At 37.1% G+C, this 288,358-nt stretch overlaps 10 protein-coding genes and 2 long non-coding RNA genes across 18 annotated transcripts; 7 read left to right on the top strand and 5 right to left on the bottom strand.

Moving 5' to 3' along the window:
• Nucleotides 1-22,608: 22,608 nt before the first annotated feature.
• Nucleotides 22,609-33,509, bottom strand: fgfr4 (fibroblast growth factor receptor 4). Its single transcript, XM_051093452.1, has 20 exons — nt 32,823-33,509; nt 31,700-31,881; nt 29,856-30,037; nt 29,630-29,768; nt 29,138-29,401; nt 28,955-29,044; nt 28,702-28,868; nt 28,498-28,621; nt 27,616-27,806; nt 27,378-27,516; nt 27,094-27,287; nt 26,844-26,989; nt 26,636-26,757; nt 26,442-26,552; nt 26,163-26,353; nt 25,382-25,504; nt 25,008-25,078; nt 24,673-24,810; nt 24,485-24,590; nt 22,609-24,403 (listed from the first exon to the last, which is right to left on the bottom strand). The coding sequence occupies exons 2-20, from the start codon at nt 31,788-31,790 to the stop codon at nt 24,227-24,229; spliced, it is 2,766 nt and encodes a 921-aa protein (XP_050949409.1). The 5' UTR covers nt 31,791-31,881; nt 32,823-33,509; the 3' UTR covers nt 22,609-24,226.
• Nucleotides 33,510-77,290: 43,781 nt separating this feature from the next.
• LOC127152489 (uncharacterized) lies at nt 77,291-78,541 on the bottom strand. The gene is made up of 3 exons (XR_007825083.1): nt 78,119-78,541; nt 77,653-77,717; nt 77,291-77,561 (listed from the first exon to the last, which is right to left on the bottom strand). It is a non-coding gene; the product is annotated as an uncharacterized LOC127152489 (long non-coding RNA).
• Nucleotides 78,542-102,037: 23,496 nt separating this feature from the next.
• On the top strand, nt 102,038-127,052 carry nsd1b (nuclear receptor binding SET domain protein 1b). Of its 3 annotated transcripts, XM_051093165.1 has the most exons (25): nt 102,038-102,161; nt 102,286-102,416; nt 103,260-103,329; nt 104,754-105,364; nt 105,865-106,006; nt 106,164-106,336; nt 106,427-108,263; nt 108,361-108,473; nt 108,572-108,854; nt 109,056-109,156; nt 109,479-109,524; nt 110,855-111,036; nt 111,418-111,546; nt 115,625-115,748; nt 115,855-116,055; nt 117,817-117,996; nt 118,193-118,349; nt 118,452-118,657; nt 118,819-118,931; nt 119,018-119,287; nt 121,511-121,627; nt 121,714-121,855; nt 121,955-122,061; nt 122,523-122,724; nt 123,557-127,052. In XM_051093165.1, the coding sequence occupies exons 4-25, from the start codon at nt 105,014-105,016 to the stop codon at nt 124,069-124,071; spliced, it is 5,691 nt and encodes a 1,896-aa protein (XP_050949122.1). In that variant the 5' UTR covers nt 102,038-102,161; nt 102,286-102,416; nt 103,260-103,329; nt 104,754-105,013; the 3' UTR covers nt 124,072-127,052. The 3 variants fall into 3 exon arrangements, with proteins under 3 accessions (XP_050949122.1, XP_050949121.1, XP_050949120.1); XM_051093164.1 differs by lacking the exon at nt 103,260-103,329; XM_051093163.1 differs by lacking the exon at nt 103,260-103,329 and having other exon boundaries at nt 104,676-105,364.
• Nucleotides 127,053-129,446: 2,394 nt separating this feature from the next.
• On the bottom strand, nt 129,447-135,173 carry rab24 (RAB24, member RAS oncogene family). Of its 2 annotated transcripts, none has more exons than XM_051093178.1 (9): nt 134,707-135,173; nt 134,021-134,164; nt 133,680-133,748; nt 133,523-133,601; nt 132,441-132,526; nt 132,263-132,362; nt 132,116-132,166; nt 131,944-132,003; nt 129,447-130,547 (listed from the first exon to the last, which is right to left on the bottom strand). In XM_051093178.1, the coding sequence occupies exons 2-9, from the start codon at nt 134,135-134,137 to the stop codon at nt 130,483-130,485; spliced, it is 627 nt and encodes a 208-aa protein (XP_050949135.1). In that variant the 5' UTR covers nt 134,138-134,164; nt 134,707-135,173; the 3' UTR covers nt 129,447-130,482. The 2 variants fall into 2 exon arrangements, with proteins under 2 accessions (XP_050949135.1, XP_050949136.1); XM_051093179.1 differs by having other exon boundaries at nt 132,441-132,508.
• Nucleotides 135,174-135,858: 685 nt separating this feature from the next.
• Nucleotides 135,859-140,861, top strand: taf9 (TAF9 RNA polymerase II, TATA box binding protein (TBP)-associated factor). The gene is made up of 7 exons (XM_051093177.1): nt 135,859-135,997; nt 136,421-136,502; nt 136,632-136,768; nt 136,857-136,991; nt 139,953-140,034; nt 140,249-140,359; nt 140,526-140,861. Exons 1-7 carry the CDS (start codon nt 135,962-135,964, stop codon nt 140,687-140,689), a joined length of 747 nt encoding a protein of 248 aa, XP_050949134.1. The 5' UTR covers nt 135,859-135,961; the 3' UTR covers nt 140,690-140,861.
• Nucleotides 140,862-141,904: 1,043 nt separating this feature from the next.
• On the top strand, nt 141,905-176,231 carry siah2l (seven in absentia homolog 2 (Drosophila)-like). Its single transcript, XM_051093175.1, has 2 exons — nt 141,905-142,509; nt 173,617-176,231. Exons 1-2 carry the CDS (start codon nt 142,060-142,062, stop codon nt 174,166-174,168), a joined length of 1,002 nt encoding a protein of 333 aa, XP_050949132.1. The 5' UTR covers nt 141,905-142,059; the 3' UTR covers nt 174,169-176,231.
• Nucleotides 176,232-184,026: 7,795 nt separating this feature from the next.
• rbmx2 (RNA binding motif protein X-linked 2) lies at nt 184,027-188,333 on the bottom strand. The gene is made up of 6 exons (XM_051093169.1): nt 188,255-188,333; nt 187,576-187,691; nt 186,918-186,969; nt 186,662-186,791; nt 185,055-185,241; nt 184,027-184,920 (listed from the first exon to the last, which is right to left on the bottom strand). The coding sequence occupies exons 1-6, from the start codon at nt 188,257-188,259 to the stop codon at nt 184,364-184,366; spliced, it is 1,047 nt and encodes a 348-aa protein (XP_050949126.1). The 5' UTR covers nt 188,260-188,333; the 3' UTR covers nt 184,027-184,363.
• Nucleotides 188,334-194,725: 6,392 nt separating this feature from the next.
• Nucleotides 194,726-196,597, bottom strand: LOC127152478 (glucose-dependent insulinotropic receptor). Its single transcript, XM_051093168.1, has one exon. It carries the CDS (start codon nt 195,970-195,972, stop codon nt 194,779-194,781), a length of 1,194 nt encoding a protein of 397 aa, XP_050949125.1. The 5' UTR covers nt 195,973-196,597; the 3' UTR covers nt 194,726-194,778.
• Nucleotides 196,598-197,070: 473 nt separating this feature from the next.
• LOC127152487 (uncharacterized) lies at nt 197,071-199,208 on the top strand. Its single transcript, XR_007825082.1, has 3 exons — nt 197,071-197,396; nt 198,494-198,695; nt 198,803-199,208. It is a non-coding gene; the product is annotated as an uncharacterized LOC127152487 (long non-coding RNA).
• Nucleotides 199,209-199,502: 294 nt separating this feature from the next.
• On the top strand, nt 199,503-219,003 carry slc25a14 (solute carrier family 25 member 14). Of its 3 annotated transcripts, none has more exons than XM_051093173.1 (9): nt 199,503-199,662; nt 200,224-200,322; nt 201,097-201,235; nt 204,496-204,590; nt 208,455-208,540; nt 212,812-212,907; nt 213,065-213,189; nt 213,305-213,518; nt 216,582-219,003. In XM_051093173.1, exons 2-9 carry the CDS (start codon nt 200,259-200,261, stop codon nt 216,621-216,623), a joined length of 861 nt encoding a protein of 286 aa, XP_050949130.1. In that variant the 5' UTR covers nt 199,503-199,662; nt 200,224-200,258; the 3' UTR covers nt 216,624-219,003. The 3 variants fall into 3 exon arrangements, with proteins under 3 accessions (XP_050949130.1, XP_050949131.1, XP_050949128.1); XM_051093174.1 differs by having other exon boundaries at nt 199,510-199,662; nt 200,227-200,322; XM_051093171.1 differs by lacking the exon at nt 199,503-199,662 and having other exon boundaries at nt 200,086-200,322.
• A 2,105-nt stretch (nt 219,004-221,108) lies between these two features.
• On the top strand, nt 221,109-244,094 carry pof1b (POF1B actin binding protein). Of its 2 annotated transcripts, XM_051093166.1 has the most exons (13): nt 221,109-221,602; nt 223,123-223,191; nt 230,071-230,285; nt 230,864-230,897; nt 232,833-232,913; nt 233,409-233,501; nt 236,895-237,008; nt 237,157-237,309; nt 237,873-237,992; nt 238,708-238,839; nt 239,558-239,628; nt 239,729-239,849; nt 242,203-244,094. In XM_051093166.1, the coding sequence occupies exons 1-12, from the start codon at nt 221,240-221,242 to the stop codon at nt 239,844-239,846; spliced, it is 1,563 nt and encodes a 520-aa protein (XP_050949123.1). In that variant the 5' UTR covers nt 221,109-221,239; the 3' UTR covers nt 239,847-239,849; nt 242,203-244,094. The 2 variants fall into 2 exon arrangements, with proteins under 2 accessions (XP_050949123.1, XP_050949124.1); XM_051093167.1 differs by lacking the exons at nt 221,109-221,602; nt 223,123-223,191 and adding an exon at nt 225,594-227,082.
• Nucleotides 244,095-263,885: 19,791 nt separating this feature from the next.
• LOC127152484 (protein sprouty homolog 2) lies at nt 263,886-272,082 on the top strand. Its single transcript, XM_051093176.1, has 2 exons — nt 263,886-264,464; nt 268,819-272,082. The coding sequence occupies exon 2, from the start codon at nt 268,887-268,889 to the stop codon at nt 269,736-269,738; it is 852 nt and encodes a 283-aa protein (XP_050949133.1). The 5' UTR covers nt 263,886-264,464; nt 268,819-268,886; the 3' UTR covers nt 269,739-272,082.
• The last annotated feature ends 16,276 nt before the right edge of the window (nt 272,083-288,358 follow it).

Below are 288,358 nucleotides of genomic sequence, written 5' to 3'. Positions count from 1 at the left end.
CCAGTTGCACAGTTGGGAAACTTTGCAACACTGTGTTACAATGTGCCCCGCTATTATTAAACTATGCTATTCTGTGACATTAGCGAAGTAATTTTTCACCATTTACTTTTATGAGTTTTATTGAGAAACCACAAGAAACAGGTGAATAAAGACTGATAATCAATGTTTAATGTTCAGAAAGTATTATTTCAAGAAATGTAAAGCATTTTGACTCATTTATGATTCATTTATGAGTGTACCTCTCTGTTTTTCTGAATGTCTGAATGTGTTTCTTCATTTTTGCACATTGTTTTGAACTATACTGTATAGCTGTGTGTTGCGATCAGGGCCACCCCAAGCATGGATGCACTGTGATTATTGTCAAACTCCAAAATTAGATTATTTTCAATTAAACAACAACAACGACAACAACAACAAAAAAACTATTATATTATTTGAAAAAGCTAATAGTTTTATTTTATTAACAAAATATTTTAGTTTTTTTTTTTTTTTTTTTTAATTATTATTATTATTATTTTTTATTATTATTATTTTTTTAATTAGATCAGATAACATTTTAAGCTGTCCTTTGGTCATGTTACAACATGTCCCTCACATGTTAAAATGTACCCCACCTACGGGGCATGTTGTCACACTTCACTTCCATTCTTTTGAGGTAAATAACAAAAAATGTATACACTGTAGTTATGAAAGAAAGTGACATATTTGTACTAGACAAGTGTGAAATTAATGTGGATTAAAAAATTATACTCCATGTGGAATTACGCAAACTGAGAAACTCAAACAGTGTTAGGTTGTGCCCTGCGCTCCCCTACCCTAACATACAAAAGTTAAAAAAGTAAATCTTTGTATTCTCTAAATGGTTCATACAGTATCTGTATTCATACAGTACAGTAAGTGTACATACTAGTATTTAAAGAGGTCATGACATGAGAAACTAAATTTTCCAAATTTGATCTAAGTAGATCTAAGTCCAAATAAGTACATCTTTTGTTGATCCTGGATCAACATTAATGTTTAAAAATATAGACTTAACCCAGCCCCTACCCCTAAACCAAACCCTACCCATAATTTATTCCTAAAATCAGATGGAAATGATATCTGATTGACAAGGGTGTAGAAGCACCTAACCCTGATTGTAAGCCTAAAACTGTCATTTCCTGAAAAGTTATCCTTCAGTTCTGATTTACTGTTTGGAATGTTGTTCCATGATCATCAGGGATGTTGATCCAGCAACATGTTGTAATTGGTGAAATCGTTCACCGGCCCAGTCCACTGGCGTTCAGCAGCTTAACTCTGAAGCTAAATGCGAGTGTTGTGTTGTGTTGTGTCAAAAGTAAATTGAAATTGCAATCACTGGCGCTATCTTGTCTACACTGGATACAGTATACAGATGTGCATTTGCCTCCATGCACTTAAGTATGTCGTCAATAGGACAAACAGAGGTAAAGAACCTTCGTTCTGACTTTGTTTCGTCTTTGTACAGATATCAGAAGGATCCCAGCGTAAGGAACAAGTGGATAGTTTAGGACTGTTCGGAATTCAACGCATGTTGTTTTGTAAACAAGGCACAGTGTCATGGAGAGCTCACAAAGAAACATTTGTTGAAAGATGAAGCAGAACTAAATCTGACTGCAGCTGCATCACAAACTCTAAGTAAATAAATTCACAATACTTTGCCTGGAAATGACCTATGCAATGACGGTTGCCAATCATAACAGTGGCCGATTACTGACAAGCCAGAAAGGACCTGCCCCTTAAAACAGGTCATTTTAGACAGAGGGTCAGAATGAGAGTTGAAAATATTTTTTTTTCTTCTTTTTTAACATTATAAGAAAACCTCAAGGAGCATATTAAAATTATAATAAAACAAAAAAAATCCATGGCATGACCTCTTTAAAGTGTACATATTAGTACCTTTTTAAATAGTAACACCCCAGTGACATTTTTGAACCTTTTTTATGAAAGTGTACAAACGTAATATTAAATACTAATGGACACAAATTTTAATGAATAAAAGAATGAACAAATATTATTGTTGTTGCTGTTGTGACTATGTAACTTTTATGACATAGAATGCTTCTTGTCTTCACAGCATAATTATTTACACTAAGGCAAAAAAAAAAAAAAAAGATACAGTTGGTGAAAAAATTGGTGAACAGTTGCATGTAAGACAAGAGGCGACCATGCTTTTTTGTTGTGGCTCCAAGGCTCTGGAACTTGCTTCCTTTAACACTAAGAACTATGGATTCTGTAGAATCTTTAAAGGGGTCATCGGATGCTAAATTCACTTTTTCATGTTGTTTGAACATTAATGTGTGTTGGCAGTGTATGTACAAATCTACCCTATAATGATAAAAATCAGTGCAGTGGTTTTTAATTAATCTGTAAAAATAATATCCCCTTTTTAAAATCAAACCGTGTGTTTCTGGATGTAATAATGAACATAGTGGTCGTCATTTACTCCCGACAACTGAGCCGCTGAAGATGCAGTAGATTACATTTGTTTGTGAATGGAATGTACCCGATCTACATATATCCGTCTATGTTCGTGCAAATCATTCGTGATCCAGCTTCACTTACAGCAGAAGTGTGTATAAGCGTTTTTTTTTATGAATCTTTGCGATCGCCTTTCCTTATAACATGGTAGTTAGGATAAACGCAGCTAAATGCAGCTAAATGCGGCTAAAGTAAACAAGATCGTCACTCCACAGAGAGAAGAGAAAGGTGGGGTGAGCATTTGCATTTAACAACCCCTTAGAATGAGATAATTTAAAAAAAAACTCTTAAAGACATGTTTTTGGACAAGCTTTTAACTAACAATATGGTTTGGCTGTTATTGAATTTTGTGGTGTTTGTACAGCTGGTACTTAATTTGTTTTGGTTTCATTTCTTACTTTAAAGCACTTTGTGACTCCTCCTTGTCTGTGAAAGGTGCTATATAAATCAATTTTACTTGCTTATTTACAGGACCTATGATTACTGTATACACACTGAAAAAAAGAAAAAAAAAAGTATAAACAGTTATCACTCAGAAATTGCTGGTAATTTTTACAATTAATTATAAAGAAATGACAAGTAACATATTGCAATAAACATTAGGGATATCACAATTCTCAATATAATATCGAACCGTTCAATACGCGCTTTTGAATTGCGGCCTTTCGGTTTTGCATTAAATAACTTCCTTGTTTTATTTCTCTTGAAATTTGCTGTATGTGTGCCCGCGATTCCACGTGCTGAAATGAGAAAACGCCTCCCCGTTTACATTTGAAAAAGCAACACTTGCAGAGCATCTTCCATTCTAATGACATGCAGTGATAAGCCTTTCTAAACCTGTTGTCCAACGAAAGAGTTATTAAAAACAAAAGTTATAAAAAACATTATAACTTGTTTTTAGTTCACAACATCAGTCAAGTGTTTGAAATAACTTCCTTATGTGATCTGATGTGGATTCTTATCACAGAATGAGGTAAACAATAAATTCTATACTCATATTCTATGTATGTCCATTAGCAATGGAATAATAATACACAAAAAAATACACAAGATGGCTTGAAGAACAAAGATAAACCATATATTATTGCAGACTTTATAGAGAGTTTATTGTCCTTACATTTCATTATTCAAAACGTTTAACGTTATATCTTGTTTTTATTCAGTTACAGCAATAGCAATGCCTTTATCCATATTAGAGAAGCTGGAACGTAATGTCATCAGTGCTACTTCTTTGACGCATATGTGGATTTTCTGCACGAGGGCGCCCTCTGGCATCCAGTATGAATGAAACCCATTCTATTTTGCATAAAAATCGAAAAAAAATTTCATGCTTTTTCCAGTGTACAGAGGTTTACAGGAGTATTTTGTTAATTTGTTGCAAAAAAAACACACTGAAGTGACAAGATATCAGAACCGAACCTTGAACTTTGCGACCCAAGTGGGGTCAGCAACCAGCTCCACCCACGTCCCACCTCTTTGCCCATTTTTGATTATCTGGGAGTGACGTGCAGTGACGCAGTTTCAAGATGGCGACGGACGATTTCTGCCCTCTAAGAGCTTCAAAAATGCTGTCACCGACAGGTGACATCACGGACACTACGTCCATATTTTTTACAGGCTATGATTGAACTGTGGACTAACTTTATTGTTGCATCCCTAATAAACATGAATATTTTCTTGTAAAACATACTCTGATAATTCACTTTTTCATTATGGAAAGTCACTGTGCTCTTGGTTTTAATAGAAGAATATTTGCTCTGATTTTTTTTATTTCACACTTGGTATGAACAGACTTGAGGGGTCTTTGCCCTGCTGTTGGGCCGCCAAGCCAAAGGGCACACCTTACTGTCCATTCACGCACAAAGACCACATTGAGTCTGCAGTGCTGGTCTGTGAGTCTTGACCTGTAGCCCTGAGATAAACCTTCAAAACAACAGCTGTGGCGGAGGAGGGGTGAGACCTGGGCCTGTGGCCATGGTCACGCATGGAGGCCTGCTGTTCTTCAATTGAGATGGCCAGATCCCTCCACTTACAACAAGTGGGCTTTTTTGGAATTAGTTCTATGAGTGGTCTTGGGTCAGGATATGAAGGCTTTTCTGTGGTATCTATCCATCTATCTACCTATCTATCTATCTATCTATGTATCATCATTGATTGGTTTATTTAAGCTAATCTCTGCAATAAATAAATAAATATGTTAGGATAGTAAAATCATCTATTTATGGCTAAAAGTTGAAATCATTTGCTTGATTTTAGTGGTCAGTGTCTCTACGGTCACACTCAATCAAACGCACAGCCGCAGTCAAAGCTTAAAGATGTTTTCAGCTGTCATTGCTGGCTACATAAGTGGTTCTTTGTTCCCTGCGTGCTGTGAAAGGGCCGATTTGAGCCACTGCTGGCCTCCCCGCAGCTCCCCTCCACCCCACAGTTCTATGACGTGAGGTTACGGCTATGCCCTACCTGAATCGAAGGCCTTTGTCAAGCCAGGAGACCCCACCAACACTGACCTGCAATTGGATCTTGAAGTTCCTCTGGCTTCTATTCCACTGTGCTGTTTTCTCTGTCAACAGAGCACTTGAGAGAGTGAAGGGGCAAAGTACTTCTGGTCTTATGGTGATATGGGAGTGCAAGGACAATTTAATCCTCCACGGCCTCTTGCCCTGAGACCTTTATTACTGGTGTGCTCCTTTGAGAGGCTAAATGAATGTTCAGACGCACAGCTGCGCGAGAGCTCAGACGAAGTTCGGTTCGTGACATAAATCTGCCCTTGTGTGTTTTATCTCAAAAGCAGCGATCCAAACACAATTCTAAATATTTGTGTTTGTTTTCTACGGTACAAATTTGACGCACGTCATGTTGTTTTCTCATTGACTTTGGCCAGAGCTTTTTTATAGCTCCCTTGGTGTTGCAAAATATCAGCATCTCTTTAATTAAAGTTACAAATCATGCATACGAGCTTGTCCTCTTCCCAGAACATTTCACAACGCAGTTTCCCTGTGAAAGCAATCTTTAAACAAGGATTTTCTTGTAGGCTTTAAACACGATTAAATTACTAAACTCTGTTACGTTATTAGCTCTTAGAACTTGGCGCGTTCTGACTGTATGTCTTTGAAAAGATGAGATGTTTTTTGAGCAAATTAAATGCCTTTGATATCTCAGATTTATTTGACATTTATTGTGGTTGATTGTCTGATGTATAATACATTAAGTCCAATACAAAACAGCTCTGAATCCAATGGGACATTGTGCTTTTAACAAAGGAGAGACTTTATTGAAAATTTATGGCTCTTGGGAAAAGCTCAGCACAAGTGAACCAGTGAATCAAGAGGGACACTTTTAGTGCCAACATAAAAACAAACTCCTAACGCCAGTGCTGAGAATGGAGCAAAAGGTTGATTTATTCCTGACAGAAATATCGCTGTAAGGGTACGTAAGCTCTTAGAAACATTAGGACCTTTAACATTTTGAAGGATAATTTACCTACTCACAGCATTTTGTGGTACTCAAAAGTGTACTTACAGAATAATTGTGTAGAATATTTCACTCTTTATTGATTAGTGTGATGGCTGGAAGTAATAATTTGTTTATTTAATTGCATTTAATCAAAATTTTTTTTTTTTTTTTGTTTTAAACAAACAAACTAAAAAACAAACTAAAAAAATATGTTGACCTAAAAATAAAGTTTATCTGTAAAAGTTAAAATAATTTGCTTGATATTTTTAATTGATTTATCTTTACATTTTACATTTTGTTTTGAATTGTATCTACAAATCTAACTACAATAAATACATACAAAATGTTAGAGCCTAAAAACTAACGATTTATGACAAAAAAGTTTGTTGTTGTTGTAGTTGTTGTTATCATTATTATCATTATTATTAATGCACTTTAAATACCTTCTCAGACAAATGGTAAACAGGCAACCGTATGAACTATTCATATGCCAGTGCATGCTGGGAAGGGGGCAAATGGGGACAAATCTACAAAAAAATCTACAAAAAAACATTTACATTGTATGCTTTCTCATTTAAGGAATTACAAACAGAGGTGACGCAAGGAAGGAGGGATACAGCACCGAGAGCCCCAGGGACAGGCTGCTTCTAATGGCTTTTGACGCTCACTTCTTCCGTAATTTGCCGATTAATGGGTGACAGATGCGCATAATGCTTCTGTGCATGAAGCCAGCCAGGAAAGGATGGAGCGGGAGTGCTCATGGGATGAGATAATGCCTATGAGAGGAAAAAGAGTTAGGGCCCTCTTTCACCCTCTCTAGCCCTTTTTCTCCCAATGCTGCTACCCCAGTGTGATTTCCAACAGATGTTCAGCAAACCCCTCAGCATAGAGAGAGTCACTCACCTCCTGTGAAATCTCTGACTCTGGGTTAAGACCAGGGAAAGACGTGGTGTCAATTTAAAATCACCTGTTAATCTAAGGACAGGGTTTTCAAACTCAGGGGGTCTGTAAAGGATATGCACAACATAGGATTTTCTTATATAAATAATGCAAATATCCTACATATGTAAATATAGATTATATAAATATAGATTCTATTTCTATCATTCTATCATTAATTACTCACCCTCATGTCATTCCAAACCCGAAAGACCTCTGTTCATCTTTGGAACACAAATTAAAATATTTTTGATGAAACCAAGACCTTTCTGACCCTTATAGACAACAACACAACTGACATGCTCAAGGCTCAGAGAGGAAGCACTGTAAAATAAATGTGGCTTCAACTTAAAATAATTTGTTACCTGGCTGCCTTAAAATTTTAAGTTTAGTCAACACAAATATCTAAGTTGTCACTCAGTATAACTTAACATTTCAAGTCGACTAAACTTATTGCAGTTGACTAAACTTAAAATTTTAAGGCAGGTAACAAATTATTTTAAGTTGACTCAACAATTTTTTTATAGTGAAGGACATTGTTAAAATAGTTATCATGCGACTAAATGTCTCATGCGACATTAGTAATTCAATAGTAATTCTATGAAGCTACAAGAATTCTTTTGTGCGAAAGAAAACAAAAATAACAACATTATTCAACAATTTCTTCTCTTCCGTGTCAGTCTCCGCCATGCATTCAGCAGAGTACCACGACTTGACGTCACGTGGACTATTTTAATGTCCTTACTACTTTTTTTGGGCCTTAAACGTGGTAGTTACGTTGCTGTCTATGCAATGGTCAGAAAGCTCTTGGATTTCATCAAAAATATCTCTGTTTGTGTGATGAGCAATGGTCTTATGGGTTTGGAACAACATGAGGGTGAGTAATTATCTCTTTAAGCATAATTCAACAGACTGCTCAAAAAATTAAAGGAACACCTAATTATCACAGTATGACACCAAGTCAGTTAAACTTCAGTGATATCAGTCTGTTCAGTTTGGAAGCATAAGTGATTATGAATCAATTTCTCCTGCTTTGGTGCAAATGAAAGTGAAAACAGGTGCACTGGAGAGGCAACAGCAAGGCAAGCCCCCAAAACACAATGGTTTTACAAGCAGCGACCACGGACAATTGCTTTCTCCTTGTCCTTCTTGCCTGATTTGTCTTTAGTTTTGTGTTTTGTTAGGGTCCTTGTCACTCTATGTATCATGAGGCAGTACCTGCAAACCAATCAGGTTGCACAAGCAGCCCAGCTCCTCCAGGATGGCACATTCATACAGTTTCAAAAGCATGGAAGAGATACTGGGAAATGGGCCATTACATGAGGAGAGCTGGACAGGACCACAAAAGGGCAACAGCCCAGCAGCAGGACTGCCAGAGCCCTCCAAAATGACCTTCACCAGACTACTGGTGTGCGTGTTTTTGACCAAACTGTCAAAAACAAACTCCGTGAGGGTGGCATGAGGGCCTAACGTCCTGAAGTGGGACCTCTTCTCACAGCCCAGCACTGTGTAGCTTGACTGGCTTTTGCCAGAGAACACGGAATTGACTGTTCGCAAACAGCTTGATTGACAGGCGATCAATCTGACCAATTGTAAAGCCGAATCCGCCATTCTGTCTGACAAACAAATCAGACAGGAAAGTAGATTAACTTCAGTGGACTTAAACTTGAAACATTGTGTGTATTGACATCTTTCCGCGGTTAAAAATAAAGTACGTTATGATGTTCATTCATGTTTTTTTTCATGCTTTAAGTAAAGAAGAAAAGATGATCGGTTCACGTGTCATTGAGGCAATAATAAGGCAATACAGTGAACTGTCACGATACATTAAAGGGGTCCTACAGCGATTTGCTACAGGAGGCCTTTATTGACCTTTATATGAGTAAATAATATGCTACAGTAGCGTTGGGTCCTATTTGTCAGCCTGCGAGATATTATCGTGCTAATTTATTTTATTATTTACATACTTAGTTTCATTGCCCAAAACCAGCATAAGGCTAAAAGCAGCCTAATGTTTTTTTTTTAATATGACTTAATTTGTATTTAACATGATAACAATTGCATAAAAACATTGTAAGTTACTAATTATAATGCTTACGTTTCCTTAGTTATTCAAAAAGCAGCTACAGAAAATGAGGAAAGAACATCATCACTGATTAGCCTAGCCTAATCTAGTGTTTATGCATTTTAAAAAAACACTCACATTATAAGTGAAGCTATCTACACTGTATGATGAATAAATCTCTTACCACACACTGCACGTGTCTAGGGCGAGGCTCAGGCATGGCCACCGGAGATGATCGCGGTCACTCTAGTGACGTCTAGTCCAGTGGTTCTCAACTCCAGTGCTCCAGTCCTTGATTTTGTCTCCCTTATGTAACACACCTGATTCAGATCATCAGCTAGGAGAAGGAGATCCATGTTAGGAGAAAGATCCATGAACTGAACTGAGTGTGTCAGATTCAGAAACACACAAAATGTGCAGAGCAGTGCACCCTGAGGACTGGAGTTGAGAACCACTGGTCTAGTCAATGCTTGTGTTTACATTTAAGCCGCACATCCACATGTGTTTCGACCCCCTATACTGCACACACCTACGGCATGGCGCTGATGCGGCCACTCTAGTCAATGTTTGTGTTTATACTCGCCGTCCCGTGGCTCGTTGAAGCATCCCCATTCAAATTTCCGTAGGCAGAATTTATTTTAACGATATTCTAATGTGCCGCGTTATGACATCATAACATCATACCATCATAACATCCATAACAGTTCTTGAAAAGGGATTTTTTTAAAAATGAAATATCTCCCTTTGGAGTGGATTTTGAGATTTGTAGCTTTGTAGATCTTTTTTATGCCCAAACATACACACCACCAGTGTTGGGAAGGTTACTTTGGAAATGTAATAGGTTACAGATTACAAATTACTTGATTTAAAATGTAATAAGTAGTGTAACTTTTGAATTACTTTATTAAACTAATGTTACTTTTGATTACTTTTTGATTACTTTTCTAACTTCCTAATATTTTCAACTGTTAATAATTTTGAAACAGAGGCAGAGTTAACCTTACAGTAGCACTTAACACTGATTACTGTCAGACTTTATCCTTTATCACTTGAATTAAGATTCTAATAAGTAAGGGATAACATACATCTTTATTTTGCGATAACAACTGGCTGGATGTATTACATTACATGTATCACAAAAAAAAAAAAAGGCAGCAGCTGCGTTTGTATGAAACAATAGAGCGAGTCGATACCACAATGACAGAATTAAGAAATTGTGCACATAATATTGAATTGAGCTTTAATATTTTAGTAGCTAACTAAACGCAAAGCTTCCGCCAAGAAAAACTATCAAGCATATAGCACCGACTTAAGTTGCCCCGAATGAGTCTGTGTTATTAGCTCTTACCAGTTGTTATCGAGGAATAACCTACCTTGGAATGTCATGACTGACCAATCAGAATCAAGCATTCCACAGAGCCATGTAATAATTTAATTTAAAGCACAGTCACCACAAATTCAGACTTAACACCTCTTATTTACTTTGAGATCATTGTGAGGTTAAATACAGATTTGAAATCATAACAAGAAATAATTTAATAGCTATGATACTGGGTTTGAAATCAAATGTTTGCATAGTTATGACAGGAAACACTAGCATCTAACAATGCCTTGGAAAAAACAATTAATGTTAAAAAATAAAGTTTATGCATAAATCCAAATAGGAAATAAAACACTTATCGAATAAGCATGTGTCCTACTTTGTGTCCTAAATTCCTGAAACATTGGTGTCTCATTTTAGAGCAGTCAATGCAATTTATGAAAGAAAAGTCAATTAAATATGCATGTGGGTGTTGGTATGTGAAAAAATTCAGATGTAATCCCCTTTGTAATCTCTGGCATTTTTCAAAAGTAACTGTAATTTAATTACACATTTTTTCTCAGTAACTGTAACTAATTGCAATTACATACATACATATACATACACATATACAGTCATGGCCAAAAGTATCAGCACCCTTGCAATTCTGTCAGAAAATGCAACACTTCTCTCAGAAAATTGTTCCAATTGCAAATGTTTTGGTATTCACATGCTTATTGTTTTTGTTTGCACTGCAACAGCACAAAAAAAAACAGAGAAGAAAAGTCAAACTTGATAAAATTTTACACCCAATTCAAAAATAGACCGGACAAAATTATTGGCACTTTGTTAAAATTGTAAGAAATACTTGCTTTTCAAGCATGTGATACTCCTGTAATTTGTATTTAGACACACCTGTGGCAAGTAACAGGTGTGGGCAATATAGTAATCACAGTTGCAACCAGTTAAAATGGAGAAAAGTTGACTCAACCTTTGTGTTGTGTGTCACACTAAGCATGGAGAAAAGAAAAAAGTGTGAAGAGTTGTCTGTGGATTTGAGAGAAAAAATTTTGGAAAAACATGGACAATCTCAAGGCTACAAGCCTATCTCCAGAGATCTTAATGTTCCTGTGTCCACTGTGCGCAATATCATCAAGAGGTTTACAGCCCATGGCACTGTAGCTAACCTCCCTGGACATGGACGGAAGAGAAAAATTACAACGAAGGATTGTTTGAATGGTAGATCTGCAGACACAGGGTGCAACAGTGTCAGCTCGCACTATCCGTCGCCATCTGAATGAAAAGGGATGCTATGGTAGGAGACCCAGGAGAACACCACTGCTGATACAAAGGCATAAAAAAAAAGCAAGACTGAAGTTTGCCAAAACTTATGTGACAAAACCACAATCCTTCTGGGAGAACGTACTGAGGACAGATAAGACAAAAGTAGAGCTTTTTGGTAAAGGGCATAATGGCACTGTTTACAGAAAAAGAAATGAGGCCTTCAAAGAAAAGAACATGGTGGAGGTTCAAAGATGTTTTGGGGTTGCTTTGCTGCTTCTGACACTGGATGCCTTGACTGTGTGAACAGTATCATGAAATCTGATGATTACCAAAGAATTTTGGGGTGCAATGTAGTGGCCAGTGTCAGGAAGCTGCGTCTCCACCAGTTGTCATGGGTCTTCCAGCAGGACAATGACCTGAAACACACTTCAAAAAGCACTCAGAAATGGTTACAAACAAAGCTCTGGAGAGTACTGAAATGGCCAGCAATGAGTCCAAATCTGAATCCCATAGAACACCTGTGGAGAGATCTCAAAGCAGCAGTTGGGAAAAGGCATCCTTCAAATCTGAATGACCTGGAGCAGTTTGCAAAAGAAGAGTGCTCCAAAATTCCAGTAGAGAGGTGTAAGAAACTCATTCATGGTTACAGGAAGCAACTGATTTCAGTTATTTTTTTCAAAGGGGATGCTACCAAATATTAAGTTAAAGGTGCCAATACTTTTGACCAGTGCATTTTTTTGGGTACATTACACACACACACCTACACACACAGAACTGGGTAGATCATTTATCAATTGTAATCCGTTACTGATTCCAAATTACGTGACAAAAAATAGCGTTAATAATTAATCCATTACATTACACATTTTAAGTAATATATTCAGACTACTTTTTGATTACGTTTAGATTACTTTTGACCTAACTCGTTAATCACATTGATTTAAATAGGATAATATTGTACCATTTTGACTTAAAAATACAAAGAGTAAGGAAATCTATTGTACTTATTGTTATTAACAACATTAAGTGCTTTAAAAATTACATCAAGATTTCCCAAACTGGTGTTGTGAAGGAACAGCAGGGGGTTTATTATGAAAATTTAAATCAAAATAAATACTTTTAAAATTGATCAAAGTTAAAATATTTGTGGGAATATCCACATATGAGCAGTAGGCTATTTAAAAAAAAAAAAAAAAAAATTACAGGTACTAATTTTTTGGAGTCTAATTATATAATCAAGATAACATGTAATCATTTACTACCCAGCTCTGTATATATATATGCTCCAAAACAAATAAAAGAATCATAATATATTTGTTTACAAGGAGCTCTTAATTGGCATTTTTTTATGACAGTTCATTTTGAGTGAGAACAATTTAGAATACTAACATGTTTTTAAGCACTCTAATTTTATAACAATGTGTGAGTGTGTGCGTGTATGTGCGTGCTGAATGCCGAGTAGATTTCCTGCAGCGAGTTGCAGGGCTCCGGATCTGAGGGCAGCGCGCCCCCACTAATCCCCCCTTCCTGTTTTGTGTAAATGCAGCGCCGCAGAGGAAGAGCGGGATTTATTTGATAATTAGGCAGATAATACCTTACAGCCAATTATCTGAGATGGGTGGGTTACGAGCGTGTTTGTGAGTGTGCAGGGCTTGTGCAAGGGGTGGCGACATCCGTATCTCTGCACATTTGCTAATGGACAGTCATTGATCCAGATTTGTGAAAACTTGGAGTCCTGTCGGCTGGGTCTAGAAGTTAAGCATCTAATTGAATGCTGTCAAGTAAACAGGCAAGCGTTGGAATCTGGAAGAGTTTGTGGCTTTGCAGTTCTGCCTAAGCAATTTCACCCTGCGCTCGCCCCTCTACACACATAAATATGGCCGTGGATCAAAGCCTGGGCCACAAAATAGCATCAGTGTGGAGATGCTTCTATAATGTGGTTTGAAGAACCAGAGGGTATTTTTAAGACCAAATGACTGCGAGAAATGTTTAGCAGTGAATGACTTTTTGAGCCCTGTAATCTGATCAATTTTCTTTCGAAGAAGAAATGGAAAAGAAAGGAATGCGCTCTAAAGGAAAAGACAGATTTACTCTGCTAAATTAGTCTGTGAAGGAAGTTCTTTGTTTATTTTCAGCTGTAAATGGGATATCCTGTCAGCACGGCATTTGCCTTGGCCTTCACACTTCTGTTTATTGGTATCTGTAGGCAAAGGATCCCCTGCAAGCACTCCATACTCTGAAGAACATCTATGTCAATCCAGATATTTCCAGAGATATAAGGAGGAAACATTCATCGAGACAATGAGCCGATTGCTTTATTGAAAAAGGCATTATCTGGTCTTTGGGACAGACTTAAACAAGATTTTTCACACTTTTTGAAATACAGTGCCAAATATGATTAACTCTTTGTAAGGGACCCACAAAAGTGAGTACACCCCTCACATTTCAGCAATCATTTTAGTAATCATTTTTAGGGACAATGCTATAGAAATTAAACTTGGATATATTTTAGAGTAGTCAATGTGTCCTATTCAATGTGTCCAATGTCCTATTCATCATGTTCATGTTTTTGTCTGTTTGACAGGACCATACAAAGTTGTGTATCTTGTATTAGAGCAGTTAAAATTTGGTGCTTTGAGTACAATTCTCTCATACTGAACACTAGATGTTCAGCAAGGCAAGAATTGTTGCTCTCCACAAAGATGGCGTAGGCTATAAGAGGTTAAGTAACAACCTGAAACTGAGTTACAGTACTGTGGCCAGGGTCATACAGAGGTTTTCCAAGATGGGTTCTATTCGGAATAGGCCTCGCAAAGTTGAGTACTTGTTCTGTGTGTCAGGTGCAGAACCTGGCATCAAAAAACAGATGCATGAGTGCTGCCAGCATTGCTTTAGAGGTTGCAGAAGTAAAAGGTCAGCTTGTCAGTGCTCAGACCATACACTGCACACTGCAACAAGTCAGTTTGTTTTGGCGTCATCCGAGAAGGAAGCCTCTTCCAAAGCTGGCTTACAAGAAAGCCTGCAAACAGTTCGCTGAAGACAACCTGTCCAGGAGCATGAACTGGAACCATGTCCTATGGTCTGATGAGACTAAGATAAACTTGTTTGGCTCAGATGGTGTCCAGCATGTATGGTGATGCCCTGGTGAGGAGTACCAAGAAAATTGTCTCTCCTACAGTCAAGCATGGTGGTGGTAGCATCATGGTCTGGGGCTGCATGAGTGCTACTGGTACTGGGGAGCTTCATTGAGGGAAACATGGATTCCATTATGTACTGCACATTTCTGAAGCAGAACATGATGCCTTTCCTTCAGAAACTGGGCCGAACAGCAGTTTTCCAACACAATAATGACCCCAAACACACCACCAAGATGGCAAATGCCTTGCTGAGGAAGGTGCAGGTGAAGGTGATCTGACCTGAACCCTATTGAGCACCTATGGGGCATCCTCAAGCGGAAGGTGGAGAACCATGTGTCTAACATCCAGCAGCTCCATGATCTCATTATAGAGGATTTGAAGAGGATCCCAGCAACAACCTGTGCAGCTCTGGTAAATTCCATGCCCAGAATGATTAAGGCAGTGCTAGATAACAACGGATTGACACAAAATATTGACACTTTTTGACACAGTTTTCACTTAGGGTATACTTACTTTTGTTGCCAGTTGTTTTGACAATAATGGCTGTATGTTGAGTTATTTTTAGGGGACAGTAAATATACACTGCTATACAAGCTGCACTCTAAAATATATCCAAGTTTCATTTCTATAGTATTGTCCCTTGAGAAGATATACTAAAATGATTACTGAAATGTGAGGGGTGTACTCACTTTTGTGCGATACTGTATATGTGTGTGTGTGTGTGTGTGTGTGTGTGTATACATATTTATAAAATAAAATATTTGTGTAAGATATGTTTACACTGTATATTAAAATGATCAAAGATGATTTATTATTATTATTATTATTATTATTTTTTTTTTTTTTAAGTATAATAAAAAATATAAAATATAAAAAAGTATTAGAATATATATTGTTATTTGCTCATAAACATCTTTGGGGAAAAAAGTAAAAAAAAAAAAACTTTTTAGTTATCTTTTTCTCTTCACTGTTTTACATGCAAAAACCTGTATAAAAAATATTTTTCAGTTTAGTTCAGTTCAAATTTGTGTAAAGAAAGAAAGAAAGAACAAACGAAAATTTTAAAGGCGCTTTACAGAGAAACACTTTACACTTAAATTGAGAACATTTAAAAACATTTTTAAGGGGCCTGGGACCCCCATCTGAAAGCAGATTACTCTAGTAATGAAGATTCAAGATTCTAAAGATTGTCTTTCCTCATTCAAGAGCTGTAACTGCATGAGAAGAAAATACCTCCTTAGGGATGCTACCAAGATGGCCGCCAAGTGACTGACTTGCTTACAAAGGACTTTTACATTTCGCACATAAAGAGTTGAAATGCTGTCAACGCTGTTACCACTTCATTAAAGCACAGACATTTCCTTCATTTTGGTCCCAGCTGAAACTTTGACAGTTTGTTATGCCTCGACATTCAATGTCTGGAAACTCTGTTACACTCTGATCCACTTCATTGGAGGCTGCCATTTTGCAGAGTTTTGGGCTGGGTCCCAGTCTGTGCTCTCGGCATGCGTGTTGCTCCTTAGCTGAAGTGTTCGCGTGGAAGATCATATCGTGTTGGTTTAGCCATTCGATACTGACAAACATTTATTCACCCCTTCACCCTTTCTCGTCGGCCTCTGCCGTGCCGCTCCAGGTCATTAAAAACTTGTCACAGTTTGGGCTGGTTTAAACAACTGGTGTCTATAAGGCGCCGTCACACGTCTTGTTGTGGGAATGCTGATAAAGTGGGTTGGTTTGGAGATTATGGCAGACTGTGAAGGGAAGTGAGGCGGTGAAGGGGCCCAGATTCCCCGTTCCGATTGCAGGGGCCCATCCCACTCCTCCCATGCTTGAAATCCAAGCCAAATCAATTACACTCCCCCGGCACCTCCAAAATTACAGAGCAATAAATAACCCCCCAGAAAAATATGAAGGAGTTATGAGGGTCTGTGGACGGTGGTGAGGCCCATGGCTCCTTCATGGTTCCCTCTTCTCCCCCTCCTTCCGTCCTCCTTGTACTCTTCTTCTTTTAGTGACTGTAGATTTGGTCCCCTTGATTCCTCCTGCATCTCTAGTTTCAAGGCTTTCTGTTGTCAATGACCTACAGTCCAGCTTTAGGATATGTGATCCACTGTGTAGCAGGCGCCCTGCTTCTCCTGTAGCCTACAAGGATTGTGGGACATTTATCTTTTTTCCTGAATTGGCCCTTGAGCTCTAGGGAGCCCTTAGTGGAGGATAATATCTCACTTTTTTGACATTCATATTTTTATCTTTGCAAAGCTGCCTAAAAATACTATATATATATATATATATATATATATATATATATATAATAATTTAAATCTTATATATTTTAAATCTTATTCATTATACAAAATAATATTATTATATGTGATCCTGGACCGCAAAACCAGTCATAAGGGTCAATTTTTTAAAACTGAATTAATATGCTTTCCATTGATGTATGGTTTGTTAGGATAGGACAATTTTGGTCTGAGGGTGCAAAAAAATCTAAATATTGAGAAAATCAACTTTAAAGTTATTCAAATGAAGTTCTTAGCAGTGCATATTACTAATCAAAAAATAAGTTTTGATATATTTACATTAGGTAATTTACAAAATATCTTAATGGAACATGATCTTTACTTATTATCCTAATGATTTTTGACATAAAAGAACAATTAATAATTTTGACCCCTACAATGTATTTTTGGCTGTTGCTACAAAAATACCCATGCTACTTAAGACTGGTTTTGTGGTTCACACATTTAATAATATTTAATAATGTAGTATGTTATTTAATAATAAAATAAAAAGTGTATTTTTCTTGTTAAAAATTATTAGAAAAAAGAATTTCATTCATTCATTCATTCATTCATTCATTCACTGGCGAATAGTTTAGGTAAGTCCTTCATGCTTATGTTTTACAAATTCGTAAGTTGTAGTTATAATAGTTATGTTTTCTCATGAGATTGTGTTGGCTATAACAACCAGTCTCTATGCTTTTTGTGTTTCCTCAGAACACATCAAATAGCAGTTAGCTAACTTTATAGAATGAACACTTTTTATCTAGTTGCACAGCATGCTTGGAACTGAATCTCAGAAAAGCTTAGCTACAAAAACATTGTTTTTAATAGTTATTTCCAGTGATGGGAATAACAGCATTATATATAGACACTGTTATTTTTCTCAGCAACAAGTAAAAAGTGAAAAAGTGAAAGTCACAACGTATTGTTAAGTATGGTGACCCATACTCGAAATTGGTCCTCTGCATTTAACCCGTCACGAGTGCACACACACAGCAGTGAGAAGTGAACACACACACACACACACACTGTGAACACACACCCGGGGCAGTGGGCAGGTATTGCTGCAGTGCCCGGGGGTTCAGTGCCTTGCTCAAGGGCACTTCAGTCATGGTATTGAAGGTGGAAAGAGCACTGTTTATTCACAGTTCAAGTAATCAAACAAATTATTGTTTCCCCCCGTTACAACGCCGTTACCGTTACTGACAGTAAAATGTGCCGTTACTATAATTTATTACAATATTTTTATGATTTTATTTTTCTAGTTCATCTGAATGGATGCACAGCATACCTGTATTTGACAAACGTTAATTATAGTGTGAAAGCACACGTCTAGCTGACGTTCTGTCTCACACACATGCAAAGAAAGATACAGAGCGAGAGAGTATACCATGCCGAATTGACGCGCTACATGTAAGCAATAATCTTTGCTGTTTTTTCCTGTTAAAATAATGCAGTTTCTTTGGAATTCTTCACCTTTTGCTTTTTGTACCAGCATTAGCTGGCACTCACATATTATTGTACATGTTTTGATTTTAGCAAATCAGTTCCAGCGAACGCAGACAACATGATTAATATTCATGAACCCAGCAACTCATTAATCCTTGGTGTGTTTTATATTGTTATTTGTAGTAGAATTCGTAGTAGTTTTGTTATCTTATTAGTATTGTTTTTTAGTTTGTTTTTTTTTTAGAAACACCAAATTACAAACAATAAGCACCACCACCAGTCCTAAGTTCAGTCAACATGACAAATTTGCATTCATGCTTATTCTATTTAGATAATTAATCTAGTCTAGTGAGTAAACAAAAAAATATTTAATAATTTAATAAAATATTTAACTTATTTAATATTGGATGCATCCAAATTATTTGACATATTTGAACATTTTTTAAAAAGTAAGACAGTGGTTATTTTCCCTGGTAATTAATTACTTTTATAATGATGTAACTCAGTTACTATTTGTGAGAAGTAAGTAACTATAACTAATTATTTTTTAAAAGTAACATGCCCAGCACTGGTTATGTCTACTTGCAAACTAGTTAGGGTTGGAAACAAAAAATGAATTAGGTTAACATGTTGTGAAGACTAGAATAACTTGAGAGATTACTTAATTACTCAAAGGCAATTTACATAAATTTGAGCCTAGTCAACACATTAACGTTTACAGTGTACTGAAGTTCTCGTGGAAAAATTAGATGAGTCTGACGTCAAGTTCAACTAGGTGGAATGTCAAACTCCACTATATAGTCCAACAGCAATATATCTTCGCAATAAAATCTGATGTTTGCCAGGCCAGTTCTGACAGTTCATTTCAATGAAGAAGTCCAAACCTGTGTGGAAGCGTAAGAGCCAAAATAAAATGGCGCCATTTACTGGGGGATGTTTACCCTTCACACTTCCTGGCCTCACACACTCTAGGCATTATCCACAGAGGCTCTGTGTATAGACAAGTGTTCAAATACTTCCCTTGATCAGCAGATAGAGAGAAAGAGAAAACACGCTCACACACAGATAAGCCATTGTGCTCTCGTCCGGAGCGCTGGGCTGAAGGCTAAACGATTGAACATTAACTATGAACTGCTGAACGGTTAGTATGACTCAACTACAGTGAGTCTTTACATTATGTTTACACCTGTGACAAAATATAAAAGATGAAATATTCTGTAATCTGTAAGAATCTGTAAAAATTGGAGTGCTCATTAGTGTTTTTTCTTCACAAAGTATGTGAGAGAATGTGTCCAGATAAAGAGAGTTTTTGTAAGTGTGTGACCTTAATTGGAACAGGATACAGGAAGGCAAACAGCTGATGTAATATTCTAAGTAATTGCTACATAATTACTCTGGCTGACCTTACTGCACTACACACTGTTTCTGCAGATAAAAATGACATTGACATAGTGCCTACTGTAAGAAGAACATGAACATAAAGATGTTGCCACTGGCATATGTTCTGTTATTACTTTGCTCTTTGGCAATGTCACTCCTCAAGAGGTTTTGATAAGATTGACAAATTACGCCATGTTGAACGTAACAAATGTTTTTTTTTTTTTTTTACAATGTACTTTTCATGGCTACATGTGCACAAAAAGAAATATTAATTAGTTAGAAATGCATATTACCATATTTCAACTTTTAATGTAATAATACACTACAAGTAAAAAAAAAAAAAAACTTCTTTAAAGCATGACAAAAGATTATTAATTCAATTATTTTAAATGAGGTGCATTTATTTTTCACAAATAATATACCATTACCATGTTATTTACAGCAGCATTCTTAGGTAAAGCATAGTGCTAACAATACTAAGGTCATGGGTTCAAATGCTTGAATGCATCAACTGTATACCCTCAATTTAAAAAAAAGAAAACAAACAAACAAACAAAAAAAAACATTGAACTTTGAAGATGTTTGGTTTTACTGTTTGTCTGGCTATAGTTAAATATAAATATCGTTTAAAAGTAACCGGTTAGCAGTGTTGGGGACAGTTACTTTTAAAAGTAATGCATTGGGTTACTTAGTAATGCATCGCATTACTTTTGCATTATTTTTTTTGTCACCTGGACTGGCCTTGCCTTTTTTTTTCTTTAAAATAACAGAAAACCTAAAAGATACACTACCAATCGAAAGTTTTTGAACAGTAAAATTTTTGATGTTTTTTTTAAAGAAGTCTATTCTGCTCACCAAGCCTGCATTTATTTGATCCAAAGTACAGCAAAATCAATATTGGTAATATTTTTACTATTAAAAATAACTGTTTTCTATTTGAATATATTAAAAATGCAGTTTATTCCTGTATTTTCAATGCATTCTTACTTCAGTCACTTGATCCTTCAGAAATCATTCTAATATTCAGATTTGCTGCTCAAAAATAATTGTATTATTATTATTATTATTATTATTATTATTATGCTAAAAACATAGATTAATTTGTTTGCAGGTTTCTTTGATGAATGGAAAGTTCAGAAGAACAGCATTTATCTGAAATAGAAATCTTTATAACATTATAACTGTCTTTATTATCACTTTATCATCAACTTTTCTATAATTTCTTTCAGGGACAAAAAATACTGACTCCAATGTTTTGAACATTATAGTTGTAAATGTTACAAAAGCTTTTTATTTCAGATAAATGCTGATCTTTGGATCTTTCTATTCATCAAAGAACCTTGAATAAAGGTACTCAACTGTTTTAAATATTGATAATAATAATAATAAATGTTTCTTGAACAGCAAATCAGCATATTAGAATGATTTCTGAAGGATCATGTGTCAGTGAAGACTGGAGTAATGATGCTGAAATTTAGCTTTGATTACAGAAATAAATTACATTTTTAAATATATTCAAATAGAAAGCAGTTATCTTAAATAGTAAAAATATTTCACAATATTACTGCTATTGCTGTATGTTGGATCAAATAAACGCAAGCTTGGTGAGCAGAAGAGACTTCTTCAAAAATATCTTAGAGTTCAAAAACTTTTGACTGGTACGCCAAAAGTGAAATTAATAAGTCTCTGGCTGAAGGAATTGCCCTGCACCTCACTCCCAATTTATCTCAATACTGGGACAGGAGAGTGTCAACTTGCAAAGTAACTACTTACTTGAAAAAGTAACTTGTTGTAAATTTAAAAGTAATGCATTATTTTACAAGTTACTTAAAAAAGTAATCTGAAACATAACTCAGGTTACTTGTAATGCATTAACCCCAACACTGCTTGCTAGAAAAAAAAACACATACAAAGGGAAGATGTTGAGCATTCTTAATCAGTAATATCAGAAAAGTGATAGAAAAATCATAAAAGGTTGAACAAATGTTTTGAGGATGGTTGGCAGCTTGAAACATATGCTTACTTGGATGATTTAAAACAAAGACAAATCACACGACTTCCAAACAGTAGTAACTCAAAGAAGAGATGTTCTGGCTGAATTGTGACAGCACACTTAATCACCAAAGACAAAATGGCTGAAAAACACTGAAAACCCACTAAGACAACTGAACGTCAATATTAAATATGATTCAATGACAATTTTTTCAATTACGTTTCTAAAGGATTGCTAACTAAAAAACAAAGACAACTGTGATTTGGCAGGGACATTTCCAAGGACAGCTCCAGCCAACAAAATTGGGGACTGTCCCCAGAAATCACAGACATCTGGTCGCCCTATATTATGAAAAAATCAAGTAGAAAGCCAGAGCTTGATGCAGCGCATGGCATTTGGTAGGCTGGTTTGGGCCTTTGCCCTTTGGCTAAAGATGCAGGACTAACCAAGATGAGAGACGCCCAGTCCATGGTGGACAAACTCTTATCTAACCAAGACCAGCTGGCTGAGATTATCTCCATGGAGAGACAGACACATTTGGACTGTAGTGATAGTTGTCCCGCTTGTCTCATAATGGTTTGTTACACATGAGAGATAAGTCAGTGATGCATTAGACATGCGTCTAGACATTCAGAGGGTGACACTGAAGTGTGATCAGTAAGTCAATCTGCTTGACTAAAGCAGACAAAATACAATTTATAATTTCACAAAAGAGTGTGTTGATCTGATGATTGAGCCATTGAACAAATAATGACCTTGTTAAATAAAAATAAACATTTGATCTGAAACCATTTGTCCATGTTCACAGAAACAATATGGGCCAGTATTTTAAATTATACTTTATTTAATATAAAACAAACAATAAACAAATAAATTAAATATTTCTAAAATAACTCTCTTGAGGGGAAATTTATAATAACATTGTTTGATTGTTACAATGAGGAATACACAAATGGAATGTCATGTGGTCTATAATTCTTGGTTTTTCGTACATAAAGAATGTTCTCTTACAATTCCGGAGGTGTCATGCACTGCTTAAGAGTTTGTTTCTTGTTTAGAGGTCATACATCACTGTAGCTGCCTGAAAAGAAGACTGAGCTCTGGTGATAAATCGAATTGAACAGTTTTGCTCACATCGGGGAAATCAACTCCGAACAAGTATGCGTACCAGTTGTCCCAGAATGTACCCAAAGGGATCTGTAGGAGCGTCCCTGGCTGAGAATGCAAAGTACAGAGTAAATTAACTTGAAAAAAGCCATTGGCTTCTTATCAGCTTGTGGGATGAGGCTTTGCATTCCCTGAAGGACATTGCTGAGTTTGTTTAGAAAGGCCAGCATTAGCATTTGTATATTAAAAGATAGTGCAGGATAAAGATGGGCAGCTGGAGCCATTAGCATAATAAGGGGCTTTCTCATTTGCACACAGGCCTTAGACAGCCCCCCAATCACCCTAGCCAGCAGTCACACACATTACAGCTGCATGAGACCATTGTCCACTTAGGCCTATGCCTGGACCCCGCAAACAAACTGGGGTGGTTAAAAGGTTACAGCCAAACAATGGAGGATTCACCATTTGAAATCAATCAATATCAAGGCATTTCACATTCAGTCGAGTCCTTTTCTTCTGTACAGTACTGACAATGGAAGCGTTGCTGGTCCCCGCAATGTCTCAGTTTGAATGGGATGAATGGTCAGGGAGAAGACCACGATAAACCATGCTTACCAAACGGTGAGGCATGAAATGAACAGAACAACAGGAAGTTGAGTGCTCAGAGGTTCAGCCTTGACAGTGTACAATGGTACGAGCAGCGAACAATAGCTATTGTACATGTGTTGATGAAATGAAAAATCATTCAGGGATAGCTTCGGAACAGATTTACATAATTTCTTCACCTAAGTAACACCTTCACTTTATAGCATTTAGAATAATTTATAAAATGTAATTGTCTTCTGTAAATGATATGTACATAAAATATTTTAAGATATTCACAGGAAATCAAAAATCAGGCACTTTGCTGCCACTACAGCAATTTTTAACATGCAAGATCCTGAGATTTAAGACAGTTCTTTAAATAAGAAAATGTAGAATAATTTTATATAGAGAGATATTTATATTTATCAATGCTATCTGCTTTTTATATCAAAATAAATGTTCTCTTTTTTTTAAAAAAAACAAAATCTGGTTTGAAAATGCTCCTGTATGCTGCTCCCATTCAATAAGCAGCACCCATTGGATAAAAACTTTAAACAAAAAAAAAGCTCATGACCAGACTCATCCTGTTTCTCTGGGAAAACTACCAATCACCACGTTTCATAGTGCCAAGCATTGTTATAATGTTCTTAGGCAGAGCAACAAAGGCGAAAATCCTTGTACTGATTTTCATACAAGTGTTTCCATAGCAACATCTGATGTCCACAAGCTCGCGTCCTCGGCCAAAAAGGACTATCGCATTGTCGTCTTCAGGTCCATCCGAGAGCGCACGTCGTGGTAGCCGATGAGGCATGGGTCAGTTGACATAGCATCATGGGTAAACACTGAATCATTGTCTGATGAGCAAGAGCTGGAAGTGTCCTCACAAGATGGGGAATACTGTTCAAACGGGGTGGATAGGTCCAGGTACTGAAATTGTAAAAAGAAAAACAAATGGTTTAGATGCTTGGGTATAAAACAATATCTTGTGCAACTCAAAGTGGTGTTTACCTCATCTGAAATGGACACCAGCACTCTGTCAAGCTCTTCCACAAGCTGTTTGAATGTCGGTCTTTGTGTTGGTACTGCATGCCAGCACTCTCTCATCTTCATGTAGCTATAAAAGCAGTTCGAGTATAAGTACATAACCTTGAAGACTGATATTAAACATAATTTTGGGAGAGCAGATTGATGCTTACAGTTCATGGGTGCAGTTGGAAGGTTTGTCCATTCGATGACCTTCCTTCAGCAGCTTAAAAAGTTCTTCTACTGGTATCCCAGGGTATGGTGATCCTCCCAATGTGAAAATCTCCCACATCAAAACTCCGAAAGACCAACTGAGGAAGCAAGAGACCAAAAATGTCAATTTAATCTTCTTGTTGAGAACATTTTTAGTCATTAGGACATATATTTTAGTCATCAGGATTAAACTGTACTGGTGCATTGTGGTTAATCTAAACGGGCCGACATTCCAGTCGGGGGATCCCTGCTCAGCTGATTCTTTGGCATAGCTATAATGATTAGCCAGACTTACACGTCGCTCTGGTGTGTGTAGACTCTGTCAAACAAGGCTTCTGGTGCCATCCATTTCACTGGCAGACGTCCCTGAAATTGGAAACAACAGGTCTGTGAGTGGGACAGTTAGTTGCCACACAGGCCGAGCCAAAGCATTTCTTTTTGATCAGCAAAAATATGACTGCCCGCTCCTTCGCTAATCCCCACCCCCCTTTCCCTAATTATCTTCTATTAGGTTGCCTGCCAATCAGCATGGACACATTACACATCTGTCTTTAAAAGCATTAAAGCTTTATAATGGCACAAATAGGGTCATACAGTCTTGCTTACATATGGGATGTCTTTAAAAAACATCTAGCTAAAGTTCTAAGAAAGAATAGAATTGTTACTTACATTAGTGGTTTTTTTGTAGTAATCAATCTGATGGACTCCTCTTGCCAAACCAAAATCTGCGATTTTCATCACATTGTCCTCTGTCACAAGAACATTCCTCGCTGCTAAGTCTCTGTGAATGCACTGTTGAGAAAAAAGAGATTTCGATTTAGTTGAAATGACCCAAACAATCTTTTGGCATAGCTTTTCTGCTTCTGGTAAGTAGATAAACATGTTCACAGTGAGGCTAGGGTTTTGTTTCCGCAAACCAGATGAAACCTCAACAGAAATGACAAACTACTTTCTATATGAGGACTGCTGTCTAAATCAACATATAGCGGGCAACATTTGCAAAAGTTTAAACAACTTTAAATAGACTTGGACTTCACAGAAAAACAACACAGAGTTGGTTTCTGATGTAAATGCATGTCATTAAGTTTATTTTGGTTTTCATTTTAAATAGTAGTGGTATTTGAGGATTGAAAAAGAGGACGAAAATGGCCCCTGGTTTGTGGCCCTTAATGGAGGGGTTTCAGGCGACTGCATTCTTAGCAGGCCACAAAAAGCTAGTAATATGATCCAGTGCACAGGCGGGTCCGAGCGCCTGCTTGCTAACAGATTTATGGCAGTGCTAAAAAGGACAAAGCCCACAGAGACAGGATGGACACAGCGGTAAACATGACACACCACCACTCCACTAAGGAATGCTTGGCATCACGTGTCAGACTAAGGGATGTGTTGATAAGATGTGGGGGGGCTGTTTTCAAACCAAAGCTAATTGAGCCCCGTGAGGGCAACTTACTCTTTTGGAGGCCAGGTACTCCATGCCTCTTGCGACTTGGTAGGCACAGGAAACTAGGTCTTTAAAGGTGAGCTGTTCTTCAGGAACCTTGGTCACATCAAAGGTGTAGTCCATGCCAGGAGGTCGACGTGCTCTGAGATATTCCCGTAGGCTACCCTTGGATGCATATTCAACCAGCACATACAGAGGACCTGAACCACAAAAATAAATCAATGAAATGAAGTCAAATGTCCAAACATAGTTTGTACAACCATGAGATGACCACAGTGTTTAACTTACCATCCTGTGTGCAAACACCAAGAAGATTTATGATGTTCTTGTGCTTGTCCATCACCTTCATTAGCTCCATCTCAGAGATGAGGTCTGCCAGGTCTTTGTCGGTTGCATCGTCTGAAAAATGACCAAAAAATCTTTTAGTCTGCAATTCAAAAAAGCTCAACACTTTAATACAATGCCTGCAAGTACAAACGTACCTTTGAGCATTTTAACGGCTACAGTTGTCACATGATCTTGATTCTCTTTGTTTATCCCATAAGCCTCTGCTCTCACCACTTGACCAAAGCAGCCCTCTCCAAGTGGTTTACCTAAAGTCAAACTGGCACAAAAGAATTCAAATAAGTATTTAGTTCACCATCATATAAAAGGAAACCTTTTACAGCTATGGTTGCTGGTACTGCTTACTTCTCTCTTGGAAACTCCCAGTCAGGGTCGTAAGGCAGCTCAAACTCCATAACTCCAGCCAGCATTGGGGAACAACTGGAGGAAAGACGAGCCACCCTCATCAGTGACGCACTTGATTTTCCAGAGGAATTAGACTCCACTGAATACTGTGATAGGGTCCAAAACATACAGGATTAGAATCCAGAATGCTCTGTTGAATACCATGTTCTTAGGAAATTATCATGAGGTTTGTTCAGAAGTGTCATCTTACCTGTCTGCGTAGAGGAAATTTGGAGAGTTTCTGCACTGGGAGAGTATCAAAAGGCTCCCGACTGGGATGAACCTGCATACGGCAGAGGACTACTATAACAATGGCCATCACCAGTGCCAGGAAACCAGAGGCATAGATAATGATGTCAGTGTACTTGGCCTCCATAAGGTCCATCTCCTTGGCCACATCCTCCTCTGTGGAATTGACAAAGTTTCATTTCTTGTACCTCTGAGTCTCAAGCAATTTTTATGATTTGTGTCATTGATGTGTCTATACAAACCTACCTGATAAGACCGTAAGCCAGGCAGACTGATGAGAGAAACCAATAGAGTTTCCCGCCAAGCAGGTATACTCTCCTGCATCCTCCATTGTGATATTGGTAAGATACAAGACTTCAACTTCAGACATGTTCAAGCTTCCTGTCTGAGAAGTTGGAAGAAACAATCCACATTGTAATGCTTGTTCACTCCACACTGATCTGTTTTACCTCTAGAAAAGTAGAATGGAAGACTTGCTAAATACCTTCACAATCTTCACGTAAGGAATGCCATCAGGCCCATAACGGCTGCCGTTCATCTCGATGTGCTTTAGCCACTGGATGTGAGGCTGTGCATCACTGTAGACTTTACACAGGAACTGGGCATCTCCACCCACCACAGCTGTAGTGTTCTTGGGTAAACCAGCTTGAAGGATGGGTCTGTGTGGGGAGCGTTCTGAAAGAAGAAATGGGAAGGCTCAGTACTTTTCTACACTATATCTGAAAGATACTTAACAGTTCTATCAAATGTTCTCAACAAAAAAAAATTGCCATGAAAGTTCAAGAGCATTTGAAGAAAGATAAGGCACAGGGATAGTCTAGCGGCACATCCAAAGCCGATCACTAATTAGTTCCATTAAGGGATTTTTAGAGCTAGGCCCATGTATTGGGTTGCTTTGAAGTCGATGGGCTCTTTATTCCCTGTTCTTTCCCCTTGTCTGCTAGGACACAGCAGTTGACCCCACGCTGGACTCTTAACAAACAGGTCTATCACAGGTCAGGTAGAAAATTGGTCTGGACGCCTAAACCCACAGCGCTTCCAGGCACGTACCATACAGACCAATGCCAGCCCCCACCTCACATTCTCCTGCTGTGATGATATTTATTGCCCTCTTCCAGTGCGGATCTTAAATATCTGTATAGACATGTACAGCCTCGAGTGAACCCTGGTGCCTGTGGTGTAGCAGTGTGCCCTGTGGCTCTCTCTGAGGTGCATTTGGTGCCTGTCTCGCTATGTGACGCCACTGAGCTGCTGGTACGGGATCTCGCTGATTTGATGCTTATTGCCTCTGACATTTGTTAAGCATGCGATGGCTTCTCGTGGAGCCAGGCGGCTGACTAGAACAGGCAAGCAGAAGCCCTCTTACCCAACACGTCCAAGAGGTAGGTGTGAGCGATGGACCCATATTTGTTCTCCACCACACAACTGTAGTTCCCACGGTCTGAGGGAACCACGCTTTCCATGACCAGGCTCCAGTGCTGATGTCGTAGCTACGAACACAAAAGGTAACATGTTAGCATGTAGTGATACTTCGTATTTAACTAAGTCTTCAAAAATAACAATCTCCCACCTTGATGCCTCCGATCCGGTGCTCTCCTCTGAATTCTCTGCCATTCTTTAGCCAGCGAATGGTGGGAAGAGGGCTCCCTGTGGCAGGGCAGCGAAATTTGACAGTGTTTCCAGCTGGAACTGCGTAGAGCTTCTTCTCCATCCTTTGAGTGTGCGTCCAATATGGTGCTAAAATGTACAAACCAATGCTACAGTTCAAGCAAACACTCTAATGCTGAAATGCAACTGAATTTGTAGTTACAAAGATCACTAACCTCTGGAGATGTAGACCTGGTCATTTTCGGTCTCAGGACCAGCATCATCAAGACCATTGTCCTCATCGTCATCTCCTGATCCTACAGCATCTGCAAAGAAGCAGTAAGCATTCAGGTTATTACCTGAGCATTTAAAATGAAGACTACAAATCTGCTTAAAGGTCACCATGTTGCAGATCCTACCTGTCACTGTGATAGTAAAATTGCGTAGAGCTTCTTTGGTGCCACGTAGCATACACACATACATTCCTGAATCTTCATAGGTGACATCAGCAATCTCCATCACTGCTGCTCTAATCTGGATACGTGCATTGTGTTGCATCCGTACACCGCTCTTGAACCACTGGACAGTTCCTGGACGGTTTGTATCACAACGGAGTTTTAGTACATCTCCAAGCTCTAGGAGTAGATGCTCTGATGTTTCCTCAGTCGGCTCCTCAGAAATTTCTAGGAAAAAACATGAAAAATAAAGTTACTAGTGGCAATATTATCACACTGAGCTGATGTTTACTGCTTAGATGTAATATTTCAACTCTAGTGGTCAGCTTTGTCCTTCTAAGTACTCATAAACTGGTTTTTATGGCAATAAAACGCCATTGGCTAACCTGTCAGAGAATGAAGAAAGATCTTGCCTGATGATTAGAAGGTTAGATAGTATCAAATGGTATGGCTTACCTGATAAGACTTCCACCCAGGCAAAGTGAGAAGCCTGACCAACCGAGTTATCTGCCTTGCATACATACTCCCCAGCATCTTCCACAGTGACATTCACTAAAGGAAGAATGTTGACTTTGGAGAGGTTCTCAAGAAGAGGCTGTGGGGGAAACAAATGTAACATTACTCCCTCTTTCCTGAAGACAGAAAATATGCATAATAGAGGATCTTTAAATCACTTTCTCACCGTAAGCGCTGTAAGAAGTGGTGATCCATCAGGCCCTAGGCGATTGCTGTCCTTCTTGAACCACTGGAGACGTGTTGAGGCCGGCTGGTGGAGTTTACACACCAGCTTCACATGTCCTCCAACCAACACAGTAGCATTCTCAGGAAATCCAGGAATAAGAATCGGTCGAGAAACTCGGATATCTGGCGGAACGAACAAAAGGAGGTTTTGACTAACTACTACTGTAATCAGTCTGTAGTATAAACCACATTTAATAAACACATCTAATTAACATAACTTCTCACTAATTGCTAACTAGAGCCTTTCTCACAGAGATCACCACTGTTTTGGAGCAAATCAGGCAAACAAAGCTACAAACAAAAGAGAGAACAGAAACAAAGTTCTCAGCTGAGAATGACCTAACTTTGACTTCACAGCAGTGTTCCGTGTGGCCCGGAGGTGAATGTGATTTTGAGCTTTTGAGTGAAGAACGCCCCCTAACCAAGCAATGTCACCTCCAGCACTGAAGCATAACATTCTTCCACCAATACACTAATGAACTTCAATGAATAAAACTAGGGCCTGGCCGGTATCTGACCCTGAAGAGGGTGTGAATGGTCAGCAGGAAAATAAAGGACAAGCTAAACAAAACACACAAACACTTGCATGCACCAAAAATAGGCTGAATGGCTCAAATAGAGAACTTTACATTGTAATTTGTATCTTAAGGACATATTTTGTAGGGACATATATCATTATTTGTGTTTTCAAATCCACGCAATACACATATTTAGGTTTAACGGTATCATAAGAAAGTGATTTGCAATCCTGAAATGTTGTAAAATGCTAATGATCAGAAAACTACCATTCTTTTTTTTTAAATGTTGTGTACTAAAATGTTTATTACAACTTCTAGAATCCACAAAATACTCCAGTGTTATTTCTGAACTGAAAATTAGGTATTTTTATTACTTAGCTGCAGATAAATCAAATTATTACTTTGAAATGCTCATATTTGTACTGCCCCCTAAACAAGTTCATTTCTGCCTCTTCTTGTTCTGTTAGCTCTGCATTTCTCACTTATCTGGGTGGCTCTGCCAATTAAAGTCTTACAGTTGTCAAATGACTTTAATTTCTCCTGGCAGGAACTTAGTGGGGCATTGTTGGGCTGCACCACAGGGTTTTCCAACCTTTATCACCTTCCTAGCACTGTATGTAGCTCACAAGTGTTCAGAGAAAGATGCTTTTAACGAACACTTTGCCCCAGTCTTCACAAAGGTCTGCATCTGTTCCCTTCATTCTTTACAACTCAGAGCACTGCACTCAGGCTAAGCATATCAACAGCCCAACACAAAATGCCACATAAAGCTTATGGCTAATACTGTGATTTAAAACAATCCTCTGATTTGTATGCATGAGGCTTTATCACACAAAAAACTCTGGAAACCAGCTATGTGAAAGTCTTAAGAATAATCAGATACCTTCCTGGCAGGTACATAATCTAGACAACACAGTGTTTGTACAATTAAATAGGAGACCCATCTTTCCCACCCCTCCTAGCATCCCACAATCCCCTGTTACTGGCACTGGGCCAGACAGATTTACACTTCCGAGCCTCGGGGCTTTGGCAGGATCAGGTAGCACTGTTTATGGCTCAAGGAAATACTGGGATTGTTTTACTCTCTAAACGATTACATCCTCTCCAACTTCCCCTGGACTTAAATTCTTCACGATCAGCTCAGCTCTATTTATTATATATTGAATATGCATCATATATTCAAACCATTCATTACAGAGGATCAGATTATGGATGCATTATGGATTTGAGAGATTTCAAAAGAAAAAGTGTATGTTTAAATCCATACCTTTTGCCCGGACTTCCCCTGATGTTATGCTTCTCGAAAACACCAGTTCCGTTAAGCAGATGGTAATGAAAACCTTGAAGATGCTCAACATCTTGCTGAGGTAATGTTTGTAAGTGTGGGAGACAGCTGGTCAGCTTCAAATGCTGACTCCAGGCATTGGCAACCTCTGTGTAGTCACAAACCTGAGAGAAAAACAGAGCTGATTTACAATTCACAGAAGCTATTGTGAAAGGTGAACCTTTAAAATGACATAAATGCATAATGCATTGCACATCCCAACCCTGCCCACAAAACCACATTTGAAAATGAATGTCCTATTGTACAACTACATCATTGTTGGACATTGTCTACGTCCCTCCTGGACATGAATAACCCTCAGGTACGAATGCGCAGCAGTTAAGGACAGTTGTTTATGAATGGGACCTGTACAACGTGCTTTTAATGGGTCGTTTCTATATAAACACATGAATTGGATCCGGAACATCTACGACTGCAACAACTAATCGTCCAAACATACAACAGAGATATTAATTTAAAGTACTCTAGAACGTCTAAACATTTATGATATGTTAGAGACAATTTGAGATTACAATTTATTTACTTACTCCAAATGTGTTTCTAAAATACTTCTTTTGCTCAGCATGAGAGATAAATAAGACCAAACGTCAAGCTCTCCGGGTACGAGGAGACACATGTGTTCTCAAAACATACGAGAATTTCACACTGAAGTGAGAGTTTGGTTAAGCTAAATAAATCCATTTACAAGTGTGAAACCACTTGGCATAGTTAATGAAAGTCATTCTAAGCGCAACTAAACCTAAACCGAAACAGAGACAAAAATATAAACATAATTACGAACGGAAACTAGATTAATCAATAAGATTTTATATTTCACGAATAAAATTTTATGGTGGTGTTTTCATATTGAATTCGTCAAATGCGCAGAAATTAAGCGCAAGAGAAGTTCAAACTAAACAGTATTTAATTTAGAATCTAATCACTGCAAGTCCCTCAGAAATACTTAATTTACGGTTTAATTTATCTGAAGCAGCTGATTATTTAATAAACATCAATATAAATAATTTTCTTACTCAGTTTTACCATATGCAAATAAACATTTTACCTATTTTCGTGTGCCCTTTGCCCGGCCCGTATAGGTTCGACAAGGTACCAGCAGTTCTTAGTGCCCTCGGATCTTGGTGGCCCTCGAGACACTCATGTGTCCTTTTTTCCTCGCCGTTTCAGAATTATTTATCCTTGGAAATCCAATAAGCAACTTTTGGAAAAGTCTGAGTTACGCTGTTAAATCCATCAAAAATAAAACCAACAGGCCGATAGTACAAGAGAAGACTACTGATCTTCAGATTCAAAGTCCAGTGCTGCTTTCCTTTGATGAGCTTCTCCGTGACTCGCGCTTTGCTCGTGAGCGCTCCCGAGTCCAAAAACCGCTATATATATCCACAGAAATGAACAACTCGAAGTATTTAGACCGTGTCTCCTTTTCCTCTCAAAATGTAGTAAAAAAAAAACTCCTGCCTTAGACTGTGTTAAGAAAAGCATCCAATACCAAACACATTGCAGCTTCCCTCTGTCTTTTTTTTCACATGAATAATGTGATTTGCGCGTAATGACAGTGGAGTGGGGTTCAGCTCCCTCTCTCTCTCGCTTGGGTTCCTGTAGAATGATTTGCTCCACGCACCCTAGGTGAGTTTAAAACTGAAGAGCCGATGAGTCTCTCTATCTGGCAACTCACTGCTTACACTCTGGAGCAGAGCAAGCGTCTCACTGGCAGTGGGAGACAACAGCACTCTGAGGGGAAGGTTCACAACAATGGACTAAAACCAGAGGGAGAGAGGGGGAAGGGGGGTGTTAAATCCCCCACCCTCAAAAAACAAATCCCAAGAGGCAGACCCTAGGAATATATACTATTTATTTTATATTAGATAGATAGATAGATAGATAGATAGATAGATAGATCCTTGTTGGTTTCATACATCAAAAATGTGTTGAAAAAAGCGTTATACATTAAAATATATAGGCTATATATAATAGCAACATTCAAAAATAATTTTAATGAGACTTACAAAAAATCTCTGGACAGGTACTTATATATATATATATATATATATATATATATATATAAAAATTATTAAATAGTACTGACCCATGTGTGTGAAAAATAAACAATTAATAATCCCACACTAATATAGTAAATAGACTGACTAAATAACTCTAAATAACACCTAGATTTATTGCACTGTAAATAAGCAGGGAAAACAAATTAGGCAATTCCTTTGAAAAGTTCTCGAGCTCTGTATTCAACAACTGTAAATGACACCTTTCCTTAATTACATCATTGTGCTATCTTTCCCGCTAATCCTTTTAGACGTGACGTCACAATACACGAATAATTGATTTATTAGTCGGTGATGCCAGAAAGGTCTTTTCGAGATTTCGCGCGTTTAGAGAAGGAGGATACGTTTATTCAAAATAACACATTATAAAAGAAAGTAATCACTTTTGTTTCCTGTCGCCATTGCTTATGTACTTATAGCGCATGTGTATTATATTGCAGCTGGTTAATGTGAAAACTTTAAAAGAATTGCTCATGGCCAAGTTTCCTCGACTGTGCAGGTGTTATAATGAACTAAAGCAGAGGCGGAGAGAGTGAAGCTTCGAGTGCTTACGAGACGGATCTGAGGGAAACACTTTGTTTGAAATGATCTCGTTTCTCTCATTCATCAGCGGTCTGTGGCATAACAAGCCCCGCGGTCAAGTCCAGACTCTTTCTGAGAGTCTGACACCTTTCATTTTACACACGTCAAGTGCACATTCATTTTATTCGCATACGTCTAACTGATAAAGATGATCAAACGTGTTATGCTGATCAAAGGCTACACATCACTCATTAAAAAAATAAAAATAAATACATTTTTAAATAATAAAAAGACACATTTCACCTAACTCACTCTAAAATCCCATCAACTAACAAAGTATGATTATATAATAAATATTTTCAAAAACTAAACACACACATCCAGCTATATTAGATAAAACATTTTAACAGCAGAAAGAATATTTATCATGTTCTACAAATCATTCTTCCTAGTATGTAACTAGTGCCAGACACACTGCTGGCCAGGAAGATGTGTGCTGCTCAGTGCACTGTCACCTTCCAGCTCTTCATGTACAAGTGCGCTGTTGCACGCAAGCTGCCTTTCTGCAACCTGGATGAATAAATGAGAGATTCTGCTTGAAAAGCTTGTGGTCTCTTGTCTTTTCTTTAAGTCCTTCAGTATCTCACTGTCCGTCCCGCTCTTTCCCTCTGTCTGTTTATCTCTTACTTTTTCTAACGTGATCCTCTGGCCTCCCTAAAAAACTGCTGACATTCCCCTGAACAATGCCAGATTTTCCCCCACCATCGTCCTCAGCTTGTGTCTCCAAGGCCAGGAATTAAAGCACACTGGAGCAACAATCGGCCCCTCTCCCAAATCCCACTGCCTGGTCTTTGTTATAGCCTGCTGAATGTGAATGCCCCATTAAAGCCTATTATCTGAAGCTTCTCCGTTGCCCTGCAGATCCACTTCTAACCGTCCCCTCAAAAGAACTCTCTCCCCAAAGCTTTGGCTGACCAGGGTATAAAAATGGTATACAAATGATTTCACAATTATATCTAGTGTTTAGTCCTCAGAAATATGTAAACAAAAAAACAACAACTGCTTTTGCCTACACAAAGCAGATTCAACATATTATTTCAAAATTAAAAGTCCAAATGCACAAATGTGACCGTGGACCACAAAACCAGTCATAAGGGTCATTTTAAAAAAAAAAAAGCTTTCCATTGATGTATGGTTTGTTTGGATAGGAACTGTTTGAAAATCTGAGGGTGCAAAAAAATCTAAATATTGAGAAAATCGCCTTTAAATTTGTTCAAATTAAGTTCTTAGCAATGCATATTACTAATCAACAATTAAGTTTTGATATACTTGGTAGGAAATTTATAAAATATCTTTATGGAACATGACCTTTACTTAATATCCTAATGATTTTTGGTATAAAAGAACAATCAATAATTTTGACCCATACAATGTACAAATACACCCGTGCTACTTAAGACTGCTTTTGTGGTACAGGGTCACAAATATATAGCAAAAATGGAAACTACAAAGGAAGGCCATGTCCTGTTGGATAAGTAACAACCTCACAACCAAGAGTGAAGTATGCAAGGAAGAACACCAACAACCTCATTCATTTTCATATCACTCTCAACTATTTAAAGAATCCATGACTTGAAAATAAAGCATCTTTTCCACTCTTTACCAGTTTCTCTCCAGTGAAAAGACCTTTACTTTCCAGTCTTATGCATGTATGTTGACAGAATGTTATTGCAGCCAGTGTTGATGTTTATAGTATATTATTCTACCTAGTTGTTTGGCCTAATGGGATGCAGGTGGGTCCAAAGTTCGCTTATGTTACCGGTGTTGGGCAACACACACAATTACAAGCGAGTGTTTGTGCAAGAGGCTGCCTTAACATTACTGTATTACGTTCCAAAACAATGCAGAGAACCTCAGAATGTAATTACAACAGAATAGCATATCCAGAATTTTAAAAAGCATTTTTACTATTCACGGTTGGTTTAAGCTTTAATGTGACATTGTCTTGATTGTTCCTGCAATCCTAAAAGCAATAGAGCGCAGTAATGTATGACATGCCAATCATAAAACACATAAAAATATATGTTTATGACCCTTTAAGCCCTTTTTTACAGCGGAAGGGAACAACTTATGCTTCTCTAGTGCAAGTGCTTTTAAACTGGGGAAAAGTACAGAAGGCAATGAAAAAAAATGAAAAAAGTAGATAATATAACCAAACAAAATTGAATTAAATTTACTGAATTTGACGTTGCTGTGTTGTATATAGATATAGATAGATGTTATATATATTACAGACAGGTAGATAGATAGATAGATAGATAGATAGATAGATAGATAGATAGAGAAAGATATAGACAGACAGACTTATATATACATATTTTACATATAAATAAAAATACGTATTTCATTTAATCACTAAATAAAAAAATAATTTGCAAACAAACATACATTCATCGTTTGAAATATAATTAGCTTTATACTAAAAAAAAAAAAAAAGGATCCCATGTTTGGGGGGTCATTAAATAAAATACCGCTGCTCTAGCGTAATGCAAAGTCAAAGGTAACGCTCTGTTTGAGAACCACATTCCCATCATATATGTTGGCAACAAATCAACAGAAACATTCTCCTTTTCCTCCCCACCTCCTTCTTATCTGATTACATTAGTGATACGCTGGATGGCCCTTACGCCTCGGCCAGCTGGGAGGCCTGAAAGAGTCTGAAAGTATTGATACTTGCATAACTATGCTAATGAGCAGTCCCACTGATGACTGTGATAGGGGAGACAGCCGTGTGAATAATTAGCCAGGGTTGCAGCCAGTGAGCGTCCTAGTAACAGAGCATGTGAATGCAAGGTGGGGCTGGTCGCTCATTAACTGCAACACTTGTTGGTCCCAGGCTATTGTCTCATGTTTGTGTTAATTATTAGCCAAACCAGGCTAGACAATGGTGTGACAGAGAGGTCTACTTTGTAATGCAAGCTGACTTCTGCTGCCAAAACATATTCTGCGAGGGTCACACACCCAGCTGTTTTTACAGAGATGGATATCCCGGCAGCCACTGTTTTCATTGGGTTCTTCTTTTTTTCTTCTCTGGCTTTCTCTTTTTTCATTAAAGATGAGGGTACTCTAGATGAACCTTCCCTGAACTCCACACTCTTGATGAATCTAATAGAATGTGTAAATAATTTCTTAAAGCAGGAGCGTATGTGTTAATCAATGAGTGTGAGAATCCACCAGGAGTCTCTGTAGTAATTATAAATTGAATTCAACATTTTTCTTCTTTACATTAAAAAATAATAAATAAATAAAATAATCAGCTCGAAGAACAAACCTTGCCTTAAATATTATTTTGTGGCTAATTTCAGCCTTAAATATTCTGCTTATTTACTTGAAACTGTCCCATTGACCTATAATTGTTGAATTCTAAAATATATCCTAGTGAAAAATAAATATACTAAAATTATTTCATGCTAAGTATACTACAAATACATTTACATATTTATGTACTTAATAAAAATACCCTGCAATTGTACTTTCAGTATACTAAATTGGTATAATTTAAGTCTGCAACAGTATATATATCAAAATCTATTTTTTGATTAGTAATGTGCATTGTAAAGAACTTCGTTTGGACAACTTTCAAGGCTATTTTCTCAATATTTAATTTTTTTTTTTTTTTTTTTTTTTTTTTTTTTTTTTTGCACCTTTACATTCCAGATTTTCAAATAGTTGTATCTCGGCCAAACATTGTCATATCCTAACAAACCATACATCAGTGGAAAGTCTATTTATTCATCTTTCAGATCTGTTTCAAAAAATGGACACTTATGACTAATTTTGTGGTCCAGGGCCACATATATTGCTTTTGTACTTGGGTAATATTATTACATTTATATTAAGAAAAATTATATATTAAAATAATTTAATTATAAAAATTAGCTTTTTTATAATAATAAATAATATTTAGAAATGCTTTTATTCAAATAAATTATATTTTATTTATGATACACTGCTAGTGTCACGTATCCTTATTGTCATCGTGTGTTTATGTTGTGATTTCACCATGTGCTCCCTGGACTCAGCCCTCTCGTCACCCTAGTCACGCCCTCCTTGTTTCTTCCTGAGTGTTTCATTGTCTTCACCTGTGTATGTTCTGATTAGTTTGTGTATTTAAGTTCCTCCTTGTGTTGAGTTCCCTGTCGGTCTTTGTTGTTGCATATTGTTTCTACGTGTGTGGATATTTCTCTGTGTTCCTGTCTGTTCCTCTGAAAGTAATTAAAATTAGATTTGTTCCGTACGTTGTATTCTGTCTTCCATCCAGCACCAGCAGCAACCGTGACAGAAAGACCGACCATATAAACAGAAGATGAGTGGGGCTGAGGAAGCTTTGTGGAGACTGCGGCAGGACGGTCGTGAGTTGGAACGGTATGTGGAGGATTTCATCGAGCTCTCCCACCAGGTAGGCTGGCACGAAACTTCTCTTGGCGCTGTGTTTGTTTTGGGGCTGGATGTTGAGACAATACGCTGCGATCTTCCCACTTGTAGTTTCCCCTTGATCGAGCTAATCAATCTGATTCTCTATTTAAACGGATCTGATTTTGAAGTAGAAGAAGTTCAGAGTCCGATTAGGTCTCATCCTCCAGTCTCCTCCCAGACACAGCGCAACGCGCCCGCCTGCCCTAAGCCGAGAACCTCCACATACCGTGTCAACGGCTCGAACCGTCAGCCCAGTCCCAAATACCCAGTCATCCTCCAGAGCTCCACCGCTGTCCTCAGCCCGATGCGGCCGGCCTCATCCCCGCGCTCTAATCCGCCGGCCACCGCCCAGAGCCCTGTCCCTCAGGCCGCCGCCACGCCAGCGTCTGCTCGCAAGATGGCCGCCACGCCAGCGTCTGCTCGCAAGATGGCCGCCACGCCAGCGTCTGCTCGCAAGATGGCCGCCACGCCAGAGCCTGCACGCAAGAAGGCCGCCACGCCAGAGCCTGCACGCAAGAAGGCCGCCACGCCAGAGCCTGCTAGCAAGATGGCCGCCACGCCAGAGCCTGCTCGCAAGATGGCCGCCACGCCAGAGTTTGCACGTAAGATGGCAGCCGCCACGCCAGAGCCTGCTCGCAAGATGGCCGCCACGCCAGAGCCTGCTCGCAAGATGGCCGCCACGCCAGAGCCTGCTCGCAAGATGGCCGCCACGCCAGAGCCTGCTCGCAAGATGGCCGCCACGCCAGAGTTTGCACGTAAGATGGCAGCCGCCACGCCAGAGCCTGCTCGCAAGATGGCCGCCACGCCAGAGTCTGCTCGCAAGATGGCCGTCACGCCAGAGTTTGCACGTAAGATGGCAGCCGCCACGCCAGAGCATGCTCGCAAGATGGCCGCCACGCCAGAATCTGCACGTGATGGCCTCCGTTCCTGAGCCCCCGGCCAAGATGGCCTCCGTTCCTGAGCCCCAAGCCAAGATGGCCTCCGTTTCTGAGCCCCCGGCCAAGAGGGCCTCCATTCCTGAGCCCCCGGCCAAGATGGCCTCCGTTCCTGAGCCCCAAGCCAAGATGGCCCCCAAGCCTAAGTCCCCAGTCATGATTGCTGAAATGAACATTATGGACAGGGCAATCCCACTGGAGTTCACTGCTCCTATTATCTCCCCTAATTCTCCTAAGCCTCCGCTGGTTCCGTCCAGCCTTCCTGAGCCTCCGCTGGTTCCGTCCAGCCTTCCCGAGCCTCCGCTGGTTCCGTCCAGCCTTCCCGAGCCTCCGCTGGTTCCGTCCAGCCTTCCCGAGCCTCCGCTGGTTCCGCCCAGCCTTCCCGAGCCTCCGCTGGTTCCGTCCAGCCTTCCCGAGCCTCCGCTGGTTCCGTCCAGCCTTCCTGAGCCTCCGCTGGTTCCGCCCAGCCTTCCTGAGCCTCCGCTGGTTCCGTCCAGCCTTCCTGAGCCTCCGCTGGTTCCGCCCAGCCTTCCTGAGCCTCCGCTGGTTCCGCCCAGCCTTCCTAACCCTCCGCTGGTTCCACCCAGCCTTCCTGAGTCAAGTCAAGTTGTAGCTGTGTTCCCCGGGTCAAGTCAAGTTGCAGCTGCGTTTCCCGAGGCAAGTCAAGTTTCTGAGTCACGTCAAGTCGCAGCTGCAGCTACTGAGCCAAGTCAAGCCACGGCTGTGGTGGCTGAGTCAAGTCACGTCACGTCACGGCTGAGTCAAGTCACGTCACGGCTGAGTCAAGTCACGTCACGGCTGAGTCAAGTCACGTCACGGCTACATCTCCTGAGTCAAATCAAGTTCCTGGTGCTTCTCATAAGCCGGAGCTCTGCCCAGCTCGCCCTCCAGAGCCGGAGCTCTGCCCAGCTCGCCCTCCAGAGCCGGAGCTCTGTTCAGCGCGCCCTCCTGAGCCGGCTCCTCCTTCAGCGCGCCCTCCTGAGCCGGCTCCTCCTTCAGCGCGCCCTCCTGAGCCGGCTCCTCCTTCAGCGCGCCCTCCTGAGCCGGCTCCTCCTTCAGCGCGCCCTCCTGAGCCGGCTCCTCCTTCAGCGCCCCTCCTGAGCCGGCTCCTCCTTCAGCGCCCCTCCTGAGCCGGCTCCTCCTTCAGCGCGCCCTCCTGAGCCGGCTCCTCCTTCAGCCGCCCTCCTGAGCCGGCACCTCATCCAGCGCTCCCTACGGCTGGCAGTACAGTAAATTCCCCCAAGAAAATTTTGGGGGGCTACCCGCCATGGCCACCTGAACTGTCTGTCCGGCCATGGCCTCCTGAACTCCCTGATCCGCCATGGCCACCTGAACTGTTTACCCGGCCATGGCCTCCTGAACTCCCTGATCCACCATGGCCAACTGAACTGTTTACCCGGCCATGGCCTCCTGAGCCCCCAGATCCGCCATGGCCACCTGAACTGTTTACCCGGCCATGGCCTCCTGAGCCCCCAGATTCACCATGGCCTCCTGAACTCCCTAAACCACCATGGCCTCCTGAACTCCCTGATCCACCATGGCCTCCTGAACTCCCTGATCCGCCCTGGAGGTACGCCCCTAAGTACCCGGTGTCTGTCCAGCACGGACCTCCAGGGCGCCCACCCCCCCACCCCAGTGTATGTGTTACGGCGCGAGTCGCGCCTTGTGAGAGGGGGGGGTAATGTCACGTATCCTTATTGTCATCGTGTGTTTATGTTGTGATTTCACCATGTGCTCCCTGGACTCAGCCCTCTCGTCACCCTAGTCACGCCCTCCTTGTTTCTTCCTGAGTGTTTCATTGTCTTCACCTGTGTATGTTCTGATTAGTTTGTGTATTTAAGTTCCTCCTTGTGTTGAGTTCCCTGTCGGTCTTTGTCGTTGCATATTGTTTCTACGTGTGTGGATATCGCTCTGTGTTCCTGTCTGTTCCTCGTGAAAGTAATTAAAATTAGATTTGTTCCGTACGTTGTATTCTGTCTTCCATCCAGCACCAGCAGCAACCGTGACAGCTAGTTGCAAAAGTAAAAAAAAGTAATGATTTAAAATGCATTTATTTTATACTAAGTTTAGTTCAAGTCTATCAACATGATTACTGACATATCGCTTGAGACTTACTGATATAAAATTTTTAATTAAACTTTATTTGAAGCACTACTTAATATTTCTCAATATTAGGTCTAAAAAATGTTTTAATGTTACTTTTGATGAGGATTGTGTGATCTTTAAATATTGTCAGTCTTTAAATGCAAAATATTTAATGTGTACCTAAAGTATATTTGCAGTAGTTCCACTTTAGCACAATCAAATATACTTAAATATATATTTAGTTAGACTTCAGCTCTACTTCTGCACAATTAAAGTGCATTAAGTACAAAATTAGTTGTTGTTATTTAGCAAACTGTAAATAAACCAGTTTAGTATACTAAAAGTTCAGTTGTAGGGTATTTTCATTAAGTACATAATATGTAAATGTATTTGTAGTATACTTAGCATGAAATAAATGTATTTTAAATACATCTCAGTATATTTATTTTTCACTAGGGTGCACAGAAACCGCAATGGGGATTCACACAGACAGTAATTTACAGTGACAAAGTAATTCCCAAAGGCTAAACATCATTTATAAAGAAATAAAGATCATTCCATAGAATATAATACAATGTTATATTATGATTTCTATATTTTCAACTTTTCCAAAACTAAAAACACAAAAAGAAAAAAGACACATATAGATAGATACTTTGGACCTTTTTATTGGAGGCATTTATCAATAGGAGCAATGGAAAAAGATTCATCATTCATCAAGAAGAAAATTACAACAATTTATTACTATGTTCTCCGCAGAGAGAATTTTAGTCGTGATTTGTTTTAGGGTTAGAGGCTAGGTTAGTTAATCATTATTTAAAACTCCAGTTCTGTGAGAGTGAATTAGGTGAATGCATCGTTGTCTCATTAAAACAACAATCCATTGTGTAAATCTAAAAGCTCTCGTCATGAGGCAATTCACACTCTCACTCCAAACCAAAGTTCTGATATAGCCATGACAGGTACTTCCATACTGCATATCAAGTCTCATACATACGCACACGTTTTTGTGCATGTCTGGTTTATTCTGGAGAATTACTCATCCAGGATAGCCCTTTGATAAACTTTGCACATATGAAAGACTCAAGAGATTATGTTCTGTAAATACAGGCCGAGCTGCGATGAACTCGGGAGGTCCCGTGTGTATTTTGATTCATTCTGACAAGCTTTTCATCTGAGGGCCTTCCTTTTCAGGATTATGTCCAATTGCTAGATGTTATCTCCATGGAAACAAAACCATATTTGGTGGAGTATTGATTACAGCTGAAAACAGAAACAGAGCGGCCAGGCAGTAACTCTGAAGTCCGTGTTTATGTTCATAAAGGGGATCAAGACATGCGCAAGGAGAAATAACATAGTTGGAATTATATGTAACTAGATCTTCTCAGATCATCCAGATCTCGGAGAAACTGCCCTTTTCAGGCTATCTGCAGTGAGAGGCATGCTTGCCGTGTTTTTGAAGTCTCAGTGTTCTCCGCTTCCAAGGCTTTGGAGACATCCAACATTTCGTGATTGAAAATTTTTGAGCTAGACACAAAGAACACCGAAGTTAGAGCCAGAATAAAACTGACTATTTTAATTAATCAAAGCAAGCTAGTGAATATAAGCTTGATGATGTGCTTCAGTTGATTGTGACAGATTCCTAAGATTTCTTTTTCATTAAGAAGGTGTCTTATGAAGACATTAAGCCTGTTTGACAACATCACACTATCCTTTGTTGGCTCCACCACCCCCTTTGTGGACTGGCCTTGTGGGGTTCAAAGGGTCACCTTCCCCAGTTTAAATTAAGGAGTATCCAGGGTTCTTCTCCAGGGCTTCCTGCTGTGTCCTATCTTCAGAGGTAATCCAGGGGGATCGGCTCAAAGTTCTCTGCAGCTTATTAGATCAGGCCGCTGAAGAAAGCAGGAGCTGGAGGTTGCATTGTTTGGCCTGATTAAGAGCTTCTCGTCATTTCTGAGGATTCTAGGGGAGTCCTGAGCCTGCCTCTCAGCTCGCAGCTTTCCCCTTTTCTCTCATCCGACACATTGTTGCGGGATAAAGTGAAGAGTTTCTTTTAACGGCGGCTCATGTGTAAACAATAGGATGTGCTGAGATTAGACTTTACTTCTTCAGATTTACCCTTTGAATGAAGATTTCGCTACTCCAAGTAGAATGACACAAGTAGCCGCAGATGATGAAGTGACTGTCATGCTTAAATGCATTTTTACTCAGATTTAATGCTTTTTAGTTGAGCTTGAATTTGATTAATCAGTAACAGCATTCTGAGGTCAGAGACCTTTTATATAAAAACCGCTAAACCAGTTGCTAAATGTGTTGCATGGCTGTTAATGCAACACACTCTCATGGCAGTTCGTAACCACTTCACATTTTGGTGGACTGGTGGCTAATTCGTAGGAATTAGTAAGATCTCATTCATACATTTTTGTGTGATCTGCTTACGCCTCACTGAAGTTTGCTTTTCTAAAAATCATATAGTTCCATTTTTAATGCAACACAAATCCATTGTAATTCATAACGTTGACGAATTGGTCACTAATTTGTATGAATCTGTAATTTTTTTAATCCACATTCATTTCACACTTGTCTATTACAAATATGCCGCTTTGTTTCACAATCACAGTGTATACGTGTTTCGTTTGGGTCATTATATGGAAATGTCCATTTCTGTGTCCCTAGCCTTTACAGAAATATTACACTTGAAAACACTTTAGGGTTCTTTATATTTTAAAATGAAACAATATGTTATTTGAACAATTACACCTTCTTGGGCCATTAATGTGGCAATATTTGTTTTTAAATTAATTATATAGAATTCCAAGCACCATAAAACCACTCGTCCCCACAGCCATGTACAGGGGGAAAGTGCTTTATTTTGAGGTCAAAAACAGTTTTTTTTACCATTTAAAATACAATAATGTATTCATAACTATCAAATATATAATGTAAATGGCATTAAATAAAAATAAGAAAAGTGGTGGTCCCCTGGAGTTGTGTCAGTGGTGTTACTGTTTAACAAAAATAGTTTATTTTGAAATAAAAATCACACTGATGACATTACTTGACTTTCTTCTTCCTATTTTCTAAAGATCTATGAAAAAGGCCCATGTTAAGTCCACTGTCTCTTTTCAGAGATCAGAAATGTTCTCATTTATCTCATGATTTCATATGAAGCTTTTAAGTGAAGTCACTGGTGTGAACTACTTTATTGTTAGGGAATTGTGAAAAAAAAAAAAAAAAAAAAAAATTATGAAAATCATTACTGGTGTTACCTCCCTTATGGGTAACAACAGTGAAGATCAGTATATCAGGTCTTATATATGTGTCACTTTAAATCATAATGTCATATTAAATAAACAAAACATAATCTCCTTATTTCTTGCATTTTCATTATTTTTCTGTAACTCTGACTGCCAGAAATAATTTTTCTTAAAAACATTTAATATTGCCACAGAAGGTAACACTAGTGACAAAAAATGGTACATGTGGTCTTTAAATAATTGCACAAAAAGATTTTTTAAAAATCATTAAGTTGTCATCTATATGTATTCATAAAGTCAAAAGGTAATCTAATAATGTGGTCTAAGATTAAATGTTAGAAAAATAAATACATTTGAAGACATTTGGACATTTCTGTAGAATGACCCATTTACCTCGAAAGAATGGAAGTGAAATGTGACAACATGCCCCGTAGGTGGGGTACACTGTAACATCTGAGGGGCACGTTGTAACATGACCATATATGACAGTTTAAAATGTTATCTGATCTAATGAAAAAAATATACAAGACAAACTAAATATTTTGTCAATAAAATAAAATTATTAACTTTGTCAAATAAAATAATGTTTTTTTTTTAAGAAAAGAATTAAAAATAATCTAATTGTGGAGTTTGACAATGAACACATTGCAACCATGCTGATAAACTGATAAAACAACAGATTTGAAATGAAAATAATAGCAGATTTTTCTCTTTTTAAATGAATACTAAAAACTGAGATGATATTTTTACTTCAGCCAGAAATTTACTTTTACTATGGTGAAATAAATATTCAGTGATAACTTTTTTTCTCTATATAGTGTTGATATGGCAACTAGTAAATACCATAAATTCGGTTATGCTAGCATGTGTGGAAATATTTAAACCACGTGTTACAGCTAACCCTGCGGTAGTTTGTGCCCCACACTCCCCTACACAGTCTGCTGGTTACTAAATTTATGAAGTTCATATCTTCTACTATCTACCAGTATCTAGGCTGGGAGGTAGTTATGATGATTGATGTCCTCTGAGCACTTGAAACAGTTCATCTCAATAAGCCGCCCTCCAGTGTTTTGACCAGCACGCAACAGATGTGCCTGCTGTGTGTATGCATGGATCAGAACAACACAATAATCTTGCCTATAAAAGGCCTTCCAACCCTGATCCACACCTGGCCCCAGGAAGCCACGGGTGGGTGCAGAGAAGAAGACCCTCTTCACCGGGAGTCTTTAAAACACTCTGGAGATTCCATATCTCGCTCTCATGACCGTAACGCTCGGTGGCGTGTCGCTCTTGAACTCATCTCCAGAAGAGAGAGGCAAACCGCCTTCACATTCTCTTGAGACAAAGGGGGATGGTTCCTGGGGGGTGAAGGTTTTGGTATGTTTGGATTTTGAGATTTCAGTCACGGTTTGAGAGACAAAAGGACCTACACTCCAAACAGAGACAGGAGGGACCAGGTGCCACCTGGAGTGCAGCATCAGGGTTTTGCTTGACAGCGCCAGTGTGAGACTGGACCAGAAAAGACTTATATATATATATATATATATATACACACACATATATAATGCAAATAAATGTAATGAATGTAAATGTAATAATATATGTAATGTAAATGTAATAATACCTTTATTATTACATTTACATTAATAATATATTATATACATTAATTAAATTTAAATAAACAAACAAACAAATACATTAAAATAAATAAAATAAAAGCCACAAGCACTAAACAAACCTTGTTGTTGTTTCTTTTTTTTACATTTAAAATAAATATATTTTTAATATATTGTTATATTGTTTCAATTTTACCCTTACCTTGGTATGCTTTGTTTTGTGTTTAAAATTTTTTTTTTTTATTTTTTTTTTTTTTTTTTTTTTTTTTTTTTGCTGTTGTACTCTCGACTAGGTGTGCTTTACTAGAAAAAGATGCCGATTTTTTTTCCCAAAGGGAATTTAAAAAATGTATTAATGCAAATTTTATCCATCACATACCATACACCTACCATGTATGAACAAGCAAGAAAAACAAATAAACACTCTCTCAGTATGTGTGTTAGGCCTTGACTGTTGGTTCACTCTCCCTGGAGATTTCCCGCAGTTTTGGGTGTCCACATCTGTGCCTGATTAGCACAACAAAGGAAGCACAGCGCCTCTTGCATTAATGAGAGCTCCTCCAAGCCAGGGCTGAGGACCTCAGCACAATACACCCTGCAAATTACCACAGGATTCTGGAGAAGACGCATTCACATCAATGGCAGCTCCTGTTCTACAGTTTACCAAACTGAAATTACATTTGAAAACCCTCTTCGATAAACCTTAACCCTAAGAAATTCCTCTCTAAATCATAACACTACTTTCTCCCACCGTCCTCTTTTATTTCCTGGGAAAGCCACTGGGATATAGGAACGAGAAAGACCATAGGTCCACTGGTGATGTCAGCACCATTGTGTTCAGTATGGATTCAGCTGCTTTGGGAAGAGCAAACATGGATGACATTTGAGCTGCACAAACAGAGTGCTCCTTCATCTATTTGTCTTTGCATGAAATGTGAGGAGTGAAACGTTTGAAAAAAAGTCTCTTAGATGAATCTTAGATCTCAGATGATTGATTGATCACTTTATAATAGGTTATTGGTTGGTAGGTTTCCAGCCAGGGCTGTAATAGAGTGCTGCAGTGATGACATATTGGCATCATCCTGGTTCCTCTGGCAAAAAAAAAAAAGGGAAAGTGGGGTAAGTTGAGCCACTGGGGAAGTTCACCCACACCCCTGTATCTTGGCAACTGTACACTTTCGCTGTCGTGTGACCATGTCTTTTGGAATCACACATCATTTCTGCCCGACTGTGAAAAGGAGAAACACATGGGAGGAGTGGAAGGCATCCATTTACTCTAAAAACTGTTTTTGGCTTGTCAAAGTAAAATTTTTGCATAACAGATGTAATTCAGGTCTAAAAATATTTTTTGATACATATAGGTGCTTTAGCAACATATAAAACCATGCAAATAATTTACCTAAATATTAGCCTTTTTCTTTTTCAAAATGCCAGCTATGGGGCAAACTGAGCCAAATGCTGTGAGGTAAGTTGAGCCAGCACTTTAACTTACCCACTAAAGTTAAGAGAGCTAACTCGAACTAAAGTTAACTTAGACACTAAAGTTAAGTCTCTGAAGTATAAATAAGATATTTCACATAAAAGACATTTACATATAGTCCAAAAGAGAAAATAATAGCTGAATTTATACAAATTTACATTCAAAAGTTTACATACACTTTGATTCTTAATTCTGTGTTGTTACCTGAATGATCCACATCTGCTTTTTTGTTTGTTTGTTTGTTTAGTAATAGTTGTTCATGAGTCCCTTGTTTGTCCTAAAACTGCTTGCTGTTCTTCAGAAAAATCCTTCACGTCCCACAAATTCTTTGGTTTTTCAGCATTTTTGTGTATTTGAACTGTTTCCAACAATGACTATATGATTTTGAGATTCATCTTTTCACACACTGAAATTACCTTAGATAGATTCATTGTACTTCTGCTACATTTTCCCTTATCTTGAGGACCACATAAGTAAAAATGACTCATCTTACCCCACTCTCCCCTATTATTATTATTGCAGAAAATACATTCTGTTGCAAACAGTGGAAGACAAATGTAAGTCAAATTCACCATAGAGGACCATATTTACCTCTGCTATGCTATGTCTAGCATTATTCTAGATTACAGGTTCAGTTCTCACAGAGTGCATGTACCTTCAGCATAAGTATGCAGTGAGCGTATATAAAGAATCTGATATATGAATGGGCTCCATATTTTTTCAGTTCCCTAACTAATGTAACACATGATCCAACTTTGGACTAACATCAACATACAACGCAGTTTTCTAACCACACTGTATTATCTTATAGCTATATACTGCCTTATGGACATTAATTTGACACACTTATCTCTGATGATAACATAATACTTCCCAATTGCAAATTTGAAAAATTTTATACATTTGCAATCATATTATGAAAAGTTCTATACAAATGAACTTGAATTCAGCTGAACCTGACACAAGGTCAGTAAAAATCAAGAGCAGGTGCCAAGTGCTGAATGGCGATTAAAAACACGGTCTAATGTCAGAACAAGGTGCTAATGTTCTTTAACAACAAAACGATGATTCACGACCTATCCACGTAAATGGTCAATTAATGCCCTTAGTTGCTAGTGTTTATTACCCTGCCTAAATGAATCGGGGCCTCCCCGGAGTCTCCTTCTCCTCCCCTGCTAGTGAAATGAGAAACAGCAAAGGGCGCCTTTGCTGATCTGCCGAATACGCACTGTGTGGTCTGAGATAGAGGGGGAGAAACGCCTGACTTTACGGGCCTCAGTAATCGCCAGGCGTTAAACTGAACAATTAGGCGCTGGCTATATTGTCGCCCGGTTTATGGCTCTACCCTGGCTGCTTTAGATCGCCCAATATGGCTCCATTCAGTCACTCCTCCCAGCCTCCTTTACCCCTCTGGTAACGGGACGTAGAGACACCCCCGAGCTAAAGGAGAGGAAATTACAGGTATATGCAGCTAAGCAGCTTAGTGTACCGTGACAAGCTAAGCATGGTTAATGAGACATATCAGTGCCCTGCGGCTGGAAGGATGGAACTTCTCATTAGGAGCCAAGCTGATGTCTTTCTGGACATTATGGAGAGCAGGTTAAAGGGGCAGGCCCCTGAGAGTGACACTGGTCTCAAATGGGATCAATCGGGGCAGATGGAAATGAGGCACATGATTATTCGTAGATAACCTGTTTAATGAAATCTAATTTCGAAGTGGTCTCGGTTATTCTAGCATGACAGGGAGTATTTTTTTTTTTGTTGAGACTAGTAAAAAAAAGGCCAGTAAAAACATGTTGGATAAATATAACGTACGCTAAAAAAATGTTGGATAAATAACATATGTTTTTATACACTCTATTTATTCGGGGATTTTATTTTTATTTTTTACGAACCAGTGGTAAGCCCCTCTGCTCAGGCCCCAGAATGACAGAAGGTGAGAGTGTATGTGATGTGTTGTTGACAGATCCGACAGGGCCACAGCTGCGGACCGACCCCAGGGTCTCCCGAAAGGTGTTTGCAGTCGGATGTAGACCCTCTCCATCATGCTGAAAAGGATGACCCCCTGGCAATACCATGGCCTCTGTGGAAAAATGTGTGTTTTGCGGAAGACAAATGTGAGCCAAACTCACCATTGAGGACCAAATTTATCTCTGCTATGTGGGTGAGACGAACAGCCTTAGTTTAGTGTATCTACTGGGTGAATGAGTAACACCATCTATTTTTTCCCCTTATGTCAAATATCTTCTCTTGGTTTCCACAGATTAAAAGTTTAAAGGTTTAGCATACATTTAAAACAAGTACTTTGAAATAACATGCTTTGAAATAATATACTTAATTTCACACAAAAATTAAAATTCATGTCGTTCCAAACCCGTAAGATCTTCATTCATCTTCAGAACACAAATTAACACATTTTTTATTAAATCAGAGAGCAGCGCAACTACCACATTCAAGGTTCAAGGTGGTATTCTTGTGAACATGCATTGAAGACAGACACGGAAGAGAAGAAATTGTTGAATAAGGGAGCTATTTTTGTTTTCTTTGCGCACAAAAAGTATTCTAGTAGCTTCATAACGTTATGGTTAAATCACTAATGTCACTGGACTATTTTAACGATGTCCTTACTACCTTTTTGGGTCTTGAACGTGTCAGTTGTGTTGCTGTCTATGCAGGGTCAGAAAGCTCTCAGATTTCATAAAAAAATTTCTTAATTTGTGTTCCGAAGATGAGCGAAGGTCTTACAGGTTTGGAACGACATGAGGGTGAGTAATTAATGGCAGAATTTTCATATTTGGGTAAACTATCCCTTTAGCTACCTTCAGTTGAAGTCAAAAGTTTACATACACCTTGCAGAATCTGCAAAATGGTAGTTATTTTACCAAAATAAGATATTTCACATAAAAGACGTTTACATATAGTCCACAAGAAAAAATAATAGCTGAATTTATAAAAATGACCCTGTTCAGAAGTTTACATATGCTTGATTCTTAATACTGTGTTGTTACCTGAATGATCCACAGCTGTGTTTTTTGTTGTTGTTGTTGTTTAGTGATTGTTGTTTATGAGTCCCTTGCCTGTCCTGAATTAAACTGCCTGCTGTTCTTCAAAAAATCCTTCAGGTCCTGGAAATTCTGTGGTTTCCCAACATTTTTGTGTATTTGAACCCTTTCCAACAATGACTATATGATTTTGAGATCCATCTTTTCACACTGAGGACAACTGAGGGACTCATATGCAACTATTACAGAAGGTTTAAATGCTCATTGATGCTCCAGAAGGACAAACAATGCATTAAGAATGCATTAACTTTTGAACACAATGAAGATGTGTATATTTTTCTAATTTTGCCTCAATTTAGTACTGCCCTTCAGAAGCTACAGAAGATGTTTGCATGTTTCCCAAAAGTCAACATAAGTGAAATTTACCCTGATCTTCAAATTAAAAAAGTTTTCACCCCTGGCTCTTAACGCACTGTGTTTCTTTCTGAAGCATCAGTTAGCATTTGAACCTTCTGTAATAGTTGCATATGTTGCATATGTAATAGGTGCTCAGATGTCCTCAACGTGAAAAGATGGATCTCAAAATCATACAGTCATTGTTGGAAACATTTCAAATACACCAAAATGTGGGACCTGAAAGATTTTTTTCTGAACTGTTTAGGACAAACAAGGGACTTATGAATAACAAACAAACAAAAACTAAAAAAAACACAGCTGTAACAACACAGTATTAAGAATGTAAATTTTTGTGTATGTAAACTTTTGAATAGGGTCATTTTATAAATTCAACTATTATTTTCTCTTGTGGATTATATGCAAATATCTTTCATGTGAAATATCTTATTCAGGTCAGTACTAATAAAAAATAATACATTTTGTATGATCGTGCTTATTTTAGTAAAATAATTAACATTTTGCAGATTCTGCAAGGTGAATGTAAACTTTTGACCTCACCTGTGAGTAAATAATGACAGAATTTACATTTCAGTTTATTTTTTATGCGATAAATCCCTTTAAGAACATCTCACAAGGAATACTTTGGGTTGCAGTGAAGAAGAAGTAAAACCAGCTTGATGGTTTTCATGTCCCGTCGTGCCTTCCACCCCATGCCAGCCTAAAAATAGCTAGCAGTTCACTTGTGGCTTGTGATGGCCTGACTGATTGCGCTGTAGTGGTCTGTGATCCCAGCTGAGCAGAAAACCATATCGTTTCCGTGTGCCACGTGTTCTTTCCCGTGTTGTTTTACATACGGCTGTAAGTGATTCCAGGCGTTTGCGATGCACTGTGACGCAGATTACGAAATGTAAGTCAGGGTACGGTGCACGAGAAGCCTTCAATTCACCCTCTAATTATATTAATTATATCTAATTATGTCTATTAATTATCTGTGAAATTGCTTCAAATGCTCAAATGGCACCACAGGCCGATTTGTTAAGTTCAGGACGTTTTGTTTGGAAGGTCCTAGAATGGCATGTTGGTCAAATGCACCGTTGGGGAAAGCGTAGGTCGTGCAGTCTAAGTGATGGCAGCTGCTGTGTTTAACATGGCAAATCTCAGCTTCCTAACCATTGGCTGGATGATGTGTTAATGCTCCCGTGTGATGACAGCACATAAACAAAAAAGATGGCTGGGAAAAGGAAATGGGAGAACGGTTGAGTTATCAAATAGGTGTTAAATCGTTCATTTTTTACACTTACAGAAGTACTTTAGGTTCATATTAAATGATTACGTTTTTAAAAACAGATTAGAACAAATTGTGAAGCCTCAAGGATATAGTTGTTCCAAAAATATTTGGACACATAAAAGGATCATTTTCACCCTCAGGTAGTTCCAAATCTGTATGGCTTTCTTTCTTCTTTTTTCACAAAAGAGGATATTTTGAAAAATGCTTTAACTGCTTTTGTCCATCAAAGTCAATGTCGTCCAAAATAACACTTGACCCCTTGATTGTCATTTTTGGCACCAAAAACATTCAGAATTTTGTTCAACTTTTTTTCTTTTTGTTTCACAGACTAAGAAAGTCATACAAGCTTGGAATGATATAAGGTCAAACAAATGCTGGACAAGCTTTAGTAATTTTCTGAACCATTTTTTCTATGCCTTATAATCAACTGGTGTCAAGGTGATTTTTGCTGGATGTATGAAGTCAGTTCACCTCAAGCTTACACAGGTGTAGTTCATCACAACTATAAACATGATTCACTAATGTTTGACACCCAGAAAGTGTCTCAATATTTTTTGGTGCCAAAGTTTAGGACCCCAACTTGATCCAGGTGTATTATCCCTGTAATAAGCACAAGCCATTTTAGATTAAAGCAACTACTTATGTGACCTCAGCTCAGTCCTGAGCGTCAAAGAGAGAGAGAAACTGACTGAACATTACCAATCCAATGAGTGAGTCTGAGTCAGAATCCTCCGGTAGTGATTGAGGGCCAGGTGGGGGCTCTTTCAGCTCAAACGGACCTTGAAGGCAGCTGATTGAATTCCCACTTCCTCTCTGTGTTTCCCTCTCAGCGGTGTGGACAGCAGGAGTATATCCTGCACGGCACTTCATTCTGCTCCGCTACTCTTTCCACACTCAATGTGCTTTTTGTTCCCCCTTTACACACTTTTACACACATACACACACAGAGAAGAGGGACAGAGGAACTTAGGTTGCTTAAGTCTAAATGGAACAGGACAATGACAATGTTCAGCACAGAATGCAAGCTTGCATACTGCCTACTAAAATGCATGCAAAACATTGCCGTATGCAATGATTTCAAACAGAAACAGTTTTCACACGATCTCAGTAGGTAGTTAATTTGTTTAATTCAATAAGTGGTGTCCAATTATTATCTTCTGATTTAATTTTGTGTAAAATTGTCTTTTGGTAGTCCAACCAAATAACTGGTCAGGAAAATTTAAAATTGTGGATGATATCGCTCTCTGTTCATTTATTATGTGGGTAATAGAAGGTTAAATCAGATACATTGCATTGCAGGATACAGTATTTCATTATTATATTGTACGTCACTTCAAAAACATTTTAATTCTAAAAATATTAAAAATGTTTCTATCGAAATGACCCATATGAAAGCTCAAAAAGGCTGTATTATTTTTTCATGGTCTCAATGTTTTAGTGTTATGTTAACTTAATGTCCTTGTGAGAAACTGTATATCACTCACCATTGGTTAGCCACAAACCATGCAGGCGTGTCTAATGAAAATAGTCTCATTCTTGAATGCTGGACACTAACTTGAATGTGGTCCATCACTGACAAACACAGAGCTATTTCAAAATAAAAAAGAGACATGCTTGTCCAGTAGTATATTTAATGCACTTTGTAATTTTTTATAATCTTCAGATTAATAAACTTTTAATTTAAGATATGCCAAGTTCTATCATGAAACTAGATGGTGCAGGCTGAACGATCCTTAACGGAAACTAATTATATTCACAGCATTAAACTATTTGGCACAAGCTGATTGGATTGATGTTGCATAAGCAACCAATGAGTATGCTGCTTTATATTTAAATAGCTGGTTAGCAATCACTAGAGCATTTTGCACCGTGCTTTCAGAGTTGCTCTGAAACTCTCCACCATCTCCACCTGCATAGATCTGCTATGGGTTATTATATATGCTATTTGTGCAGCAGCAGTGTCTTAAATACAGCACTGTACTGGCATATGTATTGGCACGTACATGTACTTGCTTTGCAGCAGCAGCCGCAATAATCTACAACAACAGCAATAAACAACAGCAACAGCAATTCAGCAGCAAAGCAGATCTATACCGCCAAGACCAAATACATTAACACTGTCATATCCAATACCATGCCAAAATCTTCCAAGAGTTGTCATGATAGAGGGTTGCAATTGCGTTTTTAGAGTGTTCATCTTTTTTCCCAGAATAGATAAACGTACATATGTGACGTTTATGTGACGTTGGTTTTGTACGTGTCACTGCAGTTCTGACTTGAAATGTCAGGCTTGCGATTGCATCACATTCACTGCAGTTTCCAACAGAAATGAAGACTAGTGGCGGTAAAAATCATTTATGATTACAGCTCCATATGTTTCGCTTTCCAGACGTAACAAGCTCAGCCGACTCAGAATGCGGAATCCTTGGGTACGAATCCTGTGAAAAACATGACTCATGATGAAAGAGCTGAAAGATGAGAGATCGAAAAACATGCTAAAACGGCATGCTTCCCAGACATCATTTGTATGTCTGCAAGATGTCTGTTAAAAATCACTTGATCTGGAAAGCATCCGCTGTGTTCAAATCTCACAGATGTCTGTAAGATGTCAGTTTTACACACATTCTAAATCATAAACATATCCAATACCATGCCAAAATCTTCCAAGAGTTGTCATGATAGAGGGTTGCAATTGCGTTTTTAGAGTGTTCATCTTTTTTCCCAGAATAGATAAACGTACACATGTGACGTTTATGTGACGTTGGTTTTGTACGTGTCACTGCAGTTCTGACTTGAAATGTCCATTGAGTGGCGTTATAATTCTAATGCTCTGTGACGTTTTAAAATAACGTACCATTACACCTAAACCTACCTGATAGTATGAACAAAAGTGAATGTGAAATAAAAACGCAATCGCAACCCTGATAGCACACATACATCACAGAGACATCTACTTGACCCAACAGCTTTTAGAGTGTTTGCTCATCTGCAACATGTCTATAGGACGTTTCCTATCAGATGTCAAATAGACATCTATTAGACGTTTTTTAGATGTTTATGATTTAGAATGTGTGTAAAACTGACATCTTACAGACGTCTGTGAGATTTGAACACAGCGGATGCTTTCCAGATCAAGTGATTTTTAACAGACATCTTGCAGACATACAAATGATGTCTGGGAAGCATGCCGTTTTAGCATGTTTTTCGATCTCTCATCTTTCAGCTCTTTCATCGTGAGTCATGTTTTTCACAGGATTCGTACCCAAGGATTCCGCATTCTGAGTCGGCTGAGCTTGTTACGTCTGGAAAGCGAAACATATGGAGCTGTAATCATAAATGATTTTTACCGCCACTAGTCTTCATTTCTGTTGGAAACTGCAGTGAATGTGATGCAATCGCAAGCCTGATAGCAAACATAAATCAAAGAGACGTCTATTTGACGCAGCAGTTTTTGGTGTTTGCTCATCTGCAATATGTCTATAGGACGTTTCCTATCAGATGTCAAATAGACATCTATTAGACATCTTTTGTAGTCTTCAGGTTGCCAATAATCTTCATTTCTGTTGGAAACTGCAGTGATTTGTATTTATTCATACATATTTTGTACCCACAGGTACGTTTTCGTCATGAGATCAGGTAGCTTTTTCTCCAGCAATCCTTGAATAAAGCCTGATTGCCTACTGACTAAAAAAAATCTGGAGGGCTGTAGATTCCACAACATCTACAATGCAGAACACCTCATATGGCCACAGTTATTTTTCTCTAGATCAATTCCCTCTATTTATGCTTTCCTTCAAAATCAAGCAAAACCTTGTTTACAACCCAAAGTAAGCCTGTAGTTGGCTGACCCAAAAAGTGCTCCCTGCATCCTGTTGTATAGACATGTATCTATTAACATTTCGGTCTAGACCCCTTGGTCCCTGCTACATAGACTCAGAGGCACCATAAGTATCCACTTAAATTTATTGGACTCCCTTAAAACCACAAGCTCAGTGTTGAGCTGCCGGTTGTCTGAGGCCTCTCTCTCAACACCCGTGCAGTGAAAGTCCTGTCTAATAACAAGACAGATGTGGGCTGTGGTGACGTCAGCAGTCGCGGGCCAACATTTTGGATCCGGTTGATCCCTTACAATGGACTCCTGTCACCAACCCCTCCGTTCTGGGATTCGGAGGGGAGTGTCTGGATATGAAGGCCAGGGTTGGTGCTGTTCATCCAGGCAGAGAGCGGCCCCTGGGGATTACATAGAGGCCGACGGACAGACGAGCCGACTGCAGCGCCATGCCGCCGTCCACTTTTGAGGAAATGACCCCATGCTAAGTGCTGCCTGACAAACTAGAGAGGCCGGTGATAAAGTAATTGGCGAACTTAGAGACTAATCTCACTGCTGAGCATTTACAGGCTGATCTAGAGCTCTGATAAGTAGAACCTAGACTGCTTACCTGCTTATCTTAATGTTGCGCAAGCAACTTAAAGACTCGAGATGAAGTTCCGACAAGTAGTGATTGAGAACTGTTGAATATTTTGAGCAAGCTAGGGTTTGGATGCAAAGTATTAGAATGGTTTATTCAAATATTCAGACATTATTTATCAATTTGATTCACTCTTATGTAGGTCCAACCCTATATGCTTTTCATTTTTTAAGGTCAATTTTTGATTCATTTTTTTGATTAAACAACAAAATCATATAAATCTATTAATCTTGCCCTAAACAGGTGATACACTTGTTTCTAGCCTCATTTGCATATATATGAACAGCATATGGGTTTAAAGCCTGTGAGTAAGTGCATAAAATCTTGCTTTTAATTTGTCAAAAGCTTACGACAACACTAATCATGCCAAAATCCTGACAAATTTAACATATGAAGCCAGGCGGACTGACATGGCTTGTACACAATGTGTATTGAATAAGACGTTTGTTTTAACATCATCATGACATACGGCCCGTCAGTGGTCATCCAGTAGTCATACTGCGTGAATGAGTCATTCTTTGTGGCTTTTTCATCCAGGATATTTCACAACGGAACTAGACTGTCGATTAGAGGTGTGTGAAAAAGCTCTTCCGAGAAAGCAAACCTCATTTTCGTGCTGGCTAAAAAAACAAACACAGAATCGGAAGGGAAAGCGAGAATTGTAAACATACCGTTCTTGTCTTTTTCCGGAATTTTCTTAATTGCACATGAAAATGGTAAGGGGAGATCAAACTGATCTTTACATGTGTTCAGCAGAGCTGATAGCCGAGCAGAGCCTCACATATTTAACGCTTGTATTCTTTTGACGCTTGTATTCATCTTGTTAGAAAGGGGTAATAAAAACACCCTCACATTTCTGCAGACGACATAATCAAAGCCTCATTGGCTGCTCTTTGAATGTGTCTTTATTTTTACATTTTGACAGAACAAAGCTTTGCTGGAACCAGCCAGAGTGGCCCACACATCCATTTTGTACTTTATGGGTTTGAAAGAAAATGAGTTTTAAAATACAAGAAATTTTAAAACCACATCAGAAAGATGTGGTGCCATTCAATCAACTGCTATTTTAATATTTTATTTATTTAATATTTACACTGAAGGAAGGGCCTAAACCATATACAGGGACCAGAATATCACTGAGCAACCATCCAAAATACAGAAAGTATTCACAGACAACACTTTCATAATTTTCTGGTTATTATTTTCATAGCTTCAACACATTCATTAGTTCAAATAGATAATTTTACCCCAAAATGAAAAAAAGAGTCTACATAATGTGGTTGCTGCATGACTTCCCGTTCAACCAAAAAGGGCCCTTATTTATCTCATCTAACAGACTTGGAGGAGAGAGACGGCGAGTCCAGGGAAGTGAAGCAGACCGCATTGAATCGCTCCCGTTTGACACTAATAAGCAGATACATTCTCCAATAAATGCTGGTGACATTTAAGAGCAGTGCCAGCTGTTTGTGGAATCTGTGTGGAGAATGAAGGGAGGAATTAACCGGCTACAGGAGGATCCTGACTCCCTTATACACACACATACATACACAAACCCACAAAGATCCGGCCCTGAATAGCCTCCACTGGCTCAGGTTCCATAACTTCCTGTCCTGCTCTTCCATCTAACCAAGGGTAAAATATCACGTCTTTATTTCTCAACCCTTCCTTCCAGTAAAATTTGGGAAGGGAGAGCGGGAAAGAAAAAAGGTCGCCAGGAATACATTTTGATTTCTTGTTTTAAATATCCAAAAACATCTACAAAGTTACAGATCTACAGGCCGATGAAAGGTTAAAAAGGAGAACAAGATCTTTGCCTCAGAAGAACAAAACTTCAGAATGGGATGTGGAGAGAGACAAGAGAAAAAAATGTTCATGTTCAGTGTGTGTTTGCGGTCTCTGTGTCTCCTTGATGTCGTACTTAGGGGGCTTGTGGTTACTTCGTTCTGTGGGGAGACAGTCTGTCGGTGACCCTACGCATGTAGCACTTACAGCTTTTTCAATTTAATACCAGGTCTTTCCTAATGCATGTCTATGTGAATTTTTCAGCATTTCATAGCCTCTAGTCAACAACACTCCTATTATCAACAAGTAGCATAATTTGATGTATCATTTATGTTTGTAGTGCAACCAGTTTGGGACAAGTATGGCATTACACTAAACTTTATTATTAAAGTATTACTTTATTACTCTAAGTACTTAGAGATAGAGGTTTGTTCAACTTACCATCCATAGTGAGAGTGATAATTGCGAACAAATTGTGCACAGCACAAAATACTTTGACCTTGCTCATCCCGGGTCACAAAAGTGCTTGTTTGTCTATCAAGTCCTTTGAAGCATGCTTTCGCATCTGGTTCTCAAAAATGCATCTCATGCTGACTGTCTCTCTTTGGTTTGGCACTGGGGGCATGCGGGTAAGACTCTTGGCGCTTGGAGACGTCTATTTCAAATAAGCAGTCGATGTGTCAGAACTGGCAGATGAAGACAGTTGAAAGAGGAAGGGGAGAGGATGTGGGGGAAGAACAGATCTTTATTATATCACAGATGACTGGTTATTTCATACATACACTGATCAGGCTTAATATTATGACCACTGACAGGTGAAGTGAATAACACTGATTATCTCTTCATCATGGCACCTATTAGTGCAGGAGTCAACAAACTCAGTCCTGGAGGGCCAGTGTCCTGCAGAGTTTAGCTCCAGCTTGCCTCAACACACCTACCTGGAAGTTTCAAGTATACCTAGTAAGACCTTGATTAGCTGGTTCAGGTGTGTTTGATTAGGGTTGGAGCTAAACTCTGCAGGACACCAGCCCTCCAGGACCGAGTTTGGTGACCCCTGTATTAGTGGGTGGGATATATTAGGCAGCAAGTGAAAATTTTGGCCTCAAAGTTGATGTGTTAGAAGCAGGAAAAATGGGCAAGTGTAAGGATTTGAGCAAGTCTGACAGGGGCCAAATTGTGATGGCTAGACAACTGGGTCAGAGCATCACCAAAACTGCAGCTCTTGTGGGGTGTTCCCAGTCTGCAGTGGTCAGTATTTATTAAAAGTGGTCCAAGGAAGGAACCGTGGTGCACTGGCAACAGGGTCATGGGCGGCCAAGGCTCATTCCCAGCTAACAATTTTACGTTATAAAAACGTTCCCATAACGTTCCCATTAAGTCATAAAAAAAAATATTTTTTAATGTTCTCAGAAAGTTCAAAACATCCAGTTTTTTAGACGTTGTATTAGCGCTCTTGTTTGGCTCTAAGAATGTTATTCAAAACGTTTTTAGAATGTTTCGTTCTCTTTCATTCTCTAAAAACCAAAAACTAACTTTCTGGGAACCAAAAATTAACATTCTGGGAATGTTAGAATAATGTTCTACAAACTAAAAACTAACATTCTGGAAACGTTATATTACCGCTCTAAAACCAAAAGTTCTGGGAATGTTTGAAGAATGTTAAAATAATGTTCTACAAACCAAAAGCGAACATTCTGGGAACATTGAGAAAACTTTCCTAGCTAACTAAAAACAAACTATAAAAAATGACTGTGTTCTGTGAACCAAAAATTGTTAGCTGGGATGCACTTTGCATTTCAATGTATTTTCTCATTTCTCATTGTAATTTTAATCAAAAAGTTTTTTTCTCTTTCTCATGCCAGAGGGAAAAGGCCACTGGAATGTGTCTTTGTGTCATTGGATACACACATAATGTTGCTATGCAAATTATGTCTCATTTTGTTAAGACATATTTTTAATAACGTTTTTAAAACATTCTACTAACAATGCAAAAAAAAAAAGTTTTTTTATGCTGTTAATGCTGTGTTTAGAACATTTATTAATGACATATAATCTTGAGAAAACATTCTACTAATGTTACTGCAAGAATGTTTTTCGATAACTTTGAGAGAATCTTTAGAGAACATTAGCCAAAGTTAGGAGAATGTTTTCTGTTAGCTGGGAATTGATGCACGTGGGGAGCAAAGGCTGGCCCGTGTGGTCCGATTCAACAGACGAGCTACTGGGGCTTAAATTGCTCAAGAAGTGAATGTTGGTTCTGATGGAAATGTGTCAGAATACACAGTGCATCTGAGTTTGTTGCGTATAGCTGCATGGCTGCAGACCAGTCAGGGTACCCATGCTGACCCCTGTCCATTGCCAAAAGTGCCAACAGTGGGCACGTGATCATCAGAGCTGGACCAAGGAGCAATTGAAGAAGGTGGCCTGGTCTGATGAATCACATTTTCTTTTACATCACGTGATTGTCCGGGTACATGGGGAACACATGGCACCAAGGTGCAATATAGGAAGAATGCAAGCCAGCAGAGGCAGTGTGATGCTTTGGGCAATGTTCTGCTGGGAAATCTTGGGTCCTGCCATCCATGTGGATGTTACTTTGACACATACCACCTACCTAAGCATTGTTGCAGATGGTATTCTCTGGTGGCTGTGGCCTCTTTCAGCAGGATTATACCTGCAACAAAGCAAAAATGGTCCAGGAATGCTTTGAGAAGCACAACAACGTGTGAGGTGTTGACTTGGCCTCCAAATTCCCCAGATCTCAATCCAATCGAGAATCTGTGGGATGTGCTGAACAATCAAGTCTGATCCATTGAGGTCCCACCTCACAACTTACAGGACTTAAAGAATATGCTGCTAACATCTTGGCGCCAGATACCACAAGACACCTTCAGAGGTCTAGTGGAGTCCATGCCTCAATGGGTCACGGCTATATTGGCAGCAAAAGGGGGACCAACAAAATTTCAGAAAGGTGGTCATAATGTTATGCCTGATCTGTGAATTTTTCAAATTACTTCACTGTAAGAAACAATTTGTTGGTTTAAAATAATAACTTAAAATAATTTGTTATCCAGCTGCCTAAAAATTTTAAGTTCAGTCAACTCCAAAAAGTTTAGTTCAAATTTAAGTTGTACTAAGTGACAACAGATATTTGAGTTCATTCAATTTAGCATTAAGTTGACTACTTATTTGAGTTGACTGAACTTAAAATTTTAAGTCTGCAGGGTAACAAATTATTTTAAGTTGAATCAACAAATTGTTGTTGTTTTTTTTTTTTTTTTTACAGTGTTGTCTTGTGTAGGGTCACAGGGATGCTAGAGCCATACTGCAGCGTCATGGAAACTCCATGGATGCATGACCTATGGCAATGTAGTATTGCCAATTCACCTATGCTGTATGTCTTTGGATTTTGTGGTAAGCAGAGCACATGGCAGCATGGGGAGAACCCATAGCAGCACAGGGAGAACATGCAGAAGGCCTCTTGGCTCAGCCAGGACTTGAACCAAGGATCTTTTTGCTGTTAGGAAACAGTCTACTCAAACTACTCATTGAGCCACCATGCCACCTGGTAAGATTACTTAATGAAAATAATTAACCAAGCTAGTTGTTTGTGACAACCTTTTTCAAACCTAAAATGACAAATAGAACAGCCTACCCTGTGGACTTTATGGACGTGTGACTGCCAAGTCCGCAGACAATTTGTGCGGCCAAGTACAAATCAAACATTCTGTTATGTGCATCCATGGAATTACATTACTTGAGTGAACACCACAATAGTTCAGAACAGCGACACTGAGACTGAGTCAGCATACATGTGAGTGCATGCTCAGTACATTTAGATGATTCTGATTCTATAATCTTGATTTGATATGACTGGACCGGCTTTAGGTCTACAGAAACTCTCAAATTGCAGCTCTGAGATATTACTGCAGATAGTATGCGCAGTAACTTCTGAACCCTGTATTTCACCTAATTAAAGGCGACCTTAGTCTGCGTGTAAAATGCCCCGGAGACCCTTGTTAAGGAAAAACGAGGGAAAATTCTGGGGTTGGATATCTGGATATGAGAGCCATTGACGTAGTCTGAGCAAAATTGCATGCAACTGAATAATTTCTCCATGATTCGTTTTCAAACAATTACAGACCTCAGATCCCACAGAGAATTTTAAATGTACATGTTAGATGAAATTCTGATGTCAAGAATAAGTAATCACCCCTTAAACCGCACTTTAAATGCGACTTTGGCGCGTTTTATAAACTGTGGTTTGTCTTCGATAGTTTGCAGGGCTGTGAAATGCAGTGTGAATGCGACACTTGAGGTGATTTATGCTCCACTTCTTCTTTGTCCTGGCAGCTGAGTTTCCACACAGTTAAGTGTCTCCCAGTAACCGCAAAGTAAACTGGCTTTGTTTGACTATTCTTTTGTTTTGTTTTTTAACTGCAGCGTACCCACAAACCCCTTTGTTTTGTCTTGTCTTTCTGTTTGTGTACAGGCACTATAATGAACATTCACAGCTTGGTGAATCATTTATGAAACTTTTTGCTCGAAGCTGAGAAAGCTGCCGATAAACTTGCTCGTAACCACAGGACGTTTTCAGGGCATGTCAATGAACTTCTAATGAAAAAAACCACATTGTATTTTGTATTTCTGTAATCGTTTCCGTAATCAGGATGAGGGGTAAATGTTATTTGCGGTGTTTTGATTTTCTCCGGCCTGGAGACGGGAGGACTGAGGCTGTGGATGGATCATCATTGCTTCCCAGTGGAACTCCCAGACCCGGCCAGATGCTAATGAAAACCTTCCTTCTCCGCTTAACAGCTCATAGATAAAAAAGCGGAACTCGAGAAGGATAAAGACAGTGCCAAACTCCCTAACTTACCCTCTTAGATTTACTCTTCCACCCCATGAAACAGGCATCTTGTCCATCACTTGAACATTGCCATTAAGAGAAAAGCTGCGACAATATTGCACTTTTCAAAAACTTTGTTTTGTAAACTCATCTGGTTCACACCTATTCTTAATCTCCAATGGGGGTAGCATCCACATCTGTTTGAATCACTCAGGGGTGGGCCGCAGTGTGGCAGCACAGACAGGTGATAATGAGGAAGCTGTTTGCTTTTACAGTAGGGCCAATGTTGGCCTCATGCAGCGGGGCACAAGGACAGCACAGGCCTCACAGAGGACTACCGATGGGGCAACAAGGGAGTGATTAAGTTTTTAGGGAGCCGGCGGGCAGATATGGGGGTTAGAGGCTAAAGAGAGGGGATTTATTAGGGCTGTAAATTACAGTCAGACGGCTTCCTCTTTCTCCTCCGGAGCTCCCTCCCTGCTTCCTTTCCTTTCACTCTCCCAAGCTTTTCCACAAAGTCCTCATAGTTCCTGAACCTCTCCCTAAGTTTTAGGGGGCAGTAGAGACAGAACCCTCCTGGCTCAAAGGCACCTTTGTGCACAAGAATCTAAAAGAAAGAAAGCGGAGAAAAGATGGATATGAGAAAGAAAGTCAATCATTTGCATTGGCAGATTATTGTGACCTTCCTGAATGTCATTAACACTTCTTTCAAACAATCTGGCTTTGTCAAGGGTTGACACATCTCCTAACTGACCACTAGGGTGAACTTGTGTTAGCAGAGGAGATTATATGGAATACATGCTGTGTGTTTCTTCCAGTAATAAACTTTGGAAACCCCCTCCCCCTAAATCCAGGGAACGTCATCTTTGCATTCATTAGCTGGACAATATTCCAGTAGCCTTAGTAAATAGTAAGTGTAAAATTACACAAGCTGACTTTAACTACATCCGGACATTTATTTGGCCTAGTAAATCAGAATATTCCATACTCCCTCAGCTGAATCCTGAATAAGTGCACTATTTCACCTTCAACAGAAAAGCTCTGTTACATACTGCAAATGATTCCCTTTTGACTGGTGTGAATGGTGATAATTGTGGATGAATTCAAAGGGTCTTTCTCCTGTCTCTATGTGGCTTTGGAAAGTCCGATTTATTTAATTGAATTGGTTCGTTCAGGTGTTTATATACTGTAAATGATCACTGATTCATAATTTTAAAAACACCACCAAAAATGCAGCTGTTTATGATTTTGACAATATGACTTTGATTAAAGTATTAATTAAGTCTCAGTTTATACAAGTTTAGAATGACATGAAATTAAATGATGACAGCTTCTGAAGTGGTAGTTCTCGATGCATGTAGTCCTGCTGACGCATGACCTTATTTGTGACAAGTCATTATTTATGTTTTCTTTGCATGCAAAAAGTATTCTTGTAGCTTCATAAAATTAAGGTTGGACCACTGATGTCACATCGACTATTTTAATATTGTCCTTACTACATTTTTGTACCTTGAACGTGATAGTTACGTTGCTTCGCAGGGTCAGAAAGTTCTCGGATTTCATCAAAAATATCTTAATTTTGGACAAAGGTCTTAAGGGTTTGGAACGACATGAGGGTGAGTAATTAATAACCGAATTTAAATTTTTGGGTTACCTATCACTGTAATTGTCTTAATTCAAATTGAACTTATGCTAGCTTCTGTAAAATCCTCAAACCTCCAAACATAAAACACAGAGGAAACTCTTCATGGTTATTTTAGGTACGAAACGTTTGGTAGGACTGTGATGTGGGCAGAACGGTGAAAGGGAGGGTGCTGCTCAACAAGTGTTCTGTGGCTTTTGCACATGACGAAAATGGTTGGTTGGACGAGGCAGGAACACAGGCATGCCCATAGTTATACCACATCTACTCACACCAGGCATTCAGTTAAATGACTGGATACAAGGCTCGACTGAGGCTATGTCACTCCAGTGCCAGTTTCTATGGGCAAAGGTATATTTAATGTAGACCCACTACTGAAAAGGCCCTTAATAAGGCAGGTCTGAAAGCATGTTCAAAGGCCCTGAATGCAGCTGTAGTACAGCATAAAAATTGCCATCTAAGAGACCCAGCTGTGTGGTTTGGTGTAGAGGAGTGGAGCCAGCAAACATTTCAGCTATTTTTTTTCTTGGCCCACCAAAAGACTTATAGACTCACAGCCTGAATGCCTTATTTAAAAAAACTGTAATGAATCTCAAATGCTATATTTGTGCCCATATTACACCAGTTCACTGTTAGCATGTTAAGGCAACATTCATGTTCTGTTATTGTTGGCCCTTGAAAAAAATACAGCACCCTTTCGACTCTATAAACCATGGGTGGGACTCTCAACTCTATTCACAATAAATGCGCTATTTTGGTCTCTGAGTGAGCCACAATCTGTAGCTCAGTATATTTGATGTCACAACTGGTTTCACCCACAAAAACAACTTGACGATGTGTCATGTAGTCACATAATTAGATTTTATTTTTATCCAAAATAATTGGGATTTTTCGCAATCCTTAAACACTTGTAAGTTGCATCACATCACTTTTGGCACGAAAACACAGTTTTTCAACACAAAACTATTCTAACTGTCAAACAAACAAAGACGAGATATTCTTTTAAAAAATGATATGTATTAATTCCAAAATACACAACAATCTATTTGCCTCCAAGAGTATAAATACTCCCCGTAGCCTAATAACCCTTTTTCTGTGCATAAATGTCATCATCTAATTGTTTTACAAGCTTAGCTTCATATGAAATTGGTTTCAGCAAAGTGTAAAGCCCCCTTAATATTCTCCTTTTAGTGTGACTTATATATCCACTGTTTTTATAGCAGTAAAACTCAAATCTACTGTACATTCCTCAGCAGGATATAGCAATAGCTCACTGCAGCCATTATGTCACCAGTAATTTTCAGCGGCCAGGACTGTATGATATGTGAACCTGGTAAGTGATGCTCTCCAGTAGTACAGCATGTTTTATCAAAGAGGGCATGTGTTCCTGTGATCTCTCCCCCCGGGCATTATCAATGCTGTCCCACCGCTTTGCAGCCCCCCTCTGTTGTGCCGTTTTATCAGGGCTGTTGGGGTGGATAGGAGTCTGTGTGGAACGGCTTAGCTCCAAGTGCTAGGCCTGATCTCACTGAGCTATATCAACAGAGATAGTCCTGCAGAGGAGTGGTCGAGAAGATTTTAGAGTGTTTGAGACAAAGACACCTCTCTTATGGGAAGCAAGCACTGAAATAGATTATCGGTTAGCATTTGGTGTTGTTTCCTATTTCACATTGTCAGAGATAAGACGAGACTGGCGTAACAGTGTGTAGGGCATTGTAGACAGAAAGCAATGAATATATAACCATACAAAGACAAAAAAAAAAATCAGTATATGCTATATGTTTTTTTTTTGTTTGTTTGTTTGCTGTTGTCAAGACATATTAATTGAGATGGAATTACAGTTAAAGTCAGAAGTTTACATTCACCTTGAAGAATCTGCAAAATGATAATTATTTTACCAAAATAAGAGAGATCATACAAAATGCATGTTATTTTTTTATTTAGTACTTACTTGAATATACACATAAAAGACATTTACATATAGTCCACAAGAGAAAATAATAGTTAAACTGCCTTCTTTTCTTTAGAAAAATCCTTCAGGTCCCACAAATTCTTTGGTTTTTCCAGCATTTTTGTGTATTTGAACCCTTTCCAACAATGACTGTATGATTTTGAGATCCATCTTTTTATACTACGGACAACTAATAATAATAAGTATAATAATAATAATAATAAGGACTCATATGCAACTATTACAGAAGGTTTAAATGCTCACTGATGCTTCATAAAAACGATGCATTAAGAACCAGGTGTGAAAACTTTTAAACAGAATGAAGATGTGTACATTTTTCTTATTTTGCCTAAATATCTTTTCTTTTTTTTAATGTAGTACTGCCCTTCAGAAGCTACAGAATATACTTACATGTTTCCCAGAAGATGAAATAAGTTACATTTTCCCTGATCTTTACATAAAAAAAAATCACCTCCTGGCTCTCAGTGTGATAAGATGGATCTTATAATCATATAGTCATTGTTGGAAAGGGTTCAAAAAACACAAAAATGCTGAAAAAACAGAATTTGTGGGAGCTGTAGGATTTCTCTGAAGAACAGTGGGCAGTTTAACTGTTCAGGATAAACAAGGGACTCATGAACAACTATCACTAAAAACTAAAAAAAAAAAAAAAAAAAAAAAAAAAACACATTCAGGTAACAACATAGCATTAAGAAACTTTTGAACGGGGTCATTTTTTATAAATTCAACTATTATTTTTCTCTTGTGGACTATTTGTAAATGTCTTTGATGTGAAATATCTTATTCAGGTCAGTACTAAATAAAAAATAACATGCATTTTGTATAATCCCTCTTATTTTGGTAAAATAATTAACATTTTGCAGATTCTGCAAGGTGTATGTAAACTTCTGACTTCAACTGTATATTTTACACTAATTATATTTTGTACTAAAAAAGAGTAAATAATACAGCTTTATTGTAAATAACATACTGTACAATAAAAATCATATTAATCTTAGTGGCTTTAAAATTCACTCAAATATGCACCAGATTTCAGGAGGGAAAGCTATGGTCAGCCAGTCTCAACTTCTTCTTTTTTTAGCTCGAGGTGGCAAAGACCGAAATCTGCTTACATACTTTGAGGTCTGATGTAATCTATATTCTCATTTTAATGGGCGACACAGGCAGTGGGAGAATTAGGGGTCAGCATGAAGCTGGCCAGATGGGTGGGAAAGCGAAGCCTTATCGCTGTGGCCTCCCCAACAAGATAAGCTGCAGTATGTCCACTCACCTTCTTCCCTGTGGCAGAACCTCAGGGGGGCAGATAAGGGGGTCTTTGATGCATGAAAGGGGGAGAAGACATAGTAGAGCAGAAATACAGAGAAAGGATAAGAAAAAGGAGACCTCTAATCTTTTAATTAAGTTTGCTGAATTGTCTGTCGGTGTCAGAGTAAATGCCATTGTAAATTTCTCACTATATACTGGACTATATGATTAGCACAATTAAGTTAACTTGTAGTAAATTGTATGATATGATATGGAAATTACATTAAATTATGAATAAACAACTGACAAAAAAGTCCATAAAGCTTCTGCTCAGTACTGTATAAAAATATATATTATTTTATAAATCCATATGTGTTGCTATCCAATATAAACAATTAAGTATGACAACTAACAAGTACCCACAGTGCTAAGAACTCAACCCAAATTCCAGCACAGGAATGAAAGATTAGGGTCACAGACTGTGCGTAGGCAAGGAGGTGTGGGGAGTAAATTTTTTACAGCAGCGCCACACCAGAGTGTCGGAGGCAACCGGCAGCCTGTCTGTCTCCATATCTCTGGCTTAATTAGAAACACAACTGCGATATGGGCCGCTGCCGAACAAAGACACAGTCAAAGCCCTGTTGATGATGCAAAGTACACCACAACTGCCCTGCTACAGTGCATAAAGTGCTATCTCAAGGCCTGGAAGACAACCTTCACACTGTCCTAAAATCAGCTATCTATGACCTGGCCCTACAAGGTACCCAGCAGAGATAGGCCTCTGTTTTTTATCTGCCAATGTCATTTCTATGGCAAAGGAGAATCGGATTAAGGCTTTTTGGATAGTGTTATCCATAGCAGTGGGATAGGATGTTAGATAAACAGGAGACGAGGAGGATAAAACAACACTGGGGAGGCGGTGTGATTTAATGAGAGTCTTACAAAAGAAGCCCTTATATCCTTCACTGGGTTTTGGCGGGATCAATCAGCCAGACCCCTAAAGATAAAAGCCCTATGTTCCCATGACCTGAACTGTATCTGAAAAGCAGGTCTCAGTTTACTGATTGTGGCTAGAAAGAATTACATGACTCCTCATAGACAATGACAAAATAATGCAATATTGTGATAAAATATACCTGTCGAAGAAGATGCTATTGCTCAGAAGTTGCTCTTTAATTGCTCATGTGACTTGATGGGATTCTCAATTATTCTTCTTTAAAATATAAACTTCCTCAGAAGTTTCTGGGAGAAATAAAATAGACATAAATGAGACAATAGCTGACATATAGACTTGAGGTCAAAAGTTTGCATCCCCCTTTCAGAATCTGCAAAATGTTAACTATTTTACCAAAATATAAGGGATCGTACAAAATGCATGGTGTTGTTTCTTTAGTACTGATCTGAATAAGTTATTTCACATAAAAGAAGTCTACATCCCTGGTGAAAAAAACAGCATATGCTGGTAGGTATGTTTTGATGCTGGTTTAAGCTGGTCCTTTGCTGGTTTATGCTGGTCCTTTGCTGGTTTATGCTGGTCCTTGACCAGCAACATGACCAGCATAAACCAGCAAAAGACCAGCATAAACCAGCTTAAACCAGCATCAAAACATACTTACCAGCATATGCTGGTTTTTTCACCAGGGATATAGTCCACAAGAAAAAAATAATAGTTGAATTTACAAAAATTACCCCGTTCAAAAAGTTTACATCCCCTTGATTCTTAATACTGTGTTGTTATACCCAAATGAACCACAGCTGTGTTTTTTTTGTTTAGTGATAGTTGTTTATGAGTCCCTTGTTTGTGCTAAACAGTTAAACTGCCTGATGTTCTTCAGAAAAATCCTTCAGGTCCCACCAATTCTTTGGTTTTTCAGCATTTTTGTGTATTTGAATCCTTTCCGATGACTGTATGATTTTGAGATCCATCTTTTCACACTGAGGACAACTAAGGGACTCATATGCAACTATTACAGAAGGTTCAAACGCTCACTGATGCTCCACAAGGAAAAACGATGCATTAAGAGCCGGGGGGTGAAAAGTTTTGAACAGAATAGAGATGTGTATATTTTTCTTATTTATTCATTTAGTACTGCCCTTCAGAGGCTACAGAAGATAGTTACATGTTTCCCAGAAGAAAAAATAAGTTACATTTACCCTGATCTTCAAATTGTTTAAAAGTTTTCACCCCCCGGCTCTGTGGATCATTCGGGTAACTACACAGTAATAACAATCAAGAGGATGTAAACTTTTGAACAGGGTCATTTTTTCATAGTAAGACTATGAAATGCTCCTATAAGAATGAGAAATGTATGAGTACATATTGAGATTTTTGTTTGTTTTGGTTTTGTTTCTTAGTGGAACAGTAAGCAAAAGTCATCAACTCTCAATTTAATCTTATTGATATTTTGGAGACACATTTAAGCTATCGAGATTTCATTTGTGATTTCCCTGTCCTGTTGAAGATGATATCTGCATGTAAAGACGACACATTAAAATAGCAACGTTTAAAACTGTCTTGTATCAGTCTTATAAAATTTGACAGCTAAAGTTCAACTGAGGCATGATTTTCAACCGTATTAATGACTAAAATACAGAACTGACAACTGAATTCTGCTGCTGTGTGAACGTGACTAGTAGCTCCATTGATTGGTGGAAGGTTGTTGATTGGAAGATGCAATAGACAAACACTTTGCTGTTAAGTAAATCATCCCAGGAATGTAGTCAATCAACATTAAAGATCTTCCTGTTGTTAGACATGGATTATGGGGAAATGTGTTTATTGTTTTAGTAGCATTGCTCTTGTACAGTTAGGGAAGTGTTGTAAACATTTAATGATGTCCATAGTGCAAAGGAAGCATTTAAGCTAAATCTTTTAACAATTAAAAGGTGTAAACAGAAGCATTAAAAACACCATGTTATCATCAGTGACACTTGACTCAAGTTTATGGTTACAAAATACACCATTCTAATACTGACCCACTCTGGTCCTTTCATGATCTAGGGGTCACAGACAAAACTAATTCATAAGCGTTTACTGTAAACTTATAATAATACATAATAGAACATAATAAACACTTCCAAAAAACCATCTGCTTAAGCAGTGACTCTGTTGTCTTTCATCATTGTTCAACATGAGATTCCCAGCCTGTGAGGACTGGCAGAAGATGAGCTTTACGTCAGTCACAGAGATAAGTTGAAGAGCCAGGACATGTGTTAAGTACTAAGCATTTGTTGTATTTCCTGTTTGGCTACATCCTGACTCGGACCAGATGATCCTACGCTGTTCCACTTTAATGTCTGATCTCCTGTCCCCACTGGTCTGCGTATTACAATCCTCTCTCTCAACCCTTGACCAACCTTTTGCCCCTGTTGCCCCTCCTCAAACCCTGTCAACCCTCACCCAACCAAACAGGAAAAATAAACTTGACCCTCCAGATAGCTAGCAGTTCCTGTGGAGAACTGACCCCCCAAATACACCGTCTCGCCCCCCTAAAGCCTGAGTCCACGTCTCTTGGTTGCTGCATTCTTCAGCCCCCTGATCGGCACTGAATGTTTACGCAGGTGGAGGGGTCAGATCTCCGTTGGGCTTCAGGGAGTGGATGCCCGGTCAATCTCTCACTTTCTCATTCATCTATCTTTCTGTCTATCTATCTCCCTCCTGGGCTGATGATGCCTGAGAGATGCTCTCCTGTGACCTCGCTCTTATCTAGTGAAAGGGTCATATCAGAGAGGCCATTTGTTCGCAGATATCAAAGCTCCGGCATGCCTCCGTCCTCATCTGTGCTGATCATTTAAATTAAGAGCGTTTTAAGCTAATGTTCTCAAGGCTTTTATAATTTACATTTACAAGTTAGTAGTCTAGTAGTCTTGTTTAGTAGTTTAGTATTTAATAGTCTAATCCAACAATGTAAAACATGTCTGGAAGAAAAAAAGGTGTAAAAATTAGTTAAACATACAGCTGAAGAAGTCAAAAGTTTACATACACCTTGCAGAATCTGCAAAAATGTTAATTATTTGACCAAAATGAGAGGGATCATACAAAATGCATGGTATTTTTTTATTTAGTACTGACCTGAATATAAATAAATACAAATAGTCCTGTCATCAGATATGTTTATATGACTGCTGTACATGGTTTTTATTTTACATTTGTTACAAAAAAATTGTATTTGTTATTTATATGTTATTTATTGTAATGTATTGTAACGTCTGCGCTTTATTTAATTTGATTATTTTTTAAATAAAACAATAAAATAATAGAAATGTGATAATACTATTACATTTTGAAATAAAACTGAGTATTAAATAAAAATACAATTATTTTTATAGTACACTTAAAAAATACAATGCTAATATTTACATTTTCATTTTTTTTCTTTTTGACTTTTGACTTTTTTTATTACACCATGTTATTCTACATTTTACAGTGAATTTCACTTTGTTAATTTTGTTTACAGTGAATACAATCAAGCTGATTAACCAAAAAAAGACAGAAAAGAAAAGAAAAGAAAAGAAAAGAAAAGAAAAGAAAAGAAAAGAAAAGAAAAGAATTTAAATAAGACATTAACTGTTTGACTTTAGTAAACCCAGCTAATTATAGATGTTATCATAATATTTTTAGGTTCATTGACAAAACAAATACCAGCCTCATTTCACTTTTTTTATACTCAATCCTGGCACATTCCTCAAGCATTATAGCAGTGGGAGGAGACTGATTTCAGCTCAAATCTGTTTCTATTTTAATCAGTGCACTGGGTTAAAGGAAGGTTGAAAGTTCATGTGCAAAAAGGAAATTGAGGTGGGAACATATATGAAAAGATGCTTGAACCAGAAGAAGATATGGAGAGCGAGAAGAAGATGGAGGCAAGGAGAGAGAGCGTGACCTGAGAGAGGTGAGAGGTTGGGGGCGATGGTGCACTTACGAAGCTCATCAATCCAGCGAATGTGAGTTCATGTGTGCATCACTGCCTGGCATGCTGAGAAACCGAGGTCTTCCCACACTCCCCCAAGAAAACCAACGCTGGACGGGACAAGTCAGCGCAATCAAAGTCTATAGACTGTGACTGAAGACAAATACTACGGCACTCCCATTCCAGATTATTAACTCATCAATCTGAGCTCTCAGCACGAGGCCTGATGCATTCACAGCTGGTTAAAGAAGAAATATCACCAGTCAGTTTGTAATATGCATATTCTGTTTCAACCTCGCACACACAGCAACGGCCCCCAAAAATTCACCCACACCCCCACTGAAAGCTCTTAATATAAGAAAACATGGTTGATGTGGAATTTCTAAGAACTGTCCCATAAAACCTCTTTGAAGTTGATGCTATCAGGACTGAGAAAGATCTTCTGTGATATCATCACAAAAAATCTGCATTTAAGCGCCAGACTATCCCAGATCCATTGATACATGTGTTGTTCCAACCGCTTCCAAGCAGTTGAAATATTTAGCGTGAGTGTGGAGTTCAAGATACAACCACAGTTTTACAATTAGGGAGGACGAGGTATGATAATGATGAATGTTCTCCATAATAACTAACGTAATAACACCCAAACATAAATAAGGGCACTCCTTGATATGAATTACACGAAAATACGTCCACTGAGATCCCACAGACAACATAATGACACTGAACGTGTGTTTTGTATTGGAAGCACGAGGTATGTGTGTGTGTGTGTGTTTAGTGCAACTTTTTCCCGAGCCCGCAGTTCCGGCAGAAGGAACGAGAAAGAAAAACAGCCCTGTGTCTTGTTGCCGGACTGGAGCAGTGCACAGAACACATGGTCCCAATTTCACGGCTGTGGATGGAGAAGTGCGGGCGGATGCGGGGGCAGGAACAAGCATGCAATCTGCAGGCATTAATACCTCGGTAATAGTCACATTCGCTTAAAACCAGGAAACATTTTTTTCTCCCTTCAACACGCATACATTCACTCTCTCTCTCTCCGAGAGTGGCTGGGGTGCAGCAGATTGCGCTAAACAAATAGAATGCTGAGAGACGGGCCCATGTCCTGTTTCCTGTGCGTACCTCCAGTCTTAATGAGTGCCGTTACAGTAAACCGGACATGTGCTTAGGACTCGCACGCGTCTGGCCCGGCAGGCCAGAACAGGAAACGGCGGAGGGGCTCGTCAGCCTCCCTGTTTTCCCAACTGCAAAGGCTGTTCTGGCGAAGATGACGAACAACTTGAATTTCCAAACTGTGGTCTCCAAGACCAGTGTGTAATTACCGGACAGGAAGCTTCTTTTACCCATTTTTTTTTTCTTGTATGTGTGTTCTGGTGTAACCGCAGTGCCCAGCCTTGCCTGTGCTGTGTGCGTAAAACTGGATTTAAAGGAGGTCAAATGACAGGATATGATAAGGGCTTTAGTGCCTGTGAGGGTTTTAATAAAATCTAAGCCAGATCTTTGAACTGTGTCTCAATTAGCATCTATCAATGATTCTCAAATGGCCCCTGGGTCCCTCTATGGCTTCCGTGCAGTATTATAAAAAGCATGTGGGTACATCATGACTTCTGGGTAGAAAACACTTCAGCTGTACGAGAATAAACAATATAGGACGTTCAGCGATCATGGATGAAAGCATTTTCCACACAGAGACAACCTACAGAACATATGAAGACTTTATTTGCAAAAACCGTTAAAAGACATGAAAAAAAAATGAACCGAGTGGCGTGCATTATTCTCCACATATTGCACGATCTGAACACCTAAACATATTTTGTTAAAAAAGCCAGTATTGTCCACTTTCAAGCCATCGCAATTTTTACGTTTTACTGCAGAAGCTGACAAGTCCATTTTAGCAAATAACGCGCTGTATTAAAGGAGAAGTCCACTTCCAGAACAGTAATTTACAGATAATGTACTCACCCCCTTGTCATCCAAGATGTTCATGTCTTTCTTTCTTCAGCTGTAAAGAAATGTTTTTTGAGTTAAACATGTTAGGATTTTTCTCCATATAATGGACTGTTATGGTGCCCTGATTTTGAACTTCCAAAATGCAGTTTAAATGCGGCTTCAAATGATCCCAAATATGGTTGATCCCAGCCAGAGGAAGAAGGGTCTTATCTAGCGAAACGTTTATTTTCATTTAAAAAAATTCAATTTAAATACTTTTTAATCTCAAACGCTGGTCTTGTCTTGCTCTCCCTGAACTCTGTGTATTCTGACTCCAGACACTTAGGGTATGTCGAAAAAGATCTTATTTTCTCCCTCAACTTCAAAAATCATTTCAAAATCATCCTACATTGCTGCAGAAGTTCTGATCCAGTCTTTGCAAAGTAAACATGCAAAGACCAAACACCCTCAACAAAAAAGTTAAAACAGCAATATAAGATGATTTTGAAGTTGAGGAAGAACATGAGATGGGAGTTTTTCAACATACCCTGTCATGAACCGGAAAAAAACTGTTTAGGCAGAGTAAGACAGTATAGTATAAAAATTTTATTATTTTTATGAAAATAACCAATCGTTTCACTAGATAAGATCCTTCTTCCTCGCCTGGGATCGTTTACAACTGCATTTGGGATCGTTTGAAGCTGCATTTAAACTGCATATTGGAAGTTCAAAATCGGGGCACCATATCAGTCCATTATATGGAGAAAAATCCTGAAATGTTTCCCTCAAAAAACATAATTTCTTTATGGCTGAAGAAAGAAAGACATGAACATCTTGGATGACAAGGGGTGAGTACATTATCTGTCAATTTTTGTTCTGGAGGAGGACTTCTTTAAAGTCAGGCTGCTAGTCACTTTGAAAAGACGTGCTAGAGGCATTTTGTCAAATCTGACTAAAAATTATCGAGCATGGATAATTTCGACATTGACTTGATGAACCCGTGATATCTTCTTCAGGGCGTTAAAGGAAAATAAAAGCTGAAACTTTTTACGGAACCTTTCAAAAGGAGCACGTTACAATGGTGAGGGAAAACTGTATGTAATCACAACAATACAGTCTATGATAACAACAACAACGATAAGATTACAAAGATAAAACGAGTGTTTTTTTAAACTCTGAAACATGAAATGAGTTATCAGCTTTTGCCAAAAAAATGACTGTTGGAGTTATCTGCTTTTGTTATAAAACAAACTTTTAATATATTAAAAAACATACTTTCAATGAACTTTAATTTTGTAAGCTACCTGTATTTTTACTGCAACACTGTTGCCAGTAAGTTACTGTAATTAGAATTTACAGTAGCAAACCGTATTTAATTTACAGTTGCAAACTGTAGCTGTTTTACAGCCAAATACTATTAAAAAGATTCAACAGTATTCAACAGTATACTACTGTAATTCATTCATTTTAATATAGATTTCAGTAGATTTATAAATTTATATATAATTCATTTAAATTTATTTTATTTTTACTCTACATAGGTACTACTGACATTCAATTAAAACAGACACAATAATCACAAAATATCAAATACTTTATTTACAACAATGCATGTATAACACTTAAAAATACAGTCTTAAACTGCTCAATGAAGTTGAAAAAACTGCATCTTCACCATTTCCCCTGCCTTAGGACGTTTTGCAGTGCATTATGTTGTATCCTCACAAAAATCTATAAGCAACGGAAACATAATGGAGAAAAAGACATGCAGCCAAAGAATACACAGCCATCTGCAAAACCCAGGTGCTGCTCCAAAACGTGGCCACCACCTTTGCTCACCATCCATTTTGTTAGTGATAAGAAATGTCTTCTCTGAAAAACAAGTAGAAGAAATGGCACACTTTTAAAAGGCAAACCCCACACAGAATACACAAACTTCTCAAAACCATAATTGTTCTCTTACCATGAACTATGAGTCTCAGTGTGGTTGGCATGCTCATGTCTTTCTTGATGCTTCATTGCAGTTGCCTTTAAAACACAAACACAACAAAATGCAGTAAATCTTAAATTCCATTAATAATTATAACAAACTAATTCTAAAACTAGAAAGGCAGCTAACAGTTAGCCATATAACTTGTCTAACCTAGCTAACATAGGATTTTTTTTCCTCAATAGGCTACTGGCCAACATTATACTAACACCTGAACAAAATTTCACATTAGTTAACCTAATGTTAATGTAAGATAAGTGTTGCTCGTTGAAAATTATTTTAATTCAGTAACTTAATTTAATAAGCTGACAAAAAACGACAGTGCAGTTTACTATAGTAAAGTTTGTAACTGCCATGTTGACGAGTAAATATTAAAGGTAGGTTAAACTGGTCTGCAAAAATCTGACAAACACTCAGACAAACGTATATATATTTTTACCTTACTTGCTGGTCTTAATCTCTCGTAAACTGCATCGACACACAGCGCGTATGTTCTCCGGAACTCTTCCGCTCTCGCGGGTTCGTCCCAGGGCAAACGCCGCGACGCTGCCCGCTGATTCAGCGCCTTCCTCGGACACGAGTGGCGCGGCGCAGCGCGACTCGACAAAAAAAAAACAATATAGAACTCATGAAATATACAATGTACAGTGGATGCTTACAGTACAGAAATGCCCCGGTATATTTCTGACTTACAGATGTACTGTCTGACATGAAGGACAAACGGATTTTCCAGTCATTACAAGCGATGCAACACATCCAGTGTAGTCCGTCCCAAGCTGTTGCGGCGTTGTAGACACGGTGTAGGGCAAATCTTGTCAATCCAAATATAATAAATGAGGAAAATAAAACGACCTCAATAGAACGCCGCCAATGAGGCCGATACAGCAAATACAGTAGTATACAGCAATTTTAAAAAAATACAGTAAGTCTCTGTATTTGGGGTCTGACGTCAAAGAAAATTCACATAATGCAATGGTTATTACAGTTATTTACTGCAAAGGAAATTTGCAGTATTATACTGGGTGATATAGAGTTAATAACTGTAGAAATTACAGAAATGTCAGTGTACGTAATAATATTACTTTTTTCAAGTAACTAGTAAAGTAACGCATTACTTTTGAATTTCTAAGAAAATATCTGAGTTACTTTTTTAAATAAATAATGCCAGTTACTTTTTTCCCCATTTATTGATTGACAAGTCTCCTATTGGGAAATTTGGAAATAAACATGATGCATTAATTCATCTTACTCACAAAAAAACTGATTCAGTATTCCTCAAAATTAATAAAAACTGTGAAATGCAAACTCAGAATACGACGCAACCCTGCAATAGTTAATTGTTAAATAAAACAAATATCCTTTATGTATTTAATCCAATTTTATTAATCAGTGTCTTTGCTGCTGACTTTCGATGATGCAATTCAACCATACTAATAAGCAAAAATTACTTTAGATAAACTAACATTTGTGCTTCATTTTTTTTTATAGCTGCATAAATTCTTTCACCCTGAGGCAAATTGGTGTAAAAGGACTTTTACGTTAGAATTGTTTTATATTAAAAACAAAGAAGCAAGCCCTGTCCAGATTTAAAGTAACGCCAAAGTAACATAGCGCATTACTTTCCATAAAAAGTAACTAAGTGACGTAAAATAGTTACTTTTTCAGAGAGTAATGCAAAATCGTAATGCATTACTTTTAAAAGGAACTTTCCCCAGCACTGAACATGAATGCCAAAAACATGTATGTTTGATAACATGTATGCTTAGAACATGTACGCAAACATTTTCATATTATAGGAATTATTCACTCAAATTCTGTAGTTATTTACTCATTATTTTCTCTTTTTTTTACATTAATTTTGCATGTCTGGAATTAATATGTGGTCTTACTTCTTGAATGCAGCACATAATTGTAGTAATCTATCTGGAAAGAAGCTACACTCTTAAAAATAAAGGTTCCTAAAGGGTGTTTTTGCAGTGATGCCATAGAAGAACCATTTTTGGTTCCCCAAAGAACCTTTCAGTAAACATTTCTTAAAAGAACCAGTTTGAAGAACAATTTAAAAATCTAAAGAACCTTTTTCGACTATAAAGAAACTTTTTTTGCATTTGAAAGGTTCCATAGAAGTTCAGGGTTCTTCATAAAACCATCAATGCCAATAAAGAACCTTTATTTTGAAGAGTGTAAAGTGAAGTGAAATGTTATACACACTATGGATGGGGTACGTCATAACCAGTGTCGAAATAAAAAAAAATAAATGTAATTGTAATTGCTTTTGAAAGAGTTAATGATTACAAAAGGGGTTACATCTGAATTTTTTTCACACACACACACACAGACATACATATTTAATTGACTTATTTCATATATTGTATTGACTGCTCTAAAATGAGACACCAATGTTTCAGGAGTTAAGGACACAGAATAGTACGCATGCTTATTCAATTTTATTTCCTATTTCAGTTTTTGCATATACTTTATTTTTTAAGATTAATTGTTTTCTTCAAGGCATTGTTACATGCCAGTGTTTCCTGTCATAACTATGCAAACATTTGATTTCAAAGCCAGTATCATAGGTATTAAACTATTTCTTGTTATGATTTTTAATCTGTATTTAACCTCAAAATGATCTCAAAGTAAACAACAGGTGTTAAGTCTGAATTTGTGGTGGCTGTGCTTAAAATGAAATTATAACATGGCTCTGTGGACTCTGTAACTTGTAATCTGTAACCTATTACATTTCCAAAGTAACCTTCCCAATACTGGTCATAAAATAACCATATGACAGCTTTTGATTAAAAATAAATACATAAACTAAAATATTTTGTCAGCAAAGACAAGCTATTCCCCCTTGGTTTCTCATGCTGCAAAAAAGAGAATTATAATAATTTATTGCCAGTGTTGGGAAGGTTACTTTGGAAGTGTAATAGGTTACAGATTACAAATTACTCTAATTAAAATTTAATAAGTAGTGTAACTTTTCAATTACTTTATTAAAGTAATGTAACGTATTACTTTTTATTACTTTTTGATTACTTTTCTAAATTTCTAATATTCTCAACTGTTAATCATTTTGAAACAATAATTAATAAATAATTAAGTACTGCTACTTACAGAACTAGTTTGTTAGTTATCTTATAATTCACTACAGTGTCCAAAACAAAATGGCAGCAGCTCCGTTTGTATGAAACAATAGAGCAGGTCCACGATACCAGGATAACAGAATTAAGAAATTGTACACATAATATTGCATTTTTAATATTGAGATTTAATATTTTATTAGTTAACCAAACGCAAAGCTTCCACCAGGAAAAACTATTAAGCGTACAGCGCCGACTTAAGTTTCCCAGATGAGTCTGTGTTATTAGCGTTTACTAGTTGTTATCAGGGAAGAACATACCTTGGAATGTCATGACTGACCAATCAGAATCAAGCAATCCACAGAGCCATGTAATAATTTAATTTAAAGCACAGACACCACAAATTCAGACTTAACAGAAATTAATTTACTTTGAGATCATTCTGAGGTTAAATACAGATTTGAAACCATAACAAGAAATAGTTTAATAGCTGTGATATTAGTTTTGAAATCAAATGTTTGCATAGTTATAACAGGAAACACTGGCATCTAACAATGCCATGGAACCCCAAATAGGAAATAAAACAGTTATCGAATAAGCATGTGTCCTATTCTGTGTCCTAAACTCCTGAAACATCTCATTTTAGAGCAGTCAATGCAATTTATGAAATAAGTCAATTAAATCTGTGGGTGTGTGTGTGTGTGTGTGTGTGTGTGTGAAAAAATTCAGATGTAACCCCCTATGTAAACATTAACATTTTTCAAAAGTAACTGTAATTTAATTACACATTTTTTCTCAGTAACTGTAACTAATTACAATTACATTTATTTTGTAATTAAATTTTGTAATTCCATTACATGTAACTAGTTACTCCCCAATACTTTTTATTGCATGAAATGCACTGTTTCAGTAAAACTTGTGTCATAGACATTATATTGGATTTGAGAGTGAATAAAGAGTTACATTTTAGTTTGTTCCTCACACAAAGCTGTCATATGAAATCAGAAGACTTGGAACTTTAGCACGTCATATGAACTACAGTTATTTTTCAATTCCTGTAAGGAGATTGATAGCCCGTGGTTGCTATAAACAGTCACTAAATGGAGAAAAGCAGTGTGAATATTCTTCAAAACATCTGCTTCTGTGTTTCACAAAAGAAAGAAAGTCCAACATGTTTGAATCTACATCAACCTAAGTAAATGTGACCCTGGACAAAACCAGTCATAAGGGTCATTGTTTTGATATTGAGATTTATACATTTGAAAGTTGAGTAAATAAGCTTTCCATTGGTGTACGCTTTGTTAGGATAGGACAATATTTGGCCAAGATACAACTATTTGAAAATCTGAGGGTGCAAAAAAATGAAAATATTGAGAAAATCGCCTTTAAAGTTGCCCAAATCAAGTTCTTAGCAATGCATATTGCTAATCAAAAATTAAGTTTTGATATATTTATGGTAGGAAATTTACAAAATATCTTCATGGAACATGATCTTTACTTAATAGCTTTAGATATTTGGCATAAAAGAAAAATTTATAATTTTGACCCATTCAATGTATTGTTGGCTATTGCTACAAATATACCCATGCTACTTACAATGCCTTATAAAGTGTATTACGCTGAAATTTGAGTTCAGCAAGCCCTCACTGCCCATTTTAGCATGTGCATTCTGGATTTCTGTCTGGATTTTTTATTGTTACATAAAGCCAACAGTTAGCCAGAGCTTTAAAGCAAGGCGCTGCTAGTTTAGCGTAGCATAAGAGAGCAGCCTCAGGTTTCAAAGAGGTTAGATAAGCTTGTCCGATGAAGTGCACGAGAGGTTTTGTTTGATCCTCAAACATCGCCACAAATATCAAAGCTACTGCCCACCCCTGCAATTTGGAGCCAGAAGGCAAGACCACATGCAGTTTCATCTATAGCCATAAGATCCTGTTATTATTCTCAGGTCAAGGCTTTGTGCATCTCTGTGTCATGGAAGTTATTAATTACAGGGGCCAAGGTCAAGATACAAATGTGAATAAGTCCATAGTGTGCCCGTATAAAGGTTATATTGTTATATATAATAAACAACATGTGGCCTGTGGAATTTAGGGGAAGTGCACATAACCTATTCGCATCACAAAATGTTTTCTCATAAACGCTAATGGCATTAACATGAACTGAAAAAGCATAGTTCATCTGCTTATTTTGTTTTCCTCAGGTGCAGAGAGCTCAGATCACATGATTTGGACCCCTGTTTGGCAGGGTGATGGGTGAGGGCCAGCTTTCACATACGGAGCCCAGTGAGGAGACCCAGCATGGGGGTAATTAAAACAAACTGCCAATGCTTTCTTAGCTTGGGCCAAACAAACGGCGTCGACTGTTGCTCCCGGGCACGTTGTCGGCGGCGGGCGCTACAACGAGAGGTGACATTTGGGCCAGTGATTGTGAGGACATGGCAGACTGTCAGATCCACATGAGACAGCACGCAGTATGTTTGCTTAAATGCTCAGACAGAAGCTGTGTCTTCACCTTAAGATGTGTTTGCTCAGGCCTTTAGTTCAACATTAATCTTTTTTCTCACACTCCACAAGAAATCCCTGGCTTTTCCTTCCTTGTTGAAGGGGGAAGGTTGATACCTTTCAGTCTTCCTGAACCTGTTCACCACCTAGGCTCAGCTGGCTGGGTGGCAAAGCAACAACATGGCTGGCATGTTGCCAATTGGCTGGGCCAGCTTTGTCTGGAATACAATACATGATTTTTAAAATCTGAATAGATTTTAAAACACCTTGTAAATAGAGATAATAGAGAGACTGGGGATCATACACTATTTGACAAGCTTCTGAGGCAGCATAACGGTCTAATGATCTACAACAAAATAAAGACAACTCTGGTCATAACATGGTAATATTCAATTGCCACAACACTAATGTCAAAAGTAAAAGTCTAAAGTTGTTCAAAAACATACATTTACCACCAACTATAACTTTCAGATGGCATTTTTTTTGCATAGTTGTTATAGAATCGAGTTAGTACTGTATTCTGTACTGTCTTCAAAAAAAGATCATATGAATGCATCACAGTAGGCGGAATGTGGCAATCAAAGGATGCAGACATACCTTAGTATGAAAAAAAAATAATCAGTGTCCATTTTTTGGATGAAAATCCACAGATTGGTTCTGACTTTGGCAACTAGTGTTGATTATTCCAGACTGCAAATCATGACAAAACCTTGGCAAAAATCATGTAGTGTCAAAAATCTAAAAGATTCATAGCTTTTCAAACTTTTTCAGTAAGAAGACAATAGCTTGGCTGTTTTTAAATCAGTGTAGCTTTGCACCTAACTCATATTGCTCATAAGCTAACAAGTGATTCAAAATGAATTCAAAGATAAGTCCCAATGTCCACTACACTTTTAGAATGTCCATTCTCTTTACATTTATTTTAGTGAACTGAATGTACATTCAAATCAAAATGTTTTGGTTAAACAAAGATTTAATGTGAATTTATTCAGTTAAATTTCAGTAATTTGATTTGTGTCCCATTTACAGTATTTTACACCACTTTTTAAAATATGTTTTCAGTGAAATTATAGTGTTATATGTATTTAAAGTTGAAGTCAAAAGTTTACATACACCTTGCAGAATCTGCAAAATGTTAATTATTTTACCAAAATAAGAGGGATCATACACAGTGCATGTTATTTTTCATTTAGTACTGACCTGAATAACATATTTCACAAAAAAAACAATTACAAGAGAAAATAATAGTTGAATTTATAAAAATAAAAGATTCATATATAATGTACTCACCCCCTTGTCATCCAAGATGTTCATGTCTTTCTTTCTTCAGTCGTAAAGAAATTATGTTTTTTGAGGAAAACATTTTAGGATTTTTCTCCATATAATGGACTGATATGGTGCCCTGATTTTGATCATCCAAAATGCAGTTTAGATGCAGCTTCAAATGATCCCAAATGCAGTTGTAAACGAGTCCAGTCGAGGAAGAAGGGTCTTATCTAGCGAAACTATCAGTTATTTAAATTAAAAAGTATTTCAATTGTATTTTTTTAATCTCAAACGCTCGTCTTGTCTTACTCTCCCTGAACTCTATGTATTCTGGCTCTAGACAGTTAGGGTATGTCAAGAAACTCCAATCATATATCCATCATATTTTCTCCCTCAACTTCAAAAATCATTTCAAAATCATCCTACATCACTGCAGAAGTACCAACCTAGTCTTTGCAAAGTGAACATGCAAAGAAGATCAAACACCCTTAACAAAAAAGGTAAAACAGCGATATAGGACTATTTTGAAGTTGAGGAAGAACATGAGATGGGAGTTTTTCGACATACCCTAACTGTCATGAACCGGAACAAAAACAGTTTAGGCAGAGTAAGACAAGACGAGTGTTTGACATAAAAAAGTATATTATTAATATTATAAAAATTTTATTATTTTTATGAAAATAACCAATCGTTTCGCTAGATAAGACCCTTCTTCCGCGGCTGGGATCGTTTACAACCGCATTTGGGATCGTTTGAAGCTGCATTTAAACTGAAAAAAAAAATTGATAGAAGAACTATTACTATTTTTAATCATTTTTTAACAATGTCAAAGATTTCAGGTTCTTCTATCCTTGTGGGGACATTTGGTCCCCACAATGTAGCAAAAACAAGTACACACACACACACACACACACACAGCTGTGGATCATTCAGGTAACAACACAATATTAAGAATCAAGTGTATGTAAACTTTTGAACAGGGTCATTTTTATAAATTCAACTGTTATTTTCTCTTGTGGACTATATGTAAATATCTTTTATGTGAAATATCTTATTCAGGTCAGTACTAAATAAAAAATAACATGCATTTTGTATGATCCCTCTTATTTTGGCAACATAATTAACATTTTACAGATTCTGCAAGGCGTGTGTAAACCTTTGACTTTAACTGTATTTATTGTAAATTTAAAGTGGCTTATTTTTCTGCAATTATACATTTATATTTAAATGTTGTAATTTATAAATGTAATGCTGTCACCATAACTGAGATCCCTGACGTAACGTTTTGTTCCAGTAACGTTTATTTTAAACAAATACCATGTTTAAAAAATATTGCACCTTGTAGAGTAGAAAAACAAACACAGCTTCATCGTCTTCGCAGACCCTCCTCAGCCTGAAGCGAAACAAGAACAGATAGCAGGAGGCTAACGGTCTCAATCCATCCACACTGTCCCTCATTGTTCAGGCTCTGAGAGGCCATTAGGCTCCATAGAGGGCCGTCAGAGAGGCTCTTTCTCTGTGGATGGAGGGGTGCATTGGCGGAGGACAGCTCTGAGAAGGGCAGCAGTGTCCTGGGCAGCAGGCCTCGGCTTTGATGGGGCCAAGCCAGGCTTTGGCTGCATTCCTCGCATGTCTCCCTGGTTTCCCTCTACCACATTACTACCTCCAGTCTAAACAAACAAGCTGCTCTCGAAAGCCCAAACCCTACTCTAAAATATAGGCCTTCCATTTTTAAAAACAGGAACACATATTCTTTGTTTTCATGCCCACAACCAAAGTTGTTCCACATGTCCCTGTTTCTAAGCTCTTGTCACTTGCCACATTTTGTATGGAGATGTTCTCCTCAGATGATGCTGGTGCAGAGAAAGACTTGCTGTATAAAGTCGGTGTGACCACAAAAGTCAAGGCCACACAATTACAATGTTTACTAGAGTTTTTCTTCACATTTCCTCCCACTTGGGTTATTATGCCAAGATGGTGTGGCGATTTTCATTTAAAACTGAAATGGTTTTATAGGCCATCTGGAAAAAATGAATGTATTCACAACTTTGAAAAACAAACTAATTTCTTATTCTGTGAGTGTTAAAACAGAAACATGTTCTTTCACCATCGTCCAAACAAAGACAACCGCAATGACTTAAAACAAAAGAGTTAACACGAGAAGCAAGATGTCTTACAATAAATGTTCAAAAGAGTCGTCAGAATTTATGAAAAAGAGACTCTAAGGCAAATGTATAATTGCTAATGCCACTTTTGTATTTCGTAAACGACAGTATTAGGCATATTTCTTAATATAGCCTGAGGCAGTTTTGCACAAAGGGCAATGAGTGTGGTTAAATACCCTCTGATTGCTTACTGCAGACCCTGAAAGGGAAGACGAGAAGGGGGGGAAGCCAATGAACCATCCCTGTTTTTAGTGTAGACAATGACCTGAAACAAACCTTATGAGTGACATGATGAATAGTGTCATCATGACCAATAGTGTCAGTCTCCAAGGCAAAGGTTGTGAGAATGGCGAGATTGACATTGCCCTTTTGCGCAGGCCTAGAACATGGTCTTCCCACCATAGTCTAAACCTTGACCATCAGAAGGGAAGATCCAAAACTGTTTTCAGATCAGAAGCAAAGGGAAATCTGCAATCTGAGTAAATTACTTGCATTAAAGTAATTAAATAATATCGAAAAAAATAAAATGAAAAAGTTAAACTAATGTGGTCTTTACCATTACATTACAGTTAACTGACGTAGACGTGACTTCAAATATATAAAAACTAAGCATTAATACAAAGTTCTGTCATGAAACTCAAAGGCTGAGTTTAATATAATCACATCATTATTCACATGGCATAGCTGATTAATTTCTTTCACATCAGCAGCCAATGAGCTTGCTGCTCAAGATTCAAATACTTGGCTAGTGCTTGCTGTAGCAGATGCAGCGCACTTCAAAAACCCTCCACATTCCCCAGCTCCACCTGTATAGATCCACTACAGGGTTATTTCATAAATGTGACCATGGACCTCAAAACCAGTCGATAAGGGTCAGTTTTGTCGAAATTGAGATTTATACATCTACCGAAAGCTGAATAAATAAGCTTGTTAGGATAGGACAATATTTGACCAAACAATGTATTATTGGCTATTACTACAAATATACCTGTGCTACTTATAGGAGAAGTCCACTTCCAGAACAACAATTTACAGATAATGTACTCACCCCTTTGTCATTCAAGATGTTAATGTCTTTCTTTCTTTAGCCGTGAAGAAATTATGTTTTTTGAGGGAAACATTTCAGGATTTTTCTCCGTATAATGGACTGATATGGTGCCCCGATTTTGAACTTCCAAAATGCAGTTTAAATTTCAGGAAAAATCCTGAAATGTTTTCCTCAAAAAACAATTTCTTTATGGCTGAAGAAAGAAAGACATGAACATCTTGGATGACAAGGGGGTGAGTACATTATCTGTCTGTTAATTTTTGTTCTGGAAGTGGACTTCTCCTTTAAGACCAGTTTTGTTATCCAAGGTCACATATGTTATGTGCGCAACAGCAGTATTTCTTACATACTCACAGCAGCATGTCTGTGGATGTATTGGCAGTATATGGTATGGAAGTGAAATGTGACAACATATCCCGTAGGTGAGGTACATTGTAATATCTGAGGGGCACATTGTAACATGACCATATGACAGCTTAAAATGTTATCTGATCTAATGAAAAAAAAAAATCTAATATATATATTAAATATATATAATATATATATATATATATATATATATATATATATATATATATATATATATTATAATTATAATATATATTATAATATATATTAACTTTTTCAAATAAAATAATGGCATTTTTTAAGAATTAAAATTAATCTAATTTTGGAGTCTGACAGTGAACACATTGCAACCATGATTGGGATGGCCCTGATTAAAACAATGTGTGCAAATAAAGAAACACATTCAGACATTCAGAAAAACACTCCAGTCCCTCCACACACAGCTCTCATAGTACACGAGACACATAAACAGGCCAAAATGCTTTACATTTCTTGAAAAAAATATTTTTGAACATTAAACATCAATTGTCAGTCTTTATTCACCTGTGGTTTCTCATTAAAACTCATAAAATTAAATGGTGTAAATAACATCGCTAATGTCATAGAATAGCATAGTTTAATAATAGCGGGGCAATTACAACGTTCCCCATCTGTGCAACTGGGATTTAAAACTGGTTAGTGTCTTCTGCTAGTTAGCAAAACATTAAAAAAAAATAATTTGATTCAAGATTTTAAAAAATAGCAGATTTGTCTCATTTTAAATGAATACTAAAAACTGAGATTAAAAATTTACTTCAGACAGAAATTTACTTCTACTATGGCAATATCTTCAAAAGATTTTTTAATTTTGACTCGCTTTTTTCTCTATATAGTGTTGATATGGCAACTAGTAAATATTGGAAATTTGGTTATGCTAGCACGTGTGGAAATATTTCAACTATGTGTGTTACAACTAACCTTGCGTTAGTTTATGCCTTGCTCTCCCCTATTCTGCCAAAACCAAACACATTAACATTGCCATGTATATCAGCATGCTACATTTTCAGAGTTGTCATGACAGAACTGACATTGTAACAAAATATGTTCCACTGTATAAATAACTAAATGAATGAATGAATGAATGAATGTCAATATACACTAGATTCATCAACAGGTCATCGAATGCTAAGTTCACTTTTACATGTTGTTTGAACATTAATGTGTGTTGGCAGTGTATGTACAAATCTACCCTATAATGATAAAAATCCATGCAGTGTTTTTTAATTAATCTGTAAAACTAATGTTCCCTTTTTCAAGTCGAGCTATTCTCAGATGTCTGTTGTTGTGGTGTCACACTGACAGAGGCCGCTCCCACAATAGTTGATTGACATGAGCGTCTTACCTGAGATCAGTTGTAACAGTCCAACTTCCATGTTTTGATGCTGGAGCAGGGATGTAAGTTAGACAAGAATTGAGTGATTGAGGTGTTGTGTTGCTGGATGTAATAATGAACATAGTGCTTGTCATTTACTCCCGACATCTGAGCTGCTAAGAATGCAGTGGATTACGATTGTTTGTGAAGGGAATGTGCCTCCTGATCTACATATATCCGTCTATGTTTGCGCGAATCATTCGTGATCCAGCTTCACTTACAGCAGAAGTGAGTATAAGGGTTTTTTTTATGAATCTTTGCAATTGCCTATCCTAATAATGTGCTAGTTAGCAAGTTTAGCAGCTAAACACGGCTAAATGCGGCTAAAGTAAACAGGCTCGTCACTCCACAGAGAGAAGAGAGGGGCGGGGCGAGCAGAGCTCATTTGCATTTAAAGCAGCCTTGACCAGAATGGGATGATTTTTGCAGAGCTGATTTTGGCAAGGTAAAAAGGATGTTGTTTTACACTACCATTGAGAATTTTTAACCAAAGTATATTATAGACTTTTCATTAAGACCCTAAAGAATCATATCAACTTGTGGAAAATGGGCATCCGATAACCCTTTTAACAATCACCACTGTCTCCAGAGGTGAATTAAAAAACTATTATAAATATATTATAGTATATTTGTAAGCATACTTCTGCTTGTGCATTTATGAATTTAAGGAACTATTAAAAGCCATTAAACTGATTTCCCTGAAAACATGAAGCACTGCGGTGCTGAAACATGTTGTGTTTGTTTAAGTGTCCTGAGTATCCCAACCAACGGTGTGACTTTGGGGCAGGACTATTTGTTTGTCTGACCAAATGGCATACAGGGAGAGTGTTCAAGAGACCTGTTTGGAAGTAGTTAGGTCTACATTCTTTTGTTGTTTCATTTGGTGATGCAGACATTCCACTTTATTATAAAATAAATTAAGCAACTGTTAGTGATACGTAATAATTTATGTTTATCTGACATGAAACATATTTGTCATAATGATGGGGGATGTTTTTTATTTTCATCTTCCTTTTTCATTCAGTATGAGTTATTACATCTGTCATTTTATCTCTGTCTCCTCAAGCCGCACAAAGTGCACATTTGCATGTAAAAGGCTCCGTTTTAAGTTAAACAAATAAAGGCATTTACATAAACCTATGGTAATAAAATCTTGCTTTGTTTCTGCAGGTCTTCCGAGGCCTCTTTTCCTTTTGTTTCTGTCCAACATTCTTACCGCCTCCTGTCAGTCAGCTTCCGCTCCTATAGCCTTAAGGAACATCTATATTGTCTTTCCGTCTCAATCACGCACACACAGTCTCTTTGTCTCTCTGTCCATCAGGTTCAATTCTGAAGCAAGTGGTACTGACATCTCTGTCTCTCTCAGAAACACACACACACGCACACTGGTCCTGTCACACTCTAGTGATTTCAAGGAACTGGCTGCAATAAAACTGTCTTAGAGATCACATATTAATCACTTATGCTATTTGGGCTTTATGACTACATCAGTGTAATAGAATATCAACAAGCAGAAACTAATTACATTAATTAAGAATGCATTTAATAGGCGTTTCCTAAATGTTATCTAACTTTCTATCCTTGTCCTTGAAAATAACATTTTTATCAGTGTTTTGGAGAACAATAAGTACAACAATAATATGATAAAATGTGAGAGAGATACAGTGAAGTTCCAAGGTAAAAAGGTAGGACTGAAAATCAAAACTGATTGGATGCTCTTGAAGTGCATCTTCATCTTCAAGAAGTTATGCTGGATAATATGACTATGAGGTTTTACACAAATATTGTGGAGTTCATGCAGTTTAAGGGCTACTGTAATAAAAGCAAAGGATGACCTACCAAACGAAATGAAATATAGAAGTATAAACCACCCTGAAACATGTTTAAATGGTGGGAAGAGGCTCTCAACAGCATCAGATCGTGACCCACCCCTGTCCACCCACACCAGCGAGGAGCCCTAAACCCTCTACTGTCTCATCAACAGCTATATGACAGGCCTCATCCCACAGAACCACGATTCAGATTGACATCTCAATGAGGGGGCCGGTGCCAGTCTTTTACAAGCGCCATTTCACGGCTGTGCTCTTTGTCCTCTCCCCCCCCCGTCCACCCCACCGGGTAGAGACCAGCCCTTTCTTTTTTTCGGAGCAGAGAGAGCTGCGACGGGCAGATACGGGGAGGGCCTCTCGTCATGCCCCACTGCCCCTCAATCGGTGTCTGAGTCATTGCCCACAAAAACTGGCTTGCTCCATATACCTCGCTTTTGCATATGAATGAGCAGGCCATTGTTCAGCCTTAAATGCACATTAAACCTGTCTGGAAACAACCGAGAGGAGGCGCACACTTTTTCCCCCACCTTAATAAACTAATTAATTGGACATATGAGATTTAGGAGAGGAAGAACATCTTGGCGTTGTTTATTCCAGTCCTTCCTTAACCATCGGCAAGTGTCCCACATAAAGGAGAGGATGTTTATAGTTCTGCCAAGAGTAGCACAGTGTCTTTGTACGGAGGCCAAACTGAGACCTCTGGCTTTTGTCTACGAAAGAGGGGTTGAACAGACTCATCCCGCAGGGCAGACCGTTGCCGAGACACCTTCGTCGTGTCCTGCCCCGCAGGTCTGCCCTTTGCTCTGGCCTGGAGAGCAGACATTGGAGAAGGGCCGAGCTCAGGCGAACCAGGTCAGCTGAGATCTGAGAGAGAGCAAAGTGCACGTCCAAATAAGAGTGATTAGAGATATCAATAGGCATTTCCATTGACTCACACCATTGACTTGCTCTGGTCAGCTTTCTTGTCAGCTTGTTCGGCCGTGTTGAGTATTGTCGGTTCACTTCGTCGACACAGAATCTCAGAAAATATATTATGATTAATGCAAATGTGTAAAGTTAAATCCACTGGGTAGTTCTCCCAGAAATGTGACCCTGGACCACAAAACCAGTCATAAGGGTCAAATCCCTCAAAAGCTTTCTATTGATGTATGGTTTGTTATGATAGGATAATATTTGGCCGATATGCAACTGTTTGAAAATCTGGTATCTGAGGGTGCCAAAAAATCTAAATATTGAGAAAATTGCCCTTAAAGTTGTCCAAATGAAGTTTTTAGCAATGCATATTACCAATCAAAGATTAAGCTTTGATTAGCTACAAAATAGCACTTCTTACCTATAAGGCACTTAACGGTTTAGCTCCTGCGTACCTAACTAGTATTCTACCACGCTACAATCCATCACGCTCCCTAAGGTCGCAAAACTCTGGACTGTTGGTAGTACCTAGGATAGCAAAGTCCACTAAAGGAGGTAGAGCTTTTTCACATTTGGCACCCAAACTCTGGAACAGCCTTCCTGATAACATTCGGGGTTCAGAAACACCGTCTCTTTTTAAATCTAGATTAAAGACACATCTTTTTAGCCAAGCATTCAAATAATGCATCTCATAAACTTTTCCTGCAGCTATATCTGATCAAATGTTCATTATTAATCTTTTAGCTCTGGTTTAACAAACCTTCCTTTTCTTAGTTTGAACAGCAGCTACGCTAATTATGTTCCTATTTGTTCTCTGTTTTTGCCATGGGATTGACATCCCATGGTAACCAGGAATTCACAAGCTCCAGTGTGGATCCAGAACACTTAAGAAGAGATGATGCCAACCCCACAGAGGACTTCAGATGATGCCAACCCTGAAAACATACAGCACTACCGAATTCTGCTACTAATTTATAGTGTTCTTTGTCTGTTTGATTACGTCATTAATTGATCTTTACCACACATCTCTGCCATATGTACATCAAGCTACTACTACATATATTGTAAAAATGTCAATTTGGTGAAAAGCTGCTTTGCAACGATATGTATCGTGAAAAGCGCTATACAAATAAATTTGAATTGAATTGAATTGAATTGAGTTAGGGGGCAGTCATGGCCTAATGGTTAGAGAGTTGGGTTTGTAATCCAAAGGTTGCTGGTTCGATTTCTGCACCAGCAGGAATTGAAGGTGGGGATTGTGAATAACCAGTGCTCTTTCCACCTTCAATACCATGACTGAAGTGCCCTTGAGCAAGGCACTGAACCCCCAATTGCTCCCCGGGCACTGGAGCAATGGCTGCCCACTGCTCTGGGTGTGTGTTCACAGTGTGTGTGTGTGTGTGTGCTTGTGATGGGTTTGTGTGTGTGTGTGTGTGTGTGTGCTTGTGATGGGTTAAATGCAGAGGACCAATTTCGACTATGGGTCACCATAGTTGACAGTACGTTGTCACTTTCACTTTTTCACTTTCATATATTTATACTAGGAAATGTATAAAATATCTAGGAACATGATCTTTACTTTATACCCTAATGAAATAAAAGAAAAATCTGTAATTTTGACCCATACAATTTATTTTTGGCTATTGCTACAAATACACCCATGCTACTTAAGACTGGATTTGTGGTCCAGGGTCACAAATGTTGTCATTTACTCTCAACTCATATGGCTTTCTTTTTTCTCAGGACCAAAAAAGCAGTTATTTTAAAGAATGTTTCAACTGTTTTGTCCATACAGTGAAAGTCAGTGGGGTCCAAACTTTCAAGATCCAATCAAATTTGAATATTGCTCAACATCACATGGGTCTGTGTACGCTTGTTTCAAACCTAACTTCAAATCCATTATTTCTTGTACTTTATGACATTTGAGGTTGCATTTTTTATATCAATACAAAGTGAATATATCAGATCAGCTCATGCTACCTTTATGTACTTTTTGGAGCTTGAAAGTTTTAGGTTACATTAAGTAATAATATGGACAAAAAACATTTTTCAAAATAGCTTCTTTTGTGTTCTGCAGAAGAAAGAAATTTATGTGAGTTCAGAAGGACATGAGAGTGAGAAAATGATGATAGACTTTTCACTATCCCTTTAAATTAGGGGTTTTGAATTATAAGCCTGTCCTTGACGTGCATAAAAACTCAAAGATGGATAGTTAAACATGGAAAAAGAACGGTTCAGATACCCTTCATCTGCATACAAAGCTAAAAGAGGACTAAGTCTGAGAACATCTAATCTCTGGTTTTCCTGGACCTTTTCTCAGAGCTAGCGGTTTTGCTAAACTACAGGGACTAAGACATGAATGTCGAAATACCAGTCCAAACTAGACATAAAGAATAAAGATGGTTTTTAAAAGTGGCTTTGCCTCTCAAAATCCAACAAATAGTCATTAGGCCTGCATTTTTCACCACCTACAGTGCTAAACTCTACTAAAATCTGCAAAATACGCTCTATTTGAATCTGCAAAGCGGCGAGTCTCCAGCCAATTTTTGTGGCATCCCCCATGTTGGGCTTTGTGTCCTGGCTCTAACTGCTTGGCTCCATCCCACATGCAGAGGTTCTTCAGGGCCAGCGTCCCAGAGGGGGACTCCATCCCCAGCCTCGAACAGCCGTCAGCGCCCCAGTGGGGTTTGTTTGTACTCGGTCCGAGCAGGAGCTCCGCAGTTGTCCTCACACAATGTCCAGCCCCGCCGATTCGGGGCTCAGGCCAAGATACCCTCAGCGCTGTATGGTAAGTAAGTAAGGAGCCCCGGGGCCTCTTAGTGGAGCTCCTGGCGGCCCAGCTGCACATGAGGTTCCTCATCTTTCGTGCTTATTCTTTTAATTAGACACTCTGAGAATTAGCTCTCAGAGGGACACCTCCACCTTCTCAAAAAGCCCCTGTACCCCCCCATCCACCCATGCTATGAGAGGTGGCGGTCCGCATGTGAGCCCCAAGCTCATATACATAATCTCACCACATACCTCCACCCCCCACCCATCCTCATCTCAATAGCGCTCCCCTCCTTCACCCCACAGATACTCAAAAGAAGCCCACACCTCCCATTTCCAGGAGCCTGTGGGCGCAGTGAGAAAATGAAGACCTCTGCGCCCCTCCAAATCCCCAGGAATTTCTCATTAAGAGCAGGTCCTGGGCTCCTGAGGACCCCCGGGTTCCCCCCGCACCTCCCGTTCCCTGAAGAAGTCGACCCTCTCGCCCGACTAGAATGGACTACTCCAGTTCACTTTGTGTTGGGCGGCTGTTTCCCTGTGCGTGTTATTCATCTTGCTCCCATTCTCCGGGCACAAGAGGCTTTCCCCGCCAATGGTGCTTTGAAGGTCCTCAAGACTTCCTCTTCTTTTCACCACATTTTTTATGTGTGTGCATGTGCGCAAGTCAGTGTCCATAATGAAAGACCCGGGCTCTGGATAGCGCAGAATAGGGGTAATTGAAATGACATTTTTTTTTAATGGTCTCCCATGACAGGAAGCGGGAGTTGGTTCATCAAGACGGTTGTGTGGTTTTGTGCCTTGTTTGGCATTCAGCTACAGGCCTGTTTTATTGATGGATGAGTGCTTGAGTGATGAGAACAGAAGTGTACTCTAGTGTAAGCGGGACGCAGTCAAGAACAGTTATGTTTTTATTTCTCTGTGGCTTACAATCTTATCAACTCTATGCTAAGTGCTGAATCAGTATGTTAAACAGTATGAATAATATGGTCAAGTGTGAACTAACCAAAATCGAGATTTCGCTATACCTAACCTTAAAAAACATTTCTGATCAATCCTATTTTTGCAGCTGTTGCATCCTCCCAGATTCTGGTTATTTTGAATGTAAATTTATAGGGGACATCTGCATTTGAATGGTTTTAAAGTAAAAAAAAATATGGTGAAAGTTGTTGCTGTAGCACTTATAGTGACAGAGAGTACAGAAGTGGTATTTCTTCCTTTCCAAATCTTTAAATAAATCATACATTATTAAAGAAAATATGACTCAAATAACCAGTAAGTGGCCATTCTCAAATAACCAGTAAAAACAGCTACATTTCTGCTACTAACTTAAAGGGGAAGTTCACTTCCAAAACAAAAATGTACTCACCCCCTTGTCATCCAAGATGTTCATGTCTTTCTTTCTTCAGTCGTAAAGAAATTATGTTTTTTGAAGAAAAAAAGTTAGGTATGTTCTCCATATAGTGGACCTCTATGGTGTCCGCGAGTTTGAACTTCCAAAATGCAGTTTTAATGCAGCTTCAAAGAGCTCTAGACGAGCATTTGAGTTTAAAAAGTATATAAATTGTAAATACTTTTAGAAAATAACCAATCGTTTCACTAGATAAAACCCTTCTTCTTCAGCTTTGCCTCAAAAAACACAATTTCTTATCGACTGAAGAAAGAAAGGCATGAACATCTTGAATGACAAGGGGGTAAGTAAATTATCTGTAAATTTTTGTTCTGGAAGTGAACTTCTCCTTTAATGTAATTTCATTTACATACTGATTCAGGTCATTGAATGTTGATCATAATTAAGAATTTACTTCAACATAGTGAATGCATGTAAGTAACGTCACACTAATCTTATCAGTTGCATCTGCTTCCTAACGAGGCTTTTCGTTTCTTTTAGGGAAAATTATAGATAAAATGCTTTGCAAAGTTCCAATTCATTCCAACTGTATTTTCCATTCATTTTTTTCTTCAAACCAATTAAGCACAAACCCCACCCCACAGCTGATTCTAAATATTTCATTGGTCGTGCCAATGCTGACTGGCTACACAACACTAAAATAAATCCCTAAGGGTTAGTTCACCCAAAAATAAAAATATAAAGAAATATAATGTAATATAAAAAGAAATAAGGATATTCTATTCTACTAATATTCTACTAATGCTTTGCTAAAGTTAAAGCGTTAGTTCACCAAAAAATGAAAATTCTGTCATTAATTATTCACCTTCATGTCATTCCAAACCCATAAGACCTTCATTCATCTTTGGAAATTACTTTGATATCTTAATTTATCTTGAACACGCATTGAAGACTAACACATAGGAGAAGAAATTGTTGAATAAAGTTGTTATTTTTGTTTTCTTTGCAGCAAGAAGTATTCTCGTAGCTTCATATCATTATTGTTGAAGCACTGATGTCACTTGGACTATTTCAACGATGTCTTTACTACTTTTCTGGGCCTTGGTAGTTGCGTTGCTGTCTATGCAGGGTCAGAAAGCTCTCGGATTTCATCAAAAATATCTTAATTTGTGTTCCGAAGATGAACAAAGGTCTTACGGGTTTGGAACGACATGAGGGTGAGTAATTAATGACAGAACTAATCATTTATCATTAGCATAGCATTGGTAGAAAATCCTCATAGATAGCATTACTGCTTATCTGGATCTGATCCTTCCATTATATTTCTGCACTTTGAACTGAATCCTTAAAGTCTGGACTTTTCTTGACAGGTAATCTTGTAACGGAGTTGATCATGAAGGTTGTGGAGTGAGGTTAATGCTGTTTTAGGGGGAAAATCACATTAATTTTTTCTAGCCCAAGTTTTTTTTTTTCTAGTCTAAATCATATAAAACAACATAACTATATATATTTCTGAAATTTCTTCTGCACAGAAATTTTACATTTGCTCCTATGGGATGTTTTGAAGAGCTAGTCTAAGTTAGCAACCAAGGGAGGTGGTTGGAGTTTAGCAGAGAGCCAAGTAAAGTGGGAACTCCATGTAAGAAAATTCAACAATTCAAATTCTATAAATAAAAATCGATATATGCTGACAATTTGAATGCTTAGTATTCACTTCAGAATGATCACAGTGTGGCCCATAGGTACATCATCTATGAAAGAGCGATTGACTCCATCTAGTGGAGAGAATGAGTCTCTGCCTTCATGTGACTCCACACATGGCAACAGTTTGAAACTTACTCTGAATCATAACCAAACACAAGACAGGACGTAACCCTACTCAAGATGAGCTTATAACGTCATTCGTCACAGTCAGTTGGCTCAAGTGTAGCATGCAAAATATAATTTCCTCATCCACATGAAGGCAAATTACAGGTCTAAACTTGAAATGTATTGTCAACTATGTCGTTTTTGGTTTAAAACCAGGATTAAGCTCTGCCGTTTACGTTCCTCTGCCCAGAAGTGAACAGTTTGCTGTGCATTTAGTTTCTTTGTGCTGTAAATCAACAGTCTTTGTTTATACAGGATGTGAAATAAAACTTTGGAGTGAGTCATTTATTTTCGTTTCTCAGCCACTCATGCCAATTTGTGCTATCATTCAAGAAAGGATGTGGAAAAGGAGGGAAGCAGTGAGACAGACAGAAAGCAGGAGAGAGCTGTCACAAATGAAGACAGCTGTCAGCTGGGATGGCGAGGGTCAGAGGTTAAGGAGGAAAACAACGGGGGTGGAGAGTGGAATCTCAAACAACAGGAAAAGACTTCTACACACACACTCAGACATGCAGGCCTCCGGAACTCTCTTTGAGAGATGGTGACAACCAGACACCTTCACCAGATCAGCTGCTCTGTGCTAGCGCAACGTGCTGGGTAGCCTCTACTCATCAGCGTGAGCAGACTCCATGGCCCTGTCCTAAATGTCTCTCAATTTTTTTTGGTAACAATGCCACATAGACTGTTGGGAAGTAGTCAACTGCGCCAAAAAGGACGCAGTGATGTGGGAAATCATAAAATGTAAAATTTGAAATCAATACAGTGCCGTAGACCTCACTGACATTTACGAACAAATGCAAATCTATATCAAGTGCACCATTTGGGACAGGGACCAGGGCAGTGGGCTTCTGAAATTCTTTCGTTGGATTGTGCTGCCCCCTGTCAGTAACATTCGTTACTACATTAAATCATTTGTAAAGATTCTGAGTGGGCCTTCAACTAAAGTATAACACTTCCGCATAACAAATTATCCCTTTGTTTAATTATTCTATTTTCTTAAAATTAACCTAATGATATACTGATTTCTTATCAATATCAGTTCATAGATTGACTTTTTTAGTGTATTTATCAGAGGGAAATTATTTAACTTCATTTTGTCAAAGTGAAATATCCAGGTTCAGTTTAATTTTGTTAATACACTAATGGAGCCTAAAAAAAAAAAAACGAAAGACTTGTAATGTAATCACCAAAGGACAAATGCTCTACTCAACGATTGTTGAAGGGTAATAGGTCAAAACAAAACTGACTCACCACTAGGGGGCGTAAGGAAGAGCAGTATGCATTTTAGACTTGAGGAACACTAAAAGGGTGGTAGTAATTTACCAGAAAATTGTAAAGGGTGTAAACAATAAGACAACTATAAGCGAAAATTATCAGCAAAATAGAAAAATAATATTGCTGACTTATGAATATCATAAGTACTTATCCATTAGCTAATAAGCAAAATATTTTAGTATTTTTAGTATATATAAATTTGTGCCTACATTTATTACAGATTTAGAATGTTTTTTTTTTTCAGTTCATTTATTTATTTTTTATTACTTATTAAGCAAACAAATAAATAAGTAATAATAGTGTGCAATAATTTAGAAGGCCTTGGGGTTAAAAGGCCCTATGAATGTAACTTTCTCTTACATGACAACAAAAAACAATACTTAAGTAAACATAACATGTAGTGTTGGTATGGAAGTGTATTGACTGTTCCAGTCATAATAGCGATTAATTTGTGAAGTACTCAAAAAATGCAAGTGTGAGAAGTATATGTGATGCTGGACCACATAACCAGTCATAAGAGTTAATTTATTTACTTATTTATTTATTTATTTATTTAAATTGAGATTTATACATCATCTGAAAGCTTAATAAGTAGCTTTCCATTGATGTATGGTTTGTTAGGATAGGACAATATTTGGTTGAGATACAACTATTTGAAAATCTGGAATCTGAGGGTGCAAAAAAATCCAAATATTGAGAAAATCATCAAGTTGTCCAAATGAAGTTCTTAGCAATGCATATTACTAATCAAAAATTAAGTTTTGATATATTTACAGTAGGAAATTTACAAAATATTTTCATAGAACATGATCTTTACTTAATATCCTAATGATTTTTTGCATAATATTATTATGGCCCCTACAATGTATTGTAATGCCAATTGTCAGCCTATTGTATTTTTATATCAGAAATAATAGATTTTACAAAATAGATATTAAGAAATCCCAAAAATGACTTAAAATGAAAGCGGATACCATATCTTTTATTGAAACTGTGTCCCAAAATTCTTCAACATTTATTTTTACACAAATTGTGCTACTTCATCAATATATAATTCATTATTTTTAGACCAAATTTATGATTAGGAATTCATACAATTTGAATGATTTTCAATACTGGTCAAATGTCAACACAACCAAAAATAAAAATTATAAAGGCCAGATTACTAATATCGTTTAGTAATCATTCATTTCAGTTATTGTGCAACATTTCAGATGCTTGTGTGCTGCTGAAATAGGCTAAATGTACAGGATGTCATATCTGACTGAGAAATATGCTCGCTTCAAGACTGACAGAGGAAGAATATTAAGATCATATATGTTATAAGTGAGATTGGGAAACTTTACTGCAGCCCGGGTGTATTTTCTGTCAGGTGCGGCGCTGTTCAGGCGAAGCGGAAAGCAGCAGCAGGCCCACAGACAGCGCTGAAACACTTTCTCTCTCAGCTCCACACTAATTTTGACATCTTTCGCAAATCTCCTTTTGAGGTGCTAGCGAGAAACATCATAAACGACGTCGTCACTCGACATGATAACGGTTCCCAAACCTCAAACACGCCCTCCCTTATAATAAACCTCACGGGACTGTTAAGTAAGGGTTTTGAGTTATGCAGGATTTGGAACAGACGTGTTGCCACGCACCACAGATACGTTTATCGCTGTCACGTCTTGAAACGGTATCTAAATCTGTTTGCTCGTCGCATTAAAGCCCTCCAGTGTCACATTCACGCGCTCACACGATATTAAACTCGGCCACAAGCGTCGAGATGGTGTCGGACTCCTCCATTTTCCCTCTCCTCAGAAAAAAATGACACAAACGGCAGAGCAAGAAAACAAATGCGCTGTTTAGATGTTTACACGTCCAAATAATGTAAGGATCAACGCAGGTTCGATGTAATTTTCATATGTTAGAGATGTGATTGAATGAAACGGAGAAGTGCTTTGTGCTGCGTTGCCTGCGATATTTCTGTGTGCCTTGTTTGTTACACAAAATCCTCTTAGAATATATAAATATATATTCAACTATGACAGTGTTTATTGCGCAGCAATGCTTAACGTACGTGTATGCCTTAACGCGCACTGTCATTTTATCAACTCTAATGCGAAAAAGCGTCTTTGAAAGACGAGTCACAACTTCTTGAATGTATAAAGCCCTACTTCAAATCGAAATTTAACACTTTGTGGCCTGTGCCAGCTCACGGCAGACTCCATCTTGAATGATCAGGAGCGCTGAACTTGAATAAAATCGCGTTTTTCCTACGGTTCCGAATGTTTTCGGCTTTGTGATAAATGCATGGGCTTATTTCAGAATAGGATTATATGTGATTTAAGGAAAATATCACTTATGGGCAGAACTGTTACCTCGTCACAAGAGCACAGTTTCTTGCAAGTGAGTGGAAAAATATTATTAATAGGACGCCAAATGCTAGATTAAACGTACATTTGAGCGTTTTATGAAATGTATAATTGTATTTTGGGATAAAGTGAAGCACAGGAGTTGAGGAGAGCTCCTCTCACAGGGGGTTGGGTTGCCGTGCCGATTGGCTGCTGTTCATAGACACATACAGTCACGGGCTTGAAACAGAACCAGGGGCAGGTCGACAGCAAGGAAACCATAATCATTGAAAATGAAAAGTACAACGTCCGTATCGTAACTCAAAAGGTACGTTGTGACTCAGACATCGCGCACTGGAAAGGTTCCTCTCTGTGTGAGTGTTATAATGCATGTGTTTGATGTGTTTTTATTTTGAAGGGTTAGAGTGATGATAGTATGAATGTGTTCTCAGGTTCTCTGGCCTACTACTGCAGCTGCGGCTGGGATTTTCTTGATCCACTTTCACAATTTGGGAAAAAAGGTCATTTCAGGCGCACAAACGAAGAGTTTTTAATATCAGTGGCATTGACCAACATGTAAATGGTAAGATTCCATCGGTGTTTGCTTGGGCATCACATTTTGTGTTTTTTTAAAATAACGAAATATTAAGTAGAAGACCGATGTAACTCTGTGAACTCGTTCTGTGTTTGTTCGGGAGAGAGATATTATTCATATAATATCATATAAATATTAATGAGATTAGCACGCGTGACAATGAGCCCAGCGCTGCCAGTTTTACATGTATGTCATTACTGTATCATCATCATCATCATGTTGTACTTCTTCATGTGAAATGTGTCAGTCAGAGTTCAATCTTCGCTCTGTCATATATGTGCTCCCGCTTTCATGGCTGCGTTCCTGTGTTATGGAGTATGTTCGAAATGGCATACCATACTGCCCCTACTAGGAATAGTAAGCAGTACGTTATTAATCCGCTCCGAACGTGCAGTCGCGCTAGAAACTTTGTGAACGCATAAGAAATGTATTTAGTTCAACATATAATTTACCTGCATTGTAAACAAATTTCCTTATAAATCCTGTAACTAGATAAATAGAATCCAATTAAATAAATGATAAACAACATTTGTATTCACTTCCACAAGTTCCACTCATTTATTTAAAAAAAATCAAAATGATTCAGGAGTAAACTTTTTTTATTAACATATAGAATTATCATATCATAATAATTCAATAATAATTACAAATAGGGGTATGTGAAATAATGTAATCTCTATCTCCATCAATGTCTGGTCAAAACATATTTCTGAGAACCTCTGTAAAAGCTGATGGTCACCAGGCTGGAAATGGTTACAAAATGTATTTCTAGAAGAGTGGGGTTTCAAAAAAACTATGTATAATACAAACTGACTCTCTTACTTTACCTAGAAATGGTCATCTGCAAAAATGTCTCCAAAAGCAGGATATAATTTTCAAGGAGGTCACACAGAACCTCAAGGTAACATTTAAAGATCTTCAGGACATTGTCTAAGATTTGTCTTGGAGTCCACCATCAGGTAGACTATAAGGATACACTGTGACAACACTGCGACCTGTCCAAAATTGTACAAAGGTCATGTAGTTGAGCCAGAAGAGTAATGGAAGAATATTTTGTGGACAGTGTCCAAAATAGGGCTTTTTGGTTTTAATGAATAGTTGGAAAAAACTAAACCCTGACTCAATAATGGGAAACTCAACTCAACAGCTTTGCCCTTCTTGCCATCATTGTTGGAACTATGAATTCTGCCTTGTACCAGATTTCTTGTTCCTGCAGCAAGGCCATCACCCCAAATACAAAAGTATGTCTGAAAGGTTAGAGGAACACTCAAATTTTTTTTTGAAAATAGGCTCATTGTCCAACTCCCCTAGAGTTAAACAGTTGAGTTTTACCGTTTTCGAATCCATTCAGCCGATCTCCAGGTCTGGCGGTAGCACTTTTAGCATAGCTTAGCATAGATCATTGAATCTGATTAGACCGATAGCATCTCGCTCAAAAATGACCATATAAAATGACAATATTTTTCCTATTTAAAACTTGACTCTTCTGTAGTTACATCGTGTACTAAGACTGACAAAAAAAAGTTGTGATTTTCTAGGCAGATAAGGCTAGGAACTATACTCTCACATAATAATCAAGGAACTTTGCTGCCGTACCATGGGTGCAGCAGGTGCAATGATATTACGCAGCGCCTGAAAGTGACCAGCAAGTTTGTGTAGATGCAGAAGACTACAGAAGAGTCAAGTTTTAAATAGGAAAAATATCAAAATTCTTTGGTCATTTTTGAGCGAGATGCTAATGGTCTAATCAGATTCAATGATCTATGCTAATCTAATGCAGAAATCGGCTGAATGGATTTGAAAACGGTAAAACTCAACTGTTTAACTCTAGGTGAGTTGGAACATTTTCCGGTCTATTTTCAAAAAAAGTGGAGTGTTCCTTTAAAGCAGAAGAAATTTAATGTTTTGGAATAACCAAGACTGGTTCTTAGCCCAACATTTCCAGCTCATTATTAAATGAGTGGAAATATGTTGCAAATAGCAATGCATAACATTTACTGTTACTGCTATTCCTTAATTTTTTTTTAAAGAATTCACAAGTAAGCATGCACAAATTTGTATTCTGATCTAATTTCAAGCATTTAAGCATCTAAATGCATTTTTAAGAAGTTTTCAGTCAAGTAAGTGAAAACTTTGACTAGTGGGTGTGTATTGTTATCAGCATTCATTTCAGAATTGTGCACTAATTGTTTTTTACACACACAGATGAAGTGAATGTTTATGTGTATATACAAATTTGTTTTTCAGATAAGAAACAGTGCCGTTATGATTCGCCCACATGTGCATACTCTCAGTAATGCAGCACATTGCCGTACCTGTCCACAGGTGCCTGATCCACTAGAAAGTACATGGAAAGCCCCACCAACCAGAAGACAGACACTTGGCTTTAACCCTGGCCCTTTCTGTCTCATCTGTCTATGGGTTAAAGTCTAAGTCCCTAAAGAAGCCTTAACGATCCAACCTTTGGGAATCAGGACCTGCCTCTGCCTGACAGGGACCCACAAGGCTTATGGGACAGTGTGCACACAAGGAACTCAGATGGGGGCGTGGTAGCCAGACTGGGTTGTTGATAGATCCGTCTCAAAATGGATGCAGCTTTGACTGACAGCTGCACATCCCCACCCAGCCCTGATTTTAGTCTGGACTCATCCAGTCCTTTTGCAAATGGACTGCACTTTGAGTCAATTCTGTTTGAAGATGAAGACGAGGATGAAGTTATGGATCCAGAGACGGTGTCTCAGCTGGAAAGAGCCTCGTGTGGCTCAACAAAAGAACATACAACAAATACAAATTTGAAGACAAAACTGGATGTCAAATCTAGAAGCAAAATTTCAAATGCTCGCTCATCTCTGGGGCAAGAAGCTGTATTTGAAGACAAGTCTACAAGTGATTGTGGGCTTTCTTCTCTTGTGAGCAGGCCTGCTGGGATTATAATGGCAAGTTCTGGTTCTGTCCCACCATCCCCAACATCAAACCACTACCAGTATTTTTAGATATTTCTTCATACTAGAATCAACTGTCTGGTTCTTGAAATGAGGAACATGTAAAATCTTGAAACTGATACAGTTTTCATAATATTAGCTTAGAGAGCAGTACATATTTTTTAATTTTGAAAGTGTTCTAATGCTTGGCAAAAGTATATATTTAACAAAAAAAAATGCCAATAAGCAATAATTGTGTGGTTTTCTTTTTGTATTTTCAGTCTGACCATACCTATGTATTATGCATGGTCTTTGACCAGAGAGAAAAAAAAATATATATATATATATATATATATATATATATATATATATCTACTAATATAACAATTTATAAAATGTATATGCTAAAACACTGAATGAATTATATTAAATATTTTTGAAAAATGTTTTAGTAGGTGATACTGAAACAATTTAGCTGTAAATTAAACTCAATTATATATGATGTCTACCAGCAGACAAAAAAAGTGAAAACAAAGGCTCTACCACCAGTGAAATATTTGGAGGGTGAAGTAATATGGGCTAAATTCAACCGTAGACCATGGTGGCCATGTCAGGTGACTGTTCACCCAGTTGAGGGCGTTTACCACAGAATTAAAGGTAAGTATGCAAACACAGAAGACATAATACCACAGAATACCCATTTCTAACTTCATGAACCACATTCACAACTTGTTCAATGTCTTCTTTTCCACATAATCCACCCTAAGAAATCAAATTGTCCTTCCTTAAATTTCTTTGCGTGATTGTGTTTCAGAGCCACCGGATAGGAGCAATCGTCAGTATTTCCTCAAGACATTTGGGGAACCTGAAGAACAGGCGTGGGTCCCTGAGCGATCTACTCATATATTTGTGGGTGGATATCAGTTTAACAATCTCCCTTTTGTGAAAGGAAGTGGACGCCAACAAGACGAAAACGCCAGACACTCTGTAATTTCTGAAACATCCTTTCAGTTAAATGGATATTGTGACACCTTTTTAAAACCCTTGTGAAATTGTTACTCTTGGGTTACTTTGCAGATACCCAAGCGTTTTCTGAACTCTTGGAGAGCTAGTGTGGTTGAAGCAGAAGCACTTCTCCTGGAGAAGCCAAGGGTCACCACTCTCTGCTCGGAGTTCACCAAAACAATCTCTGAAGGAACTACAAATAACACAGAAAACAAAGTTTCTGTGCCAGTGGAATTACCCAACATTACTCCTCTGACCAATGGAACAGTTACACAAAAAGACCACCTGAATACCTTACCACATAATCAGGGGTCTAAAACCAAAAAGAAACAGAGAAAGTCTTCAGCACATTTGAAAAAACCAGAGGAATTTCTTTGCGAGAAGGATACGATTATGGAAGCGTTGGACAGTCCCTACTCTGACATTGATTCTGTACCACAGATCCGAAGATGTCCCAAAAACACTGAGCAAATTTCGAAGCACTGCGCTGTTAATAATCAGTCAAACTCAACCTCAAGTCAACTTCCCATTACAAATGACAAAGAAGTAAAGAAGAACGTGGAGAACCAGGGTGGCCTTTGGTTCAGCAAAACAGGGAAAGGTCAAGTCAACGGGGGACTTAGTCGTGCTGGAATTAAATCTGTGAACTGTTCTTTTGGGAAGGTATCTTGTAAAATTAAGATGCCAGATTCCGCAAGCATGAAACCCAAAGACAATCACATCACTGGAATTGAACATCTATCTACCGAAGCCAGGAAAGCTCTCGATAGGAGAGTGAAGTGCCTTCCAGCAAGTAGTCGCCTGATGACAAGAGCACTGAAGGCGATGGAAGAGGCAGAGTGGATGAAAAAACAACTTATAAACCAAGAGTCTGCATCAAATGTCGAGAACTGTGAATCTTCTTCTAATGTTACAATGCCTGAAACAACAGATGTGGACAACCATGTCCCATCACAGAAGATGCCAACTACAGCCAGCTGTGATTTGAAAGAACGCTCAAAGAGTAACATACGCACTCAGCAATCATCAGATCTTCTGAGTTGTAAAGACGATGCAAATTTAGTCAAATCTGAAGATGAAGCTTCTTTGATATCTCAAGAACCTGTTACCTTTCGTTCATCCAAATGCAAACAAGAGAGTCACGCTTCTGATTCATCTTCTAGTTCTACTCCATCTTTGTGCTTAAAGATGGAAGATGTGGAAAACATGAAAGAAATAACCTTCAAATCACTAACAAATGAACAAAGTGGCCAGCCTTTGTCATTTCATCCTGATGCAAACTATAAGTTTAGCACATTCCTAATGATGCTCAAGGATATGCACGATAGCCGGGAAAAAGATGGAACCGCATTGGTAATAGAACCGTTACCCATAAATGAACTTATTAAAGAGGAGCCATCACTGATTCTGGACGTAAAGGATGAGATGAACACAGTGGATACGCAAAAATGTCAACTGGGCAAAATCACACCAAAACAGAAAATGAAGTCTGGGACAAATATGATCCCGGAAATTCAGCTAACCTCTACCATTTCAAAAAATGCTCAAAGACCAAGCAAAAAACATTGTTCGAAAAAGAAAACCACTGAGATTACAGCAAACATCCCCTTGAAAGATACATTTGACAAACTGGTATCTAATCACCACCTGCCCTCAGAAGAACCAGGCTCCAAGTTCTCAGCAAATGTGCCCAAAAAGCGTTGGCAAAGGTTTGACCAAGTCAGTAACAAAACGTTACATGTAGTCAAAGGTACTAGCATTCAACAAACCGAACAATTATCCTCAGAAAATTGTGATGTTTTGGTGGGTGATACAAATAAGTCTTGTCCTTTTGCGCCTGGGAAGGAAACTACCATCAATGCATCTGAAGTTACTCAAGACAGCTGTCAAAAAAATGACATCCCAACAGGTAAGGTAGTCAATGTAATCCATGCTAGCATCATTTAAGGATAATGTGTAGTCTTGTCGTTTCTAAGTGGGCTCAAAAATGTTTGTGCTTTTCACAGAATGCAAACGTATTAGAAAACCTAGCAAAAGACTCATAGAATGGACAGAGGAATACGATCAATTGTTTTCCACTAAGAAGAAAGCAAAAAAGAAACCTGAGTCCTTTACTAAGGTAGCTCAGTTTATGCTAGCTAATCAAGTTGGATGTGGTTTTCTTGTATGCTGTAACTCCCTTTAACATTCTGGCAACTGTTTAAAACTTATGAATAGGTTGAAAACAACAACTGTAGTGGCCCAGTGGAGAAAACATCTGGTGAAAGTATACAGAAACCTCAGGTGACAGAACAAGGTGTGTCAAGACCCCTGCCAGAATTACAGACTCCTCCTCCAGAAGACCTGTCTCGGAGCACTCCTTCAATAAATCCCACGCCATGTCAAGAGAGACAGGTGTTGTCTGTAGACACACTAACTCCACCTCCAGAAACAATCCCATCCCCATGTACTGAAATTTGTCATAAGGAGGAGCTTCAAAGACAAAATGCTTTAGCCATTGGTGAGTAGCTCTTTCTGAAAGTTTATGTAGTTATGAAGAAAGTCAGAAATGTTACGACAGTTAGGAAAGTAGTTTGCTATTTCGCAAACATTTCTGTTTTGCATTGGCCACATGTAGACCTATTGCAAGCCAGAACCATTACTTCTTATTTATTTTTAGGATTATCAGATAAAAATAAATCATTTTTCATCATTTAAATAGGTGATGGTGTATGTCTAAGCACAAAGAGACAACGGAAACCCACCAAAAAGATTCTAGAAAGCGCCATTGAAGCTGAACCAATTCTTGTCCCTAAGAGAAAGGTACTTGTTTAAATTATAACTATTTTAGAAAGTTTACTTTGATAGATAACTAGATAAAGAACATTTGTTATCAAAATACATATTTCTTGCAATTGCAGTCTAGTTTCTTTAGTTGGTCACATTTTTCTGTTTGGAGACCAATTCTCATTAATAACTAACTATTAACTACTACTTTATAAGTACTAATAAACAGCCAATATGCCAGTAATATGCATGCTAATAAGCAACTGGTTAATAGTGAGAACTGGTCCCTGAACTAAAGTGTTACTGTTTAGTCTAATGAATGAAAAATTGGGCTAATATTTATTATTATCATTCACAGGTGAAGTCACAGAAGATTTGCTCATCCGGACAATCTGCAAATTCAGGTTTGACCATTAAAAGCTTTTAAAATGTATGTGTTATTTTAAAATAAATCATAAAGTTAACATGATTATTGTAAAGGATTAGTTCACTTCCAGAACAAAAATGTACAGATAATTTACTCACCCCCTTGTCATCCAAGATGTTCATGTCTTTGTTTCTTCAGTCGTTATGAAATTATGTTGTTTGAGGAGAACATTTCACGATTTCTCTCCATGTAATAGACTTCTATAGTGCCTCCAAATATGAATTTCCAAAATGCAGTTTAAATGCAGCTTCAAAGGTCTCTAAACAATCCCAGCTGAAGAAGAAGTGTCTTACCTAGCGAAATGATCGGTAATTTATTTATTTTTTTAAAATACAGTTTACATACTTTTTAACCTCAAACGCTCGTTTTGTATAGCTCAGTCTGAACTCTTGTTTTTTTCTGGTCATGACAGTTAGGGTACGTCTAAAAACTCCCATCTCATTTTCATTTAAAATCGTCCTACATCGCTGCAGAAGAACCAACCCAAGTGAACATGCAAAGAAGATCAAACACCCTTTACAAAAAAAGGTAAAACAGCTATGTAGGAAGATTTTGAAGTTGGAGAAGAAAATGAGATGGGAGTTTTCCGACATACCCTAACTGTCTTGAACCGGAATACACAGAGTTCACGCAGAGCTAGACAAGACGAGCATTTGAGGATAAAAAGTATATAAATTGTAATTTTTTTTTTTACAAAATAACCAGTCATTTTGCTAGATAAGACTCTTCTTCAAACTCGTGGCCACCATAGAAGTCCACTATATGGAGGGAAATCCAGAAATGTTTTCCTCAAAGAACATTTCTTTACGACTGAAGAAAGAAAGACATGAACATCTTGGATGACAAGGGGGTGAGTACATTATCTGTAAATTTTTGTTCTGGAAGTGAACTACTCCTTTAAGACATGGCTGGCAACCAGAGACAATTCCAGGACCCTGTTTCTTGAAAGTTGTTCATAGAGACCATTGCCACCAAATGATATGTAAACTGATACTGATTTGGGTTAAAATCCATTAGAGGAGGCTTTCATAATGCCAGCAATCAGTGAATTATCATCAGTTATGTCAAATCATGAGTTTTTCTTCCTTTGATGATAGAAATGTGAAGAAGACTCAACCTCAAATAATCTTTTGGAAACAAGATGTCTCAAATCTAAAGCAGGGATTTTTTTGGGGGTACTAGAAGAGCTGAGATAGGCTGCCACTAAACATTTTTTGTAAACAGTAATTTAATCTTTTCAGCATTTTTATTTGGTGCCTTGATTGTCTTTTGAATAAATCTATGTTTCAATTGTGTTGTAAATGAAGGGATGGGACAGCAGTCATCAAAAATTAAGAACAAGCTGTCTTTTGAGTCAGTTGACACACCAACTGCCCCAATCCAAAAAGACACAGAGATGGAGACAGAAGTTGCCCCTGCAATGCCTCATGCAGTTAACCCAGAAACAGCTGAGGATGGCTCAGAGGATCTCAAATGCTCAGGTCCAGAGGTCAGTAAAATTAAGTCTTATACTTCTGTTATTTTTTAGTGGCCACTTCATTAGGTACACCTATACAGCTGCTTCATAATGCAAATTTCTAATCAGCCAATCATACGGCAGCAGAAGCACACAGGCATGGTCAACAGGTGGATGTCATAACAACATCATCTTTGGCCTTTGTAGGTATTGGTGGCGTGCATTATAAAGTGGCCACTATGACTACCTTACCTTCTTACATAGTCTGTTTACATTAATTAATCTGATTTCTAAAAACACAGTGACATGCAGTATTCAGTACCACAATACAAATAATTAAATGAAAATCATTTAAATCAACCTTCCTAAATGCTCACTTATTTAACTAACCTGAATATGTGGCATTTACTTTAGATAGTTGAATCTAGTGATGGATTGTGTTCTGAAAGAGAAGCAAATTCACAACCTGATGAAGGAGTCTCAGATAAAAGGTTCTCAGGGGAGAAGGGTGGCAGCACTTTACTCAAGGAGAATGTGTGTCAGGTAGGTGTGTTAAAACTCCTTCACACCACTAAAGGTAACTGTAATGATAACTATATTAGTTTTCACACAAACAGATAACTGTTATGTCATCTGCCACTTTAAGCACTTAAGCTTGTTAAAATCGTGTGAATTCTGTATGACTCAATGTTTTATTTGTTAATTTTTCTTAATTTGTTTATTGTTATAACTGTGGTGTGGACTTTGCGATTATCGATATTAATATTTATCATTTAACTTTTATTGTCTACCTTTTATTGACACAGCAACACATACAATCAAACTACAGTTAGCATAGAATTAAAACTAATATCGCAAGTTCATAGTTTTTGTAGTAGTGAATCTCCCTTACCAAACTGGTGTTTATTTTGTCTAACAATTATTGTTACTAGTAAAGGAAGATTAAACAGAAATGGCTAAATTATCACAATAATTACATTACATTTTGGTCTTTATTGTGACAGTGTATAGGAGACAGGAAATGAAGTGGGCGAGAGAGAGGGGGTGTGATCGGGAAAGGTCCTCGAAGCGGGATTCGAACTTTTGCATCAATTATCAATTTATGTCGGCTATCGGCACCAACATCACAATAAATATTGACAATAACCTGTATTTTTATTTTGTGTGGGGCGGTTTTCAGAGACTTAAAGCTGTGACGAAACAAAAAGTAGCAAGAGATCTTTGTTTTATGATGTACATCCATGTGAAATTGATTATCGAGGAAAGAAAAAAAAATGTAAGTTCGGGACTAAATAAAATAAAATAAAATTCTTGATAAAATTGTAAGAAAGGGCAGGGTTTATGTGGACTAAATGATTGGAGAACTCTGCCATTCATCACCAGAGAGAGGTCTGTCGTTTTACCACAAAATCAAGACATTTTGATTAAGAATTATTAGGTCAGTTTAAAACAAAACAAAACAAAAAACATAAAAATAAAAATTAAACATGAATGGATGAATGCATGGATAGATTGTTCACAGTAAGATCTAGAACATGCATTTAAAAAATAGGGTATATTTTCATTTAATGCCGACTTTAACCATAGAAAACTGAAAGAGTCAAATCATTTTCAATTGGAAAAACTTTTAACAATATATAAAGAGAGAGCTCACCCAAAAATTACAATTCTGTCATTAATTACTCACCCTCATGTTGTTCTAAACCCGTAAGACCTTTGTTCATCTTCAGAACACAAATTAAAGGGGTGCTATTATGATTTTTCACTTTTTGAATTTTAGTCAGTGTGTGGTGTGTATCTTTGGGCATAAAAAAGTTACAAAGTTACAAATCTCAAAGTCCACTCCAAAGGGAGATATTTCGTTTTTAAAAAATATCTGTAAAAGAACTACAACGAACGCCTCCTTTGGACTACAACGTTTGTTTTCCGCATGCAATGATGTCACAACGCGGTCCATTAGAATATCATTAAATGAAATCCCGCCTATGGAAATTCGAATTGTTGGGGGCTGGGTAGGGACAAGGTAGGGAATTAGCTATCTTTAGCGATGCAGCGTGGAGAGCCGCTTCAATGGTATAAACACAAGAATTGACCAGAGTGGCCTCTTCAGAGCTGTAACACGCTACAGACGTGTGCAGTACAGGGAGTCGAAACACATGCCAGACCCGCAAGCTACTCTGGTTGCCGTGTCGGAGCTGTAACGCGCTGCAGAGTTGTGCAGTGTGTGGTAAGAGATTTATTCATCATACAGTGTAGATAGCTTCATTTATAACACAAATGTTTTTTAAAATGCATAAACCTGCACTAGAATAGGCTAGGCTAATCAGTGATGTTCTTTGATAATGTTTGGCTGCTTTATGCCTTATGCTGGAGCTGGTTTCGGGCAATGAAAATAAGTATGTAAATAATTAAATGAATTAGCACGATAATATCATGTATCAGTGATCTCGCAGGCTGACGACAGAACCCAAAACTACTGTAGCGTATTACTTACTCACCCTCCATGCATCCGAGGTGTATATGACTTCCTTCTTTCAGACGAATGCAATCAGAGTTATATTAAAATTTATCCTGGCACTCCCAAGCTTTAGAATGACATAGATGGATGTTTCTCTTCATCAATCCAAAACAAATCCAATAATGTGCATCCATCCATAATAGAAAGTACCTCACACGGCTCTAGGGGAGTCAATAAAGGCCTCCTGTAGCGAATCGATGCGTTTTTGTAAGAAAAATATCCATATTTAAAACATAAGAATCACTTTAATCTAGCATGCACTAACAGTTGTACACGGAACTTGCTTCTTTGACAAGGGGCGTGGCAGTACTGAAATACCGTCTAAGCTATTCGCCAATCATAACGCAGTGGGAGAGCTAACCAATCACAAACACATTTAATTTTTCAGAAGGCGGCCTTCATTAAATCGGAACTAATCAAGCCATTTGTGCCAGGCTGGGAGAAATGTATTGTATTAATGTAAATTATGTTAAAAATAAAGCGTTTTTAGAACCACCAAGGAAAAAAACTTGTTCTAGTACAACCCTCCAAAAAATTAAGAGCATAATAGAACCCCTTTAAGACATTTTAGATGAAAACCGAGAGCTTTTTCACCCTTCATAGACATCAACATTCTATAAACATTCTATTCAAAACCCAGAAAGGTAGTAAGGACATTGTTAAAATAGTCCATGTAACATCAGTGGTTCAACTGTTAAGAAGCTACAAAATATTTTTAGTGCACAAAGAAAACAACACATGTATGGTAGTCTCCTAAACATGTGGCGAGGACTGACACAGAAGAGAAGAAATAGAATAAAGTTGAATAAAGTCATTATTTTAGTTTTATTTGCCCACTAAAAGTATTCCCGGAGCATCATAACATTGAAGGAGAAGTTCACTTCCAGAATAAAAAATTACAGGTAATTTACTCACTTGACATCCAAGATGTTCAAGTCTTTCTTTCTTCAGTCAATAAGAAATTATGTTTCTTATGGAAAACATTTCAGGAAGGTTCTCCATATATTGGACTTCAATGGTGCCCTCAAATTTGAACTTCCAAAATGCAGCTTCAAATGGCTCTAAACGATCCCAGCCGAGGAAGAAGGATCTTATCTAGCGAAACGATCTGTCATTTTCAAAACAAATTGACAATATATATACTTTTTAACCTCAAATGCTTGTCTTGACTCATCTCTGCGATGGGTAGTCTCTGTTATCCGGTTCAATACAGTTGAAAACTCAACATTTCATTTTTCAACGTCAAAATCGTCCTACATCACTGTTTTTTTTTGTAAAAGGCGTTTGATCATCTTTGCATGTTTACTTTGTAAACACTGGGTTGTGCAGCAATGTAGGACGCTAGTCAGAAATGGGTGTTTTTTGACATAACCTAACTGTATTGACCGCATTGAACCGGAAAAAAAACAAGACAACAACTCAGACAAGACGAGCGTTTGAGGTTAAAAAGTATGTTTCGAAAAAATGACAGATCGTTTTGCTAGATAACACCCTTCTTCCTTGGCTGGGATCATTCGGAGCCATTTGAAGCTGTATTTAAACTGCATTTTGGAAGTTCAAACTTGGGGGCACCATTTAAGTCCATTATACAGAGATAATTCCTGATTTTTTTTTTATCTCAAGAAACATAATTTCTTATCGACTGAAGAAAGAAAGACATGAACATCTTGAATGACAAAGGGGTGAGTAAATTATCTCTATTTTTTTGTTCTGGAAGTGAACTTTTCTTTTAAGGTTGAACTGCTGATGTCACACAGACTATTTTAACAATGTCCTTACTACATTTCTGGGCCTTGAACATGTCAGTTGCGTTGCTGTCTATGCAGGTTCAGAAAGCTCTTGGATTTCATCCATAATATCTTAATTTGTGTTCCGAAGATGAACAAAGTTCTTGCGGGTTTGGAATGTCATGAAGGTGAGTAATCAATGATAGAATTTACATTTTTGGGTGAACTATGGCATTAAAACTAAAAGTGGAGTGATCGATATTAGGATGTTTTAGCAAATTGATTTTTCCAATCATTTAAAATATTAAGTTTACTAAATCCAGTTGATGGTATACATTAGGACACACCTTAATGACCACCTCTGCTGTTTCTGAAGGCATGTGAGAAGCAAGGAGATCTTCTTCTGTGTGAAGGGCAATGCTGTGGGTTGTTCCATCTACAGTGCACTGGCCTGAATGAGCCTCCTGCAGGGAAATTTTTATGTCAGGAGTGCACGTCTGGTAAGAGCCAGCTTCATAATTCACACATCAACAATTTAAAAAAAGTCTTGATGTAATTTTACAGTTTTACTGCCCTTTGATAGCTGGTTTGTGAATATTTTACTAGGTATACACTCGTGCTTTTCTTGTAAGAGCATGGGTGAGGACGTCAGGCGCTGTATGCTTCCAGGATGTGGGAAGTTCTATCATGGGGAGTGTGCTGCCAGCCATGCACCCACAGTACCTCTGAACCGGGCTTTTCGATGCCCTCTCCACGCCTGCTTGTCGTGTTTCATCGCAAACCCTACTAATCCATCTGTATCTAAAGGTTTGTTGTGCTTAGAGTAGTTACATTCTATATCAGGTGATGCTACATATGAGGGCTGGTTTACATTCATCATGCACTAAATGACTGAGAATCACAAACACTGGACTTTCAAGTTGTTTCAACACAACATGTCAAACAACTCATACAGAAACTCCCCTCATTGCTAGGAGATACTAACAGCTTCCGTCAGCGCAAATCCTCTTTTGGTGTTATAAAACTACTCTTAGGATTTTCTGAAGACGCGCAGTGAAAAATGAATGATGAAAAGGTACGGACGGTCATTTTTGCGGCTGATCTTATCGCATATGCATTTGTAAGAGTTTACCTTTCAGGTGCAAAATTTATGGGAGGAAATTTATGTCATGCAACATGATTTACTAAGATTTGCAGTAGTCACTAACATCGACTAACTAACCTCTTATGGAAGCCTATGGTAATTGTGACTTTTTATCTTGCAATTCTGACTTTATTTCTCGCAATTCTGTAAAATGAAGTCAGAATTGAGTGATATAAACTCACATTTGCAAGTTATAAAGTCAGAATTGCAAAATACAAACTCACAATTGTGAGATAAAAACTCACAAATCTGGCTTTTTTGTCAGAATTGCGTGATATAAGCTGCAAATCTGAGAAATAAAGACTTTTTAAAATCAGATTTGTGAGTTTTTATCTTGCAGTTCTGACTTTATAACTGTATAACTTTATGAATTCATAGAAAAGGTCAGAATTGCAAGAAAAAGGAAAGAAGTTTTTATCCTCCAATTATTACTTTATTTTTTGCAATTGTGAGATTATATCAAACAATTCTGAGAAAAAAAGTCACAATTGTGAATTTATATCTCACAAATCTGACTTTATATCACACAATTGCGAGTTAAGTCAGAATTGAGAGATATAAACTCAAAAATTCTCTTTTTCCCCCTAAAAACTGGACTTTACAACTCGCAATTGCGAGTTTATATCTTACAAGTCTGAGAAAAAAAGTCATAATTGCAAGAAATTGCAAGACACAAACTTAATTTAAAAAAAAATTGTGAGTTTATATCACACCATTCTGAGGAAAAAAGTCAAAATTGTGAGTTTATGTCTCACAATTCTGACTTCGTAACACAATTGTGAGTTGTTAAATCAGAACTGTGAGATTTAAACGCCGAAATTCTGGGGGTGTTTTCCCCTTAAAATTGGACTTTACAACTTGCAGTTGAGAGTTTATATCTTACAATTCTGAGAAAAAAAGTCATAATTGCAAGAAAAATTCAGAACTGCGAGATATAAATTATGAGAAAAAGTCAGAATTGTTTTTATCTCACAATTTTGAGTTTGTATCACACAATTCTGAGAAAAAAATCAAAATTGTGAGTTTATATCTTGCTATTCTGACTTTATAAGTTTATGAGTTTATATCACGCAATTCTGAGAGAAAAAAGTCAGAATTGTAAGATAAAAGTCGCAGTAACCTTTTTTAATTTTTTTTATTCAGTGGCAGAAACAGGCTTCCATACCCTCCGGACTGCAAATCACCACAATAAATAAATAAATTAATGAATTAATCAAACACAATAGAACACTAACAACTAAAATCATTTGAAATTTAATTAAAATTAATTAAAAAAAAATTTTTTTAATTAATTAGGCATCAAAACATAATCTGAAACCAAAAACCAATATGGTACCAACTTATCACACTAACAAGCATCTAAATCACTCATATTTCAAATTTGCATGCTTTTATTATTAAATTTACTGTATTTTGTGTTTCAGGCCAGCTAACCCGCTGTATCAGATGCCCTGTGGCATATCATGCCAATGATTTCTGCATACCTGCTGGGAGTGTCACACTCACCGACAGCAACATTGTGTGTCCCAATCACTTCACACCAAGAAAAGGCTGCCGCAACCACGAGCATGTCAACGTCAGCTGGTGCTTCGTCTGCTCAGAAGGTTAATTCAGCTGCCTTGGACACCAATTTCCATTACAATTTGCACTTCTGATTTTATGTGCACTAAATAATTTATTTTAAATGACATTTAAAATCTTTGATGTCTCCCTTTCATGTTAACTTTAATATGACCTCATCAGAAACATTTCCTCATCCAAAACAGTTCCTCTCTACATCTGTATCACTTCTCTCTACAGGAGGTAGTCTGCTGTGTTGCGAGTCATGTCCTGCGGCGTTTCACCGAGAGTGTCTGAATATCGACATGCCCGAAGGCAGCTGGTACTGCAACGACTGTCGTGCTGGAAAGAAACCGCACTACAAGGAGGTAGTGTGGGTGAAAGTTGGCCGCTACAGGTCAGCAACCACAAAACCCACTCTTAACTTCCTAACATTTAATGTCATCAATTCCTGGCTTTTACAGTCATTGTACACAACAGCTTCTGCTCTATTTGATAGATGGTGGCCGGCAGAGGTTAGCAATCCCAAAGACATTCCTGATAATATCCTACGCATGAGACACGATGTCGGAGAGTTCCCAGTTCTTTTCTTCGGCTCTAATGATTACCTGTGGACTTACCAAGCCCGAGTTTTCCCTTACATGGAGGGTGATGCCAACAGTAAAGAGAAAATGGGAAAGGGGGTTGATTCTACCTATAAGAAAGGTATATTTTGCACTATTGCTTTTCTAAGCGATCAGATTAACATTTTTAGTGAACAAAAATTGTGTTAAAATCGATCAGTCAGTAGAGTCCAAAACACTGACTTTCATTTTTATAGACCAAAAAAAATTTTTCACAATTTTTGAATGTTAAATCTGGTTCAGCATTGGAAGAAGCTGCAGTAAGGTTTAAAGAACTGCAGGCTGAGAAAGAACTGCGGCAGCTGCAGGAGGACAGACGAAATGACAAGAAACCTCCACCATACAAACATATTAAGGTACTTGATCCTACAAGACACACTATAAGATTGATTGCTAGCTTTATATAAAGCTGTTACAAGTCTTAACTTGGTCAATCCCTTAGGTGAACAAACCAATTGGCAAAGTGCTGATCATCTCAGCAGACCTTTCGGAGATTCCACGCTGCAATTGCAAAGCATCGGATGAGAACCCCTGCGGTATGGATTCGGAGTGCATCAACCGCATGCTGCTGTATGAGTGTCACCCACAGGTGTGTCCCGCAGGTGAGCGCTGCCAGAACCAGTGCTTTACCAAACGACAGTACTGCCAAGTGGAGATCTTCAGAACGCTCTCTCGAGGCTGGGGGCTGCGCTGTGTGCACGACATCAAAAAGGTAACATTTAATGACATATTAAAGGGTTACTCCACCCCAAAATGTTGTCATTAATCACTTACCCCCATGTCATTCCAAACCCGTAAAAGCTTAGTTTGTCTTTCGAACACAATTTAGGATATTTTGGATGAAAACCGGGAGGTTTGTGACTGTCCATTGACTGCCAGGTAAATACCACTATCAAGACCTAGAAAAGTATGAAAAACATTGTCAAAATAGACCATCTGCCATCAGTGGTTCAATCTGAATTTTATGAAGTGACAAGAAAAAAAAAATGAAATTGTTGAATAAAATAGTTTTTTTTTTCTTTGCATAAAAAAAGTATTCTCGCGCTTTATAAAATTCAGATCGACCCACTGATGGCAGATGGACTATTTTGCCGATCTTTCATACTTTACTGGGTCTTGAAAGTGGTATTTACCTGGCAGTCAATAGGACAGTTACAAGTCTCCCGGTTTTCATCCAAAATATCTTAAATTGTGTTCCGAAAGACGAACAAAGCGTTTACAGGTTTGGAACGACATGGAGGTAAGTGATTAATGACAAAATTTTCATTTTGAGGTGGAGTAACCCTTAAAGTTTTTTTTTTCCAAAACCTGAGCTAATTTAAAATATTCTTCACGTGCAGCAACAGTTGGTGGAAGTATCCGCTTTTTAGTGCATTGGCATAATTTACATTTACTCACTCCACTAACATGGATGGACCGATGCTGAAGTCAAGGCACTTCTCCATCCTCCAGTTGTTGAATGCTGCGACTAAATGACGCTGCTGTCGGCTGGCTTACATCACTTCAGAGTTCCCACTGGTGGTGCAAATGCAACCAGGAAAACAGCCCTAGTTCTCAGGGGACTTCACTGGTGGCTAGTTCCTATAGCTGAGTTCCTGTAACTACCTAGTGTGAAAGCCCATTTCATGCACGCCACACAAAGAGAAGCCAAAGGCATACTTCCCTTGTCTGTTTTCAGCACAGTCTGCTGATGTCCGATTTTTGTGTCTGTGAAGACTTGTGCATAATCAACAGTGCATGTAATAGTGCTTTAAACAGTCAAAACAAAGGTCCATTAGCTACTGCATACATAGGACCCTATGAAATCCTTTTTTTTTTTCAAAATTCTGTTTTTTCCATTTTTATTTTTCTGCAGTCTGTTTTAATGGCTAAAAAATATATATATATATATATATATGAATCAATAAAATCATAAAACTTACACAATTTAACAGTAATTTAGTTTAACAATATGAATACGTTTGGCCCTATGAAATACATTTTTATTTTTTACCAAATTCTGTTTTATATAATTTTTTAAGATTCCATTTTAATGGTTTTATTACATTTTAATTATCAAAAGCATATCTAATTGATCAATATTATGAATATTTTTTGTTTTATCAGTGACGGAAAAATCTGAAGGCCGTCCGTCATTTTGACAGATTACACTGAGTGTGATCTATTGTAAAATTGTAGCTGTAATTCCCACCCCTGTCCAGTTGGTGGCGAGTGCGCTGCAGCGTAGCAGCAGAGCGTGGGATACAGAACAAAAACGAAACTATCGCAAATGTTTTCTATGTTTTTCTATGCGTTTGATTACGCACAGACGAGTACACAGAAGCTACAACGATCTATCACGCCACATTTTGTTGTTTTTAAACCCTGCGCTGTCATCCTGTAGGTTCATGATTAAAAATGAAAATGTGAAAAAAAGCAATTAATGTGTTATTCTAATTAAAATATGAAAATTATAAATATCTATAAGTTAAATCAAACTTTTATTTTGATTGGTTGCTGTGAAAACCTTTAAGTTTAAAACCTTTAAGTTATATTTGCATATGGTATGATAGTAGTTTTTCTAAAACAAACAAACAAACAAGAAAAAGAAAGCGGTAAAATGCTCATCAAGTGACTCTCAGACCAGTTCTAGAGATTATGTTTATGTGGGGCTGAAAACATTTTTTCTATATGCTTCAGTATGTGTGTAGTAAACGAAACTGCACATCTGCGCCATTCATTCACACAGAGACACACAGAACCTGCTCGGCAACCACTTTGTAACCACAACAGTTTCTGAGAAACTATTTTTCCATACATAGCCTATTTCTACAATTAGTCCATCCCCTCCCCCTTAAAACATATCTATAGAGAGCCGGTGTGAATTTGGATATAAATAGCTTGTTTGCTCAGTCTGCTTTCTAACAAATTCTTTGTTTTTAATCCTCAACCCAAGGGAGGATTTGTTAACGAATATGTTGGAGAGGTGATTGACGAGGAAGAATGTCGTGCCCGGATTAAACATGCTCAGGAGAACAATATTGGCAATTTCTACATGCTTACATTGGACAAGGTGAGAATTTGAATACAACACTAGTTTAATTTTTCTGTGATATCTGTTATGGGAAAATGAATGTGTTCCTTTGCGGTTTCTGGAAGGATCGAATTATTGATGCCGGGCCCAAGGGAAATGAAGCTCGTTTTATGAACCACAGTTGTCAGCCAAACTGCGAGACTCAAAAATGGACGGTCAACGGAGACACACGTGTTGGGCTTTTTGCGCTTACAGATGTCCCTGCTGGTAAGTCAAATGTCATTGTTATGTGGAAGATATTGTAGTACAGCATCGCATTTAAACTGCTAATGCAAAAACATTTAAGTGCTGATGTTTTCTTCCAAGGCACTGAGTTAACATTCAACTATAACCTTGAGTGTCTGGGCAATGGGAAGACAGTGTGCAAGTGTGGTGCATCTAACTGCAGTGGATTCCTGGGAGTGAGGCCAAAAGTAAGGAGTTGATCCCCAGAGGTTATCTTTTGTACAGTATAATATTATGCCATAATTAAAGACTGATAATTGGTTTGACCAATATGTTTTTCTTGGAAATATACATATTTTAGAATTATTATTATTGTTAATGGCATTATTATTAACATTAAAAAATACTGGGAAAACCTATTACCAATCTATAGTAAAAATAATTAGAAAAATGTAAATTAAAAATAATTATTATTATTATCAATATTAATAAAGGAAAAAATACAGAGGAAAACCAATGACCTGTCTATATGGTAAAAAAAAATATAGAAAAACAAATACCGAACGGACACTGAAACAAAAACAAAACTGATATAATTTTCTAATGTAAACAAGTTTCACAGTAACATTTTTGGTATCCAAATCAAATTCAGTATTCCTTTCTGCTTCAATAAGTGATTGTAGTTAAACATGTGAACTCTGTGTCTCAGAACAACCCCCCATCAGATGATAAAGGCCGTAAACTGAAGAAGAAGTCTCAGATGAAGCGCAAATCCCAGCAGGAAGTTATCAAGGAGCGGGAAGATGAGTGCTTTAGCTGTGGAGATGGAGGACAGGTTGTGTCCTGCAAAAGGCCAGGCTGTCCTAAGGTTTACCACGCCGATTGCCTCAATCTCACCAAGAGACCTGCAGGTCAGTCTTGAAGAATTTCACAATTCTCTATGCCAGTATCTTTAAAAAGAATGCCAAATCACCATAAATGAAGATCATACGTGATCATACGTGTTCTGAAATTATACAACAATTTTCTGTGAGTGTGAATTTATAAATGAAATTTAAATGGATAGTTGACCCAAAAATAAAAATTCTGTTATTAATTATTGTCATTCCAAACCTGTAATTTGGAACTCAAATTCTGATATTTTTGATGAAATCCAAGAGCTTTCTGACCCTGCATAGACAGCAGTGCAGCTGACACGTTTAAGGCCCAGAAAGGTAGTAAGGAAACTGATAAAATAGTCCATGTGACACGCATTCGTCGTGGTACTGACAACACGCGTCGAAGACCGACAGGGATGAGAAGAAATTAAATAAATTAAGAAGTTAAATAAAGTCGTTATTTTTGTTTTCTTTGCCCACAGAAAGTATGTCACATGGACTATTTTAACCTTGCCCTTACTACCTTTCTGGGCCTTGAACATGGTAGTTGTGTTAGTAGCTCTCAAATTTCATCAGAAATATCTTAATTTGTGTTCTGAAGATGAACAAAGGTTTGGAACAACATAAAGGTGAGTAATTAATTTAAATTTTAATTTTTGGGTGATCCATCCCTAAAAGTTAATATTCACTGCTAATTAAGACAAAATGATATCTGATTCGTTTTTGAGTCAGATCTTTTCAGTGAATCAACTGATCTGATTCACATATCCAATCTAAATGTTCACTGACTCAGTGATCCACACACAGCTGTTAACAACTCACTGGAGGGGAAGATTATCAGCGAATAACTTGTTTTGCGTTTCAGGCCGTTGGGAGTGTCCTTGGCATCAGTGTGACTTGTGTGGGCAGGAAGCAGCTTCCTTCTGTGAGATGTGCCCTAGCTCCTATTGTGTCGAACATCGAGACGGCATGCTTTTTATATCCAAACTGGATGGCCGCTTGTCATGCAGCGAGCATGACCCCTGCGGCCCTGAGCCTCTGGAGCCTGGCGAGATTCGTGAATATCCTACGGAACTCATGACACCATACCCTATAAACTTCATCAGAGCCGGCAAAACCAAATCCACAACCCTAAACACTAAGACTGTCCCGAAGGATCCCTCTCCCCCTGATGTAGCCCCTCATGCCTCCGTTAGCCCCTCCAGCAGCCCTCCACCACTTGACATCTCTTTGAACTGTGCATATTCACCAATTTCTTCATATGGAGAAGAAAAGGAAGAAGAGGGAGAAAGTTTGGTGCTATTAGAAAGGGATGGTGAGAAAAGTGTAACTCAAGATAACTCGGAACGATTGAGGATGAAGAAGAAAACCGAAGTATGAAGGTTTAATCTAATGACCTGAGGTTTACATTTCCCAATAGACCTCTTTGTAGCCATGTTTTCTCACACTACTTTCTCTGAGGGTATCTGATGTACATCAACTTCTCACTGCAACATACTTGAAGATGGTTTGCATCTCCATTAGTAATCTCTTGGACGAACAGGACACAGATTGACAAGGCTGACTCAAACACTGATTGAACAGGACCCACTTCATACAGCGTTATGCGATATCAGATTGTGGCCAATGTTACATTTTTCTTGCTACGTCTGGGACTATAAAAGATGTTGAACATCACAAAAACGCAACAGTGAAGAGAATGAAGATACAGTATTTAGGGAAAGGAATATATTTTTCCTTGGAAATTCCATTGCCTTCTTTATTAAGTCAAATAATAATGACTATAAACTCATTTACCAAAACTCATTTGTGCTGTATATTTGCTCTGTGAGCAAATGGTACAGAATTTAAGCTTAGGGTAAATTTTACTATTAAGTGGTTCCTAAAAACTGCCTGGTCAAAAAAAGGCACCATTTGGGGTTTAATATGCTAGTTATTGCTGTGATTAATATGTTTCTGGCATGTTATAAGTTTGGCAACAGTTCTGTTAACCCAAACTGGTACACTGCATAGCTTTTAATTTCTTAAACAACCATGTCGGAAGTTACAATGGGGGAAAAAAAATATTTTATCCCCTGCTGATTTTGTATGTTTGCCCACTGACAAAAAGATCAGTCTATAAATTTAATGGTAGGTTTATTTTAACAGTGAGAAACAGAATAACAACAAAAAAATCCAGAAAAACGCATTTCAAAAAAGTTATAAATTGATTTGCATTTAAATGAGTGAAATAAGTATTTGATCCCCTATCAATCAGCAACTCCCACGTGTCTTTTATAAAGGTACCGAACTGAGATTAGGAGGGAGTGCTCCTAATCTCAGCTTGTTACCTGTATAAAAGACACCTGTCCACAGAAGCAATCAATCAATCAGATTCCAAACTTTCTACCATGGCCAAGACCAAAGAGCTGTCGAAGGATGTCAGGGACAAGGTTGTAGACCTACACAAGGCTGGAATGGGCTACAAGACCATTGCCAAGCAGCTTGTTGAGAAGGTGACAACAGTTGGTGCGATTATTTGCAAATGGAAGAAACATAAAATGTTTGTTAATCCATGTCGGTCTGGGACTCCATGGAAGATCTTACCTCGTGGAGTTTCAGTGATCATGAAAACGGTGAGGAATGAGCCCAGAACTACACGGGAGGATCTTGTCAATGATCTTAAGGCAGCTGGGACCATAGTCAACAAGAAAACAATTGGTAAAACACTACGCCATGAAGGACTGAAAGCCTGCAGCTCCCGCAAGGTCTTCCCGCTGATTCAGAGGAGAACTAGGTGAAAGTGTTGTAGCCAGGTGAGACCAAAATCAAGCTCTTTGGGATCAACTCAACTCGCCATGTTTGGAGGAGGAGGAATGCTGCCTATGACCCCAAGAACACCATCACCACTGTCAAACATGGAGGTGGAAACAGTATGCTTTGGGAGTGTTTTTCTGCTAAGGGGACAGGACAACTGCACCGCGTCAAAGGGACGATGGACGGGCAATGTACTGTCAAATCTTGGGTGAGATCCTCCTTCCCTCATTGAAAATGGATCATGGATGGGTATTCCAGCGTGACAATGACCCAAAACACACGGCCAAAGCAACAAAGGAGTAGCTCAAGAGGAAGCACATTAAGGTCCTGGAGTGGCCTAACCAGTCTCCAGACCTTAATCCCATAGAAAATCTGTGGAGGGAGCTGAAGGTTCGAGTTGCCAAACGTCAGCCTCGAAACCTTAATGATTTGGAGAGGATCTGCAAATAAGAGTGGGACAGAATCCTTCCTGAGATGTGTGCAAACCTTGTGGCCAACTACAAAAAAACGTCTGACCTCTGTGATTGCCAACAAGGGTTTTGCCGCCAAGTACTAAGTCATGTTTTGCAAAGGGGTCCAATACTTATTTCACTCATTGAAATGCAAATCAATGTATAAGTTTTTTGTTGTTATTCTGTCTCTTACTGTTCAAATAAACCTACCATTCAAATTATAGACTAATCATTTCTTTGTCAGTGGGCAAATGTACAAAATCAGCAGGGGATCAAATAATTTTTCCCCCACTGTACACCAAAGACGTGTCACTTGTATAGTTTTGAGTGGGGAAAAATGCAACGCTCATTATGGCCGCTCTATTGAAGGAAGCCCCACCCTCTGAGTAAAAGAGCCAATCACTAATCGGTAAAGTCAGCGCATCACTACAGAAGTCCCGGTTGCTACAGAAACAGTCAGTGTTCTGAGACGTGCGTTTAGGACTGTGCATGCGCACTGGCTGATCTAGCCTGAAAAACAGGGTTTTTTTTTAATGCTATTGGAGCATAAGGAACAACATTTATGAAGCAGATTTCATTGGTGATTTCTACCATGAAATTTAATCATAAGCTTGGTGAACAGTTTTGGAGAATTTTATGTTTTTCCATTCAAAAAGATAGGAGCTACATGTCATCTCAAAGATGGCCACCGAGTGAAATGACTTGTTTTAAAGGGACTTTTGGATATGCCCATGTACATATTACTGGATGACGATGTCAAGATTCATTGTGCCCAAATTGTGAAAGATTGGACACCAGTCCTGTGGGGAAAAACGTAACATGCCAGAAAAATTTTAATCACTGCAATAATACTTCAATCTTAAAATCTAAAAATCTTAAAATATTTGCTTATTTAAATCTAGACAGCAACTTTTTTTTGGCCAGGCAGTTTATTAAAGCCCTTAGTATACCTCGGTTTTTACGCAAAGGCTATATGGATACAGTGCGTGTCATGTAAATTTGAAATAGTACAGTTTTTATTGGTTCTAGAAAGAAATAGTGCAGACACTGGACAAAAATGAACGTTTTTAGCATGCAAGTACTGTATCCCCTGTGTTTGTGTACACTATCAAATGAAGTTCACTGTGCATTTGTCTGTACATGTACGCTAAGCATTTGCGTCCAAACTGAAGTTTACTTTGGACTTAAGAGTGCAGTAAATTGTGATCGTAATTAATAAGATTAAAATATCAGTGTCTCGATCCTAGGCAACTGTTTAAATAACTTGAAGACTATCATTTTGAAGCACTTTTGTATAATAATCCAAATTCGCCTGCTAACATGTTAGGACAAAAGCAGAATATTTAGAAGTATGCATATAATTTATTTAAGATCATTTAGGAAATTTACCCAGAATTGTCTTTAAATTAATATTTGCCAGACTGGCACAAAATCCAGAAAAACTTGAGGCAATCTACAAAGGATGTGTTTTGATTTATCATATCCACTTAGGAACAGATACTCCCAAAATTCCTTGGTGTAAATTATTCTGTGACTTTAAAGGTGAACTGTGTGGTTTTGTAAGCACTTGTGGCATCTAACAGTTACAAAATTTTCAAACAAACAGGAAGTCCTGTCCCAACTTGAAGTGCAACTAAGTCTCTTAACTGGACTAGTCAGATAAGCAAAAGACGGTCTGCTCTGTCTTGCTGTATACATTTTTATACATTAAATCTATATGGGAGAAGGTGACAGGCTTTGCCTGATAATTAAACACTCCCAGTCAAATCTTTGACATTTAGTGAATTCATGTTAAATTTTCCATAAAGGCTGATACCTAAAATGATTTGAATGAACATACAATTTGAACTGAATCCTTGTAGTGTAAAACACTATTACTGGCAACAAACGCCCTTTGTAGTCTTCTGTGAAGCTAATGTATAGGACAAATGATTGTTGCTTGTTGCATGTCTACTCCTGAAATTTCTCTGCTGGTTTTCCTCACCCCCATTCAACTGATCAAGTGTTCTTGAACAGCATTTCAAATTTTTTCCTAAACTGTATTTATGTATATAATTGCACTTAATAGTTTTAACGCTGCTCTAAGAGTCATTCCACTTAAGTATATTTCAGACAAATTTCAGGCAAAAGGGAAAAAAATATCTGTTGCCTTGTTAGAGATTTTAATTGTGCTGTAGTGCTTTGTACAGAATAAACAACAGTACACATTTGTTGCTTCCTGGTTGCTGTTTTTACCACCTCCCTGTATAAAGTTTGATCATCTTTGTACTTTTTAATTTGTTTATTGCATTTGACAGTCATTAATTGTCCTTAATTAAATGTGAGTAGAACTGTTTAACTGTAAATCTCACAAAAAAAAACTGTCAACAAATGCTTGGGTGATATTTCACCCCAAAATAAAAACAAATTATATTTTGCACAAAGACAATGAAGTCTATTTTAGGATAATTAAAATGTTTTGAATTGCAACATTAATTGCATGACAATTAGGCACATTTCCACATGCAATTACTTTCAGCCTACATTAGGGCAGAAAAAACACCATTCTCATTACTGTAACACAAAACACTTATATGTATATGGTAAATTGTAAGTAGATATAATGGTAGCATTAATTGTATATATACTAATAATAAAAGCTTAAAGCTTAAGCATAATAATAATAACAACAATAATAATAATAATAATGAAAAACAAACGTTCTACCTAGACAAATTTCTGCATTACAGTAATGAAATTTTTTTGGGCAGAATTTGGGGCAACTGTCATTACAATAGCGGCACGATGACAAAGTCTTGCAACTAATTTTATTTTCTTTGTGCAAAAGATCCTGAAAGTGCAGAGTGTTTCTAATGTGATTCCATTTAAGGTAATTTAATTTAATAATTTCATTTTATTTCTATGCAATCTGGGCTCAAAAGCTTTTTTTTTTTTTTTGTTTTTTTGTTTTTAAACATTTTCATTTTATACAGTATATATAGATAAAAGTTCCCACAGTCACCTTACAGAGGACACAGTAGGTTTTTGTAATTTACATGATAAATTCAAAATATTTATAATCACTTCAGTGAATTCCAGTTCAGACAGAATGGTAATATTAAAAAAAAAAAAAAAAAAAAAAAAAAAAAAAACAACACTTAAATATGTGAGGGCAAGCAAGAATAGCCAGCAAAGGATAAATATGATATGTAGTATTAAAAAAAAAAAAAGGAATAATAATAAACTAAACTAAACAAAACAAAAAACAAGCATGCTGCATATGCTCAATATTTCATCATCCCATTATCTGGCAGCCTTGATTGACTTGGTCTGCTTTGCTTATACCATTTTGTTACATTTAAACAAAATTGGTAAAAATTGTATATGCAACAGCAGTTGAAGATCACATGCTTAAGTGTAATTTCACAGTAAAATGTAACAAAGTAACAAAATTTTGTCCTGTAGGGCACCCAGTGAAAATGGCACAATATCAGGATGTCTCTGGAATAACAAGTAGAACAGGCAAAGTTTCACAAGAACCATATTTTTAGCTTCAGGCCTCGTTGAGCAGTATTTAATACAGGCACAATATGAACTGAGAGCGAACCAAGGCTGTATGTACAAAGTACGCACAAACATGTTCACGACAAGTTAGTGTCCCAGTTTACAATATCTTATCCAAATTGCATTGAAGTAAAATTAAATAATAAAAAGAACATTGTAAACATTAACATCACATTCATCAAATGCTGCACACTGACTCGCTTTTGGAACACGGTAAAGACCTGTCACACAGTCAACTGCAAATAATAGACAAACACGATACAGGAAGCTATTTTATGGGCTCCATTATCAAACACTGCAAACTAACTTCTTGTTGTGGAGTTGATACTTCCAGATATCAAAGTCAACCTTTGTTATCATAATGACTTAAGTAAGTATGGTTATCAGCCATTGAGATTTTGACATCAGCTTTTCAGCTTCATTACATTTCAAGAACATTATCATTGAAAACTGCCTTTTACTATGTAATTTTCCACCCCATTAACAACTAAACCTTTATCATTATGAGAAAAAAAAAAAATGTTTGATCTGAGAAAACTTCAACTTAAATGGCTCCAGTTTAGTGTGGACATAAGAAACTAAATTGTTCATACATGAGTGCAGTGCGTGATAAATGAAGGGTGTAAACATTACAATCCTCAAAAGATCTATAAAATGGAGACACTTTAAATTATCACCTCCATGCAATGGCATCTGTCCCTAAAGCTTTTCTTTTTGGTAAAACGGATTGCCATGCACTGTTAATATCTGCTTGAGTCAACATTCTCAGGTCCAAAAAATGTTCCTGACAAATGAAAAAAAAAGTTCACTGCTTGAACACAGGAAAAAGTGGAATCTTTCATCTTCTTTTTCAAAAATCCAATCTACATACAGCACATCAGAAAAAAAAAAAAGGAAAGAGCAAAAAACTCCAGCTGATGCTTTGAGGAGTATAAAAGATGGTGAGCCTCCAGTCATCCCAAAATAGACCATATGATACAGCAGTTTTTCCTGTGATAGGTCAGTTATGGCAGCAGTTGTCAAAATAAGAGTCCTTCTTTTGCCCAAGATCCACCCCCTTCTCCTCTGTGAGGATACAACACCAAAAAATAAAAACAGTCACATTGTTTTATCAATTCTATTTCTATTATTATTTAGATTCCTCAATAAAGTTATAAATAAAATTGTTATTAAATGCATACAGGACTTCATCAATTAAATGTATGCATGCTTCGCTTACTCTTTTCTTAAACCCTCCCTGTCAAGTTTGTATTAATCTGATCAATGTCTGAAATTTTTGTACGTTTAATCGCTTGTTGTATTCCTCAGTTGTAAGTTGCTTTGGATAAAAGCATCTGCCAAATGAATAAATGCAAATGCAAATGATCATCTGACTACTTCTATCCACCTTATTTTGCAGTGCAGAACTACGCTATTATTATTGAATATGCGAGATTTCTGATACATTAGCAGTTATAGGGAAATAACCAGAAGAATAATAAAATACAGTAAACAGTATAACTATCCAAGCTACAAACCAGTGTGTTTATGATTAAAATAATATATTAAAATAACAAATACCAGTTTACAATATGAATCAGCTAACACTGTTTTTGTACAGGTAAAATAAAGTGGATGACACCAGAAGCCTTGCACATTCAAGTTACAAATGGCCACACATTAAAAGTAAATTGGATAAAATGTTTAGAATTTAATAATGGTAATGGTAGCAAAAACAGCATCCAATGTTTTTCTATTGATACTCTAGAAAATACACAAGTACATCTGTGTGAGGTACATGTACATCGGTTTTTGAAAATAAATTTGTTATAAAATAATTAGGCATCCAAGCATTTCTAATTTCCGAACTTGTACATCTTTGCACATATGTGACCCTAGACCACAAAACCAGCCTTAAGTAGCACAGGTATATTTGTAGCAATAGCCAAAAATACATTGTATGAGTCAAAATTATCAATTTTTTTTAATGCCAAAAATCACAAAGATATAAAGATCACGTTCCATGAAGATATTTTGTAAATTTCCTACTGTAAATATATCAAACCTTATTTTTTGATTAGTAATATGCTTTGCTAAGAACTTCATTTGGACAACTTTTTAAAGATTTTTTTTTTTTGGATATTCCAGATAGTTGTATCTTGACCATATATATTGTACTATCATAACAAACCATACATCAATGGAAAGCTTATTTATTCAGCTTTAAGTGGATGTACAAATCTCAATTAAAAAAAAAAAAAAAAAAAAAAAGACTGGTGACTGGTTTTGTGGTCCAGGGTGACATATATCAAAATATCATTGTTTCCTCACAAACATTGTCCTAGCAAGCAGTTTAGTTCATTGTAATGGAAAGTATTTGTGCTTTAATGCCTATGCTGAGCAACAAGTAACTGAGCCTTGTACCTGAAACACACAGAACCGGGTGTGAAATAACACTGTTTCACTTTGCAGTAATTCTCACCTTGCATGAACTCTAAAGCACAGCTACTGAAATCTTCAGCCACTTTCTGAAACACCTCATCTGTATTAAAAAAAAAAAAAAAAAAAAAACAGAAGTGAAACTTCTCGGTATCTAATTGCACGTTACACATAAGTAGTGCTCAATAGAGCAGATAAACTGAAGCATCGCTTACCAACATTTTTTCCTGTTTTGCTGGAGGTCTCGAAATGTTGTGCACCTATTTCTGCCAAAAAAAAGTCAATGTTGTTTTATTGAAATGCTTTGAAATAGAAAAAAAAAAAAAAAAAAAAAAAACAAAAGAAGCTACATTCATGCTTACCATCTGCAAAGTCTTGAACATCATGGTAGTCTACTTGCCGCACACTCCGATCGGCCTCAATGAGGTCACTCTTGGTGCCACACAAATATATCTTGCAGTGCTGAAAATAAAATAATGTGTCTGTGCTGAATTATCTTGTGAGTTGCTTGTGTTATTGTGAGATGTGGGTATATTTTACCTCTTCACAGTTCTGTAACTCCTTCACCCAGAACCTGGCCCTTTCAAAACTGCTGCTGTCTGTCAAGTCTGTGTGAATGTTAAAAACTAAAAAAAATTAGATTAGATTTACAAGCTTTTTCACTTGTGAAGGAGCTTTTTTTTTTTTTCAGATTTTTTCCATGTACACTACTGTTCAAACTTTTGGACTTAAAAGTTTTTTTGTTTGTTTGTTTGTTTTTTGTTTTTGAAAGAAATTAATACTTTTATTCAGCAAGGATGCATTAAATAGACCAAACGTGACAATAAGGACATTCATACGATATTTAAATTCCAGACCAATGGCTAGTGAAAACCCAGCTTTGCCATCACAGGAGAAAAAAAAAAAAAAAAAAAAAAAAAAAATTTAAATATATTAAAATAAAATAAATAAAAAAAAGTTATTTTAAATTGTACAAATATTCCACAATGGTAGCGTTTAAAAACATTTACAGTAAGATATTATAACAACACAATTAAATAATTGTTTACAAACTAAATAATTGACTTTTCTATTGCCACTACTAAGCAAATACATAAAAAAAGCCTTTTCATAAATTATATAAGATAACTTTTTCCCCACAAAAATATATGCTGATTTTATTATTATTATTATTATTATTATTATTATTCTCATTATTAATATTAATTAAATAGAGTAGTATAAAATAGTATTACAAATAACTAATAATTAATCTTAATCTAAAATTTGGGCCAATCTTTGCGCCAAAATGTAGAATGAAATAATAACATCATACTCATCAATCAAATCTATTAATAATAATAATAATAATTATAACAAGTTATTTGAAAGCCCTAAAAAGTACATTGAGTAAAATCTTTTTTTTGACCTCTGTAAATTTTGCATGGACCCCCAATGACCCCTGATTAACATATTTTAACCAAACACATAAACTGCCTAGCAGGACTCTTAACTACCGTAAAATGTACACAGAGTGAGCAAGCATGAGCCACTTCCTTGCTCAGTGTCACCTGACTGCTAGACTAGCTGGTGCATGCTGCACTTTGGACTTCTTTCCATCAAACTGTGAGAGAGGGATATACCATAGCAGACAATGGCAGCACGGGCTCCTCTGTAATAGATTCTGCTCATAGCTTCATAGCGTTCAGATCCAGCAGTGTCCTGGGATGAAATGAAACACATAAAGTTACTAATGAATGGTTGATCAGTGTATATAAAGGCTTTAGTATCTACACTTACCCATATTCCCAGAGTAACCACCTTGTCACCAACGTTGAGGGCTTTCGCAACAAATGCAGCCCCTATAGTCTTAATGAGACAAAATCAATCATTAAAGAAGAAAGAAAAACATACACAAAGCCTAGAAACATCATATCAGGTCATCGTCAAAAGCCACTGACATCAGCGGAAGGTGGCTTTACCTGTGGAGCTGGTTTACAGTATGTGACACATGATCAGAGATTGTTGATAGCCAGCAAGACGTACATTATACACAAAACTATCTTTAATGAGAACAAACAATCTCAGAATATGATCAATTACTTCTAAAACTAGAGGTTGCTATGCTAACACATACTTACATTTTGATATGGTCCCACAAGAAACCGGCGATGTACGTATCTCTCCACCAGACTGGTTTTACCCACACTCTCCTTACCAAGCATGACCACCTTAGCATCCACTCGCATGGCAGTCATGATTGTATGGGTTTGTAGAAAAAGACTCTTAAAAAAAAAATCATATAAGGGTTTACATAAGGCATGTTACAACTAAATCGGTATAGAAATCTGATTAATTGTATTGAACATGCACTTTTGATAGATAGACACTTTCATGACTATGTCGTTGACTGACATACTAAACCACATGTAAAGTACGGTAAAAGTAGTATGACATTTAATATTACACTTAGTAAATATATTTTAAATGTACTAAAATGAAACATTTAAAGTACTCAAGTTTAAATAAAAATGCCATTAAAGTCTATTTTTGGTTACCATAAATATACTTTAATTTAACTGCAATTAGCATGCAGTTAAGTGTTCGAAAACATTACGTAAGTATTCTTTTAAAATACATTATTTCCGTAAAAAACACAATTTTTAAAGTATACCAAAGTGTTGGGTTTCTCAAGATTTCTGTCACTACTACATCTAATAGAGCTAGCTTTGGCTAATAACGCAATCTCAGTATGTCAAACAAAATATTATCCATATGAAACACACTAGCGGTTAATAGACGCTCTCACATTTTTTTTTTCACTTACCTTGACTCTTGGTGTATTTGTTGACGGGACTTCAGATTTCCAGAGTGACTGTACTGACAGATAAATACTGTAACAGGGTGGCTAATGGTTTAGTTAGCAATCCACGCTGATGTGCCACAAAAGCTCATTATAATAAAACTGAAGACTGCTTGACTTGTAAACACATAAGCAGCGAAACGCAAGACACATCGAACTGAGGACACGTTCAAAAAAATAAAACATTAAAGTGATATCTTCAACCTTCTTCAACCTAATACGACAGAAGAGAGCGGCTTAGCTTTCAACATCAATAAATACAGCAGAGCTAGAGAACTTCCAAGCCATATTTCCTCGTTTACATGGAAAAAAAAATGGACTAACAAATGGTTATATATTCGGTCAATGAGGAACTGTAGTGTGTATGGCTAGCTGGAATAAACTAGTGTGTGTTTTTTTGTTTATATAGAGGAGGATGTGACTTCACTATGGACAAGGGGTTGTGTTTCAAATACCGATGTTTGAATCGCGAAAGAATCGTTCTTATGAACCGAAGCTTTCCAATGAACAGGTTTAACATTCGTTGACGGATCAGTGTGAATCGGTTCCAGCGATTCTGAAGTAAACAGAAATGTCATACGTAATTTAAGTTCTATCAAAGCACATAAAAAATAGCGGAATTTTATACTTTATTTATAAAAAATCCATGTTATTAAATATAAACATTAATTAGAATATTGTTAAATGTGAATGCTAATTATATTTAGACTCAATATAACTTTATTTTTATGAGATAAAACGTGGTTGTAAGAAACTAAACATGGACACGTTAAATTTCAATAAATGCCCGGTAACAAAACATAATCGAATCGATGTATCGCTTTTAATATCGGGAATCGCTTGTCATATAAGGACTACTTGGTGCCGTTTTCGCTCTTTCTCAATCGGATTTGAATTGAACTCTTCGAAAGAACCGATTCGCGGAAATGATTCAGTTGCTATCACTACAGGCACGTGCTACATTTCGGTTCAGTTTAATGTCTGAGCCGTTACTTTGATTGGCTGGTCGAATCATTTGGCGCGTCACATTTGGCTGAATATCTGATTATCTCTCTGTGATTGGCTGCTTCTCTCTGCCACTCAGGGTTTCTTCATCCAGAGTGGCCGCTCTGCTTCGGCACCGCCTAAGGTTGCCAAAATGCTATCTAGGTAGGAATCTCATTACGATTTGAAACACAGCCCTAGTGTTCAGGGGAGGAGAATCAGAGCTCCTGCGAAAATGGCGTCTCCGAAAACAGTTCCTAAAGATGCCCAGGTAAATAATGCATCAGAAACTGTTTTATCTTTGTGTTGTGCAACATTTATTGTTTTAACATCATAGCGATTAAAGCAACATGTTTAAAGAGCGACTGTGTATTTTGTTCTTCTTTGTGTACAACACATGCGTTAGCGCGCTAACTGGTCCACTGTAATGCATTTTAATTCGGCGCGTATATAACGCAGTGTGTCATAATTTATCACATTTTTACGAATATAAACGTTTTACGTGTGTTCATGATTGCTGCGTTAAAACGTAAACTTAGATATTTAAGTTACTGTTGCAAAGATGCAGCGATGCTGCTAATATACTATGCATATTTTCCTTGTACACCTTTTACTTTTCTTTGCTTTATATCTATATATTTATTTATATACACTTGTACTTTATTTCATTTTTTACTTTATTTTTACTTAAAAGGTTATGATGCAGATTCTTAAAGACATGGGGATCACGGAGTACGAGCCCAGAGTGATCAATCAAATGTTGGAGTTTACATACAGTAAGTCAAAACGATTTTTTAAAATGCTTTAACAAACTCCAGCTGTTAGTGTTCTGTGTTAGTAAATCTAATAACGTTTTTAACATCCGCTGATGATTTTTAATTTTTTTTTTAAATTATTTTAAACAGGATACGTAACAACTATTATTGAAGATGCAAAAATATATTCCACCCATGCCAAAAAGTCCACTGTGGATGCAGATGATATAAGGTTAGCAATTCAGTGTCGAGTGGATCAGTCGTTCACATCTCCTCCACCACGAGATGTAAGTTGTTGACTTTTTTTTTAATGCATAACACATACATATATGTGACTTTGAATAATTAATAGTGGTGGTTGGTTCATGGTTTCAGTTCTTGTTGGACATTGCAAGGCAGAAGAACCAAACTCCTTTGCCGCTGATCAAACCATACACAGGTCCACGTCTTCCACCAGACCGCTACTGTCTCACCGCACCAAACTACAGACTGAAGTCCTTGCAGAAAAAGGTATAGTTCTGATCTAAAATTTGAATTTGCGTACCTAGCGATGGGAACAAGGTCAAGTGATGTATTACTGCTGTTATTGTACCTGTAGTGCAGTGGTTCTCTCTCAACTTTTTTTTTTTTTTTTTTTTTTTGACTCCAAGGTCCCCATTCACAATAAAATTTGAAGGCCCTAATATTGTTTTTGTAAACATAATTTTAATCTATGATGAAAATGTTTTTATTTAAATTAATTTTTAGGAGTTGAATTCAGTGACCCTATTCTTTTTACCATTAATTCACATTAATGTACAGGCTAAAAGTGTGGTCACATTTGACAGTTTTGTGAGCAAAAAGGTCAGTGGTCTATAGTCAGTAGCATATGATTTGTGTGTGTAAAGCACAGCTCAGATGGAGTAATCTTTCAAATCAAGCAATTTTCAATTGGGCAACACAGCAAATTCGCGTGATCTTAAACGCGTTGCAAAATCTGTGGGGTATTCCTTCCTTTCATGTGAATTTCCCCTGCAAAATTCATTGAACAATGGTAGATGTGACTGCACTAAAGATAAAAGGATTAGTTCACTTCCGGAACAAAAATATACTGATAATGTACTCACCCTCTTGTCATCCAAGATGTCTTTCTTTCCTCAGTCGTAAAGAAATTATGTTTTTTGAGGAAAACATTTTCAGAATTTTCTCCATAAAGTTGACTTTGGTGCCTGCGTGTTTGAACTTCCTAAATGCAGTTTAAATGCAGCTTCAAAGGGCTCTACACAATCCCAGTCAAGGAAAAAGGGTCTTATCTAATGAAACAATTGCTTATCTTATTAAAAAAAAAATTACAAATTATATACTTTTTTACCTCAAATGCTCATCTTGTCTAGTTCTGTGATGCGCATGCATACTCTATGCACTCCGGTTCAATACAGTTAGTGTATTGAACATCTAATTTTCTCCTCCAACTTCAAAATTGTCTATATCACTTTAATGTTTTTCTGTCCAAAGATGGTATAAAAAAAAAAAAAAAACTATGTATGTGAGTGTATATAATAGCCTACATTTGAAATATTTATCTATAAATCACACTGTCAAATTCCGGTTGCCTTGTGCTATCATCATTTAATTTTAGGCGGTCGCTAAAAAGGAAAAAAAAAAGAAAGAGCATACACTCAAAGTCAGCCAATGCTTAGCTTATTTATTAAAATCAGCCTGAAAATTCTTCATATAACATATTAAAACACAAGTCAAAAACAATAGGAACTTTTTTTAAGAAAAAGCATTAAAACAGCTTTTAAAAACTTGCGTCATGTAGGCTATGTCGTTAAAAAAAAAAAAAAAACAACAATGCAACAGTGCCTATTTTACTTACTCTAGACCATGCGTTTTTGTTCAGCAAGTTATCAGCGTGGTCTGGTGAACTACGAAAAAACACACTCGGGATGAACTGAAGTCGCTAAATGAAAAGCAAGCCGATATTCCGAGAAAGCGCCTGGACATCCCGCACCACCGCCGAAGTGCGTCTTAGTTTAAAGGAGTTTCAAACCTGTCCTGCGAGCACCCCCAACAATACACATTTTCTGTGTCTCCCTCATCTATCACACTTGATTCAACTAATCAGCTCATTAGTAGAGACAGCAATACCTGAAATGGGTGTGTCAGATATGAGAGACCTACAAAATGTGCAGCGTTGGAGGTTCTCGCAGGACCGGAAACGGTGCGGACTGGATCGCAGCAGTGGCAGGTTGTAGTGAATGCTGTGATTGACATTTGCCGGCTTTGGCTAGCCTCTAAGCTAACGCCTATGACGTGCCTGTTATGCATTGTTCCAGTACAGTTATTGTAAGCCAATTTGATATTACACACAACTTTTCAGACTCTTTCTAATTCAAAATAATTCCACACCTTGCTAGTCTTTCGCATGGTCGTGAGATCTCTATAAGGGCATGCAAGGTCATGCATAGTTTTTGCCCAGATACACTTTTAAAAACAACACTCTAAAAACTGCTGGGTTAAATACAACCCAGCGCTGGGTAAAATATGGACAAACTACAAAATATGGTTGTTTTGACCCAGCGGTTGGGTTACTAAAAATTTAACCCAACTGCTGGGTCAAAACAACCCATGTCCATATTTTACCCAGTGCTAGGTTGTTTTTAACCCAGCAGTTTTTGAAATTAATGTATTATTTTTTCAAACATTTAATTTTAACTTATTTAATTGTTTTAAATGTAACATTAAAATAATTGCAATTTAAATGATAAAATCATGATTTTTTTTTTTTTCTGAGGTGTATTCGACTATTGTTTTCAGTGTCGACTAGTAGGAGCTATACCGTTTGGTCGACTAGTCGACTAGACCCGCACATCCCTAGTGTTTACAAAGTGAACATGCGAAGAAGGTCAAACACCCTTTACAAAAAAGATAAAACAGCGATGTAGGACGATTTTGAAGTTGGAGGACAAAATGAGATGGGAGTTTTTTGACATACTGTTTTGAACCAGAGTGCACAGAGTACACATGTGCATCGCAAAGCTAGACAAGATGAGCATTTGTGGTTAAAAAGTTTATAAATTGTACTTTTTAAAAAAAAAATTATTTATTTTTATTTATTAATTAATTTAGAGATACTATTATAGTTTGTATTAATATTTTGAATTAGATTTTAAAATTTCCCATTTTCATGTTAAACTAGGTGAAAAAAGGGAGATGTTGTCTTCTAAAATGAAATATTTGTTTTTAAATATTTTGTTTAATTTCAGTTAATATTTATTTTGAATATTATTTATTTATTTATTTAATTGTTTTAGTTTCAGTTGACTATGAGCCTGATTTAAAAACTCATCAAAAATTCAATTTCCTCATCTCCATATCCAGGTTTTTCCAAACTGTGAGAATGCTGGTTCTTCAAAAGAAACAAACAGATGTAAATTAAAATGTGTGACAAAATGTACAGTCTGATATGGTCTTGATTTGCATGTTTAGGTGTCTTCATCTGCGGGCAGGATCACAGTGCCACGGTTAAGTGTGGGAGCAGTGTCCAGTAGGCCGAGCACTCCAACTCTTGGTCAGTTATTCTAAATACTTAAGAATACTCAAAAATTTCAAGCATCTCTGTGCACTAAATTCGCATGCATACAATTTCCAATATACATTAAATGAGCTCCCTTATTACAAGTGGAGCATCTAGTTGTTTTACTTTTTGTTGTTGTTTTTTTCCATGGTGAGCAAGTGCAAAATATAAAACTCATTTTAAAGGATCATCATTGTATTTACTGCAGGTACACCATCAGTGCAGACAGTGGGGACAAAAGTGGGAACACCTGTGTCATTGACCGGCCAGCGCTTTACAGTTCAGATTCCCTCCTCACAAGCTGCCTCTGTCAAATCAGGTACCAGTTTTCACCCTAAAACAAGCAGTTCTCCATGTAAGAACTTTTATATTGAGAACCATGTGAAGGATTTTGTGCCAAATCAGTGAGCAGATCAAAAGTTAAGCTACTGATTGACATAAGTGAAATAAAATTGAAATATTAATGATTTACTTTGTTTTCACAGCTACTCCTACCACTCCCACAGTTCAGAATGTCCTCATCAACCCCTCTCTCATTGGCTCCAAGAACATCCTCATTACTACCAATATGGTGTCGCAGAATTCATCTAGTGACTCTACCTCTCTTAAGAGGAAACATGAAGATGAGGATGACTATGATGCTTTATGACCTGCTGTGGTTTCTTACTAGTATGGAAGTGATTCTGTAAATAAGCGATCGTTAACCATGAATTTGCCTTTCAGTAGTCTTGTTTAAATTCTTAAACAATGACAGTCAATTACCATTTGTTGCTTATTTTTGGAAGTGTAAAAAATAAAATAAACTCATAAATTTTGTGTTTGTTTTTTGTTTTTCAGACTCATGTTTTTACATAGAACAAATTGAGTTGGTTAGCTGTGATGCAAACAGATTAAATTTGTTTTTTTTTGACAGGTGAAAGGAAAGCTTTTCAAGGCCAGTTATTCAGATAATTTCATGAGTACCTTCATTATTTGCATAATGTGTGAGTAAAATGTAATTACAAATAGTTAATTTTAAAATTAATCAATGAAATGCCAGCAGAGGGAGCTGGTTAGACAGGAAAGATCCATGTGGTTTTACTCCAGGAATAAATATTAATACTATTTAATATGATGTAGTCATTTAAACTATATTATATATGTAATATAGAATATTTAAACCTTTTTATTTATTTATGTATTTATTTGCATGGATACTTCTGGTCATCTGATGTGGTGTGATCAATGATCAGGCCTGATAAAGGGATGGCTGATAAAATTAACATATACACCTATATAAAATAATATATATATATATATATATATATATATATTAACTGGTTAAGTGTACATTACAGCAAGTTTTACAAAGCTAGCTCAAATGGTAGAGTATGGCAATAGACTTATATCTTATGTATTTACATCGAACTAATTATATCAGTTGTACATATATTAGAAAACTCAACGTTCCAGAAATGTATATTTCAAACTGTAAATGCATCTAGATTAAGGATGTATGAAAAGGTTGCAAAAAATCGGCTACTAATGTGCACACATTTTTCTGTGCATCCCAAGCATGTTTACCTAAGTAAAATATATATTATGTTTATTACTGAACCAAAGAAGAGGGGGTTTATTAGAGGTATTAAAACCATGTCCATACTAAGTCACCTATTAGCCTATTTGCGGCTTATAAATGCAACAGTCTTCTGATTGCATAAAACGGTGAAATATTCTTCTTGTGTTGAAGAGCCACAGTGCAACTGTTAGCTGTTTACTTCACTACAGCCACTTACTACATATTCCAGCGACTCTTACATAAACGTCAACAGTAGCTCTGTGATTGGTTGAAGAGAGTGTCAATCAAAGCTCCGTCATCCAATAGACTCGTTACTCGCTCTCAAACTATGGCGGCCATGTTGTATCCGCGGGGGTTTGGAGACTGTTCGGAACAGAGTCTTTCAGTCGGGAGTATACGGTGGGGCTCTCGGGCTTGAACTCGTCTGGGTTTTACACCATTTGAGATCTACACTCCTCGCTATGAGCCGTCCGTCCTCTGCGGGTGGTGCGGCCGGAGGACTCGGAGCTGGTAAAGCAGGAGGAAGTAAGCATGGAGGTTCTGGAGGAACAACCGCCTCTGCTGCCGCCGCCGCCGCCGCTGCAGCTGCTGCCGCTGCGGCCGCCGCAGCAGCCGCCGCCGCGGGGGTATCCGGCTCTGTCGCGGGCTCGGGTACGGTGCCCGCGGCCGCTGTAGCCCTTCCAGCCGCCGCGCTACCGGGACAGTCAGCCGAACTGACAGCGCTGTTTGAGTGCCCGGTGTGTTTTGACTATGTGCTGCCTCCGATATTGCAGTGCCAGGCTGGGCATCTGGTGTGTAACCAGTGTCGGCAAAAGCTCAGCTGTTGTCCAACTTGTCGCGGCCCTCTCACGCCTAGCATAAGGAACCTGGCAATGGAAAAAGTTGCATCTACTTTGCCGTTTCCTTGTAAGGTAAGAACAACCCCGTAGCACGGGTAAAATTCATTCACTGCCGTCATAACCACTCCAAAGTTGCCTGCAACATTGTTTCATTCAATACTCTATGATGGCACACAGAGAGCAAGAGATGCGTTTGCAAAGTGTGGTCATATCGTGTAACTAAAGCTCAGATGCCACAGGTGAATATTGCATCAAGCCAAGATGCATCGCTTCTGCTTCATTCATATTTTTAACTCAAATCCTTTTATATTTCCACTGACACATCCAACTGACCAGTGTATTATTTAATTGTTAAATACTTAACTTTAGCACACTAATATTCAGCCATTCATAGGATCACTAAAAAATCAGAACTATTTTTTAAAGCCCCGATGATCAACTTATAAACATTGTCTCAACCAATGATGTGGTTTTGGGGGTGGGCTTATCAGTTTGTCCTACCAATGGCAGGTAGGGTGGTGGTCGGGAAGTGGTTTGGAAACCTGTTTGGACACAGTTATTTTTTTGTAGTTACAATTTGTCTGACTAGAGGTGCAAAAATGGTGCATTTCAGCTTTAAAACAGGGGCATAGTTTCACAGGCACCCCATCAAAAAGTGCCCCTGTATTTTAATACTTTTATATACATATTATATTTTTTTTTTTCTTTTTATTGCCTTTAACTGCAGTACACAGGCTGAACATGAAATATATATACAGTGACTGTAGGTCTGTCCCACATAGCCTTGTTTTCAACGGTGTTAAATTCAATATGCCGCCTAACCTGGCTAATGTCTATATTGATATAATCAAGTGCTCTTTGTTTTGCATTTTATAAAACAATGTGTTACTATTTCAGTGTGAGAAACCGCTACAAACCATTTAGTGCGTGAGTGAATTGTCCAAATTAATCAAATTAAATCACAAACGTTTTTGCAAATATTTCTGATAAGTTCGCAGTCCCTACTAGGATTTTTTCAATCTAAATGACTGATCTTGTGGTGTTAATTTTCAAAATTTTGTGTAAAATCTGCTTGTCATTTTATAATTAGTATGTCATATTTGTCATATTAATGACATTAAATGAACAACAGAAAACAAAAAAAAACAATGCAGAAAGCCTTTTTTTTTTTTTTTTTTTTTTTTTTTTGTTTATTTTTGTATTGTGTGATTTATTTTCTCATACATGCAGGGTTTAATCACACTATCATATCATAAACTTTACATAGCACTGTGTTTTTTAATAATGAATGGCGATATTTTGTTGATTTCTCATTGTGTTCTGCGATTGTGGTATCGCACAAACCTTGGGGTACTGAATTGTATCAAAAGAGGGATTCATTCACAATTACAACATTGCTATTTCTGATTCTAAACAGCTGTTGGAAAACACATGATGTGATTGCAGAAATATTGTCAGGGAAATATTTAATTATGTAATATTATAATATTTAATATATAATTTCCATTGTCACACAAGGATCAGTCATATTTAACTGAAATAACTGGAAACGAATTGGATTGCATAGTTTAAATGCAAGAAGTCTTATAGTGCTGCAAACAATTAATTGCGATTAATTGCTTTCGAAATGTTTGTTTTTGTTTACCTAATATATGTATATGTACTGTGTGTATCTATTATGTATATTTTGAAAATATTTAACTGTATAAATTTAAATAATTTATATTATATATAAATATATTGAATAAATAAACAACTTTTTTTTTCCAAATACACACATGCATGTGTGCCTATTTATATATACATAATACATTTACGCAGTACATACACATATTATTTAAACAAAAACTTTTATTTTTGATGTGATTTCACCAATTAAAACCTAACATAATTTGATTGTGATTGTTATTGATGATAAAATTGCATTAGAAAGATCTATCTAAAGTTCTGTATCTTGATGCTGCTCTTACATTAATTTTAGTTTACATTTAATTTTTTACCCACTACAACTGCAGTGTGTAGATTAATTTTTAAATACTTTTTAGGCAGTCTGAGCTTTAGGTTTTCTTTTTACTGTGACTGACCTGAAACACCTTGATTGCATCATCGCTACATTAAAGTTGTATTCTCTGTTATCACTGCCCTGTGAAAGTTGATCACTACTCTTATTCCTTGGGGTAATGTTTCCTGCTTTACAGTGGCTGTAATCAGGACATGGCAACTGGTACGTGATGTAGTGCAGTCTCTAGAGTGATACCAGCCATCAATAAAAGAAAGTAGCCCTCAATGTTTGTAGTGAAAGTAAAGCTGGATCCACTGTTGTTTCAGCAAAGGGCTTTGTCAGCTAGTTATTCGATGCTCTGTACTAACAGCATTAAAGTATACGGGACCGCAGTTGTTTTTTTTGTTTTTTTTTTTTTTTTTTTTTTTTTTTTTTGTGGAGGGATGTTGTGAAAACAATCATTCTGGGACTGTGCCATGTGTTGCACTCAACAGGTGACAGCAACTTTGCTCTTTGCTCTGTAAATACGTCATGTCATACTACTTATATAAATTTATTTTATCCACTTACGATATTACATTTTTGTGTGTGTGTGAGACACAATTTTGACACATTTGTGACAATTTATTTTAATGCAGTTTTCTTTCGATAACCCTTAGAAATAAACAAATATATCAGCTGTTTTTTTTTTTTTTTTTTTTAATTAAGAAGAGTTAGACATACTTTGCTAATGCTAGATTTTAATTGCAGCTTTGATTAAATAAATTGAGTTTTTGGACTGGGAGGACTTTGAGATCTGAAAGTTACAGTATTTTCATAGTTTTTTTTTTTTTTTTTTTTTTTTTTTTTTTTTTAAATGGTCAAGGAAGAAAAAAAACAAGATGCTTTCAGAGTTATGACTGACTTTTTTCTGTGCAACACAAAATAAGGTATTTTGAAAAATGTTGGTAATGTAAAATTTTTGGTGGCCATCAATTTCTGTTGTATGGACAAAAAAGGGGAAAAAGACATATTTCTAAAAATATCTACTTTTGTGTTTCACAGAATAAATGATGAAAGAATTTTCTAAATAATGGGATACAAATATTTCATGCTGACTTTAAATATGTATCATATATATATATATATATATATATACTTTTTTTATTTTATTTTTTTACAATTTATTGGTGCATGTTATTCTATATGGGAAAAAAAGCTACTTCTCTCTTTCTCTCTCTATATATGTATGTGTGTGTATTTATTTATTTATTTATTTATTGAAAATGTAATTGCTTACACAGCATCAAAGTTTCTTTATTTTTTTGCAACATATTCTTTTCTTTTAAATTTATAAAGCAAAAGGAACTTAAACACAGTTCTCATCATGCTTTCATCAGCATTTATGTGATCAAAGGTTACGTAACGTGGTGTATCTGAGAACGTTGTCCTTAAGATACTGTATGATTATCACAGACCTAGAGTAACATTAATGGGTGTTAGTGAATTGCTTGGCAAAAGCATTGTGCAAAAGCACAGTGTCAAGGCTTTGGTAGCCTTCTTAGTGGGCGCAAAAAGGAGGTAAGGATTGACTCGGCGTGAACGTGAGAACACAATAATTTAATTCTAAAAATGTCATGTGGTGTAACCAACCAATAAAAAAAAAAAAAATTCTTACACCTTGAATACATGTAAGTGTACACATCATAATCACTGTTTTAAGGTAATAATTATTTTTTTATTATTAATTCATTCAATTACACTGAATGAGTTGCACCACATGACATTTTACAACTGGAACGAACCTTTCTGGTCATTAAAAAGGCCACATTTCTGAGAATGTGTTTTTTTGCTGTTGTTTGTTTTGACCTTGATACAGAGTCATAAGGGAAAATGTTTTCCTCCCTTTCTTTTAAACAGCATGTTGTACCACATGACTTTTAACTTTTCTGACTCGTTCTTAAACCTGCAAGAAACCCTATTAGCCTACAACAGGTATAAAAAATATACGTGAGTTGATCCTGAGACAGGATCTGCTTTTTTTCACATTCCTAAGAATGATTTATTTGGTTTATAAGAAACGCGTGCTTCGGGAGAAGTGGAAAAGGAAATGGAAGACTTGGATATCAGCCGTAGTGTCTCCTCAGATGTCTTAGCACACCTCATGTAGGATGTCCGTTTGGAGCATGGCCCAGAGAGTCTGGCAGGAAGGGAGCAGTTCCTCAGAGCTGTCACTGAGCTGCTTTCCTCACACGCCAGGCTCTGGCAGCGGGCGGCTGTGTCCGGCTGGCATACGTAACCAGATTAGACATGGATACGCTTAGTCCCCTCAGGCTCGGGCATTTATTTTGCTGTGTGAGTCTATTTTCAGCCTGTTCTGTGGGTTTGTTAAGACACAGGCTGCTGTCACTATGAATAGAAGCTTGTGCAAAGCGAATTAGAGGTTTGTAATGATCCCCATCATACCCTGTTTAAAGAGTAGAGCACCCCAGTGTGGCCAACACTGGTGACACCTGACTACTGCACATGTATCACATTGATTGCAGCACTGAGTGTAATACTCTTCCAAGCATCTGTGTACACAAACCTCTGCTGCCTTTAAAAACCAGCGTGTTTGTGGTCTTGTGAGCTTATACTCTTGTAGATTCATTCTCACATACTTCCTAGCAGAAATCTTTATTGTTACCATGATTTACCATGGTTATTAAAAAGATATCAGGAAGGCTGACAGTAGTCATTTTGATGTTCTGGGCATCGTCTAATCGTCCAAGTGTCAGCTTGGCTGAACAAACGTGTCAGTTCCAAAATCTACTGACAGCCTGGTCAATCTATTATAAAGTATTAATTGTTTGTACATTTAAATAAAACGAAATAATGTGTTAATATGTAGTAATTATAAATAAATATTAACCAATACTTTGTGTATTATGTGTATAAACTGTTTACAAAAATTGAAATTGTGTAAATTTGAAAATATATTATTAAATGATTATTGAAAAAGTCAATATATAATAATCTGACTTAGGGCTGTCAGTTTAATGCATTAACTTAATTAATTGGTTACGAAAATAACTTGATTAAAATATTTTTTATTGGCCCCACCGCTAGACCGGTACATCATCCTACATTTCATACAGTTGACTGTTAAGAAATATAATTCAGGGCAATAAATGCAGTTATGCCCTAAAATTCAAGATATTGGTGCAAAAAATGCCCCTGTATAAGTTTGTCTCATATTTATATCATGATAAGGGATATCACACAAGTGCTGCTTATGTCACGAGTGCAAATGTGATTTTATACAACAGTTCAGTGAAAAAGTTAATGTTTTATATTTTGAACACCATATTCTGTTTTGTTTTTTTTGCCAACAAAAATATTACCTAAATCCACAGCAGAATTGTTGTGCGTCTCCGAGCAACACAGCTGTGTTTATTTTTTTATTTTTTTTTAAGAATGATTTACAGGTCCATTCATAAAGTGAGCCATTTACTGAATTCCTGAATGAATCAGTGGTTTGAACAAATTGAATAAATGAATGACTCATAAAGACATTTACCACCACCTGCTGGCAGTTTTAGTTTCTTATTTAGAGTATTGTTGTACTATTTCATTTAAATTAAAAAAAAAAAAAAGTGAAAAACTTTAAAGGGATAGTTCAACTAAAAATATAAATTATGTTATAAATTACTCGAACATGAATGACTTACTTTCTTCTGTGGAACATAAAAGACTTCAAGGTATTTTGAAGACTGTTGAAAGCTGCTTTGGTTACCAGTGACTTTCATTGCATAAAAAAACCCCAAACCTGAGATGTTTCTCAAATAATCTTCTATGTTAGGCCGTTGTAGCCTAAATGTTTGTGTAAGAAATTGTTGAAAATGTTGAATCAAATGAAATATTTCTTTCTAAAGCTACTATTTGTATTCTCTACTTAATACATTCTCATTTAACACAAAATAGCTTTTGTGGTTTTTTTTTTTTGTTTTTTTTTTTAATATATATATATATTTTTTAATATATATATATATATATTTTTTTTTTTTTTAAACCAAATGTAATTTGCAGTTAATTAGAATAAATTAATGAAATTTTCATTGGAAAAGGTCAGTCTGTTTTTTATTTTTATTTTTTTATTTATTTACAGAACATGATATTTAAAGAGATTTATTAATATACTTTTTTTTAAATTTATATAAGAAATTGAAATTTAAGTTGAAACTGAATTGAATTAATTGAATTAATTAATTGAATTAAACTTTGTGAAATGTTTATTGTTAAACAAATTGCTGTTTTAGGCTTCAGAAATTTTGTGAAATGTGTAGTATTTACTGTAATTTATTTTTATTTTTTATTTTTTATTATTATTATTATTAATAATAATAATATTATTTTATCTATCCATCTATCTCTCTCTCTCTCTCTCTCTCTCTCTCTCTCTCTATACATACATACATACATACATACATATATATATATATATATATATTTAGTTTAGCAGCTAAATGCGGCTAAAGTAAACAGGCTCATCACTCCACAGAAAGAAGAGAGGGGTGGGGCGAGCAGAGCTTATTTGCATTTAAAGGAACAACCCCTCAGAATGAGATGATTTTTGCAGAGCTCATTTTGACAAAGTTAAAAAGAGTGTTGTTTTACACAACCATTGAAAATTATTAACCAAAGTATATTATAGACTTTTTATTAAGAATCATATCAACTTGTGGAAAATGGGCATCTGATGACCCCTTTAAATATAATACCATGGTAATATCTCATGGTATTCTTAAAGGGATGGTTCACCCAAAATTAAAAGTTCTGTCATTAATTACTCACCCTTATGTCATATTAAACCTGTAAGCTGTTCGGTCATCTTCGGAGCACAACGATATTTTTGATGAAATCCGAGGGCTGTCTTACCCTCCATAGACAGCAATGCATGAACATGTTCGCTGTGCTTTCAGAAGTGTACTACAACACACTTTTTTTTTTTTTCTGTTTTCTTCCTGCAAAAAAAGCATTCTCGTAGCTTCATAAAATTGCGGTTGAACCACTGATGTCACATGAACTATTTTGTTTTTTTGATGTCCTTACTACCGTTCTAGACCTTGAATGTGGTAGTTGCGTTGCTGTCTGTGCAGGCTCAGAGAGCTATCAGATTTCATCGCAAATATCTTAATTTACTTTCTGAAGATGAACAAAGGTCTTACAGGTTTGAAATGAAATGAGGAGTTATTAATGAGACAATTTTCTTTTTTGGGTAAATTTTAAAAGTGCCATATAAATATGTTCCATGGTAGCATGCATAATGTATTGCTGTGCATTTATACTGTGTATATGTATTGTACATACATAACTTTCTTCTTATACTTTTTTCTTAAAAATATGGGCAAACAAACCCAAGCATGCTGCTATTAATGTACCACGCATGTATAAACACATATGTCACATGCATTATCATACAATTGTGCACACACATGCACAAAGCTCTCAAGGCACTCATTGTCAATTAAGTAAAGAAATGGAAGTATTAATGAGAAATCGGCAGTTTTCACACATGAGCTGTTCTGAGAGGTGGATCAAAAGACCATTTTAGCGCACAGCGTTTCCTCCCCCCCTCCTGTAATAGCTGCAGCCCCTTCATCATATCACTGGAGGAATGAATGTGAGCAGCCCGTAATTAATTTCACAGATGAGTTGCTCACAGGGCGACTCGCTCACCCCTCTGCAGCTGCATACACACCAACTGCGTGTGTGTTTGCAGGTAGTGTTGAGAAAGGACATGGTCAGCAGATTGACATGTGAACTTCAGAGGGCAAAGAATGACAGAAATGAAAGAGTGACTTTGTGTATCTCTGGAGACCGAAAGCAGAAAGGATGACCGAAGTGAAGCGTTAAGGTTAATGCAGAGCACTTTTAATGGCATGTGTACATCCACCAGAGGTAATTTAGGATGTGGTCGTCTGTATACTTCAAGGATCCATGTGGTCAATAAAGGGCAATTGTTGTCTGTCGACATTTCATACACCATAATACCTCCTACTACTTCTGCACAGGAAAAAGTTCACACCTGCAGAGACTGTAATAGTGAGCAATGGTGGGCTCAGTGATGTCAAGTAAATTTTGTTAGACATTTCACTGGAGAGACAACAAATACTGCTTTGATAATGTGCTGCCCTATTCTCTTTGCATATGGGAGACTTTCTTTGCCAATCTTTATGATGCAACTTTATATAATAGTGAGCAATGAAGATGTAAAAATATCTGAAGTAGCCAAATTGCAAAGTACTTCTGTTTTATGTTTGAGGAAAAAAAAAAAAAAAAAACATGGTTGCTGCTTGTTGTCGTAAAAGTGAACACGACTGTTGATTTCATGACAATATGACCCCCCTCACACACAAATTGTGCCATGAAATGCATTTTATGTTTGTTCTTATTTATGATCATCTATTTATTTTTGGATCCTTGCTAAGTAGATGATGTTGTTGTTTTTGTTAGCTGATATGCTCTGTCTGACTTGGAAGTATTTTAATTGAATATTGAGGCAACACTCTTAAAATTAAAGGTTCTTTATTGGCATCAATAATTCCATGAACAACCCATCCATGATACCTTTCCATTGGGTTCTTTACAGTGGATAAAGTTTCTTCAAATTCTTAAAATGTACTGTACACCCTATAAAAAAGTAATAATTTAATATGCATTTTGTAGTAAGTGTAGTTCAAGTCTGTTAACATAATTACTGACATATCGCTTGAGACTTACTGATATTAAAAAATTGTAATTAAACTTTATTCATAGTACTACTTATATTAATTTCTTAATATTGTATTATGTTTTAATGTCACTATTGATGAGGATTGCATGGTCTTTAAATAATATTGGTCTTTAAATGCAAAATATTTAAAGTGTACCTAAAGTATACTTGCAATAGTTCCACTTTAGCACAATCAAATATACTTAAGTATATCTTTAGTTAGACTTCAGCACTACTTCCGCACAAATAAAGTGCATTAAGTACAAAATTAGTTTTTCCAATTTAGTAGACTTTATATCAGTTAAGTATATATATATATATATATATATATATATATATATATATATTATATATATATATATATATATATATATATATATATATATATATATATTTATATATTAAGTACATAAAATGTAAATGTATTTGTATGTTTTGTGGCTGTTCAGAATTCAAATGTCCGGGGAGTGTCGCTAAAGGTTAATGCTCTCATGTTGGAAATATCCCCTACACCAAACTCGACCCTAAACGTACCCAGTAGTTTTAACACATTTCAAAAGTGATATAAAAAAAAGACATTTGTTGATGCAGCCGTGCTATTCAGTGTTGCCAAGTCTGCGGGTTTCCCGCGGAATTGGGCTACTTTAACACTGTTGCCGCGGGTTGTTTTTGATGTCCGCTGGTTGAATCGACCTCAATAACATCATATTTAGCCCCTGAAATGCGAATTTACTAGGGAAACCCCGACAAAAAATGTGTATTTTACATGCAAACCTACTAAATTTAGACAACTTATGTGTGTGTACAGTTGAGGTCATAAGTTTATATACACCTTGCAGAATCTGCAAAATGGTAATTATTTTACCAAAATAAGAAAGGCACACCGACAGAGGCCGCTCCCACGATAGTTGATTGACATGAGCATCTTACCTCAGATCAGCTGTAATAGTCCGACCTCCATTGTTTCGATGCCAGAGCAGGGATGTAAGTTAGACAAAAATATCTCCAATTGAGCGATTAAGGTGTTGTGTTGCTGGATGTAGTAATGAAAATAGTGATCGTCATTTACTCCCGACATCTGAGCCGCTGAAGATGCAGTGGATTAGGTTTGTTTGTGAAAGGGAATGCACCTTCCGATCTACATAAATGTGTCTATGTTCGCACAAATCATTCGTGATTCAGCTTCACCTACAGCAGAAGTGAGTATAAGGGGTTTATTATGGATCTCTGCAATCACCTTTTCTAATAACGTGCTAGTTAGAAAGTTTAGCTGCTAAAGTAAACGGGCTCGTCACTCCACAGAGAGAAGAGAGGGGCGGGGCGAGCAGAGCTCATTTGCCTTTAAAAAAAAAACAATCCATCAGAATGGGATGATTTTTGCAGAGCTCATTTTGACAAGGTAAAAAGGGTTTTGTTCTACACTACCATTGAGAATTTTTAACTAAAGTATATTATTAACTTTTTATTAAGACCCTAAAGAATCATATCAACTTGTGGAAAATGGCCATTCCGAGTTCCCTCTAAGAACGGGGGGTGAAAACTTTTGAACAAAAAGATGTGAACATTTTTCTTATTTTGCCTAAATATCATATTGTTTTCATTTAGTACTGCCCTTCAGAAGCTACAGAAGATACTTGCGTGTTTCCTAGAAGACAAAATAAGTTAAATTTACCTTGATCTTTGAATTAAAAAAGAAATGACTTTCACTTTATAAAAAAAAAAAAAAAAAAAAAAAAAAAAAGCTGTGGATAATTCAGGTAACCGCACAGTATTAAGAATCAAGCGTATTTAAATTTTTAAACAGGGTCATTTTTATGAATTCAACTGTTATTTTCTCTTGTTGACTAGATGTAAACATTCTTTATGTGAAATATCTTATTCAGATCAGTACTAAATAAAAAATAACATGCGTTTTGTATGCTCCCTCTTATTTTAGAAAAATAATTAACATTTTGCAGATTCTGCAAGGTTTTTGTAAACTTTTGTAAACCTCATTTGTATGTGATACGTGATGTATATGTGATGACAACATTCAAAAGTATCAGTTCTCAAATCGCGCAGGATGTTAAATTTGTCATAACGTAATATTCAGCAAGTAATTGTGTGAAAGTTAGGCTTGTTGTAGTTGTTTTTTTTTTTTTTTTTTTTTTTTTTTTTTTGTTGTTTTTTTTTTTTTTTTTTTTTTTAGAAAATTAGGCAAAGCTGTTGTAGTTCTACTGCCTCTAGTGTTAATTTAAATTGGAAATTGCAGCGATTTGTACATATAGGCAAGTTTTTTCAGTTTTTGCAGAAATGTATACAGAGGCACGCATTTCCAATGAGCCTATGTTGGGATTTTTTTTTTTTATAGATTGTGGATAGATTTTTTTTTTTTTTTTTTTTTTTTTTTTTGGGAAATGTTTGCCACACTATAACTGAATATATGCATAAAAAAAGACTTTTCAAGACAAAAAACAGCACAGTCAGCAATATTTTATGGAAAGGGCAGAAAGTGCAAAGTTAGCTCTTTTAGCTTTATTTAAAGAATGCATGGTAATGAGCAAACTAATACTAATTTTCACTGCTGCTTTTTGCTGATTCAGCGGATAGTTTCTCCACACTGTCACTTGTCATTTCAGAAGCAGTTTAGTGCATACACGCCTCTTAGCACCGCTGAAGTGCATACGACCTCTTGATTATTACGTCCATTAGTCATAATAATGACTAATCACAACTGTCATTGCAATATATACAATTATAGATTATTCAGTAGTCTTTGGTTGCAGTCACATTAAGCCTTTAAGCATTGAGCGTTTAAGTTTGTTTTCTTTAGCCACAAGATCAGTATGTCATGTCCTTTACTGGTTTTTCTGTTTTAATTTAGCTCTCTATATTTTATCATACATCTATTATAAAATGAGGTGTTAATGTTTTTCGTATTTATTTATTTTTTCTCCATTCCACATTAAGATAAAGCTTTATTGTGTAATGTGCAATTCTACAAGACAAAATACGCAACAATGTTGGTGAATCATAAGAAAATAATTGCTTTTATTGTTTCTTTCTGTCTCAAGTCAGCTATGCTAGTGTGGAGGCCTTTATGTACAGTAGTTAACGCATGTTCTTGTAGCTTAGTTTTTGTTTTTTAAATTGTGCTCGCAGTTTCAGGCATGTACCTCCTCCACTTCATTAGGATGCCCAAAGTAATAGCACATTCCCGTAGGCACAGTAGTTACATTTAATATGTGGAATAGATTTTCATCACGCGCTGAGCAATATCGTTCTTGGCTCTGTCTTCAAATTGGATTATCTCTTGCACTGGAATGCAGTGCACCCAAGTGGCTTTTCCCTCCTGCTCTCTTACTGTACAATGTAAGGATGCCTATGGAACACAGTATTGACCTTTGGTGCCATGTCAGCAGCATTTTGTATTTGCCTCGTGGGCACACTGATGCGTCACTCTTAGCTTATCCTGTACGTTAATGATGGGCGCAGCGATCCTTGACTACATTCTGCTCGCCCTTCCTGCCTGGCCTGTTTAATGATGCGACATCTGCCTCGTGTACGATTCTGCCCGAGGGCCGCAACCTTCCAGTGGCTCTCCACTGATCATGGCTCACTGGTCACAAGGAAAATAGCCCATCGTGGAATCTGGACAGTGTAATGGGGTACAACGATCCACAGGAAAAGCAATTAATCATTCAAAAGTTAATAGGTTAATTGAACTCTTTGTGACACATCTTCGAAGAAGCCAACTCTAGCATATATATATATATATATATATTTTTTTTTTTTTTTTTTTTAAATAATACTTAAGAAAATTATGTAACTTAAAAGAACATGCTTAAAGGGATAGTTCACTCAAAAATGAAAATTACCTCATGATTTACTCCCCCTCAAGCCATCCTAGGTGGATATGACTTTCTTCTTTCAAACAAATACAATATCTAAGTTATATTGAAAAATGTCCCGGCTCTTTCAAACTTTATAATGGCACGTTCACAATAGAGTGGTATTCCAGTGGATGACATAAGACGTAGCGAGCGCCAGTGAGAATATGTTAGTTTCTTGAGGAACAAAGTTTTGTTTACAGCAAAGGAAAACAGTGTCCTTTTTGTTTATATTGAAATCCTCTGACATTTTAATTTATAAATCCTTGTTTGTACTACTAATGTGTTGACCAGTGTTTCGTTTTGCTCTCGCCTCTGCACTTCCGCGTTCGTCACTTCTCATCCTTTGTCATCCACTGGAACGACACTCTTTCATGAACGCATGTACGGCAGTTAGCAGAAGCTAGAAATTACAGTTTATCACGTTTCAAATATGGATATTTTTATTACACAAACGCATCGATTCACTTCAGAAGGCCTAATTTCTGGAGCCATGTGGAGTACTTTTAATGATGGATTGATGCACTTCAAAATCTCTAACATCATTCACACCTATTATAAAGCTTGGAAGAACCAGGATATTTAATATAACTTTGATTATACTTGTCTGAAAGAAGAAAAATGTATATATCTACGATGGCTTAAGGGTGAGAGAATCATGGGGTAATTTTTTATTTTTAGGTGAACTGTCTCTTTAAGCGTAAAATTAATGCAGTGTTTTCAGACACTTAATATCATTTTATTTACAATGAAATAAAAATGTTTGTGTGTGTATTCAATGCAGTTAATTGCATTTAAATGTATATTAAATGCAATTAGTTCAATAGTTTTTTTTTTTTTTTTTTTTTTTTTTTTAGGCCATTAAAGTAGGACTTTTTTAATATCTAATTATGTAAAAATATATATTTTATATCTAATTACATAATTACTTCTTTTGCCTTTGAAATATTGACAAAGTGTACTGCCATATGTACACAAGCATGTTTAACAAAAACAAAGTTGAATGTAGATTTTGTTTTATTAAATTGTTCATGTATTTAAATATTTGTAATTACACAGTTGTAAAGATGCTATTTAGTACGTTTAAAATGTTGACTTTTTAAAATTGACACTTTTTTTTTTTTTTTTTTTTTTTTTTTTTTTTTTGTATTTGTGTGTTAAGAAACTTAGTCATAAAAAGTCTAAGTACACTTAAGTGGCCTTTGATTTAGTTTTAAAATTATATTATCTGCTTGTATGATTTTAAGTACACTACACTACAAGCAATACAATCAATGAAGCACACTTCATTTTCATGAAGGAGAGTTCTCCAAAAGATAAATTCTGTCATTATTTACTCTACCTCACATGTTCCAAACGTTCTTTCCAAACCCATCTTATCTAGCAAAACGATCGGTTACTTAAAAGAAAATTACAATTTATATTCTTTTTAACCTCAGATGCTTGTCTTGTCTAGCTCTGCATGTACTCTGTATTCTGGTTCAAGAACGTTAGGGTAGGTCAAAAAACTCCCATCTCATTTTCTTCTCCAACTTCAATCGTCCTACATCGCTCTTTTACCTTTTTTGGTAAAGAGCATTTGATCTTCTTTGCACTTCCACTTTGTAAACACTGGGTCAGTATTTCTGAAGCGATGTAGGAAGATTTTGAAGTTGGAGGAGAAAATGGGTTTGGAGTTTTGTGACCTACCCTAACTGTCTTGAACCGAAATACACGGAGTACACACAGAACTAGACAAGACGAGCATTTGAGGTTGATTAGTCATGATTAATCAATTCAAAACGTATTCTTATTATGTGTATATATAAATACACATGTATATTTAAAAAAATATATTTGTATATATTGTATCTAGTGAACTCAGTCTTTAACAAAGGCAAACATTCTGATTTGAATTCGCTGCTATTTGAAAATGGTAATTACAAAAAACCCTAACTTTCAAGACTATGTGAAGTAAAGCAATTGGAACATACTGTTAAATATGCATTTGGACGTTTTGCTGAGTTTTATGTAGTTTAACCTTCAGCCCTCATCCCCTAAGCTTTGTTTAATGTCCATTATAGTGTAGTCAATGAGCTCTTTAGCTAATCGTAATCAATCCCTTACTGAGTGACCTTTCCTCATCCCATTAAACTACCGAGCACTTACCTTAAATCTATGGATGGGTTAAATAGGCTAAGTGAGGGCCACCAATCCTCTTTGCAGATATATGGTTTTATATTCCCTTCCCAGATCCAGATCCTCTATGTGAATAAGCTAAAAGGAAGTCAGGCGAGATTAATGGGATAGCTCAATTGTCTCTCTTTCAGTCATCTTCTCTTTGTAGGCCTTCTTCTACAGCCTGTCCCTGTCCCCATCCAGCTGCTTCCTCAGTAACTTGGCCATTCACTTAACGGAGCCTTTTAATCAGGGGCCATTTGGAGCAGAGACGGGCAGCTTGGACTATTGTGCCTGCACTGAATGACTCCCAGGAGGCTAAACTGGAGGGGACACAGCAGTTTGTCATACAATAGGACTTAAATTAAATGAAAGTGCAATTGAACCTTGTTCTACCCAATTAGGATTTGAGGAATAGAAGATATTGATGGTAGGACATGCTACTAGACAGATTTTCAGGCTGGTGATTTGTGTGTTTCCTGTCATGGTGTTTAATATTTGGTCAGGCAAAGGTTGAATGTTGTTTCTAAATGTGGAAAGCAGTTAGAAGAAAAATATGAAACCTTATTTTTAAGGTTTCTGTTTTTTTTTATTATTGATAGCCAGTAGAGATGAACAGGAGACACAGAATGGGGACACAATGCAGGTCAGATATGAAATGTCGATGCATCACTAGTTTTCAGTTTAAATGGCCTTTAGTTCCCATGTGGATGGATGTTTTATTGCACTGTGATATCACATCAGTGGTTCATAATATAGCCAGGCGTAAATGCCATGCATGTCTGTATAATGAATAGTGTTTAGACTAAATGATTTGTGGCAGAATATTAAATTTGTATAATGGCAGACATTTCCAGATGAAAGTATCCATGTTGACTGCTGCTTTCAATCTGGGAGGGGAAATGTCCCGCTTATAATTTATTCTCTCTCTTCCTTCCTTTCATAGTCTCTCTATCATTTACATTTCACACTCTGTCGACCCTAAAATTTCCACGTTTCTCAGCTCTTTACATTCTGCTCATGTCTGCGTAAGAGCTGCTGTTCTCGCTATAGCGTTCGCGCATGTACGTGCAGGAAAGAGAAATGGGAGTGATTTTGGAGTGTGCACATACTGGCAGACTGCCAATCTCATCCCATCACTGTCTCGCTTGGCTCTTTGAGCGCTCTGTGTTGGGGTCTACAGTTGATTGATTGACAGGTGGTCTTCTCTGTTGAGCTTTTTAGGTATGGCTTTGGCATAAATCGGTGCCTGTTGGAAGGCAAGTGACAGCTGTGCTCTAGCCTATCCCTCGGTTTTGGATAGGTTTTGTAATATACATGCACAACCCTGTGCTTATATGTATATTATGCAGCAGTTACTTCCGGCCCATTTGTAATGGACAAGTGCTAATATTTATTATAATTACAGTTATAATATAGGAATTCCATTGTTGTACACTCTAAGGAAAAATGGGTAGAACAATTGTCACTGGGACAGTACCCAAAAGGTACTACTAAATGGGTACTAATATGTACTTTTTTTTTTTTAGCATTTTGTTTTGCTTTGAGTTTGTTTTATTTTTGTTTGTTTGTTTTTCTTGTTCTATGGTTTGGATTAGTGTCTAATGGTCAGCTGAATTGTAACCAAACTATTTTTATTGGCTGAGCAAAAAATAAACAAATCACCAGACCGTAATGCATCTGAAAAATGTCACTTAACTTAAGGAATCAATTTTTTTCCTTGTAAAAAGCATGCCACTAGCAAACATGCTGTTATACCTAGGGCCCTCTGACATCCAATTTATTTTTTCCCAAATTTGGTTTGTTTGTTTTTTTTTTTTTTTTGATTGTTGAATTAACAAAACAAAATGTCCAATTAATTGAAATAATGAATTTATGAATTTCTGTGTTTTCCATTAAATTTCTGGATTTCATTTTAATTCTTTCATAAAATTTTCTCAGTTTAAAATATTCCTTTATTTATTTCTCTTTTTCATAAATACTGTGTTATGTATTTACATTTTGTAGTAAATAAATTCTGGTAAATCTTTTTATGTTAAATTCTTTAAAAAATAATTGACTTTTAATAATAATTTAATAACTATCATTAAGCCTATATATTTGTCACCGTTTCTTTAAGTTCTTCAAACTAACTTTTATTTTGACTGGTTGCTGTGAAGATCTTTACATTTCTATTTGTATGTGATATGACAGTAGTTTTTCTCAAAAGAAATGGCAGAATGCTCATGAAGTGACTTTCAGAGCAGTTCTATTTAAATCTCTTATATTAAGGCAGGAGAGGCTGAAAACATCGCAGAAGTCACATGCACTTCAGTATGTAGTAAACGAAACCACGGCATTCATTCACATAGAGATACACAGAACATGCAGGATTCATATTTGAAATAGTATTTTTGCTGCTTAATATTCACAGACACAAATGCATATCACATTTTGATTAATGTGTTACTAACCTACTGTTGAATTATTCATCTGAAATTTGGCAAATTTTGTGATATTCTGTGTTATACAGTAAATTTCATTTTTATGACTGGATTCTGCAATTCTGTTTGCATTTTCTGCTTTGCGGAAATCATCAGCACTTATGTGATATTTCTTTAGGATTTCACTGTTTGCATTTGAAAACGAGTGGATGAGTTTGTGCCAGCTGTAGCCAAAGTGAAAGGTATTTAAGAGGGAGCTGTTTATTCAAGCTACTTTGAATAGGTGACATACCTTTCAATTCCTGGAATTGATGATATTGCATTACTGTGAAAACACGTTACTGTCTCCCGTGAAATAAAAGGTCCTGTGTTGTTGTGGCGAAGCAGTATCAATACGATCTGTCTCTGTCACTGCTTAGCTAACATTAAATTTAAACTGCAATCACGGGTCAATCTCTCATGCCCCATAAAGCCATGAGCACCATCGCTTAATTGAATTGCCTGGTTTTGAGAACCCAAGGCAGGTCTAGCTCTCGCTGTCTCCATCCGTCTCAAGCATATCTTTCATCTCTCATCATGGGGTCCAAATGGAAACGCATCAGGCTCTTTAGCTGGAGAGATGCACCTTGTCCAACTCATCCCCCTACATACGTGTGTGTGTGTATGTGTGTGTTTAGGTCCTCATTACAGCTTGGTGGTATGACAGTGTATAACGTGTGTCAGTAGAAATGTCAGCAAATATCCATTCCTGCAGTCTGCTGCGATATGTCCTTAGCATGATTTGAAAAATCTGACACCATTAAGCAAAAATAGTATTCTTTTTGTCAGTGATAAACACCATATTGGTTATCTGCGATTTTTATTTATTTGTGATCCTGGACCACAAAACCAGTCTTAAGTTGCTGGGGTATATTTGTAGTAATAGCCAAAAATACATACAAAATTATTAATTTTTCTTTTATGCCAAAAATCATTAGGAAATTAAGTAAAGATCATGTTTCATAAGAATATTTAGTATAATTTTTACTGTAAATATATCAAAATTGATTTTTTGATTAATATGCATTAGTAAGAGCTTCATTTGGACAACATTAAAGGTGATTTTCTCAATATTTTAATTTTTTTGCACCCTCAGATTCCATATATTCTGTGTATCTCCCCATGTATCTTATACGCCCCCCCACCCAAAAAAATTATTTATATGCTGTACATGTAAAGTGTTTCCTAAATACACATTAATTTAGGTATTTACTTTAGTTAATAATCAATTAATATTACTTGTCTATCATTAGGTTGAATTTCCTGCAGAAATAACTGTACTGTGATTAGTGATCGACCGATATATCGATTTACCGATATTTTCCCGATATTTAAGCATTTTACCATAATCGGTTATTGGTTTTGTAATATCGGATTCACGATAAACGCCGCCGTCTTGTGGGTGTTTTGAGAATTAGTAAACTTTATTTAACAGCCATTAATGCACATATTAGATGTGTTGCATAAATGCCTGATATGTAGCTAGTTTATGCAGCTTTGGATCTAAGAAATAGACAAACCCAGAGTCACGTAAAATAATCCGTCCTAATAAACACGTAAATTTGTCTGAATTAAATTATATACAGCCATGAATGAGCACATGTTGGAAATGAAAGCACTGAATTTAATTCTCTCTGTGTTGTCTATATGCTCATCATTAGTCTCGTTGGAGTCAGCTAAAATAATCCGTCAAGTCCTGTCCCAATAAAGACGTAACTTTGCCTGAATTAAATACAGCCTTGAATGAACGCATGTTGGAAATTGTGTAATTGAACTCTCTCCGTTGTGTATATCATTAATCTCGTGAAGTCGCTTTCATTTTGCTGTTTACTCACCGGGTTGATGATCAGGAAATGTTCCAGCACAGCCACTGCATGTAACTTTTAACAAGATTCACTTGTTCAAAACACCCTAAATTATATTAACGTTTACTATATAACCATTATTTCGCTAATACACATCTAAAAATGTACAACTCTATGGAAATGTATTATTTATTATCTCCGCAAGCGATCGCAGTTTGAGTATAGTTCTGTGTGAACAGCGCTTTGTCAGAATCTAGAACAAAATATTAGAGATTCTGATATAACATACCAGTTTAGAAATGCAATAAAATACAATGATTTGTTTGTTATATTCCAATATTTCAGAGAATATTATTCAGTGAATTAACATTATCCAGTGAGCTATTCTTCACTCATTATATTAAACAGCTTATAAACCTACTATAAGATTAAAATAAAGTTGATATGACTCCTGTCCTTTATTTGTTTTCTCAATTTGAAAACATTAGACATTCTACATTTGTTCTGCTTAGTGTTGCAGCTGATGCATTTTATAAATAAATAAATAAATAAATGATGATAAATAAAAAGATTTTATTGTTGTAATATAAAGATTAAGGAGGAAAAATCAAAGTGAAGTATGGTCATTTATCTACTTTATAACAGTAAATAAATAACGGTTCTAAACCGAATCAATATCGGTCGATCACCAACTGTGATATATATACTGTTAACACAATATTAAATTACTTATATTGGGATGTTGTTTATACCACCCTCCCCTAATGCTCATGCGTGTCATTGTAATGAAATGAGAATGCAAATGTCAGACTCCATCTCATGTACCACCCTAATTGTAACCTCCTGATTGTGCTGCCAGTCATTGTCAGGCTAAAAATAGGCGGCCTTTCCACTGCAGGGAAGCCAAGAGGTACAAGGCTTGTGTGTGTGTGTGTGTGTGTGTGTGTGTGAGGGCAGTCACCCAGAAAGTGAAAGGGGGTAAAGATGAGTAGAATGCAGTGAGACAGATTGTTTTTCTCCCTGTGCTTGAATGTAAATAAAACCTGTGGTAGTGATGGCTAGATCTACAGACAGATCTAGCCACACTGATGTGTGAATGCATCCAGGTTCATTTGAAACCCTATTGCAGGAGGTCGAAGGAGGGCTGTGAAGGGAAGGGAATGATGAAAGGGAAATGGACAATGGGGAAAAATAAGAAATGCTGAAGCTGTGAGGAGAAATCACAGTCAGCAAGCCAGCTGTGCATCAGTAAAGAAAATCCAATGCCTGGTGTGGTTATTTGCAGGCACACACGCAAACACTTATGGAATATTCACTATCAGGGCTGGGCAATATATTTGAAATGGAAAGAGAGAGAGAGAGAGAGAGAGAGAGAGAGAGAGAGAGAGAGCAAGCATAAAGTATAAATGTAACCATAACTGACCCTTCACAAACAGTTTGACTGACAGGCGATCTGACCAATCATAACGCAGAATCTGCCATTCTATTCGACAAACAAATCAGACAGGAGAGTATTTTAAACATTTTAATGCTGAGGCCTTGTTTCATACCAGAAGTAACCTGCTCTGTCTTGTCTGTTGACGTGTTGTCAGTGTCCTTTTTGCTCCACAATGTATTTTTCATTGCATTGTTTGTCGGACATAGCAACAATAACTAAGGAGGGCAGGTTTTTGCTAAGGGTCAATTGTGGCATTGTGGTTTTAAATGACAAGCTTTTATTTTATTTTACTTTTTTTTTTTTTTTTTTTTTTTTTTAAGTTGCTATGAAATGGCAACAGATCTTTTCTTCCATATTGTAACCGACATTGAGTAAAGTGGATTAGAACTAAACACTATGTAAAGCTGGGCGCACACTGCGCAATTTATTTATTTATTTTTCTTTTATTATTTTTTTTAATAGTCCTTTACGATTGTTACTTGTCAGACTGTACAAACATGATGATCATGTCACACTAGGGCTGTCAAAAAAAAATTCTAATTTTGAATATTCGTTGAATTTAAAATAAAAATCCACATTCGAATGTAAAATGTTGCATTCGCATCTTAGGTGTGTGTCAGGCAGCCATTGGTGGCACACGAGATGCAGTGACGATGTAGGTGGGTGTCTTTGCATTTGAATGCTTTTTTTAGCCTATCCAGTTGAACCCACTGTTCAATCAAAATACTGCGGAAAAAGGGAACATCAATGCGGAGATGTTGTTTACATCAAAACTGAAACCAAGCCATTCACAAAATTCTAATTTAGTTTTTCAGCCATTTTGACAGCCTTATGTCACACTGTGGGATCTCATGAGGTATGAGATGTTCATTCATGTTGATTTCGCATTAAAACTAGTAGTAAAGAGGAAGGAATGGTCGCATTCACACGCGCTCCGCACGGCCACCAGAGCTGATCCCGGCCACTCTAGTCAATGCTTGTGTCTATACCAGCCGTGCTACGGCACGTTTCTGAAATGTCATGCCTGTTGTGCCACATCAAAGACTGTCAAAATGCCATTTATTGTTTGAATTTCCTGAGATGATAAAATGCTGTATTTGTTCAGTACACATGCGTACCTAACCGAAAGACCCATACCAGAAATTTTCAGTATGAATACGTGTACTGTTACACTAGTACACTAGGGGTGTGCAATATGACTATTTTTTTTATCGTGGATGATAAAAATGTCCCCACGATCTGCTTTTAGAGAAATATCGTAGTATCATGTTGTTTTATCAGCTGCAATTTTGACACCTCAGTCTCAATATAGTGTGTTTTTGAGATAGTTCACCCAAAAATATAATTCTATCATTATTTACTCACTTACATGTTGTCCAAACCTGTATTAATTTCTTTCCTGTGCTGAACACAAAATAGGATATTTTGAAGAATGTGGGTAAATGAATTTAATAATACAAATGATCAAATAGATAACGTTCAACAGAAAAATAGAAACTCATTCAGGTTTAAAACAATAGTGAATAAATGATGGTATAAAAACAAACCACTATGACAGAATTGACAGACAGATGACATAATTTTAATTTTTGGGTGAACTATTTGTTTAGTGTTAATAAAACAACAAAACACAAAGAGAAATCACTCTCTTTTCTTGACTGAAGAACTTTAATACAGTTGCTTTAATAAGAATCAATGTACAATTGATGTATATAGTGTATAGGTATAGTGTATGTTTCACTTTTTATATTTGTTAATTAAATTTCTTGAATGCTACTGCTAAATACATCTACTGTACCCGAAAAATAAAGCACTGTTTGTTTTATTTGTATTATGTTTATTTGTAATGTGTATCTTTATAATTATTTTTTAATAACAAAAATAAAATAATGACAAAGATTATTATCTTTGCTCACTTTGGCCTAAATATCTGCCATTCCTTTTTATTTTATACTTTGTTACCTTGAAAGTCTTTGTTTTTAAAATGGGGAAATTTGTTTGGCTGTACTGCTCAAGCAAAATATTAAAACCAACTTGACAAAGAAATATGTTAAAATTGTGAATTGTGATATTTCTGGAAAAAAAAAAAAAAAAATTGTGATATGACATTTTTGCCATGTCGTCCACCCCTGCGTTACACCCCTAGCACTTTACAATCTTTAAAATGTTTTAGTAAAACTAATGTATTACATAATATAAATACAGAGATTTTGTGTTTATATTAATTTAATTTAATGTTATTATTATAATATATAAAAAATTATAAAATATAAATCTTATATTAATTTAGTCAATAATAGTGTGGAAAACACTATTATCCACACTATTATTGACTAAATTAATATAAGATTTATATTTTATTATTTTTTATATATTATAATAATAACCCTGGACCACAAAACCAGTCCTAAGGGTAAATTTTTGGAAATTGAGATTTATACTTGGTCTGAAAGCTGAGTAAATAAGCATTCCATTGTTAGGATAGGATAATATTTGGCCAAGATATAACTATTTAAAAATCTGGAATCTAAGGGTGCAAAAAAAAAAAAAAAAAAAAAAAAGAAAATCGCCTTTAAAGTTGTCCAAATGAAGTTCTTAGCAATGCATATTACTAATCAAAAAATCATATTTACAGTAGGAAATTTACAAAATATCTACATGTAATGTAATGTAACATGATCTTTACTTAATATTTTAATCATTTTTGGCATACAATAAAAATGTATAAGTTTGGCACAAATGTATTGTTGGCCAATGTATTGTTGGCTTTTGCTACAAATATACCCATGCTACTTAAGATTGGTTTTGTGGTCTAGGGTCACGAATTAGATTTATTTCTGCTTTTAAACATTTTAAATCTACGTTTTTAGCTGCCACAATTAACTGATTGTGAAAAGTGTCAATGACAGCGGTCAGTTTCATTGGTTACAGTTTTCAACATATCACAGACATTGATAGTAAAAAGAAATGTTTCTTGAGCACCAAAACAGCATAGTAGAAAGATTCCTGAAGGATTTTTTTCTTCTTCTTCTTCTTCTTCTTCTTCTTCTTCTTCTTCTTCTTCTTCTTCTTCTTCTTCAAATACATGCTAAGCATTAGTGGCTTATTTCAAAAACATTTTTAAAAATCTGGATAAAATATCTGAATCTCTTTTTATATTTATATCTCCCATCCCTATATAGCATAGACGATTCATAATGCATTCATAATCATCTTTTTCCCTTACGGCTTACTCAGTCACGAGTGTGTATGAATAGTGTATGTTCATATATCTGCCCTTCAAAGTGCCGCAGGGGAATAAACGAGCCCAAATCTAACATGAAAGACCTGTAGATTATGTTCAGCTTGAAGTCCCCAAATGGCTGTGCTACAGGCATGAGAGATAGAAAAAAACATGAGCAGAGGAATGGGGAGGTGAGAACCCCCCTCCACCACACACACACACACACACACACACACACACACACACACACACACACACCTCCTCCTCCTCCCCCACCCCCTCCCGTCGTGTGCAAGCGTGCTGCCAGTGCTGCAGTCCAGAATGTTTTTCCGCGTCCGCAGCTCTGCTGAGTTGTCACCCTCCGGAGCGCAGCAACAACAGAGGAGAGAGGGAGAAAGAAAGGAAGGAGAAAAGATTGTTTTGCAGGGATCCCAGTCACTTGACAAGCTGTATTTGTAGGATCTTGCACCATATGGGACAAGGTTGATGCTTTGCTGAGGCTACAACATCTCACCTGCGATCATTGACTGTGTTTAAAAGCTTTTTATCGAGGTTGATCGGTTTCAACCGATGCTGCGGTTCGTAGATGTTTTTTGTGGCTTATCCTGGACAGCTGTTTTGAAGAAATAACCTGCCTTCACTGATTTCACCTGCGTTTGTTAAAAATACTAAATTGGGAACTGAGAGGAGAGCTTTTTTTTGGCATCTGCATGGAATGAGAACAGAATTTAAATTGGGATTGAGGTATTTCAACAATGACAGTTTCTGTACGGCTAGTGAATCACAGCGTAGGTCTCTTTTTGGTCCTGTGAGGGGACGGTACAGTCCATGGTGTGTTTTGAATCAATAGATTGTTTGTTTGGTTTTACGATTATTGTGTGCATGTGTCAGCCAGCATACGAGGAGGCTGCGTCACTTAACGGCTCCGCGAGGCTTGTGTTTTGGCAGTAGATGTGAAACGTGGTCTATCCCGGCTGTGTCCTTCAGGACACAAAAGCATCCTTGTCAGAATCGGAGGTAAACAGCGAGGCATTCAGTGTAATTACTCATTGCTGCCGTACGCACTTGTGCTTGTTCAAATGCACTCGTGGGAACGGTGTTTTCGCTTGAGTGAAAGAGTACAGAGTGTTCAGTTTGCCTTCTTAACTCTTAGTAGGTCAGTAGGTTCATTCCTCACATATTTGAGGTAAATTTCTTTGCGATAAACAGTAAGATTCTCAAGATTTAGACTTGCAGGAGATGTGGTTTTCTTGTTCATGTTGAGTACTATTTTGAGTTTGATTTTTGGATACTAAAGCTAGAATTAGGCTAGTCTAATTTTGTCCAACAAGGCAACGGTCTCAAAATATTTTGACTAAAGAGTTATTGTAGGGTTGGGTTTGAAGTGATGTTGTGCCCGGCTTCCTGTTTCCCACTCCTGAGGGATTTGTCCCAGTTGCGGTGCCTACTCGGTTGGCCTCGACAGCGAGGTGTTTGTGTCACAGGCACAAATCGACCGGTTTGTCAAACCAAACCACTTCCAGGAAGTAAGGTGAGTATTGAAGATCATGGTTCTGACTTCAATATGTTATTGTCTTTTAGATATCATGTATTACGGTACTATTAATTTGCTGTTTGATGCAGGAATTTACTAGATTTCTTTCCCTCACCAATTTTACTTGTTTCCATACATGTCAACTGGCAGTAAAGCATGCATTTACTGTTATAGAAAAAAATAATAAATGAATATAATTAGTGCCATCAATCACACATTTCTTCTGAAATTAATCGCAATTAATTGATTAATCCCACCTAAAATTCAAGTTTTTGAATGTATACTTATATATTTCAATAATTTCACACATAATTCTCAAATTGATGTAGAAACAACATAAAGACAGTATATAATATCTGTTAAATATTTTATGCCTGAAGGTGAGTATCACTGATACCAATATTATAGATGTATCTAGGTCTAAGTATTTTTTTTTTCTTAATATTTAACCGTTGACTATAGCCATTCAACATTGGAACTATCCATTTTAACGTTTATTATCTTTAAAAAAATAATCTTCACATAAACCTGTTATTTATCTGTGCCCTTCACCAAGTAGGAAATATACAGAAATTGAATAAAGTTATCAAAAACAAAATTCTAAATTAAATATAGATAAATCCTTAAAGCTACAAAAGCTATTGATTTCCCTGCAGCAAAATGTGGCATGGATCTGACACGCATGCTCGTAGTTTGATTCGCGGTTTAATATGAAGTGAAGTTGGAGTGCGCATCTGAAAAGTGTCACATTTGATATTGAAGACGTTCGCTGACTAAATAAATGCACTTTTTGTCAAGAAAAAAAAAGAGAAGCAGCAGTTGTGAGTGGGGTGGCCAACCAGTCCCACCCCTGCGTTAACGGTGTTAAATATTTTTTAAAGCCATTAAACTGCAAAAATTAATTGCGTGCTAATTTTGACAGCACTAAATGTAATACAATATATAAAATATAAACATTTCAGGAATGGGGAATAAAGTCGTGCCACCTATGTGGAATGTTGTTGCAATGCTTACAGGAATATAATCATGCTTTTAAAAATACTTTTTTCTAATAATATAATGGTAAGAGGCGTAAACTCAAGGCAGAGTTTTGAGAATAAATTTGTGGAACATCAAAGTTATAACAACAAAGTCAGAAAGAAATTAGCCTTAAATTAGACACTATAAAAAAATTGTAGAACTCGTAATGTACTCGTGATAAAATTGGACATGGTTTATGATTTTTTTTGTTTAATAAAGGGCCTATTATGAAATTCTCAAAACATTATGACTGACTCAAAATTGTAATTTTAATGTTGAACTAAAATGTGCTACTGTTATAGATGCCATGTGTTGTTGTTTTTTTTTTGTTGTTTTTTTTTCAGCTTAGTGTCGGTTATACTGTGTATATACAGACACATTACACTAATTGCTAGGTAAAAACATTAAATGTAATTGAAGAACCGAGCGAGAAGATGGCAAGCAAGAACTCCCCTCCCCCCCTCTAACCTAATTACTCCGGCTTTCACTGGGGCGATTTCAGCTTTGAAACTTTTAACTAAATTGCTATTGATTCCAGAGTGGGAAAGCGAGTGTCTAGGTTTCCACTGCAGCGGTTGAAGTGGGTGCGACAGCTTGCCACTGATCAGGAGAAATCTGATTTCTCGGTGCCTGATGCACAGGCCTTTCGTTTGGGCTATTTGAAGGCCCCCACAGAGTTGATTCTAATTATGACCTGAGCCGAGCAGCTTCCCAGCAGTGATGAGGTCATGTGCAGACATGATGTCTTATAAGAGGGGACCAAGATGCTGGTGGCCTCACTTGGTCTCAAAAGCGCTTTCTCTTGCCATTTCATATGCGCTCACCCTGTCCTTGAGGGAGAAGGGAAAAGAGATGGTAATGATGCCATCTTGTCAGTCCTGGGTTCCGTCTCTGGGGATCTGAGCGCCGAGACGCCATCCTTTTCAACTGACACGTTGGTGATGGCAACTCAAGGTCCTCTTGCTTGTTAATGGAGGAGAGATAAGCCTGCCTCTCATTCATTGCTGTGAATAGATGTATGGAAAGCATCAATAGTTTCTTGAAATGAGGCTACCTAGCACTTCCCAACTGTCAACATTGTTGGCAGTGGCATCAGTCATTCAAGGTACCCTTGAACTGAGCAGTACTTGGAGCACAGTGTGTTTATATGGTAGCTTGTTGTAAATACTAAGTTAATCATATTGCTTGCATACTTTTATTAAATAGTATTTAGTGTGTTTAGCCTTAAAGTACAAAGATGGTAAAATGCCAATACAGTTTATTGCAGCATACTGTTTTTAAGAACTAGATTTAGTTTTTTTCTCTCAAGGTCCAGAAGTCTTTTTATTGTGCATTGAGAAATATCTGGGCTCAGATTCCCTGGTTAGAAAAAAATAAGCTCTTGCAGCTAATATGTTTTGAAAATTAAGCATTTTAGCCTAGGGTAAAATTAAAACCACCAAAAACCATCTGAAGACGGTGACTCTTACATGCCCTTTTCGTGTTCTGGTTTATTTGTTGATTTTAAAAGTTTACATTTCAATTTCAACACACAAAAAAGCAAATTAATAGACTGTCAAAATGCATTGTAATTCATCAAAATGAGCATATCCAATGACTTCCCCTCATGGCTAAAGTGGCGAGATATAATTTGCAACTTAAATGCGGAAATGTGTAAATAATTCAGTAGCTAAGCTCCCATCCCAGGGTCTATGCATCTCCACAGGGCTAGCTTGGCACAGAGTCAATGGTGAACTAGAAAGAGAGCACTTCACTTATTATTTCATCAGGTCTCTAGAGTAATGCACGCTGGTGATAGATTTTAAGTTTTAATTAAAGTAAATTTAATTTGTAGCCAGTGGCAAATGTATGTTGTTCCTCCGCTCATTTTATCGGAATTGATTTTTTTCAGTTGTGGGCATATTGGTACAGCTGTCGTTGACTGAAATACAGTTAATTTGTTCGCTCTAGAGGCTAATCAATGCAAGGTAAGTGATATACAGGGTTGTTTCACAGCTGGAATCATGTATAGTACACATGTGCATAAAACCACACACTCAACAGTGTATCCTAAACAGACACTTGATACTATTCCTTCGTACTAGATACGCCAATACCCTCAGCTCCAACAGGCTTCAGACAGAGGCTTTATCTCCACCGTACGGCTCTAGGATTACTGCTCAAAATCCTGTCATTCTCCCATTAAAAAGGTGGATAAGAGGATAACTGTCTGATTGGGAGGGAAGAAATGGGACACATAAACCTTCAACACCTCCAGAAGTCAGATTGTTTGATTCGTGAAAGAAAAACTGGGAAATGAGGAAGGATTAGCGTAATGAATTTGAGGGTATTTGGACATAGGCCATGTCCAAATAAAAGACAGTTTGGAAAACCCAGTCTAACGTGAAGGAGATACAATGATTCTTTCTCCCCAGCTGCTTCTTAACAGCTTTTGACAATAAATGTCAGTGTTTTAAGGCAGTTACAGCCTCTAGGGCCTTCTGGACCACTGGATAACGGCTGTCACTCATTGATTTTTGCTAGGCAGCCAGTGACTTACCACTCAGATTAATAATTAATTTGGCAGATATTGAAGCACACCCTTGGGGGGGGCGGGCATTGAGTGGGCTGAACGCCCACACCTCCAGCTTTGCTCTAACCTGATTGTGCAATGATTCACCTCTAATTAATGAAGTTTACATAGATTTTCTGGAAACTTCATAAGAAAGAATCAGATAATGCTTCATAAAATGACTTTAAATAGAAGAACATCTCTCATTTATTTTCTTAGTTGAAAAGTATTTGTGTTTGGTCTTAGTTCTTCGCTGTCTAGACATAATTGAGCTTGCCTTTTGTCAGAAAACCAGTACGCTCAATTCTTTTCCCCAGCCCATTCATGCAAGGATTTTCTTTCTTTGTCGCTTTGTCTATGGTCTGATGTTTTTCCGGTTGAATTCTAAACCTTTACCTAATATTTGAGCTGAATATCTTGTTTTTAATGCGGTTCTGCTAAGCTGATGAAATTCCCTGGGAAGGCATTTATCGGGTTATTGTGGGATTTCACCTTTTGTTGTCGCAAGTCCAATCCTGTAGGCCAGTCAGAAAGATAAATGGTTTTAGAGTGAGTAAAGAAAGTCATGCAGTGTGCACATTTCCAGCAAAGTGAGCAGATTGGGGTAACATTCATATTTGACCTTCATTTATATTCCCTTCCTGAGATAATCAAAGAGAGAGCCTTGCTGTGCTATTCATCTTGAAGCAACACGATCCGTCCCACTCATTTTCCCAAACTGCATGGACACGTGCATAAAAAATGAGAGGGTTGTCACAGCTTGACACATGATTAGCAGGAACGTCGCTTCTCTGGCAAGTACACACACGAACAGACTAATTACTCTATGCAATTTATGGATTCGCTTCAAATGATACTGATATATCTCGACACATGGCCTAGTTTCCTCTTTACCTTACCTATATATTACTACCTGTCTCCTGTGTCCTTGACCTGCCCTCCTGAAATCCCCTTATCTTAGTTTTCCTTTTTTATCCTTTGTTCTCTCACCATTTCTCAGCCTCCCACTCACATTTCCTGTTACTCTGTCTTTGTCCTTCATCATCAGTTACTCTTTCAGTGTCGTCCCATTACTTACAGTCCATCCGGAAAGTATTCACAGCGTTTTCACTTTTTCCACATTTTGTGTTACAGCCTTATTCCAAAATAGTTTAAGTTTATTATTTTCCTCCAAATTCTACAAACAATACCCCATAATGACAACGTGAAAGAAGTTTGTTTGAAATCTTTGCAAATTTATTACAAATAAAAAACGAAAAAAAATCACTGAAGTATTCACAGCCTTTGCTCAATACTTGTTGAAGCACCTTTGGCACCAATTACAGCCTCAAGTTTTTTGTGTATGATGCTACAAACTTGGCACACCTATTTTTGGGCAGTTTCTCCTGCTTCTCTGGAGCAGGTTTTTCATCTCTGTACATTGCTGCATTCATCTTTCCCTTGATCCTGACTAAGTCTCCCAGTTCCTGCCACTGAAAAAAGTGATGCTGCCACCGCCATGCTTCACTGTAGGGAATGGTATTGGCCAGGTAATGAGCGATGCCTGGTTTACTTCAGACCATACAGGCCTGATTGGTGGAGTGCTGCAGAGATGGTTGTTCTTCTGGAAGTTTCTCCACAGAGAAATGCTGGAGCTCTTTCAGAGTGTTCCTGGTCACCTCCCTGACTAACGCCCTTCTCCCCCAATCGCTCAGTTTGGCCGGTTGGCCCGCTCTAGGAAGAGACCTGGTGGTTTCAATCTTCTTCCATTTATGGATGATGGAGGCCACTGTGCTCATTGGGACCTTCAAAGTGGCAGAAATTATTCTGTACCCTTCCCCAGATCTGTGCCTCCATACAATTTTGTCTCAGAGGTCTACAGACAATTCCTTGGACTTCATGGCTTGGTTTGTGCTCTGACATGCACTGTTAACTGTCAGACCTCAGATAGGTGTGTGCCTTTCTAAATCATGTCCGATCAACTGAATTTACCACAGGTGGAGTCCAATCAAGTTGTAGAAACATCTCAAGGATGATCAGTGGAAACAGGATGCACCTGGACTCAATTTTGAGTGTAATGGCAAAAGCTGTCAATACTTTTTTTTTTTTTTTTTTTTTTTTTTTTTTTTTTGTAATAAATTTGCAAAGATTTCAAACAAACTTTTTTTACATTGTCATTATGGGGTATTGTTTGTAGAATTTGGAGGAAAATGTTGAATTGAATCCATTTTGGAATAAGGCTGTAACATAAAATGTGGAAAAAGTGAAGCGCTGTGAATACTTTCCGGATGCACTGTACACCGAGCACTCTTTCAAAATTCTCTTCACTCTATCTTCACTCTAGTATCTCTTCAAATGTTTTTTGTACTGGTGCTCATGTAAGTCTCATTTCTTGTTTTCCCGCAGTATGCCTCAGCTGGATGTCTGCTGTCCCTCCACCACAGCGAGAAGCCGGAGCATGAAGAAGTCTGCGAGTTCCGCCCGTACACCTGCCCATGCCCGGGGGCTTCCTGTAAATGGCAGGGCTCCTTGGAAGCCGTCATGCCACATCTTATGCATGCCCACAAATCCATTACCACCTTACAGGGCGAGGACATTGTCTTTCTGGCCACGGATATTAATCTACCGGGGGCTGTGGACTGGGTCATGATGCAGTCGTGTTTCGGTCACCACTTCATGCTGGTTTTAGAGAAGCAGGAGAAATACGAAGGACATCAGCAGTTCTTTGCCATCGTGCTGCTCATTGGCACGCGAAAGCAAGCTGAGAACTTTGCTTACCGCCTCGAGTTGAACGGCAACCGTAGGCGGCTCACGTGGGAGGCCACGCCGCGCTCGATCCACGATGGTGTAGCGGCAGCCATTATGAACAGTGACTGTCTTGTATTTGATACCTCTATTGCCCATCTGTTTGCAGACAATGGCAACCTGGGTATCAACGTAACCATCTCCATGTGCTGAGGTGGCAGCGTAAGGCTTTATCCAGTGACTCAAAACTTGGACAACCTCTGCTCCCTATCAGACTGCAGGTTCTGAAGGCAACGGTTGGGAGATGTATACATTTGTGTATATTTCTGTTCAAGAGTCATCTGTTAAAACAGTGCACACTTTCCAGATTCACTAGTAAGTTAGTATGCTAGATGGATGGCAAGAGTCCTTGAAGTGGGGAGTGTGCAGGTGTTAGCAATCAGTTAGGCATTGGTGCAATTGGGAATTTCTTTTGCACACCCCAAGGATACAGACATCTCAGCTTTCTGAATACACCTTCGATAAAAGTTCAGGTGTGGATGACCACCGTCAGAATCAAAATGCTAACTTGGGAGATGTCTAGGCATAAAGGTGTAACATTTGCCTCAGAAGCTTATAAAACATACGTGTACAAAAACTGCACTGACAACTTTGGTTTTCGTCTTTGAGTGAAACCATGGAAATTGTACATGACAATGTAAATCCTCTCAATTTCATGGTTGTATATTGGCTTGATAAAACAATGCCCATGGTGGAAATACGGTGTGCATGGTGGAAATAAAATTCACTTGCAAAAATGACTTGCATAGCCACCATGTTTGTAAGGCAAGAATCTGACCTCTTCACTATGTTTGTTTTTCCTTCCTCCCTATCTTTTTTTTTAAATACTATGTTGTCAATGTTGCAAGACTTAAAGACAGTACTTAAAGTTTATTTTGTGGTCCTCTGTTAAAACTTGTGCAGAGGAGAGAACTGCTTTGTGATCAACACAGATACTGATCATAAGCTCTATAAAATGACAGAACTACAACCAACCTTTTCAAATTTTGTTACCCATGATCTAATGCCACAAATATTCATCAATGTATTTGTATATGATGCTTAATTGTATTTTTTTTTTTTTTTTTTTTTTTTTTTTTTTTTTTTAAAAATAGTTGGCCTAGAAATGATAAATCTGTTATTTAGTTACCCTCATGTTTTATAATGTATTTGTGGAGCACCAAAGGAGAAAATGAGTAGAATCTAAACTGTTCTCTTTCAGTAAAGTGTACGTGGATGGGACTGGGCTTGCCAAGCTCCAAAAAGGACAAACAAACACAGACCATACAACCTGTGCTCTACATTGCAAGTCTTCTGAAGCCATATGATAGCTTTGTTTGAGGCAGAAACTGAAATTTAAGATTTTTTTTAACATAAAATTTTTAATTGTATGAAAAATAGCAGCTCACACATTTTGCTAGATGAATCCTTTACAGGTTTCAGTAACACAAGGGTGAAAAAATAACAGAATTTTCATTTTTGAGAAAAACTATTTTATATAAGTGTTCCACCTTTGCATCTTAGTGTACTTTGTCTTGTCAACAATGACTGTATGTAAAAGATTAAGCCTGCGCACAAACAATTTATTTTCTCGTTGATAAAGTGTCTGCATTTAATTGGTTTGTCTTTGTACTTTTTCTTTTTTTTGAGGTTCTCTTTAAGGTTAAGAAAAGCTTTTGTAAATACATAAACAACTTTAGTTTTGTTGATATTCGTTGTTATTGTTACGTCTCTTACGAAATGATCGTTTAATCTAGTTTTGTTTACTCTAGTTCTTTTAAACCCAGTAAGATCTGAGCAATTTCTCACTCTCCTCATTGGTCAATGAACCCACAATGCCTTACTTGTATACAAACTCAGTCGTTTAGAGTCTGCCGCCTTCTAGGACTCTGTGTCAAGTTCAGGTCACTATCCTCCAAACCTCCAGTGTCTTGAAAGAGACTTATAAAGTGGCGTTATGAGTGGGAAGGACATGGCACGTCATTCTACTTTGCCCCCAAAACCTGCTGCAGTAACAATTTCACTTACACTGTTCAAGTACGGAACCCAGCCTCTTTTCAAATACCTCTGATGACTTTGGAGATGTCTGTGCAAGAAGAGCATTGATATCCCTGAATGTGGGTGGTTCTGTGAAGAGATCTTTGATGCACAACTGATGCCCTCAGCTCATCTTTATCTGTCTGCAATTTCACTCCTGAAAAATAATTTAAAAATGTAAATTAAATGTTTTATAAATCTGTTGTGGAGCAATTGTTTCTGTTTTGTTGATCATTTTTTGCATTTAAACACCCATAGGAAAGAGATGAAAGTGTGTTAATGGTCAGTGTCTCTGCTCCTCAGACATGTGGACAGATTCTCGTCCCCAATGCTTGTTCTCTCTACATGCAGTTGTCATGGCAACTAAATATGCAAATGAGAAATCTAGCTCATTCATTTCTAGAAGATTTTTTTTTTTTTTTTTTATTCTATTGATTAGTCTTGAAATACCTTTACGACACATTTTTGTAAATCAGTGAATCTGTCATGGTATTTACAGGACATGGATCATTCTAAAGATCTCTAAGAAAAAAAATGTATGCAGTTAAATCAAATGAATAGTGACAGTAGAACTTCCATCATTTTAAGTTCTGCATAAAAATATCAAATGCGTGTTAAACAGGACAGAGTATCTGCATGTAGATGGCAAGCCCTGAAGGAAGCTCAAAGCTACAGCTACATGTGGCATGACTTCTGTGGCATTGGGCTGACAATGCAAAGCTTGTGCAAAAAAAAAAAAAAAAAATAATTTAGTCATAGAAAAAACTAACCATGTTCAATTTGCATATTTAGCTTAATTGGTTTTAATTTCCAAATAATAGACTTATATATTCAGATATCTTAATTCTGATATGACCGTCCACCAGTTGTAGCTTGTTGTAGCTCCAAGACAGAGACAAGACATACCATGTCAAAAGAGACCACCAGCCATCTGTCTCTCTCCCACAGCAATTTAGACTCCCCTACACAGAAGTGAACACAAAACTGAATAAATGCATTTTAATGAAGTTAGCAGGTGGTTTTCCTGAGCTGTGTGACATGCCTCGCAATCAAGCCATCACGATCAATATTGAGCACCACATCCTAATGAACTTGCGAATAAACAAGTCTCCGTCAAGGACTAGAATACTTCACGTCCACGGCAATGAAATGATGAGAAGCTTCCTATGCCAACCCAGTGATACAAATGCGAGCACATGTGAGTTTACAGGTCAATTAATATGAAAAACCAAATGGAAGGTTAAAGTCACAATGAAACAAAAGTAGTGACAGATCCTTTCTTCTGTATTGTGACCAAAGGTTGCATTAGACTTTAAAATTGTAAGTCATTTTGACGGACAGGGTTGTAAAAATTCTGTCATAATCTATTATTACCTGTCATATTAATTTTCATATTTTAATTATAACCCATTTAATTGCTTTTATTTTTGTTCATATTTTCATTTTAAATTGTGAACCTACAAAACAATATAGGCTTGTGCATTTATTTTGAAGAGAACCTTTAAAAATATGAGACTGCATAACTTTTCAAGTTCAATTTGACAGCGATTTTAATATATTCTCATTTGTATGAACCAATATCGATTCGTAAATCCCAATTGATCTTTTGGTCTATGCCATTTTCAGTTGATAAATGAAAGGTACATAATCGTCTCCCATCCAATAAATCGCAATAGGCTAAGCTTTGTGTTACTTTTGATATGAAACAAAGTATCAGATTTCGAATTATGTCCATTTCATTAGGAAATTCAAGCAATAAATACCGTTATGGTGCTCTTTAATGTGGCGTGATAGATCGTTGCAGCTGCTATGTATGGCGCATGTGTTCAATGTCATAACCCCAGATCTGGGTCAGTGCCGTTTATACAGGTGCATCTCACTATATTAGAATGTTGTGGAAAAGTTCATATATTTCAGTAATTCAACTCACACGCACGCAGATTGAAGTGGTTTAAGTCTTTGGTTCTTTTAATTGTGATGATTTTGGCTCACATTTAATAAAAACCCACCAATTCACTATCTCAACAAATTAGAATATGGTGACATGCCATTCAGTTTGGTTCACTAGGCTACACAATCATGGGGAAGACTGTTGATCTGACAGTTGTCCAGAAGACAATCATTGACACCCTTCACAAGCCACAAACGATCATTGCCAAAGAAGCTGGCTGTTCACAGAGTGCTGTATCCAAGCATGTTAACAGAAAGTTGAGTGGAAGAAAAAAGGAAGGAAGAAAAAGATGCACAACCAACCCAGAGAACCACAGCCTTGAGAGGCTTGTCAACAAAATCGATTAAAAAATTTGGGTGAACACAAGGAATGGACTCAGGCTGGGGTCAAGGTATCAAGAGCCACCACACACAGACGTGTCAAGGAATTTGGCTACAGTTGTCGTATTCCTCTTGTTAAGCCACTCCTGAACCACAGACAACATCAGAGGCATCTTACCTGGGCTAAGGAGAAGAAGAAATGGACTGTTGCCCAGTGGTCCAAAGTCCTCTTTTCAGATGAGAGCAAGTTTTGTATTTCATTTGGAAACCAAGGTCCTAGAGTCTGGAGGAAGGGTGGAGAAGCTCATAGCCCAAGTTGCTTGAAGTCCAGTGTTAAGTTTCCACAGTATGTGATGATTTGGGGTGCAGTGTCTTCTGCTGGTGTTGGTCCACTGTGTTTTTTGAAAACCAAAGGCACTGCACCCATTTTAGTGTACTTCATGCTTCCTTCTGCTGACCAGTTTTTTAAAGATGCTGATTTAATTTTCCAGCAGGATTTGGCACCTGCCCACACTGCCAAAAGCACCAAAAGTTGGTTAAATGACCATGGTGTTGGTGTGCTTGACTGCCCAGCAAACTTAACAGACCTGAACCCCATAGAGAATCTATGGGGTATTGTCAAGAGGAAAATGAGAAACAAGAGACCAAAAAAATGCAGATGAGCTGAAGGCCACTGTAAAAGAAACCTGGGCTTCCATACCACCTCAGCAGTGCCACAGACTGATCACCTCCATGCCACGCCAAATTGAGGCAGTAATTAAAGCAAAAGGAGCCCTTACCAAGTTATGAGTACATATACAGTAAATTAACATACTTTTCAGAAGGCCAGCAATTCACTAAAAATGTTTTTTTTTTATTGGTCTTATGAAGTATTCTAATTTGTTGAGATAGTGAATTGGTGGGCTTTTGTTAAATGTGAAAATCATCACAATTAAAAGAACCAAAGACTTTACTTCAGTCTGTGTGCAATGAATTTATTTAATACAAGAGTTTCACAATTTGAGTTGAATTACCGAAATAAATGAACTTTTCCACAACATTCTAATTTATTGAGATGCACCTGTGTATGCATATATCCTGGTCCACACTCCAGTCCAGTTGGTGGCGGCAATGCATCTATAAGCTGGTTTGCCAACCGCCAACAAAATACCAAAGAATAAGAAGCAGCGCCGGCGGTGCCCCCTCGTGAATGCGCGTTCACAAGTGACGAAGTAGAGACGAAAATGTGGAATAAAGCTGTTATTTTTGTTTTCTTCGTGCAAAAAAGTATTCTCGTAGCTACGTAAAATTACAGTTGCACCACTGATGTAACATGGACTACTTTGTTGATCATCTTAGTACTTTTCTGGGCCTTGAACATGGTGGTACCCTTGCTGTCTATAAGAGGGTCAGAACCCTTTCAGATTTCATCAAATATCTTAAATTGTGTTCTGAAGATGAAAGAAGGTCTTATAGGTTTGGAACAACACGAGGGTGAGTAAATAATGACAAAATTTTCATTTTTGGGTGAACTAACCCTTTAAGAATAAAGAATGTGCATCTGTTTTATTTACTGATTTCTTTCTTTCTTTCTTTATTTTGCTTTTGTAATGTTCATGAAGGTGCTGTAAATTTAATTGTTATATTTTCTATCACGACTGTACAATACTATTATATTTTTACATGCTTCACACCGTGCAAGGTTCTAAGCAGGCGTATGCACTTTTCCTTGTGGCAGAGTAGGAGTACTACAGGTATTTGGAAATCTAAGCAAGTCTTGCTGCTCACTATTCTCTAGTAAAGGATTTAAAGGTTGACTGGTGCTCTTTTATATGCTAATGACAATAATTAGGGGGCGTTTACAAGGTGGAGATCTGGAATCATTCAGCTGCGCTCAATTTCAAGACCATTTGCTATTTATAGATTTCACATCTGAAAAATAGGCATACATAGAGTTTTTTTGTGTATACGCTGATTTCTCTGAATCACACATCTGCATATTTGAGAAATGATATTAGTTGAAATGTAGAATAGTTTCTATTGAACATATTATAAATGAGGCCCCTTAATTTTCCACTCGTAATAACAACTTTGTGGTAGCGTTTATCTGCGTTCAACTCGTAAATATAGTATTTCAGAATAGACTTTAATGCACCGCTGCTAACGATTGTAAGAAAAGGGCAGGGTTAACTTTAAGCAGACTAAATGATTGGATAAAACTGTCAGATTAAAGGGTTAGTTCACCTAAAAATTAAAATTCTGTCATTAATCATTAATTAGTCACCCTCATGACATTCCAAAGACCTTTGTTCATCTTTGAAACACAAAGTAAGATATTTCTGATGACATCCAAGAGCTTTCTGACCCTCAATAGACAGCAAGGTTCCTACCACATGTAGTAAGGAGTTCAGAAATGTAGTAAGGAGTTACGAGAATACTTTATACTTTATTCAACAATTCTTTGCCTCTGCGTCACCCTAGCGCCATTTTGGAGAAGAATTTTTGAATAAAGTTGTTATTTTTGTTTTCTTTGAGAACAAAAAGTATTCCTGTGGCTTTTTAAAAAAATATGGTTGAACCACTGATGTCACATGGACTATTTTAACAATGTCCTTACTACACTTCTGGACCTTAATCGTGGTAGGACCCTTACTGTCTATGGAGGGTCAGAAAGCACTCAGATTTCATCAAAAATATCTTAATTTGCGTTCTGAAGATGAACGAAGTCTTGCGGGTTTGGAACGACATGAGGGTGAGTAATTAATGACAGAATTTTCATTTCTGGATGAACTAACCCTTTAAGAACTGACAAAACATCAACAACATGCATTTAGAAAACAGACAGGAATAATTTTAATTACACACTGACTTCAAACTAAAATTTGTAAAAAAAATATTCAATAACAGTGCATCATATTAGACATGATTTCTCACGAAATTCCACTTTTTCATTTTTAGAGTCTATTGTAATTTAATTTGTCATATTAAATGGTGTTGCTGCAGAAAGCTTGTTTTGCTTTTGACCTTTTCATTTAACTACGCTATTACATTGAGAAAGTAATGAAAAAACTGATGTGAACATTCCCATGGTAAATATTAACAACTGAGTTTGGAAAATACTGTGACAGTGTCTAAGACTACAGAAGACAGCATGTGAGCATTGACAGGAGGGACATCACACAGGGGTGATCGACACCATACACTATTAAAGTTTAGTGCAAACAGATATTTGAACCCTAAGTATTGACTTGAGTGCTTAGTGTCTGTGACAAAACAAGACTAATTTAGTCACATCTGCAGTGCTCCTGATTGGCCAATTACGGATAGCTCATATTTGACTGTTCATGAACTGAACAGCTCATAGTAACTCAAGGTTATAACACAATAACTTAAAGGTGGTTCGCTTTATTTACTGTATTAAAAGCTGTGCTAACTATACAATGTTTTTCTATGAAAAGCAATTGTTCTTTTGCTTTTTTTTTTTTTTTTTAAATCAGGCTAAACTTACAGCAACAGCCCAAATTTCCAATCACACCACCAATATTTTCTATTCATGGTCATGTTCAACTTAGTGTTTATTACTATTGAATTCTGTTTAATTATTCAGAGTATATCTGTGTAATTGTCTTATCTACTTCCTAGGTTACTAAATATGTTGTCATGGCTATAGCAATTATTATTATTCAGTTTTAGCGATTAAATGTTTCCTGTTGAGCAGGTATATGTGCACATCTGCTTGGTCTGATATTGTTTTGTTTTGTTTTGTTTTGTTTTTTTAAACTGAACACTCTTAATTGAATGTTTTTTTAATAGTTTTGCAACTGAATCCATAATGACTGGTGATGTCTTTGATTGCATCTTAATCTTGGAGTTTTTCAGGATTTGTACAGGTAGTATAAAAATGAAATTCCAGGACTTTTTCAAGCACTGCTTTTTTGATTTTCAAGGACTTCAATCAGAGATCTCACTTGTGGTTTGATGTTTTCCACTGTTTAAGAAAAAAATATCAGAAAAAAAGATTTGCGAAATCGCTCCGAAATCCTGCTCTGAAAACAAATGATTCATGATACACACTCCGAAATCCCAAACTGAATCAAATGATTCGCGAACCTGTACCGTACTCTTGATCTGAATTAAATGAATCACAATCCGTGCTCCTAGGTTCCGATCTAAGCAAAAGTTTCACAAACCCGCTTCGAAGTCCTTATCTGAATAATGGTTCACGAACCATCCTTTCAGATCAAGACACAGAGCATGGATCGTGAATTATTCATTTTGTGTAATGATTCAAAATCTAGGGCCCTATGAAATCTGTTCTATTTTTTCCAAAATTCTGTTTTATTTTTTCCAAATTTCATTTTTTCCACTTTAATTTGTCTGGATTCCATTTTTTCCCGTTTCGTTAATGGTTAAATTAAAATGTATTAATTAAAAAGCATGTCTAATTAATTAAAATCATGAAACTTATACAATTTCACATCAATTTAATAAAGGTTTAACAAAAATGACAAGTTTAGGGCCCTATGAAATGTTTTATTTGTTTTATTGTTATCAAATTCTGTGTTTTAGCACAGCTTTTCCTAATGTCAGTCCTTGCCCCCCAGGGAGTAGGGAGCAATGAACACTGTGTAGTGATCATGTCAATCGGAACACAGTTCATGCACGCAGCTCTCTTCTGACGAGCTGGTTATCTGAATCAGGTGTGTTAACTAAGAGAGACATGCAAAATATGCAGAGTGGAGGGTGCGCGAGGAATGGAGTTGGGAAACGCTGTTTTAACATATCTAATTATTTGAATGCATACTTAATTTATTCTTAAAATAGCCTTATAAAAGTTTTTTTACCCTGAGAAATTCTGTGTTGTGTATTTAAAAAGTTCTGGTTATCAAATGAAGGCATAAAACATTAATTTCATTTATCTTTTAATTATTGAAAATTAAGCAAACTTTTTTTTTGGCAAATAAAGGGGAATTTACTATGAAAATTAAAACATTGAAGAAACGTTGTGTGATTATAGTGACGAAGTGACTCTCAGCAGATATTGTTCATGTATTTATGTCCTCATTTAGTGAGGTGACAGTCGCTGAAATAATCACGAGTGTCACGCGCGCTGTAGTGTGTGAGTAAACAAAATCGCTCGTCTGCTCCATTCATTAAAACAGAGACACGCAGAACATGCAGGATTCACATTTAAATGGCATTTTTACGGCCTAATATTTACAGATACTAGTCCATATTGCGGTTTGATTTAAGTGTAATGACCTACTTTTGATTAATTCATTCAAACTTTGACAAATTCCGTGACATTCCGCGTTATTCAGTAAATTCCGTTTTTATGACTGGATTCCGTCCGCTTTTTCTGCATCACAGAAATCATAAGGCCCTAAAAATTCCGCTCTGAAGTCCTGATCTGAATCAAATGATTTAAAATTTGCGAAGTTCTAATCTAAGTCAAATGATTTGCAAACCCGCTCCGAAGTCCTAATCTAAATCAAGCGATTCACAATATGCAATTTGAAGTCCCGATCTGAATCAAATGGTTCGTGACACGCAATCTGATTGGAGCGCTTCGAAACAGTGATTGGTTTACCTGATTCAGATAGTTTTATGACATTAACTGAAAAAGGCAAAAAAAAAAGAAAAAAGGATGATTAATTTAACTGTGTGAAAAGACATGTGCTTATTGAACAAATTAAACACGTTCAGAGATACATTGTCTTTTAATCATTCAAGCACTTTTCAAGTGGGAATATTGCTATTTTCAAGGATTTTCCAGGCCTTAAATTTCAAAAGGTCACATTCGAGTACTTCAAGCACTTCAAGCACCTTGTACGAACCATGGATTTTATTTGACACTGTTAGACAAGACATTTTTGGTCTTTGTACAATTTAAATTCAAATAAAGATCAAATAAAATGAGTGTACTGTGCGTAATGTAATGCCAGGTGGCCATTATAAATTGAATTATTCCAGACAGATAATTAAAAACTCTAAACATTTATTTACATCTCTGAAATACACACACATAGTGAAGTCCATTTTGTAACAACAGCAACAAGAACAAAAAAAGTACTATCTCTGCTTAATTTCGCCTGTGGTCTCTTTCACGACTGTGATCTCTGTGTTTGGTAAACCCTCGGTCATTTCCTCTGTCTCGCTCTCTTCTGTCTCTTTCTCTGTCCCTGTCTCTGTCTCGTTCCCTGTCTCTATCACGGTCCCTTTCTTTCTCACGCTCTCTGTCTCGTTCTCGGTCCCTTTCCCCATTTCTCTCTCTATCAGCCCCTCTACTTCTGTCTCTTTCTCTGTCTCCCTCCCTGTCTCGCTGTCGCGTGTCTTCATATCTTTTATCCTCTCTGTTTCTATCTGTCTTTTTGTCGTCTTCTCTATCCCTTTCCCTCTCACCTCCATACCTATCTCTGAATCGGTCCACCTCATCTGCTCTGTCTTGTGGATTCCTGTCCCTTCTGCTTCCTGCCGGTCCTTTCGTGGCATATTTCTCATATGCCATGTCTTCCTTCTCCTTCTTCACTCTGACAGGTGAAGACACTGTCGGCTCAGTCCTTGTGTCGTGTTTTTCTTCCTTCAGTGCTTTTTTCTTCTCTTTCTTCTCCTTTTTCTTTTTTTTCTTCTCCTTTTTATCTGAAGTATAACAATGTTATAAATTAGTCAATTAGTCAAATAACAAAAATATTGTTTGTTTAAAACTAAGAAAAATAACGTTTTAAAACAATCAAATTAACTGTAGTTACTGATCAGATATAACCTCTTCTCACCTTTTTTTGTTTTTTTCACAGGTACAGCATACTCTTCCTCAGATTCTGACTCAGAGGAGGAAGGTGGGGGGACTTTGGGAGCACATCCCTCTTCTCGCAAACGTTTAGTGATATCATCAATGTCATCGGTGTCCTTAGGTGGTCGATAATTTGCTACATGGTCCACACGTATGGTTCGGCCCTTAATCTTTAAAGCAGAAAGACATTAAATAAATAAATATATGCGACACATGGGTCATTTATTATTTCCCCGATATATGAGTTCCTTTTTTAATGAATGAATGAATTAATGAATGAAATTAAACAATATGACCTCCTCATAACCAGATTAAAAAAAAAAAAAAAAAGTTATATGAAATATTATCGCAGTATTTTCTTTCCATATCATACAACACTGATATTTATCACAATGGTAATTTACCATTAATGGGGAACTAACTACTTATATGTTTGTTAGATCTAGGAAACGTAAACATATCTTTTTTCACAATAAAATGCCACAGAGCAAGATACCTTTTAATTTAGGACCCCATGAAATCAGTTTTATTTTGCCCTAAATTCTTTTTCCTTTTCATTTTTCTGGATTCTATGTTTTATAATTCAATACAACTTTATCATTAAAAATGTTGTCTAATGAAATGAATTAATAAAACTTCAACAGTTTGATTATTCTTATTTTTATTCTTCTTAAAATGTGATCAAATTTAATTAATTTACAACAAAACTGCATTTTTTTGTCAAGGAAGATGCTGAACAACATAACTGTATAAGTTAATGAAAAATACCTTGGATGTATGATACTCCTTAAATAATAATACAATTTTTAACAGTATTTCCTCAAATGACTTATTAGTGGCATGTACTGACTGGCTGCTGTCACCTTTATTACTGCTGTCTATTATTATAGACTGTAAGATTATTATGCATCAAGTAAAAAATGTCCAAAGCTTCTTATCATTATCGATATAAATGTTATCACAATCTCGATAAGATACTGTTTTATCACCCATTCCAGGTAATACTGTTTAAAAAAAAAAAAAACTTTTACTTCTAAAATATCTTTCAAAACATTTAATTATTTTTCTAATATTTTTCCCATTCAAAATCATTGACATATTATCAACTAAGATGTTATGTTAGTTATTGGTTCAATGTATATTCAGACTAACGAATCCTTAACTTTAACATCAGTATGACCAAAAATGTGTTTCAAAATACAACAAATCTTATAAAATACACTTTACAATTAAAAATTAAAATTGTAATTGTTATTGATTTACCTCTGAAAACTTTTTAATAAAACAGCAAAATATATTTACAAAGTAGATGAAAGCAAAATCTTAATAGATCAATGTAACCCTTCTTATTAAATTATATATTACTGTGTTTCGGTAGTGACAAATTTGGGGAGAGGACAAATATTCCAAAATACCCAAGATGTTTCCAACGCCGACTTTGCACCAATTCAGTAGTATGGCTCAAACGTGTGTGTGTGTGTGTGTGTGTATGTGTGTGTACGAACGTTAAAATGTTTTTTCTTTTGACAAGTAGAATATATTCCATTAGTAAACACACAACTGAATAAGCAACTGGAAAAAGCCTTTCACCTTGATTCCATTAAAGTTGTCCACAGCCAGAACGGTGCTCCTTTGATCTTCATAGCACAGGAAGCAGAAGCCTTTGGATTTGCCCGTCTTTTTATCTCGCACTAAATTGATGTTGGCAATCTCTCCGTACCTGAGAAGCACAGAGGATTAAGATTCACTAGGAGGAAAAAAACTGAAGTACTGACTTCTTTAGCAAGAAATGAAGACGTGTTTAAAATATAGGGGAAAAACATGGAGATGAGCATTTGGGACTTACTGAGAGAAAACACAGATGACGTCTCCTTCTGTCAGCTCATATGGAAGTCCACCTGCAGATTACAATATATTTACATACAGTGCAGACAGGGTTTCAAAAAATTATAATAAAATAAAATAATTTGCTAACAAAATGTTACATTTTTGAAAAAGTTCTCTTTAGTCTGGCAAATAAATTTGAGATAAAAACAACGAACATGCATCACTTTGAAATCTGACATGGTAAATTCAGCATTGCTGTATTGTATACTAAAATGGGCTTCAGAGAAAGACTGAGACCATGCCATTTTGTATGAAAGGACACTTGTGGTGTAAAACAGGATAATGCTGCCACCATCTGGCAGAATATAGCATATCCCGTGGATCTTAAACCCTGCTTCTGGAGAGCTACTTTTCTGCAGACTTCAGATCCAACCCTGGTTCACAACACCTGTCAGTTATTTTCAAATAATTCTGAACACCTTGTATAGCTGGTTCTGGTGTGCTTGATTAAGGTCAGAGCTGAATCTGCAGGACAGTAGCACTCCAGGAGCAGGACAGGGAGACCACTGGCTTATCCAGAGAACATTTTAGTGTCTGTGAAGCCCACTGCCTAGTATTGTTTAGTTTTGTTAAACAACCAGCTGCCAACACAGCCACGATGTTAACCAGTCACTCACCGATAAAGACCCAGGCGCTATCCTTATAGACTGAATGCCAGGACACGCTGTCTTTGACATCAAGTTCAGCCTCTTTTTCATTCAGTTCATTGATGAGTTTCACTTTGGTGAGCGGGCTACATATAAATAAAACACACAATGAACATACATTTACATATATTTCATTCTGTATCAAACGTATTGTCTCTAATACTGTTATTCTGTTGTGGCATCTGCATCATAAGATCAATTATGACTTAAATAATGTACTCATGACTACATTAAGTCTCGAAAAATTTAACTTCTTCAAATTATGTTTCAACATTTTATCACAAATATCTAGTTATGGCAATAAAGTAACCTCTAATAATGTAATAAGGATTATTTTTTTACAATGTATCCCGAAAAAGTAGTCGTTTTAGTGTTTGTATATACTTTCCTTTTTATTTGTCGGTGACCTATAAATTAGACAACAAGAATAACTAAATCTAAGTTAAGTAGTTTACGTTCAAGTTTTAGCAGATGGATAATTAGCATCTGGCTACTGCTGCAAAAACTGAGACCAGTAATTTAGCTTTGACCTTGTGGCATTTTCTGTTCCAATCCTGACGAGTCTAGTAATTTTCTTAGACTAATTAGAAATATATAGCAACAAATGTAAGTGTGATATTTCAATTCAAACATTCAAAACATCACTCACTTCATTGTGATGAGCAGCGGTCACTCCGGAAGGATTTATTTCCACTGTCGAGTTTCGTAGTTCGCACGTGGTACTATTTTCTTCCGGGTTAGGAACAAAGGATTGTGGGATATGTAGTTGACTGACTTAGATTAAAGGAGCATTTTCTCCTTTATCATTACTAATTGCTTGTTTGTGACTTAAAGTGTGTTTCTAAAACTTTGCAATTAATATTACAGCTTAAGGACCAATGAACATATGAAACACACATTAATAAATTTATTGTGATCAATAAATAAATTAGTAACCTAACCCGTACACCAGTGGCAGGAACACTGTGGGGCCTTGAGAGGGAGCTTTGGGAAGCTCTGATGACTCCATTATTTAAAACATGTTTGGGTGGTGCAGAACTTAATAAATTAAAACTAAACTAATACACATCCCTAAGTCCGCAAGATGCTAAAACTATATCGCATCAAGCCAAGATGCCACATGACACCAAAACCTGCCCCACAAGACACTAAGTTTGGAGGGATGGAAAGCCATTAGCCAAAAAAGTGCAACAGCTAAGGCTAATGCTTCCGGTCTGGCACTGGACAGTGTTTTTTTTAAGAAATGTCAATGGAGAAGAGACTTTACTACGCTAAATAATCAGCTTTTTAGAGGAAACGGCTTATTATTTAATGAATCAACAGCCTATCTGCTAATCTTCAACATGTTTTACACTAAACAATACTTTTGGATAGAACTATTTTTAGAGTTTACCATGAAAAAATGATGTTTTATAAGAGAAGTCACTGACTTTTTGCAACTGACTTTTTGAGATTCAGCTTACGGCACTTCTCATTCATTCATATGGTATCCGTAAACTGCAATTGAGCGTCAACTCTGACTGAAATTTAATGATGTCAATGTGATTGGTTATTAAGGGACACGTGATCTAAGTTAGCCGTTAAACTTTTTTCCCCAATAGTGAGTAAATACAGACCCTCTCATCTCCCTATAGCAAGACAATCTCTGGCCACATATGTCAGCCTGCCAGTCGCAATGGCCTACTGGGACCTGAAACACAATTACAAATTTTACAAATTTCATAAGGTATAAATATACAACTTGTCATCTGTGCATTTTATGAGGATTGACTATATGACAGACGCAATGGTAACATAAGGAAGCCTGTTTCCCATGGTGCTCATTCTTTTCAAAGTAGGGCACTACCTTCCTGTCCCTGGATGACGGAAGTTTGTTTTACCACTTCATGTTTTTTTCTGACTGCATTTAATTTAAGCTATGAAAATAATAACATGATTATCTTTTGGCCAAGTGCAATGGGCCCAGAATTCCTAGTGACGCCACTGTCTCTGAGATAATCATTGTCCCATGGTCAACACAATAAAACACTCTCTGTATACACACTGAAAACACTGAGACAACACTCAAAGTGATCAGGTGAGTTTCATGCTTTATATAGTCCAGCATCACGTTCAAAAACTCTTGGAATTCAGTTTATACAGACAGAGCTATAAGCAGGCAATTGTCACAAACATTAAAACCCATATTTAATTATTTATATTAATAATTATATTAATGTTTAGGTCAATAGCAAATCATTTTCTTTTATTTTACTAATTGTACTTCACTAATTCTACTAAAACCAAAGCAAAAAATAATATCTAAAATACTAAAATAATATCATGTAAATATATTTGCGTCATATTTAATCTCATTTTTTTTTCTAAAAGCTAATCTTTTTTTTTCTACCAGCAAAGTTAGATGTATAAGAAGAGAAACATTTTCAATCAATTTGTTACAATTTATTTATTTAGTGCTGTTCACAATGAATATTGCACAAAACAATTTTACAGTGAATAATGCCTTATAAACAGATATCTTATCTGTCATATCCGCATAGACCAGATGACAATTATGATGACAAACCCTCTAGAAACACAATGCAAACAGTGTTTAATTTATTACATTCATATACTTTACAATTGGAAAAAGTGTGTACATGAAAACAAAGTGCTTTCGTTATATTTTGAACATACTGGGTCCTATCATTTGCGCAGCACAATGCAAAGCCAGACACAACAAAAATGAGTGTTTTTTGCTAGTTTCAGCCTGACTGTTACACGGAGTGAGGGACGAGAGGCGAGCGGATCCATATGCAAGCCTTTATTGGGATGAGACAAAGACATGGTCGTACAGGCAAGGTCGAGACGGGAGCAAACAGGAATAACAAAGGCGATCGAGAGAATAATCCAGATAACAAGAGCGATAATCCAAGGCAGGCGGCTAGACAGACGTAAACGAAAGAGCAGGCGAGAAGTCAAAAACACGGGAACCAGAAACCAGGGAACGCTAACACAACAACAATACAATCTAACAATCCGTGACTAGCATGGAAAGTCCGGGGCTTTTATAGCGCCGCTGATTGGTCGTGGGTCAAGTGTAATGGCTGATGGGAAATGTAGTCCGGGGTGTGGTGCAACAGTCTGTGTGTGAAAGGGCGAGAGTGACATCTGGTGGTGAGCGGACAGCGGGACACCGACCAGATTCGTGACATAGCCCCCCCCCAAGGAGCGGCTTCCAGACGCTCCAACAGAGTAACAGTCCAGGGAAGCGGTGGGGCGGGAGTGAGACAGGGCGAGGGCTGGAGGGCCAGGTTCCTGCGGAGGACCCGGTGATTGAGGCAGGACTGGCAGAGCAGGAACCCTCCAGGGTGGGGCCGGAGGCGGAGCAGGAGGCACAGGAGACCTCCAGGGCGGAGCCGGAGGCGGAGCAAGCGACGCCAGAGCCCTCCAGGGCGGAGCCGGAGGCAGAGCGTGAGGCGCGGGCGCCCTCCAGGGTGGAGCAGGAGGCGCAGGAGCCCTCCGAGGCGAAACAGGAGGCGGAGCAGGAGGTGGAGCAGCCCTCCAGGGCGAAACAGGAATCTGCGTCACGGTCTGGGACCTGGGGATAGCAGGGACAGAGGAGGCAGACAGAATAGGAGAAGGCGCAGCAGTCCTCCGGGCGGAACAGGAGGTGGAGCAGGAGGTGCCGCAGCCCTCCGGGCGGAACAGGAGGCACCGCAGCCCTCCGGGCGGAACAGGAGGCTGCGTCCTGGTCTGGGACCTGGGGAAAGCAGAGACAGAGGAGCCAGACAGAATAAAGGGAGAAGCAGAGAGTTCAAAGGGAAACGCCCCCTCCATAGGAGGTTCTACAGCTGACGCTGACACCTCTGGAGGCATTGGCGCAGCTTCTCCGACGGGGAAGGCCTCTGGAGCCGACTTGAGACCAGACGGGGGCTCTGGAGCAGACTTGAGACCAGACGTGACCCCAGAAGCACAATGTGCAGCCCACACACACCAGATGGCAATAGCCATTAAGGGTAGAGCAGCAGCGGGAGGTTGTGGTGGGTCCAGGGCGCTGGCTATCCCGATAGGCTGTGGTCTTGGGATGTCAGACGAGATGTGACTTGACTTGGGGTCTGGTGTGACTTGACTTGGGGACTGGGCATGACCTGACTCTGGGCCGTCAGACGGGTCATGGTAAGGCTCTGGGTGGCCAGACGAGACGTGGCTTGAGTCTGGGCCGTCAGGCGGGGCGTGGCTTGAGTCTGGGCCGTCAGGCGGGGCGTGGCTTGAGTCTGGGCCGTCAGGCGGGGCGTGGCTTGACTCTGGGCCGTCAGGCGGGGCGTGGCTTGACTCTGGGCCGTCAGGCGGGGCGTGGCTTGACTCTGGAACAGCCGCCTTGACATTGCTCGACTTGGAAGCTTGACTGGACCTGGAAGCTTGACTGGACTTGGAAGCTTGACTGGACTTGGAAGCTTGACTGGACGCTGTAGCTTGACTGGACGCTGTAGCTTGACGGGACTTGGAAGCTTGACTGGACGCTGAAGCTTGACTGGACGCTGAAGCTTGACTGGACGCTGAAGCTTGACTGGACGCTGAAGCTTGACTGGAGACGGAAGCTGCATTATGACAGGACCTGACAACTAGGCTTGACTCACGAGGATCTGCAGAGGCCTGGCTTGCTTCAGGAATAACAGCTGTAACGTGACTTGGCTCAGGGACGACAGCTGTGACGTGACTTGGCTCAGGGACGACAGCTGTAACGTGACTTAACTCATGAGGAACAGCTGTGACTTGGCTTGACTCGTGGAGAACAAGAGCTTTGGTTTGACTTGACTCTGTTGTTTGACCGGACTTGGAAGCTTGACTTGACCCTGGGGTAGCAGCCGCGACGTGAAGGAGCGCCATTTTAGCTGCCCGTACAGCCATCAGGGGTGAATCCAGCACATGTGCCATCATGATAGGCCGCGATCTTGGGATGTCAGGCGGTACGTGACTTGACTCAGGAACCACGGCTGTGACTTTGCTTGACTCGGGAACTGCTTCAGGGAGGGCGGCCATGATGGGTGCAGACTCAGGAGCAGAAGACATGGCGTGAACTGGCTGTGACTTGACGGAGATGTCCTGAGCAGGCTGTGGTTTGGCTGACGTGGCGTTAGCGGGCGCCGGCCTGACTGACGGGGCTTTAGCAGGCGGAGGCTTTGGCGTGGCAACCATCTTGTGCAGTGGCTCTGGCGTGGCAGCCATCTTGACAGTGCTTGGCTCGGGAACGATGACTGTAACTTGACTTGACACAGAAACAGCAGCTGTAATGTTGCTTGACTCAGAAACTTGACTGGACTCAGGAAACAGAGCTGCAACTTGACTCGATTTGGAAACTTGACTTGACTCAGGAAATGTAACTGTACCTTTAAATGGCTTTTGTATGGCAGCTGTGACGTGACGGAGCTCTGTGATCGCCGCCATCTTGTGAGCGGGCTCCGCCGTCGCCGCCATTGTGTGGACGCGCTCCGACGCGGCCGCCATTTTGTGAACGGGCACCGCTGTCGCCGCTACTTTGTGCACAGGCTCTGTTGTCGCTGCTGTGGTATGAACGCGCTCCGGCGCGGCCGTCATCTGGTGAGCGAGCACCGGCACGGCCGCCATTACACGGGCCGGTTGCGCTGCCGGCGTTACCGCGATGTCGCGTTGCTTCCCCGCGACACCCACAGTGAGCAAGGAACCGCTGATCTGGAGTGCAATGTTCAGATATTGGCTTATCGTCCACTGGGGCTGATACATTGGCATTAAGGAGCCGAAAGGTTCAGAGAGACCTCCACGGAAAAAAATCATCAGACACAGATCACTCATCGAAGTCTGCTGTGCTAATGCGTAGAAGTCCATGACAAACTTTTCAACTGGTCGCTCACCTTGCTTGAGGAGCATGATCTGTACTGCGGGGTTCTGAGCTGCTGGATCCTTGTTGACGGATTGTTCTGTTACACGGAGTGAGGGACGAGAGGCGAGCGGATCCATATGCAAGCCTTTATTGGGATGAGACAAAGACATGGTCGTACAGGCAAGGTCGAGACGGGAGCAAACAGGAATAACAAAGGCGATCGAGAGAATAATCCAGATAACAAGAGCGATAATCCAAGGCAGGCGGCTAGACAGACGTAAACGAAAGAGCAGGCGAGAAGTCAAAAACACGGGAACCAGAAACCAGGGAACGCTAACACAACAACAATACAATCTAACAATCCGTGACTAGCATGGAAAGTCCGGGGCTTTTATAGCGCCGCTGATTGGTCGTGGGTCAAGTGTAATGGCTGATGGGAAATGTAGTCCGGGGTGTGGTGCAACAGTCTGTGTGTGAAAGGGCGAGAGTGACATCTGGTGGTGAGCGGACAGCGGGACACCGACCAGATTCGTGACACTGACGCAGTTATCATTTTCACGGTCAGTGCCATGTTTTTTAAACAGCAATTGCACTTGCTCCGATCTGTTCACCCATGGGCCTGAAACCGAGGTGTGTTCAGGTGCATTGTTGGTGTATTGCTATTTTAAGACAACTAAAAAGTGATTGCACCATTGACCAACTAAAACCTGGTCTATAGTCAACGGCGCAGGACTTGTTTTATTTAAAGTGTGCGTTAGTAATATGCGTCTATAGGCGGGAGCACAACGTGCGTACACTTTGCTTATTACATACACAGGGACGTGCGGCAGCACACAAACATGCCAAATATTAAAAATGAAAGGATTACAATGTAAAATATTATTATTGTGTACATGGAGAAGCCTTGAGTCTTTGCTCTTGCAAATTCCGCCATGTAAATAGCGAATCTGCCATGGTGCAAGCGCAACTGGTTTTTAAAGGGAATGGGAGATGAGACTCTGATTGGTTTATTGCACGTTTCACCCAAAACACACCCATGACTCATTAAGAGATAAAAGGTACAACCCTTTTGGACCATGCGCCTGGCACACCGACCGTTTTTGTCCTTCGTTGATCTAGTAAAAGTAGATTCGAACATGCCCTAAGTGCACCTGCGCCATGCGCTTCAGACCATGCACTTAGATCATTAAAATAGGGCCCACTGTGTTCATTGCAGGCCGAAAAGGAAAGCAAGTAAAAGCGTCTGTTGAATTTGAAAGGACACTCTGGACTCCACATTCATTAAGGGATGTAGCAGTTATGTAGACTTTTTACAGTTTCCTATGTCCAGTGGACTAAAAGGACATTCTCAATCTGTTGGAAACATTTTCAGGATGTTGTTCAGGAATTGTGACAGACCTACTGAAATTTAATGGTGTGGGTAGAATCTTGTCATGACACGTTACTGCCTGAGTGACAGTCGGGTGGTCTGCAGGGCATCTGTCCACTGTCTGAGAGTGTGTCACACGACACAACCCGACTTTAATATGAGCGAAGATCTCACAGATCTGGTTTCTCACTTCTCGCTGCCAGCAAGCATAAACAAGAGGATTTATTAAGGAGTTTGAAAGTCCCAGCAGCCAGAGATGGTTCTCCAAAAAGTCATAAAGTTTACATGTTGGACATGATGCCTGCACAATACTGACCACAAAAAAGGGGCACCAGCAGAGGGTGAAGCAGCCAACCAGCATGGCAACAGTCCTCAGGGCTTTTACATGACCCCAGTAACGGCTAGACGTCAGAAAGCGTGAGCCTGCTAGCTGGGCACGGATGCGCTTCTGGTGGCCGCATGCAATTTTCAGAATGTCCATGTAAATATAGATGAATATGGAGAGTAATGGAAAGAAAAAAAGACAGAAAAGAAGAATGATGCTCTTTGGTTCTATGACGGAGAAGAATGTGCAGACGTTGTGATAGTCTTCCTTCTGCATCGGTTCAAAAATGCAGGGTAAAAATGCCAAAGTCACTGCGATGAGCCAGACAGGAACCAGAGTCCCAGCAATCATCTTATTGTTCATTAGCTGGGAATAGCGCAGTGGCAACTTTATAGCTGCGTAGCGGTCCAGTGAGATCAAAAACATGGTTAGGATAGAGGCCGCAGAGGGTGCAATGATAAAGGTCATGCGCAACAAACAAATGCCCTTTTCCATGGAGGCTGTCGTTCCTTTGAGAGCATCAGTGGCAATGCCAGTGATAGCTACACCAACCAGGATGTCCGCTATGGATAGGTTTAAGACAAAACACCAGCTCTGGTAGCCCCTCTTCCGGATGAGCAGGACCAGGGCAATGACGACTAAAAGGTTGATGGAGATGATCAAAATGGATCCCACACTAAGAATACAGCCAACGGCCACTACTTGTCTTTTTATCACAGCAGGGGTCGTGACCTCTGTACTGGGTGATGTCACTAAGTAGTTTTCCCTTATAGTTTCCAATGGTGTTTGCTGATGAGTCATGTTAAAAGCGATCATTGTTGCATCAAATGTCATTTTTTTCAAATTTGAACATTAATAGTTTAAACAGACCAAGATACTGATGTTTTCAAGAGGAAGAAATGGACACAAAGTTGTAGATTTTCTTTGCTCCCATTGGGGAAAACAAAACATCTTCCCTCTTTAGCTGCTGTTGTTTCGTTTGTCCGCCCCTTGTTCTGTCTGGCTGTCATCCAGATCCCATCACAGCATACTTCCTACTTGAAGCGGCTATATCCATGAACATGCGCTTATTTTGAAATTACAACCTAACCTTACTAAAGTGCAAAGTCATCAGTGATCTATTGATTTACGTGTTTATCCTTGACTTTTCATTCTCAGGATAATTCTCAGACGTTTAAGAGTGTTCCTTGCCTGAAAAAGTGATGAAAAGCAGATGAACTCCCTTCTCATGAAAATCCATTCTCAGTGAAAAAAGTCCAATAACTTCAACAGAAAACATATCCCAACTGAGGAAAAAATGTCCAGAAGAAGGATTCCAAGACGGTAGTCATTCTTGTCTTCATTCTTCATTTCTTTCATTTATGATGAGGTGATGTGCCAGTGTCTGTTTCATTGGCCGCAAATCTGAGATGTCTCTCTACTAGCATGAGCCCAGTCTACTAAATTTTAACATACTAAAAGGGGGAAGCGAAATTGATGAACATGAAGAGAGGGTTGGGTTTGGAGAGTGGGCTGGGAGGTGGGTGGACACTAAAAGCATGACTATGATTACTCATGACTGAACAAACTTTGAATAAACAGAAGCACTCATGGGTGAGTAAACGTTTACCATATTCCAACCATTTTACATTTTATCATTATAGTCAGGGTCAATGCACAGATATGGATATATTTTGGGAACCAGTCAAATCAGTTACCACTGAATTCCACAAAAATGCAGCAATCTCTTTAACTTCCCTCTAGAGTCATGAGATTAAGTCAAAGCCCTCAAGTACAATAGACTTAAAACCACACAACTGTTTTTTTAACAATCTGCACATAGTCGTCCATACCGAGGAAAGATCTTTTTATGACAATGCTACTACACAATAAAGCCCGACTCCCACTGGCCAACAATGTGGCGATGTTATTCATCCCTACTAGACTGTTCACTGCTATTGAAAGTGGATTTTGGTCAGCAGTTGTTGTGCCCACTGCTACGCTCTGCCCACAGAGAGCTCTTGGATGAGGTTTGTGTCGAACTGTGCCCACCCCTCAACTACACATCGCTGCCCGTCTTTACCTTGAGCTGCCTAAATAAGGAACATCTTGGGCTCTTTAAAAGGAATACCAAAGATTGTTCAGGTTGTTTAGAGCACTGGGCAGAAGATGTCTTTAAAGCGGAGACTGCTTTCCATGTTGCTGTGCTGTGCGTACTGTTTGGCATCACTCTTCTGCCTTCACCCAGACAGAAACAACTGCGTGTCAAATGGTGGCCGGTGAGTTTTTGGTTATTTTTATGTATTTATTAAGGACGTTTGGGGTTGGGATTTATATATATTTGTTTGTTTGTTTCTTCTTTTTTTTTTTTTGTTTACGTAGACATATGTGACCCTGGACCACAAAACCAGTCATAAGTAGCAAGGGTATATTTGTTGCAATAGGCAACAATACACTGTGTGGGTCAAAATGAAAGATTTTTCTTTTATGCCAAAAATCATTAGGATGTTAAGTAAAGATCATATTCCATTAAGATATTTTGTAAATTTTCTACTGTAAATATATCAAAACTGAATTTTTGATGACTAATATGCATTGCTAAGAACTTCATTTGGACAACTTTAAAGGTAATTTTCTCAGTATTTTGAATTTTTTTTTTTTTTTGCACCCACAGATTCCAGATTTTCAAATACTTGTACCTTGGCCAAATATTCTCATATACTTCAATGGAAAGCTTATTTATTTAGCTTTCAGATGATGTATAAATCTCAATCCAAAAAAAATGACTGGATTTGTGCTCCAGGGTCACATATTTTATTATACTATACTCCAGTTTATTGTACCAGCTACTATACCAGTCCCGCCAGTGATGTGTTATGTTCCTGAATTTTTGCTAGGACATCGGATCCTCTGGTTTGTATAAGACTGTAAAGGGGTGAGCAAGGTCATGATGTCTTCATTTAATCATCAAAGGCATTTATAGAGAACCATTACGGGCACAGAAACTATAAAGCATCTAATCCTAATTGTCAAGCAATTAAAGTGATAAAACATAAAAAATAATATTTTGAACATTTACGGTATTCATTTAAGCAGACACTTTTATGCAAAGCAATTTATAAATGACAATCACAAATGAGTTTTCAAGAATGTTTCAGCTGTTTTTGTCCATACGGGGAATAAATTGTATGGACAACAACACTTCTTTTGTGTTTCAAAGAAGAAGTCATAAAGGTTTGTAAACCATAACAACTTGAGAATCAATAAATTACAAAATTTAAATTTAAAGGGTGAATTTTCCCCTTAATATAATAAATCCTGTGTATAAATAAATGTCATGAAGTTCTTGCAATCCAACATCTTTTGTGTTTTGTAGGAATCTGGTGTCAGTTGTTCAGCAGCTGTACCAGCGTGTGATGAGGCTCTTACGCACCACTCTGTGACATCACAACTGCCTCAAACTAGAGGGAAGGTGAAACCACAACGATCATCTTATCACAAGATCAGCATTACTAACATAAAACTGTGGTCATTTGAGCGTGAGAACTTTAAAAGATATTCCCCAATATCATTAAAAGGTGCATCTTGTTTACAACGAGATTGTGTGTTCAAATTTATGGCCATAAAATGTCATAAGAGAGATTTACAATGGATGGTAATGATACTTTATGTGATCTCTTTGCAGGATGAGGTGTTCATTGCGAACAGTGCTGGTGTTTATTTGTAGAAGCACAGTTCTGTCAGAGATGGACAAATCTTGCTTGCATTACAACATGTCATATGCCATATCAAAGCTTAACACGTGATCTGAATGAACAGAACGAATACACAGAGTAAATAGTCATTTTTTTGTTGAACAAAGAGACACTCATATAACCAGACTTTAGATATACAAAGCATATAATAAATAATATAAATATGCTCAAAAGGGACTTTGAAATAAGTAAGTAAGTATTTGCAGTATTTAAAAGTGGTTTACATATTAGATATTGAGTTCAGTGACTGGAGAATTCAGTTTAACTGTAGCTTTTCACAAAACACATTTTTTATTTTTGTATTTTTTATGGGGAAGGAGCAAACTGGTAATTACTACTGAGTCATAAAAATGTGAAAAAATGAAATAAAGTTACTAAATATTGTTTACAGTTTTTTGATTCTGATTCTGATTTTTTTTCAATACATTAACTGCTTAAAGTAAAACAACATTTTATAGTGAGTTTATAAGGGGCATTACATGAAGGACCACCCAAATTTGACAATTCATTTATTTTCTTAAAAAATGTAAATCAAACCTCACTGCTTGCTTCAGGGGCAGGGTGACATTGAAAAGGGGAGGGGTGGGGGGAGTGTAGTCTCTTTCAAACTTCCGGGCGGGAACTTCCGGTAACGGTGAGTTGAGTTCCTGCTAGAGACACATGATGGGAAACTGAAAGCCTTACGTGCGCTCCTGGAGTTTGACTGCGAAAAGTACAGTAATCCTACATGTGGTCGAGACGATGGAGTCCAAAATAAAATAACAGAGGTGACTGAAGCATCAAGCCACAGGTATGTGCGCTCACGAGGCGACATATACTAGTATGTCGTGTTTACTCAGTTTTGTACTTTATAATGGTGAGAGTAGTTCTGCTCTACCTGGCTAACAGTTACAAGCCGTCAGATGTCCGATACGGAACTAAATACAGCGTTTTTCATGCTACGTCCACAACATAGACACTTATTTATATTCGTGCGTTTGGTGACTATACGCTGCTCTTTTTAATTTTAAACGGTAACCAAAAAGTTAAATGTTACATGGTTTGATTAAATAGGCGAGCCGTTGCTTGCTGTCACTCAACTTCCTTGGCGGCGGAAGTAGGTGGAACATCACATCATTTCGACTAATCGGGATGGCCGACAGAATTATTGACAGCGTTTACAACCAATAGGATTTCCGCAAATATCCTATGGCGCTTGCAATGAATCTTTAATGCGGTTCGTCTTATTCCGGTGCACATTTGTCTATGCATCTGACAAGACTGGCTGTGACACAGACGGGTAGCGCTATGTTGTACAATGTGAGATTAAAACAGCTGGTTTGCTCCTATTTTGGCTTTCTGCTGTTTTTAGTAGGACTCCATCAAGCCGAAGGGGCCGCAACAGAAATGGCAAACCTGAACTGGAAGCCGTTTGTCTATGGGGGAATGGCCTCAATTGTCGCAGAATTCGGTGAGTCTGTGCACCTGCTGTTTTTACATCATCATCATCATCATCTATTACAGATCACGTCTTTATTAAAGCTTGCATAGTGTATGTCTTAATACATGTTTATATCTCAAATGGAAGTGCAGTAATGCACATTAATATTTAGGAGAGAATATAAATATTTTATTTTATTTTTAAAATGGTTATTTTTTTTTTTTACATGTTCAATCACTGATTTATTGAAAAGTGTCACTTAAAAGAAAATAATTATTAGGCGACAACAATAAAATGTGTGCATTAGAAGTATTTTTTATTAGTAGCATTAATATAATTATTGTAATGTTAAATCATCATATATTATTACACACACACACACACACACACACACACACACATATATATATATATATATATATATATAATTTTTTAAAAATATTATTATTGTTATTATTATTATTATTACTATTAGTTACTGTACTAAAATGTACTGTAATATAGATATGTACAACTTTTACAGTATTGTCTTTAGAATCACAATCACTGTATTTGCCACGTTGGAGGGACTGAGAAGTGAGCCTTTATTATCAGTGCATGAATACTCGCATTCAACATAACATTGCAGAACATGAAAAACAACATTCCTAACTACACGGCATACAATGAAAGTGAACATGTCTGAAAAGAGAGACTGTATACATTCACAACCAAAGATACTAATAGATAAAGTACTAACTTTCTTATTAAAGTACTTACAGATTTGATTATTAAATCACCATTTGATTGAATTACATTTTGCAGGTACATTTCCCATTGATCTCACAAAAACACGACTCCAGGTTCAAGGGCAGACACACTGTATGGAGGTCCGATATCGGGGCATGTTCCACGCTTTGTTCAGGATTGGCCGCGAAGAAGGCATCCGGGCATTGTACTCTGGGTAAGTGTAGGTTATTTGAGTATTTTTGGTTGACAGCAAATGCCTCATTTGCAGTGGATCATATTTGTTTTACTTTAGCATAAGTGTTTTACTGTATAATTTCTAAAGATCATAGTTGTGTTCCTTTTTAAAGGCATATTTGCAACCCATGCAGTGGTTTAAGGGGTTTAAATACAGCTGATAGCTGTAATAAACTCTAAATATAGATGATATTTAATTCACATGGTGTACTCTGGTCTGTAGAGGAGCTGAGTCAAGTGAAACTGGCCCACTGCTTTGGCATGAGCAGACTGCAGTCGTTCGAGTTTAGCTTAGTCGCGTTGTCACTGGGCATCTTGTTTTTCAAACCATCATCTCTCACATAGCTTGTTCGTAAGTTTCTATCATTTCCTTATCATTTAATCTTTCATCTCAAGTTTGTTAGCATTTGAACTCTTTTCACTTGTCTTGCGACTAAAACTGTCTGATTTGCGAATGATTCTTTTCAGTGAAGCTGTTGAAACGCTTTGAAAATCCCACAGGATGATTTATTTGTGAATTGAATTCACTGAGGGTTATTTGGTCTTCAGGGTTACTTGATTATTACAGCCAGGTATGCTGGAGCAGGATTGGAACTGATGTTTGTAGGGACTGTAGTTCTCTATGAGCTTGGTTTGAGATCCCTGGTGTTCTTTGTTCACCACTGATCACAGCATTTTGGCATTTCTAAAAATTCATTTTGGCATTTCTGTGGCAGTTCTAAATCTAGTTCTAAATGTATGTAAAGGCAAGTTCACACTAAAAGATTGTAAGACTACCTGAATCACTGTGGTGCTCGCACTACAAAACAAGGTTTCTTGTCATCTGTGTGCATACTGCACAACACAACTAGGACTGAAATGATTAGTCAACATTATCGACAACATTGACACAAAAAAATCAACCAATATTTTTGCTGTTGAATCGTAATTTGATTTCATATGACCTAATGTAAGGACCTGCAATAACGTGGACAAGTGAGGCACAGTAGCGCAAGAAGCAAACGCTGCTGAGAGCAGAGTTTAGATGAATATGTACAGAATATATGTGCTGCTCACTTTCTTCTCAATAACAAAATAAACAACAAAAATGACAGCGGTGAATAAACGGCAGTTAAGAAAGCATCTGATCATAGTGATGTGGATAAGTTTGCAGCTCTGCAATCAGAACTCCAGTCACGCTTTTGTTTAGCATGTTATTATATAGTTCTATAGTTGTATATATGATATATAACTATATAGCAGTTTATACAACAGATTTATTTAAACAAGCAGGTTTTCAGTATTAAATATGAAAAAATTTTTTTTTGTGAATTAAAAAAAAAAAAACTTATAAATAAATAAATAGTGTTATTACATTTAAAGTGATAGTTTGGTTTGCACAGATTAAAGCTAAATATATCTCAGGACTGTTTTGATTATTGTAACACTATAAGGTGTTTTAAGAAAGCTAAGATTGTGGGAAAAAAAAAAAAAACACAAATAAATGTTTTATCACTAAGTAGAATAATGCATTAACTAGTCAGTTACATTTTCATACACTATTAATTAAATAGTGGATACGAGTTTCTTTGTCTGTCATTTCATTTTTGTGTGCCAAATGTTTATTTGTATTGTAAAAAATAATTGAAATATTTGTAATTGTACAATAGTAATAATTGTTTTACATTTTCTGAAAAGTTGAAGCAAATACCTTGTTTTATTTATTAGTTATTAGAATATGTGTAACTCAATATTTTAATCAATTGTAAAAGCTGAATAATAGAAGAAAACTACTCATTAATCTGTGGAATAATCGACAATTAGTCGATTAATCGTTGTAATAATCATTAAATTAATTATTAAAACAATTGTTTGTTGCAGTCCTAAACACAAGGTACACGAACTACAAAATTTTCGCTTAAGTGGTGGTCCTGACCTTCAGAAAAAATGTTTACTCGCATAAATTCTCATGAGAAATTACAGCGATTAGGACATTCTTTCAGAAATGGATGATCAACTCACATTTTAAGTGGTCTGTGCACTTATTTTATCTGGAAAAAAGAAAAGAAAACATGAACAAGGAGAATATAATGCAGAAACATTGGCTCAAAGTATGTGGGCAACTAGGGCTGTCTGTACTGCAGAGAGAGTTGAAGGTTAATAAACAGTAAAATTTGTTACATTTATTTCTTGTTGGTTTGAGTAATTTGTGGCTTTTTGTTTCTGTTCAATAAAGACATTGAAATTTTTAATTTGATGATAACGTTTGTGACTGCTTTGGATAACTTTGCCGACCTGCTTATAATTAACAAGCTTTGGCAACTGTGACGAGCACCGATTTGCCCGATCTGCAACAGCAAAATCTAGCTAAAAGTCCTGTAGTATGAGCTTGCCATAAGAAAAATCTTGTCCTTTTTTAAAGTGCTGTAACTTTGTGACTGTATTACTGCAAAAAAAAAAAAAAAAATATTGAATATGCAGGATATTTGTCTAAATCTCAAATATGAAATGGGACAATGCTGTATTTGTCTAGCAAAAATATATATATTTATAAATTTCATATGTCACACTTTTCTTGTGGAATCAACTATGGTAAAATGTTTTACTTCTGTTGGACCTCTGCACAAAACTTTGCATATGCTTTGCATGTTTTTTTGTCCTTCTCTTCTAAACATAGTTTTGCGAATGAGAGCATTTGACAGATGTTTGATTTGCAAAGTTGTTTCTATCATTGACAGTGAGAATATTCATGCTCTTCACTTTTTAGATTACTTGGAGAAAACAGCAATTGCCAATTCATGGCTAATCATTCAAACTTTATTTATGTTAGCCTTTGCATTAATAAATCGTCCCCTTAGAATTATAATCAATTTATAATAATATAATTGCAATCTGAGCACTTTTGAGATATTGAGCTTCAAAGTTTTTGCGTTCCATAGACTTCTGTAGATAAAACCATTTTTGTTTTATTTAAAAAATGTACACCGCTTACAAAAGAAACATCACATGCTGTAAATCATTATTTGTCAAAAGTTGTCACCAAATAAGAATATGTGAATAGTTTAATTTTGACAAAAATGTCAGATAGAACCTTATAATTCTAAGGTGACGAAATGTGCTTGTTAGCCATTGCTTGGTCTTGTGATGTATTTTTAAACACTAATCTGTTTAGATTGTCATTAACTTCAGTATGGAAATAAAGCATTGACCTTGAAGTTGTTCTTTTTTTTTTTAATTATTTTTTTTTATTGTTGTTCACAGAATTTCACCTGCACTCCTCCGACAAGCCTCCTACGGGACAATCAAGATCGGTACATACAACACACTGAAGAAGCTGTTTGTTAGTCGTCCAGAAGGTGGGTTTATGGGATGAATCCTTTAATACTGTTCATTAGGGCTGCACGATTAATCGAACGATGTTGTGAGGCGCGTTTAGTCAATGAAGCCGGTACTTTGATTAGTAGTAAAGCTCCATCACGTGCGTTCAGCTGGAGCGGCAAGTAATACACAGAGCCGTAAAGCACTGACAAGCTACGCCAAATCGCGCGCAAAATCGAATTCGATTTTGAGCGCGATTTTGGCGTAGCTTGTCAGTGCTTTACGGCTCTGTGTATTACTTGCTCTGTGTACTGAACGCACATGATGGAGCTTTACTACTAATCAAAGTACCGGCTTCATTGACTAAACGCGCCTCACGACATCGTTCGATTAATCGTGCAGCCCTACTGTTCATATTGTACAAGATCTTTTTCCATACAACAGAATAGAACATCATGCTTGCCACTTGTTGAGTTGATATTTTCAAAGACATAATTATCTAACTGTCATCAAAGTTTTATTGACTCCCTAAACCAGTTTTGTAAGGGTAGCAGACTTGAAATTTGAGCATTTTATTTGGATTTTGCAATCATTGTCTGTTTGCTTACATGTACATTTTCTGAACTGTAACAAACTGTATTCATTAATTGATAAGCTACTTATCAATTATGATATGACTATATACAGAAGCTCTGGACAGGCAATATGTTGTCTCCAGAGAATTATCTGCACCTGTTTTGAGTGATATAGACTAGTCACTAACATGTCAGACAGCAAGAAGTGAACATTGCACACATCCAGTCACATTTGCTTTGTAACGAAAATTAACTGCCCAAGTATGAGGCCATATTATTTGTGAGATTTTATGATTAGCATGCATAGGTTAGATTAGAGTAGCAGTACTGTTAACAGACTTTACCAAAATCAATGCTGAGCATTAGTCCAGTATTCGTTTAGTTGCCGTGAGTAGTGTTTGTGTGGATATGCATTGTTAATAGTTGCCTATGAACGCGTTTCAGGAGAACAATAAATTCTGTCACTTATGTGCTAATCTGAGTTTGTCCTAACAAGCTGTGATCACAGCGAGTGTCACAATGTTTGTTTCTATTTTTGTGCCGTTGTGATAAGCAGTTCTGCTCACAGTGAATTTTTTTTGGATCAAGGTCCTGCTCCACATAAATTTTTCAGTTTCTCACTTTACTGCACAATTTGCATAGTGATTAGGGCTACAAATGCGATGAATGCTAAGACATGTAATTATTTTTGTTAGGATTATCTTACAATTCTGGTTTCTTAAGTATTCCCTCAATTAGAAGTATTTTTCAAGAATAAATGAAATTTCAGATTTTAACTGAACAGATTTTACAAATCAAAAATACATAGATTTTTGTAGGTTCTACAAACAGGCTTCTTAAGATTAGAATGCAGTATAATAATTATCAATATAATTGTTTAGAATCTGACATGGTGAAAGCAGTTTTAAACGAGTGTTTTGGCACTTAAAAGAGCTGTCATGTAAGAGCCACTAGTTCAGGAATCAGACCGAATTGTCGAGCTGTATGGTTTTAATTTTTTTATTTGTTTAATTATTGAAAAATGCTTCAAACCTTAACACTTTCGGTAATTTTTGAAACACAGATGAAGGTATTTTTGATGAAACCCTGTCCCTCCATTGAATGCCCATTCCACCAAAGCTTTAAAAAGTTCATAAACTGATTTTAAAAATAACACATACTGTATATATTGTTTAATCCTATATATAGTATGTATATAAAGGATTTTAAAGCCTACTGTATTAAATTTGATATACAAATTACTAAGGACACTGAATTATTAACATGATAAAAACTTGAAAAACCTGCTGTACACAATTTACTACATGCCTTCTGTTGTCTGATTGATATATATATATATATATTTTTTTTTATAATATTATATATTCTGCAAAAAAACACATTTCGTATGTCAGGTTTTACAGGGTTAATAGTCGTGAGAAAAGAACATGGTCGCTTTAAAGGATGAACAAATTTAATTAAAGCTTTTATTTACATGTAAACATTGACCAAGCATAAACAAACAGCACAATAAATATAGTAATCGAAGTTTAAATTTGTTGACTGACACGCAGGAACAAACCTCATTAGAACTTTATTTTGTTTTCTTTTAATTTTAAAACACTCTCCATCTACACTAGCATTTTCAAGCATTCTCCAAAAGTTTCTCAGTTTCCACAGTGAAACATCAGAAAATGCTGAATTTGCTTTACTGCGCATGCGTACAACCTTAAAAAAAAAAACTCACTGAGACGATACAGACGGAACAGACATGATACGTTTTTATGCAATTCTTCTGGCAATTCTTCTGTAATATGAAGCGTGTACAAAGTAACACATCTGCAGCAATACATAGATAAAATATGTTTCACATAACTAAACATGCGTCATCATTTTCAAAAGCCTCTTGTTTTCACAGTCCACACTACAATGTAAAAACAGTGATTTTAAATTTATCCATTTAGGAGAGCGTTTTCAAAAAGCTCAATTTTCCTTGACAAAAATGTTGTCCCAGTGTGGACGGAAAGCCAAAACAGAGAGGGAAAAGATGCCGTTCTCAATTCTAGTCCTCACACATGTCTTATGTGTGTTCCAATTGAAATGGCCCTTACACAGTGTTCCCTACTCCCTGAGGGAAATACACTGAAGTTTACTTTACTTCGTCGGAACGTTCATTCACGGATTTGCACTATGCCATGGCCTACAGCATCTGCCTACTCAGACGAAACTTACTAGAGAAGTATGACATAATATGCCTCTGTAAATACATAAAATTTAAATTCAAATCTCACACACTTTAATGCCCTTTAAATGGAAGATATACACTTGCTTTGAACTGGAATCATGGCAGAATATCCTGTGATATTCGCTTCGCTGGGCAATTACAGTTGAATAGAACAATAGTGTGAAGTGATGAGAAATGAATACAACATGTGCAGAGCGAAGGTGAGGTGCAAGGACCGTTTTACTCTGTAGGATTAAAAATGGTGGAGTATTTTTTTTTTTGACACTTAAATTTAGCATTTAGCTCAATTTTCCACCACAACTCCACAAGCCAAGCTCTACCAATACTGAACTACAAAACAAGGTGTAACCACCATTACTAATGTGTGGTCCAAACAAAAGGTGCTGAAGCGGCAGACAGACACGTCTCTAGCATTACCTTATCTGGTGCTGGCGCCAGCGGATTTCCATCTGACATGGTACAAAATCTTCTCTTCTATGCAAACAACATCTGTATTATTTGAATCTCTGCCATAAGCTCTCAAAGAAAGGCCACAGTTAGGCCCAAAGTGACTTTTTGTTGTATTAAACAGGCTGTATTTAGACTTGTTTGGCCAATTTCTGTTGCTTTCACTCTGCATGCTTAAGGATGTTGCCATGGCTTTTGTCAAGGCTTTTTTTTAAACGGGATTAGTTTTGCCTGCCAGTGTGGGGGTACCAATGCCTGTTTTGCTGCCAAACTAAATGGTTGTTCTGACTGTTGGTCACATTGATCAAGGAATTACTCTTAATATACATTTGAGCACCACTCACCCCCCCCCCCCCCACATCTTAAAATAGTGGAACAAGACCTTACTTAAAAAGCACACAAAATGCCCTTATTTTTGTAAAAGCTCTTTAAGTTGGTTAACCTGTAGTTGATTATTGGATGTCTGTCTTTTTCTTGCCTTACTGTCTTTGTAAAATACTGATTTAATATTGAATTGTAAAACTGTGGCTTTTCTTTTGTGTGTGTGTGTGTGTGTGTGTGTTTGTTTCTCCATTTAATGAAACGTATTGAAAGATATTCTGAATCTAATGGCTGCTCTTATCTTTTTTTCTTTTTTTTTTTTTTTTTTTTTTTAGATGAGACTATGGTGATTAATGTGTTTTGTGGTGTGGTGTCTGGAGTTCTGTCATCCTCTTTGGCAAATCCAACTGATGTGCTTAAGGTAAATAAAATAAAATCTGCATCTCCTTAACCAATACCCACAAATGCATTTTTTTCTGGTTTTAATTTATTAATGTTTTTAAAGGAGAAATTTACTTCCAGAACACAAATGTACAGATAATTTACTCACCCCTTTGTCATCCAAGATGTTCATGTCTTTCTTCCTTCAGTCATAAAGAAATGATGTTTCTTGAGGAAAACATTTCAGGAATTATCTCCATAAAGTGGACTTCAATGGTTCCCACTGGAGTTGTCAAAAGGTACCGGGTTCGGTACTTTCGGTACTGAAATTTTAAAAACGTCCATTTCCCGCTCACATTTGAGCACTGTTGAGCCGATTTTTAAACATCGCTGATTGGCCATAGTGTTCACGCGCTCAACAGACGTGACTGTGATTGGCTACAATGAAAAGTGCTTCACACTCCTCACCGAGTGCTCACACATAAGCACAACGGGATCCGCTGACAGACGCGACTTTCAAACGCTCCTGTTGTGCTTATGTGTGAGCGAAAGTACCGAACCCGAAAAGTACCGGTACCTTTTGACAACCGTAGTTCCCACAAGTTTAAACTTCCAAAATGCAGTTTAAATGCAGCTTTAAATGGCTCTAACTGATCCCAGCTGACGAAGAAGGGTCTTATCTAGCAAAAAGATCGGTCATTTTCGAAACAAATTGACAATTTATATACTTTTTAACCTCAAATGCTCATCTTGTCTATTTTCTGCGATGCGCATGGGTAGTCTGTGTAATCCGGGTCAATACAGTTAGGGTATGTCAAAAAACTCCCATTTTGTTTTCTTCTTTAACTTCAAAATTGTCCTACAGCGCTGTTTTACCTTTTTTTGTAAAGGGCGTTTGATCTTGTTTGAATGTTCACTTTGTAAACACTGGGTTGGTACTTCTGCAGTGAGGTAGGACGATTTTGAAGTTGAGGAAGAAAACAAAATGGGAGTTTTTCAACATACCCTAACTGTCTCGAACTGTAAAAAACAATTCACGCAGAAGTAGACAAGAGGAGTGTTTGAGGTTAAAAAGTATATAAATTGTCAATTTGTTTCGAAATTTTTTTTTCGACTGATTATTTTGCTAGATAAGACACTTCTTCCTCGTCTGGGATTTCGTCTGCATTTAAACTGCATTTTGAAAGTTCAAACTTGGGGCCACCATAGAAGTCCACTATATGGAGATAATTCCTGAAATGTTTTCCTCAAGAAACATAATTTCTTATCGTCTGAAGAAAGACAGACATGAACATCACAAGGAGGTGAGTAAATTATCTGTAAATTTGTGTTCTGGAAGTGAACTTCTTCTTTAAGTTATTTGCATATATATCCATTTATATATCCATTAGGTTTTTGTAGTTGCGTAATTATCTAGAAAACAAGGTGACTCATGGCTGAGATAACTCTTACATAACCTGAGTTATTTCTGATTCTGAACTAAAATTTGACAAACAATTATATTCTGTAGTAAGAGTCAGATTTTTTCAGCTTAATGTACTAACCTGTCCTTACTTTCACGTCTACAACTGGTATAGAACACCACAGCTCGTTTTTTGATGCAGACAAAAAAGAGGGAGCATACTATGCTTCTGTTAGCATCACTTCATTGGTTACCTGTACAGTATAGTTGATTTTAAGGTTTTAGTATTTGTGTTTAAAGCACTGCATGGTCTCGCACCTACATCTAGGATCTTCTTCACCATTATTCTTCCCAGAGAATGCTCAGATCCTCTTCTCGGCTGTTACTGACTGTTCCAAAATCTCAATTAAATACCAAAGGTTACAGGGCTTTCTCAGTTTAGTTTTCAAAGCTTTGGAACACCTTAGTTTTCCCTATTAGATCATACCCTACATTATCTACATTTAAATTAGCCTATCTCTTAAAACATATCTGTTTTCTCGGGCTTATGGGTAACTATTTTTTTTTTAAATATGGCTTTCTGTTGTAGAGTGATGTCATGTTTTATCTGTTGTGCAGCACTTTGGTCAGTGCTCATGTTACTTTTAAAGTGGTATATAAATAAACCTGACCTTGACCTAAAATAATACCAGGATTCTTACCGTCATGGAAAAATTATTAAAAAAAAAAAGTAAATAAATAAACAAACAAACAAACAAACATCTTTTGTAACTTTGTAACAGCCTTTTTTTTTTTTTTTTTTGAAAAATGAAATGTGTTCTTTGCTTTAAAATTAATAAAAAAAAATAAAAAAAAATCTTACAGACACCCAAATTTTTAAATGTAGTGTTTGTGTGGATGTATAATAATATTTGTTTTCATTGTTATATTTGTCTCAGCTCACCTAGTATTAATTTTTAAAGGCAGTGGCTATTTGTACTAAGTGCAATTAATGCTATTTAATCTAGATGCAAATGGCAATAAATGCTATCTACACTAAGTGAAAATAATATTTTCTAAGCGATCTAGTATTAAATATTATGTAAAAATATTATATTACTTATTGCAAATAATGGCGTATATCTGTACATCAGTATTATTGTACATTATAAAGTAGTATGCAATAATAACATATTGAGTGTAAATGATCATTTTTATTAAAAATATTAAATGGATCCTGCCTTATTGGGACAATAAAAGCGCTTCCTGCACTTACCCATAATCTTAACAGATAAACGTAAGGCACTTTATTGACAATAAGTGCTTTTCCAATGTGATATAAGAAAAAAGGGAGAAAAATGGATTGGAGCTCTGGTCTATGGCGTCAAAAAGACAATGCTATGCATTTTACTATCTACGCCTCTTGAGCTGTTGTTTGGTACCCGTCTTTTGTAATGATGTCTAGCTCAACCACACAGTGGTGGATGGAGTTAGTGTAAATAGCCTCTGCCAAACAAGACAGGCTATTTGCACTTAGTGTAAATAGACATTCAGTAATTAAAATCCTCAAGTAATCATGAATGACATTAAAAGTCATGAATAGTTATTTATCAAAATGTGAATCATGCATACAAAATTACAAAATTATTCTCTCTCTCTCTCTCTCTCTCTCTCTCTCTCTCTCTCTCTCTCTCTCTCTCTCAACAGACCAATGTATAGTCCACTACTTTATGTAAAGTTTTGTCCATATGTTCAGACATCTCATGATTGCTGTTTTCTCATTTAGACACATAGTTCATGCAAGTACACAATATCTACCAGAGCATTTAGCTTAAAGTTATAAATTGCATGCTAACACATATTGTTAATATGAAGTTAGTTTTGTTAGTATGATCAAGTTTTAGTACAAAACAATTTGAGTGGGTCCCCTCCAGAAACATTTTACTGGAGTAGATGCCATTACTTGTATTCTGGTGCCTTTTAATTAAACAATTGCTTTTATAGCTTAAAACAGTTACCACACACCTGGCAACGTTTTCCCAAAAATAACACCGCATCAAAATCTTGTTCTGCCAAGCATTTAATCCACAGTTAATGCGCTGCTCAGACAAATTGTACGTAATATGTGTATGACTGCAATAAAATTCTGAGATAATTATTCCTTCATGAATAAATTTCTTAATGAGTAAAATTGGTTGTGTGCACTATTACAGATTATGCTACATTTAATTTCTTTCTTTCTTTTTTTTTTTTTTTTTTTCAAAATAATTTTTAAATTGTCATCTTTTACAATTTTTTTTTTCTGGTTTAATAAGGCAGAACCTGTCTTTCAGTATCACCTTCACTTAAAACGAAACGAAACTAAACAAATCCTGCTCACATGAAATAAGCCTGTTCCTAAGCAGGTTTGAGCTAACGGACCTGTTGCTATACCTACAACTCCAGGGTGAGCTTTGAAGAACCTAACAATCCTCAAATCATCAACAATAAATCCAGCTAACTGAGTAATCCACATATGAAGATGGACCTCTGAGCAACAGTTGTGCTAAGATGCTTTGTTGACTTTGCTGTGTCGGGGTAGTGAAAACACAGAATGGAGTTTAATTTATATGGACTCTGAATGAGCCAAGTGGAACAGATTTGAGGAAGGAGCAGTGTGGAACAGCATTTAACTGCGTTTGGCTGTAGCTAAAATGTGAAATTGAGTTTAGTTTATTAGGACATTCCTGCGGTGGAATGTATTCGACAGCTCTCTGAAAAGTGAACCCATGTGGTTCCAGTGCCCATGCTTTAGCATGCATGCTCATGGCTCTTTGTGCATACTTGCATTACATGTTTCTGGCCTTATCTTTAACCTCACTTTTAGCTCTTACACCACCGATCACACGGAGTTAGTTCACTTCTTATGTCCTATTATTTCCCTTTTTCAGATTCGCATGCAGGCTCAAGGGAGCCTGTTACAGGGAAGCATGATGTCTAATTTCATCAACATTTACCAGACAGAAGGCACACGAGGCCTGTGGAGGGTGAGTGCTTTCATTATATCTCATCTTTCACATTGGTGGTGAGATTTTAAAACATGCAACCATCAGCTGTTGGAAAAACTTGATAGCATTCAAGCTTTTTAAATGTGTAAACACATTTGTAGCTTTTCCTTTAATACTGTGCTGTCTTTGTTTTCAGGGTGTAATTCCTACTGCACAGAGGGCGGCCATTGTGGTGGGTGTAGAGCTGCCAGTCTATGACATCACTAAAAAGCATTTGATTCGTTCAGGGCTCATGGGAGACACTGTGTTAACTCATTTCATGTGAGCATCTCTACCAGTATTTGCTCTGTTGATTCAGAATTTGATTTGTTTGTAAATGGAGGCGCAAACATTGACCTCAGCAACGTGATCCATATTGTTCCTTCTGTTAATTTAGTTCCAGTTTCACGTGTGGTCTGGCAGGTGCTTTGACCTCCAACCCAGTGGATGTGGTGAGGACACGTATGATGAATCAACGTGTGCTCGCAGGTAACCCTCTTTACAAGGGCACCCTGGACGGACTCATGCAGACATGGAAAAACGAAGGCTTTTTTGCTCTCTATAAAGGCTTCTGGCCCAACTGGCTGCGTCTGGGGCCCTGGAACATAATTGTATCCTTTGACAATAAAATGTTGTTTTGTCTTCATATTCATATTTTGACTTTAAATGAGATGTCCACTTCCAGAACAAAAATTTACAGATAATGTACTTACCCCCTTGTCATCCAAGATGTTCATGTTTGTCTTTCTTTCGACTTAAGAAAGAAAGACAGACATGAACATCTTGGATGACAAGGGGGTGAGTACATTATATGTACATTTTTGTTCTGGAAGTGGACATCTCCTTTAAAAAAATGTCCTTGGTTGTTTATTGTTATATATGGGTTATAACGGTCCAACCACTAGAGGTCAGCATATCACAACATGACATTAGCTGTTATTTTCACCCAAGCCATGAGACATTCTTTACTACGTACACAATTTTCTGTCTGTTTTTAACTGACAGCACATAATTGCAATCCTTTGATTGTTGGCTGTTTTCATACACACATATACAGAGTGGCCCTTAAAGTGTTTGGACACTTAAGCCACAAAATGTACTGTGTAAGTGTGTTTCCATTAAAAGAATAGTTCACCCAAACTGAGAATTTATTCACCAACTTCTCTGATTCACCAATTTCTCTGATTTTACCATTAGATCACTTGCTCACCAATGGATCCTTTGCAGTGAATGAGCGCTGTCCGAAGGAGAGTCTGATTAAAAATGTCAGTATTTCACAATTAATCCACAATCCAGTCCATCAGTTAAAGGGATAGTTCACCCAAAAATGAAAATTCTATCATTAATTACTCACCCTCATGTTGTTCCAAACCTAGTCTCATGTAGCCAGACTTTCACACTGACGGCAGAAGCTCTGGGAACCTTGGCCACTTTGAATGGCCAAGGCCCACCCAAGTGGCCATATAACTGACAGGTAAAGCAACCAATCACGTTTCGTTTTGTGCCGTGTCCTGTTTAGAGGTGTGGAAATGTCCCCACAACAACTCTTGGAAATATTTTAAAAATTCTATGCTAACTTTAAATATTTCACACACTTTTGAAAATCCATTGTTTAGTTGATCCTGATAAGCTCTCATCATGAGAGTTGTAAACACCACAGCTTTCTTCTTCCATGAGGGGATTTGGCATCAAGCATATTTGTTTCCAGGCAGAACATTAAAGGACGTGACACAGATGTCTTCTGAAAATTCTGTATGATTTAAACAGTTAGATGATGACTTTGAAACTCCTGAAGTGTTTCCACCTTAAAGGAGAAGTCCACTTCCAGAACAAAAATTTACAGATAATGTACTCACTCCCTTGTCATCCAAGATGTTTGTGTCTTTCTTTCAAATGTGCTTGTAAATGATCCCACCTGAGGAAGAAGGGTCTTATCTAGCGGAACAATCGGTTATTTTCATTTAAAAAATACAATTTAAATACTTTTTAATCTCATACACTCGTCTTGTCTTGCTCTGTGTATTTTGTTTCAAGACAGTTGGGGTATGTTGAAAAACTCCAATCGTATTTTAAACCGGAAAAAAGCAGAGCTCAAGCAGAGTAAGACAAGACGAGCATTTGACATTATAAAATATAAATTGTCTTATTTTTATGAGAATAACCGATTGTTTCGCTAGATGAGACCCTTCTTCCTTGGCTGGGATAGTTTACAACTGCATTTGGGATCGTTTGAAGCTGCATTTAAACTGCATTTTGGAAGTTCAAACTCGGAGAACCATATCCACTATATTTAGAAAAATGCTGAAATATTTTCCTTTCTTTATGACTGAAGACATGAACATCTGGGATGACAAGGGGGTGAGCACATTATCTGTAAGTTTTTGTGGACTTCTCCTTTAATGTGCCGTATACATCAGACATTCATTTAGCGGTCTGTGGGTGTGACGTCTGAGGCTGAGACCGAACCTGTAAGATCTTTGTTCGTCTTCAGAACACAAATTAAGATATTTTTTAAAGCCGCTGAAATCTGAGAGCTTTCTGTCCCTGCATAGACAGCAATGCAACTACGATGTTCAAGGGCCAGGAAGACACAGACAAAATAGTCTGTGTGACATCACTGGTTCACATAATTCTTTTTGTTTTTTGTTTTGTTTTTTTGTTTTTTCTTGTGCTCAAAAAGTATTCCCGTAGCTTCAGAAAATTACGGTTGAACCACTGATGTCACATGGACTATTTTAACAATGTCTTTACTACTTTTCTGGGCCTTGAATGTATCAGTTGTGTTGCTGTCTATGCAGGGTCAGAAAGCTCTTGGATTTTATCAAAAATATCTTAGTGTTCTGAAGATAAACAAAGGTTTTATGGGTTTGGAACAATGTGAGTGTTAATTATTGACAGAATTGTCATTTTTGGGTGAACTATCCCTTTAATATCTTGTGAAGCAAAAAGCTGTGTTTTTGTAATAAATTCATTAAGTGGTTTTTAACTTCAAACCATCTGGCTGAAATGCGTCCATAATTCATAGTATTGCTTTCTCTAGTGAAAAAATGTGTTGTCTAGTCTGAATCGGGAGAGAAATATGCACAGATCAAGCACGGTTTACAAGAAAAACTATATGTTGGTTAAACTCTCATCCTGACGGCACCCAACTGTTTGAACTACCACACTGATGGCACTCATTCACTGCAGAGGATCCAATGGTGAGCAGGTGATAAAATGCTAAATTCTCAAAATCTCTTTGGATGTAAAAACAAACCCATTTATATCTTGGATGGAATGATAGTGAGTATCGTTTATAATAAACATTTATACTCTCATGGATGACAGTATACATTTGCCAAGTGCTGAAGTGCTTTCATTTGATATGTGACCCTGGACGACAAAACCAGTCATCAGTAGCATGGGTATATTTCTGGCAACAATACATTGTATGGGTGAAAATGATCTATTTTTCTTTTCTTTACTTAAGTACAAGTGGTGATTTTGCATACAAAACTCAGGAAAATATGATTTATGAGCGCCACTGCTGAAAAGCAGTGCATGAAATGCTGAACTTTGCTCCAGGCAAAACATAATTCACATTATGACAAGCAAAATATTTGTGTGTGTGTGGGTGTACGCATGCATCTGATTGACTGCTGTAATCTTCTTGTGATCCTTGACTCAAGTTTCAGTTCTTCATCACCTTTGAGCAGCTGAAGAAGCTTCCATTGTAGCTGAGTTTGTGACTTCACTGAGCTGTGTGTGTGTGTGTGTGTGTGTGTATGGGGCTTCTGTCCTTCAGCATTTACCATCCTTTCTCCATCACCCACCTTTAAGTATTTTTATTTAGGAACCTTTTTGTTTTCATTAGCATATACTTGATCTATTTTGCACCTCAATGCTTTATTTTTTTCGCTCCTGGCAGCTATCTCGTCCGTCAGCACCATGTCCACAGGCCCAGTGGTGTTTTCATAATATACACTTGGTCGGCTAGAAGCCGCACTGGTGAATATTTGAGGTAAAGGGCTATAGCGAAAACTGGAAACCACCAGGCATAGTTTCTCCACACTGGCTTGAGAGTTTAGCATCATCAAAGTCACTAAAAACACATCTGTCATGTGGGGAATGTAAAGCAATAGTTTAGTGTAGAACTAAATGCAGTTGGTGAATATAAACAGGAATATTTGAGGTCCACACACTTCAAATTAGACATTATCCTTGTAATTTAAACTGTTCGCATGTAAACACAGCTTCTGTGATAAGAATGTATTTTGCTTCTGTAACTGCAGATATGATAGAAATTGCCCATGTTGTAAACTTTTATGCAGCCCAAATCAATACCAAAGGAACTACTAAGGGGTAATACGGCCTCATGTCCTGAACCTTTGAGCTCAATGGGCCTTATTCATAAAACACGAGCCAAATTCAGTGTAGTCTAAATCATTCACAAGTCTGTTCTTGCGCAAGTTGTCGCATTTAATTCAAGGTAGCACAGACATTTTGTAATGCTTGTTTCATAAGGCCCAAAAAGTGCGCAAAAAGCTTGTTTTATCCCATATCATTTCAAGGACCTCTGAAAAACTTCATGAAAATGGGTGAGAAGTTTATGCTTGAACATGCACAGAATTATAAGCACTTGTGATAAGTTTTTATTTTCCTTCTTTTTTTTGCTGTGATGTCTTCATTGTACATTTGCATGTGTGTATGTAGTGTTTGTGTGTGTGTGTGTGTGCGCTTGTGTTCTGAGAAGCACATGTAAAATGTCAAATATTTTGGCAGCCGTCAAAGTGTGTAAATACTGCTACTGTACGATAGAATAAAAGTTAGCATATATAGTTTTTTTGTTTGTATGTTTGTTAATTTTAAACCAGATTTTGTGGAAAAGGGTGTCAGTAGCATTTTGAGTGCTTGCCTCTTTGCCAAAGTGTACATGTATTAAACCAGAACTGCACTGTTGATGCTGGTTTTTAAAAGTGACACATTATTATTGTTATTATTGGGAAAGTACTGTTACATATTTATCATTGTATGTCATCATATTTCAAGCCTTACCACTTCCTGCTTTTATATTTATGCCTTTGCCTGATTGTTTTATGCCTCTCGGTGTGCTCGCCAAACATGAAGTGTTCAACTTCTGCTATAATTTGCTGTCTATATTGTTCATAACCTTTAACATGCAAATCAAACTGTACTGTAAACTTCTAAGCAAACATTCTTGCTTAAGTTGTATGGACAAGCTGTTCCTCATATGACTTTAAGGGACATGGTTGGGGTATTCAGGGGTTTTCATGTTTGTTATACTTGCTTTTTTTCCTGAACTTCGGCTTTTGGTAGATTGGTGACTACAGCATGGTGCATGATATATTCCTCTATAAATAACTTTTGAAAATGCTTATTTCATTGTGTAGCAAAGACCAAGAAACACATTTATACATGTGCCAGTGTTTTTACTTTGGTTTACTGTTAGTCACTCATAGATCATAAGGTTGAGAACCTCTCTGCTGTTGTGTTCCCTCAGGGATTTTTTTTTTTTTTTTTTTTTTTTTTTTTTTTTTTTTTTTTCTCAAATTTTCAAAATTATTTTTTTATTTATACTGTTTTATTATATGAAAGTTTCTTTTGTGTAAAGGTACTTTTAAATTGGTGATGTGTTCATTTGGATATATAATGGAAATCAGGATGAATTTTCTGAAAACACTTTTAAACTGAGGGAAATTATAGAAATTATTACACAAATTCATTTGATAGATGGTAGATCATGAAAACGTGCAGAATGAAAAAGGTTTATACACACTAATTTGGAAATTGGTTATTGAACAGTAAATGTTATATCATGTAGTGACTTTAATCCACAGTACAGCTTTTTTACTTCATTTCCCAACATGCAGCAAACCCGTAAATGTATACTATAATTGCTTGCAATTGCCAATTTCTTTGTGATCCACTATGTTGGTTAAGTTTCTTTGGTGAACACAGACATTATTTATTACGATCTGTTGCTTGACTAGACAATTGTATCAAGAATGCCTTTTTTTTGTGGATGGTTTGATTTATTTTGCTTTGTATAATGTAACTGTGCACCCTGACAATAAATACAATGTTCACTGAAATTTGCTTGTTATAGGTCCCATTTAGTCTCATTGAGGCGTAGGAGCAAACAAAGGTACGACTTATTCAACACTGTCATACGATTCTTGCATTTAACTTTTTTTATGATGATTGTAGCTGGGTGGACGCAGTGCTGTAATAAACTGTAAGACTGAGTTTCTGCAAGAGTTGTTAATGCAACTTATGAGGTTACAGCCATTGGATTAAAAGAAAAAGTATGATTCATCTTAATGATAATATAAGATTATCCTGCAATGGAAGGAAACTATGCACAAGCCAAAGGTTTAGGCTGCTCCCAGGGGCTGTACTCACAAAACATTTTATCTCACCACCAAGAGTTCTCATACATAGCTGTAAAAATTCGTAGATAAGAGTTTCTCTCAAAAACTTGTTCACAAAGCTTCTGAGACCAACTTTTACTATGGAATTGGGAGGAATCTTAAGCTAAGAGAAAGGGTGGGGTTGACTTGCTATTGATGATGTCATCAAGATAACTAACTTCTCATAGTGACTGACGGGATGGGTCTCTGTAAGTGATTTAAATATAAAAATACTGTAGAACAAAGTTTCATGTTGCGATATTCAAATAAAAATGTTTTAGAAATGATAAAAATTATATTCAGATCAAAATTTTAAAATGTACATTTAGCGTCACTAATTTAACAAATATATGTTTAGCTTATTGTAAGCCTCTTACATGTCTGCATCTCGTAAACAATAAGCGGTTATGCATATAAGCAACCTTCTAATTAACAGACTAGCATAAACATGGCTTATAGTAAGATATGTGTAATTCACGTAGATCCAATGAGTTTTTAATAACTCTTTTAAACTTCAGTACAAAACAGTGCTGAACTTTGACAAAAAGTGATTTTTAAATGTCTAAGTATAAATCCAAAAGCAAAACAAGTGAAAAGAACTATATTAGGTGGGAGTGGGAATGGCCAATGAGTCATTGGCCACGGACATGCTATAGATAAAGTCAGTTCACCTTTTACTCAATCACATTCTGTACACACATAACTCCCTAAAATACGAGAGTACCAACCGCATTATTAGTATGGTTGAACTGGATCATTGAAGGTCAGCAGCAAAAACATTGGTGACTAAAATGGGATTAAATACATATAGGTTTTATGATATTTAACATATTTAATTATTGCAGGTGTGTGTCATTTTGAGTTTGTATTTCAGTTTTTATCTTGAGGAATACATCAATCTGTTGTTTCTTTTTTTTGAATGGGTAAATGCATGTTTAAATTTAGTCTAGAACTACAGTAACATTATGTTTACACAGCGCTTTTAACACATTTGCATTTACTCCCGATTTCTCTCAACATGAGGACAGGAGACAATTTATTGACAGGAATCAATAAATAGGAAAACAAAGTTATTTGAAAAAGTAGCTCATTTTAAAATAGTTCGTTTTCCACCAAATAACAGAAGTCTTCCATTTAAGCCTGGCATATTTATTCTATGAATTATCTCAATTAATAAAAATGAAGAAAAAAATGCATATCTTCTTTAAAGTGTATTTTATATATAATGTTCCCATTTAATATAAAAATAAAAAAATGAATAAATTTCAGCTAAATAAATAATAAAAAAATATCATATGTGCCTCCAAAACTAAAAAGTAAATAATATTACATGTTTTGTTGTTGTTGTTTTTTAGTTTTTTTGCTATACTATAGAAAATGGGGGGAGGGGTCACTTTATTTATTTTTACCCCTGATAAAGTTAAATCCCTCCAAGCACAAGCTAGTTTCTGGGCTTTAGGCATAATCCGCTTACCCAAATGAGACAGTTATATCTTGCAATGAGCAGTCAAGAAAGATGTGAGAAACAACTTAATGTGTGAGTAAATGACATCATCCAGATATAATTTAGAAATTATTGAGGTAAGTTATAGACTTATATAAAGTTTTCTATGAGGATTAGGAGACCAGAAATGTTGTCTTGATAGATAACTCATTAGGTTTCAATACAGCCACTGTGAAACAGGTGGAAAAACTTAAGCTCTAACCTCCTCCCTGTGGTTTCGTGTCTTCGATACTTGGATATTTGAGCTGAGGGAGGAGTTATTAGGAAAACACGCCTCTCTTCTCATTTATACAACTTCACTGGAGGCACTTCAGGAGTCGGGCAGCGGCACCGTAGAGGGCTTCGCTAACTTCACCAAACTTATTTCTATATCAATGGTATTTCTTCTTTAATTTTCTGGACTTACACAAACGCAGAAATGACTCTACCATACCCCCATAGTGTAACGACACTGAAGACAGTGACCGTCGCAGAACCGAGCGCACAGACTGTCCTGACATCCACTCCTGTCGGGATAAGCGAAGGTTCGACGACCTACCGAACGGTAAACCTGTCGGGAGCTCAGCTGCAGCCGGTCCAGTACATTAACAGCCAAGTGGAAGGGAACGTGATGTACGGGGGCGCACGTTACCTGGTGCCTGTTCAGCAGCGGCCCGCGGAGTCATTCGTGTACCTGAGTCAGGCGCCGCGCGTCGTACAACCTATGTACGTACAGAACGTTCAGCCCGTCAGCGTCAGCAGCGTCAGTAGCGTCGACGAAACCGACGTCTACAGACAAATAGTAAGCGTTCATTTTGAATTCTTCCCTTTCATTTTGTTACATCAGTATCCAAAGGTTACATCTCATTAAAATATAATTTAGTTAACATATAGTATTTACAATGTAACTGCTTGTTCATTGTTAGGCAGTTTAGAAAAGTGGAGAAAATGACCCAAATTGGCAAAAGAAAGATGGTGCTGATCAAATGCTGTCGTTTCAATACAGCTGTATCGAAAGTAAATGTCAGCACATGATGTAATTTAAAAGTTTTAGGTTACTTTAGCGCCCCCTATGATCAGACGTTGTTTGACATGAATCTGGACATTGCGCTTACAAGATACAGATTAAGTAGCCATTAATGGATCACACCTACACAAAAATATTTAATTAAAAATTCAAAGTGTCATTTTTCTCTCAGTAAAATTTGGTATACAGCTACATTTCAATAATTAGCCTTGTAGAATTTAAACTCTGGACCACAAAACCCTTTTTGACCATCTGAAAGCTGAATAATAAAAATAATAATAAGCTGTCAATTAAAGTATTTTTTGTTAGGATAGTACAATATTTGGGTGAGATACAACTAATTAAAAATCTGGAATCTGAGGGTGCAAAAAAAAAAAAAAATTAAAGTTGTTCAAATTAAGTTCTTAGTGATGCATATTACTAATCAGAAATTAAGTTTTGATATATTTACAGGAGGAAATTTACAAATTATCTTCATGCAACTTGGTCTTTACTTAATATACTAATGATTTTTGGCATGAAAGAAAAATTGATAATTTTGACCCGTACAGTGTGTTTTTGGCTATTGCTACAAATATACCCATGCTACTTATGACTGGTTTTGTGCTCCTGGGGTCACAAATGTGTTGATGTGAATTGTAGAAACTGGGGGTGGTTGACATGCTGTATCTAAGTAATTGTATGGTTTAAAGCTGTAAGTGCAAATAAACAGATGTTTGTTATCTGTAGCAGAGGTTTTTTTTGTTGGTTTCAAATATCTAGAAATGTCTTCCAAACAAAAATTTCAAATTTCATTTTTTTTTTCGTATGGAGGACACAATATGGAAAAGTGAACTAAACAATAAACTTAGATTTAATTGACACATTAAGAGCAGGACTAAATTTTTCATAGTCAGTTTGGATCATGTTGTCATATGTATTCTTATGTTTTATGGGTTTATTTATATTTATTTTATTTTTGGCCTTTTATGTATATTGTTTAACTGTTTAAATTTTGCTGAAAAGCCTGTAATATGCTGTTTAAAATCAGGTTCTGTTGTGGCGCAATTTAATACCACACCCTGCTATTGATCATTTTTGATCCACCTCAGATGTTGACTACTATATATTATATAAGTTAACCTAAAATGTTTGATAATACTATAATTTTAGTTATTCATTTTTTTTCCTTTGCACCAAAACTTTCAGGGATACAGGTTACAGATACTGCATAATGCTTTTTTTGGTAATTTTTAGCAAATGACACTGCATTTAAGAGGCAATTATTCATTAATGTTTTCTTCTTCTGTATTCAGAACATAAATGGACAAATGTCTGTCTGCAGCCAGTTATCCAGTCCAATCAAGAGCCCTGAACCATCTGAGGTAATGAAATAACATTCACAGTGTATGCAAACAGGCAAACATGACATTTAAGGCTGAAAACTGTTTGTATGCATTCATGTGGTTAGCACACAAACACACACACCTAAAGTTACCCTTGACTTGACTTTCATGCCTTTACATGGAATAAACAAGCAATAGGTACTGTATTACGCACACTTTCTTCTGGGTTTGTCCGTGCCGCTGGCTTGTGAGCTGAGCCGGAAGAACAAGCTTTAATGTAAGCCAGGCTTCAGTGTGTGTGCGGTTGCACGCACATGTGAATATGACAATAACTTATGCGTTTGAGCACAAGTGCAGTACCTGCAGGGTTTAGGGTGTGTCCTGACAGAAAGAATGGACTCTGTAATTCCCAGAGTAGACAGTGTGTTAACGCCCATTTAGATTGGGCCTGACAATAGTCATAATATTGCAAGAAAAGTGTTAGAGGGAGTTGTCCTTTAACGCAACTGTTGCTGTCAGCAAGGCTGCAGGTGATAATAACATGACAGGTGTATGTTGGAAGAGCTTAAATGTGTACTACTAAACAAACACCTTGCTTTACATGACAAAATATTATTTTAACTTGCCACAGAGCTGTAATCATACTAATAACATTTTTTAAAAGTTAGTGTATCTGTTTATTAAGAAGACAACAAAGATCATGCTTGAGAGAGAAATTAATTTTACTAATTTAAACTTTTCACTGTACAAATTCGCAGGTCTTTCAAACATAAATGTTAGTAACCAGCTGAAGACAAATCATGCATTGCATTCATTTTGTATGTTGTCAGGTTTCTAACAGCTTTATATTTAGGATGGTCTGTATAGGTGCTGAAAATTCATTCTGTGGGTTTAACCCATAGATGTGACGGTCTACTGTGTTCTGTGTAAGGTTGAGTCATCAGTCTTTGACTTTGAAAAGCATTACACACAATAATTTAAGGAGGGTTGTCATGAGTTGTGCTTGCAGACAAGCTGGGACAGGAGTTGGAAGCTCATCATCAGCTTTAAGTTTCGTACACAAAGGTGGATTTTGTTGTAATTAGGCGTCTTGCACTCAAGCACACTTGGGTTGTCTTAAATGTTAGGTTTGTAATGTGAGATAGCATTGAAAGCTGATCAGGAGTTTTACATGATGTCATTATGTCACTGGCCTGATACATGTAGTGATGAAGACAATTGAGCTTGAGTTCCTGAGTATTTCATGAGAAGAAAGTGTAATGCACAACTTAATGTCAAGGTTTTTTAAGTTGATGTAGAAGAATTGAGGCAACTAATGTGAACTGGACTCCTTGGTCAGCAGAAGATTTGATATAATACAGAGGTTATAATAATTGCTGCGGTGTTGTTACTTGTTAAATGACAATTAGTAATCAAATATTTATGTGCATTTAAATATTTCATACTAGTTACTCAGGATTTGAGCTGTTGAGTGAAAACGTTTGTCAGGGATGTATTAAATATGTGCAGGAAAAAAATAGCTATTTAAAGTGATAAATAAAACATGTATGCATTTAGCTGGCAAAAGTGCTACCGAATCCACTTAATTATGTCAGCAAACATATCTGTACTAGTGGATTGAGCTATCTATTTAGTTGACTATTGTATAATATTGCAGTATTTTACGGATTAATTATCTGCCGTGGATTTTCCCAAAGTAATCGTTTTACATAAAACATTTTGCCTTATACACTACCAGTCAAAAGTTTTCGAACAGTAAGATTTTTGATGTTTTTAAAGTCGCTTCTGCTCAACAAGCCTGTATTTATTTGATCCAGAGTACAGCAAAAACAGTAAAATTTTGAAATATTTTTACTATTTAAAAATAACTGTTTTCTATTTGAATGTATTTTAAAATGTAATTTATTCCTGTGATTTCAAAGCTGATTTTTAAGCATAATTATTCCAGTCACATGATCCTTCAGAAATCATTCTGATATTCTGATTTGCTGCTCAAAAAAACATTGATTATTATTATTATTATGTTGAAAACAGCTGAGTAGATATGTTTTTGTAGCTGAGTAGGTTTCTTTAATGTAATGAGTAGAAACTTCAAAAGAACAGCATTATGTGAACCAAAATCAGCATTTATCTGAAATACAAAGCTTTTTTTATTTAAGATAAATGCTGATTTTTGATCTTTCTATGTAAGAATCCTGAAAAAATGTACTCAACTGTTTTAGTAATTGATTCATTATAATAATAATAGTAATAATAATAATGAACAGCAAATCAGCATATTAGAATGATTTCTGAAGGATCATGTGACTGGAGTAATGATGCTAAAAATTTAGCTTTGTTCACAGAAATAAATTGCATTTTTAAATATTTTCAAATAGAAACTGGTTATTGCAAATAGTAAAAATTCTTCACAGTATTACAGTATTTTGCTGTATATACAGTATTTTTGCTGTATTTTGAATCAAATAAATGCAGGCTTTATGAGCAGATGAGAATTCTTTTAAAACATTTGATTGGTAGTGTATATACACTATTTAATAAAAGCACATTTGGAAATGGCTTCATGTTTTTATGGATTTTTAAATGGGTCTTTAAATTAAAAACTTTAACTTTTAAAACTCATTACTTGACTGACTTTTTCCCATGATTTGACTGCTTGACAGCTCATGATTTAGGCTTGGCTCTTGCAAAACAGTAACTTGGAGCGAAATCTAAATGCAAAACCATGTTAAGTTTTAACTCAATGGAGCAGAGGAATTCAGTATTTATACTGTATATTTTCTGTATATAATAATAAAAAATAAAATTTTCCATGTATAGTCCTTGTGTGCGTGAGAGCAGTTGAACGGGGCGTAGGTAAGACCTTAAGTAAATTATCTTTTAAAATGAATCAGAAGGAAACAGGATTGCTTGATTATAAACAGCTTCAAAAAATTCAACAACAGTGAAAAAGGTTCTTTGCAAAGGGATTTAGTTTATTTTCATTTAGAACAATCACCTAATGAATAATTTGAAATGATATTGTTTAACAGCACTGATCTTTTTTTTAATTATGTTTTACAATGCTTTTAAAAAAGTACCTTTGTTTCTTCAAATGTTAAATCTCTCACTTTCTCTGTATCTCTCTCCACTGGCTTCCTGCGGTCAGACACAACTTGAAAACTGAGCTCCTCCTTCCTTTCACTGTAGACCATAGCAATGACCTGCTGTTCTTGCACTGGAACAGAGAAGCTTTTGGCTCACACGTCGACCTATTTTTGCAGACAGTAAGGTATTGTGGCAAGCCAAAAACCACAAAGGAAATACAGTCACAGGTTTAGGAGCAATGATTGCGATAACAGCAATGTCTTCATACAGCATCTTTTAATAATTCTTGCGAATATGCTTATCAAAAGATTAGATAAGATATAGCTTTTTGACTTAAAGCTACAGTCCCTAATTTCTGGGTAATTATTAGGTGATAAAAAATGTACACCATTTTGCCCGCTCAACCGCATGTAAATTTCCAGAACCTGTTTTTCAAAGTTTAATGACTTTAAAATTTATACAGCATTTGAAGAACAAGAACACAAGAATGTGTCCTGTGTGAACTGACTTGGACTCAGTCTTGGAGTTTACATACATAATTAATTAGAGAAAAATTATTAATCAAATGACAGCCCTAATTATGTTTTCATGCTGTTCATTTTTAAAGTTAAAACCCCTACAGCTGATTTAAAGGCCAAGAACAAAGTATTTTTCAGATCTTTATTAACATGTTATATGGGATATATACAAGTTTTTTTGTGTGGATCTGCTCTAATGTTTATTTTAGAATTACAGATTACAACTTGATGAAGCACTTCCTGTGCAGAGTTACTCAATGCTGCTGTGGGAATCGAGGTTACAACATCACAACCAAATAATATTGGCATATAAGAGAGAGTTCAGGTGATCTTGAGTTACTCCAAGAAAGCTTGTGTGCATTGACATAACACACATACACACGTATATATATATATATATATGGGAATGGAAATGGGAATTTGTTTTACTTGAGTTCTAGTTATACTACCTCTAGTAAAGCTAAAAGCACTAAACTCTATTATGTGCCCTTGCTTGCTGTGAGCTGAACCTGCTGCAACTTGTCAGCAGCTACTAATGTCCAAAGTACGTTTCAATCATTGATAATTTCTTATCTTTGTAATCTTGTAAGAACACACCCAGATACAATCTATAATTCACACAACTCTGCATTTACTCATTCACAGCTAATTCAATAAAAGTTTAGTAATATGCGCAACTGTTAACAAGCTCGGCTCTTTGTTGTTGCAGCTTCAAACCGGTTTCGGCACAGCGGTCTCAGTAGTTAGTCCACGCACACACACCCAGTTAACACTGTCACTGCTGGTCTTTCTGCCACAGAATGTGTGGAATGTTCTCAAGGACTGACACACCCGCTGTCAAAAACACTTGTCTTTTTTGTTAGAGCTCTCTAAACAGATGCTAACGCCTGCAAACACCTGGATTATTATTAAAACATGTGTGCATGTATTGCCAGCTATTATTATTTCCTGTGGTCCGAAACAACCCAATATATATCAACCCAAAAGCCCAATATCTCAAGATCAGTACCTGTTGATTTTGGGTAGAAATATGACTTGGGCATCAGCCATTCAGTCCTAACATTTTAACTTAGAAAGTAGAAAACCAAGGAGTGATGGCTCAGAATCATGAATAATATAATTTGGGTAAGCAGCTTACAATTATGTCAACGTGACCCAATATAAACCCAAAATCTTATGTAGTGTCAGTTCATTTGTAATTCTGGATGAAACTAGACCCTGACAGTGAACCCTCAGTGTGTGATTCTCTCCCACAAATCAATGGAATCCAGCTCAACCACTCAGACACACCTCAAGTTCTGGATGTTACTGGAGGACTGACAGAACTGTTGCTCTGCACCTTGCATTCAATGTCGTGCCATAAATCATTTTTAAATACTACCTAAACACTGCTAATGCTTTTAGAATGCAAAAAAATCAATCATTATGAAACACTAACATCTAGGAATGAAAACACTATTAAATATCAATGCACTAAAATAGAAAATTTGGCCAATAATTATTTTTAAAGGCGTCACTGGATGCAGAATTCACTTTTACATGTTTATTGAACAGAAATGTGTTTTTGCAGCGTGTGTACACATCCATCCTATAATGATAAAAATCCACCCAGTGCTTTTTTTAAATTAAATTTATTTTTAAATCATACTAATAATAGCAAGCTAGATTTAAAAGCATAAGATCCCAGCCTCTCTGCAAATCACTCTTCAAAGACGCACAGGCAGAACAGAGGTTTACCAGTGACACCATGAAAGATGATGTTAGTGGAGGGTTGCATGCATCGCTGTCAGATTACCTCATGTTTCATATACCTGTGAGAAAACTTCACAGTACAAAACTCATAGTATTACAATAATATCACCTTCCATTCTTGCTCATTCTGCTATGGCTCTGCAATGAAGTATCATGTCTGCGCAAACAAATACATATGTTGTATTGCAAATATATATGTTGACAGGCAGGTAACCACAGCCTTGGACCAAAGGATATGATAGGACGAGCATTTTATGGTCCTACGCCTTCCACAGACGATATAAATAGCATAAAAAAGACCACTTCACTTAGAGATTGTTATCGGCATGTGTTGAATCTTTTAACCAGCATAACAAAAAAAAATTTTGAAAAAAGAAAACACATCAAAACATGATATTATGATATTTTACAGCAGAAATGATGGATAACTTTTTGATTAACATGACAGAATTTATTTATTTATTTATTTATTTTCCCCCCATTGCAGAATGTAACTATATTACCATCCAACACTTTATATGTGACCCTGGCCCACAAAACCAGTCATGAGGGTAAATTTTTTGAAACTGAGATTTATACACTTGAAATTTATTCTGAAAGCTGAATAAATAAGCTTTCCATTGATGTATGTTTTGTTAGGGTAGGACAATATTTGTCTGATATACCACTACTTGAATATCTGAAGGTGCAAAAAAAATCAAAAAGAAGAAAATCGCCTTGTTGTCCAAATAAAGTTCTTAGCAATGCATGTTACTAATCAAAAATTAATTTTTGATATATTCACAGTAGGTAATTTACAAAATATTTTAATGGAACATAATTTTTATTTAATATCCTAATGATTTGTGGCATAAAAGAAAAATGGATAATTTTGACCCATACAATGTTTTGTTGGCTATTGCTACAAATATACCCATGCTACCTACGACTGGTTTTGTGGTCTGGAGTCACATATAAATTTGGGTTGGATATTTAAAGTACGTCCAATTTTATCTGCCTACATACAGTATACTCCGACATTATATACTTTTGAACATTGTGTATTGTGAAAAGCACTATACAAATAAAATTGAGTTGATGTTGAAAAAAACAGAACAATGCAAATAATTTTAAAAATGCTTGTACTGGCTGGTCATATGTGCATCTCCAGTGCTACTGATGCTTTGCATTGTTCAAATGACAATGTATGGAATGCAAAATTTGCATAAAGACCCACGCACCAAATTTTTATTTGCCACTCCCCAGGAGGCCTTAAGTATTTATGGTCCACTCAGTTCACGGCATGTAGTTTTGTTTGCTGCTTTTAAGAGTGTTTTTAGATAAATCACTCAGGAGTGTCTGATCGGGATTTATACACAGGGGTGTGGTGTTTCACTTACTGTTCTTCGAGGTGTGGACTGGCTGATGTCTCTCACTCACAACCTAGTGTAAAGAATTTAACACATACTTGAAAAAAAGCTAACGCTCTTTTCTTAGCATACATAGAGATGTTGTAACTCAACTAAAGTTTTGCACTCCCACTCAAAATATCATGTTTTCACATTCTTCACGCCTTTTCTAGTCGGAGTTGGTGGAAACTTCAAGCATTCGAGAGGAAGTTGTGGACCTGAGAGAAATAAAGAATGGCCTCTCTCAGATTAAGACGGAGATTATCGATGTGGAACCGGTTGCCAAGATGGACAACCGCTTCTTTGGCGAGCTTCTTGCTGAGGTTTACCGCAAGAACTCAGATATTCACACTTGCATCTCTGAGCATGTGGCCAAGATCCGTGGAAGGTGAGGTCTTCTCTCCTTGTAAATTGAAATGTTTTTTTTTTTTTTTTTTTTTTTTTTTTTTTTTTGAAAATCATAATAAATAAAGCTAGCTAGCTAATTTATAAAATGGCATCCCTCAATTACAATTAAGATGTAGTTGTGCTGTGCAAATTGCATTCTTTGCGAATTCCTCTTTGTGTGTTTTAATGGAGATGTTAAGTTGAAGATTTGCATGCAGATAACCCTAATCACCCATTAACCCTGTCAATCTAGGTGATTGATGACTCACCACATACTGAAAAAAACCTATTACAGACCATTATCTGAAAGTAAATCTCATCTGTTCACTTAATCTGCAGCCACTTTCTCAAATGACTCATTAGACTGATCAGAAAACCTGAAACCTCTAGACCTTGTCCAAAACTGTCTAAGAGTTTAATCACTCATTCCAGTGATTCATTGCGAGTTAAGAGGTTACGTATTTTACACCTTGGAAATGATTGTGAGAACAGCAACACCTCTGGACGCCTCTGCTTTAAGGCTCTCTTTTTTTTTAAATTTTTTATTTGACTCATTCATATTGTTCTTTGTCTATGCAGGAAACACCTTCTGGACCCCACCATTGACTACAAGGTAGGGAGTGGCAAATTGTTTAGTTCCTGTGAGGCTGGCTGAAAGTTTTCCATGTTGCATAAAGGATTTCAAGTTTCAGTTGATTAATTTTAAGCCTTAAAGGGATAGTTCACCCACAAATGAAAATTTTATCATTAATTACTCACCCTCATGTCGTTTCAAACCTGTAAGACCATTGTTCATCTTCGGAACACAAATGAAATTCGAGAGCTTTCTGACCCTTTTTTCTTTGGGCAACAATGTTGCATTTAAATGTGCTAAATAAATGAAGTTGAAGTTGAAATTGAAGTTGAAGTTGAAGAAGCTTAACAAAAACATTTTTTAAAAATAGGCTCATTGTTTGTAATTTAACGCCCCTAGAGTTAAACAGTTGAGTTTTACCGTTTTCAAATCCATTCCACCGATTTCCAGGTCTGGTGGTAGCACTTTTAGCATAGCTTAGCATAGATCATTGAATCTGACCGTTAGCATCTCGCTCAAAAATGTCCATATCTAATGACAATATTTTTCCTATTTAAAACCTGACTCTTCTGTAGTTCCATCGTGTACTAAGACTGACGGAAAATGAAAAGTTGTGATTTTCTAGGCTGATATGGCCAGGAACTATACTCTCACGTAATAATCAAGGAACTTTGCTGCCGTATCATGGGTGCAGCAGGCGCAATGATATGGCAGCAAAGTTCCTTGATTATTACGCAGAAATGAGAGAATGAGAGTTTCTAGCCATATCGACCTAGAAAATCGCAACTTTTCATTTTTCGTCGGTCTTTGTACATGATGTAACTACAGAAGAGTCAAGTTTTAAATAGGAAAAATATCGAAACTCTTTGGTCATTTTTGAGCAAGATGCTAACGGTCTAGTTGGATTCAATGATCTATGCTAAGCTATGCTAAAAGTGCTACCGCCAGACCCGGAGGTCAGCTGAATGGATTCGAAAACGGTAAAACTCAACTGTTTAACTCGAGGGGAGTAGGAAAATTAGCCTATTTTCAAAAAAAGTGGGGTGCTCCTTTAACAATGTCCTTACTGCCTTTCTGGGTCTTGAAAGTGGCTCCTGGATTTCATCAAAAATATCTTGATTTGTTTCGGAAACATCTTGATTTGAATCTCACGGGTTTGGAACGACATGAAGGTCATTCGGTAATTAATGACAGAATGTACATCACTTTGGTTCCCACTTTCACATGTCACTTTTGCATTTACTCAAAAATGATACATTCATACACACAGTAACTTTTCTAGGACTAGAATGTCTTTCAATTTTGTTCATTTCATTTTCATATTTTTGCTAGGGCATAAAGTAATGTAATTAATGGGTGATAGAACTGATATCATATAGAAGAAAGAAAAGTCATTAAAATGAAATTCTTAATAAGAAAACTTTATTAACTAACTCGTAGTATATAATTGTTTATTATTCATTGTTATTATTGTATTTATTATTATATTATTTTTTAGAAAATAATACAAACATACAGTGAATCTTTTTTTTTTATATTATACAAGTATATGTGACTCTGGACCTCAAAACAGGTCATTTTTGAAATTGAGATGTACAAAATATCTTGATTACAAAATATCTTCATGGAACAAGAAAAATCGATAATTTTGACCCATACGATCTATACCTGTGCTACTTAAGACTGGTTTTGTGGTCCAGGTTTACATATTGTATATTTGTCAAAATCTAATTCATGTGATGCAACTAATACGCAGAAAATGTGTAAAAATGTCATGTGATGCAACTTTTCCGAAAAACATAGCAATAATCATTGTAAATATAAAAAAGATTATGTTTGCACTCACATGTATTGTAAATGTTTATTATTTTCATTATTAAACATTAATATCATATAGTTGCTGCAGCTCTCTGTTGTAGAATGTATACACCGAAATTGTTAAACACATGTCTGTCTCTGTGTGTGTGTGTGCAGGTGGAAAAAGAAGAAATAGAGAGTCTCATTCCTAAAGGAGTGTCCGAACTGACTAAGCAACAAATCCGCTACCTGCTGCAGGTGAGAGCTTATGGGCACATTGTGAATGTCTGCCCTGCCCACTCCCATTCAGCCCCACCCACTTCTCAGAACACCCCACCCTCAGACGCCTCTCCAGCACTAGATGATTCGTTTATGAGCCTGTCCCAGGAACACATGTCCCTCCAGGCACAACGGAGCCTCACAGTTATTCTGTTTATTTCACAAGGGAGCATGATAAAAGTAGATGTACTCAGAGAGTTTTTTTAAGTTGTTCAACATTATAGAATTGAAAGATGTGCTTGAGTTAGTATAGATTAATTGCTGTCATTTGTTTTGTATTAAGTTATGTAGATGATTAGTTGTGAATAAATGTCTTTTTAAAAAAATTATCAGCATATAATGTAAATAATTTATGTTTTTAGTTGATTAAAAGGGATTAAATATTATTTTATATTATATTACGGTTTAATTACGGTTAATGCATTGTAAATACTGAGAGTAGATTCAGACACAAACTGTGTTTCTCTCATTTAGACTCGTATAACGGCTGATAAAACCATGCGTCTGTTGATGGCCACGTTTAGCAGTCTGCGAGAGGAGCTAGTGCATATGCAGGATGATCTCAGGGTGAGTATGATTATTCTACCATTAAACCAACCAAAAGCCACTGGTCCTGTAGACAGTCCCCAGTTTCCACTGTAGATACAGTGATGAAACATATCAGGTTCTGCCCCGTAGGCGTGCGTTTGCTTTACAATCCAGCTTTCAGCTGACCTTGCCTTTTTCAAGGTGGGATGCGTGTATAAACAGATTCGAAGGTATGATGTAACAGCTACAGTCCTTAAATATTACGTTAGCTTCATTTTGTTGTAAATAAAATTATTTCATACAAAATGTTTTCTTTTAAACATGGGAAAATTACAAGACTTTACATGTCAACTATAATAATAAGCATCTAGTTTTTGCAAGTACAAATTCAGATTATTGTGGTATGTCACAAGTATATCACAAAAAGTCAACCTGCTTTGTTGGTACAGCCAGGGGTAACTCTTCCAGAGCTTTCATTTCCTGTTTGACTAAACAGAGCTTCTGCTCAGTTAAACATAAACCAGCATCGAGTCACCACAAATACATGCATGTCTTTTCAGTCGCTAAGCCAACATGGTGTGGCCAACAGCTACTAAAGACTACAGTAACGACATCAGCGTCTGTGTCTGTCATTTTCACTAATTATTCACTCACTCAAATAATTATCTGAAGTTAATTACTTATAATTAAGCTTTTTGCTTAATTATTTTGTCTTTCTTTGAAACTAGAAATATTACAAATTGCTGATTGAGCAACATAGATGAACACTGAACGTTCTGTGCATGTATGCAAGCTTGCATATATGTATGACATCTGACTGTGATTGGTCAGTTGTGGCCCTCTGCGGTCATATATTTCATGACAAGATTATAACAAGGGCTGAATGAGTTTGAGAAATTCTGATTCTGATTCTGAAAAAAAAAAAAAACATTTAAAAGATATATCAGTATGCCTACTACTACTACTACCCGTAAAGGTACTGTAAAATTAAATTATTATTACTAATACTAATCTAAAGATGAAGTTCACTTCCAGAACAAAAATGTATTAGTAATTAACAGATAATTTACTCACCCCCTTGTCATCCAAGATGTTTGTCTTTCTTTCTTCTGTTGTAAAGAAATTATGTTTCTTGAGGAAAATATTCCATAATTTTTCTCCATATAGTGGACTTCTATGGTGCCTGTGAGTTTGAACTTCCAAAATACAGTTTCAATGCAGATAATGATTCTAGCCGAGGAAGAAAGTTCTTATCTAATGAAATGATTGGTTATTAAAAAAAAAAAAAAAGAGTACAGTTTATATATGTTTTTACTTCAAACGCTCGACTTGTCTGTTCTCTGCGATGTAGGACAATTTTGAAGTTGGACAGGGTTGCCAGGTTTTTACAACAATACCCGCCCAATTGCTACTCAAAACTAGCCCAAAAGTAACCCAATCGCGTTTTGAGGGGGTTCCCTCAGGAAAAATTGCGTTTTGGGGGGTAAAATACACGTTTTTTTGGCAGGATTCCCCTGGTAAAACTAGTATCTCAGGGGCTAAATATTACGTTATTAGGGTCACTTCAACCCGCGGACATGAAAAACAACCCGTGGCAACAGTGTTAAAGGAGAAGTCCACTTCCAAAACAAAGATTCACATATAATGTACTCACCCCCTTGTCATCCAAGATGTTCATGCCTTTCTTACTTCAGTCGTAAAGAAATTGTGTTTTTTGAGGAAAAGATTTCAGCATTTTTTTCATATAATGGATTGATATGATAAACGATCCCAAATGCGGTGGTAAACGAGTCCAGGCGATGAAGAAGGGTCTTTTCTAGCAAAACGATCGGTTATTTTCATTAAAAAAAAAAAACAATTTATTAACTTTTTAATTTCAAACGCTCGTCTTGTCTTACTCTGCCTGAACTCTGTGTATTCTGGTTCAAGACAGTTAGGGTATGTCAAAAAAAACTCCAATCGTATTTTCTCCCTCAACTTCAGAAATCATTTCAAAATCATCCTACATTGTTGCAGAAGTACCGACCCAGTCTCTGCAAAGTGAACATGCAAAGAAGATCAAACACCCTTAACAAAAAAGGTAAAACAGCGATATAGGGCAATTTTGAAGTTGAGGGAGTTTTTCGACATACCCTAACTGTACTAACCCAGATTACACAGAGTCCGCATGCGCATCGCAGAGCTAGACAAAATGAGCGGTTAAGGTTAAAAAGTATATAATTTTTTTTTTTTTTTTTTTTAGAAAATACCTGATCATTTTATTAGATAAGAGCCTTTTTCCTCAGCTCGGATTATTTAGAGCTCTTTAAAGCTACACTGAAACTGCGTTTTGGAAGTTCAAACTCACGGACACTATAGAAGTCCACTATATGGAGAAAAATTCTGTAATGTCTTCCTCAAGAAATATAATTTCTTTATGACTAAAGAAAGAAAGACATGAACATCTTGGATAACAAGGGGGTGAGTAAATTATCTGTAAATGTTTGTTCTGGAAGTGAACTTCAAATAATAACTTTTACTATTGAAATATACTTTAAAATGTAAAATATTATAATTATTAAGAATAATAATATAGTAATAATAATAATATTACAAAGCAAATGGAAACAGCCATCAAAGCTTCTCTTTTGTTGACAACAGCAAGTTTATAAGTGCTTCTTATTTCAAGATTGTTGGCACATGTTGCCTTCCCAAATGCATGTTTTAAGCAACCCAAATTTAGAGCAGATGCAGAGATAATTTCATGTGGAGCAGCATTTATGTGAACCAAGCCACTACGAGACACTGAAAACACTGAATCATAAAAAAAAAAAAAAAAAATCACAATGATGTGCTTTACTCTAAAGCATGCAGAGCATATTTTAATTTAATTACAATGCAGCCTGTGCATTTTGATAATCTAGCCATTTCGCAATTTCATTTTATTTTATTAATCATGCAGCTGTAATTATGACTTATGACTATATCATACTGTATACTTAAGAATTGCCCCTTTCTTCTCACAAATTGAAAAAAAAAAATAGATAAAACTTGAATCCATATTTTCTTTAAGTTTGGTAGTTTGTTCAGGGTTTTTTCAAGATATAAGCCCATCCTTGTTAGAATCAGAATCAGAATTAGCTTTATTCACCAGGTGTGTGCAAACACACAAGGAATTTGTTGTAGGTTTTTTTTAAGGTGCTCCTGGTACATACATGCATACATGCATACATACATACATACATACATATCTGACATGAGAACAGAGAAAACATTTAAATATTCAAATTGTCTGTTAGCAGACAAATTTGCATGAATCATGTGGCCTAAAACTTTAAGTATGGAAAGCATTTCTCTTTAAAAAAAAACTACAAGCCTATTTTTACTACCCTAACCATGCACGGTTGCATGGTTGGTTGCATTTGGATTTATTGTGTGCGTTTTATTGTGCAGCGTCTGGAGAGTGAGAAGGAGGAGCTGGAGAGAGATCTGAGCTTCAAGGCAGATCAGGCTCTGCAATACGACAGACTACTGGAGACCGTACGTGAGCACAACAGACAACTGCAGGTAGGGGGCGCCACCATATAACTTTACTTATTCACCCATCATCACTTTTGTAAAAATAAAAATAAAATCAATAACATTCAAATCATGATATTGTATGATAAAAGTAGATCCATCTCTGATCTGATCTTCATGTTTTTCTTGCTCTCAGGCAGCCGTGAAGGAAAGCAATAACACTCAGCGTACTCTAGAAAGTCAGGTACTGAACTTGCAAAGCAAAGACCCCAGCAAAGACTTCCGCATTAAAGAATTGGAGGGCAGCAAGAGAGCCCTGGAGCAGGAGAACGAGCTGCTCAGGAAGAAGGTGGGCAAATCTCAAAATTAACCCAGTTTTTTATGATTTATTTTATATTTTAGTTGCATGTATTCAGTTAGTGACAAAAATTAGTCACTTTTGCAAAAGCAAATATTTATATGCACCTGCAGCATACTAAACTAAACAAAAATGCAGTTTTTACAATTTTAACTTTTTATTTATTTAAATAAACTTTTTATTATTTAAAGAGTACTTAAAAAACGTGTACTTTTAATTAAGCCCGCATGTTTGTTTTTGTTAAGTTTAAAAACCATCACATCCATAACCACTTTCTTGGCATGTTTCACTAAACTTTTCATTAAACAAAGCGACACAGAGTCAATCGTTCGTGAAGCAGACTACACTGGTCACACTGCATGTTTGTGTGCAGTGAAGTGTGCAGCAAAGGCAACTCAAAAGATAGTTCTTGGACATTTAAAATCAACAGATGAAACACCGTGACAGACTGTTATAGTGTTATAGTATTATGTTTCATTGTTGTTAAATACAGTGATAATCTCTTCCCCCACTGTCTTCCTGTTTATGTGGATTCATGGGTATCTCTTCCACAGTTGGCAGGGCAATGCAGTAGTTCCACTGTCCAAATCAAAACACAGGAGCTGTCCAGAGAGTATGAACAGATGCTGAGAGATCTACGAGAGGAGAAGGACAGAGAACTCAAGAACCTGCGGGTAAAAAGTTGCTTATTGCTTTTTTAAAAGGGATTAAGAATAATACAATAAAAACTAAAATGTTCAACAAATAGACAAACTATTTCATACAGTAATATAGTTAATTATCCAGATTGTAGGCTGTGTGTGTGTGCCAAAAAACTTGTGCTATTAATATACGCTACCGTTCAAATGTTTGGGGTTGTTAAGATTTTAGGAATGTTTTTGAAAGATGCACCAGGGCTGCATTTATCTGAGCAATATTACAATAAAAATTTTAATATTATAAAATATTATTTCAATTTAAAATAACTATTTTCTATTTAAATATATTTTGAAATGTAATTTATTCCTGTGATGGCAAATCCAAATTTTCAGTAGGCATTACTCTAGTCTTTAGTGTCATATGATCCTTTAGAAATATGATTTGGTGCTCAAGAAATATTTATTATTATCAATGTTAAAATCAATTATGCTGTTTGATATTGTTGTGGAAAACTTAAAAACATTTTGTCAGGACTTTGGGATTCTTTGATGATTTTTTGGGATTCTTTGGGATATCAATTGAATACATCCTTATTAATAAAACTATTATTTCTTTATATAAAATATTAAAATGATCCCAAACTTGTGAACGATAGTGTAGAATCCTGAGTCAATACATATAAAATTAAATTCTGTATTATATTCAGTACATATATATATATACACATATATTTATTTGTATTTTTTTTAGGCTCAGCTTGTAAAGATCCAGACCGAGCGCACCACAACAGTACACACCTCTGATAGTAGCTTGGAGTTGCGTATTTCTGAGCTGCTGTCCAAACTGGAACAACGTGAAAGTCTAATCAAACACCAGGAGGAGGTATTGTCAACACTACTATACAGACATAAAATGCTTTTGTCAGTGTTGTTTTTAATGGCACGCAAAGCAGTTGTCATCAGTACTGCCATGTGATGCGCCTGGGTGACATTTACCCAATGCTTCCTTGAGATATGGCCATCATCACTAACCAAAATTTGACAGCTTGGAAGCATGCTGAAAAAACAAAAAGCTCAATGAGTTGAATCACCACCTTTTTTGACCTTTTAATTTCACTCTGAATTTTAAAAAAAAAAATTTAAACTCTGATTTAACTCTGTCTGTAAAGTTTTTAAGATTTAAGATTTCCTCTAAAACCCAGGAACAAGTCAAAAAATGAACATAAAAAGTGACTTTGATACCAGGTTTTAAAGTTTGGTGCAGTTAGAACTTTGATTAAACCCAGGTTAAAGACTGATTCAGTCATGCATTCTGTAGACTATTTTACTGTTGTTGGAAAAAGAGATATTTAATATTATTTCTGCAGACTGTATTGACGTTTAAGGAAAACAACATGAAGTCTGTTTCTGAACAAATGAGGAGGTTTTCATAAGGAGCGGCAGTTGTCATCATAGTTCACATTCTTTAGTTTTCTTCCAGCTCTGCTTTACCTCAGCTTCATTACACTTGAAGAATGTGAATTCTTTGTACAATCTGAACAAATAACCCTCTACTTTTGTGCTTGAGTTCTTCATTCTGACCTTTGACCTTGCACTTTTAGGAAATCAGGAGACTCAAACAGCAGAAAACTGACAACTCCAGCAGTACAACAAGGACTGTTGTTACCAAGAGGTGTGTGTGTATGCGTTTTGAGTGCATATGAATGCTATGTGGAAACTAAACTGCAGTTAAGTCCTAATGGTCTTTGTAAACTTTTTCTTATCATGAACAGATACATGAACCAGTACCCTATTCTGGGTCTGCTGAGTGACGAGTACCAGTACACACCACCCATTAAAGAGGACAGGACTGTCATCATCGAGAGTACGGGGGTCTCGAAAGTCATCTAGATTGTAAGACTTGAAATTATTTGGAAATGGACACTTTTCACTAGGTACAGGGTAGAAATAGGTTTTTACCATGGTCGTTTAAAAAGGGTCATATGATTTTATCTGTATATGAAATTAAAGCTTTTAGAAAAGGAGGGCATTTACATAGAGACCTTAAAGATACAGTAACCACTAACATTTCCCACAAATGGTCTAATAAAACTAAAGTCTAAATTCATTATATAACTTATACAGTTGAGGTCAAAAGTTTGCATACACCTTGCAGAATCTGCAAAATGTAAATTATTTTACCAAAATAAGAGGGATCTGTCGATGCTGATGGCCTCGTGGTTAGTACAGTGACCGCTCCCCTCTCTCCACCCAATACTTTCCTGTCATCTCTCCAATAAATAGCACAAAAAGCCCATAAATAGAACTTAAAAAAAATAACAATAAGGGGGATCATACAAAAGGTTCAAACGCTCACTAATGCTTCATAAGAAAAAATGATGCATTAAGGGGAGTAAACTTTTGAACAGAAGATGTGTACATTTTTCTTATTGTCTAAATACATATTTTTTTTATTTCGTACAGTCCTTCAGAAGCTACAGATGATATTTGCATGTTTTCCAGAAGACAAAATAAGTTAAATTTACCCTGATCTTCAAATTCAAAAGTTTTCACCCCCAGTTCTTAATGCATTATGTTTCCTTCTCGAGCATCAGTGAGCATTTGAACCTTCTGCAATAGTTGCATATCCGTCAGTTGTCCTCAGTGTGAAGAGATGGGTCTCAAAATCATACAGTCATTGTTGAAAAAGGTTCGAACCAAACCAAAGAATTTATGGGACCTGAAGGTTTTTTTGAAGAACAGTGGACATTTTAACTGTTCAGGACAAACAAGGGACTCACTTAAAAAAAAAAAAAACAGCCGTGGATCATTCAGGTAACAACACAGTATTAAGAATCAAGCGTATTTAAACTTGAATTAGGTCATTTTTATAAATTCAACTATTATTTTTTCTTGTTGACTATATGTAAACGTCTGTTTGTAAAATATCTTATTCAGGTCAATACTAAATCAAAAATATATAAAAGAATAGAATCATTCCTCAAGGCGTATGTAAACATTTGACCTCAACTATATACAATATTACATACACTTTTTTAAGAAATTGATACTTGCATTAAATTCATCCAAAATGACAACATTAAAGACATTAATGTTACAAAAGATTGTTTTATTTCAAATAGATGATGTTCTTTTGAACTTTTTATTCATCAAAGAATACTTTCATACTTTTAACATTACAAAATCCTACTGACCTCAAACTTTTTTTTCTCAGTGATACATGTATGTTTCCTGGAAAAAAAAACAAAGGGTATAGTATGAAGAAACTGTTTGCTTTAGCTGCACTAGAAGTTTCACATCATTTCCATTATTTCACACCTTGTCCAGAGCATTTATCTTAAGCATGTGTTTGTATGGGAACAGAACACTGAAGTACACTGTTCAGTAGTTAATAATAGATTGCTCCCTGGCCTAGAGGGCCAATGCTAAATTCTACTTGAGCATAAATGAATGAGGATGTCATTCTGAGCCCAGCTGATGATGTCATTGAGCTGGTCACAAACTAACTTTTTGCCAGTGACCTCATTATTTTACACATCATAAAAGATGAAAAAACTAAGTGATGCAATAAAGCAGATGCATATTTAACCACATTGCTGCTCAAATAATTGTCTTGCCATAAGCAAAGTCAACAGAGGTGCTGTGATCTTGCACCAGTTACAATTTCTAAGACAAAACGTTAAATGCAACACATGCTGTATGTTTAAGCATTACAGCTCTTACTGTCCAGTGAATGTTTCCATCGACACCAGCAGTGCCAGAACATCTTCACAAAACGTGTTGAGTTGACAAATCTTGTAGTCATATTTTCAGAATGGATGAACCAATTTTTCAATGTCTCATTGCGGGGCGTACTTTCTGGGAAGGAAGCCAGCGTGTCTGTATCCACTGAGTTTCCACATATTCGCATCAGAATGAGGACAGACTGGGCTGAAATTCAAGGTTTACTATGAAGAAAGTCAGAGACGTTTGCCAGCAACATTTTATCATTCAGAAACCATAGTATAACTGTACTATCAAAACCAAAACTACTAATATGCAAAACAAATTATTAAATATGAAAAACTGGCAAGCATTCTTGAGCCATAATAAATGCTGACAGAGAATTCCTGGTATCCGAAGCATAGTTATCAGTTAGTCAGTGGATAGGGATAAGTTTTCCCACTAAAATGTGTAGCTGTGTAGTGAATTCCTGCCTTTGTGTTCTGTTATTACCAATCCTTAAAGAACTATTTCTTTTTGGCAGGTATGAACAGGAAGAAGATTTAGAGGCTTACCCGTTTTCCCCGTCCAAATCTCATTCCCTCCCTCTCTCTCTGCATGCTGCCTTCTTTCCAGTGGCTCCTATTGGTGATGGTGGTGCTGACTTTTTAGTTTCTATGCTTTGGAATTGGACAATGCCATTTGAAGTAAGAACTAAAACAGCATTTAATGACAAAATCTTTCAAAAGCATTGTTTACTAAAATACTGCGTGACTACTGTTTTTTTTAATATATATTTTATGATGCACCACAACCTTCAGTAGCCTCTAGCCAACACTACTGTAAATATTTGGACAGAAATGATTTGCAAGTATCATATACCTTGAATGGAATAAAAATTGAGCATTGTCATGTTATGTAAAAGGTAATTGCTGGTTTTGTTGGTTTTCTTGTTCATTTGGGTATATTAATTATGCAGATTTTATTCTGTTTTTATTGTTATGTCAGAGAGGTGATGCTTTTTGTAAAAAATGATGCATATATGTCATAGTGGTCGACCGACGCATGTTTTTGGTCCATGCAGGTATATTTAGAGCAGTATGACCCACTATATAGAATTTTTTTATTTTCTGAAGTTTTTGAATGTCTTAAGAAGGATGCATTTATTTGATCAAAATAAAGTAAAACAGAAAAAAAAAGAAATATTATTACAATTTAAAGTAACTTTTTATTTTAAGATTTTTACAAATATATTTTATATATATGATGGCAAAACTGAATTTTCAGTATCATTACTCACATGATCTATCAGAAATCATCCTAATATGATTTGTTCCTTAAGGAAAAGTATTATTATCAGTAATAAAAAAGGCTTCAAAAAATGTCCACATTTTTTGTTATAGAAAGTTCAAAAGAACACCATTTATTTGAACATTGTAAGAGTTTTTACTGTTACTTTTGATCAATTTAATGCATCCTTGCTGAATAAAAGTATTAATTTCAAATAATAATAATAAAACTAAACCCAAACACAAAAAAGAGAAATATTTTAAAACAGAAAATCACATTATCTGTTTACAAAGCTGTTAGATGTTGTAACTGACACAAGGAGGCGCCAACACAGTAATCAGCCAATGCCAAATATCTGCTTATTTATTGGTCTGGCTGATACTTCGGTAGACCACTAATATATAATGTAAGCTGGTGAGGGGTTTTACTGCTTTAAAGTGGTTGATAGTGCATGGGTTAACAGTGATTGCTGTAATCTAAGTTCTCACAGCTATCCTATATATCAACTTTGGTTAGAAGACATCTTTTCAAATAAAACAAATATAAAAACTCTGCTCAGTAAACGCTGGCAGCTATAGGGCCTGCATAAACATTTCTGTTTTTTATAGTCTGAAACTGCTGGGGTGTTTTTGTCATGGTACACTGAATGTATTCTACAGTATCTGCATGAATCAAATAGGGTTTTTTTTTTTTACTTACTTTATTATTCTTCATAAGACTCTGACACTTGAAGGGGCATTGCTATGTTTGAGTGTGGAGTTTTCTAGGTTTACCTTTATTACAGTGCAATTGTTAGTGGTGTGAAAGAACAGAGTGGCAAAGAACGAGTGGTTTATGATGTCATTACGTGGTGGATTGTAGCATTATAGGTAGCTTGGATATCTAGACTTTTTTTTTACATATATACCTTATGTGACTATAAAGAAATTCTTCTCTTAGACTTGTAGAACAATGCTGTTCTAAGAAAATGATGTCTTGTGTGATATCCTGACTAAATGCATCTATTAAAAACTGTTGGAGTGCCCCTTTAAATTCGTTAACATTACAATCACAGTGTTGCATCTGCAGCATTTATCTCTTTTGTGGATGTAACTTTACATCTTGTAACTGTTTGTGCTTAAAATAAAGAATATTTTGACCTCTTGACATCTATTGGTGTTTATTTCTGCATTAATATTAATTAGTATTCTTCTTTGTTTCCTAAGAATATTTTGACCTCTTGACATCTATTGGTGTTTATTTCTGTATTAATATTAATTAGTATTCTGCTTTGTTTCCTAATTATATTTGGATTATTATGGAGTTTTTCAAACATTGCAATAATAGTTCAATTTTTTGTATGAATGCATTATTTTAGTATTATTCATGTAGTATTATAGCCTTTGTTAATATTTCGATTTTTTTTTTTATTAAAAAATGTTATGTTTTTACTTTAATTTACGGTAACACTTTAGAATAGGGAACACATATTCACTATTAAGTAAGAGTTTTCCCTCAATAACCTAATTTGCTGCTCATTAAAGGAGAAGTGCACTTCCAGAACAACAATTCACAAATAATTTACTTTTCATCCAAGATGTTCATGTCTTTCTGTCTTCAGCTGTAAAGAAATTATGGTTTTTGAGGAAAGCATTTCAGGATTTTTCTTCATATAATGGACTTGATTGGTGCCCCGATTTTAAACTTCCGAAATGTAGTTTAAATGCAGCTTCAAAGGGCTCTAAAGCCGAGGAAGAAGGGTCTTATCTAGCGAAATGGTCGGTCATTTCTTTTCGGAAAATAAAAATGTGTATTTTAAGCACAAAAGCTCTGTAGCACAGGCTCTGAGATGCGCGTTCACGACACTACGTATTGAATCACGTCGAAAGGTCACGCGGAACTACAGACCCCAGTGTTTACAAAGCGAATCCGCAAAGACTAAGAAAGTGCAAGTAGGTCAAACTCTGTTTACAAACAAAAAGGTACAACGATGTCGGACGATTCTTAAGTTGTAGGAGAAAATAAGATGGACGTTTTAGCCATAATCTACCTTTTTTTCCCGGAGTACACAGACGATGAGCTTAGACGTGATGGGAAGTTCGGATCATTTTACCGACTCGGACCTTTGAGTCTCGTTCAGCAAAATGAACGAATGTTTTTCAAGTCATTTCGTTCATTTTAGCAAAATATAATAAAAATTTTATACGTGTTACTTCCCTAACATATCTACTGCTTACACAAACGTTGATCACACTACAAACAAGACAAAACTATAATGCTATAAGAAACAGAAAAGATTAATTCATTGTTTACCTGAGTCTTTAGTCTATGAGCGCACCTCGCCTCTTATCTGACAAGTTTTCGGGTTTGAGTCGTTCGTTCATCACGTGACCAGTGTTGGGGAAAGTTACTTTTAAAAGTAATGCATTACAGTTTTGCGTTACTCCCTGGAAAAGTAACTAATTCCGTTAGTTACTTTTTATGAAAAGTACTTTTGCGTTACTTTAAATCTGGGCAGGGCTTGCTACTTTGTTTTTAATATAAACAATTCTAATGTAAAATCCCTTTTACACCAAAAGTGAAATGAATTCACCTCAGACTGAAAGAAAAGTACATTTATTTGGAAAAGTAACTCAGATATTTTCTTAGAAATTCAAAAGTAATGCGTTACTTTACTAGTTACTTGAAAAAAGTAATATTATTACGTAACTCGCGTTACTTGTAATGCGTTACCCCCAACACTGCACGTGACAGTGATGCACGTGATGAACGAACGACTCAAAAACCCGAAGACTCGAAACAGGTGAACTAATTCCAGTGCAGAACCTAATAGGATCACTCCCTGAGACAACTTGTTCTTCCCGAGTCACATTAAAGATTCGTTCAAAATGAACGAATCGTTCAAGAACGACCTATCACTGATTTGTAGCGTCGTGAACGTGCATCCCAGAGCCTGTGCAACACAAGCTTTTGTGCTTAAAAAGTATACACATTTTTATTTTTCGAAAACATGACAGATCGTTTCGCTAAATAAGACCCTTCTTCTTCAGCTGGGATCATTTAGAGCCCTTTGAAGCTGCATTTAAACTACATTTTGGAAGTTCAATCAAGCACCAATCAAGTCCATTATATGAAGAAAAATTCTGAAATGCTTTCCTCAAAAACCATAATTTCTTTACGACTGAAGACAGAAAGACATGAACATCTTGGATGACAAGGGGGTGAGTAAATTATTTGTAAATTGTTGTTCTGGAAGTGGAGTTCTCCTTTAATAGTTAGTAAGGTAGTTGTTAAGTTTAGGTATGGAGTGGGATAAGGTATCTACAATACGGTCATGCAGAATAAGGCATTAGTGGTTTATAAGTACTGATAAACAGCCAGCTAACTAGTAAACTGCATGCTAATAAGCAACTAGTTAAAAGTGAGAATTGGACCTTAAAATAAAGTGTTACCAGTTTGACTTAGTTTTATCAAATTTGTTCCGTTTAACTTACTGATTCTATTAAACTAGCTTAATTGAATTGAAATTTCTTTTCTATATCAGTTCATTTAGCTTCATGTAACGAACCGTTCGAGGAATCGAGGAATGAACAGTAAATTTTAACAGTAAATTGCTGGTCGTTTCTCAAACGGAAGGCTGCATCCTCCGGAGGTCGCATTTGTAGGCTGCATACGTCATAAAAAAGATCTTATTTTATAATATTAACCTTTATAAATTTTACTATTATTCTTAGTGAAGAGTAAATTGTTGTAATATGCTTATGGCTTGTGAATAAACCAGACTTGATGACGTATGCAGCCCTCCAGAGGATGCAGCCTTCCTTTTGAGAAACGGCCATAGAATCAAGAAATAGCTAATCTAGTCAGCAGAGGGCGCAAAACAACAACTTTTCCTTTTTTTATCACAGGACAGCGATCTAAACTTCCCTTACATCTGCACAATGAGGTCATTATATCTGAAAGGGCTTGACTACCATTTTGATTCATTCATATCATAAAATGGAGTAAATGAAAGTAATTCCCTCTAAATGCTACTAAAGATAATCCTGAAAGTTAACTTCAAAGTTCGAACATGGCAATGACCTTGAATATTTTTTTTATTATTTAGTTATTTAGGCAATTTACCGCAGTTATGTTAAAATACAAAAATTTTATTTGTTAAATATCATATCACCCGTGGTCTATATAATAGTGCTCTGAAAGACAAACAGTTTGTTTGGACTGTACTGCACCATTTACAAAGATGAGATGCTGTAACAGATAATGACATAATCAGAGATCAAATCAACTCAAATTTGGCAGGACCTAAAAATCAAAAAATCAGCCCACACCCATCTACAGCACCTACAAAGGTCCCACAGCACCTACAAAGACTTTAAGAACAGACATCACCCCAGACTAATGACATTTCCCCCTTCACTCGTTTGCTAGCGCTCTCTCTGTCTTTCTCGCTCTCTTTCTCTCTCTCTCTCCGGATGATCCCACGGCCCTGCTGTGTTGTACAGTGCAGTGGGAGAGCAGGGGCAGTAATGCAAAGGCATTGATTATGGCTGATAATTCAGAGCTTTGATGTGGATAATGCAGCCCATCTCTTCCTGCACTGGCCGTGCACTCCCAGCCCCTGGGGCCACAGAGGATATTGGGTTTACAGACACTGCTCAGTCTCTCTCTCTCTCTCTGTATCACTCAGTCCATCTCTCGTGCGCACTTTTATGTGCTTTTGACTTTGGCGAGATGCAGTATATTATTATACAGCTTTGCATTATAATACTGTATTTTATTCACATTTAAGCTAATTATTCGAAAGGAAACATTGAGGTTTTTGTGTCTTGGTTACTTTATGCCTGTGTGTGTGTAGTTCAGGTATGGCAACATCAAAAATCCTTATCCTTGTAGGGATATTTTTTGGTCCCCATGAGGAAGCTTATAAATCATACAGGTTTTATCAAAACTTTTTTTTTTTTTTAAATCTAAAAAAATGCACAAAGTTTTCTGCGATGGGTATGTTTAGGGGTAGGGTTAGGGTAAGGGGATAGAAAATACAGATTACGCCTATGGAATGTACCCATAAAATATGGAAACCAGTGTGTGTGTGTGTGTGTGTGTGTGTGTGAATACCTGTGCCGCATCCTCTGAGGATGCTTGTGTGTGTGTGTCAGGATGTGTTTCTCTTGTGTAAATCATGTGTTCCATGATCTTTTTTCCTCTGTTTCTCCAGTGTGTCTCCACTGTATTTATTTGGTTGTGTCTGTTTGTGTCTGGAATCCTTTGCATGCTTGCTTTTTTTCATGGGCTGTTTTTCCCATTTCCTGGAGACACTGATTCATGTGAATAGACGCAGACTCGTTTAACAAAAGAAGGGAACTAACTTATTTTTCATTTTATTTTGAGCAGCAGTTGACTCGGACCTGATGAATGCTCAGCTGGTGCTGTTTTTGCATAAATAGACAACTGGCATGCAAAATATGTTTATACTGTAATTCAGATGGAAATAACACATCATTCTGTATATTATATGTCCTTTTGTCCCTGTTGATTTAAAACAAATGTTTTACACTCTCACTAATTTATAATTTATATAATTTGTCTCCTAACAATGTCCAACTGTAGAAATACATGCACCACAGTAGTGCTAGTGTTTGTTTGTTTGTTTTTGGCATTTTACTGATACAAAAACTGTCACTTCCACCATGTCAAATGACGTATTGTTTAATATAATTTATATAATTATGTGGTAGGTACACTTTAAACCTCTCAGGAATAAATTTGCCAATTCATTTTTTGCCAATTCACACTTTGGCAGTTTTTGTTACAAATATAGTTTGTTTTTGAAATGCAGGAAGCGATTAAAAACTATTCTGTTAGGGTGGGTAATTTCTGAATTTAAATTAAATTTGAAGTAGGTAGCAAACAAAATTTGACAGTTTTTTTTTTTTTTTTGCTTTGGAACTATTTTTATAAGCAACTGTTACATTTTCAAAACTCTTAGTACTAATATCAAAACAGATCATCAAAAGTGCACTTTTTCAAACATTTCTGTATTTTCATTTGTCTTAGTACAATACACAATCACAAAAATATCCTTTTCACAACATAAATTAAGTCTTTCATCTATAGAAATGTTAGTAACTGCCTTTCATAAAGCTCTTACTATCAAACTTTTCATTTGCATGTCTTCTCATTCAGTTTAACTCATCTTACTGGTTATTTAATGAATCATTTGGTGCAGCTATAGATAGATGTTGATTTAGATTCAGTAGATATAGTTTCCAAAGAACTGGTTTGCAATTTAGGGATAACCAAATGTAATTAATTATTTTTTGATGATAACCACTATTTTGTCTGTGTGTGTGGTTCAGTTAACCCTATGTTTTGGGGATAAAATGCAAAATGTCCCCACAAATTTGGCAATATCTAAAATCCTTGTTCTTGTGGGAGAATTATGAGAAAAAACATAATTTTCATAGGTTTAGGAGTAGGGTTAGTGTCAGGGAATAGAATATACAGCTTGTACTCTTATGGAATTTCACCATAATACAGTTTTCTCAATCGCTTTAGTGCATTTCCTAGATCAGAAAATAAATTCCCAAAACTATTTGTTCAACCAACATCTACTCACCTGTGCACATCATAATAGCAGTTTATCATTCTTTTGAATTAGTTGTGATTGCTTTGGTATATTCATGCAATTTGTCTGTGGTTTCCTACATTATCAGTTGCCAATGTCATGTTGCTCAAAATGTATTATATAGTTCTCTGTGCAGTAGTCTTGCCCCTCAAAACATAGTCATTAGTTCATCGTCATTAAATGCAAAATAGTCATAAACTCTCAAGCATATTTTCTACACATTTCTATTAGTCTTTTTGTAAATTTGCCAAGAATTGTGCTGGTGAAACTTTACCTTATCTATGAAGAAAATATAGATAAACCAATGATAAACCAGTTCTCTGAAATTCCTCAAACAATGCTGCACGCAAAAGCAAAGTTCTGCCTAAGGGGTGTTTCCTGTGTTTGCCTTTCTAATTTTGTATTTTCGCCTTTGTGCCCATATTTCCTTTTTTTTCTTTTCTACAACATGACTAAGCATGTCAGACCACTAATACAGTTTTTTTTAATTGGTTTGGTGCTATTTTTATAAAAAGGTGTGATGAAGGTATGACATGTCCATAAGGTTTTGTACAGAGTTTATTGTCAACACAGTTTTTTTATTTGCTTTGGTACAGTTTTCACAAAAACTTTTTTCAAACATTTCAGCATATTTTCAATTGTCCTAGTACAATACACACAATCACAACGTATCCTTTGGTGTGATGAAGGTATGACGTGGCCATAAGGTTTTGTGCTTGAACAGAGTTTACTGTCAATGCTGTAAATGTCCTCACTGTGCCGTATGACTGAATCTATACTCTAGCTGAACTTTTCAGATGAAGGGTGAGTTATAGTAATGTGCAATGTTTACCATGGCAATGCTTCTGTATACAGTATCATTTTATTATGGCATAATATAGAATGCTGTATTTGATGCCATTTGTCTTCCTTTCTTCTGATGCATCTCTGATCAATCTCTGATCAATCCCTCTCCCTTGTGTCCTACTGTATGTTCAGAAATAGTTTTACAAAGGAGGACGTCCTGAAAGGGAGGTTTTAGGTGATTTTATCAAATCTTGCATACTTTTAGGTACCAATTTAGGTACTAAAATATGTTTACAGTAAGTAGATATGCACACATACACAGTTTACCTATCATTATGGTGACTTTCCATAGGAGTAATGAGTTTTATACTGTATCCCCATATACTAACCCTACTCATAAACCTACCCTTATGAAAAAATAAAAAATAAATAAATAAATATTGTTCCCATACAATAAGGTTTACTGTACCTGAACCACACACATACTCACACACATAAATAATTTATCTTATCATCTAAGATAAATAGCTTATAGTGGAAAAAATAAGTAATTACATTTGGTTATCCCTAAACTGCAAACAAGTTCTTTAGAAATTATATCTTGAATCTATATCTATGGATATCTATAGATACACCAAATGATTCCCTGATTAACCATTAGGATTAGTTAGATTAAATAATAGACAAATGTATTATATAAACTGAATGAGAAAACATGCAAATCAATAGTCTGACAGTAAGGCAGTTACTGTGAATGAAACATTTATATAGATGAAACGATTATTTTGTGTAGTGAAAAAGATACGTGCGATTTTGTGTATTGTACTAAGACAACTGAAAATATGCTGAAATGTTTGAAAAAAAGGGCAATTTTAATGATCTGTTATGATATTAGTACTAAGAGTTTTGAAAATGGAACAGTTTCTTGTGAAAATTGTACCAAAGCAAAAAAAAAAAAAACCTGTAAAAGTGTAACTGTGAATCCTATCCAGTCTCTTTCAATCAATATCCAGCATACAGTAATGTGTAAATTTGTACTTTTGAAATGAATATGTGGCATACATAAGAAGTGCAACTTTCTGAATTTCTATGCAGTAACTGTTGCCATTGTTTACATCAGGTAATACTGACAGATTGCACTGTTATATTGACAACAAGACAAAGCATTTTGATTATCTTGTTTGTGGACAATGACACAAGCACTTTTCATTCTGATGGCACTGATATGTTCATTGACATAAATACTTACTTTTGAATTAAAGGTTTTGAGTAAGGCTATTGCAGGTAATCCATTGTGTGGTGCTGTGTGCACAGATTGTTTTGAGAAATGCATATACTTCTTTGCAAATAATTAGGATGATTCGAGAAATGCACCAAACTGACTGTAAAAGAGTGCAGTTATACTGACAACATGACTAAGCATTTTGACTATCTTGTTTGTGAAAGACACAAGAACTTTTCATTGGCACTGATGTGTTCACTGACATAAATACTTTTGAGAGATGAAGTAAAGATTTTGAGTAAGTTACAGGCTATTGCAGGTACAGTAATCTATTGTGTGGTGCTGTTTGTATGAATAGTTTTGAGAAATGCACATACTTCTTTGCAAATAATAAGGATGATTTGAGAAATGCACCAAAGCAACTAAGAAAAACTGTAAATTGAATTTGGTAGCAAATAGATAAACAGATAGATAGACAGATAGATAGATAGATAGATAGATAGATAGATAGATAGATAGATAGATAGATAGATTTTTGGGGTGAACTAAGGGCATCTTGAAACTGCTCAACAGAGACTGTAGCAAAAGCTTTGAGTAAGTTTTTGTGGATGTGCTATTAGGCCCTGTCCACTCTACACTCAGCAGTGAGAGACACTGATTCAGACAGAAGTGCTTCCGCCCCAGGTTCATATTTCCTCACTTCTTGCTGCACTTCAATAATTAATATTCATAATCGCATATCATGTCAGCAGAACACCCTCAGCTTCCTCTGCAGAATGACTGATCCCATCGCCAACATTATTTTCCATTGTCACATCAGCATATATTAATAGCTTTATTCTACACTGTTTGCAGCTGGAGTTGGCAACCTCTGGCCAGCCTCCTGTCACACAATGTCAGTGGGTGGTCACCTAATACAATTGTGTTTGAAAAAGTCAAAGAAGCAAACTTTTTGCAATATTATATGTTTTTGGCTGGTCAGATTGCTGAAAATGAATTTGCCACTCTGTATTTGGTCAAGTGAATGTGTATGTGCTTTTTTATACTGACTATCAACAGGGAAAATGCTGCAATATTAATAACATCAAACTATATTGTTTATTAATGCATAATTTATTAAAACTATATCACATGAAAGTCTCATCAGCTTTTATGTTTTTTAAACATTTTAACATTGCTTCAAATATAAAAACTTAAATAATACATTAACAATAATGTTTTTCATGTATCTTTATGTTTGTTACTGTATAAGTTGTCAAGTTTGACCTGTTTCATATTTTCCCAGCAAGTAGCTATAGCCAGACAGCCAGACACAATCAATGATGTGATTTTTCTTCTCCTGTTAGCTCTGTAGATAGATAGATAGATAGATAGATAGATAGATAGATAGAAAATAGCCAATATGTTAATAATAAACATGCTAATAAGCAACGAGTTAATAGTGAGAACTGTTCTCTATACTAAAGTGTTTCCGTACTTTTTTACACACAAAAGAAGATTATTGAAGATCAATGATGAATGTTGATGAATGTTCATGCTATTGTTCAAAACATGATGCTAGGTTTGATTTTCACATGTCTTGTAATCAGCTGCATGATTATTAAAAAATTTGGATTTCATAATAAACTGCATGCACAATTGAGATTTGACATTGTGAAGCTATGGACGAAAAAGTGTCAAACAGGTTTGGCAGGGTTTGCAATAATGATGAATTGATTTTAATCAGTCTTTTTGATGTATTAATATCGATTCTTAAATCCCAAGATCTTTTACTCTATGCTTTTTCAGTTGACACATGAACAAAACTTGCATTTGAACCAGTCATGTCTTCCTCTTTACTACTAGCACACAAAATAAACATCAATGAAGATTGGAGTGTATGTTGAAAGATACAGAACAGAATTTACTGAAATGTATCATGTCTCGTGATGAAAAAAAGTGTTTTTTTTTTTTGTGAAATAGCAATTGAATTTAAACTGTTGTTAATGTTAACATTTAGTATCCCTTACAGTGTTGCCAAGTCTGCGGTTTTCCCGTGGAGTTGGGCTACTTTAACGCTGTTGCTGCAGGTTGTTTTTGATGTCCCGGGTTGAAGCGACCCCAATAACGTCATATTTAGCGCTTGAAATACAAATTTACCAGATGAACCCCAACTAAAAACATGTATTTTATCCCCCTGAACGCAATTTTTAATGGGAATCTCCCCTTTGAAATGCGATTAGGTTAGTTTTGGGGTAGTTTTGTGAAACCCTGGCAACCCTGATCCCTTATAAAAAAAAAAGTGTGCTTAATTGTTTTGAATGTATACTTGTAACTGTACTTGTGATAATATAATATAATATAATATAAAATAAAATAAAATAAAATAATTAATATAATATAATATAAAAAGCTACTATTCTACTATGCAATTTCATCACTACAATAACAAAAATATTTTAAAAAGTCATTCAAATTTCAATAGAAATGACATTAAAGTATATTTTAGTTTACCATAAATGTTTGTTAGTACATTTGACATTAGACTTTAGTCATATTTCAAAGACAGTAGAAGTAATTGTGAAATTATACTTATGTCCTAAGTTGGTTAAAAATAAATAAATAAATAAATAAAAAACACTGCATTTAAGAGATCTAAAAAAGAGAACTAATTTTAAACACATCACATTTTCATTTAATTGTAAGAAGTAATTTTAACTGTATGAAAACATTACATTTACTTCACACTTAAGCACATTCTTTTTATTTCTATAAGTGCTCTTTTTTAAAGTATGCTTAAGTGTACACTGTAAAAAATAAACAACCCAATTTGTTCAGTCAGCTTAAAATAATTTGTTACCCTGCTGCCTTAAAATTTTAAGTTCAGTCAACTCAAATAAGTTTAGTCAACTTGAAATGTTAAGTTGTACTAAGTAACAACTTAGATATTTGTGTTTGCTAAACTTAACAGATGGGTAAGTAACCCAGCTGCCTTAAAATTTTAAGTTGATTCAACTCAAATATCTAAGTTGTCACTTAGTATAATTTAACATTTAAAGTTGAATAAACTTAAAATTTTAAGGCAGCCAGGTTACAAATTATTTTAAGTTGACTAAGCAAATTGTTTTTTACAGTGTACTACTTCTCCCAACTGACCGGTTTCCCTGTACAATTTCCAACCGTTTTTTTTTTCTCCCTTAAGAAAAACTGATGCTGTACGTTACTGTATATATATCCAAATTAATTGAACTGAACTGAAAACTTTGACTGATGAAATTTGTGTCAATACCCAGCCCTAGTAAACAATGATGGAATTTTCATGTTTGCATGAGCTATTTCTTTAACGTCTCAGTGTATCTACTTCATATGACCTGTCGACCCCCTTACTCCTATAACTAGGGCTCCTGTCAAGGGTCAGTGGAGTCCCCCTTCACCCTCAGCCCTTGCATACACAAACTCTCCTGACACCGAGACCTCTTTGGGATAGGCAAGTGTCTCCGTCTTCTTCCATTGGCTGCCACTTTCCCTCAGCCACTTGACCTTTCTTCCTCTGTGCTGTTGGAGTTTCTTAAGAAATGTGCTTGTCCGTCAAGTCGTGGTTTTGACGGGGGGTGTGGCCTGGCTAGACATTTCCTTTCCATCTTCTGTTGCTTCTCCATCTCCGGCCATAAGCCTCCTGACCTCTCTAGGGGAAAGGTGAGCAACTGCTTTCATTTGTGTTATCTTTCCACATGCTCTCTCAGCCTCCTCTCAGTCTATATTCCTAGGTTTTGTAGCCCATCTACAGACTAGAGTACCCCTAAATGTTGACAGTTTTAAACATTCGGCAGTCCCTCGGACCCCAAACAGAGTATTTATTAGGCCATACTGGTGTCTCGAAGTGTTGTCTCTCATTCTCATTCATCAAGTCTTGTCTTTCATTTTATCTTGCCATTTCTTCCTCTGTTTTCTCTTTATCTGTTTATGAGACAACGAACAGACACTTACGGCAGGTCTGCACTGTCTTAAAGATGTTCTTAAAAGGGCATTCTGGAAACTCTCCTTCTTCTTCCCTCCCTCTATCAGAGCTCAATCATACTTAATGCTGTCTTTCCCCTCACTCCATCCATCTATGTCATCCTCTCTCTCTCTTTCTCCTTCGCTGAGCCTTTGCTGATGCACTCCTGGCCATTAATAAAAATTTTATACATAGTCAGGAAGTGCATTTGCAGCGGGAGCGGCTGGAGGCTCTCAGGACGGCAGGAAATGAGCCTCTGGCTGGCGGCCAGCTCGGCTATTCCGAGGGGCCGGCGGCTCGGCCAATCAGAGAGCTCGGTTCACTTAATGGAATATGGATACTTCACCCCCAAACTATTAGCGACAATTACGTGGTGCGAAGGGGGGACAGGGTATGTGTGTTTGTGTGTTGCAAGAGGAGTTTGGGGTGTGTTTTGATGGGCTGTAGATGTGTGTGTGTGTGTTCACATCTTCGCCCATGTCCATGTAATGGGGTGATGATTTGTAAGTATCTCCATGTGTGTATGGGACCAGGCTGCGAGAGGGGCAGTGGGGAAAGATGGAGAGAACGGAGGGGGGTGGGCATTAATTCTGATCAGATACAGATGGTGGTGTTTACGTAGCTCAGTGGTACAGAGCAGAAGGATGAGAGGGCTTGACTAGTTGTTTGGAAGAATAAGCTCCGCTTGAGTGTGTGGGGTTAAGGCCGCTTTAAAAAGGATACTTCAAGGAATCTGCAGGAATGGCTCACTCTGCTTTTTAAAGGGACAGTCCATGCAAAAATCATTATTTACTCACCGTCATGTCATTCTAAAACTGTATGATCTCTTTCTGTGGAACACTGACAAATTTGGAAATTTGAACCGGTCACTCTTTTCCACGTAGCTTCAATTAATAGGGGTTTCAAGCTTCAAAACGTATGCAGAGATACTGTAATTGTAACATATAAGTGATTTATATGACTCAAGCTGTTAACTACTGTGAGTTGAACTTGTCAAGTCAAGTCACCTTTTTTTTATTTAGCACTTTTAAAGGATTAGTTCACTTCCAGAACAAAAATTTACAATAATTTACCCTTTTGTCATCCAAGATGTTAATGTCTTTCTTTCCTCAGTTTTTTGAGGAAAACATCTCATGAATTGTCTCCATATAGTGGACTTCTATGGTGCCCGCGTGTTTGAACTTCCAAAATGCAGTTTAAATGCAGCTTCAAAGGGCTCTAAATGATCTCAGCCGAGGAAGAAGGGTCTTATCTAGCAAAATGATCGGTTATAATTACAATTTATACACTTTTTAACCACAAATGCTTGTCTTGTCTAGCTCTGTGATGCTAATGCGTATTCTGTGCACTCTGGTTCCCATCTCATTTTCCCCTCCAACTTCAAAATCACCCCACATCGCAGTTTTACCTTTTTTTGTAAAAAGCATTTGACCTTCTTTGCACGTCCACTTTGTAAACACTGGGTTGGTACTTCTGCAGGGATGTTGGATGATTTTGAAGCTGAAAAAATGAAATGGGAGTTTTTCAACATACCCTAACTCTATGTATGTTTAACCGAAGTGCACAGAGTACGCATATGCAGAGCTAGACAAGACGAGCATTTGAGGTTAAAAGGTGTATGAATTGTACATTTTTTTTTTTTTAGAAAATAAACAGTTTCGCTAGAAAAGACACTTCTTCCTCGGCTGGGATCGTTTAGATCCCTTTGAAGCTGCATTTAAACTACATTTTGGAAGTTCAAACTCTCAGGCACCATAGAAGCCCACTATATTGAGAAAATTCCTGAAATGTTCTCCTCAAAAAACATAATTCCTTTACGACTGAGGAAAGAAAGACATGAACATCTTGGACGACAAGGGAGTGAGTAAATTATCTGTAAGTTTTTGTTCTGAAAGTGCATTAATCCTTTAACAATACAGATTGTGTCAAAGCAGCTTTACAGTATTAAATAGGAAACTAGTGTGTTATAATGCAAAACGACAACAGTAAACACTCAATTTTCAGTTAAAGTCCGTTCATCATTGATTCAGTAATGTCATCGTCCAGCTCAGTTCAGTTCAAATAGCATCTGTGCACAAGTTGATATTATCATTGGAAAATAAGTGTCCCCAACTAAGCAAGCCAGAGGCAACAGCGGGAAGGAAATAAATCTCCTTTGGTGACAGAAATGGAGAAAAAAACCTTGGGAGAAACCGGGCCAGTTCTCCTCTGGCCAGACAAAACCAGCGGTTTATTCCAGGCTGCAGCAAAGTCTGATTGTGCAGAGGACTCATCTTGTTCCTGTGGTCTTGTGCCAAAGGCTGTCTAGTTGATGAGGTCTTCACTAGGGACGTCTCTGGGGCTCGTCTAGTTGTCATGGTCTCCGCTGACATTCAGGGCTGAAGAGGTCATCTCTAGGTGCTGCTCCACCATCTGGACTGGATACAGATTGGAACCGGGTGACTGCACTGTAACATCTAATTTGCAGCCTAACAATCCTTTAATGGATTTGAATATTAGAAATGTGTTAGTGTGCTATGTGTAAGCAAGGTGGGTCTTTAATCTAGATTTAAACTGACAGAGTGTGTCAACTTCCCGAACAATGTTAGGTAGATCCAGAGTTTGGGCGCTATAGGAAAGGATGGATTTACTTAAAGAAACCTAAAACACAGTAGCACCCTTAGTGGTAAGGAAGAAAACTGCCCACAAACTTTTTATTGAAAGGCTCACGTCTGGGACATCATTGGATTAATGTGGGCAGTCCCATATTGTGGGTTGCTCACAGAGAGCCTGCAGTGAGCCCAAAGCTGTGGGCAAGCCCGCACTGGGCCTGTTTAGGGTTGATGTGGGCTGGCCCTGGCCCACCATGCATGCAAAAAGCCAGCATGGGCCTTGCAAGGACATGTTTGCAGGGAGTCTTCCAGTGTCAGTCACTTTCAGGTATTTTAGCTGTATAAAACAAGCTTGCTGCTTTACAATTAAATGGCTGGTTAGCATCCACTAGAGCATTTCGCAGTGTGCTTTCAGAGTTGTTTTGAAACCCTCCACCTTCCCCAGCTCCACCTGTTTAGAACTGCTACTTGTGCAGCACCAGTACATCTTATATACTCATAGCACTGTATCTGCATATGTATTGACAGTAGCAAGTTCCTGTATTTGCTTTCCAGCAGCAGCAGTAACCAACAGCAGCAGCAATCAGCAGCTTAGCAGGTCTATTCTGCCAAGACCAAATACATTAACATTGTCATATCCATGCTAAAATCTTCCAAGATATGTCATGTGTTTTATTCATGTTTATAATATTTTAATTGTGCTTTTTTTATTGCTGTCCCCTAATAGTTGACTAGCCTGGTCGACCAAAATTGTATTAGTCGCTTAGTCACAGAAAAAAAAATTCCACAGGAAGTGGCAAAGTTACATTAACGGCTGGTCTATGTGGTAATACAGTACATCAGGCAGGACATCCAAACGCTCACCTACACTCTTAAAAATAAAGGTTCCAAAAGGGTGTTTTTGCAGTGACGCCATAGAAGGACCATTTTTGCTTCCCCAAAGAACCTTTCAGTTAACAGTTCCTAAAGGAACCATTTTGAAGAACATTGTAAAAACCTAAAGAACCTATTTTGACTATGAAGAACCTTTTCTGCATTTGAAAGATTCCATGGATGTTTAAGGTTCTTCATAGATCCATTGATGCCAATAAAGAACCTTTATTTTTAAGAGTGTATTATTCATCTACCTCAAATATGGCTTTTCATCTGAAAGATTTATGCAGTAGCAACTTTACATGACCATTCAGTCTAATGTTAACCTAAAAAAATGTGCGCTATTCAAGTGTCTGTGCGGAGTGTGGAAGCTGAATAGTAGCATCCTTTGTAGTCACTTGCTCTTAAAATACTCTGTCATTTTTGGTCATATAGATAAAAGTAATACATCTTTCAAATCTGTAAAGACTCTACGTTTATTTGTGTGCACTCAGAATAACAATGAACAATGCGCTTTTGTAAAATACTTAAAGCAAAGCAAGGATGCGCTTTCTGCCGTCTCAGTCTCTGTGAACTTGAGCACGAAACTTAAAAACTCTACCTTACAGGCATGAAAAATATATTTATAGAGAGTGAAATGTCTACTTTTAAACGAACCAATTCAAATAGAAAATAAATATTCTCAGATTATGTATGTGTATAAAACATGCATACAGGCGCATCACTACTGTAGAGATGACAAGTCATTGTCGCCATATTAATCTCTTAAACTGAAAACAAAGAAAGCATTAGTTTATCAATAGATTTTTAAAACGTTAATGCAGTCTTGAAGTTTTTCCCTGACACATTCATGATTATTATATCTGCTTGTGCGCCGCGACAAGCTTTTTTGTCTGTGCTTGAACGCTTATTAGGCTATGTAGGCTCATTATTATGATTTATATGGTTTATTAATAAACGTGCGACTAATAGTCAACTAATGCTTAAAATGAACGACTACTAGTCGACCAGAAAAATCTTTAGTCGAGGACAGTCCTACTTTTTTCAGTGTTGGAGGTAACACATTACAAGTAACGCAAGTTACGCAAGTAATAAGATGACTTTTTTCAAGTAACTAGTAAAGTAACACACTACTTTTAAATTTACAATGCACTTCTTCAACTTTGTTTTCCCGTTTATTCACTGACACCTCTCCTTACCCCATGTTGAGAGAAATTAGTGAAGTGCAAAGGCACTTCTTTTAGCCAGAGGCTAATTAATTTCACTTTTGCTGTGAAAGGGCCTTTACAGTTGCCAAAAGTTAAACTTTTGGGTTATTGAGTTATTAAAAAACAAATAAGCAAGTCCAGGAAAGGTGACAGAATGTATTTCAAAATTAATGTAACACATTACTTTCCACAACATAATTAGTTACTTTTTTTTTTTTTTAATGGTGTAATGCAATATTCTAATGCATTACTTTTAAATGTAACTTTCCGTCTTTTTTGTCCTTTTGAAACATGACAGCCTCCGATCTCATTCCCCTTCATTATTTGGAAAAGATGAATGAGCATGGTCTTCAAAAAGAATGAGGTGAGGCTGAGTAAATGCTGGCAGAATATTCATTTATTTTATGTGAACTATCCCTTTAAGTGATCTGGATGAGGCAGGGCCGTGAGTGAGGGGTGTTTTGTAACTCAATATTACAGCTTCATCTGCAGTGGTGCTTTGACATGGGAAGTGATCTTTACACTAACACTGTCATAACAGAACACACATGCACATTCACACAAACACTCTTAGTTTCTCTATTTATCAGACCCCAACATCAGAAGTCCACTGAGCTTTTTATTTGTTTTTCTAGCCTGGTCTCTTTTTTGGCTTTTTATTTCCTAATTCTTCCTCTCTTTTTCATGTTTGTGTTTCACATAGACAAACGTGCAAATCCCTCTTGTTCACACATACACAGAATACATAGTGCCGGCAGAAATGAATGACTTTGTCAGCTGTGTGCCGGTCATTAACCAGGCCATTTAACATTGATCCTTCTATGGCCCAGTACTGCCTCTCTCTCTCATTCTCTTTCTCTCTCCCTGGCAGTATGATCGCCATGGGCTGAGGCAGTGGCAGGCCTTGGGGGAAAATGCAAACCAGTCAATGTTCTAATCACACTCACACACATAATGATAGAAAGTGAGATGGATACATGCTATTGCATCATACAGATGGAAGAAGATAGAAAAGGACTTGAGTAATTTTACGTCATTGCTATAAATGTATTATTCTGGGAAATTTGTTTTTCACTCCAATATCGTTGAAACATCTTTATGAGGATCCAATCTAATAAGATTACTGTACATTATAACTCATTTTTATTGTAACAACAAAAACAACAACACAACAATCAGTTAAAATTTTTAAATTGTTTTTCATTTTGAACAACTGTAAATTATTAAATAGCTAATGTAAAACGACTAAAATCAGCTAATAATTTATAATATTAACAATTTTAATTAATAGGTTCGAGGACATTGATTTTTTAAATATTTATTTTGTCTTACATAGCCTTGCATAATCATATTTTTAAATTATGTTTAATTTAATTTATTTTTTAATTTTAACACATAAACATTATTTATGTTTGAAAAACAGCTTGTGAGACATAAACTGAAAATGTTTCTCATAAACTGAGAATGTATTATAAATGTGGGCTTCATAGAAAGTGTTACCAGTTAAAACTTGCTCAAAAGTAACTTTTTAAAATGTCTTTACTGTACCATATGTTTATTATCATATTGTATGTAACATTTTTGTGACCCTGGACCACAAAACCAGTTATAAGTAGTATGGATATATTTACAGCAATAGCCAACAATACATTGTGTTTGTCAAAATGATTGATTTTACTTTTATGCCCAAAATCGTTAGGATATTAAGTAAAGATCATGTTCATAACAAAACTTTAAAGCTGATTTTTTAATATTTAGATTTTTTTTTTTTTTTGCACCCTCAGATTCCAGATGTTCAAATAGTTGTATCTTGGAAAAAATATTATCGTATCTCAACCATACATCAATGGAAAGCTTATTTATTCTTATTTATAAATCTCAGTTTTAAAAAAATTACCCTTATGACTGGTTTTCTGGTCCAGGGTCACATTTGTTACCTAAATTTGATTAAATATAGTAACCATTTTTAATTGCACTGGATTTTAACACATTACCTAAACTCGAGTATCTTTTATGTTTTATGAATAGTTAGACAAAAGTAGAATCAGATACCTGTAAACTGATTTTTACCGCTATTTTTGCTGTAAATTAACATCCATCTCATAGCACATATAGAGAGAACATAGATTAAAATGATTTAATTGTGAACATAGTTTATGTAGATAAGTTTCTGTTTTTGGGGTGAAGCTGTTCTGCCATGTGTTCAGTATAGAGAAACCTGATTCACTCTCTTCTCTCTGCACTGTTTGGTCATCCTAGCTATTTCCCTCGACAGGAAGCCAGGAAGCACCCCTCTTCCTGCCCCATTACGCACACAGACATACACACACACTCGCATTAACACACACACATACGCTCACTTACACACAAAATGTGTCCTGTTACCTTGGAGATACCTTCCATGTGCTATCAATAGTCTGACATGAACACATATGAATATCCTGTATATTTTATGCTCCAGCCAGTGCATTCACATTATCCTTTTGTTTATTTCCATGCAGGAAAAATGATAAAGCTTTCAACACCGTAGGCCATAAACAATCCCTACTTTCATCTAAATTTACATTTGTTCGTACTTGATAATTTCACTGCCATTATGATAAGGCAGTTTGTTGTCTGTTGGCAATGACTGAAGTGAAGTGGAAAGGAACATGGGCTGGGTTCCAATCCGTCATGCACTCGATTGAGACACTGAATTATTCACTGTTCTAGGATGTAACCTGCTCTAGGACAGCTGCTAGTTGGCACAAACACATCAGAATGGGTCAGTGAGTTCCCAAATGTTGAGTCTACGACCACATGAAGCTCTTAGAGTAAAAAATGGCACGTGATGTTCATATACCTCCACATTCTGTTCATGTTAATTATCCGTGAAATTCGAGGCCATGCACTTATTTCCCCCATACAGTGCCCCAAAATAAATTTGGACACTTTTAGAGACTTTTTTCTCAGCCTGAGGCTTTTAATCAAGTGATTTTTAGTGAATTTATTAAGTCAGTTCTCCTCAAGTTCACACAGGTGTCATAGTCATTACATTACATGCTTCATTCTGAATAGAGTGCATATTCATTTACAATGTGATATGTCACTTCTAATGTGTGGAATCGACATACTTTTAACTGCATGAGTGCCCAAATACTTATCGGTGCTACTGTATGCCTGGGTAAGATCAGCAAGAATGGAGTTGTTGATATGTATTCCGTATGCTGCCTGAGCTGTTCGTCTCTTTATAGTTCCAAGAAGTTCTTATCAGTTATTGTATTTCTCATCTCTCTCCCTCATTGTTTTCATCACCTATTATATTGTTGACTCATATCTTCCTTCTTTTTGCTCATCTCTCACTGTCTTCATCTCTCTCTCTCTCTCTCTCTCTCTCTTTATCTCCTGTTCCCTTCCTCCCTCTGTCCATCTTGTTAGACTTAGCTCAGGGAATCATATAGAACAGTTCCTGAGGGGGAGAAAATGAGAGATTGGGTTTCAGCCCGATGATGCCACTTAGCCATTAACTATCTCCAGCAAAACCAAGTACCCCCCACCCCAACCCCCTCCGCCCGGCCTCCTTCCTTCTACCATTCATATCCAACCACCCCTCCTCCTCCTCCCCGTCCCATCTCCCTCCCTCTCTCCCTCACTGTTTCCCACCCTCCATCTCTATCTCTCTCTCACACACACACACATATACACACACACACGCTCTGGGAGTGAGTGGATGATCGCACGAGCAGGAAGCACTGACCGTACACAGATAGAGAGAGAAAAAGAGAGACAGAGAGAGACAGAGAGTCCGAGAGAGACAATCCAACATTCACATTTTCAGCTCATACAGAGAGAAGGCAAACTACATAGCCGCTGCTGTGCTCTTTCCACACTGTTATGTGGAAGTACTTCTGAAAAGCAAAGCTCTTCTCCGTTACTTTGCCCCGGGGACATTTTTGTTTCTTATTGAAATAAATTGGGATATTCCGTGTGACATGTTGCCCTCGTTTTCACAAGAACCGTGTCTTTCTTCAGAGTGCTCTTTGAACGTGCAGTGCTCTAGCTGTTCCCTGATAAAGGCTGTTGCTGTTCTTCAGAGGGAATGACTGAGCGCTGAGGAACCAGGATTGCTTGCACGTGTGGGACAGTTGTGAAGAAGCATTGGGAGGCAGAAGAGAGAAAACTGCTCAAGAAAACATAAAGGAAAGAACGAAAACAAGAAACAAACAAACATAAAATACTGTTTTGCCGCAAAATGGATCTCGCTCCTTTTAGGGGTAAGCGCTTGTTTATTTAAATCTCTTTTAGTCCAAGTCTTAATCTGTTTTTGAATTTGTTTGTGAATGGTTTTCTCTTGAGAATCTCTAGATCTAGTTCTAGATGTTCTCTGAATGAAATATAATCTAGCTGACATATAATGGGAGTAGAATATCATCCGAGTGAGAGATGATCTCTGTGTGTCGCGTAGTGCCCTAAACTCAAGTCCTACTCTGACCCAGCCAATGCACAGGGCTTGGGGCATAAAGGCATAGAATTGATTGTTCTCAAGGTCGGAGATGTCAATACTCCCCAGTTTGTGCTGGCAGAGGCTGATGGAGAGGTTGGAAGTGGAGTGGGAAAGGACATGGGACAGCGCTGCACACATGCATGCTCACAATGGTGTACTGCGAAGTTTCTGTGTGTTCGGAAATGGTTTTGTGATAAAGTTCTCAAAGTAGAGGTTGGCAAAAAGAATGTAAATTTTGTGAATGGCATACAACAACATTGGTTCGAAGGTATTAAAGTGTCTCAAGTTCGCTTACTCTGTCACAGTTCATTCGGTTTAAATTGTCATAATAGTTTTAATAATGTTTACATTACGATTTTACAGTTTGTCAGTCATTTTTGTGTTTTTCTCACCGAGTCTGTCTTTATGTTATATATTCCTCCTTTCTCTAAGTAACCCTCCCCCCTTCCTCTTCTCAGTGTCTCTCTGTTTCTCTCTCACCCAAACTTGCTGGTCTGCAGTGTCTATTTCAGTCCTTCCTGGGGGTCGGATTCGGCACATCCGGAATCTCATACAGTTTATTGTCATTCAATCCCACTGTGTTCCCAGAGGGGCCAGTGGGGCAGATCCCAGGGTCCTGGTGCCTGACAACTCAAGTCCAGCCGCAGTTAAGCCTGGCCTCTAGGAGCGTATATATGCCCTCTGCGAAGCCCTCGGCCTATACCCCCCACGACTACCAGCTAATCAACCCTCAGTCAGCAATTGCCAATCTGCCACTCTATCTGAGTCAGAGAGAGAACAGAAATGGAAAATGGATATCTCTAATGACAGTTAGCCTGCAGGAAGTCAGACTGGCCTGATGGCTGGCTGCAGAACTGCTGGATGCTTATCAGCAGCAGCAGGGGTCAATGAAAGGAGACTGGAGGCTTTAAAATAGCACCACAGCATGATGTCATTGGCCCACATCCCATCAGCCCCCAAACAAATGGATGGCATCAGCACCTCATTCACCTGACGGCCACACCCACCGACAGATAAACAGGCTGAACAATCTTTGAGCTGTTCCGATGTTGTCCAACGACCCTTTATGGGACAAATGTTTTGCCTTTTCTCATTTGCCTGTTCTCTCCTCCCTGTTTGGAGGTTTAAAGTTTCTCCCAGTCAGTGGTGTGTGGTGACTGTTATGAATAATATGCTCTTCTCATCCTCTTCCTGCCCTGGATTGGATTACCCTGGCCAAGGATGTGTGCAAGGTAACGGGTGCAAGGAGCCCAGGGCAGAGCCGCGAGGTACAGCTCACTCAGCACTGATACTCCCAAAGCGCAGGGGCCTGTCTTCAGGTTACCCCTCATGGCAGGCAGGGCTGAGTAAACACGGCCCTCTCTCCCCTCTTTTTCTCTCTCTGGCGCTCCAGATGCAGCTGTCTATCGCTCACTCTGAGCTGTTTGCGTGGTTCTGGGACTTAAAGTGTTTCTTAACCTGGGACAGGTGTTGTCTTAAAATATGTTACTTTCTTGTGTGCTCACAATCTCCCTTTTGCGTTTTTATTCATCCATTCATTTATTTATTTATTTATTTATTTTAGATCGGATATCTCTTGCCTCTGCTATAGTGGTTTAAATGCGATGCAAAGTTGGATTAGGGCTCTTGTGACCTAAAAGAAAAAGAGAAATACAGACAGCCATTAGTGGTGAATGGTTATTGGATTTGCTTTACTTCATCCAATGTAAGATATGCTATCAAGTTTGGTGAGTCAGATACAGCATATCCTTTTAAATGATAAAACCATCCAGCGAAAAATAGAGGATGGAGTCTTCAGATGTGGGACCGGAAAAAAGCCATGCTTTGGATGAATGCTGGATTGCAGAAACAGATCCCGGACTCTGCCTTCAGGATAGCTGTTCTAAACGGATCTATTTCATAGTGAATGCTGAAGTGGTGTAGTTTAACCTTCCTCTTTCCTTCGATCCCAGTCATCACCCCATTAAAATAAATCGTACTCTAAATCAGGTTCATGTAGGTGCTTGCTCATTTAGAGTAATGCTTTTAAGAGGTCACAGTGAGAGCTTACGAATGAGAAGACTTCATCTGAACAACACAATCAATATCCTTGTGTACACTGTCACAATGCAAGCAGATTTAAATCAACACGTCCAAAGTCTGAATGTTCCCTAAACAACAGCCAGTAGCACTTTGGAAGGCACTTAAGTAGCAGTTATCCACAGAATTTGTTTAAGAGAAAACAATTGTGCAAGCTCCACTGCAGAGTCGTGATAGACCAGTCCACAGCCCCAGTACAGCCTCGCCCTGGTGTGCGGTCTGGGGCACTTGGGGGTAAAGAGTGTTCTGGGACTTGACAGGGAGCGGTAGAGTGCTCTTTGTTGGGGGGTTTGAGTGGCAGGGTGATCTGCTGGGCTTCCTGATGTCAGCACCTTGCCTGCTATGCTGCTGGAGTGTGACTTATCGATCCTCTGGCACCCTTGCTGCTGCTTTTGGGTGGGGTGGAAGAGTGTGTCGGGGGCTGTTATATAGCAGCTTCTGCTCTGGTCTTCTGCTTTACAGCTTATTTTACAAGTGCGCCATGTTCATTGACAGAGGTGGTTGGGGAATGCTAGCAGGAGGCAGTTTTAGGTTAATGGATGGTGGCTTTCCAAATGGTCTGGCTCAGGGGAAGTAACTCACAGAATAAAAGCGTATTTCATTAATGATAACCGGAGAGGAACTTTTACGGAAGGAGTTAATGGTGAGCGGGCAGTTCATTAGAAAGTGGCAGTTTAGAAATTTTCTTTGTACTATTTCTCAGAGCCCAGGAAATGCAACGTTTTGAGGTGTAATTTGGGTCTGTTTTTACACAAGAGCACTGCAAGTCAGTGGAAAGTTCCAAATAAACTCCAGTGTAGCCGCGAGTGATAAATGCTCCCAAGTGCTGACACACTTGAGGAAAACCACATGGAGAGGACATGTGCAAATGCTCAAACAAATATGCAACCAAAAGTGCCTGACATGACACAGATGAGCTAACCCAAAACTTCCTCTCTGGCTTGCCTGCAGATGCGAGACTAAAAGTCCAATGTTGTTTTCGAAGTCAGGCCCCAAATAATGAGCTCATGGAAATGAACAGCAGACCCCTTTCAACAATTAGATGGACTGATAGGACTTGACTACAGCTCTCTGCTGGGTTTGATGTAATTACTCTCCAGGACTTCTCTTTCCTCCTCTGTGTAATTTGCAAATGCATTTTGTGCTTCCGACCTGGGCCTCCTTATCTTGAGTTTCTGGCTGGGCAGAGGGGGTGGGGGAGGATGCTATCTTACCTTTTTTTGCGAGAGCATTCAGGGCTCTTGCCAGGAATTCAGCTGACTGTGCCCCGGATGCTTGGGGAACTGGGAGCAGACACTGCTTCTTCTAATCACTACTGTTGTGTATGGATTTCCGTTGCTTGTTATGTCAGAGGCAGCTCTCTTTTCTTGTCCAATCTCTTCATAGGCTGCCTAAAACGTTTGCGTTTATCCTTATCACACATTGACTTTTGAAATTGTCTGAGAGTCTGACAAACATCAAAAAGCGGTGCTCTCTACATCTAGATGGAAGAAAGCAAACCCCGTCGTTATCTAATCCAGTGCAATCCAAGGTCTTGTTCGGCAATGACATCCAATAATGCGAGCAGCATGTTTCTCAATTCCAGGATGCTGATTTTTTCCATGCACATTCCAATAGCCATGTTGTTCCTGTTTATGGAGGATAAGGCTTAACAAAAGAAGGGTTGCAGGGAGGGGCTACAGCAAATTCCTCCAAGCTGCTGAGGAAGAGATACCTCAGGACACTGACACTAAGTCTTTTGGGTTCCCCAGTTTCTCACAATTCATTGCTGTCAAATTCTTTGCTCTGGTTCCTTTCCCTTGTGTCAACAGCTGTGTTCTCCAGATGCTAAATTACAGTGTGATGTCAATGGTGTTATCTCTCCATCCTCTGTGTCTAATAATAACCGTAGCTTTAGCCATGAACCATCTGAAAGGAGTAAAAGAACTCATATGCACATTTGTTTCAGCAGCTACACATTATGCAGACTGAATTTAAACTTTAACCATTTAATTCGATTGTGAATCTAACAATGATGCCTTTATCTTATTCTTTTCTCACTACAGGTTTATCCGATGTACCGTGATATTGGTCGGCCTTGCAGCTCAGCCCCTACCCTGGTGGCCCTAAAAGAATGGATCCAGTACCTCCTTTTCGGATGGACCCTGAAAGCCTGGATCTTCAGCAGGTCCCTGTATTGTCCATTGACCAGATCCGTGCTATAAGGGCTAATAATGACTATGTGGAACGCCCTGTGGCACTGGAGCCTGCCTCTCAGGTTGGTGTCTTCTATGTACACGATGAACGACATCCTCCGATGTCTCGCAGTCAAAGTCAGCATCAACATTCCCACTTGGCCCACTTAAGTCGCTCCAGTACTGTGAGCTCCATGTCCCGTGGCAGTGCTGCTTCGGACCAGAGACTTCTTGCAGGATTAACGCCTTCCCATTCTGGTCTAGCGACTGTGGTGAGGTCCCAGCCCAAAGGTGACTTGAAACCCGACTCGCTAGGCAAAGGGCTGGCTGACGGCGAGGACTTGGGCCTGCATCTCTTCATCTGTGAACGTTGTGGCCACTGCAAGTGCCAGGAGTGCTGTGCCCCTCGTAGTTTGCCCTCCTGTTGGACCTGTGGCCAGCGCTGCTTGTGTTCCGCTGAAAACGTCTTGGAGTACGGCACCTGCCTGTGCTGTGTGAAGGGTCTGTTCTACCACTGCTCAGCAGATAAGGAGGACAACTGTGCTGACCGACCGTGCTCCTGCGCCCCAGCTCATGCCTGCTCCCGCTGGAGTGCTATGGCCTTCCTGACACTCTGCCTGCCTTGCCTGTGCTGCTACCCTCCTGCCAAGCTGTGCCTCACTCTCTGCCAGCGTGGCTACGATCGCGCCACCCGTCCCGGCTGCCGATGCAGCAACACCAACACTGTGTGCCGCAAGATCTCTGCCACCAACCCTGCGCCCTTTCGTAAAACCCTGGAAAAGCCTGTATGACAGCATGAATGAGCCTCTTGCAGTCCTCCTTCGAGGAGACACCTCTGATGCTGAAGCAGCCGGGGAATTCTGCTAAATGAACTGATCTACTCTAAACCAAACAGGCCTCCCTGCATCATGTCCATCATCATGTATCCTAATTCCCTCTTTTTTTTTTTTAGTAAACCCTTGTCTATTTATTTATTTATTAGACTTCCAGGATAGAGTTGGGTAATGTGAACCATATGTAACATACAGGGAGTATGCTATCAGAATTAATGCAGAGGCTGTACTGGGTAAAAGGATCATCTAGACATGGGAAGCTGTCAAAAGGAAGTCATCGCTGAGTGTGTCTTCTTCGGCCTTACTGAATGAAAAACTGTAAGCAAGCTGGCTCACTCTAGACTTTATGTGGATACAGGGCGCTGGTTAGGGAGAAGAGCCCAACCAAAAAAAGTCTGACTGTATAAGTCAATTCTGTTTGACACCAAAAACGGGACCATACAAAATCAGAATATTAAGCTCACCTAAGAGGGATGTGTTTCAAGAGAGACAGTAAACAGAGACATTGTGCGCATGAGTGTGTGTTAAGGAAGAAGACATGTGTGTTTGTGCATGTGTGTATGTGTGTGCAGTCTCAGGCCGGCATCTGCTGTCAGCAGAAGCCTCTCTTTTTATTTTTAGAGGAGCTACTCTGAAAGATAAAGTGTCTGGTCAGGTTTCCAGCCCAGGGCAGCCTGACGCCAACCTCTCCCAAGCACTCTTACATCCTCAACTCTCTTTTCCACTGCTGCCCATTGTGCTTTCCAACTGCTCAACAGCAGCGATAGGATCCTTGACTGTTTCTGCATCCAAGCACGTTGTGGGACCAAACATCAAAAGGGACTGTCTGTCCAACTTTGACAGTGCTCTTAGGATGAGATACAAGCCATTACTTTGAGAGCTCTTGGACAAATTGGCCAGACAACCGGGACCATGCTTTAGGTTAACATCAGATCCGAGCAGTATCAGCAAAATGAAGCCATTGTGGTTCCTCAGTTATGCCATACATGGGACTTTAGCATCTCCAAGGACTCTGGCCTCTCCTGAGGTTCTCTGGTTGGCCCTGAATGCTTCACAGGAAATTAGGTTAATGGAGACTATTGTGTCATCTGACAGGAAGAAGGGATTGTATTGAGACAAGGGCTTAGTCACCTGGCCAGAACGAGGTAGAATACAACACTTGGGAACAAGGTGAAACAGATGCACTGACATCCAAAACTGGGAAGCAAGTTGAATGAAATCTGTTTCAAGTGTGTGTGTTCTTCCCCAATAATGCACATCTTTGTGAGTTCCTTTGCTATATTTTTGTATGTACATAGAATTCTTATTGTATTTGTATTTTTATTCCATTTGTTTTAATCTGGTTATTATTACCATTTTTTCTATTACTGTTGGACATTAACCTTGTCAGATACCTGGCTAATTCTTAAGACTAACCATAAGGCTGATTTTGTATTGTGGAGGAGAGGTCCCTTGTGCATGTCACAATGTTCCACCGCAGTACTGTATATTACCCTGCAAAATCTTAATAATTGGGCTCTTTTGGGTTGCATGTATCCATTATCATAAATAGCTACATGAATAATTAACTCAAAACTGATTTAAATGTGGTGTTCAGACAAGACCTAAACAGCCTGAAATATACTTTCCGACAATTGCATAAGATAAAATGTCCAAGTTGTGCCATTACTGGTTTAGGTTACACACAAGCTTGCGGAGCCAATCATATGTGTTCTACCAATACAACATTTATTGGCATGAGAGCAAAAAAACATGCATCACCATCAGAGGCAAGCTTTAACAGGGTGAAACAGTGAGAAGATACCTCTCCTCCACAGTTGCATCCCAAAAAAATGGCTTCTCTAAGGAGGGTCCATGATGTGGGGTTTCAGTGTGTAGGTACATACAATTTACAAGAATGCCTAACTGGTGCTGTCCACAGTCTCTAAGTTAACCACTAAAAGTTCACCATGTTGTATTAGTAAGTATTGCTTTGGTACAATTGGCATCTTGTAAGTTGTAAAAGAATTAAAGAAGAATATATAAACATATATATATATATATATAAATAAATCTATACAAATGAATATATTATATATATATAAAAATATATATATACATTTTACACTTTTTTGTTGCTGACATTATCATAAAGCCACAGATATTTATTTAAATGGTTGCAAGGAAAGCTAAGTATTTATTTCGGGTGAATGATGAAAAGAAATTAAATGAAAAGACCCATGTGATGATTTCAGCTTTTTTCAGAGTGGACTGGTGGGTGTGGCCATAAGGCCATGGTTAATAAATAAAACATTTTGAAATATTTTGTGTACAAGACTTGTTTTTACATTTCTAACAATGTTTTGACCGTACTTTATGTACAGTATAAATTTGAAAATGTGTAAATTGAAATATCTAGATGTTTAGCGATGGTAAAATCCATCTTTAGCTGTACTGAACTGTGCTGGACTTTTAAAGTACCCGAAATACCCACAGCTGCTGAGTCTAGTTGCATCTGTAGTTTTGTGGCATTTACCACCAGTGGAAAAACCCTGCTATTCTGAACATGCCTGAAGGAGTTATTAAGTGCATAAGTGATCTGTTTACAAAAAAAAAAAAAACTAAAAAATGCTGTGAAGTAGCAAATATATGTGTATGTGGACACTTATGGATGTTAGTTTCAGTGCCGAGGGGTTCCGGTCTTTGTCTGCCTCTTTACTCCACTCTCCGCACTTCTTCCTGTTTGCCTCATAAATAAGTAATCAAGGCCATCTCGTACTAATGGCCTTGGAAAAGCGGGACTAGAGATGTGTGTGTGCTTGTATAACAGATAATAATACAGATCCAGTATTCCCTTTATATGTGTGCACCTAGGATATAGGGTACATACATCAGTTTGGTGTCTGGAGACACACAGTTCTTGATAGTGTGGCATTCATTTAGCTTAATTAAAGGGATAGTTACAAAAATACTGAAAATTCTATCATCATTTACTTAGCCGCATATCATTCCAAACTAGCATCGTGTGTGGAACAGACTGAAATGAATGCACATATTCAAATTTGGCTCATAAGAACACGCAAGTATGCTAGGGTTTATTAAATTTGTATTGCATTATGGTTTTTAATTACTGAATGTAAGTTGGGGTTGTTCTATTAAAACATACGCTCAAACAAGTGGTTTTGCGCAGTGAAACAGGGTTCATCAAGATGCGTCATGGGAGTACTGTCAACAGTCAGAAAAGACTTCTTTGCTCAAGAAGAAACTGACTCTGGAGGGATGCTCTTTGCTTTCTTAACCTTTAACCCAGCTAATAAAGAGCAAGAAGGGATGGGGTTGGTTGATCTTCTACCATTCTGACCTCATGGCCTCTGTAACCAGCGAGTCCCCCTATGTGGCCCTTGTCCGACGGGGACAGGCACTGTTGAGGACACCCCAGGGGTCAGGGATGAAGCTATAGAGGCTGTCAGTCAGAGCTCCATGCATATGTCAATCACAGTGCAGCGGTGTGTGAAAATGGACCTTTTCTAGGCCACCCTAATCCAAATGTAAAAACACTCCACTTAAAAGCAGCAGCATTAGGGCTTACAAATCACTTACATAATTGAGCAATATCAAAGCGGTCTTTGTAACAGTTCAAAAATCATATCTTTTTACTGCACCTTCTGTTTTGCACTAGCTGCATTATTTCACCACATGTAAAATCATATAACTTTAAGGAGAATTTCACTTCCAGAACAAAACATAACAGATAATTTACTCTCCCTCTTGTCATCCACTATGTTTATGTCCTTCTTTGTTCAGTTGTAAAGAAATTATTTTTTTTGACGAAAACATTTTAGGAGTTCTCTTCATATAGTGGACTTCTATGGTGCCCATGAGCTTTAACTTCCAAAATGCAGTTCAAATGCAGCTTCAAAGAGCTCTAAACAATCCCAGTCAAGGAAGAAGGGTCTTATCTAGCAAAACAATTGGTTATTTTCTAAAAAAAAAAAAAATAAATAAAAAAAAAAATACTTTTTAACCTCATATGCTCATCTTGTCTAGCTCTGCCTGAACTCTGTGTATTCTAGTTCGAGACAGTTAGGGTAGGTCAAAAAACTCATCTCATTTTCTTCCCCAACTTCAAAATTGCCCTACATTGCTGTTTTACCTATTTTTGTAAATGGCGTTTGATCTTCTTTGCACATTCACTTTGTAAACACTGGGTTGGTACTTCTGCAATGATGTAGGACGATTTTGAAGTTGGAGGAGTAAATGAGATGAACCGGAATACACAGAGTGCAGAGCTAGACAAGATGAGCATTTGATGTTAAAAGTAAATAAATTGTAAATAATTTTTTTTGGAAAATAACTGATCCTTTCGCTACATAAGACCCTTCTTCCTCGGCTAGGATCGTTTAGAGCCCTTTGAAGCTGCATTAAAACTGCATTTTGGAAGTTTAAACTTGTAGGCACCATAGAAGTCCACTACACGTAAAGAAATCGTGAAATGTTTTCCTCAAAAAACATAATTTCTTTACAACTAAAGAAAGAAAGACATGAACATCTTGGATGACAAGGGGGTGAGTAAATTATCTGTACGTTTTTGTTCTGGAAGTGGACTTTAAGCATAAAACATTAGATCAACAGGATTCCTTCATATCTGTGCACACATCAAATTGGAATAAGTAACAAAAGCAAATTTCTGATACCATGGTTACTTCCAGCACGGTGGCTCCCAAAAGGTGAGACTGGTGGCAGTGCGGCCTTGAGCCACCATGGGGGGTGCTGGAGCCTCAGAGGCTGGGGGAGAGCTGGAGCCGTTGACAGGTGGAGGTGTGATGGAGAAGCAGGCGCCAGAGAGAGCAGAAAGGGGCTGAAGAGGGCCACAGTGCCGGGGCAGAGCGGAGCCAGCCTACAAAGACTAATAACAGGGATTTTGGGCATCAGTGCTCATATAAACTACCAGTCAAAAGTTTTTGGATAGTGCGATTTTTAATGTTTTTTAAAGAAGTCTCCTCTGCTCATCAAGCCTGCATTGATTGGATCCAAAATACAACAAAAGCAGTAATATTGTAAAATATTTTTACTATTTAAAATAGCTGCTTTCTATTTGAATATATCTGAAAATGTAATTTATTCCTGTGATCAGCATCATTTTTAGCATCATTATTCCAGTCTTCAGTGTCACACAATCCTTCAGAAATCACTCTAATATGCTGATGTGCTGATTTGATTTCAAGAAACATGTGTTATTATTATCAATATTTAAAACAGTTGAGTATATTTTTTTCAGGATTCTTTGATGAATAGAAAGATCCAAAGATCAGCGTTTATCTGAAATAAAATGCTTTTGTAACATTATACATTATACTATTCAAAAGTTTGGAGTCAAATTACAGAAATTAATACTTTTATTTAGCAAGGATGCTTAAAATTGATCAAAAGTGATGACAGACATGTATAATGTTACAAAAGATTTCTATTTCAGATAAATGCCATTCTTCTGAACTCTCTAATCATCAAAGAAATCTGAAGACATTATACTCAGCTGTTTTCAACATAATAATAATAATAACAATGTGTGTTTTTTTATTTATTTATTTATTTTTTTTGGACATTAGTAATAATGTCTTTGAAATCACAGGATTAAATTACATGTTAAAATATATTCAGATAGAAAACAGCTATTTGTAAATAAAATATTTCCACATTTTGCTGTTTTTTGCTGTACTTTGGATCAAATAAATGCAGGCTTGGTGAGCAGAAGAGACTTAAAAAAAAATGAATCTTACTGTCCAAACATTTTTAAATGGTAGTGTATATATTCTCTTTGTCCCTATAAGTAAGTTAAGATGTTGTCTGCATGACAATTTTTTTTATTTTTATATTTAAAATATTTTTTTAAAGCAGTATTTATTAACATCCTAAGATCTGAAAATTATATTAAAGGGGTAGTTCACCCCAAAATTTTGTCATTAGTTACTCACCACATGTCATTACAAACCCGTGAGACCTTTGTTCGTCTTTGGAACACAAATTAAGATATTTTGGTGAAATCTGAGAGCTTTCTGACCGTGCATAAACAGCAATGAAACTACCACGTTCAAGGCCCAGAAAGGTAGTAAGGACATGATTAAAATAGTCCATGTGACTTCAGTGGTTCAGCCTTAGTTTTATAACATTTCAACAATTTCTTCTCTTCTGGGTCAACTCTCTTTTTCTCTTCATGGACTATTTTAACTATTTTTTCTAGCCCTTTAAACGTGGTGGTTGCATTGCTATCTATGCAGGTTCAGAAAGCTCTTGGATTTCATCAAAAATATTAATTTGTGTTCAGAAGATGAACATAGGTCTTACTGGTTTGGAACGACATGAGGGTGAGTAATTAATGACAGAATTTTCATTTTTGGGTGAACTATCCCTTTAAAATGTTATCTCTTAATTTCAGTTTATTAATGTATATGTATGGTCCAAGTAAATCTATTTCAGTTCTAACTTGTCTAGACATGACTCTATCATGCCACGGCTGCGACAGAGTTTTCGGCCCATCTGTTTTGTGGTGATCGGTTAGAGGTTGGCGGTGTTTGTGTTAAAGTATGTGAAGTGTGTTTTAATGTCGGGTTGGCTGAGATCTATGTATCTTGCTGCTCTTATGTGGGCAGTGAGATGGTGGGAAAGAGGAAATTTGGGAAAGATGGGAGATTTCCTCTGCGTTAACAAGTTCCCACCGAACCATTTTCAACCCTGTGGGACTGAAATTCTAGGCAGTTTGGCAGTTTCTTCCCATCATCCCTTGAGACATACGAGATTTTTAATTTTATAAATAAAATAGTGTTAGTAGTTTTAAAATGTACCTATACAATATAATATTAATGTTAAAAAGTTTGTTTTAGTATATGTTTGTGTGTATACTATATGTATGTATGTATGTATATGCATTGAGCTGAGGTGGGACTGTACTTGATGAAAGGATGGCGTGGTGGATGAGTGATGTGCGGCGGGGGAGACGGAAGAGCACGAGGGAAGAAAGAGCGAGGGAGTGGGGGAGGAGAGGAGAGGAGGAGGACTGTTTGCGGGCCTGCTGGGTGGCTGAGTGCAGACAGCTGGAGGAGGAGTTGATGGGAATGGTATCTGCAAGGTCAGGGGTCACTGGAGAGAGCTTTAGCACACTTCCGCTGCCGGCCCCACGGCTCTCCAGTCTCTGGAATTCTGCTCCTCCAGCTCCCACTCTAGCTTGTGTGTGTTTTAAGCCACGTTTCATCCCTTTTCCCTACTTTTTTTTCTCCCCTCACTCTATTTATTTATCTCCACTTACAAAAAAAGTAGAATAACCATGTTTTTTTTGGTTGTGGTACTGTGGTATTATTGTGTTTTTGAGGGGGAGCATTTTTCTGTATATAAAAAAGACCTTGGAGTAATTGGAACAAAACAACATGTTGTTTTATAGTTTATAAAAAACTACATTAAAATAATAAAATGATTTTTAAATATAAATATATCTTAAAATATCATATAAAATGTTAATATGTAACATAAAAATAAAATAATGTCATGAAAAATAAATCTTACATTAATAAAATACATCAAATATGTAGTTATATATGTAGGTATATATGTAGATGAGTATAGAACAAAGTATGCTATTAACTACCAACTATCATGAATTTGCTAGTCATTTGATACCATCCGGACTGCAACAGTACTTTTTTTTTGTAAGTCTCTGTCAGTGCCAAACTCAGATTATTCAACCCGCATCTGTAACTTTTTTTTTTTTTTTTGATATTTGTTCCTCTCCACGCCATGGCCTACATGCATATTCCTGTGTGTGCTTCCCCAGTCAATCAATGGCGTTATGGATCTACTGCTGCAGCTGTAATATAGATCTGCCCTTGCTCGATCCATGCAGTCCTGTCATTTCAACAGCAGCAATGCTGAGCTCTTCTCTCTCTCCCAGTTGTGCGCATATCGAGTGGCTGTGTTTTTCTCGGTGCTCTCTGATGGCCCTTGCTACAGCCGTGCAAAGAGGCCAAACTATGATGAGGATAATATCTGTTATTTGGCCCCAGCCAGGGAAGCAGCACACACTGCACTACCATTAAAGGGCATTAGTGTGTGTGCATTAGTGTGTGTGTGTGTGTGTGTAAGAGAGAGAACGGAGAGAGCGAGCATATATCTGTACAAAGTTTGTGTGGCCTCCGAGGGACAAGATAGCATGTGCTAAATGCAATACATGCGTGTTTTTGTAACATGATTCTGTCATCATCTGTGTGTTTCTCACTTTAACGGCCCCCTCCTGTCCAACCCCCCGCACACACATACATACATGCTCATGCAGGGGAATGAGCGGTGCAAAATCTCCCTGCAGATGTTCTCGATTGTGGTGATCCAATATCCTCTTGTGTTCCGCTGTCTAAAAAAAGAGAGCTGTTTTACATTTCCCTTGGGGGCAAGAAGGGAGAGATTCTCACAGCGATAGAGCTGACCCAGGTCCTTCGAGGGCTGCCCCACATTATTTTAGACAGAGTCTGTTTTTATGAATTTGGGAGTCATTCACTGTCAGATATGGTGGGGAAGATGGGATAAAATTTATGTATTTGTGATGTATAATGATTTCAATCCACATAATCAATTCTTGTCATAATGAGACAGAAAGGTCTCAGAAAATATATCTCAGAAAAAGACCTAAACATCTTCATGTTTCTCAAAGTTTCAGAAAAGATCTCAGCTTCACAATCTGTGCTGTATGAAATCAATATGAAACATTTTGAATCAAAATCTTTCTAGGGCTGAGCTAGGGCTGAGCAAGAAAGAAAGAAAGAAAGAAAAGTTGCGGTAAGAGGAATAGGTATTTTTTAAAAAAAAGATTTTAAAGCAGAAATGTAAAGAAATGTACATTTTACTAAAACTACTTACATTAATTATTCTGATAAAATGAGTTTTATTATTTGAGCTGTAAAATTGCTCTTGTAAAACTGGATTGGAAAATACTTTAAGTCGACATTTTTGTGCTAAAGTCGTGTTAACAAACATTGTTTATATCTTTTGTGACATTTTAATGCTTTACAAACTGGCCCCATTCACTTCCATTGTAAGTAGGGGAGACCGGGGGCAATTTTATTTTTATTTTTTTTTTACATTTTCCTTCATAAATCACAAACTACTTGAAATACATAAGTCATCTTTTGACACATGACAAAAATATAGGTGCACACATTAATAATACAATTGATATATTTTAACTCATAAGGTCAAGACTAAGAAATTAAATTAAATGCAAGAAGTCAGAGTGTTACAATTGCTTGGGAGCAATTGTAACACAATGCTACAATTTTACAGCCATGATATACACACCTATATTGGCATAGGTTGTTCATGTTATTTTATTTTTTTATCAACAATCTAGAGATAAAATGTATGTACGTTTAAATTCACAGTCATGTAAACTTTAGACAACAGAAAAAAAAAAAAAAATACTGTACACCCAAAAAGTCACTTTCATACCTCAAATTGGGACCTATGATTTCCATGATGCAGAAAACAGACGGAATCACGGAATCCAGTCATAAAAAACGGAATTTACTTAATAACGAGAATGTCACGGAATCTGTTGGATGATTTAATCAAAAGTAGGTCATTACACTTAAATCAAACCCCGATATGGACTAGTATCTGTAAATATTAAGCATTTAAATATGAATCTTGCATTTTCTGCATGTCTCTGTTTTAAAGGAATGGTGCATACACACGGTTTTGTTTGCTACACAGATAGCTACTGAAGTGTACGTGACGCTCGTGGTCTTTGTTGTCTCACTAAATGAGGATATAAATACATGAACAACATCTTTAGAACTGCTCTGAGTTTCACTTTAAGCATTTGACCACTCCATTTGTGTAAAACTAGCCTCATATCATATACACACAGAACTGTAAAGGTATTCACGGTAACCAGTCTAAAAAAAAGTCCGGTTTAACTTGAAGACATTGTGCCAGAAATTGTTCAGTAGAATTTACATAGCCTACTACTACTACTGCTAATACTTGCTAATTTTTACTACTAAAATGGAACAAACATTATTTTTTTAGGGTATAATCACACAACATTTCTTCCATGTTTTAATTTTAATAGTGAATGCCCTTTGTTTGCCAAAAAACAAAGTTTGCTTAATTTTCAATCCTTAAAATAAACATGAAATTAATGTTTTATGCTTTCATTTGATAACCAGAAATACACAACACAGAATTTCTGAGGGGAAAACAAAAAAACATTTCATAAGGCTATTTTAAGAATAAATTTGAATAAATAAAGTATGCATTCAAATATTTAGACATGTTAAAACAGAATTTGATAACAAAACATTGTGAGATATTAAACCAGAGGTCGCGTTAACCGAAAATTGTCGGTCATTGACTGAATTTTTTTGTCATTAATGGTAAAATCTTAAAGGGGTCATTGGATGCCCATTTTCCACAAGTTGATATGATTCTTCAGGGTCTTAATGAAAAGTCTATAATATACTTTGGTTAAAAATTCTCAATGGTTGTGTAAAACAACACCCTTTTTACCTCGTCAAAATGAGCTCTGAAAAATCATCTCATTCTGGTCGAGGCTGCATTAAATGCAAATGAGCTCTGCTCGCCCTGCCCCTCTCTTCTCTCTGTGGAGATACCAGTCTGTTTACTTTAGCCGCATTTAGCCGCGTTTAGTTGGTAAACTTTCTAACTAGCACATTATTAGGAAAGGTGATCGCAAAGATTTATAAAAAAAAAAAAACCTTATACTCACTTCTGCTGTAAGTGAAGCTGGATCATGAATGATTTGCGCGAACATAGATGGATATATGTCGTTCGGGAGGCGCATTCCCTTCACAAACAAACGTAATCTACTGCATCTTCAGCATCTCAGATGTGAGGAGTAAATGACGACCACTATGCTCATCATTACATTCAGCAACACAACACCTCAATCGCTCAATCGGAGATATTCTTGTCTTAACTTACATCCCTGCTCCAGCATCGAAACAAAGAGGGCGGACTGTTACAGCTGATCTGAGGTAAAACGCTCACGTCAGTCAACTATCGTGGGAGCGGCCTCTGTCAGTGTGACGGCACAGCCACAGGCATCTGAGAATGGCTCGATTTGAAAAAGGGAATATTATTTTTACAGATTAAGGCCCCGATCAGACAGAACCCGTTTTTGCAGCGAGAGGCGCCTTTTTTGAATTGTTTTCTATGGGCAGTGAGCGTTATGCGCACTGTTTATGCCCCCGGGCGCCTCGCGTTTTAACCTCCTGCTGCGCCTCGCGTTTTTGCCAGAGCGCTCTGAGCACCTGGAGTTGAAAAAAAAGCAACTCTGAGCGGAAAAGCGCCCGACGTCATCGCAGTTTTTTCCATTATCCAATCAATGGAGAGCCTTCTGTTGTGGTGACGAAAGTTTTACCGTTGCTTAAAAAGTCCGGAGATTGCAGTGATGGAGGAGAAACTCCTGGAGTTACCTGGAGCTGTATGTTTTAAGTTTTTGCTGATATGACAGTTTACTTAACAGCTAAAAACCAAAGATTTTAGAGCGCTCGCACTATAATCCTTTGATTAGATTGACAGGCTGATTTGATGGTTGCCTAGCAACATAAAAAACCGCAACGCACTGCTCTTTTTTTAAAGTCACCAGAAAAAGGCAGTGCGGTGCGCCTCGCGTTTTCAGAACTAAAAAACGCATTCGGTGTGATCGGGGCCTAATTAAAAACCACTGCATGAATTTTTATCATTATAGGGTAGATTTGTACATACACTGCCAACACACATTAATGTTCAAACAACATGTAAAAGTGAAGTTAGCATCCGATGACCCCTTTAAGGCCGTCCGTCATTTTAACGGATTACACCGAGAGTGATCTATTGTAAAATTGTAACTGTAATTCCCACCCCTGTCCAGTTGGTGGCGGGTGCGCTCCAATGTAGCAGCAGAGCACTGGATCCAAAACAAAAACGGTTTTGCTGTGCGTTATTATGCACAGACGAGTACACAGAAGCTACAACAATCTATCATGCCACATTTAAAGAGCGCCAAAACGGAATTTATTGCTCGAAATTCCTACTTAAATGGACAGAATTTAAAATCTGAGACTTTGTTTTATATCAAACGTGACACAAAGTCTATTGCTATTTTTTGGAAGGAAGACGCACTATGTACTGTTTATTTATCAACTGAAAACCGCATAGACATAGACATAACGGAATTTGGGAAAAAAACGGATTTTATATAGCCCTACTCAAAATCAGTATTTGTTTAAAATATTCTGCTGAGGTCAAATAATCCTGCTCCTTTTCCCCAGGCAGAGAGAGAATCCTACTGAGCATGTGCAGATTAATGGTCATCATTCTAGCTTGTTTCTGATTGGAGGAACTGAGTTTGTTGAATTGCCCCCAGTCTACCCTACCACATTGTACACTACATTTTTGTTTTGTTTTAAAGAAATGGAGGTGCTGCCAAGTGTTGAATGATCTTAACTCGTATTGAACCCAGATGTCCTTGCTTTAATAAAACAAAAATGAGACTACCATTAAGCCTGCATTATAAAATAACAACACCTGAGCATTTTTGCCTCCAAACATGGTATAAAAATCAACCACATTCATATGTCTAATATTATGGGTAATGAGATGTATGTGAGTGATAAACATTACATACATTGAAAGACTCTGTGATCGTGATCATGATGTTGATGCATAAGCTGTGCCAGCTGTGTGTAGGTGTGTCTAATCCTGGGTGCCTGGATGCTGGAAACAGGAAATGCTGGTGCATTCCTTGCATTTTTCAAAACGCTGCAAATTGCTGAGCACGTCATTTTGGCCGAACATGATCACTGACCTGGGGGGTAAAGCGAGAGAGATTTCAGGAGGAATAAAGACTGATGCACATGTGGGAGAGAGAGCACTAAAACGCTATCTGTTCCGTTTCACTCACATTAATCTATGCTTTCACATTTGTGGGCCCATTTATAACTTGCTGTTATATGCAAGCGGAAACTTGTTATCCATCATCTAACAGATCCGTTCAACAGGATCCCAAGTTCAAAAGACCAAATGATGCTTTTAACATATGGGCTATTGCATCTGAAAGGATGTACCAGAGTCCAAAAGGCTTTAGTCACCAGATCCTGGATGATTACTCAGCTTCAACAGCACCAGTAACCAGGATCTCAGTCTTAACAAGCCTGAATGTGTGACTCAGACTGAGGAGAGGAAAGCAAAGAATAGAAACATCCAGTCCTTCCGAAAGGCAAGTGCATAAATAGGCGCCCGGCTCGGGCAGGAAGTCTCGGCCGCTGTGATGGTTAAGCCAGCTTGTTGATGTTTTCCTTCTCTTTGCACGTACAAAGAGGGAGGTTTAGTGTAACTGAAATTCTAGCAAAATAAATGGTAAATTCCGAACATCTATTGAAGAAAGAGCTGCTGGATAAATTATTGAATACATTCTATCAAATCTGAGTACTCACTTTTTGCTTCCATTGCAGGTTAAGTGTAGGTCCATTCTGTCTTTCAAAGGGAGACTCTGGGACGGTGGATGATGTGTGATGAAGAGAAATTCTTATTAGTAAATTATGTTATTTCAGTAGCTGGCACATTCCAGTTCTTCGTTAAAAGGAAAACCCCAAACCTAATATTAAACTGTAAAATAATGAAGAAAACAAGTATTGATCATTTTCATCATATGTTGGTATGCCATCAAATGTATTAAATATGTTAGAAGCAGTGTAGGGTGTAACTAGTTAATAATAATTAGTTACTCTATTTTAATTACTTTTCCTTAGATAAAGTAAGGGATTACTCTTATTTTTTTAAGTACAGTTTCTTATGTAATTGAACTTAATACTATGTATAGACTTCAACATGTATATACAGTACAATAGTGGATTTAACATTAAAATTTAAAGTCTAACCTTAAAATACATGTTTATTGGTATCACTTTAGTGTCCAATTCCAATGCTATTAACTCCTTGGTTATTAGCATGAATATTACTGGGATATTGGCTGTTTATTAATATTTAAAAAGCCCATAGTGTCTTATTCTGTGAGACCTTATTCTAAATCTTTAATCCTACCTACCCAATTCTTAAACTTAAAAACTACTTTACTAAGTATTAATAAGCAGTAATTAGGAGTATATTGAGGCAAAGGTTATAGTTAATTGTTGGACCCTAATCTAAAGTGTGACCAGAATAATTTATGCATTTATCTATTATTTATCTGAAAGAATTAAAAGAACTGTTTCATGTCTATTCTTGTATCATTAACTTGTCGAGGTTGTAATTAATACTTCTTGGAGAGAGTAATTTGTACAGTAATCTAATTACGCTGTTGAAGATGTAATAATAAATAGTAATTAATTGCCCAACATTGATTAGAAGCACGTAAATGAAATAATCTATAATACTATATAAGGCAAATACATAAATTGAAATGTAATGTATGTAATAAAATACTACATAACATATATATTATAATTATATATTATTATAATAATTAATAAAGATATTAATAACAGCTGCTTTTGAATTATTTTCTCAAATTGGTCCAAAACAGATAACAAATAGGCAAATAGGCCTAGTCAAGCTAGACTTGTTTCGATGTTTGTAATTTGTTCTAACTTGCATGTATCCACTATGATGTTATGAAATACCAATGCCAATGCAGTGAAATCAGCTCATTCTTTGCCTGAAAGTGGTAAATATGCTTGAAAATTAGTCATACATTTACTGGAAAATGGACATTTGCTCGCTGACTCACAAACCTACCAATGACTGGCGGAAAAAAAAAAAACGCAAATCAAACTACTTTAAGATGTAGTTTTTTGACCAGTTCTGTCAGTTGGTTTGAGGAGAAAAAACTCTAAAGTTAATTTAATGGTTTATTATAACATTTTTAATATAATTAAATGTATTAATGGTTGACCATATCTTGGAAAAATGCTACTTGAACGAAAAAAACAAATGAATCATTGTCAATGATGGAATTGTGTTTTTTTTCTGCTCCCATTTCATAAAGCCTGAATAGAAGCAAACGTCTCACTGACAGCATTACAAAAAATGCATTTGACTCACATATTGTCAAGATTCTGCATATCATGAGACTGTTTTGAAGATAAGAATTCTTCACAATTCATAAGGAGCTCTATGATACGCATCTTGACCGTGCAGTCACTGTATAATCGACCTGATAATACACTGACTCAGAGGGCCACATTCATGTAGTTTTCATTTCCTCTTCCCACTTCTCATCTCCATTCTTGCTACCTCACACCATTCAGGAAAGCGAAGCCCATTGCCAAGCGGGAAGAACGTCAGTGGCCGAAAAAGCCATCGGGAGGAACTTGGAAAGAACATGTTTGATGTCAGCGCCAGCGTATTTTTGGGCCCATGCGGAACAAAAGGCCCGGTATATTTAGCGGCGGTCAGGAAGCAGGCCGGGAGAAGGGCCGGGGGGTTCAGCAGAGGCCTCGTCCACTTTCCCACACTTGCAGACCGGAAACAGGCGATGACAACTACTCCACCAAGAGGCCCCAGGTCGCCTGTTATGGGAGCCATTGAGCTCAGAGGAAGGAAGAGGTTATACAGCCCTCCCCCCATCAACATCCCAGCTTTCTAAGAGTGACCTGCTCAAGAGCTTCCCCCATGATGCACTATTTTGACAACAACAAATTTTTAAGGGAATATCAAAGGCTTGGCCCAGTTGCGTGTAGGTTGTTATATGTTTTAGAAAAGGAACATGTTGCTTCCTACATTTCTAAGTTAAGCTGTACATATGACATCACAAGACTGTTAAATTAGTTTACAGTAATTCATTGGCTTCCAAACAAGCACATTGTGTATTTCTCCACATCGTTCTGGTCACATCTGCGCTTAGCTCCATCTGCACATGGTCTGTATTGTTTGACCCTGGCATCTACTCAAGCTTGGCATACTTTAGTGGCATGCTTATCCTAGACGCATTTCCTCCTCAGGAAACACAGTATTAGATTGCAGTTTTATTTATTTACTTCATTCACACAGCTTGATTGCAGCATGCTCAGGGGATGATGAAGTTTGCTAAAGCATTTCCCTTGCATTCTGTAATTGTCCTTGTTGATTAACTGACCTTTACCACTTCTATTGTATTTTCTAATAATGTACAGTTAGTATTTTACTTGATCTAGTATAAAGCTTGAGGGTGAATTGGGATGACTGTCAGCTCATCATGAAATGTTTATAATAAATACATAACTCAGTCTCTCATTCCTTAGTGGTATAAATCGTTTGCTTTTCCCAGCTAATCAATGTTTTTGCAATTAATATAACATCTGTTTTAGACAGATAAAACTATTTGTGTATCATTCCTCGTTTAATGTCGTTTAGCTACTAACAAATGTTTAGGTAGGTCATTTCTTTGAATATTACTATACGTTTCCTTACAAACTGTACCCAATTTAAGGTAATAAATAGCATAAGAGGTCATAGTGGTCAAAGCGCAACCTCAAACTCTGAATGCACTGGATTTTGTCTCCATCTAGTGGTCGGTGGTCTACACACTGCACACATTTAGACATGCATTCCGCCTTTATATTTGCGCTGTGTAGTCCAGTTGTAATGTTAAATGTAATGTTAAAGCAGAGGACACAGACACCTGTTCACTTAAGTCAGATAAATGAAGCCTCAGAATAGCGCGTGCTTGTGTTGAGACCTGCGACTGTACGCATCATAGAGGGTGTTACGCGGGTGTTACCAACAGAAGGCAGTGTTGTCATTTTATCAAATGTGTTCACGCGTTTGCAGTACAGCCTTCGTCGAAAATGTGGTCTGGTAAGAAAGGTCCAGATTCAGATGTTTTAATTTAATGTCCAGTCAGTAAAGCTTGTTGCTTTACTACTGTTTTTTTCTTTCTTTTTTTCAGTTGCTATATCTCTTTCAGTGACTGTTTGTTTCAGTGACTAGTTTTGTTTACCTCACCTCAACATTTCTTAGACAGTTTCCTAATCACATGTGTCAGAGAGGGACTAAGGTGACTAAGTTAGTATGCTTTACCATACCAAAATGCTAACAGATTAGCAGTGTTACTGTGTTGATATTAGACCCGATTGATGTTGAATGTCCTATTGTTAAGAGTCATAAAATGTGCTAGGTAATTTTACAGAGCATTCTCAGAGGTTAACTGTTTTAACTCTTTGGAAGTTTACTATATGTGACCCTGGACCACAAAACCAGTCATAAGGGTCAGTTTTTGAAATTGAGATTAATACATCATCTGAAAGCTAAATAATAATCTTATTTTTGATAGGATAATATTTTGCAGAGATACAACTATTTGAAAATCTGAAATCTAAGGGTGCAAAAAATCAAAATATTGAGAGAATCGCCTTTAAACTTGTCCAAATGAAGTTCTCAGCAATGCATGTTACTAATTAAAAAATAAGTTTTAATATATTTACAGTAGGAAATTAACAAAATATCTTAACTGAACAGCTTTATTTTTTATATCTTTATTTTATATGCTAATGATTTTTGGCATAAAAGAAAAAATAATTTTGACCCATACATTGTATTTTTGGCTATTGCTACAAATATACCCGTGCTACTTAAGACTGGTTTTGAGGTCCATGGTCACATATTTACTGTATACATGTTTGCTTTTTTCTATGATTTAAAACACTTTAAATGTTTTAATACTTTTAAAATATTTGAATCACATAATTCAAAATAGATTATGGCCTTATTGTTTTTCGTAGATAACCAAAGCCAACATTGTTGGACCTGCTTAGACTCTAAAATCAAGGTTTGCTTTTTGTATATAGGTCCCCTGGTACATGTATACTTAATTTTATTGGAGTGCTTTGGGCTTTGGACAAGGAAGATGCTTTATAGCCTGAATAACTATATGGGGAATTACAGACCTTCAGGGATAACATTTTTTATTGAATGAAAGAGAAGCTATTGTTCAAGGTGATGTTTGTCAGAGTTGGCTTTAGACTTTTAGAACGTTGAAATTGTTCGGAGGTTTCTGCAGTTTAATTATGTTTGATATATGTCATCATTAACATTTGACGTACTGAAGTTGACTGTGGTGCTGCCAATTGCTTGGATGAGCCTCTTGGTTGAAACTGTAAATATTTTCTTCCAACATAATGCTTAATGCCAATTTGAAAATTGCATTGACTTGTAAAAGCAAATCACTTTAACTTTCATCTGGCTGTAATTTGCTAAAACTCACATGCATGTCGGCCCAGAATCTAAAGTACATTTACTGGCTGTTTACAGGCGAAATGCGAAAAACCTTGAAGATCGAGTGAATGCAGGCAAACGAAGAGGAACGTAATAAAGAGGTGTCTGAAAGGCGATATCTGAGGGATTTATTTATTTTCTGATGGGGGGAACGTGGGCATGAAATTGTTTGGGGAGTTTAAGCGCTGAAGTACTGAGGGAGTTCAAGGCCAATAAATTTAGAGAGCACAAAAGTCTGCGAGTTAAGAGCAGAGTCTCTTTTTATTATTAATCCTCAAAATGAATTTGATTTTTGGGGGGGGTTTGAGAAAGAGTTGATTTTCTTCTCTTTTTTTTCTTTTCTTTTCCCCTCCATTTTTCAACAG

Source organism: Labeo rohita, chromosome 21 (assembly GCF_022985175.1).
Source record: "Labeo rohita strain BAU-BD-2019 chromosome 21, IGBB_LRoh.1.0, whole genome shotgun sequence".
NCBI classification, from domain to species: Eukaryota; Metazoa; Chordata; class Actinopteri; order Cypriniformes; family Cyprinidae; genus Labeo; species Labeo rohita.
Note: the sequence above shows the minus strand (reverse complement) of the source record. Positions and strands in the feature narration are given on the sequence as shown.

Coding starts and splice junctions, on each gene's coding strand:
- taf9 (XM_051093177.1), top strand. CDS start 135,962: ATGGCGTCTCCGAAAACAGTTCCTAAAGATGCCCAG. Junction 136,992..139,952: donor TGAAGTCCTTGCAGAAAAAG/GTATAGTTCTGA, acceptor TTGCATGTTTAG/GTGTCTTCATCTGCGGGCAG. Junction 140,035..140,248: donor GCCGAGCACTCCAACTCTTG/GTCAGTTATTCT, acceptor TATTTACTGCAG/GTACACCATCAGTGCAGACA.
- nsd1b (XM_051093164.1), top strand. CDS start 105,014: ATGGATGCAGCTTTGACTGACAGCTGCACATCCCCACCCAGCCCTGAT. Junction 111,547..115,624: donor TCAAGGAGAATGTGTGTCAG/GTAGGTGTGTTA, acceptor CTGTTTCTGAAG/GCATGTGAGAAGCAAGGAGA. Junction 121,856..121,954: donor GCTTACAGATGTCCCTGCTG/GTAAGTCAAATG, acceptor TTTTCTTCCAAG/GCACTGAGTTAACATTCAAC.
- siah2l (XM_051093175.1), top strand. CDS start 142,060: ATGAGCCGTCCGTCCTCTGCGGGTGGTGCGGCCGGAGGACTCGGAGCT. Junction 142,510..173,616: donor CTTTGCCGTTTCCTTGTAAG/GTAAGAACAACC, acceptor GTTTTCCCGCAG/TATGCCTCAGCTGGATGTCT.
- LOC127152478 (XM_051093168.1), bottom strand. CDS start 195,972: ATGACATTTGATGCAACAATGATCGCTTTTAACATGACTCATCAGCAA.
- fgfr4 (XM_051093452.1), bottom strand. CDS start 31,790: ATGTTGAGCATCTTCAAGGTTTTCATTACCATCTGCTTAACGGAACTG. Junction 27,517..27,615: donor CTTACGTGAAGATTGTGAAG/GTATTTAGCAAG, acceptor CCAACTTCTCAG/ACAGGAAGCTTGAACATGTC. Junction 26,758..26,843: donor TGGGAGTTTCCAAGAGAGAA/GTAAGCAGTACC, acceptor CTTTTGTGCCAG/TTTGACTTTAGGTAAACCAC.
- rab24 (XM_051093178.1), bottom strand. CDS start 134,137: ATGACTGCCATGCGAGTGGATGCTAAGGTGGTCATGCTTGGTAAGGAG. Junction 133,749..134,020: donor TTGTGGGACCATATCAAAAT/GTAAGTATGTGT, acceptor TGTCTCATTAAG/ACTATAGGGGCTGCATTTGT. Junction 132,527..133,522: donor TGCTGCCATTGTCTGCTATG/GTATATCCCTCT, acceptor AATTTTTTTTAG/TTTTTAACATTCACACAGAC.
- LOC127152484 (XM_051093176.1), top strand. CDS start 268,887: ATGGATCCAGTACCTCCTTTTCGGATGGACCCTGAAAGCCTGGATCTT.
- rbmx2 (XM_051093169.1), bottom strand. Junction 186,970..187,575: donor TAGCGCCTGGGTCTTTATCG/GTGAGTGACTGG, acceptor TGTAATCTGCAG/GTGGACTTCCATATGAGCTG. Junction 186,792..186,917: donor GTCATCTGTGTTTTCTCTCA/GTAAGTCCCAAA, acceptor TGTGCTTCTCAG/GTACGGAGAGATTGCCAACA.
- slc25a14 (XM_051093171.1), top strand. CDS start 200,118: ATGCATCTGACAAGACTGGCTGTGACACAGACGGGTAGCGCTATGTTG. Junction 201,236..204,495: donor ATCCGGGCATTGTACTCTGG/GTAAGTGTAGGT, acceptor TGTTGTTCACAG/AATTTCACCTGCACTCCTCC. Junction 213,190..213,304: donor ACTGTGTTAACTCATTTCAT/GTGAGCATCTCT, acceptor CTGTTAATTTAG/TTCCAGTTTCACGTGTGGTC.
- pof1b (XM_051093166.1), top strand. CDS start 221,240: ATGACTCTACCATACCCCCATAGTGTAACGACACTGAAGACAGTGACC. Junction 223,192..230,070: donor AGAGCCCTGAACCATCTGAG/GTAATGAAATAA, acceptor CGCCTTTTCTAG/TCGGAGTTGGTGGAAACTTC. Junction 239,629..239,728: donor AGGACTGTTGTTACCAAGAG/GTGTGTGTGTAT, acceptor TATCATGAACAG/ATACATGAACCAGTACCCTA.